This window comes from Cygnus olor, chromosome 2, assembly GCF_009769625.2.
Source record: "Cygnus olor isolate bCygOlo1 chromosome 2, bCygOlo1.pri.v2, whole genome shotgun sequence".
NCBI classification, from domain to species: domain Eukaryota; kingdom Metazoa; phylum Chordata; class Aves; order Anseriformes; family Anatidae; genus Cygnus; species Cygnus olor.
This window is the reverse complement of record NC_049170.1, coordinates 125866396-126154753: the sequence shown is the minus strand read 5'-3', so window position 1 is coordinate 126154753 and position 288358 is coordinate 125866396. Positions and strand designations below refer to the sequence as shown.

The 288358-nt window shown below is 39.0% G+C and overlaps 3 protein-coding genes and 1 long non-coding RNA gene across 11 annotated transcripts in view; all 4 read left to right on the top strand.

Moving 5' to 3' along the window:
• TRAM1 (translocation associated membrane protein 1) overlaps positions 1-7407 on the top strand; it is a 13982-nt gene extending 6575 nt beyond the window's left edge. Inside the window, 6 exon segments of the mRNA XM_040545961.1 lie at positions 1368-1438; positions 1524-1631; positions 2213-2356; positions 2814-2895; positions 2897-2975; positions 5896-7407. Coding sequence (XP_040401895.1) covers positions 1368-1438; positions 1524-1631; positions 2213-2356; positions 2814-2895; positions 2897-2975; positions 5896-5969 — 558 coding nt within the window. The 3' untranslated portion in view covers positions 5970-7407.
• A 39328-nt stretch (positions 7408-46735) lies between these two features.
• Positions 46736-248549, top strand: NCOA2 (nuclear receptor coactivator 2). Of its 8 annotated transcripts, none has more exons than XM_040545930.1 (25): positions 46736-46835; positions 53929-54017; positions 60461-60540; positions 122307-122511; positions 166942-167043; positions 167924-168096; positions 190031-190134; positions 194687-194864; positions 196246-196431; positions 197320-197421; positions 197525-197665; positions 201003-201150; positions 203349-204618; positions 213269-213479; positions 217257-217466; positions 219494-219709; positions 220374-220503; positions 225099-225264; positions 227352-227630; positions 229724-229801; positions 230343-230583; positions 232306-232483; positions 234812-235010; positions 239836-239925; positions 244733-248549. In XM_040545930.1, the coding sequence occupies exons 5-25, from the start codon at positions 166961-166963 to the stop codon at positions 244742-244744; spliced, it is 4395 nt and encodes a 1464-aa protein (XP_040401864.1). In that variant the 5' UTR covers positions 46736-46835; positions 53929-54017; positions 60461-60540; positions 122307-122511; positions 166942-166960; the 3' UTR covers positions 244745-248549. The 8 variants fall into 8 exon arrangements, with proteins under 8 accessions (XP_040401864.1, XP_040401863.1, XP_040401862.1 ...); XM_040545928.1 differs by lacking the exons at positions 46736-46835; positions 53929-54017 and adding exons at positions 50652-50820; positions 151814-151911; XM_040545929.1 differs by lacking the exon at positions 53929-54017 and having other exon boundaries at positions 46753-46835.
• Positions 248550-255624: 7075 nt separating this feature from the next.
• PRDM14 (PR/SET domain 14) lies at positions 255625-263298 on the top strand. Its single transcript, XM_040547775.1, has 8 exons — positions 255625-255781; positions 255840-256133; positions 256243-256305; positions 256388-256545; positions 256676-256946; positions 258517-258719; positions 260132-260233; positions 262520-263298. The coding sequence occupies exons 1-8, from the start codon at positions 255625-255627 to the stop codon at positions 262745-262747; spliced, it is 1476 nt and encodes a 491-aa protein (XP_040403709.1). The 3' UTR covers positions 262748-263298.
• Positions 263299-285414: 22116 nt separating this feature from the next.
• Positions 285415-288358, top strand: part of LOC121066048 — a 12718-nt gene continuing 9774 nt past the window's right edge. The window contains exons 1-2 of the long non-coding RNA XR_005817475.1: positions 285415-285708; positions 287228-287336. This is a non-coding gene — a long non-coding RNA (uncharacterized LOC121066048). The remainder of the gene's footprint in view (positions 285709-287227; positions 287337-288358) is intronic.

The window sequence follows — 288358 nt, the reverse complement described above, 5'->3', positions numbered from 1 at the left end:
TGCTTGGAATTTTAGCCTATATCATTTAGTTGTAAGAGTAATGGTTGATTTTTTTTAAGGGTAATGGTTCATTTATTTTATCAAGTTCATAGTTGATATTTCTTTCATCAACACTGTAACCTATCTTGGCATCTCTGCCTTATTTTTTCTCTTGAAAGAATTGGCTTCTTTTACTTAGGTTACTCATCTGCTGACATAAACAGCATGAAAAAAGGGTCCTCAGCTCAGCTTTCTGTATGGTAGTGGAGACCTCCACCTGCATTTTTCCAGTAGGGCCATAAGTCTCTTGAAAATTGTTTAAGCAGGCAGCATGGGCTATTTAAGTGTTGCCTTGGTCTGAAAAGAGAACACCAAAAGGCTTGTACTGGTAGTACCTTGGAGAATATGAGTATTTGTACTGACTACTCTCTAATCTGCCTGATACAACTTTTTTGTTGTTGTTTTCTTTCAGATAATTTAAAGGTTTTCATCTGTTTTTATGTACCCTGTATGTGTGTTGTTAGGTGTTGTCAACAAGTGGCCGTTTCGTTTTGAGCTTTTGTTGGTTTTGAGGTGGAGTATTGCAAAAATAGCATAGATCTTACAAGATTAATTTTTTATTTTATTTTTAATTTACATGTGTACAAGACCAAACTGAACCCCTTACTTGAAAGCTCAGGGAATTCTTTCAGAAAAATAGGGATTTCTTGAGCACAAATGGAATAACAACTCTACATACCATTTCAAGAGAAACACTAGATCACAGTAATAGTCCACTTCAGTGATTCTTCTGTTCACAGGTGGTACCTTTTGCTTTCCATACACTGTTTGTTTGTACTTTCTTTCACGTTTTCTTCCTCTTTATTACTTAGCTTCTACGAAGCATGTGATTGAATGAGGCTGGCTAAAATCTTGAATTTTTTAAAATAGATGTCAACACCTGTAAACCTTTTCATTTTGGTTCATTTTATTCTCTGTAGCGATCTTACAGAATCTGATGGGCAAAACTACGTAGAACTAAAGAAGCTTTTTCGAAGATACAATAATACATACCAATGAAGTATTGTAATAGCTAGTACAAATTCAGATAAGTCATATCAAAGGTAAAATTACCTTTCTGAAAAGCATCTTTTTGATGTTTGATGCATATTCTCACATAAGTATGTCTAAGATAATGCTTACTTACCAATAACACGTGGTAAGTCATGTGTGGAATTAGAAGATCTAGGCTGAGTAATTCAATGTAAGAACAGGCCACATCAAGGTAGCTGGGAAGACAAAAATAATTTCCAAGACTAGGAAATAGTCTGGTAGTAATGTATAACACTGTAAATTAATGTTTGACATCATTTATAATGTATAATTACTTTTTTTCTTGTTAATAGGAGGATATCTTTCGCCAGATTGTCTACATCGGACTTTATCTCTTTCATATTGCTGGAGCCTATCTCTAAAGTAAGTCAGTGTAAAGTTTTTGCAGCCTTCAATCACTGTCTTAAACATCTAACAAAACGTTTCAATGCTTGCTCTATTTGCTTTGATAGTCTGACCCATCTTGGACTTGTTCTTCTGGTATTGCATTACTTCGTTGAATTTCTTTTCCACATATCCCGTCTTTTCTACTTCAGTTGAGAAGATATCAGAAAGGGTAAGTGGTCATTTCCTATCTCGAGTGCCTCATGCATTTAACTTCCAGAAGCCAGAATTACAGGGAAATTCATACAGTATTTCCTTAGAAGCCACAGTTCTCCAAACTCATTTTAGTATTTATATCTCTAAAACACCTTGTTCTTTTTTTTTTTCACTTACTCGCCTATACAAGTAAATGTTAGTAGCTGTATAATGGAAATCAAGTCTCACACTACTTGAAAAAAAGTTTTCATGTACAGTTCTCGTAGGAAAGGCCAATAGCATAAGTTGCCTAATGCAATCAGTTTTGTAGGAACTTGCTTACATTCTAATAGTAATGACAGACACGTTCTGTGGAGTTGAAAATAATTTTCAGAACATAGTTTTGGGCTTGTAGGAAAAAAACGCTAGGCAAAGATTTTCTTTTTGTCTTCGAGTACTGGAAATCAAGATCGGTTTAGGGTAAGTACAAAATAATGAATTTAGTCACGTTCTTAATTCTCAGATGAATTCACATAGTTAAGAATAAATATTTTGCATTGTTAGTCCTTGTGATGGTATGAACAGAGAATTCTTACAGTGTTTGTGGCATTTTTCTTCGTAGATTTTCACTGTGGGCAGTTCTTTTTGTTTTGGGAAGACTTCTCACCTTGATTCTTTCAGTCCTCACTTTTGGCTTCGGACTGGCAAGAGCAGAAGATCAACAGCTGAATTTCAGTACTGGAAACTTTAACATCCTGGCTGTTAGGTACAATAAACTTGGAATGGTTCTTAAACCTGTGTTAAATACGCAATATAAACGGTGTGGTACTAATGCTAGTACTGAATGATTAAGTGTTTTTCTTGCACCTAATGGGATCAATAGGTATAGCTTTGGTATCAAACTTGTAACAAGAAAGTGAATAATTTACACTCTACGGTGTGAGAAATCTATAACTATAATCTGTAACTATAAATTATTATCAATCACCTGTCCTTTTAATGAATTAAGTACAAACAAAAAAAATAACATTGCCAATGTAAGAACATTTACTTATGCGTAATCCGGAAAGAATCTCTCTAATGCATCTGAGGAACCTGAGTAAAAAGAGCAGTTTCTGACGTATAAAAAAACTATGAGGTACTATTCTACTTTTCTTTCCACTTTGAACAAGATGAACATACTGATAAACTTTTATATCTGGTGTTGTTTTTTTTTCCCCTAGAATCAGTGTGCTGGCCTCCATCTGCATGGCTCAAGCATTTATGATGTGGAAGTTCATTAATTTCCAGCTTCGGAGATGGAGGAGAACATTCTTCTTCTCAGCCTCAAACAGTGAAAAAGAAGTTTGTAACGGCTAAAGGAAAGACCTCCAGAAAAGAAAGAGGTTTGTATTTTCAGGTTTCCTGTTGCTTTGACTTCTCAAAAAACAACTTTAAGTAACAGAGAGCCTTTTTTGATATAGTTGCTTAAACTTTTTATGTTTAGCTCTCAGGTGAGACAAGTCAGTTATAAAACAGTATTAGTGAAAATTCTTTTCTATTTAAAAAAGATGAACATGAATCATCTATAATTAAGGGTTTGGTTTTCTCTTCTAATTAACTGAATGAAAGAATTACCATTTCTTCAGTTTATGCAGGATTGGATTTTAATTACGTCTAATTTTATTACTTGTGCAAAATGTGTCATGCTTATGACATGCATTTATAAAAGGGGAACAGACACATTTTTAGATGTTTTCATTAATCGGATACTTCTAAATTTTTCTTGCAATGAGTTTTCAAGCAAGTTTTTCAGTGCCACTAAACTCAAGTTTTAGGGGAAGGAGGTGGTTTGATGATCCAGTAAATAAGCTTATGTTTGACCGTCTTTACTAAAATAAAAATTTGAAGCTTTTTTTAAAAAAAAGTGGGAAGGTAGTAGCTGCTTACTACTTTAAACCTTTGTATTAATAGCTCTTGGTTGACCTTTTGATTATGTCAAATTCTTCTTATGAAGAGGGCATGAAAGACAAATAGTCTGCCTTTTCCTCAAAGGAAAATTTATTCTCTTTAAGTAAATAAATAGATGTTTCTATTGTGCTGTTAAATTTCTGTTTTGTTAAATGTTAGCTTGAATAGTTTCTGCGCTTTTTTGGAACTGATTCACCACAAAAGCTTATTTCCCCATGATCTTTTGCTACCAACTGTTTGTCGCCAACCTGTTCCACTTTTTTGATACATAGAACTTAGTGTATAAAAACAGTTATACTGATCAGAGATAAACTTTCATCCTTCAAGTTTTTCTTTATATGAAAATCACATGCTGTTAGAGTATTTCTGTAGTTTCTTTTGATCGTTTTTTTATTAGCACAACTTGGTGATTGTTGTTGTACTTTTTTTCTTTTTACTGCCCAATGCTAACATACAAATACTTAAGGTGACAGTCTGATTTTTTGTTTGTTTTTGTTTGGTCCTGGTTTGGTTGTGTAGATTTTGAAAATGTTTATATGATACCAATAGAAAAACACGGTTTGGACATTTTTTTATTGAGTGAGCCTATTTTACTATGTAGTTATCACACTGAAGCTGAGCTTAATGTTTATTAGTCTTACTTTTTTTTTGTGGAATTCATTTAAAACTTTTAATAGAAAGATCTGTAAAATGTAAACTTAAATAGCGTTTTAATCAGCAAGTTAAAAATGTAGCTTTTAAACCTCTTGAAAAATGAAACTTTTATTCATGGTAAAACAGTCTCGTTCTCTGTGTGTGTACCTGGATGGATTTTGGGAACCAGGACACAAAATATGTTGCTTTTAGACTGTGCCAAAATCAAGAAGTGAGTGGAAAAATTCTGATTATGTATGTGGGATACCCAGGCACTTGCTGATTTTTATTCTTTATTTTTACTTGTTTGACTTAACTGTTCAAAAAATGTGATCTCAGTTGGCTGGCTTTGGGTCTAGCTTATCATTTGTAAGCTTTGTAAATCAAGAATAACCCAAACTTTTTGAGAGGAATCTGAAGACAAACTTACAAGGGTGGTGTCATTTACAACCAATAAAGTTAAACAGACTTGGACGGTTCCTATGGGACTAATTAGACCTGTGACCGGTCTCTTTCTCATGTATGTCCTGATTTTTGTTTTATTTTAATTACTTCTGTTTAGTTGCTTGTTCCCATAAATGGGAGTATTCGGTGTAGTGAGGGAAGGAGGGAAGAAGGAACATCAGCAGTTGTTTTTGTGTGCTGTGATCTGCAACACACCTGGAGATGGAAAATGTGAATTTAAGCAGTTTTTTGTATGGACAGGTACAGCAGTTGCTTGAAATCAGAATGATACTGAACGATAAGAGCAGAGATGTAAGCAGCAGGCAGTAGAGCTGGCTATGCACTTCTGCTCTTCAGATCTGTTCTGTAAATTTGGTTACTGTCATGCAACAGCTGTGCTTCCATGGGTCGTGGTGACATTAAATAAAGAGGATACTTTAATTCACAGTGGTATCGTGTTGCTCTGTTTTACTCTGTTGTGTGCATGATGTATCTGTAGATGTTGGGTCATTGTTTTGGCACAAATGTTTGCTGTGAAATAGTCAGCAAAGTGGTACCTGCACATACTAAAACTGTTGAGACCTTTTAAGTCGAGAATTGGGATTGAAATAAGAGAGCTACAGCTGGTAACAGGTTCTTCCATTGTGTTCTTTAGATGGGTGTCCAGTCTTGTGCTTGAAGTCTTTCCATACTTCTCTCAAATCTAACTATTTAGATATTTTATTCAGAACATAATGTCTATGTTTTTTAAAGTATATGATTAATTAAACTTTTATTTATACATATATACACATATACAGTTTTCCTACATATATAAAAAGCTTGTAAAGGTAAGTTAAGGAGTGCAATTTTATCAAGTATTAAAAGAACAAAATAGGTGGGAAAACAGTCAAGACCTATACCAGGGAACTGTATATACTATATGATCCCAAAATTTCATAGGATTGTCTCATCTACAGGTTGAATATTTCTCTTTGTAAGAAAATATCTTCTAAAATACTACAGCTAATCTTGATTTTCAGTTTAGATGTAATATAATGCAGACATTTCACTCTTTGGCCATGTCAGGAAACTGGACTTCAGTTTTCATAGTAAACTTTAAATTCTGAACTTTGTAAAAGCTTCATTATACTATTTTATCATAAAACATGAGATTTAACAAAGAAGATGCATCAGAAAAGAAGTTAACATTGTTTGTGGTAGGGCCTACTAAGATGTAATAATGAAGTGTCTTATTCTACTTGAAAAATACGTATTTTTTATTTTTTTACTTTTTAGAAAATGGAATAAATGGAACAGTGACCTCAAATGGAGCAGACTCGCCTCGCAGCAGGAAGGATAAATCCTCGTAAAACTGGGTTTATTAAGTTAATTGACTAATGTCCCCAAAGAATCTGCTTTTTTACATGGATGGCCCTTCAGCACTAGAGATGTTATAGATTAAAGAAAATACAAATCATGTTTTTTGATTATTGCTATTGTTTTGTGAAACTTTTTTTAAAAGCCATTTTGACTAAGAAAAAAGGTTTATCTTTATCTGTCTACAAACACTTTGGGGGGGGTGGGAGGGTCACAACGTTTTTTAAATAACATTGACACTTTTTTAAACACTTACTGTGATGATAACTTCACTTAATGAGGATCACTGATGCAATGTATTATTTCTTTCCAGGTTTTGTAATATTGGTGATATATACTGTTTACCAATTTCACTTTTTCCAAGTTCTTCAAGAAGTATTGCAAAATTGAAGTAAAAACTTAGTATGCATTTCAGATATTCTAGCTTTTCAGTTAAGTACCTTGATTCAAATTCACAGTTCAAATTGGAATTCTAAGACCGCACCAGTAAACCTTTTTATTTTGTAGTTATTGGCTACACAATGTCTGCTCTAAGAATTGCCCCCATATCATTAAAACAAAACTGAACTAATTGGAAATGTTGCAGAGTCTTATGCTTGTTGGTTAGAAATATCCCTAAAGGAACAAAAAACCTTTCTGAGATACAGCTTTAGCACTTGAAAATTAGAAGGGAAAGTGCGTGTCATTGAAAGTGTTCATTTGAGTAGCACTGTTAACTGCCATCTGTGCTTTTAAAAGTGTACATATCTTGGAGAATTGGTGTGCGTTGGACCTTCTTTGAAAACTTGTCTTTCTGATTTTAGAGGGTGGAGGTTCTTACAGCTTGTCGTCGTGCTTGTTTTAGGAGGCATTTAATGCTCCATGAAGAGGGAATTTGTTAGATAAATGGATCAAGTTTTGACAAACATTCCTTTATTCTAACTGCTTTGCTTTGTTTACCTCTGTTAGGAAATAGTTTGATTTCTCCTATATATATTTTTATGAAAGAATATTTAAAAGCTACAACTTCTTAAAACTGGTTTATTGTGCCCTTTGCTACAGCTGGAAAAAATCTTAGTTTAAGATTTTTTCCATTATCTGTCTTTCATAATGGTATTAAATGTGAAGCCTTGTCCAGTTGATTTTCCAGTTTAATATGCAGTTAATGTTTTTCCTCTGTATCCTTTTGTAATGGGAATAAATCAACTTGGGAACGATTTAAAGATTTTATTGTCTTAAGAAGTTGCTAAATCAGGCTTTCAAGTTAACCCAAGTATTAGACTGCTTATTGATTGAGTAGGAGTAATTATAAGCAATCAACCTGATAAATAAATAGTTTAATTAAAACTGTTACTATAGTTTAGTTTATACCCCCCAAAATAATAAATCTGCATTCTGTATCTTACACAGTTTGGTTGCTTACTATACAGAATAAACATTTCTAGTACAAAATCTTGACTACATGTACTATCCATTCTTCAATCATATAGTGCTATTTAGAGTTATTACAGTATAATTTATTACATGTTTCAGCTAATTTAAGTCACAGTTCTTGAGGTGCTTGCCTTCACAGCTCCTGAAGTGGACTTGACAGACAGACTTGCTTAACTTGAGAGCTCTGGGGCAGCATGCCCTGCAATACACCCAGTCTGCTTCAGTAGAAGTAGTTACATCATGTATTGATCTGCAGAAATAAAACTCAAGTAGCACAACTGTGAGTCTATCCGATCTGACCATGAAACTGGAAAATTGGAATTCAGAAATGTTGGGGGAATGGCATACATTAAATACTGCACAAAATCATGTTTCATGTCTGATATTTTCTAACAAAGACCTTCATAGATTCTGTGCCTTGCTCTCTCAAGTTGTACCTTAAGCCAAAAGGGGCAAATATTTAAAGTTCTTGTCTGGTACTTTGACTCTAAATCAGTTTGTTTGTGATATCTGTTTGTCTTGGTGCTGTCAAAATCATAAGGGGTGGAGGAACAAATTGTGAAGGGAGCTTTTAAGGTACTTCTTGAGCTCTTTGAGACATTGGAGTCTGATGGTTGTTTCCCTGAGGCAAACTGTTTCCTGTAAAGCTCGTTCTTTGTCACAGGAGTCTGCAAATGTAAACTCAAAGTTCTCTTCCAAAAACTTCAAAAGAGTATATTCCTGCCTGTTAATATTGGCATTGCTTTTTGTCTCCTGTTGGCCTTATGGATGTTCTTGGCCTTTGAACTTTACAAAAAGAACTTTTATTTCCGTGATGACTTAATCTTCATCTTTGCCTTATAGGAGTTGATGCTTTGTGCCAAGTAATAGAGAATTATTTCCGTTGTTCTAGAATTTGAACAGAGTATTGAACACCAGTTTCTTTCATCTCTTGTGTCATACCTAAAAATCCCTATTTAGAGTTTAGAAGGAGGCATTCCTGACTTCCTGCAGAAGCAATAATTTTTAAATTTCTTCCTTGGGGTGGAAACTCTCATGAATTTAGAAGATTTTGGGACTTCTGTTTCCAATTTGTTATTATCTGCTTTGGCATAAGATCATTCTTGTTTACCTGGACAACTGCTTTTGAGTTGCTTAAAATTCTGATTTTCAAATCTTACTGCATTTTGGCTCTTTGCTTGTAATCTGGGGTTCAGTAAGCTGGAAGAAGATTAGTTGGCTAATCATGTTTTCATGATTATGAAATCAGGAAGTTTAGAAATTGAAATGACTGAAGAACTCATTATAATATTCCTATGCCTAATAAAAAAATTTGCTTAGGCTGTAGTTATTTATCCTGGTGAATTACTAGGTCCCACAAAAAGAAGGCTTTGTCCATGTTGAATGGATTTGAACTGAGTGATTCATAGAGACTGTGGTTAGGGTTTTTATTCTATTTTCTTAAGGGCCCCCTGCCTTGTCAGAATGCTTTCAAGACTTGCAATAGATGATTTCAAGACTTTTTTTGGCCCTAAATGTATGTTCAGATTATGTGCCAGGATTGGTTATCAAAGCCAGGACTTTACTTTTACTAAGTAATTATATACAACTTCCAAGTACAAACAGGGAATGCAGAGCAGCTGAAATTAATTTCAGGTTTTGCTCTTATCTGGACATTTTCTCCTTGTGGCTAGTTTAAAATAAATAAATAAGTAAATGGATTTCTCATGTAAATTATTCAGGAAGATGGCACTTTACAAATACTGCCTTTTGGGTGATCCCATGCTCAAACTTAGGAACAATCAAGAGGTTTGTTGTGCAGAGAAAATGCGTAGGCTATGTTGTTACAATATGCTGAAAGTAAATGATGTATGTTGGGATTATGTATTTGGAAATTCGGTAGCTATTAAGCATTTGGTATTTTTCCTAAATACTTAGTTTCTTTGAAAATTTTAGTTGTGTTAATAGAATTGCATTATCCAGAATTCTAGTAAGTAGTGTGTACAAGTAATAAGATACAAGTAATAAGACTTCTGTGAAAAGGGTTAATGTACATCTCCAGTCCTTTTGCTCCTCGCAAATATCCACGTAACTGCACCTGAAGCGGTTTTGTTGAGGGCAAAATTTGATGTTGGAGGGAAGGCAGCCATTCTCATGGCTGCGCTAAACTGAAAATAATGTAGGTTGCTGCCAAAAAAAACGGGATCCTGTCCCTTCCCTTTTTCTAGCACAAGCCCTTCTGGTTGCACAGTCAGCTTGATCAGGGAGCTGGTGCAGCTGAAACCTGACATTTTTGCTTGGTTGCTTCTCTACTGGATTAGTTGCCTGATAGTAATCCTGGAGGTACACGAGTATTTATATATAAGCAAGAAGAAAAGATGCCAGGAATACATGCATCAAGGCAACTACACCCCTTTCAACTGCACTTTTAGTGGTTGAAAATGACAGTAGATTACACTATGTGTAAAAGATGGGAGACCTTATTGAAGGCCTTCCAGTTTTCAGTACTAGAAGGAAACTGGGCCATCTGGTAGCTGTGGCATGCCAAACTGTTAAAGTATTTATGGGCTCTTTTGCCAGGTATTGTGGCGAGGGGGAAATAATCAGTATTCTCTGTTGAAATGCTTTTTATCTGTCTCAGCTTCTGTTTTTCCAAGCAGCAGAAGGTGGTACTGGTAATGTAGAAATAGGAATTCTGGAAACGTAGTTTCTCTCGGATCAAGGACCAAGATTGCTTTCCTTAACAGCCCGGAAGCTACAGCTTCTGTTTACGTGAACTCTTTATGTATTGAAGTAGGTCTTCCAGAGAGCTTTGCAAGAATTGCATTGTATTTCTATGTAGGTGTGTGGGAGGGAGGGTTATTCAGTTTCTCTGGGTTTATTTTTCTGTTCTCAAAAAGTTGGCTAGCCGATTTTTAGGTCATACTTCGGTTTTGTTCCATTTGTGACTCAGCCCTTTGGACGTGCATTCTAGAAGGTGGGGATCAGCAGGATCAATAGGCACTCTTGTCCATGTTGGTCGTTGCTGGCCTAATGATCTGTGTGGAAAATTTCGGTATTGAAGGGACTTGAACACCACCAGGTAGAGACAGTCATCATAGAGACAGTTACATCCGTAACATTTACGGGCACGCTGAGAGTCTGCATGCAGGGCACGCTGCGTTCCGGTGGATGGTAGTTTAACGCCTGCAGGCTGTGGTGACTTACTAGTCATCTTGTTACGCAAGTGCTTAGATTATTCCTTGGGCTGGGTATAACAATGTCAAACAAAATCAAGGCTTTGGGGGAAAACTTAGGAGAGATCCTTTGGAAAGAATAGGACTCTTCGAAGGACTGACATCTGCTATCCTATCGTCTGTTCATTGTATATGACTTTCTCACACTGTTAGACGTGGATTATCTTTAGATCACTAGATTAGCTTGTGCTTGTTTGTTTTGGTTGTTGTTGGGTTTTTTTTGTTTGATTGTTTTTTTCCCCTGTAGGTTGTTGTGATGGATCTCGGGGGGGGGGGGGGGGGGGGGATATACCCTCTTCTCATTGCTGTCCCCTTCTTTCGCTGCTCCCTGAACTACTCAGTTTTGGATCTGATGAGCCTAGTTCTGTACGCATTAAGGAATTTGGCGTACTTTTCAGAACTAAAATAGAAGCAGTGCCTGAGTATTTCTGGAGCAGACATGCAAGGAGAAAGCAGCACATCAAAGCAATATATAGGGTGTCACCGGAACCCATTTAATGGGACCTGAAACTTTAAGATTTTGATACAACTTGTATTTCAAGTGAGGTGTTTGAATATAGCTCACATTCAGCTAGCAAGTGCCTTTCTGTCAGTGAAACAGAACTGCTGTTAGCATCTACAACTGTCGGTTCCCCTTCTGTGAATGATGGATGAGGAGTCCTGGGCTGCAGCTGCAGTAGGCTTCTGTCTGCCTCTTAGAGAAGTTCTTTTGATGTTGACAAGAAGAAAGTCAACAACTCCTTTTTCAGGTTTAAAAAGAAAAAAAAATGTGCTACCTAGTTTTGAATCTAAGACGTCCGCTCTTGATCTCTTGCTAAGTGTCCTGTCACTTTTATTTTGGGTACCTGCAAATACTTTATTTTTATCCGTCTCGAGACTGGCAAACTTGTGATGTGAGTGCCAGAAATGACAACTCCTTTCCTTCATATGCTTGAAACTTTTTTGCAGAATCGGAGCATCTAAGGTGTAGCTGTATAATTTGATAGCTCGTCAGTATTCATTTTTTCTCCTTATTTATTGTGGTTAATGTTTAAGGTCAGACACAATCACACAGCACAATGCAGTTGTCATTTCGTCATTCCCCACACAAGAATGTTATGCAATTTGATATACTGGGGGTGGGGGGTTGCTGAGTCCTGACTGTTCTAGGAGAAATTGGTATTCCTGGATGTTTTTTCGTTAGTCTCAAAGTTTTCCATATTGCCATTCATTATTGTTGTGTCTCATGGCACTTAGTATTTCTAGATTGTAGTTTTGCTGTACACAACAAAGATATTGGGAAATTATGGTCAAGGACGTTGATCTTTGTCTGTGACTTCTTATGTCAATTATAAATGTTGAAGAATGTATCTTGCATTGTAATGAACAGCTTAAAAAAATCAGTCGGTGGTGATGGGAATACTGTAACAGGGTAGGAATTTCAGCTCTTGAACTTCAGGCAAGAAGCCAAGCCAAAACTATCTTGTGTTCTCACGCAGGTGATTCCTCCTCTTTGTTTCTTGGATTCATCATTACCTTTGTTTTGTTTATTTAGATTGTAAGTTCTTTGTGGCAAGGGTTGTCTTTTGTGTGTGTGTGCGTGTGTACCCAGGCCGATAAGGTCTGGGGCCCCAATCTGTGGAAGCTGTAATAAGCAATCACCTTGTTATCGTTTTCCCTGGATATCATAATAAAAAGTATCTAATTAAAACTGTGCTCGAATAGTCTGTTACAGAAATGGAGGCTTGCTGACAGTCAAGCAGCATCGGTACCAGAGAGAGACTTATGGTCAAAGACAAAGACAGTGTTCTTTGTGAGGATATTCACTTTAACCAATGAACACAGCCAGGAAATCATAGACTGTCCCATAGCTCAGGCTGGAGCTTGCACAAAATTTATCAGGAATTCAAGGTTGAGTTTCTCACCTTTGTCAACTTGAGAAACTGCATTGGTCCTCCCTCATAGGAAGGTGCAGCTTGTTTGCTGTAATGCTTGTGCAGGGCTTTGTGTCCTCTGAGTAGCACTTCCAAACTTGGGAAGGGAACCACGAACTTAGGGAGAGAACACCGAAAGCTGTTCTGGGAAGTTTCCATTGTGGCCGGGGAGCTTACAAGTCAAATTCAAATGTCTCCGCTCTCTTCAGCTAAGCAATTTCTAAAGCCTTTGTAGGCTTCAGGTTCACTGATATGGAAGAATAAAATTTCATCCAATCCTAAAAATAGCCTCCGCGTTCACCCCATTGGTGGTCTAGGCAAGGTGGTAGGGAACTGAGTACCTTAACCTGAGTTAAGGTAAAGTCGAAGTGCTTGGAGAAAACGCGTACCACAAATGTTACCTTTGAATGGGTTTGATCCTTACATGGTGGAGTCCAGAGTCAAGGATCTCTGTATTCAATTCAAGATAAATCAGATCTTCTCCTGAAGAACTGTTTAGCTATTTTTAAATCCTGCATTTGTAACTTGTAAATCCTCTAATTAATTGAAAGAAAATGTTAATTGGAGATTAGTCATCCATGAAGACACATCTGGTTCTTGGGTTCATTACAATTAGGTCAATTACAATTGACACACTTGTAGCTTAAAAAGAAATTGTGTTAGAAAATCAATGGAAAAAGCATAATTTTAAGAACCACAGCTACTTTAGGGATGGATGTAGCTGTAAGATCACTAATTCAACCACACTTGGTGAGGACTGGCAGATAACATACATAAATGGCAGCTAGGAAGACTAATAAGTCCTGCCTTTCCCCAGCTGCTCCGCAATATCGTCGTCTTGCCCCTCTCAGGATGATCTAGCAAACGCTGATGGGAAGTGGAGCAGATGCAGTCTTAGGAGCCAAATCATGTAGTGAGTTTGGGATGTTGGGAAAAACAGCCACTAGAGGCCACCACAATCTTTCTGGCAGCTGTGTTTAAACTTGGGTATCCAGTAGCCAGCAAAAAAAAAAAAAAAAAAAAAAAAAAAAAAAAAAAAAACCTGAAGGCCTTTGCTTTTTCTGCCTTTTCAGCAAAAAATACTTTTTTCTTCTTTTAAGTAGCATCTCTGCTGTAACTTAGAAAACAGAACGTTGAACTAAATGAGACACAACTCCTTGTAGCTCTGGATCTTGCTGCTGATGTAATAGTAGTAGTAGTAGTAATAATAATAAAATTCTGCAGGTCTTAGAAGATAACCTAATATGGATGGAAGCTATTTCATGGCTTATGTTTGAGAGAGCAAGGTACAGCTTTTCAGTATCAAAGCTTTATTTTATTCCAAAGCTTCAACATCTTCGATTAAAAACAACGTTGAGAATGCACTGCAAACCTTAAGTTAGATCTGCTGGCTGTGTGTAGTTTTGCAGGCAAGCGCACAGTGCTGTGGCAGATGCTGATTCCTTTGCTTAATGCTTGTGTAAAATAAATAACAGAAGACCTGTTCTCCAGCAATTTTTGATGCTTCCAACACATTATTGTTAGAGGATTTTATAAAATTGTTTCCTGCATTGAAATTTCTGTTTTTATCTGCTGATAGGAGACCCTTGTTTTGTGAGAGCATTGCTTGTGGACATCTCCTTTTAGATGCTGCAGGAGCCATATGAGAACTCTGCCTGCAGTAGTTAAAGTAACTTCAGAGAAAAAAATGCATAAAGCATTGCAGCTTATAGCTTTTGACTTTGGTCATACAGAAAGGTCCTGTTTCTTTAGCATATGCCCCCTTTCATGTAGAAGAAAGGAGCTTGGGGTGATATTGGCAAAATGTATGCAATATATTCATTTTTGTTAGTACCTTTTGGGTAGTTTTACCCTAGTCTGCTAAAAAAAAAAAAAAAAAGGCAATAAATAATGCACTGGCTTTAGCTGTTCTGGGCCCTGATAGGATTGCTTTTGCTGCTGGAAACTGTTGCAAAGCAGGATAATTTAGCCTTGGAAGAATAATAAGAAATATGGCTCTCCTTCAGGAATGTCTTGGGATTTTGGTGGAGTCTGGGCAAAACTTTCCTGAACATCTGGATTTGGGAAGTCCTGGTAAGAGATGGCAAACTAGCTGAATCATGTTATTAGCTGCGAGCGTGCTTTGATTTGAAATTCATTAAATTGCCAGCGACAGGTTGAGTGTCTGACCAGCCTGATCCCCAGCTCAGTACTGCTACACTGCCCTCCAAGACAGAAGTGCAAAAAGTCCATTTGTGTGGCTCTGCTTCAAGGTAAACGCATTGGAAAATGGGTCGCAAGACACGCAGTGCTTACATGGAGAAGGTAGGATGTCAAGCACTCTCCTTTTACTCTGGCTATTGCTTTTTAGATGAATGTCTGCATTCAGGCTCGCAGGAATGAAGAGGGAGCCAGGAGCTGTGGTTATGCTGGAAACAGTTGATTCCCTCGGGACTTGAACCCCTACCCCACTTCCTAACCCCGAAGCCATCCCCACTTCAAGAGCTGAAAGGATTTGAAATGGAAACATTTTAATTTATAGTGATAAACACAGCTCAGCAGCATGGGGGCTATTATGAGCCTCTAACTGAACAGAGTATGCCCCACCCTGGAGAGAATGATGTAAATCATCCTAATTCTTGGCACCAGTATTTAAATTTTGTTCATAGCATGCCATAAAAATAATAATAAAAAAAAAAATCAGACATTGTAAACTGTGCTGTCAAGACAACTCTCAGCTTTCTAGAGGAAAATTTTTAGAAGGCAAAGTATAGTTTTTAGATGTGACATGAACAGTGCCATATTCCTCATGACCCTCTTTGCTCTTGCTTTCTTGCTCTCCCCTCTTCCCCTTCTCTGCCCCGGAAGCCAGTGAAGTCATGAGAAGGAGCTGCTGCGAGGCTGAGAGAAACTACGGTTAACCCTGGAGGTTCCTCTTACGGGGGGGCCCAGCCAGACTTCTTGTCTCCACAGCTGTAAAGCTCCTTTGCAGAGAGTCGCAGTCCTGAACAAACCCAGAAGCCCACGTGCTCTGGGGTCTTGCCTTCATGGTTCTTTAGGGAAGGAGCGTAATACTGAGAGCACTGTCATCCTGTTTCATCCACCCAGTTTCTGGCAGTCATCAGCTCAGGGACTTCTGAAGCATCCGGTTGCATCAAGACTTCTATTATTTCTTGTTTTTATAGCCACCAATGGAAGAATTCTACATGCATTTGTATAATCCCTCTTGAACCCATTTAAACACTTGGCATCCACAACACTCAATAAGTTACACAATTTAACCATGCCTTGTTTGGAAAATGTATTTCCTTTGGCTTGGTTTTTAAACCTGATGATTTCCTTGTGTGAGTCTCAAGTAGTGAATAATCATTCCCTCTTCATCTCTCTCATACTACACATGACTTCAGAGACCTCTCTGTTTGAAGCCTGAGGGTTCCCAATCTATAGAGTGAGTTGGTGGGGATTTTTTTTTGTGTAGAGTCACAACTATTCTGTACATCTGATTATCTATCTGTGCTACATTTATGTAGGTTTCCTAGATCACCTAAATGCTTCTCCCCTCCCCAGCCCCACCCCTACTTTTATCTTATTTGAATTTTTTTGGGAAATAGCTCCTAACAGTTCATCCCCTCGTAGATATATATGTAACTTTAACTGCATTTTTATGATAAGTATTTTACATTTCTTTGCTGTTTTTGTTACATATGTTTGCATGTTAGTAGCACGGTTATATTCCTAGACCAATTAGACATTAAGAGTTTCATTTTAGGACATTGATCAGTGAAATAATAGTGCCTAACAAGGAAATTAAACAGTAACTTGTCAACTTTGAAGAAAGACACTTACTCCTGAACACAGCCTGATCTTCTTTGGCCATGTTCCCTCCCTGCTGGCATGTTGGTTTTGTTTGTAGCTTAGTGCCCGGACAGGGGTTGTTCTCTGTTGCTGTTATTCCTGGTGCTATTAAAACATTTTTCAAATGATTCAGGAGAATGCTTGTAAACACAGCCTTTGTATGCAAATATGTGATTGAATATTGCATTCCTGACTTCTTTATAAGTATCATCGGAGCTGAGTTTCATCCTGCTTTAGGCCAGAAGGAATCAAATCAAAGGTCTGTCATACCACTCTTTTTGTTTTAAGTTCTGCTCTCAGAATAGGCCTCTCAACCATGATGTTTTGTGTGTGTTCATCTAGAACCTGACACCAATTGTACAACCTACAAATATTTGAAAGAAAAATATGACCCTCAAAGACAAGAATCCAGAAAGCAGTGTGTATTCCTGAAAAACTTAGGATCAGATACTTGAATTACGAAAGTAAGGAAGGAGTCTTAAGACAGTCATAATACCTTAGCTCTGCAGTATTTCAATAGCAAACAGTGGAAGAGTCAAAGGTCTGTGATCATGAGTTCTGAGAAAAGATGGTGGAACAAGTTAACCCTACTGGCAGGAATGCTGCTAGCTTGCCCTGGTTGCCAGGAGTAGCTTGGGTTTCTTTTAGTGGAGGTCAGCTTATTCTTAAAGAGTCATAACTAATCACAGGCCGTAATTTTAGAAAGAGAAATCTTCAAGATAGACCTACTTTACTAACTGTTATGCCATTGTTGTGGTTTAACCCAGCAGGCAGCTGAGCACCTCCCAGCCGCCTGCTCACTGTCACCGTGTGGGATGGGGGAGAGAATCGGGAAAGTAAAAGTGCAAGAGCTCCTGGGCTGAGGTAAAGACAGTTCATTAGGCAAAGCAAAAGCCATGCACGCAAGCAAAGCCAAGGCAGGAATCCATTCGCTGCTACTCATCGGCAGGCAGGTATTCAGCCACTTCCAGGAGAGCAGGGCTCAGCACATGCAATGGTTTCTTGGGAAGACAAATGCCATCACTCTGAATGTCCCCCCATTCCTTCTTATTTACCCTAGCTTTTTTTTTTTTTTTTTTTCTGAGCACGATGTCACATGGTGTTGGACATCCCTTTGGTCACTGCAGTCAGCTCTCCTGACTGTGTCCCCTCCCAGCTCCCTGTGCACCCCCAGCCTCCTCGCTGGCAGGGCACCACGAGGAGATGAAAAGTCCTTGGCTCTGTGTAAGCACTGCTCTGCAGCAACTAAAACATTGGTGTTATCACCACTATTTTCATCAAAAATCCCAAACACAGCATCATACAAGCCTCAATCCCAGCCAAAACCATAACAGCCATTTTGTTGCACCCTTTATTCCATATTAGTGGTAGCTTATTTTTGTCCATGGTAATTTCACAAAAGCAAAGTTGTTCTCTTGCAGTGTGGAGCTGTCTCCTGGAGCTCTCAGCAGTATGGTTTGATCACCCCAACATCGGCTTTCTAATGACTTCAGCTTCTGAGGACGGCTTATAATTTCATATCAAATAGTTGCTGCATGGTTACGAAATTAACTTGAAAACAGTGATGAGTTAACTTCTGTTCCTGAATCTGTCTTTTTTGTGATCCTCGGGGTAGCTATTTTGAATGTCCTATCTGCTTCTCTTTAAACAGTGGATCATATTTAGCTCACATAGGTACTGGGATGCTGACTCAATCACTTATGTATGCCTTCCATCCAAGGATCTCGGTGACCTACAAATGTGTTTTATCTGCTGTGCCTTGCAGTTGCTGTTTTAAAGAGAAATGGTGATGTCTTGGATTCTTCACGGCCAGGTGATTCACTTTCGTGGGGAAGGCTGTTTCCTCATAAAAGACTGTAACTTCAAAAGCAGATTTGTTTATTTTTCTACTCCAAACACACTGTATGATGACAACAAGCTGCTGTGCCATAGTGCTTTGGATTTTCCATGCTTCCAACTCAAAGTCCTTTGACCTGGATATCTAAAAATAGCTTAAAACAGCATGTATACTTCAGAATAGCTAAAGGCTCAGGACTCCTAACTAAGCAAGAAGTTATAGAAGATGATCCATGTATTAGAGACAGGGAGGGCTGTAGGGGAAATACAGTTCTCTTCTTACAGCAGAAGAACTGGAGCTGATGGTCCAAATGCTTCCATGGTACCATGGGGAGCCAAGCCTGAATTCCAGTTCAATGTGTGAAATTGTTGGACCTTTCCTCCTCCGACCACTACCTGTGTACGTTGGAAGCACTGCAGTAGATGCATTGCTAAAATTCGTCTGTACTCAGAAGATATGTTGATACTTATATTTATTTAAAAAAAAATAAAATAAAGAACTAAAAGGAGAACTGAAGAAGGCCTGGGGTTTGAGAGGCCTTCTGATAACCAAGCCATTGAGACTGTGGAGTGCCAGCTTTTAGATGAGCTTGCAAGGGACTACAAAAGAAAGAAGAACTTTGTTCTGGAGGTCACATGCCTACGAGGGAGCTGCTGACTTTTCAGCTCAGCCTCCGAGGTACAGTATAGCCATTTATACCACTCCAGAAAGTGTTCCCAGAGGAACGAATACTTTTACTTTTTTATTTTTTCCCCCCACCCTGGCACACGGTCACTCTTCCATGCCTGCAGCTCTGAGCGATGTTTGTATCTGGGCCTGTAATTTGGTGTGGTTTGGGACTTCCAAGTTCTACAGAAACCCTACAGTTTTTGGCAGCAGCACAGTTGCCAAGTGGCTGGCTCTTTTGATCTCAGTTCAGACTGCAAATGAAAATTTCATCTAACACCTGAATACCTGCATTCCTCAGAACAGTCAGACTCTTGATTGCCTCTTCCTCCCTCCCAAACACGAGCACAGTTGAGTAACTCCACAATGGATGACTATGCTTCCAGCAGTGTCTGGAGGACTATAAATAGGCTTAAATAAATGCACGCAAGGATCCAGCGTATTGTCTGAAGGATCTAAAATTAGATTCTTCCAATGTTTGTGCATCAGTCTTCCTTTGCTGCAATAAAATGAGTTTCTTTCCAAAGTATCTGAGCTTGAATTATAGTTTCTTAATAATGGGGGAGGGCAGGGAGACAATTTGAAAGGAACTTCTGAAGCGCTTGTTCTAGTTTTCTTAAAAGAACATAATGGCTTGAACAAAATCAGCTACAGCCACTACTGAGTAAAAAAAGCAGCTGCAAGTTCCTGGAAAGAATGGACTTACATCCTTATAGTTAGTTTCCAAAATATCAACTTCATGCTCTATTTTTTGTTTCAAGGACATTTGCACCTCAAATACTACAAATGTTTTGAAAAAGGTTTACAGAAGGTGGGGTGGAAAAATTCCAGAATGCGTTTGCTTTTTTTGTCTGTGATTAAATGACATTGTATGTCCTATGTTCAAGGTATTTTCTTTCTTGGTCTCTAACCATTCTTTGCAACAAAAATAACAGTAGCTATGTATTCTAGATAAATTTGAATGTTTCCTGATATCAGCTGGAAATATCTGAGTTAGCTGTTAGTCCTGTGAATAACCATATTACTCACTCTATATGATGAAATAATACTCTCTTGTTCAAATAAATTACTATTGAGTTAAAAGAATGTAAATATTAGTAATTCCATAGTCTTCTATTCCCATCTTCATACTGCAATATTTTGGGGGGAATTTATTGTACAATAATATTTCATATAGAAATGCTAATATACTTGGTGCTTTATATAAATTTTTATTTGTTAGCAATGGAAGCACAGACAATAATTCATTTTCTGTTGATGAAATTGCAACTTCACTAGAAAGTAGTACTGCTTATTTTATTCTAGTTTTTGTCCCCTCTGAGGGACCCATTTATGCAAGGTTATTGTCACATATGCTTAAACAAGGGTCCATTGCATTGAAACAAAACAAAAGGCATCCTCTGGTTTGCTATCAAGCTAGAAACCAGGAAAGGGGAGTGGGCTTCAAGCCATTATAGTGCATTGGCACGTCTCTGTTAAACAACACTAGTAACACATCCCATCTCTACTTGTGCTTTGTAAGGACTGTCATTCTGTTGTATGTTGGACTTATAATGGCTATTCAAGTGTGCCAAAAAATAAATTGTTGAGTCTATCGAGCAACCGAAATCTTGAAATGACCACAGAAAAAGTTTTGTATAGAATTGTGCACAACCTCAGAAAAGAGTTTTATGGGTGTGTGTTTGATCTTGTGAAGGAATCCAGTAGTTTCACATCTTTAATTTCCAAGTAAGTCTGTCAGTTTAACTCTTTGTTACCTAAAGCACAGCAGTTCAGTATGAGTTTGTATACGATGATCTTGCCCCTTTTGTCTGGAGCTGTACATTTATGAATATCAGATCCCTGGTAAGTTTTCTTTTCTGGTTGTATCATCCCTTTGAGGGAGATAAATTTCTGTAGCCTTTTAACATAGAGAAAATTGATGAAATTGTATATCCAATATAAACGTTGTGCATGGTGTATTATTTTACTCATACTTTGCACGTGTGAACATGTCTGTGACTGTGCATTAGGATGCAAGTTTAGGTGAAGAATTATTTTTTAATGAACTTTCTTGAAAAGATTTAAAGTACCCCTAAGTTAGCAGTAGTTAGTTATAACCACAAGAGGGAGTGATGTTTAGCAACATGGCTTTAACTAGAAGGGGTTAGCATTTATTTACAAGGTTAAAAGTCTTCATTTTCAGTTCTTATCGTTATTCTATCTTCATTTTCCTATGTCTCTTGGCAAAATGCCTGAAAAAGAGAATGTTAAGTAAAAAGCATGAAATGTAACGTAGTTGATGATGAACCTCCAACTATGTCGACTTTCACCTGAAAATTGCAAAGTGTTCTTGAACAGGATGTATCCATTGTACTTTGGTTAATCTGTGCCTAACCTGTAGCCTGCATGACATACCACTTCTGACAGAGTATTCCTGCAGCAGAGTTGAAACTGTAGTCACATCTCCCCATTCTCCAGTGCTATGCTTTTCTTTCCAATTCTCTTCTGCTGTCTTGGAGGCAGCAATTGGAAATATAATTTTATTTCATAATTTACTCAGCAGCAAATGAGTTCAGAAAGGAAATGATTGTCTCTTGTTGCTCCAGGCTTCTGGTGCATTTTTTTCCATGTTTTTTTTTTTTAACCCCTAAAATATTCTAGTTAATCTACTACAAAGTTTAAGTCCTGTACACAGGCCACCTTACTAGGTGTCTCCTGAACTGGGATACAAACACTTGCAGAGGTGCTGAAAGGAGTAATGAAGGTGTCAGCTTACCCACACCAGCTACAAACCAATGAATCCACATCCAGTTGTAGAAAAAAAGTTACAAAATACTGCAAAATTGGAGCCTCAGGTCAAAAGCAGCTGGTTGCTGTGGAGAGCTGTTGGAGATGTAAGCCTTGGAAAAGAAAAGGCAAGAGCAATAGGGAAAGGAGCGGAGAGGAGAATGGAATAGCCAATGGTTAGATAGAAGTCTTTTGTTGTTCATTTCAAGGTCCCATGGTGAGAACCCGGCTGGGAGGTCTCATGTCCCCATCAGCATCGCTGTTGCAGGGAGGAGAATAGGTGAGCCATGAGGGTTGGGAAGTGGGCTCAAGCTGGTCCCAAATACCTCACATCTTGAAGGTATGACCCAATGACAATGTGCATTTGCAGCCCAGAAAGCCAACCATATCCTGGGCTGTATCACAAGAAGCATGGCCAGCAGGTTGAGGGAGGTGGTTCTCTCCCTCTGCTCTGCTCTTGTGAGACCTTACCTGGAGTACTGCATTCAGCTCTGGGGCCCCCAGCACAAGAAGGACATGGACATATTAGGGCAAGTCCAGAGGAGGGCCACGAGGATGAACAAAATGCTGGGGCACCTCTCCTATGAAGACAGGCTGAGGGAGTTGGGGTTGTTCAGCCTGGAGAAGAGAAGGCCCTGGGGAGACCTTACAGCGGCCTTCCAGTGCCTAAAGGGGGCCTACAGGAAAGCTGGGGAGGGGGACTCTGTGTCAGGGGCTGTAGTGATAGGACAAGGGGGAATGGCTTTAAGCTAAAAAAAAGTAGATTTAGACTAGGTGTTAGGAGGAAGTTTTTCACTCAGAGGGTGGTGAGGCACTGGCACAGGCTGCCCAGAGAAGCTGTGGATGCCCCATCCCTGGAGGTGTTCAAGGCCAGGCTGGATGGGGCTTTGGGCAACCTGGGCTGGTGGGAGGTGACCCTGCCCATGGCAGGGAGGTTGGAACTGGGTGGTCTTTAAGGTCCCTTCCAACCCAAACCATTCTGTGATTATGACTTTGTGACTATAAATGGCTGCTACAGGTCTGGGTTAGGTGACCACTCGCTAGCTGCTTAATACAAAAATCTATGTGGTCTGGCAGCAGATAGGGATATGGTTTAACAGAAACCTCTTTGTTGTCACTGTGTACCCATCCCAGTTCCACCTAAATGGTTCAATGCTTGACTTATCAAGTGAAAAAGGTTTAAGTAAAGTTTAAAGGTGTGTTACAAATGACTGAGTATGGCATGCTTGTGCTTCATTTTTCTTTCTAGGCCATTTTGCATTTTGTTTTCATGCAGAGGCTATCAGATTTTTGGTTGGTTGGGTTTTGTTTCTTTGTTTTGTTGGATTGCTTTTTCTGCTGAGATCTGGTCTGTAATACTTAAATATTGCTCACTTAATATCATCCTTGTCACTGTTCATGGGTTCTCTTCTCCACTAGAAATGAGAAACAACATGTTTGCAGCCCTATAGCTGCAGCAGCTCCTGCTGGCATGGTGCTGCCTGGGGACACACAGTAGTGTCCTCTTCCTTGGGAGGTACTGGGTCTTTCTTGAGGGGTAAAGAGAAGGGCCCGGGCATCTTGGCTTATGGCTTTTTGTTTTGTGGGTTCTTATGTGTATGCCTAACAGTGCTGTACGCTCCTCCCAAGATTTCAAAGGTTGCACAGGCATATAAGGACAGAAGTTGGCCACAGGTTATTTCTTCATTATGGGGGAAGTAGTGTTTTTCGTTTGGGTGGTTGGTCGGTTGGTTTGTAGGGGAGCGTCTAAAGAAACCATGAGGGTATGTTTGTCTGAAAGCTGGGTTTTAACTATAACAACATATCTCAATTTGTTGTTTGTGAGCTTGTGGTGTTAAGGCTGCTGCTTTCCTGCTATAAAAGATAAACACAATGACTGAATTTTATACTTTAGCCATGTTTGGAATATGAAACGATGAGGAAAAAATGCACCTTTGGCAATATTTGTGGGGTAAGTGAAGCTGTAGATGGTAGATTAGGCTAGAGGATTCAGTGGAAGTTTAAGTATTTGCGTATGATAAAATTGGCGGCTGTAGAGAGTTTTATTACAGGGTTTGATCTCTGCTATAATAAGAGTATGAGCCTGGAAACATAAAATGGACCTTTCCCATGAACAAAGCTCTATGTGCGTTTTTGACAGCCAACATGACCAAAAATTTGGAACCTACCAATGGGTGTATCCCGGAGAAGTCTCTTTTGTAATACAACCAGAAATGTGCTTTAAATCGGAAGGAGTGTGCAGTTTGGGTCTGTTTGTCTTTACATAGATATGGTAGAGAAACTTGGCTTTAGTTTTAAAAAAAAGCTTTGTACAAAAGCCATTTTTTATTTCTATTACTAGCTGTTTTGCTGATTAGTTATTTTCCCTGCATCATTTCTCATGGAAATGTGGTGGCTTAACAGACATGAGGTTACTTCTGTTGCTGTTCTCTCTTTTTCAAACCATTTGTAAGAAACTAAATTGTACTGGCAAATTGTCCCATAGATTTTTCTGAAAACACAGATTCCCTCCATCATTGTTAGAGGCATCATATTGTGGCTTTCATTCTCATAACAAAGGCAGTGGTAAGGAGAAAAAAAGAAGTGAAGCAGCTCTCCTAATTGACTATTATATTATTATAGTAATGTTTGTTGAATGAATATGCTGGTTTCTAAAATGTTAAAGGCAGGCTAGACCTTAACATTTGTGTTTTTCTCTACAAAATACTAGCTTTGATTCACAACACACAACTAGAAATTTCATAACAGTGTTATTTAGAGAATGTGGAAAGGTGGAAAGCTGTTTTAGAAATGTTTAAGCATTTTAGCAAATATAGAAGTGAGGACTGTTTCTAGTACGCTAGTCAAGAAACAGAGCAAGAAGAAATCAATGCTGAGGTACAGGTAATGATAACTAGAAGTTTGAGTTTGGTTAGGAAAATCAAACATTGCAGGCGCAGCATTTGACCCCCCCTGGAAAAAAATATAAAAAATATAAAAAAAATAATGAGTGACAGGCAAGAGAGAGCTTATGTTAGTACTCAGAGGAAATTCTGGTTTGCTTTGGAGATGCTGATTAGCATGATCAGAGCAGTGCCTTGGTGGAGGAGGGGATCTTTCAAGCTAAGCTTTGCCAGTCCCGTGACTGTAAGTGTTTCTGTTGGGCCTAAACATCCTCTTTTCTCTTGTTTGTGTGAGATGACATAACAAATGCATTAAAAACTTATTTCATAATATTCCTCGTGTTACTAAAATGCTGCTGTGAAGTGCACAACCTTATTCCTTTTCGTAGTGAAAGATTTTCAGCAGTGCTTGGTTAGTTGCTGCTAATGAGACATCACACACATAAAGATAATAACAAACCAATGTTTGCTGAAAAGCTTAGAAAAACAAATCCTTTGTATTTACAATAGCACTTCTAATTCCAGCAGAGCATGGGGATCTTTAGTCTCAGAAGGGTTATTCCACTGCTGACTGAATCACAGCCACTTCTGCTCAAAAGAGCAGTATCAGTTTGACAACTCAGAGCTCTCTTGCACAACAGCTTCGAGCAGGAAGCGGAGCCAATAGCCATCTTGGAGGAAGCTGAGCATAGTTACCCAAACTGGAATCTGGCCAGGGATTCAGGCTAGGCTATCTTTCAGAGATGTGTGTGCCAATAACTCCCTTTCATTCTTTTTTTTTTTTTTTTTTTTCCCCTTCACCCAGAAGTCATCCAGTATCTCACATTTTGGTCTCATTCTGTAAATTCTATTTCTAAAAACACTTTACTTTAAACCATTTTTAAAATACCATTGACCTAAAAATAGTGCTTGTAATAAAAAAAAAAAAAAAAAAAAAGTGATTTTTTTAATTTACTTTTTCCCAGCCAGTAGATACTTCTGGACACTTTAGACACGTTGTTCAAGTGTCAGTTGGATGTTTTGCCCACTCCATTATTTATCTGCTTTAGTACTGTGATGATCCTAACTGATCTCCAGTTACCGTTCAAAAGCACATCAAAAGAAGTTGCCCTCGTCTCTGTTCCTAGACAAGGAAAAGCTTTAAGAAATGAATGTTTGATAGTTTTGTCCGTTTTATCCTTGTTCCAGACTTCTACGTTCCCAAGTATATAATCTTACTCTATGTGTTTACAACACAAAGCAACAAATAATTGCTGATAGGCCTCAGAATATCCCCATTGGCTTGGAGATTGAACTTCTTCCACACATGAAGAACCTGTAGTACCTCAAAATGCAACTTACCCAGGATATATCTGGGAATTTAACAAAGACTTATGTTTTACCACTACGGTAAACTTCCTTCTTGTCCTTCTCTTTCCTTCTGTCTTTATTTCCTTCCCTGTTGGGTCTCAGTTTGAGTCCCCATATGAGATCTTATATTTGATGGGATTCTTTACCTAGGATTCCTTAGGAAATCAGTATAGCTACACTGCTTCAAGATAATATTTTTTTCTGGAGTTTTCCAGTTGTATAAGGTTTCCCAGATCTTCTAAAATTCAAAATGATGAAAAGTTTACTCTATACAGAATACAAATTTACCAAAAAAAAAAAAAAATCCTTCTTAGCATCTCAAAGCACTTAGTGCAAAGCTGAAACATTATTTCCACAAATTCTTATACTTGTTCTCGCATTGTTGTATTCTTTTTGAGAACCAGATCCAGCTTTTTAAACCTCCACCTTTTTGCTGCATCCTTCATTTCTGCAGAGACACCCTACTTAGGTAACTTTTCACTTATAGTAAAACAGCCCACATTTCTGTGCTTTGCATCAGCCTCACTCAAGAGGAGATGTTAATAAATAGAGATACAAGGGGGTAAAATATTATTCTCTCTCTTTCATTTTAGGGTCTTTTTAATTTCTGTTGATCAACTTACATTCCAGAATGTTAAGAATATTGAGAAAAGTAGACTGATATGACCTTTCAAACTGTATTAAACTGAATAAAACAGTCCTGTTTAGTCACAATAATGAAATTTCAAGCTGATGAGTGTTTTAACTTTTGGTAGAGAGGCAGATAAGGGCTTTGTACCTCTTCAGAGTCCAGCTGTCAGCAAGGTGATGGAAAGGCACTTGTCCTCTGCACTGCATCTGACTCGAAGAATGACCTATGCATAAAAATTATTTAATTATACGTTCCTATACCTGACAAAACTGTAGCTGGTAACAGTGATGCCTATTGCTCCCAGCTGCAATTGGGTGTTCTCTGATGCTGAACAATGACATGTTATGTCTTAAAGATGCTGGAAATGGGACTCACAGGCCACAGACTTCAGAAACTTGCAGAGAACTTTTGAATGTCTTCATTTTTGTCACAATTCTTGATACCAGCTGCCTTTGAGATGCCTGTCTGTTATACAAAATGCCAAGAGAGCTTCTTTATTGTTTCTTTTAGGGCTTCAACTTGGATTCACGGAAAAATGCACTCAAAATCAGTAATGATTTTTGAAATGTTTGAATCTTTGCAAAGCATTTGGAGCTCATTAGCAGAAAAGCAGTAGAAGCAACTGTGAAAGTATTAGGAAACAGTATTGTGTAGAATACAAAGCATTTGGCTAGGGTAGAGACTCTAGCTGTGCCATTCACTTGGTATATGTTCTCAGTCACCTTTCTTTTTGTTACCTACTGTACAAAATAGGGATTTTTTCACTCCTTCAAGGTATCAGAAATTATATATATTTTTTTAATTTAAGACTAGTAACAGGGTCACCCAATGGACTTCAGCGACCTTTGACCAACTTATACCTGACTGGAGTCTGGGGGCACCTGTGACCCCAGATGTTAAAAGACCATCCACAGTGAGTGGATCAGGTTGTATTCATTATGCCAAAGACTGAGGTTCACACTGTTCACAGAAAGTCCAGTGTCAGATTTGTTGCATATGGACGGATATGTTTAGTAGTGTAATTCACTTACATGCATCCAACCCCTTCCCTACAAAAGCAACCTGTTGCTAATACAGGAAACCTCTATCCTCTATGCTTTTCATGTGTCATAGCTTTTTTGGTCATGTACTGTGAAATCATGTAATATTTGCTATGTCTGGCAGGTCTATTATGGATGACCACTCTCTTTGAATTGGTGCCTGGGCTCTAGATTCCAACAAACCTTCTCCTTAAGATGGCACTGCTTAGCTAAGGAGCGTACATAGCCATGCTAGGGCTAATTTTCACAGCAGGACTTCATGGCCCTTGCCTCAGTTATGCTGCTAACTGAGAAGAACCATAGCTCTTCTACAGTCCTATGCCATGCTTTCATTCAAAAGTGTTGCTTGTTTGTTTTTATTTTGCTTTCATCCTATGTTTTGTAGTGTTTCATTTTGCTTTTCATTTGTGATGGGTCTTTTTTTATATTTTCATATATTACACATTTTATACACAAACACACTCGGGATATTGTATGGTTCTATATATGTACTCACTGCTTTCTGGGTCCTTTTTGGATACATCCAAGTCAGAGTTATGATGTAATTTTGGGGTTTGGTTTGTTTGCTTGGTTTCTTTATGAAGCTTTTGCATCATATATGAATAGTACTATTTAAAAGGCATTGCAGCTATGAATCAGGAAAGATTTTGTTCAGAATGATGCAGAGAATTTCTCTGAAATGTCTCATTGATAATTTTTTTGTGAAGCCATCAGGTTTTGTTTCTTTTTGAAAAAATACTTATCAGAACAAAAGCACCATTTTCCCATTAATGATTGTTTACATTGGATTTTATATACTGCAGATTTACTATCTTTAGCCTAGTAGAAATTTTCTTATAAACAACAAGTATCTGTAAGTATGTTTAGGTATAAATTTAGGTAAAACATATTTAGATACATATACTTTTTTCTTTTTAAAAAATAGCTCTGTATTTCTTGAGATAAGGGGCTGCTTTTGCCAAGGGACTGTTTTTTGCAACTTGTAAAAGTCATTACCCTATTGGCTTCAGTCAAGATGGCCAAGTGCAACATGCAGAATTGCTGTTCTGTGGAAATGTATTTATTTTTCCAAGAGGTGATTGTGGCTCCCAAAATAGCTGCAGTATGACTGTGTAGGAAATTTTAGATTTGCCAGTCTTGGCACTATCCTTTAAACAATTTGTTTCCTCCTGCACATTACCTCAATAGTATCTTTAAAAATAATATATCTTATGCAGTCACAAGGGTGGTTGGAGCCATTCTTGTTTCATGGTGAACATCCAGTTTTCAGTGAAATAAGCTGTTCTGCACTCTATGTTGTATGCAAGCTTTCACTTGCATTTGTTATCACTTCCCTGGATTAGTCAGTAGATATTATAACAGAAAGTAAGAAATGAGGTGTTTATTTTCTCCAGTACTTGGGGGAAGGGAGGAACAACAGGAAATTAAAGCTTAATGTGTATTTTTACTTCTGTTTTAGTACTAATATTATTCATATAGTGGGTAGTGAAAATTGGGCTTGATTGCTTTTATACTAATACTTTCAATGTATGTTTTCAGCCAAAAAGACACTGACAGGTGTAGAGCATTGGTAGAAGTTTTGTCTGAAAATGAGGGGGAAATCTCAAAGCACTTGTTGGTAACTTGGAGAAAAAATATGTTACAGGCACATTGCATCACAACTGAAGCATCAGAAATGCAGAGAAGGCAGAAGAAAAGCTAATGCAAACAAGCTGAAGTACAGAAGGGTGTACCTGAGGCGTGTCAGCAATTAGTGCTGCCCCTCCTCGCAGCTCTGATTAAGGTTGTGTTCATGCGTGTGAATCCTGACTAATTCACACTTTTTATTAAAGACGTGTTGTACGGTTGTCGTTTTTTTCCTTCCTACGGAATGCTCTCGTTAAACATTTCCCTCTGTGGGTCTCTTATGTGGGCTGTCTCCTGGTAAGATGCTCATCTTCGAAAAGTTATTGCATCCTTCATGCCTCGTGGGACTGAAGCCAAGGTGCCCTCTGAAGATGATGTATCCCTTGTCCTGTCAGGGGACGAAAAGGGAAGATGAAAAATAGATTAAAAGAAGCAGTGGCTGTCTTCAGGAAGGCCGGTCAGCGGCCTCAGACCAGCTGAGAACAATCAGACAGGACAGACATTCAGGGATGGGGCATTCCTCGCTGGGGTCCCTTCGAGAGCCCTACTTACCAGGACTTCGCCAAGGGTGAACATTTCAGGTTGGAGACCAGAGGGGCAGGAGGAGTTGTCTGCACTGTCGTCTTCAGGTGCAGCCTGCTCGAGAGGTTTTGGTGCTTTTCTGTTTTATAAGGAATCTGTGAGCTGCTCCAACACAAGCACTTGGGACAGGGCGAGGGGGATGCCGTGTGATGCCTTCTGCAAGGTCTCATTTCAGAAAAGCATTTTATCTCACGGTCTGCTTAACCCACTGTTCTTCTCAGAAATAAAGTAGTCGGCCTAACGTTACTCTCAGAAAATGACTTCTGGTCCCGAAGGATTACTTCCTTCATTTGGGAAGAAGATTTGTAATTGAGATACTGCAAAATTTAAGTTGCTGCTTTATGGATGAGTTGGTGTGTACATTTGTTTGTGGATGGCCTTTGTAATGCCTCATAGAGATAGACAAGTCTTCAAGTGTACATAAACCCGAATGCTTTCTACCTTTCTTTCTTTCTAGTTTTAATGCTGTGTTGTCTAATATAGTGAGTGAGTTATGGTAATTAGAAATAGAAAAACCCTTTAAAAGAATCCTGAAGGCCTGACTTATTTTTATATCAATAAAGCTTCTGTAATTTCTTGGCTGTCTTATAGCTTCAGAGAAAATTCAGAGTACCAGCAGAGTAAGTGTAGTGTGGGAGGGGTTCAGCTGAAGCATAAATTAACTGTATTTCATTTCCCCTTAATAAAGAATTTCAGTTTTTCCACAGCTAACTGTATAATCAATTTGCTCCCCTGCTGGCTTGCTAACTTGCTGTTGGCTTTGCTTCAATAATATCAAGCCTGTAATGAGGGAAATGGGAGGCTCTAATCACACTGAGGAGAAATAAGCTACTGTGATATAACGTGGAGTTTAGCTGTGCAGAATTTTGCTGCCTCTTTTATCACTGAAGAGCTCAAATACGTTTCCCCCCATGCTCGCCTTACTTTGCAGACTAAAAAGCAGTGTACTCCTCCAGACTCATTAATCATATTTCACTGATTGGATGACATTAAATACTTAAATCCTATTCAGTTTTCTGCAGCCTTGAGCTCGCTCATTCTTCTCGGTAAAGTTTTATCTTTAACTGTACTTCGTAGCCGGGGTACATTGCAGCCGTGCTTTTCTGCATTAGTAAATGTGACATAATTTTGTTTCTTTCTGCTGTAAAATCCTTACTCAAAGTATACTTTAATTGTAACATTATTGTACCACAAGTCTGGGAGAGATTATAGAGGGAAAAAAAAATACAGTATAATAACTGCTGAGTTTGTTTTTCCTGCCTTCACCATGCCTAGAAATTATACCCTGTGTTATGGGTTTGTTCAGTTACTCACTTGCAATTCCACATTTTTTTCCAACACTTTGGATATACAAGACACAAGTAAAACATACAAGATAAACAAAGATTATCTTTAGTCACAGTATCGCCAGACAAAAGGCTCTTCTGAGCTCACAGTCCCCACCCCTACATTTCTATTTCTGCTCTTCATTCTAAATGCTCTATTTCCAGTTGCAGATAATATGCCTGGCAGAACTGTGCTAAAAAGAAAAGTCTTTGTGTCAAATTTAATGCACGAGGTTTTGTGTTGTTGTTTGTCTTCAGCATTTGGGGGGGGAATGACTTGCCTGGGATTTTTTTAATTATTATTTATTTATATATATATTTATGCTGTCAGTGCAGGGGGGAAATAGTTGGGGGGAGGAGATGGGGTTAAAGTTCAATTTTAGTTTTCTGCGTCATTTGGTCTCATTTTGAATTGTGGCCATGTGATCAGGCAGCATTCAGTGCAATGAGAGGCAGCGTGGGGGAGGCTGAGCCAGTGTCAGAGAAGCTTAGAAGAGAAGTAAAGATCATGAGTTAAAGTCAGATTTTATTTAGTTTTCTGCTTTTTTTTTTTCTGATTATGAATATAGAATTACAGTTCATAAACAAGTTCTTGTTGCTTCCCATGATGTTTTGGAATCTTCTGTGTTAAGAATCCTGATAAAAAAAAGAACTTTTTTATTGCACAGCAGCAAAATAAAGGTCAATGTTGCTGCAGAGATAACTGAGTATTTTCTATGTCATTGAACAGTGCATGGTAAAGTCATCATTCCTAAATACGTGCGCTGGTTATGATAAAAGTTTAAAGAACAAAGTGATGTAAGTGTACACAATTAGGAAAACAATCTTGCTTTGATTTATAAACACAGTGAAGCTTGCCACTGATTCTATCGATGCAGTGTATATAACAGTGCATAAGGTGGTCATTTTGTGAGAGGAAAAGGATCAGAACTAATAAAACCCACACATCACTGTTGTGCATGTGTGATTTTCAACAACTGCCGTACTTTGTGTACATACATGGGGGTATTTGAATGTATGGGTGCATGCTCAGATATCAGGATGCTGCAAGTAGGTGGAGTGCCTCCCTGCCTTCTTACTGCTTCAGAGTCAGAGGACCATGCTGTTGCCCATGGTGCCAAAGCTCTGGTTATTCTACTGCTGTTTAGGGGCCATACTCATTAAATACAGCTCAAAAATACAACTCAAAAGAAATTCTCCTGGCTGCAGACTGGCAGGGGGGAGTCCTAGAGGTGCTGTTCAGCAGTGAGCAGCAGCTGAAGGTGCAGTTGTAGGAACGAGCCAAGTAAATGTACCGATTTTGAATATCACTGACAACAGCCAGAGGAAGAGGTTACAAGGAGTGAACGATGCTGGATGTGTGATGCCGAATCTTCTCTGACACTGCTTTGTGTGCAGGCCAGGTAGAGCACACCCAGTCACAGCTTTACTTTGTTCTGTAGTTGGAGCCAAAGATTTACAGGGCATGCAAGGCTTTCAGTCTTGGATCAAAAGACAGAGTGGCATTGCCTTTTGATTAATTCTTATGATTCATGGTTTTCAAATCTGAGTGCGTAAAATTAAGAATGAGAAGCAAGCTGTTTTGTTTTTAGCACTTCAGAAATAAAAAAGAATCAGTTACTGATGAAGTTTTATGTTTCTTATGTATAAAGAAGACTGGTTCACTTTACATCATGACTATAAAGTTTCAGAGAATAACAGAAGCAGCAATCACTTTTGTAAGGAGAAACTGCACACAGATCTTACGAAGACTTTACCAGTTGTTGTTCTAATATTTATTACAAACCAGGCCAGAAATTATCAGTGATCAAGGAAGTTGTCAGTAGCATCCATTACTTTAAGCACTGGTTGAAAGAGGAGAGATGGAAAGCCTTGAAACAGAGATAGGGACAGTGCAATTTAAAGGAAGCTTTTGTGGGATGAGGAAGTACCAACGTCTACTGGTAGCAGTGCTCTCTGTTAAACAGTGAAGTTTGTGGCTTTCTACTTCAGATGATTTAACCTGATTTGAGTATCAGCTTTTGGACTGACACATTTTTAAAATGGTGGTCAGAATTCTTGTGAAATATGCAGATAATGAGTTCCTCAGTCCTCATGATGAATACAGTTCATGAAATAATTTGAGAATTATTGAAAGCACATATTTCTGAAAGGAAGATGCCTGTCTTCTTCTTTCAGACCTGGACTCTGTTGTTGTGACTGATGAAGATATCATGTGGCAGGAGGCTTTTGCAAAATGAAGCCTTTCTCACTGGGACCAGCACAGAGAACCACAACTCATTTCTAATTTACTACTGTTATTCTACAAGAGGCTTTGAATTGCTTCTGGCCAGAATGAATTGACTCAATCAAGAAATGTCCCCATTGCCAAGCCCCTTCTCCATTTTCCAGCATCGTGTTTTATTTAATGTTTCCAAACATTCACTCTCATAACATTTTTGAAGGGGAAATTCAAAACTTGTTGACATGCTTTCCTTGCAACCTTTTTTTCTTTTTCTACCCTTCATTCCAGTTCATTCCAACCTATGCCAGTGTGCTGCTGTCTTCTGGGAGTGAGAACTGAACCAGATTTAGCTAGGAAAAGTAGCTTTTGCTGCTCTGTTAGAAGACAAACTCCACAGCAGCAGCCTGAGTTTCACATTCTTTTATGGGATGCTACATCCAGTTGTGAAGTCTTCTCCAAACTGCTGCCTACTGTCACCAAAAGGGGTGCCCTGGTATGCCTGCCTTCACCAGCTTTTACCCTCCCTTTACAGGACTTTGCCTGTGTTCTCCCTGCAATAATTTTCAAAGATTGATATTGCATTTTCTTTGAGTGTTTTTGTCCTCTCCCCCCCCCCACTATCTCTGTTCCTTATAATATCAGAACCTCCTATTTTAGTATTACCTGATATGATTAAAAACATGTTCTGCAGTTTTATTAATGAAGATACTAAAAGAGACTAAACCAATTTCATAAACCTCCTGAAGCTTAGAGAGAACTAAATAAACTCAAATAATCATTGCTTACCTTTCTGATTTTAAAAGATGGCTTTGGATGACTTTCAAGCCCTGCAAAGCAGTTTGAAGTCATTCTTTAAGCAAGACTGAGAAGATACATTACTGACCTTCATGCAAATCTGCTACTGCAGGAAGACAACTTGTTTAGGCACTACAGCTGTTCCTTCCATTTTTGAAGCATTTTAAATGAGATTGTATCATCAATTTTGTTTAAGTAATTTCTTTCATGTTTATTAGGCCTCTTGCTACATCTTATTCAGAAAAAAATCATTTTCTCTTCTGATCTGATACCTTGCAAGGAAAATCAAAGCACCTAAGCATTTCCTGTGTGAGGTTACTCATGACAAGTATCACAAAGGTACTTTAAAGGGTAAAAGTTCTTCAGAATACACTTCAGTTATTCCTGACTTTTAGTTTAGAAAACGGGCATCCACAGGACTACAGGGCCAGACCCAAAATAACTTACTTTTTTCTCTCTCTTTTTTTTTTCTTTTTTTTTTTTTTTTCTTCTTCTGGAAAATAGCCTTGAAATTATTTTTTGTTTGTTTGGTTGTTGTTTTGGTTTGGTTTTTATGTTATTTTATCACCATGCTTGAAGCATTTTCTTATTGTGTCTTTCCTACACTACCAGGTACTTTTAAAGCTTCTCAGAGGATTACCTCCACTTTTCTGGCTGAAAAATAAAGAGCTTTGTAATGGTAGCAATAAAAGTATAACATTTAGCACTTTCTAGTTTTATAGTGTTCTAGAGAAATTAAAACACCACTATGCCCTGTGCTATTAGTATGAATAGCACCATGTTATTGTAGTAACGTGGCAAGACAGAACTCCCTCAGTGTTACACAGAGATACGCTTAGATTGTCGGATTTAGATCTGTTGGGCATTTCAAACTTTTAGTTTGGTACTTTCCTGAAACAGTTAATATGTTTGACACTGTTTGGTTTGTCAGTAGTTATTCTGCCAATTGATGCACTGGGGAGGTTGTTTCTCATTTTCATAAATAAGTTGGATATTTTTCTTCAGAACTTTATCAGACAGGATGCTGCATTTTAGTTTGTATTTTGAGGATGTGTGACCTATCTGTTAATAGTCATTTTTGAACATTGTGCAGTATTCTGTGTTTGCTCAAAATTTTCGCTGGAGTCAGCCAGAATATGCATCAGACTTTGTGAGGTTATCTATTTCCTGAAGGTACTTTCAGGCCACAGTTTTATCAGATTGCCAGTTATTCTATGTGCCCCAGTTTTTGTGGAAACATTGGAGGGGACCTGATTTTCAGAAGGCACTGAGGACAGCAGAACAGACCACATTAAAGTTTCAACTATCCTGAAATTACCAGCTGTTAAATCTTGGACATTACTAGATTCATTTCCCTAGATCATACTCTGTACTTTGCATATAATCTATCATAAAAATAGTAAGCATTTTTTCTTGCTATATATTTGCTGTAGAAAGATCTAATTTAATGAATTTCAACTGATTTATAATTCATTTGTTTTACTGGATTTATAACAATTTCAACTGCATTAAAAATATGTAGACATCAATTTTAAATCCCTCCCTCAAATGATTTTCTTTTCTGTTTATCGTAATCTATTATTTGCCACTTTGTTTTTATGATTTCCTTGGTATTTTTGCGGAGAAACCAGAGTTGTTATGATCCCACTATGTTTCCTCTTACATTCACTTGTTCATATCAACTTTTTTTTTTTTCATAGGAAATCAAAATATTTTCACTAATCCCCTAAAGAGAACTTGCCTTCCTCCCCTACTGCTTTCTACACAGTGCCTTTTTTTTTTTCTTTGTATTTATTAGTGGGGGTGGGGGGTGGTTTGCTTTTTGAAAAGTATTTAAAGTAGGTACAATTCTTTCTTTGACTTTCATCCTTGGAGAAATGGTTTCTTGATCAATTTCTACTGAAATGAAACATACATATCACAAAATTTTTGCTTAGAAAAAACAAAGATCTGTTTTGTGTCTCCAGATATATTGTAGTATTTTAGAGAAGTGCTTGGAGAACTATTTTTTGTTTCTTGATGTAAGTAAACCCATGCTTAGATGTTTTTCTTTTTTTTTTTTTCCCCTCCATCATTTTGTCCATCTTGAAGGATATCTCAGCTTTCCATGTGAAGTTTCTATATTCCTTCCCCAGCTAACATAAGAAAAATGTGTTGTTTACTTTAAAAGATTTCAAAGTCTGGACAAGTTAAGATAGGGAGACACAAATCTGTTTGCATGACAATATTATACTGCAGGCTTGTATATTCTTTTCTTCATCAGAAATGGGATTATGGCACGAGTATACAGGATTTCTTATCCATATAATTTGATGGCAGGAAATATTAAAATAAACTATATACTCAATTTGCAGTTTGTCTTAGGGAGGAAATTGGAATACGACTGGGTAAAATACAGATTGCAACCTAGCATCAAAAAATGTGGATTTGCAGAAATAGAATGATTACATAACATTTTCTGTCATTTTCTTTCAGTAACATTGAATAAAATTACCTTACCATTTATCTTACTAAATGTTAGGTTCCCGAACAAACCTACATAAACACAAATTTTTGTATCTCTTAATAAAACTGAAGAGACTTAACTAACTATATTCTTAGTGAAACATCTATGTCTTAATCCATGCAATCAAATTAATTAAGGAATTAAAGTTTAGAGAAAACAGCTATTACTTTGTGGAAAACTCACTCCCACAAACAGGATTAGTATTTTGTTATTTTTTTTTTTTTAGAACATTGAAGGCCTAATTTCTAAAGGTGCTGAACCTCTTCTAATTAGCTTGTCAGTGAATTAATTGCCTATGGAAGCTATTCTGTTGAGATATCAGGAAATTACAAATTGGGCTTTGCAGCTGCAGGCCCTGTCCTACTGCCTGGGGCCTGGCAGCCATAGACCTGCTTCCCTCAGGCTCGCTTTGAGCCTGTTCTCTTTTTGTACAAAAACTCAAAATGGGGCCTGTTGGTGCTGACTCCCAGCCTGCACCTCCTGGGTGTGCTGCCTGTTATCTGAAGCTGTCTGGCTCCTGATAAGCTGTGCTGCCCATGGGAAGCAGGTTTTTTGTTCTTTTGTTGGGGTTTTTTATTTCCTTTTTCCTCACACCTGTTTGATGCCCAAGAAAATTTCCATGGAAGAACGTCTTTTGCAAAAATATTCAGAGTTTTAGTTATTTTGGGGTTGTTCCTTCTCTGTACTGTTGTTTCCAAGTGTCAGTAGAGCAAAAGCTATTATTTTGGGGTTGTTTCTGGTTGGAGGCTGCGGGCTGACCATGGTGGGCTCTGCCACATTGTGCAGCACAGGCCGGGGCTCAGCAGTACCAGAAACCCCCCAGGCCTCCTGTGCTTCCTTTCCCAGTTGTCTTGGGAAGCCAACACCTCCTCCTGGCCACTCTTGTTTAAGATGGGAGAAAAAGAAACTTCTCTGTGGAAAAGGGAGGCTTGTTTGTTGCTTTAAAAAAAAAAAAAAAAAAAAAAAAACAATGAAAGAGGAAGCAAAGAGCAAGAGAAGATCAGTTGCAGGCAAGAAGAGCATATGGTGCAAAGGGCTATGTGCAGAAGGCACGTGCTGCTAGAAACCACGCAGATCTGCTGCTGCAAACCTAGGAGGTGTCAGCTTGTGCCTCTCCTGACCCCCTCACCCCAGTGGTAAATGAGATCTTGCTGTTCTGGCTGAGCAGTCCAAAGCAGTCAATTTGCTCTCTGGAAGTCAAGTGTCTGCATTGCTTTTGTTCACCATTAAAATTGCACTGGGAATTATAGTTTATGTCCACTTGGAATATTTGTTTTACATCATATTTTTCTTCACAAATTTGAAAAGTCCTTTTCCTTAGTAGCTACAGATGTGCCTGACTTACACCTGTGTTGGGAACCCTCCAGTGCGTGGGCGTTTGGACGTGAGGGCAGGTCTTCATTTCTGGTGTACAAAATGTACCAAGAAACTATCAAATAGTACAGGTGTAACACGTTTTTTAATAAAGTTGAAAACTTAGTCTGTTTACAGAGTTTTAAGCCTTCGGTTTGGAGCTGATATATTGCAAGCTGTTGGTCTCCATTACTTTGCTTGGAGAAGCATTTTCTCTAGTGTATTATTTATATTTAAAGCTAGCAAAAAGTAGCAGTATCAATAGGAACAGCTTGCAATGCAGAAAGAGGAATGATATCAGCTGGAAAAAGCACAGAGTATAGCCGGGGAAAGGTTGTCTGTGGTCTTGTTTTAACAGTTTATGACTCTTCTTGCTTTATATAATCAATGTCAGTGTTGAAGATCCATCCTTATGAATGAGGAAAGAGGAGAACATAAGGCATCCATATAAAAAGGAGCTGACATGGTGTTTTGATGTAGATTTCTACCCATCTGTGTGTGAACCAGTTACACCAGAACTACAATGTTGGTTTGTTTTTTTTTTTCCCCGTAAGTGGTAGCTGTGATTTGAGGTAGGGCGAGGTCCCTTTTTGCTTGCATTTAGAATAATGTTTGTGTTTACAAAACACAATATAGAGTTGAATCTTCAGAATATTGTTCCTCCTAGCATCTTTTTTTTTTTTTTTTTTTTTTTTTTTTACTTTAAATCATGCAATATTTCAATATAGATTCTATCCTCATTGCAATCTGCACAGTATTTTCTAATGTTTTTTGTGTTTGGATTATTTGAGCTATGTCAACAAGGTATGTCATTATGGTAGATCTTGGAGGAACGTACAAGCTTTGGGATGTCATTGCTGCAGGTAAAGAGATATTTCCATGCCTTTACTATTCAGGAACTTCATTTATTTTTAGCAAGAGCCCTTTTCACTTGCTCTGAAGTAGCAATTCAGTCATGATTTGGTTATAGATTAAGGGATATCAAGTATGTACATTTCTGTGTTTAAGAAACAACCTGATTTTCAGTTTCACCTCTATTTGCATTTAATTTCCAGAATTTCTTACTCCATTCACCAAACTGGCATTTTGTATGTAAAGAGGAGAAATTATCTCTTGAAAGTATTCTTGTTTATTAGAATTTTATCTTCACAGAAGTATGCATAGCTTTATCTTTTCCTCATTTAGTTTCTATTGCTTTGACTTCAGCATGTTTAATTCCAATGAGTACAAATAATTACAGCTGGTGACTTTATAGATGACGTCTACAATTTGTATATAGGCACATCTCTAAATATAATGCATTATATTACAACTAATTAATATAGGTTTTAAAAGCAATTCTGAGTTGTGTGGTGGTCAGATGAAATTCCAAGTGTTTAAACAGTCTGCTTCTAGAAAATTAACAGTCTTATTTGGGAATTATTCTTGCATTACTTCTTCATTCCACAGTTTGGGGTTTGCAGGCTTACTTGATTTTCTTGTTTGAGTCATGTGAATTAGGAAGGCTTACTTGAAGTAGGCAAGCCTACTACTACTCCTTGCTCATGCTGTCCGTGGTATCCTCGGTTGTCATTGACTTTTTCTACTATTAGACAGAGTAGTGGGATAGTACTTGGGAAACAAGCTGAACACTGAAATATAAGAATGGTGACTATGGGCTGTAAACAAGGACTGTTTACATTTGTCTGTTCTCATATAACAATCAAACTGCAATTTATTTCTAAATAGTTGCATAGGCTACCTGGCCTTTAAACAGAAATGCATCACTTCTCTAACCAACATATTTTCTTGTTCTACAAAAATTTGTTAGTCGTTACAAACAAGGTATCAGTGAAGTGCTAAGAAACAGGCACTGAGGAATTTAATACGATTTAAAGTAATTAATATTATAATGAGCAACTCTTCCATAGAAAAGGGATATAAAACATTTAATAGGGTATATGTAATATCTTACTCAGTTCTTATAGGTAGTTTATAAACTAAAATACATTTTGTCATAAAACTGCACGAATGTAAGACAGTATGGAAAACAGTGTGCTCTGTATTTATCAATAAGTATATAACAAAAAGAAATGCCATATTTGCAAATACTAATGCAATCAAATTTATACACAAGTTATACACAATGCTTTCCCTGAGTAGTACTCATTCAATGTATCACAATATAAGGTTACTTCTTTAACACTGTTGTTAAAGAAAATGAAATATTTTATCAAAGCAATAGGGGATATAATTTAAGGGATTTCTGAAAAAGCTTTTTCTATTTCAAATATGTTTCCCTCAAAATTAGAAGTATTGTATAAATGCCGAAGTGTTGGATGGATTTGTTTCTTTCATTGATGGCTTTCATTTTGACAACAAAAGAAAGATTAGAAGGATCTACAAAAACAAGCATGAAGAAAATGGTCTTTAAATATATATATAGGTAGCAAGTTCAACTGAAGGCATGTTTGCAAGGCATGTTGTATTGTGCATGATTCTCTCTTGTAAAAACTAGCTATAACCAGGCTCAACAGCTTTACACAAACACATTTCAATTTCTATCTCCGAATAGCTTAAATAGACTCCTGATTAGCAAGGTGCTTAGGCATGCAAGTAGTCTCAGTGAGTATCCCCGGCAAAGCTAAATATATTTGCCAAATCACTTACCTAAGGGTGTCTCCTGAATTTTTTGAATTGTTGCGTTGTTTACCCTGCTCTAGTTTCTCCCAAGAGTGACTCAACAACAGTTAAACAGCTGGTATAGTATGACACCTCTCTATCATACCAAAACCTGTACTTGGCCAAGTTTTCATTGTTCCTTTTAGCTTTGGTTTCTAGGTGCAGGGTAGGGATGGGGTTTGTATGTTAGTTTTATTATTATTATTACTATTGCTATAAATAATAATAATAATACTTTTTTTTTTTCTTCAATCCACCCATTTCTTATCTTGTATTTAGCTTGTAATGTTTGGTCAGGTAAGAACTGTTTGCAACAAATTTGTACAGTCCTTTTGCAAAATGGGATCTCATTCAACAGCTGACTCTCCCAAGCCCTACAACAGCACAAGTTTAGTTCCCAGTTTTAACTTATAGTTAATTGAGCATGGCCTGTTAAAATAAACTAAAATTAAATACCTGACCAAATGTGACCGTCTCAGTTTCATAAGCATAAATAGAATCTTTCTCCTGTGTTGGAGTTTTTTTGTTTGTTTGTTTTCCTACAAATCATACTGTTACATAAGGGTATCATAAGACAGTACTGAGACTTTTTGTAGTTAAAAGTAAAGAATGATTCTCTGATATCCATGATGCTGATCTGTAGAAATACTACTAAAAGAGAAACAAACTCTTGTGCACTTGTCTTTGAAAAATTCAGGCAGATTCAGTATGCACAAACCATACCAATGTTATTTGCTTATTATGCTTTGATTTAGAGTTTGGATTTTGCTGAAAAGTACAGACAGTTGTGTTCGAAAAGCCTCTGTTAGGTTTTCCTTTAAGACATTTTTTTAATAACTTGATGAGGTCTTCAGTTGGAGTGCCATTTATCAATATAATCTCCGTAATAATGTATTAAACTATGTTTTTAAATTTGGGGGTTAGGATGATAGGTCTGATCTCTGAACAAGAGTCAGCAATGCCATGTTCTCAGGGACTTGGACAGAACAAAAGCATCCAGAGATGTGCAAAAAGACATACAGCCTGCATGGCAAATGGAGTAATGCTTCCAGTGCCAGTAAGGTCTTGGACCAAGTGGGATGTTCACTGTCAAGAAATGTGTCTTCTCTGCACCAACTGTAAAAAGTCCATAGGACTGCAGCTTGAATGCCCAGGGACCCACAGAAATGAGAGCTGGAAGGAGCTGGGATTCTCAGCCTAGAAAAAGACTCAGAAAGAAACACAGCAGCAGTTCTGCATACAGGTGAGAACCAGTAAGTAAGAGATGTGGAAAAAAATCTCATCTCCATACCTATGGTAGATATGAGCTGAAGATAAAGGCTTAAAAAGCAGCAGGAGAAACCAAGTCGAAGCTTTAGAAAAACTAGTTGTGTGGAGCAGAGCAATGCAGTAGCTGGGAGGCTGCGATGTCTTCATCACAGGTCATCAAGAACAGGTTAGACCAATGTCTTAGCAGTGAGATAGGTGTTGATAGTCCTGCTTTAAAGGAGGGGGTGGACACAGATGACCTCTCGACCTCTTTCTGCCTCATGATCTTGTTGTTTCTCTTTTTTTCTGGATACAGGGTATATATTTAACCCAACAGGCTGCATTTAAACCAAGAGGGAATGTGATAGTTTTCTATATAGAAATAAAATTCCTCCTCGTACTTTGGTACTCTCTGATGTAAAAAAAAATGAACACCTTTGGCTGAGCTCAGTCTGTCTTTTTTTTTTTCCCCTGCTTTGGTAAGCATAAGGCCAAGGCAGTTGAATGTACTTAGAACGTACTAAGGACAATTGGTTTTGGAAGTCTGCATCCCAGGAAGCACAGCAAATGTAACCGTCTCATCAAATGTGCTTTAATTCTCCACTGCAGGATCTTTCTTAATTATGAGAATCAAAATGCAGAGTGGAAAGCTTAGGGTGTAGCTGGGTTTCTGAAAGGGATAGCATGGAAAGGACAGCAGAAGATGGGGGAGAGTTTTATGCTACTTGTCCTCCTAATGTTACGGCTACAGTGGCTCTTGCGAAACATTTGTTGATTTAAACACTGCAAGCAGAACTACTGATAGAGCCCATTACCTTAGCTGTCAGATTGGAGTCACTAAACAATTGTAAGGTTGAGTTGGTTAAGTTACATGTAAGTATGTGCATTGTTACAAATTGTGCTTTTCTATTTATTTTTTTTCAGTGCATTTGCATCATCTTTCAAGCATCTAATCAAGCATGAATTACCTTACTGCAGGTACAAGCAGTAAGTTATTTATCCATTTATCTTAGCTCTTTTTCTCTTTTTAATTCATTTTTATGAAACAATTTAAGGTTCTTTTTTTTTTTTTTTTTTTTTCATATATTATGGTAATTACTAAAATATATTTGGGAACTTAACAGGGAATAATCTTCCACCTTCATTTTTGCCTTTGCTAACCTTACTGTTTCCTGATGGACCCTATTTAAGAGGTACCTAACAGCCACATGTAATAACAACAAAAGCAATACTTCTAACTACAAAAACAAACAGATGTGAACATGTACTATAGTAGTGTAGCAGCTTCAGAAATGTGAACTATCTTATACTGATCAAGAGGTGCCTACTTAAATGCATAGGAAGGCTAGAGCAATAGCTCTGAGACTAGTTCTTGTGAGATGTTAATTCTGATGACCAGTGATTATTTAAAAGCCAATCCTGTTAACTTTTCTTCCTGATAAAAGAAAGCAGAAGGAAAATCATAGAACTGCTTGTTATACTGTGAGCAATGTGTCATCTTCATCCTACAGGTGGAGGAATTATGTGGTAGTAGTATCTGCTCCTGAAGCCCGTAAGTGGAGGAAGCCAGTTAAAGGAGACCACCAGAGCTGTCAGGCACACAAAAGTCAGCAAATCCAAAGAGCTGCCTCGGGAAGGAAGGGAAGGATGTCCAAAACCAATCACGGAAATCTTCAACTTGTTGGTCTGCACTCTCTGTCTCACTCTTTAGGAATGACTCTTTCCCATCCCTGATGCCTTCATCTGATGAGTCAGATGAGGCTGATGCTAACCAGCTTTCAAGAGGGCAAGCCATTAGGCTGAAATGGAGGTAGTTCAGGAAATGGGACTACATACTGCTACGTAGTATGAGAAACTCAGGGACATTTTTTTCCCCCTAATTTTTTGTTAGATTAAAACAATTCCATGCAAAAACTTGGTTATTCTGGAGTTTAGGGTTGGAAATCAAACTAGGAGTCGAGCTAGGGAGTTGTGCCAGGCTCCTTATATTTCCTTCTTTATACTTTCTGGACTTTATTTCAGTTAAGTGTCTGTAAGATCAAACTTCCATGCTATCTGTAAATCAAAATGTTATTTGTGGCCTCAAGTTTGGAAAGCCATTTAACTGGTTCTGTGACTAAATCACTGTCATCTCCATCTTGATTTAATCTCTTTCATAATGGCATTAAGAACTGCAGTACAGAGAGGCAGATCTGAAGTCTGCTGCATGAAATGTGCTACTTGTACAGACATGCTGAGTTTTTGCCAGTTACAAACGTGCTTCACACCCCCTCTGTTTTTTTTATGTCTTCTGCAGTCTAATTACATGAGCTAGTAAACTTACATGTGTACATATCTCCAGGTTTACACGGTAAGTGACCAATGGAGAACATAGATCATCCTCAGTGTGTAATCAGCTTAATAGTGAATTTAGAAAGTGCGTTCAACATCAAAGATGTAGGGCTACTTAGACCCTATGTGCATGATAGTTATAGTTTAGAAGGAAAACATTATAATGTGTTTGATCAGTGATGAGAAGTAATTGTTAAATATGAATTAATAAATTTACCTTAGAATAAGTTTTCTGATGACATCCAAAATAGAGCAAACAAAGGGTGTGTCTAGAGGTGACATGAACATTAAAGCGTTCATGTCACCTTGTTAATGTTTGGGTGTCTTTTAAGAAGTTTTAGTTCTGCCTTTCCTCAGCAATGTATTTTATTATCAAGTTCTTGTGAAAATAGGAAATTGTATATATTAAAGCACAGGAATTCAAGGGAGGAAGGCAGTGTTACACAATTCTAAATAAAAGATAAATTAACATGTTCAGCCATGTAATTACAAGGGGAAGAGGACCTTGCTCTCTAAGCAGCAAAAACATAATGAAACACTTGTAGCTTTATTTCTTACGTGTAGCTCAGTTATACCCCTTAGTGTGGATGCTTGACAGCTGTTTACTTTCTTGATTAAAGTCTGACTGTAGGGGTGAGCTGGGCTTTTTTTCATCCTCACTAGAAAGAAAGGCAACATCTTTTGAATAGACTACATGAATATGCAGAATATGTCAGGGCATTTGTATTGTTGAGCACATGTTGCAGGATGAGAGTATGGGAGAGACTGAGAATAAAAGACTAGAAAAAATAAAGATAAAAGGGAAAATAAGGGCAAAAGGAAAAATATTAGAGAATATTATCTGGAAAAGTTAGGAGAGAAGTGTGAAATAAAGCATAGAAGCAGAAATAATTGTTTCCCACAAAAAGTATCACAGAGTCACAGAATTCCCAAGGCTGGAAGGGACATCTAGGGGTGTCTCCCACACGAGCAGGGTCACCCTGAGCTGTGTGTCCAGGAGTGCCCAGCCAACAGAGAAAAGCAACCCCTTTTTTCATGGCTGGGATTTTGTACCAACTGCTCAGCGATCCCATCACAACGCACAAGAAGAAATTTAGGGGCAGATTTTGTTTGGTCCAGCTCTTATTGCGGTCATGATTGCTATGTGTAGCTGAAGGAAAGGGACGCAAACAAATGGGCTAGGTAAATGCAGGTCCAGCAATGTAAAAGTATGAGGTTGTTTTTTTTTTGTGTGGTATTACAATACAAGGATGATATATACACTTGCCATAGCAGTTGAGCTTTAGTTATACATGTATATTTCCCTCAGCTGAATATTATTTTGTCTTAGTCAAAACTACTAAAAAAAAAGTAGTATGAATAAAACAAGAGTAATTTATTCTAGTACAAAAATATTTGTATAAATATTGATTAAAATTCTAATACACTACACATTTATAACTTTCATAGGTAGTCCAGCTAACCCAGATTTTTTTATAATACTTCTCTTCAAAGAGTGTTGGCTTAGCAAATTCAGAACATTTTATAAGATAAAATTGATCTTGATTGATTTATTGTTTGAAAAAGTTTGGAGATTTGTAAGATTATCTGATGAAAAAATACAAATATGAAACAAACTTCTGTATTAACAACACCTCAAAAGGCAACAAAATATTTGATTAACCACTTTTTAAAATTACATTTCTATTATTTGATGTGGGAAGATGATGTCTAAAGTTTTTCTAAGAAAAAAAAGTCTTATTTTTGATTTTAACACATAAGGACTACGCACCTATGATAAGTTCCTCACTACAACCTCATAATTAAGTCAGTGTTTCAATGCATCAAATGAAAATAAAGCCAAAGTCCCATTAGAGAATCTGAGTGTAGATGCTTTAAAAGAACATAGCACCATTTAAATCAATGTGTGACTTTGAAAGGGGAGCTTTTGGTAAAGGGATGATGGAAGCAGGATAATCAGAGGTGGTTTGGGGATGGGATGCCAGGTCAGAGGGTTACAGTGACTGTAACCATAAGGTATGAGTACCATGCCAGGTGTGCGTACAGCATACCTTTCCATGGTCATGGTGTCTGGGAGAAGCACTTGGTGACTCAAAAAAGGCAAATGTTGCCTCCATCTACAAGGAGGAAGATTTAGGGAACTGCCAGCTAGCCTGACCTTAGTCTGTGGGAGGATTAGGCAGGTGATAGGGGACAGGCAGTAAGCCAAAATCTGCCTGACCAACCCGACTGCTTTCTATAACGAGAAGGGATGGACATTTTATGTGGAGAAGGGGAGAGCAGGGGATGTCTTTTACCTTGGCTTCAGTAAGACTTTTGACACAATCACTTGCAGACCTTATTTAACCACACTGGAAAGGTATGAACTAGACAAGAGGAAGATTTGGTGTAAAATTGGCTGGACCTTTAGGCTCAAGGGTTGTGATCCAGTAGCAAATCCAGCTGTTGGCTGGAATCTTGGGGCTGAAACTGTGTGACATCATTGTCAGTGACCTCAGTGAAGAGATGAAGTGTACCCATGGCAAGTTTGCAGATGACGACAGACTGGGGAGGTGTGGTGAGCACACTGGAGGGACATCAGCAGACTGGAGAAAAGGGCTGGCAGGAACCTCACAAATTCTGACAAATGGTGGTACAGCATCCTCGAACTGGGATGGAGTAAGTGTCCGTGTTATGAGCTGGGGGACTGAGTAGGTAGAAAACAGCTTTGCAAAAAGGGGTTTGTGGGTGAGCAACAACCCAGCCAGCAGTGTGCGCTTGCAACAAAGGCCAATGGCCATAATAACAAGAGCAACATTCCCATCCGTGGAGTATGTGTGAGATTGCATCTGGACTACTGCGTCCTCCTTTGAGGTCTTGAGTACATAAAAGGCATTGACATAAAAAGGCAAATCCAGCAAAGTGCTGCCAAGGTGGTGAGGTGGCCGGAGCAAATGGCATGCAAGTAGCAATTGAGAGGGTTGGGTTGTTCGGTCTTACGGAGGGAATGCAGATGGGAATTTTGTTGTTCTCTTCAGTTATCTAATGGGCAGGTATAGAGAAGATGGAGCCTTCTTGGAAGGTCACAGTTGCCTTTTAACTGTGAGAGGTAACAGACACAAGCTGGAAAATACTTGTTAGATATAAAGGAAAAACAAACAAACAAAACAAAACAAAAACCAACCACCACCACCAATAACAAAAAACAAACAAAAAACCACAGAAACCTCACAAGTGTGGTCAAACACTGGAACAGGTTGCTTAGAGGTGCTGGGCAATCTCCTTCCTTAGAGACAGAAAAACTTGGCTGGATATGACACTGGGAAAGCTGGTATAACTTCAAAATTGGCCCTACTTGGAGCTGAGGGTTCAGCCAAAAGATCTTGACAGGTCCCCCTCACCCTAAGGAGGGTGAAGATCATATAGTAGATTTACCTGATTTAAAATTTCATTTTGATTTCTTTGTGGATTTGAGTTAGGTATATACAGTATTTCTCTCTCTATATATATATTGATGTCATAAAGACCATATCTAAGTCATCTTGGGAATGTTAATAAGTGGGGACTCAGTTCTCCATAAAGGTGGGCAGAATGAATATACAGGGTAAATGCAGCTGTTCATGGAAAAAAAATTTTGTACACCAACAGCTGCTCTACATATAGCCCTGATGTCAGCAGGTGCACATAAACCCCTCTTTGTTACGTGTTAAAGCTGGAGATGGTGCTTTATGAGACAGCAGCCATACCTAAGTGGCTTACCAATTTCATGAGCATTCAACAAATTGTTAATTGCCTTTCACCTGATGGAAGAATAACTTTCTAGCTTATTTGAAAAGCAGGCAAGAACATTTCTGTGTATGTTAGTTTTACTCACAGTACCCTGTGTGCCAAATTTTGTAGAAATTCACCGGCGGGAGGGAGGGGGGGAATAATTAAAAAAAAAAAAAAAAGAAAACATATGTTTATTCTGATCGATGAAACACTATTACACTCAAATTCTCTCTCTCTTTTTTTTTCTTATTGATCTGGGGAAAAAAAAAAGTTATGATGAGGGAATTTAAGCAAACTTCACTGAAAATTCAAAGGAATTAAAAGCTTCTGTCTGTGTTAAGTTTCACACCAGGAAAGGTTTGCAGATCACAGTGAATAATCAAGTGACTGTACAATGTGATGCTGTGAACAAAATAGCCAGCAAGGTTAGAAGTCTAAGTGGGAGGAGGATGAACATGGGAGGATGACAGAATGCATATATTGCTCTTGTTTAAAACTGGAGAAGCTTCTTGTGAAAAGCAAAACCCATCTCCACTCAGCTTAATGCAGCACTGGTGCAATACATTGGAGGAGATTCAAAGAAGAGCCATAAAGCTGAATAAAATCCAGCACTGAAGTGTGTTTAGTGAATCCATTTCCCTCTGGAAGATGACGCTTTCCCTTTAAAGAACAGCAATTAGGAATAACATAATTCCTGGCCTTTGCACACAGTGATATTTGTGACCAGGGTTTTGTATTCTGGCCTTAGATGACAAAACGTATTTGCTCATGAGTTAGCAGCTTATAACAAATTTCAGAGGATCTGAGCATATGTGTATGTAGTTAAATTCCCTCTCTCACCCAGTTTGACAAGGACTCTTAGCTGCTTCAGACTTAGGGGTTTTCTCAATGCTGAGCCCATAAACTTTGTGGTAGGTGGGCAATCTGTTGTGTTTGTACCGCAGCAAGGTAAAGGCCTGCCTTGCTCTTCCTGGTGGATTCAGGTAATAATTTAATAAGGACTTTTGGTTACATTGAAGGATGTGTGGGGTTGGGAAAAATCAAGCATTTATAAATAAGAAATACTGGAATTAAAATTACCTGTGCAATTCTAAATTGGACTGCTTATGGTCATAATATCAAAGACACTATTTTTTTCCCAGCGGACCACTGCTTCATTTCGCATAGGGGAATGAATGAATCATGACTGTGAGGTAAATGAGATTATTGCCTGTATAACAGTTAGCTTATTTGCTACAGAAATTTGCACAGATATAACAAATGAGACCAGAGGAAAAGCTCTGTCTCTTTGCCCCAGGTTTTCTTCCACATACAAGCTGCTCTCATTTGCCATGTTATTTCAAGGTAATATTCTGACTTCTCTGCACTTCAGCCAGAACAGCCCTTCGATCTCTTTGCAGCCTGCCTGTCTTCGGGCAGGGTCGAAGAGCTTTCTGCAAACACAAGAGTTTCTCTGCCTGAGCACGACTGACAGGGACATTCCCAAGGGTTGTCCTCTCCAGCTGCAGCAGCCCAGCACTGGAGTATGCCACTTGGGGTGATGCCAAAAGAACTCATCTAAAAGGGTGCATTTAGGGTTGGTAGGATCTCTCGTTAGTTTAGCAGCAAAGCTAAGCATATGTGAATTATCCCCTCCATCCCCCCAGCTTTCTAATGACTAAATTCAAGCAGACTTCTGATGGCCAACCCCACCATACCCAAGTTCTTTCTCCAGAAGAGGAAAATATTAGAAGTTTTCAGTGGACAGAGGAGACAAGCAGGGCAGAAGGTTTGCCTTAAATTTGTTTTGAGAGACAACTGAACTATTATTACTAAATGAAAGAAAAAAGCAAAACAAACAAACACAAAAATGAGTCAGACGAGCATAGGGAAACATACGCAGCACAGGTACTACAGCAAAATGTAACGCCTGAAAAACAAGTATTATGATAAAAAAAGTATCAGAGTATCTGCTGAGTTAGCCATACTATCAGTAACAATGTATAATGCCTGGATAACTGCAGAAAAACTTAGGGCTACATATTCATGTGAGAAAACGTTAGAAATAACAATTGTTAGAGCCTGCAGAGTATAGCTCGTTATTAGGGATACTTGTGAAAACGTAAGGCTGATCTTTTAAGATAGGATTTCTGCATAACGGCTTGCCTGCAGAACTAAAGGGCAATGTTTAACAACCATCCTTCGGCCCTCAGTAATTTTTAACTCGCATCTCCCCATCCTGCGAGAGTCGGTGCTGCTGCGCGGTTGTGCGGCGGTGCCACAATTTGCACACAACGTGTTTTCCTTTTTTTTTTTTAATTATTTTTTTTTATTTTGTTTGGGGGGGGGGGGGGGGGAATAACACCGCCCCCTTCTTTTTGGTGAAGATGGGCCACTAAAAGGGAAGCGCCCCAGTCCCGCAGCGGGCTGCATTTAAAGACTCGCCCCTGTGAGGGCGAAGGACTTTTTTTTTTTTTTTTTTTCCTCTTTTCCTTTCTTCCCCCCTCCCTCCCCTTTTTCCCCTTCCCCCCCCCCCCCGGTGGGTGCAGGGCTGGGGGGAGCGGGGCTGCCATTGTCCCCGGGGGCGGGCAGCGGGACAGCCCCGCGGCCCGGGGGGACATCGGCCGGGGGTGGCGGCGCATCGGTGCCACCCAGCCCGGCTCGGCTCGGCTCGGCCTCCCCCAGCGCGGGGCCCGGCCCGCTGCCGCCGTGCCCGGGGGCAGGGGGGGAGTGCCTTGTGCCTCCCCCCGCCTCCTCCTCGTCCAGCCCTCCTCTGGGTAGAAGGAGGGGAGGAGGAGGAGGAGGAGGGCGAGTGGTGGGAGGGTCTCTGCATTGAAATAAACAAGCAGGCAGTTATTAAAACGGGAACATGGCGGCCGCAGCCCCAGCTTCAGCTTCGGCTTACAAAGCGAAGGTCAGCGCCGCCGGCGGCCGCGGGGGACGCCGCTGACCCCGGTACCGGCTCCCGCACGCCCCCCTCGGCCCCGGCTCGGCGGGGGGAGTGTGCCCCGACCCCCCCCACGCCTCCCTGACGGGGCACCGGGGGCCGCCCGGGGCCGCGGAGGGACGGCGGTGGCGGGCGGCTTCCCCCGCGCTGACGCCGGCCGAGGGGAGCGGGGGGGGTTATGGGAAGGGGGGAACCGGGCGGGGGTCGCGGCCCCCTCGGCGGGGAGGTGAAGGGGAAGAGGGGCTGCGGGGACGCCCCTCGCGGGGGCATCGTGCACGCACACCCCCCCTTTTTTTTTTTTGGGGGGGGGGGGGGTACTGCCCCGGGACGCCCCCCCCCCCACGTTGTGGGGGGGCTGGGGGGTGCATGCACCGCACGCTGCTGCCGCCGGGCCCGGGGGGGGTCGCTTCGCTGCGGCCAGGCCGGCCGGAGGTGGGGAGCCGCCTCTCCGCAGCTGCCGGGGGGAGAAAGTGGGGGGAAGGCAGGGGGCGCCGCGGGGGGGGGCGCGGGCATCCGCCGGGGGAGGGCATGGGGCAGAGCGGCGCGAGGGTGGGGATTTCAGAGGGGTGTTTAGGATCCCCCCCCCTCGCACGGGAAACTTGCAGGGAGGGTCTCTCCGTCCCCGCTGACAAAAGGGCTGATTTGGGGAGCAGGGCGGTGTTCGCCCCCTCCCCTTCCCCCGGCTGACAACGGCTCGGGGCCGAGCCGGCCGCCCCCTTCCCTTTTCCCTCTTCCCTTCCCATCCCGGCTCGGCTCTGCTCGGCTCCTCCAGGTGCCCTCTGCCCTTCCCGGTGGGCCGGGGAGCGCGGGGGGAAGGAGGGGGCAAAGCGGGTAACTTCTGCGAACTTTCTGCGCGGGGGTTGCGCCTGCGTGTGCGCGCCGCGCAGCGCCGGGCCGAGCCGAGCCGAACCGGGGCCGGGCCGAGCCGAGCCGAGCCGCGGAGGCTCCGCGTTCGCGCAGCCCCGGGGCGGCCGCCGCCGCCTCCCGGGAGGGGTGGGTGGGGTGGGGGCCCGGCCGCCGCAGTGCCGTGTGGCTGCGTGTGTGCGCGGGGCGGGGAGGACGAGGAGGAGGAGGAGGGATGGCAGCCGGCTGGGCGCGGGGTCCCCGTGCGGGCGGGGCGGGCGGCGCCGCGCTCACCGCGGGGCTGCAAGGACGGGGGGGCCGCGGTGGTGGTGGCAGCGCCGGGAGCGGGGCCCCACGCTTTTGGGGCGGGGGGGGGAGAGGTGCCCCAAGCCCTCCTCCCACCGCGCAGCGCGGTTGTTGCGCCCCTCCCCGCGCCGCGGGGGCGCTGCGGGTCCCCCGCTGCCGCCGCGCTCCTCGGGGGCAGGCGGGCGCGGAGGTAAACGCGGAGTAACCGCGGTGTAACCGGAGCCGCGGGGTCGAGCTGGTCTCACCCTCACTACTTGCCTCTGAAGTGTGTGTGTGCAGCCCGCTGTCTGAATGCACTTGTAATTAGCCAGGAAACAGCCTCCTTGCGAAAGGAGGCCGGCTTGCTTGTTGGGCAATAATCGATTGCTGGGTTTTCTTCTTATGCTTTTATTTCGGGGTAGTCGGTTCGGTTATAAAGCCTATTCACCTGCTGCCTGAAATATTTTTATGCTGTTTAAGAATAGTTTTGAGCTCAGCGTATTGTGTCTGCCTATGACAGTTACAGCGAAGCTCTATTGCCACTGTAAATAAGTAGGCAGTTTAAGGCTGCCACTCTTTTTACTTAAAGCATTTTTTGTTGTTGTTCTTACTTCGCTGCCATTGTGGCTGACGGCAGTCATTTGTTTTCATCCCGTTGGGTTTTCATGTGCTGAAGTATGAAATCAACTCTGGCCGGTTAATTTCCTCGCTTCTTACAACCTGAGAGTGGCGTTGGGCCACCTGGTGGGCCCCTCTCGTGGGGGATCCCTCTAAGAGGCCGCCTGGGCAGGGGGAGCTGCTGATCCACTGTGCTGGATGCTTGCAGAGAAAGGGCAGCGTTGGGTGCCCTCGAGAACCTCACGCTGAAGCTGTTATTCCCCAAAGCGACGTTCTTGTTCCCTTATGAACAGTGTAAGACCCCTGTGAATGAAAACTGGCCGTTTTACCACAGATTGTGTGGGTACTGCACCTCCTACGTAGTTTTCAGAACACTTGCTTGTTTACGTCAGCAGTGGCGTCATAAATAGGGTACATCAGGCTCGTGCAAATTTGCACATACATATGTGTTTGCAGGCATGTGTGGACACCCATGAATTTGTGTTCCTTACTTTGACATTTCTAATATAGCCCTCAATAGCTGTATTACTCTGGAACACCGAAGTTGGCTGCGCTCTGTCATGGGAGATAAGATGTAAATTTGCCCCCCTGCTCTCCCTAGGTTATTCCCCAAGTTTACAAGAGGTGCTGTGATAAGCTTAATGTCAATTTGTGATCCGGGGTCTTGAGCAAAATACTCGGTCATGGAATCAACCCTCAGAAATATTCAGAACAGCTTTGGAAAGAATGGTTGATCTTAAATGTCATACAAATATCTGAAGAATCATGTAATTTTTAGTATGTTTGTATCTCATTTTGATGAGCATTATGTAATAAATGCCTGACAAAGGTGGTGTAATTATGTCTTTTTTTTTTTTTTTTTCAGCCGGCAAGTTCTTTTATTTCACGTAAAAACTGAAGGTTTCTCAACTTTATATTTTCTCAGGCTTGTGGTCTTTACTAGCAAAAGGATCCATATACTACACTGATACTTCATGAGTATCACTGTAGTTTCTGAAGATGCTTTTTTGCAAGATGTGTAGCTCTTCTTGTGTTCCTCTTTGTGTGTCCTGGTGGTGTCAGTGCTATATTCGAAACTCAAGACATTTGAGGAAGGAATACATTATTCCTATCAAGAATGAAACTGTTGGAATAAGACAGTTCAGTTTTAAGTTCTTAAACCATAGCTACATAATTTGAGAGTGAAAATGTTCAAAGATCATTCCCCTTGGGCAAAAATGGGAAAGTATTAGGGATTTGTTCATGTAGGAAGTAGTGTATTGTATTAAACTGAAGCCATGAAGTCAAGATTAATTATTTAAGAATATTTGTGTTTTTATAATCCTTTAGGATGCAGCTTGCTCACTGTAAGTCTGCAAGACTCTGTCATGAGAATGAAAGTGTTGATGTTCAACACTTCCCTCCATCGCTGAAAGAGAGTAAGAGCTAGTCCATCTGTAGAGAGCACAGGTTTTTCAGCAGGAAGAACAAAGTCATTGGGAAAGACAGCTGCTGCTACAGTGCCCACAGTCTTCTGGTCTTTCCCTTTGTTACTGATGTCACTGTCTTATTGGCAAAATCTGGGGCTCAACATTGAGCCTGAGTTTTGGTAGCACCTGAAATGAGAATTGTGGAAATCGCAGAGGCTTGTGAGACTTAAAACCTTGAGGATGCTGTCAGCTCATTGAAGAGAAAAAGCTGAGCGTGAGACTGGTGCCAAATTCAAGTATAAATGTAACTCTCTTTGTCTGCTCAGTACTAATTGTGCGCTGAAGAAAGGCAATACTGAGCTAATGCTGTTTCTGCCAAATTCATTTTTTGTATGTTTGCTGTGCTTAGCCTCTCTAAACAGTGCAATTCGTATTCAAGTACATATAAAGTATTTAACAAATTCCACCGGTTTTCTTTAGAATTCTTACCTTCATTAAAATGTTTGGTATTCATTTATTTCTGTGTCTGGCTTCTGGCTTCTGAGGCCAAAGGTGAGATGTGTTGTTACACGGTATATACCCTTGTGTGTGACTTAGCATTTTAAACTAAGGACAGAGTAATGTTGATATTTACTTTTGTAGAAGGTATATTACAGCATCCATTCATGTACTCGTTTTCTACTATTAGCTAATTTAGTTACAGATGGCTACTCTGGCAGGATCCCTTATTTTTATTTTTAAATAAGGTGAAGTTCAGTGCACTACTTTATTTGTGTTAGTTGTTAAAACATTCTCATGCTCCTGGTGGCAGATAAAGACAAATCTGTCAATGTAATCCTGAGAGCAAGGGAGGCGGAGAGGGAGAAACAGGGAGGGACTGGGGGGGGGCGGGGGGGAACCCTCCTGAGCATATGGAGACATCCAGAAAAAGATGTGCATCGTCAGCTGTGATTCCATTGTGTGCTTGCAGACAGGAGCTGAGCTTTTCTTCTCCTGGGAATTTAAACCTTACAGAAGTATTCTTTGACTTTTACCCGTCAGGGTAATCATGCTTAGATAACGTACACTTCACATGTTTATTGTAGATAGTATTTTGATAATATTTTTAAGATTTCAGGGGAAACATGAAACACAAGGAATCCAGCTCTGTGATGGAGTTGCAGTTTGAGCAGGCGTGCATATAAGTGAAATGGTAACTTTGAGTAGTAAGAATAATTTGTAATGTTACATCAGTGGTTACATATTACTAAAGCAGCTTACCAGTTTGAGGCTAATAGTTTGTCAGCAGTATTTGCATTATGCAAACACTCCCTATTTTTAATGATTCAATAGCTTAGCCTCTTCAAAATATACCAAGTAGAAATGGGACATGGAAAATGACAGCTTGCATAGTTTAATCAATTTAGGGTGCAGCATTTAAAAAAAAAAAAAATCCAAACTAAAACAAACAAAAAAACACCACCACAAATCATCATGGTGTATTTTTAAATAAGGGCTTAAGCAAACAAACAAAAAATCCTAAACAGAACAATTTTGTCAGTGTAGTGATGTGAGTATTCAGAAATAGTATTAACATTAATTTACATAATGAAAAAAACTGAGCGGAAGAAATTCATTTTCTTCTGCTCAGTCCTACATTTACTTATTACCTAGAACAGTGTTTCCTTTCCTGAGCATTTAGAATACTTCTGCTGCTTTATAAAATTACTTGGCGTTGATAAATAACTCAAAAAATACATCTTGAATGTGGTGGATTCACTGCATTACATTTTGTTAATATTTATGATTTTTCAATCTTGTTCTATGGAAATAAGATGTTTTTCAAGTTAAGTGTAATAGAAATTTTACTTAGTTTTATGGAAATAATACAGGCACGATTCCTATGGAAAGCATATGGTCACTGGGGTGCTTGGCTTTTTGAAGTTTGAAATTAGTTCATTAATTTAAATGTCTAAAGCTATACAACAACACATTAACAATACACACTTTTTTTTTTCTTCTGCAGCTGCATCATTATACCATTCGAAGCCTTGCATTTCCTTAAATGGCTTCCATAACAATCTTCCATTAATACAGTTACTGGCATATATTATTCTTTCTTTGCTCTCATTTTCACAGCTATAACTGATAGTAAATCTTACTCTTTCTGTGAGTGTGCTCTGATTAGATTTTTCAGGAGCCTGTTTGTAATATGCTTCTGCTTTTTGCAGGTAACATGCAGTGCCCTCTCTGCAAATCCTAATTACATTTTTTTCTTTTTTAACTTGAAGTTACTCCTTGTTTAGAAAGGATAACGTAACATGGACTATTTTAGCAAAATATATGGAAACTATTAATGTATTAATGAAAGGGCAGGGAGTTTAGGCGACAAATTAAAGATATCTACCGAAAATGTTAATTTATCCATAAATCTCAGGTAGTACAGGTCACATGAGCTTCTACGGGGGGGGGGGGGGATCCTTGGATATAGTGAGATCATATATCTGATGTAGTGATGACTGAGTGTTGCTATTTTGATGCTTTTTTAGTGAGCTATGTAAGACATATTGTTGCTCTTTGGTAGGATTTATAGTGGACATATCACAATTGGCTGCTTTATTGGCTGCCTCAGTGGAGAAGTCTGGGATTGAAGAATGGGGATGGAAAGTGAAATAACATTTTACTTGTTAGGTCAGGATTATTATGGAATCTTATTCTGTCCATGTGGTAATTCATCTGTGTGTGAACAGATTTAGTTTTTCATTGCTGTCAGTATTGATCTCTAATGAGCCTTGCAAATGGATTTTGAAGAAAATTACTCCAATTAAAAACAATGTAGTTTGTCACTTATTTGTACCTCACAGATTATGTAGGAAGTACTAAATTGCATTTAAAAAGAAAACTTTATGAGGGAGGAGGAAGTTCTGCCTATGAATAAATTTGATAGTATATACTGACACTTTTATTACAGGTAGTTTATGAACTTACAAATTCATCACACACCTGTGTGACAGAATCAAATTTAAAAATAAATAAAGTTAAGGTCATATGCTTTTCGTACCTGTGCAAATGAGAGTTCACACATCACCTGGTTTACACTGGAGATTATTTTCCATCACAGTCCTTCCATCCTGTTTTGAGTTTGCCAGGTAGCTCTTCGGTTTCCATCCTTTACTGTTTCTAAAGTAATGTCAGGGCTTGCAGACCAACCACGGAGGTTATTCCCAGAAATAAATGCAATTATCTTCAACTAATTTCACTTGCTGCCCTTATACAAATTCGTACCTTGGTCTCCAGAGATACGAGTGATGTCCTCTTCCTTTCCTATCCATTTCTTAGAACAGTTTCATAGAGTAGGAAGATTGTGAGCTTATACAGGTGAATACATTATTTACTTTATCTAATTTCAGTTGCAGTTTCAAGGAGAATACTTCTTCAAGTCAAGTCTGCATTTTTTTTTTAAGAAATCAGAATTTAAAACCAGGATTATGTGATTTCGTTTTAGTAGGACTAGGATACTTGTTGCCTTTATTTTATTTTTTTTTTTAAGTCAACCTGTTGATACTTTACTGGCTCTAAAATGCAGCTCTAATAACATAGTTTAAAGCTTTTTTTTTTTTTTAAGGATCACAGCTTACTTTGATACAAAGATACTGCATTTCTAGTGAGGTCTCCCAATGTTTTCTTGTTATGGTTTTTCATGAAATTAGCGTTAACTGACAGACGTCACTAAAAAGACCATTTCTTAACATAGGAGTGAGGGAATCTGAAGATTGTATGTATGTGATCAAAAAATATATTCACTAGGCTTGCATGCATTAAATAAAGGTCTATTCTACACATGTCTGAAAGTGGTTGTCTTGCACTCCCTTCTTTTTAGCTAAACTGTAGTTTGTAGCGTTGATATTTTGTTCTCTTCACAACTTAGAGCCTTTATGGGGCAAGGAGTTAACATATCTTACACTGCTACAGGTAGCTGGAATACAGATGTCCATTTGCACTGTAAAAGAAATAAATTATTGTGAATGAATGGAAAATAAATATGTGAAGTGGCTTGAAGTCAGGATGTTATTTTGGGCCCTATCAGTTGCACTTAGTTATTATGTTTGCCTTTTAAAAGTTTTCTTTTACTCTCCAGTCTATGGAAGATTGAACGGTGGTGTTGGAAAGCTACAAGTGTGAAGAATAGAAACTATAATATATTCCATTTTTATATCATAGCTAATGCTTATAATTCGTACACGTTTTAAGGCAGAGGCTCTTTCATCATGTAGGTCTTTGAGGCCTATGTGCAGGCCTTTGAGCACCCTTGCACAAAGCCAGCTTTCACAGTAATATACTTTTAATAGTGGTGGTTTCTCTTCGGTTTTCAGGGGCATCCCAAGAACCTTCTGATTCTTGTGGGTATGATTTGCGTGGGAATAGGTACTAGCAATGCCTTGTTCCAGTGTCGCTTTTACTTTGTTTTTCAGAAAGGGCTTCGAGAAAGGAAAATAAGGACTAATAGATGACTTCAGTGTGCAGTGTTCATCAGTTTTCCTCACTGATAATCTAGTTTAATTAAAAGTATAAATCTGGAATATACCATGTGTTTGGGTACATCAAGCTTATCACTGGTTTATGTACAATTTAAGACTTTTGCTTAAAAAGAAACACTTTGTTAGCAGTATTTTGAAGATAGTATTTAACCTATGAAACTATCGTGTATTGTCTTGGTTTTCAGACAGCCCTATCATTATTATTTAAAATGTTATACAAATAGAAAAAAATGAAAATGACAAGTTTTGCTGGTCTTTCATCATTGTGGCACTGTGCCCAGTGAGCTGTAGAGTAGCCATTGGGAATCATGTTACTCATGTGCAGACATTTTGAGCAGTGATATTGGAAGGCCACATAGATCAGGAGGTGAGGACCCCAAAATAAATTAGCAGGGGGAACACACCAGCCATGCTTGTTGAGACAAGATGGTACTTGAGTGGTGCCCATCCTCCTTTGCTGGTGTGCAGCAGTTGAAAAGACGGGCATGATGAGGAGGATTCAGCCCTTCTAGAGTTGGGAGATGAATCGAAAACAATTCTGTCTACACAGACATTCTTGTTGTTATTGCAATCCTATGGCAAAGGGCCATCCCACTATGGCTGGGGCTGAAGCCCTCGCTCTCTGCCTTTGGCCCAAAGGGCACCCAGTGGCTATGCCTCATCGTCTGCTTGGGCAGGGGCTTCTCCTTACTGAATCCCTCTGAACTGCAGGTGTCTGGCAGAAATTGTAATTCCTGCTAAAATGCTAAATGATCTGGTGTTTTACTTTATAATTTCACTCTAAGACATGACCGTGTTTTGTGTGAATGAGGGCCAACTCCAAGGCCAAAATTAAATTAATAAAAAAAAAAAGTGGTTTGTAGACCTTGTATAATTCTTAGGCATTCCTGAGAGAGTAATGTTTTCAGATCTTCTGTGTATGTATTTTATACAAAAATACTTTTTTATTAGTGGGTCCTCTGAATAGTCTGTTACTGTAGTGCTATCCTGCCTGAACTAGAAAAAATTCAGCAGATCTTATTTGAAGTTTTCTTGTGAGATGGTGATATTGACAGAAATCATATAGTTGTCTAGAAATCCACTTTTCTCAAGTTGTAATTAGTGCTTTTTGTTGATGACACGTAGCTTATCTTCCATTATGTTTATGTTCTGCCCTTTTGTTAGTCAGAAAGAAATTAGAGAACTTTTTGGTAGCTTGCTTGGATACATTTGACATAAAGTACTTGTCTGACTTAAAAACAAAAGTCCAGGTATAATATTTTTGTGGACCAGTGTCATTTAATATTGCCCACCTCCTCTTCTTTCTTGAAGAAATGCACGTTACTTTGTGATGCTTGTCTTCTGCTCTTCTGGCATCTTAAGTTCTGTACTAATGAAGAGAGATTTGTTGTTGTTGTTTGTTGGTTGTTTTTTAATTTGTCCACCGATACTCATCATTCAAGTCAGAGGTCTTGTAAGTGGAGGCTCAGAGAAGAAACATGCTTCTACACATACAATTTTTAATAATGTTTGAGAAGCATTTTATAAAAACATCAGTTTCTCCTTTTTAGAGATTTGAAACTCATAAGTTACAAAGTCAGCCAGCCAAGCAGTCAACCAAAAAAGGAACCAACCACTTTCACAGAGAGTTCCCACAGATTCTTTTGTGAAACAGGGACTACATACCATGTAAATTAATTTAAACATCTTAGTTGCTATCACTGCAAATTTGCAGGAGGTAGCAGGTAAAGAGGAAGCTGTGTGCCTGGAGTGATTGTGTAACTAGAAGGAGATTGTTGTTATGTCTGGAAAAAGAGATAATGTTCTGCAACATACATAATGTTTCCCTCATGATGTTATGCTTAAAAGTGAGATGTGCTAACCATTGTATTTTCATTTTTCTTTGCCTGTCTAAAAACAAAAAAACTAATATTTTTCTCATAATTTTTTTCACAGCATACTTGAGATACATCTGAGTATTGGGGTCCCTCACGCACACAGCGTCTAGAACTCTCTGCCTGCCTCGCTGAGTCTCGGTGAGTTCTCCGTCATGTTTAATTAGACCGCCTTACAGTTTTATCTCCTTTGCTGAGGAATTTGACGTGAGACATCTTAAAGTGATTGTGTGGATACAGCAGAACAAACCCTGGTGTTAAGTAATGTGTGATATTACAGTCAGAGGAAATATGAACGTTTTAGAGACCTTCAACAATTATGCTCAAACTGGTTATGAAAGCAGGGAGCTTGCTTTAGCTCCAGGACCAGGAATGGGACTCTGTTCTGCGAAGGCTGAAGGGGATAAATATGTGATGCTTCTGCACATGAATTTTGTTTGATACTTCATCCTTTTACTAAGGAACTGGTGTTTTTCCAATGTGCTGATTATGGTCTGTCTTTCTGTGAAGGTTGAATATGAAGTAATACAAGCTTTCCATCCAACTATCTGCACTAATAAATTACTTAAATTGAGGGCTGAAATAGGTATAATGACACTGATGACTTAAACTGCTTGTTGCTCAAGAATTACTGTCTGATGGCTCCATCAGGCAGTGCTGTGCCTGTTTAACTCTGCTCACAAGAAGGGATAATACCACTGAGAATTAGAAAACAGGACCCCTGTGGATTGTTTAAATGCAGACTAATAATAGTTTGGTAGTGCAGTGAAAGAAAGTAGAATATAAATGCTGTGTTTTTTATTTTAGGTATGTTTAATATATCAATATACTCACTTGGTATAAATCTTTTACAAATACGCATTTGAGATTTTATGTGAGAACCTTTTCAGGGTACTCATGAATAAATGTTGTCTTTTAGCACATAGAGTGACTTATTAAGGTCAGAAATATGTATTTTTGAGGCTTGCACACTAAATATAGAGGTGGGGAATGAGCCAACTAAGAAGGGTTTGGGTTTTTTTGGGCATAGCTGTTTATACAATGCCAGCCATTTATGGGTAAAATTATGTATGTCTACATCAAGTATCATTTCCTCTTTTGTTAATTACATTGAGCTTTTTTCTTTTCTTGCAAAGTAACAATGCTTTTCTTTAAACTGAAAATGAGATTTAAGAAGCTTTTTCAGTGCTTCTGTTTTTCTGCCTTTTTCCTTGGCTGTTCTAATAATAAGAATTTGCAGTTCGTTGCATTCAATAGACTTCATAATACTGGTTGAATAGTTTGTTTATATATTAACTTGAAAATGTTGTGCCATGTAGATGTTATTTATTACTTAGTTACACTTATTGCTTACACTATATTTATTTACACTACTTACTGGAGATGTATAATGATCACAATGTGTACATGCAGGTTTTCTCAGTAATAAGCTATTTTTGTGATCATTTAAATTAATTTCTTAAAAAGAAGAAAGTAAGAATCTCAAAATATGTTGTTGATTTTTTTCTTTTTCTATTGAATAAAAGACTCATAATAGAATGAGTTAGGTATGAATAATGAAGAAAAATGTCACTGCCAAAATTCCCCATAGAGAACATGAAATTTATTGTCAAATTGATAGCATGTTTGTTTTCATTTCAGTTGTCTTGATTGCAATTTTCTATCAAACAGAGAATGCATTAGGTTAAGACTGAAAAAGGTAAATATTCAAATAAAAAGCAATTTACGTATAATTGCCTTTTTTCCTAATTAATTAATGTGAGTGGGGAAAAAAACTTTATTTTGCTTAGTGCTGCTAAATTCTGCACCAAAATTCCAAATTCGTTTAGTTGATCCAGTGACAGAAAGTAATATGGTACTTTTGCAGATACTAAATAAAACATAGTTGCTGTGTATGAAAAGCTCAAAGCTTTTAATATTAGCAACTAAGACATAAATATTTGTATGTGAGGCCTGTGGAACAGTGAGGAAGAAAAACAGTGTTAAAAAAAAAAAAGTTCCATGAAAGGATTTGAAGCCAAGGATGAACCTGGAAATAGAGAGGCAGCTCTCCAAAAATAATATCCTAATGTTCTAAAATGGATAGGTACCCACATGTTCACATGATAGCTGAGGGAAAGGGAATTGCATAGATATGGAGTATCTTCAAACTTTGGTTCCTTTGAATCCTCGTAAGTGTTAACATTGACTTCTGAATTCCTGGGATCTCAGTCCTATTTTTTTATTTATTCAGAGTTTCACATTCTCTGGTGCAATATCAGAAAGAAATTATATTAATTTATATCAACTATTAATGTCTGAACTTAGAAAATGTTTACAAGCATCTTAAGTGTGGGAGACAGAGGGATTTGGCCAACCTCTTTTCAGTGGTTGTGGGGACACGACCAAGGGGCAATGGCCACAAAATGGAGCACAGGAAGTTCCACACCAACATGTGAAAGAAATTCTTCACGGTGATGGAGTGCTGGAACAGGCTGCCCAGGGAGGTTGTGGAGTCTCCTTCTCTGGAGATACTTAAGGCCCGTCAGGACGCCTACCTGGGCAGCCTGCTCTAGGGAACCTGCTTTGGCAGGGGGGTTGGACTCGATCTCTTGAGGTCCCTTCCAACCCCTACAACTCTGTGATTCTGTGAAAAGATATACTAGCTGGAATCTCTTAAGAAATTCTGTCCTCAGCTTTTGATATGAGCTGCCTGTGGAATAAATGTTGTGTTTGACTGTGTGTTGTGGGACTGTAACACGATTGTGTGCATTCAGCCTCTCTGCCACTGCAGTAAGCTTTGCAGCAAGTGAAACTACTGCTTAATACTGGATGGATATATCTGAATATAATGTAGTGCATAAGAGTTTGAGTCCTGGACTGGTTCAACAGCTTTAGAGTATATATGCATAAGCATATAGAAATAATGTAAATGCTAGAATTTGTGACTACACCCTTGGAAATCTGGTGGTTAGGGTCATACAAGATAGCTGCTGTGCCCTACCAGAAGGGTGTGCAGTTAGAGATAGTCAGACTTCAGTTTTTAAACAAACCACCGAGATAAAAATACTAACCTTAGTTCCTAATTTAAAGGTTTTCTGTCAGAAACATCTTCTGTCTCTTTCTCCTTTTCTTTCTGCTTGAGATGGTTTCTTTTGCAGTGAATGTTTCTCAGGGGAAAAAAAGAATGCAGAGTAGAGGAATCTCACTTTTCTGTCACTCTTGATGAGAGTCTGTTTCAATCCAACTTTGTAGTGATTTCATTGGCATTTGTGTTGTAGTTAGTGTCAAGTGTGATGCATAGAAAATACTTGTCTGTTTGTTATGAGTTGTAGTACTCCTTGTTGCTCACAGCAGTCATCGATAAAATTCTGACAGATGTCCCACTTTTGACTGTGTCCTCCTAATACGTGTAAAGGGAGTGCTGTCAGAAAACACAGTGTAAGAGTGAAAATAAAAGTAGCTTATGTTGAAGCAAGTTTTAAGAGCGTTCACTGTTAACTTGAAGATGCATGTGAAGAAAGATTACAGTAGGTTCCATGTATGAAATATAAATAAAAGTGTGTGTGAGAGAGAGAGAGAGAGATCACTTCTATCAAAATGCAAAGTTGTGCTGGGATAGAGCCCACCAAGAGCTCAGGAGTGAGTTCACAACACCTTAACTCCTATAGGGTCTATATTTCTGAAATACTTGAAGTAAAATAGTTATTGATCACAGGAATAGATATTTTTTTCTGACTTAGGTCTTCTCATTTGAAGAGGAATCTATGAGGCAGTTTTAACCTAGTTTGAATTGGTTTGTGCTAAATAAAGAGAATGTGGTCACATTTCTTAGACCTCAAAACTGAGGAGCTCTGTTTTGCATGAAATATGATCAGATTTTTCTGTTTTCAGTCGCTCCTGTTCAGTAGCGACAGTTAACATGAATTGCCTATAAAGATGCCTGTAAAAGTAGATGCTTGATTATAGTGAATTTAATGCAGTCAGGGTTAAAATGATACTGCTAATCTGAGAGCAAACTTTCTGTGTGGGTGGTACAGTGAGAATGTTCCACAGACATAGAGAAATGAGCATCTATTAAGATTTATTAAATTGACCCTATATTATTATTAATTCCTTCCTTGAATTACAAATGGAGATTATGGAAATCCTCGGTTTTTATTGCGTGGGAGAGTTGAAATTTACACAATATACTATATTGCATTTCCTTTAAAATTAGTGAAAACAGGGTTATAGAGAAATCTCATCATCCTTGCAACTAGCAGATCTAGATTTGTTAATAATGAAAGCAGATTAAAAGGGCTCTAATAGTTTTGAGGCCACAACGTTAAAATTCATTTTAAGTCTGAAGTAAACTGTCCTTAAATATGTAAAACTCATTAATTACTGTGAATGGACTTAAATGGAGTGCTCTGTCAATGAGCTTCTTACTGAGCTGATAGAACCAAACTTCATATATCAAGGACTGTTGAAAACACTATCATTCAATTGATTGAAATTTGCCTTTTAGCTATATCCAGGAAGATTATTTCTAACACTTCAGTTTCAGTGAGATATATAAAAAATATTTAGGAAATGAGATTGCTAACTTGATTTTATTCACTTCTTAAATATTGGTTTTAACTTAGTAATGGGCTTTGGTAAGATTTTTTTTCATTTCTTACCTTGATAGGAACGATTTTATGTGGGCAAAGGTATAGTATATATGCATTTGCAGAAGGAATAGCTGTCATTATTGTCTGTGGAAAATCAATATATATTTTAAATATAGATTGATGACATTGTACCACTGGTATTGGAGCCTGAGAATTCTAAAGGGGTCAAGAACAGGACAACTGAGCACTTGCATCATCAAAGAAGATGAGATGCATTTACTCGGGCAAATTTTCCTCTGGGCTTGCCTTTAGCCCCTGAATTGGGAAGAGTGAAATATTTATCCAGCTCAGCTCTTGACAGCAAATAGTATTAATTAAATACAGGGCTTGAAAATGACACTGGTATTTCGGATTAAGGCCAGTAGATTTTGCCTTGGCTTTCTGGAAATTGAATTCCAGTAGTCTGTTTATTTGACAGCATTATAGTACAATAATTTGAGGTTCATGGATATTTCTGTACATTAAAGTGGGTGAATTTTTATCATGCCATGATGCTGGGATGTTAAATTCTGAAGACTTATGTGACGAGAATAGTAAACAAATTTGCAGCTGGTTAATATAAAGTGTGGCACACTGTTTCTATCTGATTAATTTACCTTTATATTAACTGGATTGGCAAGAAATTGTAATTTTTAAATAAACTTTGGATGTTGAAAAATTCAGTCTCAGGTAAGTTACAGATTTTAAGTTTAATATTATTAAGTTGGTTTAGAAATATCTCTTAAACTATGCATAGCTTGATAAGACACCTTATCTTAACAATTTGGAAAGAGAAAAGTTATTTTCCTTCCTCAGAAAGGACAGCCATTTGTGGTTACCTGGCTACGTAGAGATCAGATTTTAGTATATGTGTCTAGTAACTTATGATCCAGATTCTTCCTCTTTTTCATTCTGTGCTTTTGTTCCTTCAGTAGTCCCAGTTCAATAAACTAAAGTGTTCAGTATACACCAAGCTCCATATCTTTCAAAGTGACAGCAATAGGCAATCTAGGAACATTTAAAATTAGAATTGAGAAGAGAGTTAGTTTTATAGTGGGTATCGCAAATCAGTTCATCCTTGAGGGAGACTGCAGTAATGTCATACTGAGTTAAAATGTTTCCATTCGTGCTCTTCCAGTATCTTTTTCTTTTGCTTATATTCTGATATTTTCATGTAAACTTTGAATCATCATCTTTACAAGTAACCCGTTGAACTGAAGATCCATTTTTGCTTCGGGTTCCTTTGTCCTTTAATCTCTAGGCACTTATCTCAGTCATAAAAGAGTGAGATGTCTTCATTTTTATTTTTTAGTCCAGGGTGTAAGCTTGACTCTAACTCTACTGTGTGGTGGCAAAGTTAGTAGTACTTTAAAATGGGATTGAAACATCTGTATTTCTCTGAAGGTAGGTGGCCAACATGTATTAAATTTCACTTGGGTTAATTTTTATGGCCTTGCAGTTTTCAGACTTTTTTTTTTGCTTGGCTTCTCTTGACAAATCCTGCTTAGCTCTATTTGTATTGCTCAGTACAGCTGAAGAGACTCATGAAAAAACTTTTCCTGTCAGGAATTGTGGTATGTAACTTCCTGAATATATCCTACAGTGGAATAAGTTTGTGTGTGTCTGATGATACATGAAGTTTCATGCATGACTACCAGTGTGTAAAATATTCCTCGTCCATGACTGTGATTCTGGTCTTGCAATCCGTATGAGCCTGCTCTTTTGTTTGTTATTCAAGTTCACAGCTCCTGGTCTGCACTGAAATATCTAGGGGATCAATACATGTGAGTCTATTGTATAACACTTATGATTGCCATACTTATAACATACTTGACACAAATACACAAAAGGGGAGAAAAAACAACACAATAGGCCATTTTATATGAAACAGCCCATGCTATTCTGCTGCTGTCATACACCAAGTGTGCTATCATCACTATTGTATACCACAGGTGATGTGCTACAACATGAATTGTCAAATGAATTATGTTCTGTTAATTTTCTGCTTTCACTGATTAGTGTCAGATATGCTGTGTGTACAGCATACCTGTATAGTACTAATTTATTTCTGCATATCAGCCTAGAATCACATACATGGCGCTCAGGTCCTGTTTTAAGTATTGTGGGTACTATTTAAAATACAGAAAGAAAAGAAATGTAGCAGCCAGCTGATGATAAACTTGATTCCAGTAACATCAGTTTACAAACTTGCCTCCTACTTAGTTTTCCTCTTGCCTGCTTCTTTAGTCCATTTCTGAGCTGTTTCCTTCTGCCCCCAGCTTCCTGGAGAAGTGTTTTGCATGTCATCTTCTGATACAGCATGGTAACACTTTAGGATAGCCCATGCTTGTTTGTCTGGGCAAAGCCCCCAGGCGGCAACGTAGAGGAGGGATGCTGTGGACCAGGAGAGCTTGATCCATGTAACACTCTAATAGGAGTTGGAGTGTTTGTGTGTATTTATTGATCTGTCTATCTGACATAGCCTGTGCTCTGGTTCAAGGGGCAGATGGACCATCTGCTCCCTGAGGCCTGGCCCCGTTCCCCAGGTGCTGCTCTCCTGTCCAGTTGCAGCAGGCCAGGCTCTGGCCGGCTGCCAGTGTTTTACAGCTGTGGGAGGTGGCTCCTGGTGCAACTTGTGTTATCCGGCGAGGCTGCAGGGCCTGGGGAGCTCTGTCCTGTGCCCTCATGCACACACGGGCACCGACAGGCCCGGGTGCAGGGCTGTGCTCATCCTCGGTTGCCAAAGGGGGAGAGGCGGGAAGGCGAACTGCTGCATGCTGCCTCGTTTTGAGCATACAACAAGATGGAGGCACGATGCTCCTGATTCCCATTTGAGTCTCCAGCCTCCTGGGAGATTGCTCCCCCTCCGGGCTGCTGAATATTTTATTGGGTGGAGCTTTCGATCTGTGCCTCTGAAACAATTTTGCTTTTTACTGTTGCTTAAATACATTGTTGAAGAACTGGATTTCAGCTGGAAGCGCCCTGCCTGCTGCGTGTGCCTTGCAGTAAAGGACAGAAGTTTCTTCACTTTCCCACTTATTTAATTTATTTATATGCTACCTATCAGGTTGTCTTCTCAGGCAAGGTACTGCAAAGGAAGCTAAGGTGTACATTTACAGATATATTTAGCAATTAAATCCCCTTGTGGTTGCTATTAATGCTTTGAGATGGCTTACCCTACTTTGACATGAAGTAAGCTTTCTGAAACAAGGGCATTTTTACTGATGAATTGAGAATTCGTGCAACTTGAAACGGTTCAAAATGTGTTGTTTTTTTCTTTCATTTTCCTGTTCAGCGGCTAAAATGAAAAATCCATTCTAGGCACAGCTCTGTTTCTCATATCAGAGAGATCTTTGTCCATAAGTAAATGGATACATTTGACTATAAAGATAAAATAGAAAATAATTTTTCCCATGGTTGTCACTACTTACGCCATCTGTTTTCCAAATTATTTGATTAGGCCAGTGTGAAGGATTTTTGCCATGTAAAAGTGATGAATTCTTGAAAACCTGAAAAGGTCAAAATGCAACATTTTTATATCTCTTAGCATTAGAGAAAATGAGAAGTGAAAATGTGAACTGTGTACAGCATGTCTCTCAAAGGTAAAAATACACTCTTAAAAATTTAAAGCATTAAGTGATTATTTTGTATTATGGTTGAAAAGGCCATATTCCATCATATTGCTTAGTGTTGACGTGACTTTGGGACTGTCTGACTTTGTAGCTTTAGTGTTTGTGGTAAAATTTTCATAGTGATCTGTGTGTTCTGTTCTGTTACAGTTACACTTATGTAAATGATTTCTATTGCAGTTACATTGAAATAGCTGTGAAAGAAAGGTAGCATCCCTCAGCCATAGAATTTCCTCATGGAAGGAGGCACACTTTTTTTTTTTCCTCCAATCTAAGAAGGGGAAATGAGGGTGACTTACATAAAGATTGAGTCAACTACTAATACGTGGGAGATGAAAATGTAAAATCCAATGTTGGGTAAAACATTTTTCTGGTAATTGAAGATTTTTCTGAAAAAAAAAAAGGAAAGGGCATGAGCTGAGTGTACAGAAGATATCATGTTTCTGTTTTTTAACTGATTTTGCTTACTGCTGACAGGGAAGGAAGTCAGTAACAGGGAGCTTATTTTCTTGTATGGACAACATCTTGTGGAGCAGAGGAAAAACAATGAATTAATGCAACATGGTTTTGTGTGAGTGCATACCTGGAGCAACACATGTTTTTTTTTAATTTAATAATTGAACATTTGTTTGCATGTTTGTTTCTATATTGTAATTTGTACTGATTGTATTACCAGTTTTTCATTATGTCTTGCTGCTTCGTTCAGGATATCAGGTAACTTTAGCCATCCTTACGCCATGCTGATGATGGGCTCTTTGTGTGAAGCATCTGTTATTCTATTTATCGTGTTGAATAGTTAACTTATTTTATCTTTAATTCAAGTCAAGTATCAGCTATGAAAATATTTTCGTACTTTGAACAACTTTTTTAGTTAATCAACAGATGTGCATAATGTAGCTGGGACCATTTGTAGAATTTGGGGGCTTCGTTTCATCCTTGAACGGGTTCTGTGATGGAAATTTTGTGATAGTCATGCCCATGGGAATTATGGTGTATGGGTAACAACAGGAATGGAGTTATTCCCTGGGCACATGCTAGAGAGCTGGGAATTTACTCTTCAGTGTCATGTTGACGAGATGTTCTCTAAAGAAGTCACTGAGCTTGAGGTGAAGTGTCACCTCTTCAGTTTCTTATTGTAAAATGGGCTCAATCCATATTTTCTCCATATGCAGAATGTGCAAGTTCATTGTTTGTGGCCTAAATAAAAATGTTTTTCATTTCCTCATATGAATAAAATGTCTACTATCTACATGTGTTGTGATTTATTAAGTTGTAAGAACTGCTGTTGAAGCAATGACCTTTTGCTATTTTATTAAACAAAAATCAACTTAAATTGTTTTAACAGCATTTTTGTCTGCTTATGTTAGGAGATAAAACTGAATATTGACCTAGTTTTTAATTCTTCCTCTGTGAAACATGAAGCTATCTCTGTGAATGGTGATGATGGAGTTACTCTTTGAAATTCTAATTTAACACTTCAGTAATGGGTCAAGCTTTCTCTGAATCCTCTGTGGGATTATTTGATTTGCTGTCTGGTTAACCTCAAGGAAAATGGGATGTCTTTAAATTACAAGAGGTGCTTGCTATCACCTTATAATGGAGCCACATGGGAGAATTGGTTGTTTTAAATTAGGAATGTCACCTGATGACTAAGGAATTATATGAATGGGTCTTATTTTTAAGATCTACCTTGAGGTTGAAAGCTGCAATTTTATTTATTTATTTTAATTTTTAGTTATGATCAAATGTATCATTGGAAATTGATATAATTGAGAGAGAAGGTGAAAATATCTTATGTACCTAAGAGGGTGATGGGGTTAGGGTTTTAGTGTCTCTTTTGTCTTCAGCATTATTTATGCATGGGCAAGTTTGTCTTTTCAGCTTCTCCTGTTTGCATACGTGTTTTATGCCCCCAACAAGAGGAATCGTTATTTTTTCCATAACAAAATTGATTGTTAAATTCATGTGATGGGAACCTAAGGGAGAAGTTCTGCTTTTCACAAGTAGACAAAGAAGCAGTTTGAATATTTTGCAAGTTCATGCATGTAATGTTTAGCCTGCCCAAAGCCTTGAAAATAAACTTTCAAAGAACTGAAATAAAGAACTCCTATGTTTTGTTCTGTGTCATGTATAAAGGGCAATTTTAGCAGTTAACTGCTAACCTGAATTTGGGGGGGGGGGGGGCAGGATTTCAGTTAATAATGGAATCAATCTGAAATTTTACTTTTTGATCTGTGTTGGATATTCTGTGTATATTGCTGGTTTTTTCAGCTGCAGTTCACCTTTAAAAGCTATATAACATGCCTACTTATATTTTAGCAGGTTACGTATTCCTCTATCTTACAAATTAAATTGAATTTTTAAACATCTATGCTTGGTGATGTCATAGGGTATAAATTAACACAATAAAAAGCTCAGTGGAATAAATCATTTTAACTGCACTTAGTATTTCTTCAGGATTATTGAATGGATACAAACTGTGCAGAATACATTGCATATATTGAGACATAGCAGAGGATTTTTTTTGAGTTTTGAAATGACTCTCATGGACTCAACTCCAGTGCTGCTGAGCGCAGCCTCTCCTGCAGAACTTTCCATTGCCATTCTGTCCCAAACTTTGTCCCTTTATTTCACCCAAGATTTCTGATTTTAGTAAATGTAGCTATACATTAGTTGACTTGCATGTTTGCTTTGAATTGCATATGTGAATTTACCTTATTGTTGCTTCTGAGATTATATTTATTTTTTTAAGAACGCAGATGTATTGGTTCTTGTAAAGTTCATTTTATATCAATTTCTAATAATAGGTTGTGGCATGTTTTTGAAGTTGGCAATAGCTATTGAAATGTAAGTTTTGTAAGATTTTGAGGGGAAACATTGAGTAAAACACTGTAGTCATTTTTTTTGTACGTGTGTGGGGAGGGAAGTTTTTTAGGATACGAAAGTTTTTTCTGTGCTTTCTAGTAGCTGACAGGGAGATATAAATATCCTTAGTTCAATAAGGATTATACAGATAGAAATCATACATTTATTTTACAATATTTCCATCAAGGACTTGTTTTCAAATGCAAAGCCACCTTCTTCTGTCTTCTGCATTAAAATGAACATAATGAAGCGTGAGTTGCATCACAAGCAAGCTGGGCCTGGCTCACCAGCTTCTATCTGAAGAATTGCTAGCATGTACGAATTGGGCTGCTTTGCCACTTCAAGCTGGATATCTTTCTATTGATAGGAGAGGAACTGCAGTTACCCGTTTGTTAGTTACTAAAAATAGTGCTGCTGGAGTAAGGAGAGAACAGCAGCAATCCAACCCCCACACCCCACCCCCATAGAAAACACAACAAACAAAAACACAACTCCAAAACCCTAACACTTTAGCAGGTAAACACATATAAACACTTGCACAAAGTGCACTATCTCCCCTGTAAGCAGAGCCAGATCATCTCAGTCCGGCCGAAGGGACAGCTTCTGCAGCATGCCCTGGGGGTCATTAATTTGAGCTGTTTGGAAAGATGCAGGGTGTTTTTGTTTTAAGCTCTTGTTTTGTAGCGAATGCTTGATTGGCTTCTATTCTATTTTTCCTAGAGGGGAAATATAAACAAAGTATCTTTTCTGACTCCAGCTGTAATAGGGGAGTGTGGGAGTTCACACAGACGAGTTCCAGGCAGAAACCTCAAATACATTGCAAACTGGAGCTGTAGAGTACTCTGCAGGGATGCCATGAAATTTAGCGCCTCATGGCTGTGAAACAAGGAAGGAGAAATCTTCCAATCAGGCCGTGTGTGAAGAAGAGTGATTTTAGTATTGGTAGATGAAGCGCATCTCGATTTTTCATTCCTTTAACCTTGATGTGACCCTTTAAAAGGTGAAAGTTCAAACTCCTATTCAGGGAGATCTGGAGATTTCCTGAGTATAAACTTACTGGTTATGCCAAATTATATGGCCGCAAATCATCAGTTTTCTCTAGAACTTCATCTTGGCCCAAAAGTAAGGGCTCAAATGATGGGGAGGGGGAAAAAAAAAGGTAACACCTAATAACATAATTTATGCAGACTGTTTTGCGTCACAACATTTTGTCTTTATTAGCTACTGTGTGCTCCTTCTCCCTCTCCCTCCCTCTCCCCCCACCCTTCAATAGGAAATTGGTGATTTAGGCTATCTTTCATATACAACTTTTCTGTATTTAGGTAGAAAATACTAATAAAGGAAAATATGCAAAAAAAAAAAAAAAATCAGGCTTGCTTATAGTATATGTAAAAAAGGAAGAATATGCTGTAAGTCCTAATGGAAAATGTCATTGCATGGTACAGATTTTTTGAGTTCTGGTTTTGAGAGATCATTTACTGTGAAAGAACTAGTCACTTGGCAAATTTTCCACTAGTAGTTTGGGTTGTATTTTGGTAAGTAATGCACAAGACGTTTTCTCTTTGTGATCGTGTAATTTTCCTCTGATGGCCACAACAACTGCTTTCATGGGAAATGAGTAGTAAGAACATGGATTGATGTATTCTGAATTTTCTTTACTGCAATTAAACATCTGGAAGTAAGCAGAGTCGTCATCATGTGACCAGCCAGCTTTCTACACAATATCAGGAAATACTCCGTAGACCGCTTTTTGTAAATGTCTGCTGCACTTATCTGGTGTCTATTTTTCATTCAAGGTAGTAAATTTAGTGGCCTGTATGCATTGTCAGAGCTGACTTGACATCTGGCCAGTACTTCTTCCTGATTACTATTAAATGCTTATTATTGTCTTGGTGCTCTGTATGAAATGATATATATTAAGCTTCACCATGATCTTGTAAAGTAGGGATTGTACAGAAAAAACAGTGGCAGAAACATGGGTAAGAGCAAAAACTGTGTCTAGATTTTAATGAGGAAATCAGTAGGTGATGTCTAGTTGCAAATAAGATGGTCTAATCTGTAATTATTGATAATAGCTCAGTGTACTAAGTTTCATTTATATGAATACTTTGTATTGCAGAGTGAGTTTGGTGCCTGAATGCTCTCTGTGTAAATAAGCTCTGCTGAAGTGAATATTTTGCCTTCAGACCTCTGTTATGCTTGTATTTAGCAAGATTTTAAATACCCTGAAATATATTAATAAGAAGAGTAGCTCTCTGGCAACAAGTAAGACAAATACTTCATAAGGTGTTTAAGAAAAACAAACTTGATTTTTCCCTCTCTTCCCCCATTTTCTGTCTTCAGTCTCTGCTTTCTGGTCATGTCCAGCTAAGATAATACAGTAAATGTCTAAGCTCTAGCAAGTAAGGCTGTCACATTGATGTTTAACTGACTTTGAAGCAATGCAGCTGTAAAGGGGAAATGAATTCTGTTCTCTGTCAAAGCCTGTAAAAGAGTGTTTGTTTTAGCAGCTACTGAAGATGGAAGTGTTTATTCCATGACTACATTGGTTGTCAAAGCTGGACATATTTTCCTGTATTAATATATTTAGAATTTCTCATTAGTTATCATTTCTTGAAAGCTATTGAGATTCTGATCACTGTCCCAATTTTTTAGCTTTTCTTTTCGCATTTGAATTAAATCACGGAGTTCCATTTGTGTGTATGTATACACAAACATGTGTAAGTATGTATTATATAAAATTTTAAGAGTGGACGGCAATGTCTGATGCTTTTCAGTCCAAAAAAGCAATAGAAGGTCAGCTCTTTCAGTTTGTCAGGTGATAAAATAAGGTACCTAATGCGCGTGAAACTCAACTCACTGCCATCATTTTCTTTCTCTTATGATTTCTGTCACAGACTTTTGCTTCTGAAATACTGAACTCTCTCCTGATATGAAAAGATTGACCAGTGTCTGGAATGTATGGTATTCTATATAACTTATTTCAAAAGTAAAGTATCACATACACTCAACAAATCTTAGGCATTCAGTATAAACAAAGTCTTTCTAAAGTGTGTCTAGCACATTGTGGCTATAGAGAGAAGAAAAGGTGAAGTAATGGGGTTGGAGTATTTTTTTTTTTTGTCTGTTTGGCTCTTTAAGATAGAGCATCTAGAGCTAAAACTTAAGTATAAGGGTTTGAAATTGGAAACAATAACCATGCTAAGTAAGCTTGTCACGATCTTGGCATAGTTAGCACAGAGAGCAAGTGGCGAGGGAAGCTGGATTTTGTGCTGGTGTTACTTACAATTGTATGCAACTTACTAATTACCTTTGCTATAAAATGGTTGGTAGAGAGCCAAAATACAGCTTCCCTTGTTCCCTAGAATCCTTGTTTTGAGAGGATTACACTTCCCAGTGTTTTTACAAGAATTACATGGATGCCAAAGTGTTTCCCAAGCTTTTCTGTGATGATCAGTGCGATGTAACAAGGAAGGATGACCAAAAATCATTGAGAAAGTGAATGAGAGATTAAAAAAGTGTGAGAATAAGGGAATATGATAGCTGCATATTTATGTATCTTCCCTATCCTCCTTGCTTCAGTCTGGTTTCTGAAGGAAATGAAACTCATGTGATGATGACTGAGACAAAACATGTTGATGTGCGTTTGTGTGGTTGCATGTGTGCTTGCCACTTCCTTCCTCTGTCCCTGGAGAAATTGTGCTTCTGCAGGTTGCAAGAAAATCCGTGGTCAGGTAGATATTTAGTGGCAAAAAGACTGTACCTGTTGACAACCCTTATTCAGTGTCAGAAGGTCATTATGGGTGAGAACCATTATGGATGGGTGAGGGCACCAAGTCGGTCAAGTGCAGAGGTGTTGGTGTGTTTGTCTAAATCTATTTTATGTGCCTTACTTCTTCTGCTTCTCAACTGGAGGTTAAAACATCTTTTGATGCAGAGGAATTTTGAGGTTTAACGTGTTTTTTTTTTAAATCTTAAAAATCAGAAGATATTTTACCAAGACTTTTTTTATGCGTTTTAAAATCTGTTAGAAGTTATTTACTTGTGTGATCCTGATATAATATTCTGAGATACATATAGGTCATTAAAATGTAGAATTCTCTATATTTAAAGAAAACATGAAAAGCGTTACATACATTGAGAAATTCAGCTTGAATATGTAGATTGCAAGAGATCCTTTAATTATACTAAAACAAAGTTACTTCTGATAGTTGTAGTTTGCTAGCCTACAGATAAAAACAAATGCAATAATGCCATGTGTTAACATCCATTTTTTTTATAAGCCTCTGATTTTCAAGGTAGAGGCAGGAGGGAAATATACAGTGCTGTATGGTGGTGGGACACTGCAGGCCTTCATTTATCCTTCCCAGTTTCTAACATAATGATTTTGGCTGTCAGGGCTGCAAGTTGTTTGTTTCATTCTCAGATAATCAATCTGATTAAGTATCTTGGCAGTATTTGATATTATACAGAAAGCATTTGAAATGGCAGAGATATTTCACTGAGCTACTGCTCATGTGGAAAGCTTCATTTTAATAGTCTTGGTGATAACAAAAGCTTACTGCAAAAAGAGAGAGGAGGAATTATTTATTATATATCTTTTAGTGCAAGTGATTGTAGATGTAAATCACTATGAGAACTTTATGTGCCTACTTCCTATCTGCATGAGTGAAAACAGGGAGATTTATGTGTATAGTTTACTTGAAGTGTTACTTAATAAAAACATTGAGGAAAAAGTTCTCTGAACAGTAACATGTTATGCACAAGTGCAACAGACTCGAGGTATTACTGTCCAGTTTCATGTTTATCAGAGATTTCTACTAGGTAGAAGAAGCTTGTGGCTCAGGTCTGAAGCCCCTGATAAGTCCAGTGATACTTCAGGAAAACCTGAAAGTACATCATTATCTTACTTGCCCGGAGACTTTTCAGCATGGTTGCAAACCAGCTTTAACCTAGGCTTATTTAGTTTCCGAATGCGGTGGTTCGATGACTTTGCTTTAGTGTATCTTGCAAAATGATGCCTAATAATTTATTTATTTTCTGTAATGAGGTTTTCCCAGAGAAGTCCGTCCCCTAGGAGCTTTGATGCTCTGACGGGTGTTTCAGGGAGTTTGTCAGCTCTGAATCATCAAATTCAGTGCCTGCTGCAGCATCTCTGCTAGCCAGCGGTCTTAGTTTCATCCCTTTCTTCTCACCTGTCTGTCCTTTCTCACTGCAGAGTCAGTATAAGAGAGGCTAAAACTTTTTAACTCCATGATACCAAGTAGAAATTGCTTTTCAAAAGGAAGAAAGAACCAAAAAATTAAACCATCAGTAAACTTACTTTCTAGTGGAAAACTAACTTCATTCACCTTCCTCAGCACTAAAAGTAAAGCGGCACAGTGGGCCTGCTATGTGAATGAATGCAAGCCTGATTTAGCTTCCTGACTATAGCAGAAAAATCCAGGCACGCTTTTTAAGGAATGGTTATTTAAAAGTAATGTGTTTTTGTTGCAGCATGATTATATATTCAGGAAGCTAGGCTGCAATCTTTATGAGTAACTCATTACTACTGCTCCCTTGGTTTCCAGGAGTTGATGACTGTAATGCTGTATAAATCTTGAGGTATGTATGAAGCATCATCTCAGTCAATTTTCTTTTCTGTCCCGTAGTATTACTGCTCAATTATTTCATCAAGAAACTTATTAAAATCAAAAACTATTAATACAATGGTTTCATTTTCCTTCTAATTATTTGTTGTTGGTCTGGGCAGACTGTAGGAGGACCATAATGGGACCATATCCTGAGTGTGTTTTTTCCATTTTTACTGTTTCATATGCACAAGTATAAAGTGTATCTCAAACTTTTGTTCTACATTGAGGAAGCCTTTGGCTTATTAAATTAGTGTAACATACCAAAATTTGGGGGGGAGGGGAGATAAAATCAGTTATTAGGAGGATTTATTTTTTTCTTAAAAGGCTTTTTTTATTGACAAAGGTAAGTATGTAATGGATGGCGTTGCTCAACCCTATTCCATTTGCTGCCTAGGAACAGTATTTACCTACAATATCTGTATAAAGGATTGTGTATGTAATTGCTTAGAATTCCATGTAACTTTTCCAAAAAGCTTTGCGTGGGGAGGATAGTTTGGGACCTGTCCTGCAAAGACGTCTGTTTGAGAGTCAAGTGTTAATATTTATCTAAGGACCACGAGCCCTGTTCAGTTAGTTTGGTAGCAATGCAGATATTTTTCTTACAGCTGCATGTATTTTTTGATTGTTCTTAAAATACTAAGAATGTTGCTGTCAGCATGCCTTTTACCATCGTATATTATCATGATTTGACAGCTGACAAAACAAGCATGCAAAGGCTGACATTTGTGCCAGATGTCTTTCATTATATATTTTTATAGGCTTAATTTTTCATGTGTGTGCTTTATATTGGCGGCTTTAATATTTTTTTGCAGATGAAACTTAATTGTCTTTCTTTTATCCACATTTATACTTCAGTAGATTAATTTTTTACCACAAAATATAATTTAAATTTCTGTGTAGAAAGTAAAAGCTTATCTAGAAGATGACCTAAAAAGGTCTGACCATTCTTCAGGCTTTATAGTAAAAGGAGTTAAAAGCATCTTATTCTGATAGAGATGCTTTTGAACACCTGAGGAGCTTACTGCTGTATTTTTCATTTCATTGCCTTATTCTGGTGGCCTTTAAGAACTTTTGTGGTGCTGCTTTAAGGAGCAGACAGAATCCTGTCTATCCATAATCAAGTGTATAATTTAAATTTTTGCAGAGACTTAGCTAGTTTCTGGATACGCATTATTTTAAGGCAGTCTCTAAATCCTTGACAAACAAGTAAGGTAATACTGAAGCTTGAGTTCTCTCTTGGGTTTGGCCCTTGTGCCATTTGGTTTCTGAACGCATCTGGGAAGCATCTCCCAAGGAGTAACTAAACATAACAGGTTCCTTCGATGGTCTCATAAATCTTGGTATGCATTCACACCAGCTGTCAACCCCTTTTCATAAGGAAAATGAGGAGTGAATGGTAAGAAAATTTTCTTAAGACTTTAACCTGTGTCAGAAGTTAAGCAGGGTAGGGCAAAGCCAGGTTTTTATTTTACTTTTCTCCCAAATTGTGTGATATCTGATACGTGCTTGTTATCTATGAGGATGAGAGTAAAGTTTCAGAATTTTTCACAGACTGTGTGGGTGAAAGAGAGGTACAGAAATAATGAATAGCCAGTATTATGGCATTTTCCTGTGTTGACAGGGACCTGGATTGCAAAATTGCCAACTTGTCTGATTCAAGTCAGGAATTTAAACATCTGTAGTAAGGACTAGGACAGTTAAGTGGGTTATCTTGGGGTGATGTTCTAGTGTTCACTCAAAGATTCATTTTGAATCTTTTCTAGCAAGATTCTTAAAGATAGAATATTCTTGCAAAGGGACTGGTTTTGCTTGGTTAGTGTATTTTGAATGCTGTATTTTGGAAAATCTGCTTGCTGTTAATCTGAAATTGTGTTATGCAGCTGCAAAAGTGCCCTCCCTTCTCCCTGCTCTGTTATGGTGGGAAAATATGGGGAATGCACCAGAAGCAACAGAAACTGAATACCATAGTTTTTGCTCTAACATGTTTATGGCTTCCTTATAAATAAGATTGTGTTCATAGAATCACAGAATTGTTTGGGTTGGAAAAACCTTAAAGATCCTCTAGTTCCTACCCCTGCCATGGGCAGAGATACCTCCCACCAGGCCAGGCTGCCCAAAGCCCCATCCAGCCTGGCCTTGAACACCCCCAGGGATGGGGCATCCACAGCTTCTTTGGGCAGCCTGTGCCAGTGCCTCACCACCCCGAATGAAAAATGTCCTCCTTGCACCTAATCTAAATCTACCTTTTTTTTTTTTTTCAGTTTAAAGCCATTCCCCCTTGTCCTATCACTACACCCCCCTGACAAAGAGTCCCTCCCCAGTACTCCAGGTGGGGTGTCACAAGAGCAGAGGAGGGAGAGAGAGAGTCCCTTGACCTGCTCGACACGCTTCTTTTGATGCAGCTTAGGACATGGTTGGCTTTCTGGTCTGCAAGCACATATTGCCGGCTCATGTTGAGCTTCTCATCCACCAAGACCCCCAGGTTGTTCTCCTCAAAGCTGCTCTCAATCCATTGTCCACCCAGCCTGTATTTGTGCTTGGGATTCCCCCAGCCCAGATGCACAACCTTGCACTTGGCCTTGTTGAACTTCGTGAGGTTCACACAGGCCCACCTCTCAAGCCTGTTCGGGTCCCTCTGGATGGCATCTGTTCCCTCCAGTGTGTTGACAGCATGGATTATGGAGAAAACAAAATGGTAGGAAAAAAGACCGGTGGTTACAGCAACAAGATAGTGTGGGAATCCACTATAAGCTGCTCAGCATGCTGGAACAAAATTTCATGGGTATTTTTAAAACAATAAATATAATTGTTGACTCATTTATGTATTTCCTTTTACATAATGTACCACCCCCACACATATACTTGTTTTTGCTCCACTGTTCTTTACAAGACTCTCTATGTTTGTGTGTAACATAGTTGCTGTAATCCCATCCTCCTGTCCCTCAACTTCTCCCCTAAGAGCTTTCAAATAATGGTTTGAAATGTTAGCACTTCTCTTTTTCAAAATATTCATCCTCAGTTTTCAACTGAGCACCAATTTGAATTGCACTTCAGATACTTCTCATTTTTGTGTGTTTAAGAAACCAAATGGAGTGTGCTCATTCTTTGTTTTCCCTTCGGTAACAGAAACCATCAAAAAGAACAGGACCTAATTTCTCTCATATTTACAAATTGGTGATACTATGTGCATACCTCTTATCATTCAGATTTTTAGTTTTATTAAAATTCTTCTCTCGCTTCCCTTACCAAATGCAGAATTATGTTAATCCTAAAAAATACCTTAGTCATGGAAATAAGTGAAAGAAATATATGGATGTGAAAGGGCAACAAAATGAAAAATTTGAACTGCAAAAGCCTTTTAAAAATTTCAGATACTTGTTTATTCTACTCAAGTGACAAATCTTTGGCAAAGACACTGTTATGGCTTCTTAGTTGTAAATACATTAATTTGTACATTTGACTGCAAATACAATAGTAGATATTTTTATAACTATCCTTTAAGAACATATTTTAAAATATTAAAGCCTTAAAGAAGGGCATAAGTATCTGTTGCACAGTTTACATCATTAATAGCTAGAAAATATACTCTTATTTTAGCTAGAAGATATAATCTTATTTTTCATGTGTAAATATATCTAAGGATTCTGCTCCCAGATTTCTCAAATCAAGATCTAAATTGGTGACTTATGTAGTTGTGAATTTCCATTCTTGTGTTAGTATAGACAAACATCTGTGGAATTAAGTATAATTATGAGAATTGTTTGTGCTTCCTGTATATCTCAGGATATGGTTAATAGAACAAGTAAAAGTCCAGCCCTCTCTTGACTTAAATAACTAAGTAAATAAATTGTCAAACTCTGGCAGAAGCGGAAAGATTGGACTTCTGCATTCAGTGCTATTCTACAAATTAAATGAGTGTTTAGCTGTCTCCCAAGTGTAATGTACAAATGGATGTTACTAAAATATGCATCATTATTACTCGGCAAAAGAGTTGTTACTCCAAAGATTTTTTTAAAAATAATTTTTACTTTTCACAGAAATGTATTTTTTCCTCCCCTCTTCGTTTTGTTTTCATGTCCATTTTCTATCTACTGGTGTTACATCATTTGCACACTTGGTTTTTAATGCTCTTGTGAAAGTATCACTCTATTACTTCCAGCTGAGTAAGTACTCAGTTGCACCTCATGAGCTTTCCAAGTCACGTCTTACAGCAGTGACAACCCTGTTAGGAAAACAACTGAGTTTTTAAAGCCCAGTTCTTGTTCTTGAACACAATGTTAGCGATGTTTGGAGTTGATTGTGGGCCTATTGATGAATGATAGTGCAGTAATTTCAATTATTCCATTCAATGGTGATGTAGATGTTGATCGGTTTTCAGATACCAATCCAGTCTCTTAATACAGCAGCTGGCCACATGTGCTAGCTTGCCCCATTAGAGAACAGCATTCAGAGAAAATGAGTCCTGAAAGAATTGGGTCTGGAGTTTAGACATTTCCTATGTAACTGGAAAGTAAAGAAGAAATTGGTGGCAATTCCAAAGGCAGTGATGAACTATCACTGGCCTACACCCATGAAAAGCCAATAAACATCAAGCTTATATAAGGCAAGGTAGAAGACTTATTTCCTCAAACGTGTTATGAAATTTGTCTTGTACTTAAACCTTTAAACAGAGTTCTTGGGTCATTCAAGTGTTCTCAATAGTGAAAAAATGTTGGAAGTATATGCAAGACAGTTTTTATTCCAGTGCCAGCTCTACAATTCACATTAATGTCAACAACTTTTGTCACCAGAATGCAATATAACCAATAGCAGAGGAAAATCTGTCCAACCATCCGGGGATGATTCCTCTGCTGTTGTAAATTAGCTGGAATTTTTGTGAAAAGCTTTCCACATCATGAATGCTTTGGAGAGTATCAGTGCAGGCTTCAGCTGGCTTTAATTTGCTTTACTTAGCTGTATATTATGTCCATGCTTGCTCCTAAAAGTTGTGCGCAAATAATTACTTGTCATCCTACAAATAGTGCAACAGAACTTTGTAAGCAAAGCCAGCCTTGGATGGGCTGGGCACAAAGGAAGAGCTATACAAGTATTTTTTGTGCATGTAGTTTTCTTTGAAGTTACTTTTTGCTGGATTTTTTTTGTTGTGTGCTGTCGTCCTTTGGCTCTGTAACTTCACAAGACTACCATACATACGTAAGGTTTAAATCCTCATGGTAAACTATTAGTACTCATAAATCCATCTATTTTCATACATTCTAACATATTGCTGAATTATGGATGTTTAGATTAGTTACCTTGCTTTAGCCAAACATTTTTGTCTGATACAGCCAATTTAATGATATATAGGGCAGGTATGTTTAATTTAAGATCCAAGGACACTTGTGAAGGGTCTGTGCGTGTGCGCTCAAAAGCAGAAACTTTAAAAAAAAAAAACTTTTTTTGACATTTTTCAACTACAAAATGTGTTTAATGAGTTTTTTCAATGCTATGGTACATGTAAGCTTTATGTTTTCTGTTCTACTTTGTTCTTAACTAGCTTTTCGTTGTATGTTTTAGTTTGGCTCCTATGAAATAGAGTCATATTTCTGATGTACAGCACGTTGGAACAGGTTTTACTACATCTCCTTTCTTTCCATTTGCTGTATTTGGTACGTGCAAATTTGAGAACTATCTACCTTGTCTCGATGATTAGAACATTTAATTTCTTTGCAGGGTAAAAGACAAGACCTACTTGTGTAAATCAATGCAAATTTACCAGTTTTCAGTTTAAGCTATAGTTACACATTTTTGTATTTTTGATGGATATGACCTGTTTATTTAATTCTTGGGTAGAAGTCAGCGACACTGAGAGGGAAAGAGCTCATCCAAACCAGGTGTATATTCAAACTGATGGGGTGGGTAGTACCTGCTTACTGTCAGAAGTACTTCTGAGCTATACTACTTTCTTTTCATATTAAAACTGTGTTCAAGGCTACAGTCTTGAATGCTCACTGTTTTTATTTTATTTTTTGAAACCTTCACATTTAGGTGAGTACAAGGTGGTGGACTGTACAAATGACTTCCACGTGTGATCAAGCTGCTAGTTTGTTTTGTAGTGTTTTTTATTACTATTATTTTTCATAAGTTACTATTACTTTTGTATTTTTTTGCAGAAACCATTAATGAATAAGGGTTCTAGAGGTGAGAGCTCAGGGTGCTCCTTTTGCAGCTGAATTATGTTTTTTTAACTGCTTTTTATGAATTAGGTATAAAGAGTATATTTTTAAGTCTTTAATTATAAATTGTGTTAGTGTTTAAAAATGTTGATGATTTGATCAGATCTACTGACATATGTCTTTTTTTTAATTATTTTAACACCATAAAAAAATCCTATAAAATTTATTTCATAAAAAAATAATGTACTGTCGGGGAGAGGAGGGAGGAACAACTTATCAGCCAACCAAGACTTTTCATTCCTGTTGAGATTAATGAGGAAGCTAGAAAAAGTAATCAATTCCAAGAGCACCTTCATATATATGCAAGAGCTTTTTAGGCGTGATTTTTGTAAAGTAATCTGTGATTTTTGTATTCTGAATGACTGCAAGGTGAAATATTCCTAAAATTTGTTTGTGTAGTTCTTTCTTCATGTTGCTTACATGCGTTTCCTAAAAAGGCTCATTAGCTATACTAAGATAAGCCAGAAAGAAAAATCTGATAATGATCTGTAACTACTTCAATTTTCTATATGGAATTAGCTGTTTAGAGAACTCAAAAGCATGTTTTGTACTGTGATTTCACAGGAGTCATTCACAGAGATTTCACAAAATCATGCCATCTTATTAGAAAGAATATTAAATCAGACTTCTGTAGCAGCTGGTCCAGTTGTCCAGGTTTCTGATGTGTCTTGTGCTATCTCATTTTGTGTGAGCTTTTTATTTATTTTTGCTTACTGACTTATGTCCGTCCCCTCCCCCCCCCCCCTTTCCTTTTGGAGACGTGTTCTCTGCTGCGCTAATAGAAGCACTAGAGAATGCTTTCTGTTTTGAAATAGTGATACACTTTTTTTTTTTAATTCTTTACTACAAAGGTTCCTAAAATGGATGCAGCTGATTTGTTAGTTTAGAAACTCTACTTACATTTTTCTACACAAAACTTTACAACACTTCTGGAACACAAACTGTGCATCAGCAAATAGCTGCTTTTTTTTTTAAAGAAACCAGGGAAGTGCTTGTTTTTCTGAACCACTATGAAACTGAATGCTGTCTGTATACCAGTTCTGCCCTTAGTTCCCTAGGTCATAATGCTTGTGCAAAGAATATTGATCTCGAGCATTGAGATTTAGCAATCTGCCAGTTGCCCCTGTGTACATTTCAGGCTTTGTCACATGTTTGATATGTTGCCCTAGAAGAGGGCTCATTTGCCAGGAGGCTGTGTTCCCTGATTTTGGATTTTTCAGAATGTTGTGAAGCATGATTTGTTTTGTAGGAATGCTCAGCCTGTAATCTTGGTCATCTATATTTTATCTATGTTATGTTAATATTTTAACACATAAGATGAACCTGAATGTTTCCAGCTGTTATTTGAAATCCTAGTTTGCAAGGACACTTGCTTCAAGAACTGAAATTAATTGCATTTGTGTAACAAACTAAATCACTACACTACCATTACATACTTGTTTACTAATAATATAAATTAATAGGAGTATAATATGTAGAAAAATCCCACTTTGGAAGAATGTATGAAAAAACAAATCCATCCTTTAGCAATCGTCATTTTTGTGAAATATGATAAGGTAAAGGGATTGCTGACATACCATTTCCCATATTTGGAGTAGGGAAATCCCTGTTCGCCTTTATTAATTCTGCACAAATCCTGTGACTTTTCGTCCTGGATTATCTATTTAAATCTTTTTTTGTTGCACGGAAGGGACCACACTGGCTTTGCACTTGCCATGGTATAGGAACCCAGGAAAAAATGGTGTGCATGGTAAAGTGTATTCTGTTAACAAAACTGAAAAGTACAGACAGGACATCTAGCTTCCAAGCTATAGATGGTGTTTGTAGGTCATATGTGTTACTTGGGGAAGGTGTGCTGGCAGTTGGCAGAGTACACAGACCAGCATTCCACAGAACTTGTGACTTTGTACCCTGGAAGCATTTGGCAACCTGCAGAGATTGTTACAGCAAACATTTTAAGCAAGTTTGAAAAAGTTGCTATTACAGAAAGAAAATAATCATTTAACCTAAATAAACATTCTCAAAACATGCTAGGAAAAAGAATAAGAGAACTTTTGTGTGTGTGTTTTTGTTTCAGGGTTAGACTGGACATGCAAGGTTTTGCCTCTGTCTTGGTATAATTATTGATCATGTTGGTCATACAGGGCAATGGGCAGCACAGCCACAGCATTTTATATGTAGTAAAACTACACAGATAATATCCAGGTTATGAAGAACAAAAAAGGTGAGCCTAAAATACAACCAACTTAGAAAAGAAAATCAGATTTTCACAATATGATGTAAATCTTACTATTCTGGACAAAACACCATCTGAAACATATGTATGTACCCAGTTATTGCCAATCATATGGGTGTGTCTTGTCAAAACGTGTTGGCTTGTTATCAGACAGAATGAAAAAGTCAATAGGTACTAGGAAGACTGACTAGAAGCTCAGTTTTAGACTAATGAATTATTGCCAGGATATAGTTACTATGAAACCATAGTAAGTTCAACAACAAAAACAATAGTGAAGTTGTTAGTGATTGGAAACCTCCTAAACCCATCGGGGGTGGGTAAGATTATATGAATGGTGTGCTCTCCTGATAGCCTCCGAAAGTATCTCTGCAACAAGCTTGCCTTAATGTCTGAGACTATACATCCTGGCTGGGGCTGCATATAGGGCTGCAAGCAAGGCGTTTTTGCCCTTCAGTAGTCCTAAGGAGATCAATGTACCCCTTCATCATAGAATGGCTTGGACTGGAAGGAACCTTAAAGATTCCCTCATTGCAATGCCCCTGCCATGGGCAGAGCCACCTGCCACCAGACCAGGCTGCCTAAAGCCCCATCCAGTCTGGCCTTGAACACCTTGAACACTTCCAGGGATGGGGTATCCACAGCTTCTCTGGGCAACCTGTGTCAGTCTCACCACTCTCTGAGTGAAGAATTTCTTCCTAACATCTACTCTAAATCTTCTCTCTTTTAACTTAAAACCATTACCTCTTGTCCTATCATTATCTGCCCATGTAAAAAAAGTTTCCCTCTTTTCTATAAGCACCCTATAAGTATTGAAAAGCTGCAATAAGCCTTTGAGCCTTCTCCTCTCCAGGCTGGAAAACGCCAAATCACTCAAAAACGCCAAAACGCCTCAGCCTGTTTTCATAGGAGAGGTACTCCAGTCCTCTCATCATCTCAAATTCATTGGTGAAGAGGAGGTGTGACCAATTTCTAGTAACTTTTGGTCTTCTTGAAAAGTTTGGTTCTTTGGTAAGAAAGGGATTTCAGCTGACGTCATGCCAGAGATTGTGTTCCTGGACCAGCTGAAGATGACCAGCCAACTGGACGGGTTGATTTTGTACAAGCTCTGTTTGTACAGAGCTTGGCCGGAAGGAGTGGCCCTCTCCTCTGTTGCACACTGTTCAAAACTTGTTAGGAGAAAAGACTTAGGATTCTCACCACTTTAGCCATCGGTAGATTTTCAGTGTGAAATTTTAGTGGAGAATGCTGAATTTTGGGTATTCTTGTTTTACTGCTTCTGTAGTTGGACAATTTAACATGGTGTGATTCAGAAGATTTACGTGTTCCCTATGGTATAGGTCCATGCCACATCGAAATGAGCATTATGTCTACCTGGGAAGGCTAGTGTGCAAGGTGAGCATAAAAATATGTGGTGCAGTATAGATTTGGGTGGTTTCTGAATTTCAGCAATGGACAACAATTACCCATGTGCTTTTGGTTTGGTTCAAGCTAAGGGATAAATTCCTGCTTGGGTCCTGTGCTTGCATGTCACTTGAAATATAGGCCGGTCCATTTCTGACAAATTACTTACTTCATATTCTCACTTCAGTGTAGTTGTCTGAGGAATGAAGAAATACTTTTGATTTGTTTATCTATGGTAGTAAGTTCTGGTATAGAATTCCACTGAGTTGTTGGAACTATAATTTTAAATGTTGATAGAATATTTTTCCTAAAGAGGTATTTAAACAAAATGTTGTCTGGGTGATGATGTTCAAAATGCGTCTTTTATTTGGCTTAGAAACCCAGTTAATGAGAGGGCTTTTAGGTATTGAAAAACCCTGCATTTGTTTTTCAGGTGTGAAAAAGGCTCATATAAATTAATAGTATGAGAAGAAGTGAGCCATTCAGACTACAAATAAGTAACATGGCTCCAAAAACATCCCCTCTGCCAAAATTGTTTGGATATGTTTGAAAACACTATTAAATAATTACTAGTTTTGAGAGTGATACCATTTCTGTAGAACCTTTAACAGATATTGAAGTAAGTATGAAAGAAGTTAACAGTTTGATTTTTGATATATATATATTTAACTTAAAATGACGCAGGGGGTTCCGGATTGATTTTAGCAATGGAGCAGCTCTTATCCTTCAATCCATTCAAGACCACCATGTGCTTCTAATAGAGACTTACAGGGAAAATATTGTAAATAGGACCATGTGCCAACCACGGCCTTTTGGACCACCACTTGGAAACTGCTGCCTTTTAATATTTATTTATTAGTCTATCATATAACTCTTTTGGCCACAGCAGGAACACGCATTTTAAGTGTTAGTGCTATAAAAATCATAATGCTAACTGTCATGATTTTCTTCTTAGATAAATCTTCCACTATTATTGCATTTTCTTTTTTTTCCATATTTGATCTGCTGTGTTGGAAAACTTAAGTTATTACACTTGAGTGCATGTGGAATCATTTAAAAATGATAATAAATACATTTCTACATATTAACTTTTCATGGGCCCTGATATTCAGAACAGTGATTAAATACGTGTGCTTTTTTTAGAAAACATTTACATAGTACTTAACACAGTATCATATGCTTTGTTAAATAGGTGTATTGGTGTATTTCCTGAGTTGGAAATTAATCTTGCTAAAAATTTGTTCTTGAGTCAGTCCTCATGAAATGTGAGCAAGTCCAGCTTTTGTATAGTTATTATAGAAGTACAGTCACAAACACTGACTGAAAAAAATGTTAATATTGTAAAATTTATTCTCATGTTCAGGCTGAAAAGTGATTGAATGAAACTTGAGTTGATTTTAGGTTTCGGTTGATGGTTTCTTACATGTACTTATTTGAAGACTATAAATACTTGAAAATAACAGCAATGAATAAAAAGATATTTTTGGCCTAACTGCAGTGCTGTTTCTGTGACATTAACAGTCCTGTTGAATCTCGTGGCTTTTGGCTTTGGTTTTTGTTGAAGGCAATTTCTTGTTACGTAATGATTTTGTCGTGTTTGCGTTGTGCTGAAACCTGGCACGCAGGGTGTGCACCCAGGCTGCTCACTGGAGGTGTGCACGCAGGATACCAGCACCGTGCAGAGCTGGTGTGTGTGCTTCGTCTTCCTACAAAGGTATAGCAGATGAAGCAGCATCGGCTGTCTCTGTCGCAGAGAGCCACGCTCTCTCCTCGTCACCCTGAAGGCAGCAAGGAGTTGTTTTGCTAGGTAAGTTCTAGTTAAGCTCTTTGGTTTTTAACACAAGATATAAATCACTGGGCTTTATTTCAGTTTTGTTTCTTGGTACCCAGGTCTGCGTTTGATGGCAATCAGTAGGTACTCGGGCCTGAGAATGCCCTTGGGTAGAGTTTGCCCTGCAGACTCCCCTTTCCTGGCGTACCGCTGTCTTATGAGCTGCCTGCATTCTGTCTGTCTTGCCATGCCAAGCCAGTGCTAGGCTGCCGAGGTGCCTGAGGTTGTGTGCGCGCTCTCTGGCTGCACCTGATTTCTTATCGTCAGCATGGAGAGCAGGCCTGGTCTTGTGGGCGGCCTTGGGGCAGCCCAAAAGAAGTGGCGTAGTTACAACTGATGTGTTTGGTCTTTGAGATGCCTCTTGCTGTTTGACAGTCAATCGGATAGCCTGTTTTCTAGCATTCCAGCTCTCCTAAACTCTCGACGGAGACTGTGGTAAGTCTGTGATGCTTTCTGAGAAGTTTGTGATACCTGCCTAAAAATACTCTTTGTGGAGAGTTTACGAAGAGTTGGTGTGACTCTGAGGCGCTGTCTCAGTAGCTGACTCCTGCTTTGAAGTAGGCTCTGTCATGTGCTGCAAGAGGCAGCTCCAGGAGACAGGAGCTCTGTTGACTGAAAAATCTACGTGCTATGAAGAAACGCTCTGACCCACTTCATCCATCTGCCTGGGCTGGTGGTTACTCTGTCTCCCCGAAGCATGAAAGATCAAAGATTTCCAGGTGTGGCACAGCATTATTTGCTTTAGCAGAGCTGGCTAAACAGGGGGGATAAGAGATTTCATGAGGATTTCTCTAAGCAGGCACACCTTCTGTGTCAAAATTACATCACTTCTGTGAGGTTATTAAAGCTGGAGGATTACATACCTTGGAGCCAGTACTGCATCCTTCATCTTTGCTGAGTGAATCAAAGTGTGACTGTTTCTATGGTGTTAATGTTGATGTATTGGTACTTTGTGGTAAAGACGTCATTTTCTTCTACCAAGGCTGCTTGCTGTCCAATGCACGTCTGAAATCTTCTACCAAGGTAGTTTTATTCTTCCTGTATCTCACCAATTTATAGTTTAAAAAAAAGTGGCTTTTTCCTCTTAGACTTCTTCTTCACTTAGGCATCCTTTGAAGAAATCTGCTTGTCAAAGATTCTTTACTTTGAGAAGCCTACTATGCTTTCCTGTTATTGCATAAGAAGTGTTGATGGAGCACAGGACTGAACTGGTTTGCTTCACAGAACAGTCAGCTGTTTTAGGCTTATTGATTTTTCTTTGGATAGAACTGAACAGACTTCTTTGAAAAGTCTATGCAGACTCCAGCATCTTGTTTGTTGAGGCTATGTCTCTGTTTGCTGTAGCCAGGACTTCCTCAAGCTTTCTGGAAGTTCTTGTTGAGATATCACAGATATCGTATGGGAAGATCTCACAGTTTTCTTTGATATTCTGCAAGTGATTTACTGAGCTACTCAGTCTTGTTCATCTATTCTTGGTAATGTACATACCATGAAATATAACAGGTACTCATTTCCCTTCTAAATTTGCATAGAAGAGCAGATAGCAGCTATCTTCTTTACATCCTTGTTTAAAAGGTGTAAATGCTTCATCCACACAATACAGAGCCACTAAGCTCTAGCCTGTCGTTAGATTATGTGAGTATAAATAGAGTTGGGAAGAAGGTTTGCTTGAAGGAGAGTCTTATGACTGTGATCAGGATGCTGTGGAAAGCCTGTTCCTTTCAAGTGGTTTTGAGGCATGTACAGTCCCAAAGTTGGATGAATCTTTCACGTTGTGAGGAGTAGCAGGGCAGGAATGACCAAATAGTGTTGGCTGGAGTCATCATAGATGAAAAGCTAGATAGAACTGTGGTCATTGTCTTGAAAGTTTGCCCAGAGAGGTTGTGGAGATATTCTTGGAGATAATCAAGATCCATTTGGACATGGTCCTGTGCAGCCATCTCTCTGCCCCTGATTAATTAGGGAGGTTTTACCAGATGACCTCCAGTGATCCCTTCCAGCCTTATGCATTGTATGATTCTGTGAGAGTGTCACAGTGATTTCAGTGTAAAATTTTTACCATTTGGGGGTGAGGTTGTGATGATTGTTAACTCCATGCTATTAAAAGCAGCAAGAAAAAGTTTCAGGCAGTATTACACATTGATCTCTTTGAAATTGCCTCTGTGGTTAGGTAACAACTTGGCTCTGAGACTTCCTGAGCTAGAATCAGTTGAAACCTGCCAGCTGTGGATGAGGACCATAGATGATTCCCACCTTATACTTGTCTTACTTCACTAAGCATGATCAACTGTTCTTTTGGGTCTGAAAATAGAACTCTTCTGTCTGAAGAAGAAATAGTTGTCTGTCCTATTGCCAGAAGGGATAGGATATAGATTGATAAACTCATGAATGGTATGGAGAGATTAAAAGAGGGATGCTTGCCAATTGATTTTTTTTCCCTCCAATCCAAGAACTAGGGGCACCAAGTAAAATTAGCAAGATGTTTTTCGTCACTCTGTTGTACTGCCATTTTGTAAGCTCTGTAGTGTAAACCTTTGTTTTTATTCTGAAATGGGGTGGTGGTGTGAGGGGAAACAAATCAAAAGAGAATTCAGAATTCAAGGTTCCTTAGACCAAAGCTTCATTTTCTCATTAATACTGAAAAAGTATTCAACATTTGAGGAAAAAATAACATATTACCAGAAGAAGAGAAACGTTTCTTTGGCAATGAATGAGAGTATTTTCTTCATTTGAAAGTTATAATGGTCTTGGCCTGCTTGTACTTGTTTGCTTATTTACCTTTTTTTTTTTGGGGGGGGGGGGGGGAGGATATTTGCATATTGTTTTTCCTCATAGTGAAGAAGATAAACTTAATGAAAGAATGATATTATGTAACTAAAAAAAATCAATCATAATATATTTGCATGATGTGGTAGAATATCCAAAGCAGCACTGATGACTGTCAAGCCACTGTTTCCCATGTTTCAGTGTCTTGAGTGTGTAAACTGTGTTCTTTCATAACTTGTGCAGGAGCCTTCCTGGGTTTAATTAGTAGGAAAAAATAAGCTGTAATTTTGTACTGCGGCACTAATGTCTTGGAGTATTTGACTGAGATACAAAACTGTCAGGGCCATCAGTTTTTGATAGGATGGTTAGTTTGGTTTTAGGTTTTTAAGTTGTTTGGATGGCCAGGAAAAATTCTGGTCATGACTGGTCTTTTCCCTTGTCCAAGACTTGAAAACGATTCTCTTTGTTACCCACTTGTGGAACATTAGCTGCTGTAGCTAGGTATTGAACGTGTTTTTTTAGGATCACAGTGTCACGGTTGGCGGTAAGGGATCTTCTGGCCTGCGTGATGACTGTGGAAGGTAAATGAGAGGACACAGGAGGAAAAAGTTTTCTGCTGACTAGTTAAAGTGATTCTGACAATTCCATTGCTGCTTTGGTGGTGAAGTGAGCTCGGCTTTATAACCACTGGTTATGACTATGGTAAGCAGCCAAAAACTTTGCAGGAATGCAAGAGACGAGGAAAATTTGACTTTAACAGCTTATACATCATCCAAAAGTGAAAGGAATTTCATGGGACAAAATGAAAACAGTTATATAGCCCATGGGGATTTCCTCTACTGAATATCAAAGGTATACTGGAAACCATTGAGGTGTAAGCACTTCTGCTTGAAAAGGTTTCAAGATCCTTTTTGATGAAAGGAGTTAGGCAGTTGAAGTATAAGGGTTACTAACAAGTTCCATTGTAAAGTACATAGCAGTGCTATTTGAAATGTCCCATTGACCTCAATAGGTCTTTGTTTTATTTCTTTCTTGTTGTTTCTGTTTGACATTGAGACTGTTGAAAAGATTCTGTGATTTGATGTTTTTGGGTATGTCTGACAGTTTCACCTCAATGGCCTGGCTCACACTGGGCCAAATTCAACTTCAGTAATTTCAATACATTTGTTTGCCAGAAATTCCTTTTTTTTTTTTTAAAAAAAAAAAGCAGGTCCTGAAATCACAGAACTTTGCATTATCACAGGTTCTGTGATGTATGCATTGGTTTTAGGCATTTGCTCCTATTTAGAGGTATTAATTCTAGTGTAATTAAGTATTATATACTTAAATGTTGATCAAAGAATTATTATGACATGTATTGGAAAATTGTAGTGTTTTCCAAATCTACAGAAATTCCAACCAGATTCTCACCACCCTGCAGACAGTAATCTTGAGAATAATAGGAAATCCCTGCAGGGTGTGCCATTAACTTTCCCAGAGGATCAGCATTTATAGTGTAAACTTTGCAAGGCAGAGGCTGCCATTTTGTGTGGCTTGCAGTTCTTTAATTTTAAATTAATTAGGTCTTAATTCTAAGTAGAGTCTTTATTTCAGTTGTTCTCAAAGTTGTTTAACAAAAATAGCTTGTTCTGTGAACGTTGGAACTTACAAATTGCGATTCTCCCACAAATTTTTGTCCTTTGTTTCCTGTCTTGTGTCTTTCATCATAGTTTCCATCCTTCTTCCCTCTGCCCCCTTCTTGGGAAAAAAAAGTTTATTAAAATTGTAAAAGGCAAATACACTCTAACTTTACAATGGAAGCTGATTTTTTCAGTGTATGTGGACTTAATCAGGACATGACTAGAACTGTGTTAATCTCATATAGCAAGCACCTTCAGAGATTTATTGTGGCTTGTCTTCTGGGGTTCTTCCTCAGATGTCTAAGAATCAAACAGTTAAAAAGCAACATAATGAGAAGAGTCCCACTGAAGACTATAGAACTTTCCAGTTTTAACTTAAAAATACGTTTTTAAAAAAATCAAGCTTTCTGAGAATGGTAACTCAGATAAATGATTCTTCATGTAATTTTTCTATTTCTGTGAAGTTAAATGAGTGGATAATAAATGTTCGTAGCTGATCTTAAACTTCTGAAAAGCTTTTAAGTATTGTTCCTGAAGGCTGTGGATTTTACAGATACAGCCATTCATGCGAGTGCAACTGGTAAACAAAACAGAAGGAACTACAGGTAAAGGAATTAACCGACGCTGTGTTACTGGTCAAGAACTCTAATTTTCTGGTTGGACTGCCCTCAGGGCTCCACAGTCGAGCAGTGGAAGAGCAAACATTTTTATGCCACCAGCCTGGCCAATATAATCAACGTTTACGTGAACAAATTAGAGATAACTGCAAGAGGATTATCTGTAACATTTAACCTGTGATCTCTAGAAGCTCAGTTTACTTGTGTCTCAAAAATCGATGGCGGTACCACAGCCTGGGGGTATGCAAGGACAAGTAGTGCTGGTTGTCAAAGTGGAGTTGCAAGTGAAGTTCTGTTCCAGGCAAGCTGCCTGTGGGGTTCCTGGAAGACATTTCTTGACTCCCCTAGTTTACATTGCACCCAGCCAGGTGAAACAGGAATGATATTCTTCAACAGCTTCGTGTTGTGTTTTTTTTGCTGTTTTAATACTGGACAACTTGTGTGTGTTACATAAGAAGCGTAAGGAACTTGCTTGTTTACATAGATGTGTCCCTCGTCTCTGCACATTGTTCAAGGTATGTACCTTACGAAAAAGGAAAGGTAAGGACAAGCTAAAGTAAAAATAACACGAGCAGTAGTATTGTTTTCGCAGAACATACTAAGATGGCAAAGGATGTAAGAGCAAGAGGCATAGTTAGAGGGTCTGTATGTAAAGATCTTGGCTTCTGTTGTGAATAGACTGACTGTGGCATAGCAAAATTACATACAGGAATGTAAGGAATTAAAAGTCGTAAGATTACCAAGAGCTGTAAGACTCGATCGAGTCTAAGTATAGAAAAACATTTAATATATTATTGTTTTAATAAAAGTCAACAGTCAAAACTTGCAGGAAAAAGAAAGATAAGACCTAGAAAAATCATAACTCTTAACCAATAGCACAGATTTTGAAGCAGCAATATATTAGTAAAATATATCTTGAATCTGTGCTTTTAGTAAGAATCCAATGATAGAGTTGTTGTAGCAAGGAAAACCTCCTTTGAGACTTTAGTTTGGCAGCTAAATCTTATCAATTATGCATTACTTGATACATGAATCAAATAAAAACAAAAGAAAGTAGTGAATAGAATAAGCAGACTAAACTGAAGTCAAGTATCGGAATACAGAGACTAAACTGAGTATTTAATACTCATATTAACTTGAGCTCAGCACGGGTTCTGTACATGTAAGACTTTGTGCTTACTAGTTGAGCTGTCTTGTTTGAAGCTAATGGTTAATAGCTTAGAAGTTGATTAACTTGTCATACCAGTCTCACCATACTTTTGTTTTTCTCAAACTAGATGAAAGGTTCATTTAAGTATGGTTACTGTACTACTGCATTCCTGATGATGCTGGTAGTTAATGACACTCTTTGTTGTAGAAATCAGGAAACGTGGGTTTGAGCCTCTGGGATCTGTATGGCTGGAGTATGAAAAATATTATGTCTTAAATGGCAAAGTGTTGCTGGAACAACTTGGCATGCAGCATAGCTGATAGTAGATGTCAGTAGTTTTGTTTTTAGAAGAATTTATTCACTTGCAGTGCTGCTATGTCATGTCCACCCATGCAAAAAATATTACTTCTAAAACTATAAATCTCTTTATTAAGAAGACTACTCCATATTTGTTAGGGTGCTCAGTAGGGGTGTCTGGCTTCCATCACAAGTACTGTCTGATTGCATTTTTATTCAAAATTGATTGAATCTATCTATTCAAAATCTAGGTTCTGGTTGGTTAAATTGGCTGACATTTAACATGAATTAATTTTGTTATACTGAATAAAACATCCCTTGTGGTATGCAGCCTTATTTCAATTTGAATTTTTAATTTAAATAGAAGGAAATTATTCATGGAAGTTTACATAATGGAATGTTTGTCATAAAGTGCATTTAATGTATGCCAAGCTCAAGTGTTCTTACTGTGAGAAGAGGCTGTGAGACTTTCTTGCCCATTGGCTTGTTTTTTCGAAGTTTTCAGTGAAGTGTGGGTGGGGCAGAATTGGCATTGAAGACAAGAGATTTCTGGATTAGCAATTAATTTCATTGAAATACTAGGATCCTTGTGTTCTTACAAATTTCATTTTGACTTCAATTATATGAAAAAAAATTTTTTTGAAGTGATGTTGTCAGTTTCCTAAATTAAATACGTGTGTAGTACCTTGGATGTTTATGGAAGGTCCTACGCTATTTTGCTGTCTGAAGGAAAAGTCATCTATGGAAATACAACCACTGCCAGTGTATCTCTTGGAGCTGCTGTTAGGGATGAAGCATAACTTAGCTTCCTTCTCAACCTCTGGTCCCTCTACTAAGCAGTGTGCATCATTTGGAAACTTTATTATGTAGTGACCTGTTCTATCTAGGTGCATTAGGATCAGTTCCTTAACCATGATGGCAGAGGATAAGGCAGATAGTTCAGTGTTGCTGAAAGGAATTTCGTCTCATTGAGGACACCATGGTTGTATGCTAGAGATTGTGGTTAAACTCCTGTCTCCCCATGTAGACTCTTAAGTAGCTATTATGCAGTTCCATGTTCGAAACCACGTCTTTTGGTGCAAAAATGTAATGGAAAGATGTCAAAACCTATATGTTTTCAAGCAAGCCTGAACAGAATATCATAATTATGCTGTGTGTACATGGGATACCTATTGTGCATTCCTCACTTCTTCATAAGAAAAAGTTGCTTAATTCTAGCAGGATTAATTTCTTACTGAGAAAGACTGATGGTTTTAATTTTCATGAAGACTCAAATGTAAAGCAAATGTACTAAGTATTACTGATGAGCAATGGCAACCCCTTGTAACGAACTTACCTTCATCTTCCTTCCCAGAGGTGGAAGCTAGTCCTGCAAAGAACTGAGAACAAACCAGAAACGTGCATTTTTCTGCTTTTGAGATATGTGGCAAAACTTCTTCATGTTCTGTAGGCTTACTAGACAATAGTGAGGTCTGAGGAAATACATAGTGATTCCAAAATTAACTTTCAAATTAACTTTTAATATGAGAAGGAATCTGGAATTTATTCAAATCCTCCCCCTCCCACCATGCTGGTATACTAAAGAGTGATGGATGCAGTCTAAGGATTTACGGCTCTCCCATTTACATTCACATACAGAGGAGGTGCCATTCCGGAAAACTCTCAGCATCTTAACTCAAACTTTCATCAATAAAAGATATAACAACGTTATACATATAGAAACAGTGCATTAAATTAAGTAGATTTATTTATTTGGAGAGAAGGCTACAGATGATGAAAGGGTGAATTCACTACAGATAAGAAATGGAAAAGTGGGTCAATTAGAAGATGACAGTTGGATTTTGGAAGTAGATTGGGAAATGAATATTCCTAATTGTTCTAAAATGTCAAGATTCCTATCATTCTACTCTGTTTATTCAGATTTAAGTCTTTTTGTTTAAGTCATCTTTGATATGATCTTTACAAGTGCTTGCTAACATAACTGTGATTCAGTTATTGCCTTAAAAACATAGTATTTTTTGCATTGTATGAATACCATGTTGATTTCCCTTCTACACTAAACAGTTGATTTGTAATGGTGGCAAGCAAAGTTTGATGATTAAAAATATGGCAAAACTGAAAATACAACAGAATACTTGTTTTGTTTTCAGTTGACTAAAGCACTCTTTTTAGCATCAAACAATGTCTTTGTATTCAATAAGATGAAGCTATAAGGGTGGGTTATTTCAGCTCGTAGGCAGGAATGGAAAATTGCTAGTGTTTGAGGATTTTGCTTTGAAGGTGTTTTTTCCATGACTTTGTAGACTAAAGTATTGAACAAACAAACAAAACAAATTCCCCCATCCCCCAAAACAAACAAAGTCCCCTAACTCTGCTAGGTTTTGGATTATAACTCAGAATTGTAAATAAGTGCCTCCTGCTGATGGAATAAAATGATGTTAAATCTGAGAAGAAGTAACAAGATGGTGAATACTGTGTCTTTTAAAACTCATTTTCCTTTTTTTTTTTTGTTACTTTGTTTCATTTCACTATTACTCTAGTTAATGCTTTCTTAAGAACCATGAAATTATAGCCGGTGTTAGAAAATCTGGCAATTTTCAAGCATTATCAAATCTAATCTAGGTATTTAAGAGGTTGGAGCTGAAGTTCCATGACTCGCCAAGGCAAGAATTATTCAGGAGATAGAAAAAGTTGAGTATATTGTCTTCAGGAAAGCATTGAAGCCTCTGATAAGACTGGAATTCAGCTGTTGGCTATGCCATCATTCCTTAGGAGTTCCATGCATACAATGGGTCTCTTGCCTTTAATCACCTAAGAGAAGTCCAGCCTGTAGAAATGCTTTTTTTTTTTTTGGTTGGGGGCTAGAATAGTGCTGTATCATTTGTTTAATGAGTTCAGTACTGAAGGAAACTTGAAGGAAAATTATTGTATATACTAATTGTCCTTAAATGTAGTTTAGAACTATTAAGACAATTTTCCTGCACTCTGTTGAAATTTCTTCTTCTATAAAATCTGAGGTATTTGAACTACTTGTTGCATGAGGGGAAAAAAAATAGAAAATCACTATTAGAGTATACATCCGTTAAGCTCTGCACTAATTTCTGGGTTCAAACTCGAAAAGACTGTACTGCTGGTTGCAACAGACTGAAATTGGGATGTTCCTTTTTTTTATTTGTATTTTTAAAATAATTTACATCTAGTATTTTCCCTTAGCTTTTGCAAAATAAATAATTGTTCAATAATTTAATTAGGTTGTAGCATGACATTTTTAATATATAATCAGTGCTTTGGATTGATTTTAAACTTGGAAAACTTTGCCCTTATAAGGGAGGTGGATGAAAGATGAGCCTAAAATAGGAGACTTGGCACATGTTTAACATCTTCAGAGGGGTATGAATGTAAGGACTGTTTCCAGCAAGATAGCTCTAGAAAAATCCCAGTATTTTAATCTGCTTAAAATTTTGGGCAGCAAGATTTCCCAGTTGTGTGATAAACACAAATAAACATGCTCAGCGTCAGAAAGCTGGAGGAGTCTTGGTGCATAAAGTAATCTGGATTTTTATATATATGAAATGAATAAATCCATCTTCCAATCATCAATGAAGTAGCCTGTTCATTATGGATGATCTTCTATCCTCCTGTTCTGTAATCTTTGCATCTGAAGCCACAGGAAAGGAAAAATATAGGTTATGCTTGCACAGCACCTACTCTGCCCCTCTCCAGAACTACTCACTCATATTCTTTATGTCCAAGAAACCGCAGCCCTTTTTTTCCCCTATGAATTTGTTTTAAAGTTATGCTTAATCCAGAGGAAAAGAGCATGTTCACATGGTATGAGCAAGTTGCTGTTTGTCAGCTAAACCTCAGTACCTGTTTCCTGTGCGTGCCACTACCCTGTTGCACGCAGTCCCCTTTGCCCCTATGTGTGGTAAGCGTGCGGTGCAGCTGATCCCTCAGCCAAAAGCCAGGCCGGCTTACAATTGGAACGAGGTGCAGCACGATGTGCCAGGACTGCGTGCATGCTGAGCACAGGGACCTTGATCCCTATGGAGCTGTGATCCTGACTTCGGAACTGAAACCACTTTAGGTGATGTCTTGCTAAATGTTTCATCTGGAGATATTAGAGCTAGGCCTTTATTGTGTACGTAACGTTGGGAGATGGTAGCCTGTATCCAATTACAGAAAAAGTGTGTGTGCTGTACTTAACCAGTGTCTATTAACTTAGTAAGTGTCCCCACTTCTCTTCGTTACAGCAAACCTTTAGTCTGTTTATATTGTTGCACCTTATAGGTGCTGATGTTTACAAGCCTAGTGGGATATTTGCTTGGCAGTTATGCTAATAAGCAAGCTTATAAATCTATCGACTCCATATATTAGGGTTATGCCTTGCCTAGTCCAGGCTTTTAAGGTGTGATCCTGATTGATTTACCTAGCTTGATCTAATTAACACCTCCAGTTAATGGAGTTAAAGCCTAGGGGGAAGCTTAAGCATTAACTTGTGAGGTTTAGCACTTTCTGAAGAACAATTGCTTTGTCTTGACAAGAGTTTTAGTAAGGAGTTAATTAGGTCAGAGCAGGTAACAGATCCAACATCGCTCTTAATTGCCAGGCAAGGCAATGTCCTACCTGTGCAATCCCAGAATTTCAGGCTTGCTGTGATTCAGTGTAATTCTTATTCTCATCAGCTTATGAGAGTTGTGGGTAGTACAATACAAAAGTGATGAAAGGTATTATGCATTCCCTATATACTAAGATATACCCTTCACTTAGAAAGGATTTAATGACCACTTGAAATTCAGAAGTTCACTGTTTAAACTTGTTTTGCATTAAAAGCAATGATTGTGATTATGCTGTCTGTCTGTCTTAGGGTTTCACCGCTTATTACTTTCACATTATTAGCTCTTTTCAATAAAAATTGGCAAATGTCTCAAAGGGAGGAGGAGTAAATGTCTCAAAAACCTGTATAACAACAGAAAGCTGAATAAAGGAGAGAGACTTTATTAGTACCTGAACTGAGGAAGAAAAGGCATTAGACCCAAGGGAATTGGCATTGGTAAGGGTGATCTCATAAATGTCTTAGCCATGGAAAGAGCTTTAATGTGACCAAAATCAATCAACCATATAACACAGATCTGTAGGAAAGTAAGCTTTGTTACTTTACTCACAGTGCTTGTTGAATTTTTTTTAGCAGGCATGCATTTACTTTACAAATAGCCATATCTTAAGCAATCTATATTGAACAAGGTGGCTATTGGCTGTGTGCATATTGAATTAACTGATAAATTAACTTTATTTAGATTTCAGAGCTGCATTCAAGATGCATTGCATTGCCATTAGGAAAGCCAAAGCTGAGACTGAGATGATGGACAAAAATTGAGAAAAATTAATTCAGAACATGCTTGCAAATTCATTTATTTGTTAATGTTATTTTACGGACTCTTTAAAAGCCATTCTGTAGGATGATGAAACATACCTTGTTTGGGTGTACTTCTCCATATGAATGGCTTTATCTTTTTTCAAGTCATTTGGGTCAAGATGTCAGATCAGAGAAGTTTTTGTACCAAATGAAACAATGTGAAAATATTTAGGTATATTTGTAGGGGAAAGATGCTTTAGCTTTCTGGGAAACATCAGTCTGGGATTACAGTTAGAGACAGTATATGAAACTAAGTGACTAATCCAAATCTTTCATATCCTAGTTGTTTTACAGAGTGACTTGATTTCTTGATTATTTTTTTTCCCTGTTTGGGAATCTGCATAGATCTTTCGCTGAGTCTTGACACTGATTATATCATTGACTGTATCTTATCACTCTCCACTGTATTTAAAAAAAAAAAAATCAACTTGTATATGTACATAAGGGTTGCATAATGACATTAGTAGGCTGGTCAATTTTCCAGTGTATGTGAAAGTGCTTAGCAAAGGGTATTTTTTAATGAGGAGTTTGTTTTCTTTTTCCCATAAGAAGACTGCTTCATATTTGAAATGTTATCTGCTTGTTTAGATAATCAGGAAGAAGTGGAATTTTCTTTGCCTGCAAATGTGTTGTCTTTTCTGTTAATTCAGAAAGCCATTTATTGTGTGATGGGATAAAGTCTTTTCGACAAGTCTCAGAGCGATCTGATATCTGCTTCTAACATTGTCAGTGACTTGGAAAGATTTTAATTAAAAGCATTCCTTGTGTCAGTCAGAAATGCAGAAGCAATAGACTGATGTTGATTACTTTTAGTTACAACTTTGTTAAAATTTTTAATAAAAAGTATAAAATGTCTTTGAACTTTTACAGTAAACCATCTTCTAAAAATTATCATTTTTTAATTTGAGAGCACAGCTTCAATTTTTTTCCCCCCTCTGTGCTTGATTAATGAAAGGGATTAGTATGGTTCCTATTGTTTACATCTCTGTGGGCTGAGATTATTTCATTGTCCTGCTTTGCTGTTTTATTCACTTCAGTACTAAGGAAAATAAAGTTGTTTCTTCTAAAAAGTGATGTGTGTCAGACTTCTCTTGATGTGCATAAAAGGTCTGTCATACATAGAAAGGCATTATTAAATTAGTTTTATAAGCAGTGAGGCAAGCTGACTGGGGTGGGTAAGATGTGCTGTGAACAGAGATGCAGGGTTGCCAGCATCCCAAGCCAAAGCCCTCTTGTTCCTAACTGATGTCTCCAGCAAACTAAAACAGCTAAGCTTTTGTGAAATGTGACCACGTTGTGCAGAGAATGTTGACAAAATTTATGGATTTAATATATCTTCAAAACCAAATAAAATTATTTTGGGGGACTTTAGTGATGCTGGCCTTTATAATTTAAGTAAACTAAGCAGTTCTGTAGCTGTGCTAATTTAAGGATAGCTGTGATTAACTTGTGCTGCAAAAAAACTGAAGTAGTCCCCAGTTTTGTCTCTTTCTGCTTCTCATTTGAAGATTTTTTTTTTCTTTGTGTTGTGGTTGGGATCTTCCTGTTTCCATTCCTTTCACTTTCCATTCCAAAATAATGAAGATAGTGGTGAAGGAAGCAAACTTTCTTCTCCAAAAGACAGCTAGCTGGAAATGAGCCAAGGATCAAGTTAAGGCACCCCTTCAGAAAATCACTGCGAACTTCTTAGAGTACAGTTTCCAGTGTACAGACATCTGATCCAGCTTATAAATATATAGCAAAGAAGAAAAACTGTATGTATGCAAACACCGATTAGTTTTTTTGTTAGAAAAATAAACCATTTATATTCCACATAAATCCAACCTCTCTCTTGATGAGATTGTTGATTGATACCCTTATCTCTCTTCTTTGTGGGGAAACTGCCACAGTTAGAAAAAACATGACCATTAAAAAATTTGTCTTGTTCTTAATTCCTGAGTGAGAGAAGATTTGAAGATGCACCCCTCAGCAGAAGGGAAACAAAAGGCATGTGCTAAAGAGGGGCAATGCTGTAAATCCTGTCACCTGGAGGCAATGGCACCCACCAGCAATTCATGCAGCTGTGGTGAGCAGGCTGAGATTTTGAGTGTCCTTTTAACTGAGGATTCTTTGTAATGTACCAACCATAGGTAGGAAATCCAAGGGGCCTGCTATCCAGGGGCAGTAGGCTACTTGAGATCATGTCAGCCCTTTAATGTGTGACTGAATCTTTAATCCAAAGGGAAGCGAATAATTTTGTGTGAAAAACATGAGTGAAAAATGTATATTTTAACCCCAAAATCTATGCGGAGGGACATTCACTTCCATAAGTAAATTTTTCCCCTTGCTTGGGGAAAAACCCACCGTAGGCTGAACACTACTGCTCAAAACAAACTAAACAAACAAAACTCCCACCACCTTACTTTGCAGACTTAGAGCCAGAAAACTGAACCAGAGCTGGACATATTGAGGATATCTGAGTTTGCCAGAAACACGGTCATCAACTGTGCTGTTGAAACAGATTTAAATTTCCCCTCACAGCTGTCTGAAACTCAGAATATAAAATCAGGATTTGCTGTATTGCAACTGCCTGACCTTTAGAAGAGATGGGTTAGTTGGCTCTCCCAGAGCTGAGGAAGAGGAAGGGAGAGAAGGTCACAGAAGACCTCAAGCTGAGGATTGTATCTTAAGTCTCGCTCCAGCAGTACGCAAACTTTGAAAGCTCTAAATGTAGAGGTTGAAGATGTTTTACACCATACGCTGAAAAAAAAGACAGGACAAATGATGACAGAGCATAAAACTTTAAAATTAAAAATACCTCCCCCCAAAACATCAAATAAATTAATAAATAAAAACAAAAACAAATTTCAAGATGATTAAGTCTGATCTTGTTTAAAAAATACCCGAAGATAGATGCACATAAATTTGTGTATTTCACACTGCAGAAAGCGCTTAAAAGCCATGTGATTTGTGAAATAATCTTTTTTAAAAAAAAAAAAAAAAAGCCATCACTCTGCAAATGAAAAATGATAGTTTGAAAATGTTCAATATTATGAAGGGGACAAAGGCAGTTTGAGTGTAACAAAGAAATGAGGGAGGAGGAAAAAGAAGGCAAATCTATGATCTGAAGCTGGTGCTTGTAGAAAGTAACAAAAAGAGCAAAGGAAACCCAAGGAGAAAATAGTAACTTTGCATTTAAGAACGTGGAAAATGACAAATTTATCTCTCTTGTATTTTGCTTAAAAAAAAAAAAAAAGCAACAACACAAAAAGCCTCTATTGCGGTGATAAGAGATGATTATGTGATTATGAAACACTTTCCAGTACTAGCTCAGGAGTCTGTGAAAGAGCAGAGTATTTAGACATACTAGGTAAATCAGCTAACTCCTGTCCAATAACTTCTTGGATTATCTGTAGAGCTCTCTGTACTGATAATATTCATTATTATTTTCTTTCCTCAATAACTTGTTGCATGTGGAAAATTAAGATTTACTTGGAAGAAGTTCCAGACTTAACAGCCTGACGCCAGTCTTGGATAAGACTGACCCAGGACTTGATTAACCAAGAATTAAAAGAGGTCAATATAATTAATGCTAGCCAACGTACCTTATTTGACAAGATCAGCTCTGATTTTTATCTGGGGAAACGATTAGTAGTTTTCATGCAAATATACTAAGATACAATACGTTCCAGAAACAGAGCTCAGATAAAGTTTAAATAATTGAGTGCTGACATTGCTGTACAGCTCCTTCCTCTCCTCATCAGTACTGAGTGAGCATGGTATGGTGTTCTAGCTCTTACAGTCTTTAAAAATATTTTTTGTTTTGTTTTAGCCCAGAAATATTGGGAAACAAAACAGAGATAGTCCTGGGAGCAAAGGGTAGGAGTCAAGATTTTTTTCTCCTTAGAAGAATTCCCTAACTCTAGGCTCGAAAAACAATGTTGGCTGTCACATTTTGCCCATGTTTCTTCCAGTCATTCTGAACAATGAAATACACATAAAAAGAGAGCAGATGATGAGAATTTGGATACTGCGGAGACTTAAGATATAATTAGATCTATGACTGCCATTTATCCTGGATAAATTTGTAGATGGTCTGTGGTCCATACGTTCTGACTTGGTGTTGCACAGAGCTGTAAGAAGTTGGAACAAGGCAAAATCAAAATGCTCTATACCCACTTATACTAATTATGGCTAATAAGCTGTAAATGGGGAATCACTGAGTAACTATTTCAGTGGAAAACTGCAAGTGACTTATTTGATCTTATGCCCTTTGATATTTACGATATGAAATAGAACCTCATACATGAAAAAAGTCTGCAAACGTTACAAAAGTTTGTGAAATGATGAACAGTGAAGAGAGCAAGCAGCTGCTTCAGAACCATATGGACCACTTGGCAGGTGGTAGCAAGATGACAAATTGCATTTGAATGCAAATAAATGTGGAGTCCTACATCCAGAAACAAAGGTGGCTGTTGGAAGGATGGTGATGAATAATCAGCTGAATCCAGGAGTTGCTGATATAATCGCGGCATAAAGGACCAATACAAATGTGGCTGGGCAAACAGAAAACAGAGCAAAGATATATACAAGTAGTCAGGATGTTATGATTTCTGTGGTAAGCTAATTATTTTGTTTGCTGCTGGCACCCGTAAGTGGGGTTAAATTATAAGTGCTCCAAGCCCAATCTTTTGATTAAAGAATCCGAAAACAGCTGAAGAGCCTGGGTCTTGGGTCCCTTCAGAAAGACGAGGTTGAGGCTCAGAGAGATGACCTTTGCCTGCCGCTGTGCTCCTACACAAAGAACTGTTCTGTGGTAGTGGGTCCGTAAGTTAAGCAAACAAATCTATAAGCAGATCCAGGGGCAGGAAGACTAGATAAATTTAATTCAAAACTAAAGGTGCAAGTTTTTTTCAGTAAGGATAACAACAGCAGAACATTGCATTGCCATATATGGGGTGAATTTCACGGTGAGTTTTAATCAAGATCAGATGTCTGTCCCTACAGAAGAGCATTATTTCAAGTATTAATTCAAATATTAATTTAGCTTTGTGGCCTGTAATACATGAAAAGTAAGGTTATGTGATCACAGTGGATCTTGTGGTTTACTAATCTGTGCTCCCTGATGTGATCAGGTGCTTACTGTACATGTTGATAGTCTTGTTTTAAGGGAGCCCAAAAGGGAAGGTGGAAATATTCATCATATGAAGCTCAGTTTCCCAGCATGATAAACATCTGTCTCTTCATAGGAGACTTGAATTAATTTATTATTTTCAGTTCACAGGCATCTTGGAGTAGGGTGGTGTTATTTACACGTTACAATTGTAAACAAATATGATGCCAATGAACCAAACTTAGAGTTGCCTTTGCAGTGTGTTTCACATTTAGTTGAATAGTTTTTCATCAAATGTTCATTCTTCCAAAATGGATGCTTTATTCTTTCACATTTCATTTACTTCAGTCATAACTCTCTCTCTCTCTCTCATTTATATTGAAATAAAATTTTGGCTATAGTCATATATAAATACATAGAAACTTCTTTTATATAAAATACTTAAATTATATAAACATATATAAATAAAACTCAATACATCATGTAAATAAAATTCAATACATGAACAGTCGTAACCTGTAAAGCTGACAGTCTACATAAAAGGGGCAGAGTTGGAGAAAGTAATATTTTTAAACAGGGTGTTAATGTAATATCTGTAACTTATGTTGACAGGATTCAATATGAATAAGAAATTTGATTTTCAGTTGCATCCATCTTTACCAGTTTTTCATGGTAGGCATCTACCTAGAACTGAATTAATAAATACTTATTCTGTGTTTTTTCAATCAAAAATGTCTAGCTGTTTTTGTGGGTGAGACTGCTTAAAACTTTATTGTGTCCTTTCTTAACAGTTCTGTAGAATGCGTATTTTGGAATGAGAATTTAGATTTTTTGGAGAAAAGGATATATTTCATAATGCATTTTCATCTGTCCCAATGAAAAAAACATCAATATTTGGGGCAGGGCATAAGTTTTAAAATACTGTGATTTCAGTAGAGGAAACATCAGATGTTGTCCTTATTGTGTACACTTGTACTTTGCTCAGCATCTTTTGCAAAACAAATGCATTATCTGTATAGACTCGCTCAGCCCCGTTTATTTTACTTTTCTTATCGCGATGGCATCGTGGTGCTTGGCTGGGGGGTCCGGTGGATGGTGTAGGGCAGAGCAGGGTGAGGGCGATATTAGGAGAGGTGTTGCGTCCGGCAGACCATGCGGGAGGCACTGCCTGCTGTGCCGAAGAGGAAACAGGAGGGCACATCATTTCAGAAACCTGTTTATTTAGAAATGAGAATAAAGATTAGAGACTCGCTATTTTTCTTTGCTTCGTAATATCTGTGAAAGTAAGCTAAATTAGATGACTTGCTTGCTGGCTTGCTTGCCGTTGCTGGTCCTGTGAGCTCGAAGCGCTGGAGACTGCGTAGTTCAGTTCCATGCCTGTGTATACATCAGCCGACAGACCTTGGCTGGGTCCCTGCATACAATTTAACTACAGTTTTATTTAGCACATATGATGGACCTGTTCTTCATAGGAGTGCTGTTGGATTGCTGCCTTAGTGGTAAGAAAAAACGGACGGTGAGAGTAGAAGAGCTGCCTCTTGTCCCTCTGGGGCAGCCAGAAAGCGCTGAGTTCTGCGCTGGGCTCTGCCGCCCGTTTGCTGCGTGATGCTCATGTGTCATTTAGCTTTTTAGGAGGTCGTCACGAAATCTGTGCCTTGCTTGCCTCTCTCAGTTCTGGGCTGATTTGCAAAAATGCTGAGTGCTCAGTCTTCTCAAGGAGAAGCTGTACTTTGACTCAGGAGATGATGTGCTTTGAATATTTAAATACATATATTTCCTAAGTACTCTGGAAAATAAGGGCCTAAGTTTCCATAATAACCACCTATATTTATATGCTGCCTGTTGCTCATGCTACAAGCAGGCATAATGCTGACCCTAAACGCTAATGATGCTGTAAGTGAATCACGTCGACTTACTGATGAACTTTGTAGAATATTCTCTCAGGAAAATAATTCTTGCCACCGAACAGCTCTGAAACTTGCAAGAAATGATGCATGGAGTCGTGCAATAGGCAGTGGAAGTAAGATAAAATATTGAATATAGTGAATATTGTAGTGAAGTATAGAGGGCAGCACTGTTGGAAAATGGCATGTGTGTGGTTAAATGTGTTATAATTCATCTATGTGAGGAGATTGATTTGCTCAGGCAAGCTAAGTTAGGCGCTAACTCAAGAGATTGATTTTCTATTCCTGTGCTCTATTTGTTTGTGGGTTTTCTTTTTTCTTTTTTTTTCTTTCTTTTTTTTTTGGGGGGGGGGCAGGGGGTCGGCTATCAACATGGACACTGAGTGAATGAGGTAAACCTTGTTTTCACGTGAAATGAGTTTTTGTTGGTACTAAGGGATTCTTTCATGCTTTTTTTTTTTTTTTTTTTTTTCTCATCCTTTTTCCTTTTGTGGTTTTATAACTTAACTTTGTTGAATACTGAAAAGATTTATATGGATAGGAAGGAAGCAGTGCCTCTTCAAGATACAAAGGTACTAGCAGAAAGAAGTAGCCCTGGGATCACTTAATTCCACTTGCTTTCTGCAGATGGTTTTAATGGCTATAGTCTCCTGCAGATACTCAGTTGCACTCACGCCAAATTAACTATTATCTTGTAACTAGCTATAAATACTGAGGAATAAAACAACTCTGAAGAATGCTAATTTATGGTTGGAACTCCAAATCTTCTCTTGTAAATATTAAATGTTTTGTTTCACTCCCCTGTTAGTATCAGTTCACTGCCTTAAGCATTTTGTTGGCTCTTTGGGGTAAGGGAACCCAAAACACGTTGCCTGAAACAAAGGGGGTTGGGACACGACTAGGACCCTTAGGGGTATTGCAAATTCAAGTACAGATCTTGTTGGTACTCAAAATTGTATGTAATGGGGGATTTTATTCTGTCTGTCTGGGTGATTGGTGCACACATTGTACATGTGGTGTGAATGCTCATACTTTTAAAATTTGTTGTTGTTATTGTTCATACTTTGGGAGAAATACTATAAGCTCAGAAAGAAAACTGTTGCTTTGGAATGGAAATGAAATTTAAGATATACACAGAGTCATAGAGTTTGATTAAAAGCTGATGTACCTCTTCCTTCCCCCTCTAATAAACAATAAAAAAACTTTATTAGCTGTAGTACTTGCAGACAAACAGAAGTGAGTTATCAGATCATCTCAGCTCTATTGGTGTGTATTTTACAGAAAGGAAACGAGTTTGATACAGATACAGAAGGATATTTTTATGTTCCTCCATGAGAAGGAAAGCTCTGTAATCGCAGAAATCAAGCTGTACACATAGTAAATTAAAATTTATGGAATATCCAAACATTTAAATAAGTAAACCAGCAAAGTATTAACCAATGTCATTTTGGATAATGTTTTCTTTTTATTTTATTTTTTTTGGTGTGTGTTTTTCTTCTGTTGGTGGTTTTTGTGTGGTTTTGGTTTTTTTTTGGGGGGGGGGTTGGGTGTTACTTCTACTGGGTTATTACTCAAAAGAAGGCTTAATAACTCTGTGTTTTGCAGTGTGAGAAACAGGGCAAGTGCATTTTCCTTGAAACCAAAAAAAACAGTTCCTTCTAATGATATAGAAGTCTGAAGTTAGAAAGCTAGGAGGTGATGAGGGAGTAAGCAACAACAGTGACAGGCTGGGAAAGGGAATATGCACACTGGCAGAAGTTCAGTTCTTTGAGTAGCTAACACTGTCATACATTGAGATCATATAATGTAATTTTAATATTTAAATTTTGCTATTCCATTGTCAAAACACTCTATTAAAAACACCGTGTTGGTTTGACAAATAAAATAATTTTGCTCAGAAGAACTTCAGTAAACAGGCAATTAATCAGCGGTATTGGCAGAGCTAGGCAATTTTTTGCATATATTATTGATAGTGACAGCCCAAAAAAGCCCAAGTAAACAGATGGGGACAGTTGATTTGAGATTAATTGATATATGGATACTTTCCTCTATGCGGAAAAATATGCCTCTTCTATCTCGAAAGCCTGTTTTTGAAGCATTTGCTTTGTTTGTAATTTTAGGTAGCATTATGTGATTTGATTCTAAATATATTAAGAGGTAGTGCTGAAAAAAAATACAGTTGTTAGGTTCCTGCCTAACAGAATGACAGTCAGGCAGTATCAGTATCCAGGAATGTGCCATGAGATACCAGTAGACTCTTGGTCTCAGCCCTTTCTTTTGGTAATGCTCCATGCCTCTGATCATGCATTCTCTGAGCATCCTGCTGAATCTTTTGAGATGATTTACATAGACCTAGATGTGTTTATTTCTGTATTTTGAAAGAGAAATAGATAAAGGCTCACAAGAGCCTTTTTGGCACTGGTTGCAGATGCTTCTTGCAGGGAAAGTAGTATTGAGAAGACTCAGGGTCAGCTCTCCGGACCTTATTTGTTGATGTTGCTGCTGTCAAGTGAACTCTGTGCAGCCCTGCACTCTGGTTGTGAACTTGCTGCTGTTGCCTTTGCTACTTGAGCTTTCTCTTTCAGCTCCAAGTGGTTAGCACATATCTGAATAAGGACTCCAAGTTGCTGCTTTTCTAAGTGACAGATTTTGAGCGAGTACTTTTTCTCTCTTCTGAACTGGTTTAAAGACTGGTTTTAGAAACTGCATGTTGCTGCATCTCGGTCAGAATATAGCCTTCTCTTGGTCCAGGTCCATTGCCAACTTTAAAATTAAAATGAAAGTGGACATTTCTAGTCAGTTTAAATATCTTGTGGTTTTTTTAATGTTATATTTAAACATATATGTAATGACTGTTTAGTTTTGCCTCCCCTTTTTTCCTATTCCAAGGAAGCTCATATGGTCAGGTATTTAAAAATAACCCTCTGAGAAAAACTCCTAGAACCCGATTTACTCACACAAAACCCCAGCTGAGATTGGGCTGATGTTAACACATGAAAAGCGTTTTGTTGCCACTTCCTCCTCTCCCGGATCTGGCCTGCAAAGCTGCATTGATGCCTTTTAGTGGTTCGCTGCCTTGTCAGCCAACCTGGGGCTCCTTAACACAGCCTGCTTTTCCCAAAACGAGCATGATAAGTCGACTGTCTTTGCTTGTTTGGTTGTTCGTAGCACCCTAAGCTTCCAAATAACTCCTCTTCTGCCTCCCGTCTGGGAAGCTGCTCTGCAGCAGCCTTTCCTCTGTGTGGTAACAGCCAAATTGTAGGCAAGGGGACAGAGTCTTTCCCTCCAGATCCCTACCTGCTCCTTCTTCATGGAAATGAACACAGTCTTCTTAGGATTTTAACATATAGGGGCTGTATTTCTTATACATTTTGTATTTAGAATGCTTAAGTTAGCACTTTAATTATGATTTTAGAATAATTTGCCATCTTTCGGGGCAGTGGGTTGCATTAAGGTTGTTTCTCATTGATACAGAGCTGGGGTGTGTGGATGCTTTGCAGGATGGTGCTTGGGCAGGATTCATTCTTGGGTTTAGTTACTGTGATAGTCTTGTATTTGCATACAGATTTCCTTTGTTTTTTTCCATCAATCTGCTCTGACTAATCCTTTGGCCTGTATTTCATTAAAAGTGTTGACTACACAATGATGGTTTTGGTAACAGATGAAACAAAACTTTTCCTTTTTTTCCTTGCATGTAGAGAATAAGTACAGGATGACTCTTTTTATTTGATAATTGAGAATGTGCCTGACTTTGTTAGGAAAGCCATAGTCTAAGAAAACAATTTGCTAGTCTTTTTATAAATTGATGCCAGTATGGTGTATCAGTTCTCACTCCCACTTATCCTCTTATCCCACCCCCTTCCCTTCCCCCTGCTCCCTTCCTATTTTTAGAGGCAACGCAAAGCTGTTTTGCTTCAAGCAAGGTACAAAGATTAGGAGAGTTTTAATGTTTTGCAGGAGATTTCTAAAAAGTACCTGAGCCACAGATGTATATTCCACTTCCCAAATGACAGTAAATTGTTTCTGTGTTGTATTCGGGAATGCTGGTTTTGTTTACTTAAAAAAATAAATAAATTACTCCTTACCTCAAAGCTCTGAGCAAATAGTGGCTGAAGGTTGAATTCTGGCGAATCTGTGTGTGAGGAGTACAGATTCTCTCCTCCTCCATATGAGCACTGGTGTTGTGTAACGTTTCCTGTGCTCTTGTGCAAATAAAACTCAGTTCAGAGTCTTCATGTTCCTGTGATCTGCAAACGGCATGGCAAGGAGAGGAGCCTTAAAGAGGCCTGTTTATGTGGCGGTGGTAAAAGTCACACGTGCTTTCAGGAGCCCTAAAGACCCTGCAGATTTTATTAAACTTTAAAGAAAGCACGTGTGTTTGTGTGTGTATCTGTACTGATAAATCCATATAATTTGCACAAAAGGGTGGTGGTAAGAATGCTTAGGCTCACTTTTGTGTCAGATGCAGGTTTGCAGCACTGCAGCGCCCTGGTACTGAATGAGGAGCTGGGCTTTCAGCTTGTGCAAAGCATGCTGAATGCTTAATAACAATTGCTTGGTTTAACGGAAAAATAGTTGGTTACAATATTTAATAATGTGGGAAACATTTCTGATTTAGTTTGCAGTTCTTTTATCTTAAAGAATGAACAGAATTCATTGCTAAACAAAAAATGGGACAATTCAAGCACTTTTTTATCAGTATGGACGGATACAGAGAAAACTTATAATGGAAATAATATATTTTTAAACAATTATTCCATTCAGTTTTAAAATCTGAGATTAAAAAGTATTGTGGGTGCTGTTATTCATAACTTCAGCTATAGAAAATGTACATTAATATACTGTGATATTGGGTGTATTAACTGGAAATTGAAGTTTAATACTTTCCCCTGGATTTAATATGTCGTGTGCTTGATTCAATGTGATAAGTACCATTTTAACAGGGCAGCACATCAGCTCATCAAAGCCATCTAGGAATCTATCCTCATTCTAGTTAAAAGCAAGTCACTTGTTCCATTCTGGAAGGGTTGTTTTTCTTTTTTTTTCTTTTTTTTTTTCTTTTTTTTTTCTTTTGTTTTTGGTTTTGTTTTTTTTTTTTGTTTTTCCCCTTTCTTTCTGAAAGCCCCATCCTTCTATAAATAAATAAATAAATAGTCATCTTTCTATCTGAGGTTGCCATCAGTGCTCATTCAGCTTAAGGCCTTGCCCTGTCTGTCCCCATGACAATTTCTGCATGACCTGCAATCACGAGTGAGGTGGTGAAACCGGCACGTTAAGTATCATAGCTGCATACGGTGTGGCTTGGAGCAGTCAGTGTTATTAAAGTCTTAATAGTTATCCAGGATGCTCATCTGCTATTGTATGAGGTCTCATTTTATGTCTTTATGCAAAAACTCATCCAGCAAAACACGAATGAAATCTTAGGGTTTTAATGTAATTTGGCAGTTCCATTAGTTGTTTTTTTTCTTTTTCTTTTTTTTTCTTTTGTGTTGAATTGTCAGTTCAGTTTTTTGTGCTCTTTTATAGAGTTGCAGTAACATTCGTTGGAAGACACTAAAGGTTCATCTTCTGTTAAGCTGATACTGATAACAGGTTGTAAAAACTGCGGAACCTCTCTGTGCATGGCTGAATGAATTTGGGCTTTTACAAAGCAGGTTTGACACCCGGCCAGTTTTGGTCTCTGTAGACCTAATAAATGAAAGAGATTTTTCCACTGCCCTCTCACAGAAAACAAAAAAGCAGCTTACTGAATTGGCTGTTCACTGCCAGTTGAGGAAAAAAGTTGTCATTTTCTTGCCCCATCTAAAGAAATCACTACTAATTAGTAGAAAGCACTAAAACAATGCCATATGCTTTTCATCTTGCATTTGAAAGCTTTTTATTATTATTTTTTTTAATGTACGGTTGTGATAAGAACTTTTGAAAACTAACTTTTGTTAAATCTCAGCAATCAGATTGCATGTTAGACTCAGAGAGCTCTCAAGCATACAGGAATTGTGACAAAAGAATCCCTTTCCAAATTAAGCTGTTGGTTTGCAAACTGTTTCTGACATCTCCCTCTGTGAAAGCAAAGTAGACCTTTTCTTTTTAAATTCAGAATAAACCCATAATTGGTTTATAGGGCCTTGCTCTCAAGTTGATGGCATTTCTGTCCGTCTGTACTGCAGAAGGAAGAAATGGGGGAAAGAAGGAGCCCCTTGCATCTGGTGAGCAGGCCCAGCTCCATAATTGTCTGCAGATCAAAGAGCCATTTGATGGTAGCCGTTAACACCTTCCAGCAGAATCTCCCCAGCTCACTTTCTGCCCATCCTCCTAGCATGGCTGGCACTCTGAAAGACCTGAATAGGTTGGGAATGAGGATTTGAGGTGCATGGGAAGTGAGGTGAAAGGCGAGGTAGAAGGAATGTGACACAGGAGTCCCTGGTGTTATCAAGTGGTGATGTACAAAACCTCCTTTTTTTTTTTTTTTTTTGTTTTTTTGTTTTTTGTTTTTATGGAATGGCAGACTGATGGTACTGCTGACATGCAAGAGGAGAAAAATAGAAAGTTAGGCTTGCCAGTTGGTCAGTTATTTAAAAAAACATATATGTAATATGCATCCAAAAATGCTTGGTGTGCGTGCCGAGATGCCCTGGCATGAGCAGAGGTACAAGTCATGCCAAAGGGACGGCCCAGATGTGGTGCAAAAGCCAGGAGCACGCACGGCCACGGCCAGACCTGTACACAGGCATTTCGACACATCCCGCCGTGGAGTGTCTACTCATAAAACTGGAAAATTCAGTTGTCTCATCCACAGTCATTAAGACAACAGTAAAAACTGGCCTGCCTGGTTAGAAACCAGTCAGGTAGCAAACATATAAAAGGCCCTTAGCTTCCAAAAAAGTGGATGAAGGGAGGAGTCATGCTCATGTGAGTCAAGGGAGTTGATGAGGTGGGTAAATAGTCTGTGAAATGGACCAGGACGGAAACGTGGCATGGGCTCTCCAAAGAGGTGCGATGAGTGTGACCGAGTGTCATAGACAAGCGTGAAGCTCTCTGTAGCTGCTTTAACTTATTAGTCCAAATTTCTTCGCACTCTACCTTGCCTGAGAACATGAATAGACTTGGTGAAAGCTATAGCCTGCACTGAGCTGTGGCTATGGCAGCTTTTCCATTTGCTTCCACTTGCACTTAGGGAACACTAGAAATGAAGTATTTTCTCTCTTGTGATAGATGCAGCCTATTTCATTTGTGTTCCACAGGAGCAAAAGCAGTTTCCCCATTTCTTTTGGGTGTCTGCAGAAAGATCCTGGAACCAAAAAAGAAAATTAGTCCTAACATTCAGTCATAAAATTGAAGCTGTTTTGGTTTTTAGGAGAATTGAATAGCATTTTTTTTTGGCAGATTATTTTTTTAACCTGCCTTAGAAAGTACGTGTATATAAATATATATGTTTTATGGTTTTATGTACACATGCGTGTATATCTCTACATGCATATGCATAACATCTGCTCCCTGTTTTTTAGTATACTGAATAGAATTATCTCGTTTCACATTTTTATTTTAATGTTATACATTCATTTTTGCTCAGAAATTCATGGGATTAATATGTAATAATTGTTTGTTTCTGTGCTGTAGCTGCCACTGGAGGTAGGTATTAAAATCATTTCACATTTGAGGACATTATGTGGTAAAGTAACTTTTTGTTGTTTGATTGCTTGGTTTTTTGTTTGTTTTCTTTTTGTCTTTGTTTAATAAATCTAGGTTCCATAGTAAGTTGCGGGTGAGTTGGTTTAAAGAAGAAAAAAAAAAAAAGACTCTTGGAAACAAATCAAAAAAATAATAGAAACCAGGCAGCTCAATTTGAACCAAAATACTTAGTGTTGTTGTTTTTTCCTCTTTGCTGAAGGACGTACAAAAAACTTCCATAACTGCTGCACTGCCCAGTTTCAGTTGTATGAAGTACGTGGTGGCCGTGGGGTCCATACCGACTTGAGATGAGAGAGGTACCTGAGACACCACAGGTTCAGGATGGGGCTTGCTCTGGCCACTGGCTGAATGAGGGGCTTTCTTTGTTCCTTCCACAAGGACCCATGCCAAACAAGTTCCATCACTAGGTCATTCCCTAAGTTTTGGGGATGTTAATACTAAGCTGTTACTACTCAATTTTCTCACTGGCTATTGGTATAACCCAGTGAAATGTAGGCATTTATAATTACGGTGTAAGATACGGTTCTGTCCGACTACCTATAGTCTATACTCCGTCTCTATTGACCGTGGATTGCAGCTTAGAAATTGCTGTTTTGGGGTATTCAGAGATTCTTCGGTCCCTGTAGGAGAGACAGGAGACACAATATGCAGAGGAAGAGGTGTGCAGTTTGGGGAGGTTGTCTACCTTGGACATGCACTCACCTGGCAGCACACATACCTGATTTCTAGTCCTTGGGCTAGTAAGTCTTAATTTATGTATGCAGAAAGGAGAAGCATCAAGAGGTGAGGGAGGGTTTGGTATGGTACTGTAAACTGACCTAAAGTGGTAGGGGAAAAAAATGGCTGCTTCTAGAAATGAAGGCCCTTTCCCTTCTCCCCATCTTATTCTCCACAGTCTTATCCAGGTTGTTATGTCGGCCCCCATCCCGCTGGCTGCAAAACCGCTCTCAACTCTTGGTGAAGTGATTCAATTTGCTAATCTACAGAAAACATGATTAGTTTTATGCCAGGTTAGTGAGCTGAATAGGTTTACTAAAGGAAGCATTTTGATCCACCATAATTTGTAAGGTGGTGTTTTGGGGTATTTTCATCAGAGGAAGGATTTGTGGCTTTAAATAAGAGACCTCAAAAAGATTACTAGATTTTGCAAATGTAGCCCAGGAGGTAGTGGAGAAAATATTTAAACAGAGCTGTCAAGGTCTGAAGCAACAAAAACCACAATTGCTCACTTTGTTAGAAGATACTTTCTGCTTCTACTCATATCTTTCAGGCTCAAAACTTACAATTTCTGGAGCTAAGCACACTATAGCAAGATGGTGTAAAAACTGACATTTCAATTTCAAGTCTCACAAATTAGGCACAAATATTGTAATAGAGTTTAATGAGCAGTTTCATTAAGAAACCTATACGTGACGTGCATTTTTGTATGGTTAGGAGCAATAAAACTTCACGGTTCTCCTTTTTTATTTTTTAATTCTCTGTCCTTTGGAGGACTTTCTTGTGTCTTTTTCAATTTCTGGAAGATACCTAGGTGAAAACTAAAGCATAGTTTAAAAATTATAATCAGTCCCTGTATCGGTAAAAGGCATGACAAAAATAAATGGTCACAGAGCATTCTTGTTGCAAGACACTGTAATAAGGGGAGAACTTTAAAAGGTTTGCTTTGGTACAGTACTGCCAAATGTATGCCAGGAGTCATCTTCACTCTGAGAGATATTGTAAGAGCCAGTAAATATTACAGGTGTGTTTGCATCTGTTCTAAGCACTTTCTGTTGAGTTTTCTATGCAAGATATACTTGTATCTGTGCTGTTACTCAGTCTTGTTAGTATGACTCTGATTTAATTTTAAAAATGTTAAATCACACATAAGTATATAACTTAAATTTGTCACAGATCTGAAACTCAAATGCATTCTTTTGGAAACTTAACAGGCTATCAGTAAATTTATTGTAGTTGATACCATATGGATAACATACTACTATATACCCTTTACTATTTGCTCTGTAGACATTTTTGGCACTGTAATTCATGGCGTAAGAAAAACAAATCGTCTTGTAGAGTACATAAAGTGAGGTGAGCTTAATTAAATATTGGTCTAAAAGAAGCATTTATGAAATGATGACCAACTAACACCCTTAGCCAGCAAGAGCAGTGCCTGCAATTGCTGTAAATCCTAAGAAAATCAATGGGGGATATAAGTTGATGTCCATAAAGCAATGATACTTTGTCTCATTTTGCACCCTGTGTTTCCCTAGATGCTTGGTAAGGAATGGAAGAGGCGAGTGACATTAGAAATATTTAACTGAAGCTAAATTCCCTCAAACTCACCGTGATGGTGCATGGGACGCAGTTAGCAGCAGAGGGTTGGTGGTGTGGGTGCTTCCTGTGTCAGATGTGGCTTGCAAGACGCTTGCTTCCTCTCATATGACGCTGAGCCATGAAATTATGGACAGTGTGCCACATCAGTAGGAAGTTGTAGCTGCTGTTATTAGTATTGGTGACTTATGTTTCTTCAGATGTTATTAATATTATTATTAAACTAATATGAGCTAAGTCAATAAAATCAATGGTATACAGGTATAAGGTTGCTATTCCATTTTAATCTAATCTTCAGTGTGAGAACAAGCTGTGAGCAGCTGCACACAACATATTGTGGAGTAGCAACCTTAATTTGGGAGCCTGCTTATTTGCATAGGAGCCATAATGTTTTATACTGGACTTATAGTGTCATGTCATTTGAACAGATTGAAAGAAAATTTAAACTATAGCATACGTTTCGATCAATGCATGAAGCAGTTTCTGTGCTGATGCTAATGCAGCAGTATTTATTTAGGATACGACAATTTTCGTTTGTCAATCTGTTTTAGATACTTCTTGAAATTAAAAGGGAAAATAGGATTTGGGGTGAATGAAAGTTCTAGCACCGTAGGAAACTGTGTTTCTTAAGATTTGAAGAATAGCTTTCCTAAACAAACTTAACATAATTCATTCTGCCACATGGAGAGTAATCCCTCATCAAATGATGCCAGTAAGTTGATCATAACAAATACACTATTTGCATTGCAATATGGCTTTTGTGGTAATTGGTAAGAGAGAACTGATGACGGTTTTCAGGAAATAACTTGTACTTTAAAAATGCTGAAAGAGAAGAAAAAGAAAAAAAGTAAAAAAAAAAAAAAAAAAGTCTTACCTTAAAATGAATGAATGGTCTTGGATGAATCTTGGCTCTGGGGCTAGCTGTTCACTACTATACTCCAGCCAGCTGGCTAAGGAAGATCAGTCTTCTTGATGATTAGTTCACTGCACTGAGCCTCACCTTTTTCTTGACGTATATAGCCGAGTGTTTATATATTCACAAATCTTATATAAATACCTGCAGTTCTAGAGCCTTTTCAAGCATTTCCTTTATCAGTGTTTTATGATTTGTTTTACATTAAAGCTTTCCTACTTGATTTAGTGTTTTAGCCCATAAATATTGATTTCAATGACAAAATAATTAGGTTGGTTTATGTTAAACAAACAGATACCATTTTTTGGAGGTCTGCTGGATTTCAGAGGAGTGTTTGGGAACTCTCTATAGTGGTCTGTAGGATCTAAGTCAGCTTTGCTTACAGCAGAGAGACAACCACCAGTGCCTGATACTTCTAATCAGTTGAGCAGGGTTGTATGAATGGAAGTGCTCTCTTTTCCTTTCTCTTCAGTGAAAAAAGTCCTTTACTGACAAGCAATATGTTCTTCTGCCTAATGAAACAGTGCACAAAATTCTGATTTCTTTTCTAGGAAGAAGTTTACGTAGTTTCCATGATTGTATATTGAAGCACTGCAATTTAATTCAACCTAATTGTATTTTTCATCTTAACTATAACTAGTGATCAGATAATTATTTTGTCCTTTAAAGAAAAACCTAGCTATTACGGATGCTCAATAGCCAGTTGCATTACTTAAATTAAATTTAAGATATAATAAAAGTATTTATTAATCATTTATCCAAATGAAAACAAGCGTTTAATGCTTCATTATGGTTTTACACACTGATGTTTAATGCATGTAGGTCACTTTTTTTTTTCCTTTCTTTCTTTTTTTTTTTTTCCAGAGCTAGTAAGTGCTTTTTGAAAATTAGGTACATCAGATGTCTCTAGACTAAATACAATCTCACAGGAATAGTCAGTCATTCCTTGGAAATAATTATTTCTTATTGAAAAATAACTGTTGTGGTGTGTTTAGTCTGTGCTATAATTTGCATGCAGCTGTGAACACGTGACACTTTGTTTCTCTGTTTTCTTGTTCTGCTCTTCTGGATCATGTTTATATAGACGTATTTACAAGAACCATCATGAAAATGTTGTCTTGTTTGCTCATAAGAGCTCAATAAAAAAAAAAAAAAAAAAATCTGTAAATTGGATTTCACTGTAAAAGAAATGTGTTGTCCATTTTGAGGTTTTTCCCTTTCTGTATTTTACTTAACCATACATGTAATGACATTGGGTTCTGTATTTTTTTTCCTCCCATATTGACATAAATAGCTGCTAAATAGAGAAAAGGAAAGAAAAAGTTACCCCAAGTTCCATACAAGATTATTTCCCCTCCAGGCAGGGGCAGATGATCACAAGCAATAGCACTGTAAAAAGTTGCCCTTCCACATCTGAGACTTTGCAACTGATACCTGCCTGCTGTGATTTAGTGCAAATGGGAAGCAAAATGGGTTGGCCTAAATTATCTTCATTAGGTCTGTGTGCCCCTCATTGTGATTTGAGCTACCCCATTTTACGTCAGGTCCTTGTGGCCTAGAAGTGTTTGATGTGCACTTATAGCTTTTCAGCTGAGCATTGGTAACTCTGGGATAGAAATGGTCACGGCTAAGAAACACTGGCGTGGCTGCGTGTGGCTGCCTGTCTGTACTGTGTTTGCACATTGCTTGTAGGCATGCAACAGGACTGGGGGTGAAGACAAGTGAGGCTTCCGTGGTGTTCTCCCAGGCACTGCCCGAGCTCAGCAGCTTGATCAGATCAGCTTGACCACTGATCTCAGGTTTTCATATTTGTGCAGCTCTTGTTTTAGTGAGCTGAATGACTTGTGCTACTAAGGGCTGAAAGGGAAGTGCCAGGAATTGCGATAAGGAAAGCTGCCTGATACTGTCCTTTATAGGATGCTGGGTTTAGTTATTTATTTATTAGAACTTTGCATAACATTAGCTTTTGGGGTTGAAATGTTTGAAGCCGGGGAGCTGCCTCTAACTTAATTTCTTTTTCATTTTTTTTTCTACCAAATTTATTTAGCTATTTATAAGAATGCATGGAAAAGTAGCTATTTCTTATGTATTTTCTCTAAAAAATAACCTTTTTGTTTTGCAAATGCTCACGTCCCTCCCTTTGAAGCAGAAACTAGAAATTACATGGTAGTGCAGAAAGTGCTGGTGATATGCTCTGGGGGAAGAAGAGTGGCTTATGAGTCACATCTTTGCCTTTGTCAGCACTGTGAGAATCTCAGATCTAACCAAACTGTAAGCTTTTAAAGAAATCACAGTTCTCTCGTGCCGTCTTGAGCACATTAGAGCTGTATGGCTGCAATTGACAGCGTTTTCCTTCTTGCTGAGCAAATTTGCACATCTTCTAATGCTGCACGGATTGCACGTGTCCCATCACTAAGAACCGGCTAAAATACACCTGGGCAAGTTTCTCAGCAGGTGGTAATGAATGCCACTGGCCACTGTAACTGAGAGCAGAAAATCCTGCTTCTCTTATTCTCAATTATTTCTCCGCAAGCAGCTTCAGAAGAGAAACTGCTTGATTTGGAGACATGAAAACTCAGCCAGGGGGTAGAAGATTGATAAAATTGGGATAAGGGAGAGCAAGCTGTGCATGCTGGGCAGGGAGGATGGAAGCCGAGCAGAGGCTACGCTGGAGGACAAACCACCTACCTGATACGACAGTGCCTGAGAGCCAGGAGTGGAGCCACGCTGTGGTCGCAGCCCCCAGATAACCCCATCAGTGAACAAGGAGACAGGCTCAGGGTGTGAGGGCCCTGTCTTTCCCTTATCCTTGCTCTGTCTTCCCCCAGGGAGGCTCTCCTCTGCCACTGTGGTCCCCCGTAGTGTTTTTGTGGGCAGCAGGTTAGGAACTAGGACTTTCTGGGCTGAAAGAAAGAAAGAAACTGTTGAAGGGGAGTGGGACATAATAAGACACAGGGTCACAAGAACTGATGAGCAGAGGGACTGAGAAACTGAATCCAGGAGGCAGTGGGAGTCCTGATGAAGAAGTGTGTGATGGGGTGGAAAAGAGAGCTGTGGGCAAGGGTACAAGTCAGTATGACTGTCTGTCAGGGAGTGGAGGAGGGACAAAGCATGGGGAGGCAGGGGCAGAGCATGGCACTGCCAGCCAGCACTGGAAATGACAGAGCAAGGAGAGGTGAAAAGCAGTAGGGAGTGGGGTTTTGAAGAGACCCAGACCCTGACGGTAGGACTGAAGAATGGCCGGGACTTGAATCAACATGAGCCAAAGGATGTAGCTTGAGGAATACAGGCAGAGGAGCTCTGGAAAGGCCTTTTCTGTAAAAATCTTGGAATAACCGTAAATACTTTTGGTTCCAGTAGAAGCTCCTTGGGAATATGCTGACCACCACCTATTGCTAGTCCCCAGAGGGAAGATTGCTTTGCCTGTGCTAACCATTGCTCATTTACTCCTTTACCACAAGAGCTGCACGGTACACATAAAGATTGCAACTCCTCTGCTAGCTCGTGTAGGTACCCATGTGCCACCCTTGCACTGACAATTTCTGCCATCTCAATTTGGCTTTACCAGAAGTGGTGTACGTAGTGTCCAAGTCAAAATATGCCACAAGTGAGCGTGTCTTTGCAAAGCTCCTTAGTCTGGCCCCTAGCAAGCATTATAATTGACTGTTACTTACCCGTGTGCTGACACCCTGTTTTTTTCCACAGGACCCCTGCCTCGTTACGTGCACAGGATGGACCTGCTCTGGGAATGAACCTGCTGCATGCGGTGGCGAAGGCAGTTCTCCGTAGTAGCCCTGCCTCGGTGACAGCAGAAGCTGGGACTCGCGCAGCAGGCAGGGGCTGTGCTGATGCTCTGCGCAGCTGCACGCTGCCCTGGGGAACGGGACTCTCTTCCTGGCTGTGATGCTAGGTAAGTTGCTTAATCCGGCCTTTTCTCCTGTCTTTGTGCATCTGGCTTTCTTGCGGGTGACTTGAGATCTTCGGATCTGATCTGGAAAAGTGCTGAGCACTGATAGCTGCGAGTTAGGCAGCGGGGGCTGAGGTTCAAAAATGCTATATAAAGCACCCTGTAATGCTAAGTACTGCAAAAAAATGAGGTCTGAGTTGTGCCAAGCTGGAGACAAAGTTGTCTTCGGAGCTGGGGAATCGTTTTGACCTTAAGGCTGTCTCTGCTCTGGTTAGGAAGTTAGGACTAACAGAGTTATTCTAAGTTAGGAGTGACGGAGTAACAGAGGGAGTAACCATTATGTTTGTCGAGTGCCCGGCTGCGCCGTTGAATTCACAAAGAAATTACTTGTTCCATCTTCCGAAAAAAGTTTGAATAGCATGCAGTAAATATGGAATCAGTCTGTACGGCAAATACCAAGAGGAAAACAGATCGCTGTTTTGATTCGCGGTACTTCTGTACACTGAGCAAAAAGCAGAGATGCTGTGGGAATTGGGTGACACGACTGCGGTGTGTACGATGCCACATAAGCAAACAAAGGCAAAGCTCAGGTTTCTCTGAAACATACTTCTGACATTTCCTCCTGTCAGTGCTTGCCTTTACAGACGGATTTTAGTCTGGATGTTCGTATCATGTAGTATGATTTGGGGTATAAGAAGCAGGGCATTTTTTGATGCTGTCAGCTCCGATAATGTGTGTGCACAAAACTGAAATGACAAGTAAATTCATCGTTCATCCCAGGCACATGCCTCTTGTGCCTGGTTATTGTATCAGGTACAAAGTACACAGTGTTTGTAATACCCACTATCAGAATGGCTTGAGGTCAGAATTTCAGCTGCATTTCTTCAGCCTCAGGATTTGTGTTTTCCCAGTGTGATGTCCATAGCCAGCTACAATAGTGTTGTAATCACTAGATAGCAGTGAATTTTTGGCCAAGGCATGGTTAGGCTAAATATTGTTTTAACTTAGCTAACCTGAATGCAAAATATCTAACGTTAGATCACATTTTATGAATTAACCAAGAGCGTGTCTTTGGTGCCTGGAAACATAGTGAGCGTGCTTGCCAGATAAGCTGTTACTCTCTATTGCAGAAGAGGGAGACAGTAAAAGCCATGAAGCTTTAATAGTAGCTAAATATTATATTAAATACACAGAGTTAGAATGTGCATTCCCCTTCTAGCCTGCTCATGGGGGATCCACTGCATCTGGCTCTGTGGAAGGCTGCAGCGATGCTTCAGGCACAGAGCAGGATTTCCAAGTGCTGCTTTCTAAGAAAACCTGAGATATTTTTGTCTGACTGCTGCCCTGCAGTGCGAGCGTTTCTGTAAATCCCAGCGTTTAAACCATAAACAAAAAAAAAAGGAGGGGGAGAGGTTGAAGCGATCCGCGTTTTATGAGCAGAAGCTGAAAATGAAATGATTTGCCTTACCTAGAGCATTGGGAATGATGTTGCAATTAGACTGATGCAACAGCGCCTATTACAAAACGCTCACCCAGCGCACGGAGGCTGCTGGAGGAAGGCAGGGGGCCGGAGCAGCAGGGGAGCCGCGGGGCACTGCGCTGGCACGGCTACGCGGGGAGGATTATCGGCTAACGCGGAGAGAGGAATGCCAAGCAAAATAAAAACTGTACCGTTCCTGTGTGTGCCATGAAACGGGGTGGGAGGGGGGAGTTGCGTTATCAATGCGCCTACTTTATTTCAGCGACACGTCTCGGCCGGCATGGAAAATGTTCTCTGTTAGGTGGAAGAAATAATGGGCATGGAAGCTGATTTTGAGCTAATATATTTTGAAAGCTGCTAATAACAGTGGAATTTTATTCACAGCTCTTTATTTCTACAATAGAAAAGTAAAAATTCCTCTGGGTTAACTGAAACATCTGTTGAACAAATTGGTTCAGTTTCATGAGTCTGTTCCTAATTCTGAGAAGTAGATGGTGCCTTATAAAGCTGGTAGAGGCTGGGGTTTAGTGGCCGTATCCTTTCATTTTTTTATTATTATTAAAGTAGGTCATTTGAAGTGTTATGCTTTCATGAATATAGTAATACCACAGTTAGTATTTCTAGTATTTCAAGTTTTACCATTGTTTTAATGAGTTTTCTTCACTTTTGTTTTTATTCAACATTACTAATACTCTTTACAAGACCATGGGTTTCTAGCTTTTTATCAAGTTCTTAGAAATGAAGTAATTGAGCTATTAAAAAAACACTAAATTTCTGATTATGTTTCCTTGTTTCTGTAGTTTTTTCTGCTCTGTTTTGCTTACAGAGAAAGTTTGCATGTTAACAGTATTTTAGTTGCTCCTGCTGCTGTTTTGTCATTTGTATTAATTTTTTGAATGTGACTTTACGGTTGTAGGAAGAAATGACAAATCAGTTTATGACCTCACGTGATAGAAGTGAGAGCATCTTAAGTGTCAAAGAGCCGACATCCTATGAATTAATAAAAGAGGAAAAAGGGAACATTTTAATACAGTTTCTAAGATTCTGTTCATATGCATCAGAAATGCATTAATTTAATCTCATGCACATGCACACATCTTAAAGTAGTTTATATTTCTCAGGTATGTTTCCTACCAATATAATCATTGAAAGGAAATCACAAGTATAATGTTAGTATGCAAACAAAATTAAATAGTTTATGCTTTACTGTTAAATATAAAAAATCAGTGCAAGTTCTTTTTGGGTAGTAATGCTTTGACCCATTTTTTGTTCAGGATTTAAAGGGAAAAGCTGAACTTGGAATTTAGACAATGAATATACATTTTCTTTGTGGTGCATACATGACATAGAAAATACAAGACTGGCATTAAACACATTCAATGTGATTGTAAGCTGTTATAGTCAGCTGCATGGTCTGGGTACTTGACTGTTCGGAGTAGCTCAGTGTATAGGTAATAAAGAATGTGAACTGAAACTGCTAGTACTTTCTAATTTTACTTCAATGGATAATTTTTTTTTTATTATTATTATGCCTATTTTTTAAGATTTAATATATGTTAAATATGTGGTAATTTGGTTGCCATCTCTAAAGTAGAAGGTAATGCAAGTATAAATAAGAGGTACAGCAGTCTGCCATACCATTAATGTTGTGTTGTGCTTTGTTTTTTTCTTCTTTTTCATGAGAGATTGCTAAATTGAGAAGGAATGGAGAAGTATAGCTGAGTTTTGTGAAGGTGCATTTGAGTATTGGCAGTGCAAGGAACTGCCCTACTGATAAGATGTTCCAAATCCCCTCGTGTTAGCTTTGTCCTTGGTGCAGCTTGCTGTAGTTTCAGATGACATGCATGAAATGAAGCAAGGGGGAAGTTTTGTGGCTGAAGTCCTGTGCCAAGTCTTTTTGAAGTTGTTTGCAGCAGCTGTGCTGTAGCTAAAGAAAGTCTTTCTTTGCCTCCATCATAACATCTGCATAATCTTTAACAGCAGAATTGTTCCACTATGATGTATCGTTTAGCTAATCTGGGCTGCTTTCATGAAGTCTCTTTTTTTTCTTCTTCTTCTTTTTTTCCGTATTAGAAATGCTCACAGTATTTTGGGGGATAAGATTGTGAAGCTCTGGACATCAGTTCTTCGATGTAGAAACAGTAAGTTCCAGTAAAAAAAAAAAAGTAAGAAAGTTTAAAAAAAATTATTTGAGGCATTGAGTTTGAGTCTTTAGCTCAGTGAAGCTCTTACGGTAATTGGGGACCTTAGACTGCACCCTGAGAACTGGATTTGTCTATGTCCTCCCTTGTTTGGAGGGTAGAGGCTCAACACAGGGCCAGTTCCTGTGAGGATGTCACTGCTGTGGTGTCATTGCAGCTAACCTTGGTCTAATGGCTTCCCAAAGAGTGGTTTGCAGCCTTCCAGCTGAGGTATTGCCCCATCTCCCTCATGCCAGCACTGCTGCCGCCGCAGCTCGTGAGTGAGTTGGCTCAGGGACCTGAAATAGCGGTCAGCTAACCACATGTTTGGTTGGGTTAGAAGGCTGGCTCTTCAGCTCTTTGAACTTGCTAACCGTGGGGCTGGACCAGTGTCTGTGCTGAAGATGGCTTGGGAGAAGGGGCGGTGGGACCAGCCTTTTGGTGGCAAATGGGCTTGTGGGCCCCTTCGAAGCCATGCCTGCAACTGAGGCAGGAAGAAGGCGACCGAGAGAAGTGTTTTCAAAGAAGTGCACGAGTTAAACCTTTCGCCATGTTTACTTTGAAAGTTAAGTAAAGAGAATTTATTACATCAGGTGTAATAGAATTTGAAGTTTTAGCTTCAGTGTTTCTTTTGGTTGGAGTTTTTTTTGCCTAAGAACTTCTCAATTGAACCTTTATTTAATCTTCTTCCAGTCTGAGATGTAGAGGTCTGCAATAGTTCACTCTCTGTTAGCACTGCAAAACTTCAGTTACAGGATTGGATCCACTGGTCAGATGTAACGGGCTGTGATCTTGGACAGCAAAGCATTTAAAGGTAATAGAAATGCTGGCTCTTCTCTGTATTAAGGCTTTTGGTGATCTACACTGTAAATACATTTATAGAAGATGCTTGAATCTCAAGCTTTATGTCAGGAAATAAACCTGAAGCAATATATTGTAAATTCAATTCCCCTCCGTAACCTCTCTCCCCCCCCCCCCTTTTTTTTGTAAGTAAAGATTATCATCACAGTTTATCATCAGGAATTTATCAATATGCATCTGATTTTTAATTGATCTCTCTATAGATGCCTTCCCACTATAATCTGTTAGGAAAATACTTGTCAATGGAAAAGCAGAATGCTGATTTATCTAACTGCATTCATTGCAGAAGTTTGGTTTGTGAGATCCATTTAAATAACTGGAGTAAAAGGAAAGACATAGGAAACATCCTGTTGCTTATTAGGGTTATTAAATGGTGTTTTCAAAATTATCTTCGGGTGAAATAATGATTTTTTTTATGATTATTTATTCTGTAGGGACTGTGTTATTCCACATACTCGGTGTTTATAAAACTGAACATATCCTTGCCACAATTAAGAATTAATACTGTACCGTTCAGAATAACAAAGCTGCTATTACAAATTACTTGAGATATTCCACATTGAGTGGAAAAAGGTAGGTCTGCCAGTGGGTGTAAATCAGAGCGCAGGCTGCGTGCTTGGTGGAAGGCAAAGTGCCCGAGAGGGACTGTGACCACGTCACCGGGAACTGAGCATGCCCTGGGTGACAGCTGGGCGTTTCGGGCTCACACGTGGACGGCATATGTGCTTCCTGACGCCCAAGGAATATGCTTAGGTCCTAGAAATAGAGATGCTTGACAGCAGCAGTCCAATATATGCATTTTAATCTACCCATTTAAAAATAGGAAACTAAGATCTTAAGACCGGTCTTCAAAAGTGCACACATTTGCTACATTCTGGTTCCAGAAACGTTACCATGAGCTAAGTAATAGTAGTGGAGTACTCGTTTCAAAAACAGGAAGTGCCCACATTATATAAATTGCATAGTTTCAGCTGTCATAAATGTGGTTTCAATGCAGTTGCCGGAGTAAAGCCCAAAGTAGTTATAACCAGCTTACTTCCTCTTCCAGTCAAAGTGCAAATAGCCATATAATTAACAATCTGTGGCTCATTTTCTCTAGCTGGGTGAAGTATTCTATTTCACATGTTCAGTCCCTGTATAAACAGAGGGAACTCGACTTGCTTAAGAACATTTTTAAAACCCAAATATTCTCGGCCATAACCAGGCCTGCAGATTCACAAAGCGGGAGCTTCGATCGCCCCTCGAGCTTGGCAGCAGCGCCAAGACCTGCGAGTGTGCCTGGCGTGCGTCCAGGCTCTGTGTGGAAGGGAGCACCCTGCCAAGTTGGCTCCTTGCCACGCTAAACTGCATGGGGCAGCAAAACCTGCTGCAGAGCTGGTAGACAGTTTCTCTCTTCAGGGACTTCCCTTCTTACATTCCATTACAAATTGGCTTTATTCAAAGTCTTTTATCATTAGTTTTTTGAGGACTGATTGCTCAGCTTTTTTGGACGGCTTTTTTTTTTTTTTTTTCCTGAGTTAATTCGCCCATCCTGTCTTTGACTCTGCTCATGCACTGGGTACGGCAGAAAAGCACAGCAAGTAGAGAGGGTAAGAAAGAGTTCCTCTTCTGCTCCTGTACACTCACAGGTCATTTCAAATATGTTTTAGGCTGTTTGGGGCCTTTGAGGAGAGCTCTAACTTCTCATCCAGAAAGGGCCTGTCATCACTTCTATGCCTCTGCTGATATCAGGCACTTGAGCAGCAAATACCTCCTGAATTTTCCCTGCTTACTCTGCTCACTGGAAAAACCGACGAGGAGCCTGTCCAGGGACAGGCAGCTCTCTCCAGGAGAGCTTCTTTGAGGAAGCTCTGCTTGGTTGCTGAGGGTGAGGTTCCCACCACATACAAGGATCACCAGTGGACATTTCTTGTTCTGACAGTCTTGGAGAGGCCTTTCTTCACGTGAGAGGTGGCACTACATTTTGCATAGCCCTGTAAGAAACCCTCAGGCAGAGCTCAGCAAGCATTACTCTGTCCTAAACATAATATGATGGCAAAGAAATTTCCTAGCTTTCCTTTTCCTTCCCTTTCCTAGCTTTCCTCTTCAACTATCAGATAAATAGTGGAGAGTGCTCACTCAAGGCCTTGTGAAGTATCATACATTTATAGTGACCATCTTTGACTTTATTTAAGGACTGTTTCATACAGCACTACCCAAGGTTTTCCATTCTTCAGGAGAGGATGGCTAACCCGTTTTGTTGTCCCTGGAACAACCAGAAGAGATGCATCGATGGAAGAGAGCCTTGATTTATCTCTCTGAATGGAATTTTAAAAGCAAAAGAAGTCTTAACAGCCTCTGCATAAAAAAGCAGGTTACATCTAACAATTATGAAGGAAACAGAAATCAGGACAGAGTTCTGCTTGAAGCTTCCCAGAATTTTTGGCTGTAATTTAATTGGGGGAAACAAGGGAAGACCAAGGGAAGTGAGAACTGCATTGTGTCCTGTGGAAAAAAATAATGCAGTTGTTTGATATATTGAGGTGTTTCTTTCATTCTAAATACAATTTGGAAACTTTTAGACACAGTAAGGGTTATAACATATTTAATTGTGTAAAGGACTCCTTCCTATTCTTGTCTTCCAATATTTTAAGAGAACATACAGCTCCTGCTCTGAAGGGGAGTGGTTGCACAGCTTAAACTTGAGCTTCTCCATACTCAGTATCTGTGTGTAGGTAATAATTTATTATAGCATTAATATAACATTATCATCATTCATTCAGAAGAGCCTTATCTTAGGCACTTGCAAGAGTTACTCATGTTTCTTTGCTTAGCATGACATGGCTGTAGTTTCCTCCATGGCTCAGTTCCCAACCCAAGCCCAGGTGATGAAATGTGCTCACATTGTGCTGTGTTTTAGCATTGAATTAAGGGATTGGAATGGGTTGTGTTGTAAAAGAAGACAGTAGGGCTGGTCAGTTCGATTAAATTAATGGATTGCTCTTATTTCGTAGAGTAGTAGGATCCAAATGGTGGTCTGTGGGCCAACACCAGCCTGCAGGGAGTTTGCATCTCTGCTTTTTGCCAAAGAAGATAGTAAGCAGCTCTGAAGGAGCAGGTGCTGCCCAGCAGCTGGACATTATTCAGAGCTTGCCACAGTCCAGGTTAGAGGGCTGCCACCAGGGGAGTGGAGAAGGTGGAGTGGAAGGAGCCCAGTAGAAGATCTTCCCTCCTCTTGTGGTTCAGTCTCATTTCATTGATGACATCTTGGCAGCATTTCTAGGACAGGAGCTTGTGGCATGTACAGGTTGGTCAGGTTGGTGACTGCTGTGAGGGCTTGGAGGAGAGGTTGGTGAGAATTAGGTGGTGGGAGGATCTATATCCAACCACCAAAATATATTTGCAAAGCCCTTGTGAAAAGTGACCTCTTTTAATAAAAAACCACATCCTTCAACACTGTTCATTAAAAACACTATCATGGTATATAAAAAGTCTCTCATTTGCATATGAAGTAATTCAGTTTCAAACTTCTAATTGCCATTTGAGAAGTCAAATAGTACTTTCTGAGGAGACTTTGATACTATGGTTTTATATTGGCTTTTAGGAGTATTTCAAAATTGATTTCAGACAGTAACTATTAAATCTGAAAAGATCATAAGAAGCTGGAAAGCTCTGTATATATATATGTATGTGAAATAATAATAATAAAAATATATTATTACATATGTGCTCTTAATTGGTATGCTGTCATAGCCTATAAAGATTTTATTATTCTGAGATAATACGCATAGTCATTACACGAGAGCACTGAGTACTTATTTAATATAAGCAGGTCATCCCAAACAAGGTCCTCTCTAACAATTATCTCCATGCTTGGTTGTATAATCTGATTCTTGTAAGATTAAATACTAAATGAAGATTTCAGATTTTATATTATTTATATTTTCTTTAAATTCTTCATTTTTCATATTGACTGTTTTAAGAATTTTCACACTTAGGGAACCTTTAGGGTCTTCCAGTAATGAAGATGATTCAATTAAAAATGAAATAATAGGAAAGTCATGTACAAAGAAGACACTAGTTTTGCTATGTTTATCTCTTTCAGCTGACGGTAGAAGAATCTTTAAGTTACTGCTGTGTATGTCTATTTAAATAATCTATATTGCTTAATTCAAAAACAGACAAACAGAGAACCATATGCACTGCTTTAGAGAGTTTTTGCAATTCCTCTAGCCTCTAGTATTTTTTGCAGAATTGTTCTTTAATTAACTTGAATAGAAGCACCGATTCTCCTGCATTGCAGTTCCCCCTTGCTGGTGCTCTGTGGACCCACATGAAATCCACGTACTTGTAAATCCCATTGAGCCTCATCAGGCTCCTGTATGGTTTCTGGCATGAAAGATATGTTTCCTGGGGATAGGCTGTTTCTCCTTGACAGGAATGGGGCCCACGCAGGTCAGCTAACCAAATTGCTAAGATCAGTGTTGAACTCTCCAAATTTCCCCAGTAATACAAAGAGTAGTATAAACTCATGCTCTCTTGCTGCAAACTTTCTTATTTTAATTGTGGAAATGATGTGCAAACTTAGATGAAATGGCAAATGGCTACACAGCATTTCCATGCTACTGGATCATCTTCGGGTCCAACTCAGATTTCTTGTCTTACCAGCTTCCCTCCTTCGCTCTTGTCTTCTGTTGCAGTTGTTTGAGCTCTGCTCCTGATCAGACTTTTCTGCCAGGGTGAAAAATCGCCCTTTGTTCAGACATGTATGTACCTTTGGGTACCTTCAGCGTTCACGTTTCTGTTCTTAGTAATTAGTTCTGTCATCTGGCTTTCTTTGTACCAGGGTTTTCCCACTGTTCTTTGCCCATTCTGCTGATAAGTTGAGTGGATTTCCTCTAAACATCAGCCATCTTGCTGTTCTCAGATTCTTGCTCCTGGATGAAAGACTATTTGCTTGTTCCTAGCCTGGGTCATAGGTGACACCAACCCTGTTAGCATATGACTGAGTGCTGTATGTGTACGTGTGCACATTTTATTTATTCTTTCATATTTAGGTATATGATATATAAAATAAATCACATATATGTTTGTATAGTATCTAATAGATTATATCTAATGTAATCTAGTGTTGATTATTTTATAATTTCTTACTTTTATATAAAATAACATCTGCCAGCATTTTTCCAGTTGGGTATCTGTTTCATTGCCTAAAAACGCTGATTTTTATTGTACTTTTTTTTTTTTTTTTTTTTGGGGGGGGGGGGGGGGGAGTGTCTAGGAGAAATACAACAATCCCAGTAGGTTTTTCTGTGTCCTGTTGAACAGAGAAACATTGTCAGCTGTTGACTGAGAATACTCAGCTTATGAAAATAGTATATAACTTGATGGATAACTGGATTTTACAGTGAAGAGATGTCCCTCTTGAAAGGATGTGTAACTACTTGGGTTCAGATCTTGTGTATTTTTACTCTGGTGAGACTCCTACCTAGCAATATTCTCGTATATTTGTTACTGCAATGTTTTAGTTCTTCTCTTCAGTAATTAAGTGGTGTTCTCAGGGCTTCTCACAACTTTTGGTCATGAGAGCTTTCCTTTTTTCTTTCAATTCTCTTTTCTGTTTTAGATAGAGTTCTTTCATCTTCCTACAGTAAGAAAAATTACAGAGTTCGGTAGAAGTAGTAAAACTTTAAAATTCTGTTTATGCAAAATTTTAAATTAATATTCTGTCATTCTTGTTAATAAGGGACAAAAAAAAGTCAGAAAAAAAAATCAGCAAATTTTTAAGGACATGGAGATTTATTCAAGTATTAAGTACACAAATAGATCAAAGGTCTACCGTGTCTAGAAGTTTGTTAAAGATTTTAGACAGCAATGATGATTGTTGAGAATCGAACAACTTCTTTTCTGAGTGTATTTGCAGAACAGAGCCATGTAAGAATCTCCAAGTGCAGACACTGATTTAGAAGCACATACTTTGTGCGTTTTGCTTTTGATTCTATGTGTATGTCCAGACGTGGTCATTTCTGAATTCAGTAGATTGTTGGTAACAAAGCACAAAAGCAGTAAAATTAGCTGACAGATGCCAGCATATCAGCCTTGCTTTAGGAGTTGCTAAGCAAAATCCTGTGGTCTTTGCTATACAAGAGGTAAGATAGACCATTTTGGCCTTACATTCTATTTTGGTTTATTTATAGGGGTAATTTTTATTCTTTTGTTTGGTTGGTTTGGGTTTGTTTTATTTTAAGTAAATGATTGTGATTTCATAACAATTTGAACTTTGAATGTGAACATATTTTAGCTTATGGACTGAAATGGACTTAGAAATGATTTAATGTTATTAATTTGATTATTCACTGTTATATATTACTTAATTGATATTTTCAGTGGCAAGGGCTTGCTCTTGTTCTCTGTTACATTTATGAAGGGTTTAGCATGTAAGAGTTAAACACGAGACTGCTATGCAACTATTCATGAGTGTTGACTTGTCCTTGGAGATAGAACGCACTTGCATAAATACTCAATTACAAGAAAAAATTAAAGGATCACAAATCTATCACAATTCATAGACTACAGTAAAATAAATGTCCTTGAAAATGTGTCTCTTTACATTTATCTCCTACTAGAATACATATGCAGTCTGTTTGCCTGTTTTCCTTTGAAAACTGTCTAGAAAAATCCACCATAGGTGCATTTAAATATTGTGATGCTTCTTTTAGGCAATAAAAGGCTGGTTAGTATAAGCAGCTGTCTGGTTTTGGCCATCTAAATTAGCTTTCTGTGAAATTATAATAAGGTCAAATATTTATTTTTAGCCTCATTTCCTATGGAAACAAGGCTCGTAAGGTCATACCATGCACTTGTATACATGCACACATGTTGGTCCTTCATCTTCTGTCAGTAGCTTTTGAACCTATTGGTGATTTTGGTCACATCTTTCAAAGTGTAGAGGTCTCAAAATGCAGAACCCACAGGCTCTGTGAAAACAGGTAGCTGAATATAGGTGGGAGCACCTAAAGGTGTCCTGACAGAGGGAAATAGCATGAAATACTCTTGTTAGTGGCCTATGAATCCTAGGAATGGGTAAATACATTCTTTTTATAAATGTCCCAGCTGTGGAAAAAGTTTTTTTCAAAGCTTTCACTGTTCCAGACACCAAAGTCAACCAACGAAGAGCTGTAAATCTGTGGGAGATGAGGTTTCATTAATTCTGTTGCTCATGGGACTACTTATGTAAATATTTTAATAATGATAATATCGCCAACATAAATATCTTCATGCAATCTATTTTTGCATATTCAATTTTTAAGTTAAATAGATGGGAATCCTCTTGTGAAAATCTTAATTTTCAAAGATAGATTTTGTTTTCACTGTGAATATTAGTTGAAATGTCCACAGAGCTTCTTCTCCCCATTAGGACAAACTGAGCAGTTGCTTTGCCCTCCTTTTAAAACTACAGGTACAATAAATGCTTTCCGGCGATGTTTTGCATGTGGTTCCGAATTGCAAATAGCCAGAAATGCCGGAGTGTTTTACGGGGAAAATTCACTACAGTTGCTGTGCTCCAAGGGAGTTCACGGGGAAGAACAATATCTATACAGTACGCTTACTGAATATGGAAATAATAATAATAATTATTAAGCTAACCAACAAGAGGTGTATTCTTAATAAAACGTGTGGGTTGTTTTTTCTTCAGTGTAATCATATGACTGTATAATACAAAAATTGCTTTGAGAGTGGGTCAAAGATTACACATAGCAAAGACTCCTGTGATTGGTTATGAACAAGTGAAAATACTGTAAACTTTTGACCCGGCAGCAGCAAATGGAACTGTGTAAAGCACCTACAGATGGCAGGATTTAACATATAGTCGGTCTCTCGCCCTTTCACAGCAATTACGATCATATTACACCGGGCACAGAGGGGAAGTCGCTTTGTAACTGTAACACAGTGCGTCTTTGAAAGTTTTGCATATGCAGTTGCATGTTTCATTTTGGTACAGCCATCAATTAGCTTAGCAAAAAGAATTCAACTTTTGTCGTTCTTGTTTGGCTTAATTTCCTGACTACTGTGCCAAGTTGGTTTTGAACAAAAAAATCATTTGACCGTTCTGAATAATTTTGATAATTCAGACTGCAGGGTATTTATTGCTAAGCCTTAAAGACGTGGTGAAAGTTTTATGTCATTCTGCTGCTGACTTGGGGATGAAGGGATGAGGAAGTGCGACTTCAGAGAGAGATCTGGGAAACAGCACTACCAATAAGCTCATTCAGTTCTCCTGTTGTTCTCAATGCAGGCATTTTCTCATTTGAGTTTTGAGTTTGCAAAACTTAAACAGCAAGAAGACCAATGGATAAACTGTGTTTATTCATCTGACAAAAAAATAAGGCATTTAGACCATTTGGCAGGTTTGGGTTTCTTTTGTGCCCATGAAATCACAGATTAGATAAAGTGAAAAGAGTCTTGTGAATTAGAGACTAACAATTGCCATTTTCCTGTGAACTTTGTCAGTTAACAAAATCAGAAGTCCGGTTGCATTTTTGGCACAGAGAACTGGTTATGAAGTCATCCAAGCATATTTCGTGTAACCCAGTGCCTTTCAGGGAACTGATCAAAGCGGGGGGTTGTTTGCCTGTCTGTGTGCAGACTTCTCCTGTGTTTGGTTTTATTTGTCACACTTCAACACATCGGCAGTCAGAAAAAAAAGTCCGACTTGTAGAAGGCACGCTTCTGTATTTGTGATGCAGCCACTGTCTTCCTTTCCGTCTCTTCGATTTGCCTCCTGGCCTGTAATCCGATGCGTGTGCCAGATGTGGGGAGGTGGAGCGGGAGCACTCCAAGCTTTTAGACCATTTCATGGAGGGGGTTATTTTATTATAACTGTGGTTCACAAAAAATTTGCCTTTGGTTTTCCAGGATGACTTTTACGGAGAGTGGAAATTGCAAGCATATGGTAATAAGATAAATAAGGTAATGAAATATGCTTTTTGGAGGAAGGAAGAAATTTCAAATACAGATAAAATAGAGGTGTTTCTTTTTCTTCTTCATTTTTATTTTTTTTTCTTCATGTTGAAGCTTGCACTGTACATTGACTGCTGGGTTTAATTCCATTTCTTTTTGGAGACAAATGTATTCACTTCAGCCATGCCTGTACCTGCAGCAAAGAGCTGCTGATGAAAGCTTTAAGGCACTTAAATGGCTCAGTGACTGCTACCACATGAGTTTGATTGATTTGGTCACACAAGATTCTGAAACTTTCTAGTTTGTTAAAATACAGTGTAACGAATCCTACTCTTCTCAAATGCCAAGCAGCATACCTTATTGTACACTAATTTTTCTACAGATTTTTAATAACCCTTCCAAACCTCTCCCTCCCTCCCCCCCAAAAAAAAAAAACAAAAAACTTGGGCATTTAAAAATCCCACCCGTATATTTTCCTCTTATGCCAATGGGCAGATATCCAGGTTTGAGCCACACTCAAAATTTGCCTGGAGCCATTGAAGCAGCAACCTCTCGGAGGAGGCTGGAGCACATCAGTGCTGCCCCGTGCTTCCTGCACAGCCTGGGGTCTGTTGGGAGTTACCCGCCAGACCTCAACGAAAAGTTCAATGAGTAATCTTGATCTTAAAGGTAGTAGCGTAATTCGTAATTCTTCGGTGTGTGTCTCTGTTGCGTTAATGACTTGGATGAATTTGTTGTTTGCATGGAAGCTATTCCACCCGAAAACAGGGGCTATTATTGCCAGATTTCTACCTAATAAATGCCATTTTCAGGTAGGTATTCTGGATTTGTTCTGCTTTGGAGATGCAAAACCGAAATCTAATTTGATAGGGAAAAATGTTCTTAATGTATGGAGTAGAAAGGAAAATTAGTTAAGAAGATGGGTTTCATACTTGAGAAAGGAAGCTGTTTTATCTAGTTATGTTCTTTCATCTTCTTTTTGAAGCACAAGAAGGTATTGAAACATTATTACTGAAATTGTACTATTGAAACTTTATAGAAATATTGTGGGATTATTTCCATAGTTTCACTGATTAAAACAGAAATCTAAATGAAGGACACTTACACAACTATTTTGTAAATAATAGACTAACCAGTTTTATATTGCAGTAACTGAAACATCTCCAACACTTACATCTACTTAATAAATATGCTGTGTGCTTCTATAAAATGTAAAACATGTTAGCACATTGACCAATCCAAGGGATATATTAAACCTTTAACAAGTGCCTTTAACACGCTTTATAGTGCCAGCTTTTTTTTTTTTTTAATTTTGATCATTATTTCCACAGTATAACAGAGGTGCTTATATTTCTTAATCATTGATGGAAATAAAATAGTTAAAATGACTCTTCCAGTATCACTCTAGTCTGAGTACGAAGGTTTCCATTATAAGTTGAACAAAAAGTTCTTATGTACACTTTGGTAAGCAGGTGAAACTCCTGTGTACCGTATTAGTAAGCATAGTTTCCTTTCAATGTTATCTAAATATCTAATTTAGTTTTCCTTTATACTCACTCTGAAAAAACAACCGACAAAAGCTATCATTTCTTAGACTGCATCTTGCATACAGATAGCATAAAGCATGATGTGCTTTCCTCCTTTTCTCCTCCCAAAAGATAAATTTCCCAACCTGGTGGAATATTTCCCTTATTGTCCTGTACTGAAGCATAGCTTACCTACATCAGTACTTAACTGGTCTAATTCAGATTTTAAAGCTGTGCTGCAAAAGAGCACTATCACTGCTGTATCAGTAATATTTAGGTCACCACAAGTGAATTATTCTCACAAGGATATTCTGGATATTGAAATGGTTTTAAACTGTCATTTAACCATTGAAAAATCTTTACAAATAAATTAGCACATAGATGCTATTTGTGTGCTGCACACCAAGCTAAGCGCTGGCTGAATAACTTCAGGATAATAGTAGTAATTTGCCCATTTAAATCTGGCTAAAAGAACTTTTGTTCCTGATAGATTTAATTTATTAGTGGAATAGTAAGTAGACAAAGTGCAGATTTAGATCTTTTTTTTTTTTTTCTTCACATAAAGCACCAAAAATAAGGTGAGATACTTATTAAAAGGAAGAAACTGCTGAATTTGGCTCCCTTCATTTTTAAACCAGGTAGGAACACAGAAAATGTTGTCATGAAGGTGTGGGATCTGATATTTTCTCTTCAACCAACTGCTCACGTAAGCTGGAGAGGTCACCACCTTTGGGCAACGTACGTGATACAACAAACATCTCAAAAATGAAAAAAATGATGATTTGACACTTACTTTCCATGTAAGTGGGAGTTAGCTGGATGCTAATTTAGCAGAAGAGGGGGAAATTGGAGTGTGATTCTTGGGATCCGTGTTAGCTCAGGTGACAGTTTTGACCTCGTGACAGTCAATCCCGAGGCACAGCAAGAGGAATATTAGTGTGCAGATTAGTGAAAGCTGATTGGCGAAAGCAGTGCCCATGTTTGCAGACGTGACCACTTAAAGCTAATAAGATTATAATAATTTACATAGTATCTACTTAAGCACAGGTGGTGAAAGTAGTAGCAAGGAAAAAAAAAGGTAAGGAGCTTAAATGCAGAGAAGGTATGGAGAGAATTGTGGTGAAACATGCTGCGTGTGGTAGTGATAATTGCCTGGCACGTTCGCACAGGGGCTTGTTTGTGTTCATCTCTGTCCTTGATGCTGATATTCCTGCTTACACTTCACTTGTATGGCAATCAAAGTCCCAATTCCACTGAGAAGCATTACTTACCTCTTCATTACATTCAACTGTTTTTGCAGCCTGGAGTAAATATCAAGGCTTTTGACAGCTTCATGTAAAACCTATGCAGGAATTTTTTGATGACATACACACGTTTCATTTTACTGTCTGGAGGACTCCATTTGCACAGAGGAATATATATATCATTCAGTCTCCAGAACAATTTTATGTTTTGAAAGCTTAAAAATTTCTCTAAAACAGCATCAGATTGCTTTGTTGTGGATGAGTTGATTGGAAAATAGCATGTACCTCCCTGACTACTTTGCATTTGTTACCTAAATGGAGTAAGTTTAGCTTGGAGAGGCTTGGAGAAAAGAGAGGGATTTAAAATGATTCTTAATTAATCCCAGGAAAATTCTGGCAAATCTCATCTTTTCTTAATGCATGGTGTATATATCTTTTAGCTTCATTTCATTCTGATAGCACAGACAAATAAATAATAATAATAATAAAAATTAATTTCACAAGGATACTTTGGTTTGTCAATAGCCAGACATTGGGTTTACCTCATTTTAGCACATGCAGAATAAGGAGTGTGTGTGGTTTGTGATTTTTTTTTCTTTTTTTTTTTTTTCCTTTTTTATTTTCTTTTCTGTTTAAAAACTTGTTTTCTATTAAGGAAGCATTCCAATGTCATGTTAGTTAAATCTAGCTTTGAAGTGCTTTTATGAAATAGTGTTTTACTACCAATTGTTATATGCCAGTGGTGATAACAGTGGTGATAATTATTTTTTTTTTTTTGCCCTGTAAAATATAAATCTTTGTCTTGTTTAAATATCATGCCATGTGAACGGAGTAAGCTGTCCTCTGTGGCAGAATATTATATGTTCTTTCTTCAGGTAAAGAAAAAGAAACAAACAAAAGCAAGACAAAAACACAGCCCAAGGCTTACTTCTTTGTTATCTTTCTTGGCTAACACATATGGACCTTGGGTCCTACTGCTTCTGCACTTCAGAGGGCAGCTGAACAGATTCATTTGTGCATGTTACATGCTTTTAAGTCCTCAGCAGTCTTACACAACATACAGACTCCATCCTGAAAAGTCAGAAGTAGGCTGATCGGAAGCCAACAAAGCATTTACACATAATCTTTACAGTTAAGGACATGAATGGAGGCTTGGACTTAACATTAGGTAAGACAATTCAGAGAACTGCAAGATTAAGTGTTTAATCCGAACCATCACTGCTGTGGTGTTAACAAATAAATACACTGTCTTCCCATGGTGGTATAGTCTCATAAATATACTCATATGTATGGATTAGTTTGGGGTTGCAATTATACAGTTTTATATAGAGCACTTCTTGTTTGTTTGTCTTGTTTGGTTGCTTGTTTTTTCATTTAAAATACTTTTTTTTCATGAGTTAGAGAGGAATATTAACACCACAAAACCCACCAATTTTTTATAGCTTATGAAAATATAAAAGAATGTCTTAGGTTTTCTAGAATATTTAATGGGCCTCAGTTCTGTTTGAAATGACTTTTGTCCTAGTAGAATACCTTCTTCTGGTAAGCTTTTGGTAGGTAGAATCAGTCTTTCTGAAATAAATTATTTTCAGGTTGGACTGTTCACAAGGTGTGATAAAATCTATATCAGAAAATAATCTGCTGAAATACTTCTCTGTACAATTCATGTATTAGTATATCACTATTACTTCTTCCAAGTGCAGACTAGTATCTGACGTGGTCTCCAAGAAATTCACGCTGTGGAATAGAGACAGCATTGTGGATCCCTGTTCAGGAGATGCTGACAACTTTGCTCATGGAGATTGTGCCCTTTCCCAGTACCATGTTCCTAGAATCAGTAATCGTTTCTCCTTTTTCCCCATGAGTATGTTTAGTTTTATAAATTTGTGAAAGGGCTAACATCCATTGTGCTTTCTCATGGGTATTGTTCAAGTTCAAGGTGGTATGTGGCTGTTTTCATAGTGTTGCTGTAATCTGCAACCTAAGTAAAAAGGCAGCATGCCTGATATTACCCACCTAAATACACCTGGCTCGCTGAATGACCTTGAATAGGTCGTTTTATTTCTTTGTTCATTCTGCGATCTATAAACTGGAGATAATAAAACATATATCCACCTTTGCAAAAGGTCTTTGAAAATCCATGGGTAAAAGGTATCCCATAAGGTCAAAATATGAATTATTTATTGCTACATGACATGCACAGCATGCAGACTGTAGGGTTATAGAAATTCTGTCTGTTCCTTTTTCCCCGGAGAATAGAAGTCATACCTTCAGAACTCTACTTAGAGAAGAAGTATTTGTTATACGAAATCTAATATAATCTTTGTGTGTATGACTATGTGATAATATTGAAACTTTTGTATCTCAAAGGAATTGGTTCAAGCTTTAGTCCCCAGCTTACTCTGATGGGTGCAAATGCAGTTTTCAAAATAATAAACACCTTCAAAACTAAAAAACAAATAAAAAGAGATTAGCAAAAATAGTTGGGGTTTTGAACTACAAGGACTAGAATTTCATGAGATCAAAACTGTTGTAGACTTACCACAGGGTGAAGGATCACTTGACTTCCAGCCGATTATTAATGCTAGTAGCCATTGTCCATTTTCTGATATTTGAAATGCCAGCTGTATGGTTTGAAAGGAACTAATATTTTTAGTATGATTCCTAGGGTTTGTTGTCATCAAAATCCAGAAGCGGAAAAATATTGCAGTCTGTGCTTACTATCTATATTATTTTATTCAATTGGGTAAGTGTTATTCAAGATTTTATACTTTTTTATATACACATATTTCTACACACACACGTATAAGATACTGAAAGCAAGAATAGTCATGTCCAAGTCATTCAGGCGTTTGTACTTCAGTGTGAACATCTTCAACTCTACCTGGAAATCAGTAGGCATCTAACACAGGTTTTGAAGGATCGGTGTACATGTTCCTGCTGAGATATGCTACTTTATAATTGGGTTTCTCTCCTGTGTATTAGTTTTGGCTTCTGGATGGGTTTAAGGAATGGTCTTCAGCAGAACACACTTATAGGTTATCTACCCTTCGGATTCATAACGTTAACATGAATTTAAAGTGCTTGGCCTTTAATCCAAGTCCAAATATTAGGTCAGAATTATATCCAGCTAAATCCAAATAAGCCTTTAACTATTTGGGAAAGACCCAGGCTTTCTAATACTGACAACAGAGGCAAGAAGGTTCTTGCACAAATTTTAAATCTTGCCTGGGGGATAACAAACTTCTGGAACACTTTTTTTTTTTTTTTCTGCTGCACTATTGGATGAAGTGCAGCTTTACACCTGAAGTCACATTCAGTTAAAAAGGTTGTGGGGAGATGTTACTAGAAAGAAAATTGTGATAGAGAAGAGAAGCAGTGCTATGACCATGTAAGAGATTTTTCAGTAAAAAAAAAAAAAAAAAAAAAAAATTACTTCTACATGTCTTAATACAGTTGGTTTAGAAGACTGTATATTTAGGCCATAGTAAATTGTCTGATTAAAAGCTGTCATCTGCTCTGAAATATTTCTCTTCATGTTGCCTTCCATCTTGGTCCTCTTCCATTATGCTTTAGGCATCATTTGGTCTGTTCTTTGCATTATTTGATAATTTCATCTAGCACTCTTCTCATCCGTAGAGCTTGAGGACTTTGCTGGTCTGATTTTTATGTATCTGCCCACTGCTCTGGCTCTGAGAGTGATGGAGATGCTGCAGGATATGTAGTAATAAATGTAATACATCTATATGAATTCACATATAACGTAGATATTAAGTGAATGCAATATATTACAGATTGCAGGGATCCTATGTCATGGAAGCTTTCTAAATACCTAAAACATATAAATCGGTACTTTATCACTTCCTCTTCTTTCCTCCATCTTTCTTAATAATCTGTATTGTAAATACAAATGTTAGTGTAAGTGTTATGTAGGGGTACCCAGCTTGACCTTCCCTTTGCTGTTTTTCCACCTTGTATTATGAAATATTTAAACTCATAAAATGATATTGCAACCACAGAAGGTTTAAAACCCTGCTTTTGTAGGAGAGAAGAAAAACATTGCAGTCAGGATCTGTAATCTCATGTTGCCTGGTTTTCTAAAATTGAGGTACTTTAACTGACCCTATTAATTCCCAGTGCGCTGCTCATTGCTTCCACTGGAGGCTCTCCCTTCTTGCTGCTGTCAAAAATTGTTCTCACATTTACCCCTCCTCAGTGCCATCTAGTATAAGCTTCTATATAGTATGTACAGTTAGCATATTCAGAATCGTGTTGAATTCAAAGACTCCGGGCAGCAGGCGATTTCAGAAATTGCCACTATCTTAGCTAATAGGGGCATAGATTCAACATCTAGTAGCTACTTTCCAAAGTAGGTGTTGCTGGTTTGCTCGTTTGTGTGTGTGTTTTGTTTTGTTTTAATTTATTTTAATTTGGATATCTTTGCTTACTGATTTGTAAGGGTTTACATTTCTGGAAAGTCATCACTGTATGTTGCATACACTGTCATATAAGATTAAAAAAAAAAAAGGCTCTGTAAAGAGGTCTATTTCAAGAAAAAACAAAAACCCTTCAGCTGCCCCTTAATACTTTAACTTTCTTTGAACTTGCTTCCAGTGTTAACATCAGCAGTGTCAAATATGTTTATCAAGAGAATTACTCCTGTTTGATAGTAAAACTCCCTTTAATAAATATTAACAGTATTAATTCACTTAAACTATATTCTATCTACCCATTAGGCTTTTGTCTGGTAGAACAAGTGACTGTCCCTGAATCTTAGTTCTGCCAAGCTAAGTTTGAAGCCATTTCTGAAATGTGAGCATCCCAAATCCACAACTCCCATCATGTGCAATAAAGGGAAAACCAATCCTTCCAGCACAGAGGACCATAAACGGTGTTATCTATAACAATTAGCATCACAGCATCATATGTAAATGAGTTGATCCAAATGCATGTCGTAGAACAAAGCTGCAAGATGTTCTCCTTTGGAAATGCAGCTCAGTGAGTGAGGCTGAATTGCACTTGGGCAAGGGTAGTGGTGTTCACTTGGCGTTGGAGGTGGTCCTCCATGGCATCCTGCTTCTCAGGTGGAAATGTAGTTTGCAAGCACAGAGCACATCAGCTCTCTGGCAGTTGTTTTGGTTGTCTATTGGCTTGTGGTTGAAATTTTGTCTTTTGAAAGCCATAAATGACTTTACATACTGATTATTTGAGAGATCTCTTTCCTCCTTTGTTATACTGCTATTAAAGCTGCCAGTGAAATCTACTGTGTGAGGCTTTTTTGTCCTGAAATGTCACATATTCCACCTATTTTCTCAGTAGTATTGGGCAGGATGCTGAAAAGAGAAAGGACAGTTCATTTCAGGGGCTCGGCTGATCCCTTTTTGAAGGGAAGCCCTGCTGATGCCAAATGACTTATACTATAGTATTTATTATTACATTGTTAACTTGAAGCTTTGAAAGTAAGAGGTCTTAAAAACCTGGGACAGACTACTAGTAAACATCTAAATAATTCACAAATCTCATTATTAAGGGCGACTTGTGAAGTTTTAAGAAATTGTTCCTTGAACTGTGAAGTACTACAGTTTAAAGATGAGAGAGTCATGACAACCATATGTATGGAAGGAAAAGATGGCAGTCTGTCAAAATAAAATAAACAAAATAACAGTGTATTCTTCCAAACACGAATCTTCTCCCTGTTTAACTGACCTTGTATCATCTTGTTCCTCAGTACAACATGATCAAGCGCAGTCTTCAAGAAAATGAAAAGCACAGTCTATGTTGTTGATAGCTTTGTTATATTAGTGTAAAGTAAGTTTTCGAGATAGCACCATGGAAAATTTTTAAAGTGTAAGCATGGTCAGGGCCACTAATTTTACTTTGAGGAAAGACCCATCAGCCCTATGATATGCAGTTGTAATGTGCCTGCCATCTATTCTCAGAACTTGTGGCTGACTTTAGCTTTTCATATTGCTGTACAGTATAACACTGATGTGTTCTCATGATGTGACAGTGTTTTCTGTATGTTCTAAATATTTCAGATGAAAAGACTGAGCTCTGTGCTGTTTCTGAGCCTTTTCCTTCTGTCATACACGTGCATGTACTCTGCAGTTCATTTTACGGAAAACCCAGAACAAACAAGTTGAGAACTATATTTCTGTTTTGGAGTTCAGCATGTTGAACTTTTCTCCTAGAGTTAGCAGTAGACTCAAGCACTGACATGCTTCCTCTCTTATCGTCAAGTTAAATATTCAACTCTAAACACTGGAGGTTATTTGAGATTGTATAGCATTTTTGTTTAAAATTAGGCCTCTGTTAGACTGTTGTGTCTCATTTCGACTGCGAATAATTACCTACATACCTAAATTTTGCTCTTTCTTTACTCAGATAAAATGACTATTATCTTCTGTGATTTAGAGCTGCCATTTGTTAACACTGGCACTGGTAGAAGACCCGCACTGTTGTGAGAGGAGAAGTAAACAAGTCCTGTTTCTGTTGAACACATAACTGTTGTTGTTTTAAATATTACTGAATATCCTACATGCAGTGATTGCTGTTGTATTAGCACTTTTTTTTTCTCTTTTATTCTCACCGTATAAAATTTGAAGATTTGAATTTTCACAATATTTGAGTTAAATTTCAATTTTGCCACATTAGCCTCATTAAAAAAAGGAACAGTTTAGGAATTGGCCCAATGTTGATTTTATTTCATATTAGATTATTTAACTATTTGATTGCAAATCAGATGAATTCCGACTGCTGATACTTTTCCTTTCACTTTTGGTTTACTTAGGAGGCTGTAGTCTTGAGCTCTTGGTTTTCTCATCAGATACAATTTTCTGTGACAGGCGTTTTCAGGAGTGTTTGTGTTCGGGTTCAGTTAAACTGGTGGATTTTGTGTGTGTTTGTTTTTTTCCCCATGATTCTGTCTGATACTGATTGAAATTATTACCAGAACACTTAAAACTTTTAATAGAAAAGCTGTCTTTCTTTAGTTTCTCTTCTGTATTTTTCATCATCCACTGATGTTCTAGATACTTAAATAGTCAGGCCTTATACCAAAATTTGGCATGGTCCTGCTCTAGCAACACAACCTTACTGTGCATGAAATTCGTAATGATTAAGGCAAGAGGTCTGTCCTCAATGTTTACTGTTCTCCTCTGTTTGTTCATCATTTACACTGACTTAGTGCTTTCTGATGTGTTCATAAGGTTTAGCTCAAGTGGATGATGCAGCATTAAATTAGCTTCTTATTTATTCTCAGATTTGTGATGAGCAGCTGTCCCTGTCTCTCAGTTTCTCACATGTGAGCCCAATTATATCGGTAGAATCTCCCTTCTTCAGTGAGGTCCACTGGAGGGACATGAAAGCCCAGAATTTGGGGATCTGCAAGATACAGTCCCTCTGTGTACCCTTCTCGTCACTTACAGGAACTGGCAGTTCAAATGCACAGCAATGTCTGCAGGCCACGGGCAGTTAGAAGAAGACTACTGAGAGCAGATGGGACACCAGACTTTCATGACTTAGTGGGAAGTATTAACTTTCTCTTTGGAGAGAGGTCTAGGCACAGAGGCCCACATATTCTCCACTGGGTATGGTGGAGTAATTTGCTGTATCCTGAACTAAAGGTAGAGGTCCCACTTGCATTAAACACAACAGCAACTTTCTATTTCAAGGAAAACCACATGCAATGTATCAAATCTTGCTGAGTTCACACAGCGTTGCTTTTATGGCCGGGTGGAGCATTACACTCTGCTGCCTTGCCTGGCTATCGAGACCATAACATTTCACCTAATGATTTCTCCCTTAATCCTCTACCTTGATTGAACCATAGGATGTCATTTATAGATGTATTTGTCTCCAGCTGAGACTGCATCAAAGAAAACCTATCTTATCCTTAGGTGAATTAGAATGTTTTTGTCCCACTATCAAAAGTAAACATTTTTAGTCTGTCTTTTGTGTAATTTAAACTTTTATCTAACTTAAAATTTCAGCCACTGAATGTTGCCATCTGATGGTCTGCAGGTTTAAAGATCCTTTTATGATCAGGAGTCTTTCCCCCTACCAGTACTTCTGTTCTGTGGTGAGGTGACTTCCGAGTTCTAAAAAAAAAAAAAAAAGATATCTAGCAGTTTTAAAAAAATATACTCACTGGTAAGAGGCACATTTAGTAGAGTTAATAGTCATTTCTTTAATGAAATTATTCTGGACTTCATAATGTAGCTGCATTCTCTATAAGAAGGAATAGTAGAGGTTACTACATTCATATACTATATCATGTTAGTACAACCTATTTATTTCTATTCTGTAGTATTTCCATTCTCGTTCTGGTTTTCTCCGCTTGCTCAACTTCCTGTGTTTAGTTCCTCTTGTGTGTCTTCAGTGTCAGTGGAAGCACTCTGCCGTCGTGAGATTGTCTGTGGGCTGAGGCCTAGCTCCATCAGAGAGCAGTCCTCTGTGTGTAACCCACAGAGAGCCCTGGCAAGTACCCTAGTACAGGAGATCTAGCCCTTTATTAGTTTAGAAGAAGAAATACAAATCCTTTGCCAGGATCTGACCATTTTCTCATACGTCTTCTTAATTAAAGGTAAGAGGTTGAAGAAGCAGAGATTAAAAAAAAAAAAAAAAGAAAAAGAGAAAGAAAGAAAATCCCAACCATTACTCAAAAAGCTCAGTAAACTGGAGTCATCAAACTTGTATTTTAAAAAAAAAAAAAAAAAAGGCACAATTTCCAATGGACATGCCTATACACAACTTTTGCTATATATAGCACATGGCACAATATTGTGTTCGCCAGTCAGATACTGCAGAAACTTGCACACTGAATACTCTGTGTGGGTGGCAGTGTGCACAGTTATGAAGTTATGAGAGCCTTGGTAAGCCATGTTTAAGAAGCATGGGCATTTTTATACTATAAAGAGAAGTTAAAAGGAATATCTGAGATACTAAGAGAGGAGGAGGTTCCTGTCTTTTCCTTGCCATGTTATGGACAGAAGTCACAAGGTACTTAGCAGCATGTTACTGAGACTGTCAGAAATGCCAAGTGCTAAAATTGCAGTGGAAGTGCATTCAATTTGATTCCAGCAGGAGTTTGTGGTGTTCGTTGGCCCTCAGGAGAAGGTGCAAAGGTCAGAAAAATTAGATTTTGTCTCTAGTACTTTTTAAAAAATTTTTCTTCAGCTGGTAAAAGGAAAAGGAAAAATCTACTTCACGTTCAAATAGTGGTGGATAAGGAGTTCCTGAACTGGAGAAACGTTAATGTCATTGACATGTAAGTCAACAGGTTTCCAGTTTTGACTTGAAAATCCTAACATTTATGTTAGCGTTCACATAGGAACTTTATGACCTAATATTTGAAAGCTATATGTTTGCTTCTACATTTATGGAAACTTAACACGTGAAAAATCATTGCACTGTTTTTATTCCTGATCTGAGCTGTAATATGCTTGTTGTGCTTCCCGGAAGTCAGTTCTAGTCATTTCTGCTTCTCATTTTCTGTGCTGGTGGAGGTCTTTGCCCTTCCAGTCTTTCTCACAAACAGCACTTGACACAAGCTAGTCAGCTTTCCTAAAAGTCAGTGGCCTCCTGTCTTGAATAAAGCCTGGAGAGTCAGCTTTGTAATCTTTCCAACACGTTTTCAAGTGTCTTACTACTCTGCAGTGTAAACAGCTGCCATCGCTGTAACTGGCAATCTTTGCACCCCATTTGCTACGCTGAATTGAGAGCACTGAAGGGCTGATGAAGCTTGAATTGGATTCTCCAGGATGTGGAGAACAGGCAGTGAGAGAACAGACTAAAAGAAACATGAGAGCTTTTGGGACTGCTTGGCCAGTCTGTGCCTGAGATGCAAGTGTGTTGGAAGAAGGGCAAGCAAGAGGCCAGACCCTGTCATGGTCTGTCCTCGTCTCTGCCCAATTCACTCTTTCTTCTGTAGAGGAAAGAAAGGAAGAAAGAAAGAAAGAAAGAAAGAGAAAGAAAAAGAGAAAGAAAGAAAGAGAAAGAGGAAAAAAACACACACACAAACTACAAACTCAATAGAACTTCTATAAAATGCCTGTAATGAAATCAGTTCTCTTTATCAATTTCAATTATTTTATCATGTTAAATATAATCTGTAAATGTTTTAGTGAAGGGACAGCTTTCCTGCGAAATCACTTATATTTGGGCAAACAAAACAAAGTATTAATGAAATATATATCTAAGGGAAAACTTTAGATGAAACTCTTCTGCTTTGTAAGATGTTTGTCTTATCCTCATAGGAAAAATCTGTGTTACCAGAATTTGTTTTAAAGGTCACCTGCTCATCTCCAGATTATTTGTAGGACTTGTTCGTGTGAAACTGTATTGAAAAGCAGACACAGACTCTGTGGTTTCCACTGGAAGCATTTATTCACTGGTTGATAAAACCAAAGAGCCTTTCCTCCTCAGCTGCATGTTTCCTTATTTATACGCAGACTGGTGTTTTCTAATAGAAGTATTTTTTGCTTGTTTCTTCTTTCTCTTTTTGTCTGGAATCAGTCTATGTACTGCAGTGCTTTACTCCCTCTTCTCCATTCATTGTATCTGTTCTCTGTTCTTCACTAAGCAATCTTTTTAATAACATCTGTATACTTCCACTTCTTGCGGTCTTTAATTCACACTTTATGGCTGTAACAATCCTCTTCTGTTCTCTCCTTTTTATTTACATGTAATTCCTTCCCTAACACAGCCATTATTGTGTTTGTGCTCGCCATATTGCGTTGTCTTTGAATTTTTATCTCATGTTTCCTGCAAATATCAGCAGTACAGTTCTAGCTCTGGTGTGTGACTGGCGTGCTCCCAGTTTTTGCGTTTTTCCTAGGCTGTAGTTCACAGCTGCAGTATTTTGTGTATATTCTTGGGAAAGCTGATTTTACTTATAAAATTTGATTATTAATATTTTTTATTGATTATCAAATAGTTGTCAGTAATTTTCAGAGTTTTTCCCACATTTGTGACATTTGCTAATTTAGACAATATTGTTGGTGCTCCTCCTTTCAGTTAATTAATGTGGAAAATGCTGGCGACAATTTGCTTTGAGAAAAGAAAGTAGAGATTGCAAAGCAGTTCTTATTCTGTTGGTGTATGTAGCTCAAAATAATGCGCATTTTCATTACCTTATACAGTGTGGAACTTTGGGATAGAAAGATATACTAAGAGAAAACTTAATATGAAAATATTAATATTCAGTTTAGCATATATGTTTATGTTTGGTGAATGTAGGGTAATATGTAGTCTCCTTATTGAATCGGATTTTTTACTCCTGGATTTTGGGTCTTTCTCACAGATCATCTCTGAAGCACAGAAAAAAGAAAAAAGGATTTGGAAAAATTGGAAAAAAGGATTCATTCTGCTGCAGAGAGGGGTCTTCGTTCCCATTCCTGTTCCATTTCTAGCTCCTGTGCCCCAGAAAGGTCATCCCTTGACTTGGCCATGGCCTAGGAGCAGGGTTCCCCTAGAGCCTTGAACAGGGCCTGCTCCTGAATAAGCTTGTCCCTGGAGAGAGGAGTGAAGAGAAAAGGTGATGGGGCAAAGCTGGACTGCATGGGATAGTCATTAGTTCCTCACAATGTCCACCTTATTCCCCTATGAGTACAACCACAGTCCCTAACACTTACCTTCTCAGTGTCTGGAGAAGCCATAAGTTTATGATCAGTCTTGTCTTTAAGGAGAATAATGTGGGATAATGGGAGGTGATAGAAGTAGAAGGAGAAAAGAAAATAATTGTTTCCTCATTAAGATCTGAACAGAGTAGATGCAAAGCTGCAGAAGTTGTTTTGCAGGCTTGAAAATTACTTTAAGATGCTTCATCCAAAGCTTTCTTAAAGAGTTTGCAAATCCCAACACTGAAATAGAAGGTGAAGGATTGCTGATCTGTGATGTCAGAGGTGTTTGTGCATATACTTTGCCTTTTGTGTATATGCTTTGCCTTTTACAAGTAGAAAACCCCCTGAACAGTTGCAATTCCAGGTGCAAGCCCACCTGGGATCTGGCACTATGTAAACAGGAGGGATGGGAACTCAGAAGCTGAAGCTTAGGTGGGTTTCCCTGTTGTTCCCTGTTGGGAGGTGCTTAAGATGCTTGTCAGGGTACTGAGTTAAAGCAAGATAAATGACGTTGCTTTAAAAAAAAAAAAAAAAAAAAAAAAAAGGAAGCACTCAGGCTGGAGATTGTAGCAAAAAATTGTTTGTTATTTGTGCTTTTTTGTATTTGCATGAGAATTCAGTGCCGGGAGGAGTTAAGCCATAGGATGTTGCTGAGAGAAGAGTATTTATTGCAGCAGAAATAAAATTACAGGAAAAAAAATAATAAAGTACTGTAGGGGAAAAAGAGTAAATCTAGCATGCCAGATATTTGGTATTAAGCATACTTAATATTCAGTTTAGTCCCATATGACATGTTTATGACCAGTGTGTATGCCCCAGCAAAGGCAGTGCCTAAAAACGTATTTGTTAATTAGTTTTGGTGCAAGAAGTGGAGAGGGCGCGTGCATTCGTCCTCTGCATCAGCAGCCCGATTTGCTTGTCAATGGAGGAAGATGCAGAAAGGATCTCGAGTGTTGCGGGTTCGGGTTTCTTCAGGAGTCGGACCCTGAAAAATCGGAAGATCGGAGGGAGGGGAGTTGCTCTGACGATTATCATAAAACGCTGCTAATGTAGCCCGGGCACCACGTGACTGCAGAAAAAGCTATTATCTCAATGAAAAGGAAACTGCTTTTTAGAGCAGCAACAGAACAGAAGCAGGAGGAATTTTCGAGTACTCCACCATGCTGGATTGTCAAAGGGAGCTCTCTCTGATCAGCAGTTAGGGAAGGATTAGTGCGGCCAGTTTGTCAGCTGTCATTAGAAGCAGATGACAGAGATGATAAGCTGCTGTGTGCGCACGTCCTCACTCAGCATGTGCTTTGGTTTACATCGAGACATAACACTGGTTTGGGATAATGCAGAGCTGATATTTTTAAGGCTGTAAATTTACTGGTAATTGTTTTTTTTTTGTTTTGTTTTGTTTTGTTTTTTCTTTTTCTTCCTTTTTTTTTTTCATCCTGTTTTTAATAAAAAGCAAGTGTGATGGATGGGGGATTTATCTACATCTTGATCTGAAGACGCAGGAAAACTAGTAGGATCTGCCTTGAACTGCAAAGGCTGGAAGACGACAAGGTGTGTTTCTGAAGTGCTGTGACTTCATTGTCCTTACTGCTCTCTATCTGCACGTCTCTGTGCCCCTGCGTGTGCATCGGAGGTTTCTGGATTTTGCTAGGGGTGGGAGGTTGCTTTTGGGGAGCGGGAGGAACAGTTAATTTCTTTTTGAGCAAGGGAGTTTAAAGCTATTGTTTCTAAGTAACAAATATAAAAAAATAATGTAAAATTGGTTCTCCAGTTTCTGTAGTTTTCCCCTCTTTTTAATGGCTACAGGTGAACTTGTGGTTGCTTGTGACAGTTTTATGGGTTTATGTGGCTAAATATATCTTAGTCAGTGTGCAGGAAATACTTTTGTAAGCAAGTTTTCTGGCGTCCAGAATAATACACAAACCCATCTATATTTTCCCACTGTCAAGAGGAGGTGGAGCCCACGAGTGCCTTTTTCATTGCAGTAATTGCCATTCAGTATTCAGTAATTTCTATGCACATGAAAAAGTACGGAGGAAGTCAGACTGAGACGTTTTTGCTCTAAAGCTTTCTCTTTCTGACCAAGAGCTTAAGTAGACAAAACACACGGAAACATTTGCAGTTATATAACTTTCTCTATTTTCTAATCTTAATAGTTTTCTTTACAAGTCTGTGACCCCGCAAACAGAATGACATTCAGTTAATCTTCAGACCTCGTATTTATCTCATGGTTATGCGTGCTGATGTCATTGAATACCTTGGCAGTATTTACTTTTCTGTTAACCTTGGGAGGGCAACATTTAATTCTGCAGATGAATTTAATAATAATATCCCATGAAAAAAATGTTACTTGCAGCAAGGGAAGATGGTGTGCTGTCTCCCCTGCCTGGGAAGTTCTTGAAAGCTTGTTTGTTTTATTTTCCTGTCATACCCGGCATTAAGCCCAGCATTGTGCTGCTTCACCTCATAGCAATAACTGTGATCCTGCGCTACAAAAAAATGATAAAATGAAATGTTGGGATTTGCGTGGGAGCACTGATTGTAACTTCTCTACAGTGTTGCCTCCCAAGTAAAGGGCAGGCTTGCAAGGATAGGTATAACAGGTCATTGCTGCAGTGCACTGGCAGCTTGCTAAAAAGTGTGCTTTCCCGGATCCCTATTGCAATAGCGGTGATGACTATCACGCGTCGGATCCCTTTAATAATTAATTAAATGCACACAGGAAATGCCGTAGTTTATTTTCTTCAGGACTTTGAAAAACTCGTGCTGCTTTGAGATAGGAGGGGGAAGGAAAATGTTATGGTTCCCAGATTAATGGAGCGTGCGTTTGAAGCTACTTTACTTCATACTGGGAGGACAGAGACAGAAACGTAAACAAGCTGGCGCTATTTATTTGCTTGCCCTCTTTTGTCTCCGCTGGGCTGCTGGAAGCGCGGCCCCGCTGCAGGCCAGAGCGCGGGCCTGGGCCTGGGCCCAGCGTGTGGCACCGCTGGCCAGCGCCCGGCGAGCCCCTCGCCTTCCCGGCAGCAAACGGAGAAGCCACCAGAACAATGAAACTTCCTCTCCCCGCTGCCTGGGGTTCCTTTATTTCGCTGCGGAAGACCTCACGAGAGAGCGGGGGCCGAGCAGCACTAACTGGAAGGGTGGCACCTATGTTTTGGAGGAAAATAGACCTTTACCGCTGGTGCAGTCATTCGTATTTGCCTGTATTTGACATACTAATGGAAAAAACTTTGAACAATATCAACCTTTTGGATAGACTGTGCTTTTGAAATGGCTCTGGGTTCTCACAAAGCTCAAAAGTCCAATATTTCCTTTATAACTAATTCTTCAACTATGGTATGTAGCTCATCTAAAACTTCAAGCGCTATCTTTGACCAGAGGAATATTATTTTGCCTTTTACCCACACTTCAAAATTCCTGTATGCTAACAGTCAAAAAGGTTGCGCTGGTAACAATCAAAAGATGTAGCTGTCTTCTTTCATTCCTTTAGTTAGTTTGATTGTTTGTTTGCCATCTCTGTAAGGGAACATTCTTGTATAAGGTAGGAGGGAATGCATTAGTGTATTGCAAAACATACAGTGTTATAAGAAAACAAACAAAAATACTTCTTGGAAAATCTGAGCTGGGCGACTACTTTGAAAATGGCTTTTCACTCCAGAGGTCTAACCACGATACTTAATAAGAAATCCTATGCTGAAGTCAGCTGGCTGGTTATTTTTTGCAGCACCATTTTATTTATGTTATGTTAGTAACAGAGACAGGGGGAAATAAGGACAGGTGTGAACATAGCCTTGATGATCAAAACCTCCTTCATTAATAAATTGAATAAATTTGTTAGTGCACTACGGTAAAATAGCCCCATAATTATTGTGACAAAGCTGAGCTAAGGACTGGGGAATGGGTCTATGAGCCAAGCTGGCTGAACAGAGTGCAGGGGAACACCACCCATAAGCTGGTGATCGCTGTATCTCTGAGGGCATCCTGCTGGATTCCTGGTTGGTTTTCCTGACTCGTACCCACTTGGCTCTGGCAGGCATAGAAGAGTGTCTGAATTGCACTAAAAAATTATTCAAAGCAGATAAGACTTTAGGTCTTCAAATCTTATTCCTCACATTCATTATCTACTATGCATGCCGTCCCCAAACAAACCATAAGATATTGTGGTGCTCTTTTTCCTCATTCCTGGTAGCACAGGACTCAGGAGTGAGAAATGATGATTCCTCATTTCTTAATCACAGTCATGTTGTGATTAAGCAACCATCTAATACTAGATGTCAATAAGAAATTTCTGTTAGAACTCCATGGTAATAAAATTATTATTATTTTTTTTCAGTTCAGCCCAGCTAGCTTTAAATGCATGCTTTTTTGCACTTTGGGGCAGTATATTGCAGCCTTCTGGTCAACCACTTTTATGAATGCAGTGGATATTTATTCTCCACTTTAGTAACTATATTTAATTATATTCCAAAATTAAAATACATAGAATATACACTCATTCTTTCTTACCAGCGTTATTCTTCTTTACCATAAATGGTTTCATTGTTAATGCAAATTAATTTCAGTTTATTTTTACGAAGAGAATAAAATGGGTGGTAACAATCAGCTTTAGTGGTAGAGCAGCCTTGTTTTCCTTGGGCTTCAGGATACCAGCACAGTTGTGACAGGCCCATGGAGTGATTTATGTTATACAAAAGAGCGAAATAACAGTTTGACATCTTCCTCTCGTAGGCTAGGAGGAAAATCCAAGCTTCAGTGAAGTCAGTGATAAAATTCTAATTTATTTCTATTGAGTCATAATATACCCCCATTTTTTTCCAAAATGCCATTTCTGCTGTTAACAGAGCTATAGCAAGCTTATAGGGTTTTGCCTGTAAGTGCTGGGGAAACCAAAGCTATGCATATGGATTAAAGAATAAATTAGGCACAAATGAAGATAGGTTTGGAGGGAAGAAGAGGGGCAGAATACCAGAGCTAAGATGGCTCATGAACCTCCGATTTTCAGAAACAGAGGAAAGGGTCATTCTGCAGTTGTCTTGCAGTCTGTCCTCAAAACATCTTCTGTGAACTTCCATGTCAGACAAACTACTACATAAATTTTAGTCTTTAACTTGATGCGCACAGCCACTCTTACGTATGTTTTATTTGGTCATAGGCTGCACTCCTCTCTATATATTTGTGGATATGAAGTTTGTGCCCACAAGGTTATATTCCCTGACAGCTGACTAACTAAAGTAAATAGGTTTTTATGAGTTATGTTTTCTTTTTAGGTGGTTAAAGATGACAGTTAAACTTTCTTCTTCTGTTATTGCTAGTTGTTGTATTTCACTGAGGCAAACAGAAGAGTATGAATGAAGGCTGATATAAACATGAAATTTGAAGTCATTAATAATTGTTATTTGTCATCACAGATCAGTTTTTGAACTTATGGGTCTATTAAGAATGTATCTGGTTAGGGTGTACAGACTGCCATAGACAGTTAAATTTCTATCCAGTTATTTTTTTATCTAGAACTTCATACGTGTTTGCAAGAAACTTTTGTGTGGCTTTGACATGATTTATTTTATTAGTTTGTATTTCTGAGATAATCATAACTTGTACAGTTAATGCTCTCAGTATCTTTGACAAGACTTTAATATACATCTATATTAAAATTAAAAATATTTATTTCTGCATGTTGGCGGTTGATACAAGTGTATGCACTCAAATAGTGCATATGCCATCAAGGTAGTATGCACTCAAGAGCGCATATTAACCGGATTGTTCTTCAAGCTTTAAATAATAAGAGTTGTTTGTTTGTTTTAATTTCAAACTCTTATGCTGCTGCTCCAGTATAAGTGGAGGATACTGCTTTGGGTGTGATTCAGAAAGCACCAGCTGAGGGGAGCAAAGCCAGGGCTGCTGTCTCCCATGGCAGTGCCACCCAGGACTGCATCCCTGTCATCAGGACACTCCCCAGGACCAGGGCTGAAGCAAGCCGAGCCACCTTCAGCTGAGGAGGGCACTGAATTTTCCTGCTCTAAATTCATTTCAGAGGCAGAGGCAATGGCCAATCCAGTCACTGTACAGAAGAGGATGACCTGGGTGTATAATTTCAAGAAGTGGTGCAGAGCTCTGAACCTCATATGGGCACCAGCTTTGTTCCTGACTGACAGAGGGCATCATAAAACCACGGAATGGCTGAGGTTGGTAGGGACTTCTGGGGGCCACCTGGTCCAACCCCCTGCTCAGGCAGAGTCACCCAGAGCAGGCTGCCCAGGACCATGTCCAGATGTGAAGCTGAATTTACCTCTCAAGCAGCTGTAAACATTCCTATACCCATGGCTATTTGTGAAGCTGAGTACAAGGATATATTTAAATTGAATATAGATGCATTGACTGGTCCACTGTTAAGTTCTAGTATATTCTTACAAACTGTTAAACTAAATGCATGCATATGAGCTTATCAATAACTATTTGGAAAAGAAGTGTGTTAGTATATAGGTGTATCTTGTAGGTATGTGTAGGGTAAGTTATTGTTTCACCATGATAACAACACCAAAATATGTAGAACTACTTTAGATAATGTTTTAGCTATGCTTCCTGCAAATCAGAGTTTTAATTAAGTGCTTGGTATTTAGCATCTTGGCATTCAGAAGAATGACCTGAAGTTTCAGTGTGCTTCATACTAATAGGTAATTGGGTAGAAGACAAAAACAAACTCTCCTAGTGCTGCAGCTGAGTGCAAGTCTGAGCCATGAGTTTAATTCTTCATTAGGTACAAGAGATGATGTATAGAACTAGACTTTCTGAACTGCAGCTAAAATTTCAGTAAGATTATGTATTTTCAGTAACAGTACCTGATCTGAGACTGGAGGAACATGATTTTGATGACCAGGTTAGAGCTATGAAAGGTGGCATGCAGAATAAGCATCTCTTTCTGAGGCAAGCTTGGGTTATACTTAGCTTAGTAGCTGAGTGGTAGCTCTTGAGTCATAGAGCCATGTAGAGGTGCTAAGCTGATCCTAGTGACAAGGAGGACCACTGTGTGAAGTCATTGAAATTGAGGTTGATAAACGATAGAACTCAAATTCAAATATGATCTGTTGGATAATTTCATATATTATTACAAACAATTGATACAGAAAAGTCATGCTGTTTTCTCTGTTTCACCCTCTGCTTTTCACTTTTTAGTTGTAAGAAACCCAGTTTCCTGAGCTTTTTATTAATGGAATGTATTTTATCTAATATTTGACAGGCAGCTAACTTGAGTTAAAACCTAATGTAGGGTATGCACATGACACAAAGATGCGTAAATGCCTTTGTCTATTGTGGTCTGTCAACTTTTTCTCACTATTAAGATAGGCATCTTGAAAATCACACTGAACTGTATAAGCATACTGGTATTGTAAGTAGTGTATACTTTCATATCAGTAATATTTATGAAATTGCAAAGTGATCCTGGATCTGAGTTTTCACACAGTGCCTTAAACTTGTGAGAGCAGTTATCTGCTTTTCCACTTGCTACTTGATGGCTTTTTGGGGAACATTGACATGGGAATTTAAGTGGAAAAATAGCAGTTTTGAAACTGAGATTGGCAAAGAGGATTCAGTAGGAGTCAAAATATGCTTAACTCACTGTTAAAAATAGTACCTTCAAGTAGAGATGAAGACTATTTAAACACTGGGTTTCCTATAATATTATTGTGTTCTATGATGTTACATTTGCTTCGTCAGCTTCTTTTGATATTCACAAATATTTAGTTCAAATTGTAGTAGATTTGAAATACTGTTTCCAAATCAGTTTGCTAGGTAAAATTATTAATAGATGTGAAATACATGAAAAACTTTAGCTTAAATAAACATCTTATGTAAGAATTTTGATTCTTCCTTTTCCAGAGAACATGCTTGAAGTTGTAGTATTTTTTATAGCCATTATTTGATTAGTATCAAATGCAACCTAGGAGGTTAAATGGTTTTATTAAAATTTGGGCTTTTTTTTGTTTTGTTTTGTTGGCTTGTGTTTTGTTTTCCTTATTTACCCACCACAAACAAAAGAATACAAGAGTGACTAGCATATATTACAAAAACGTTTTGGCATTGTGTTTTTGTTGTTGTTTAATGCGATGTTTTAATGGAAACTTTGGTGGTATTTAGCTGTATTTCTTTTGTTGTCAAATATTAAGAATTGGAAATAATTCTTGATAATGAGAGAGAAGTAAAATCCCTGATCTGAAATTACAATGCAGAGTCTTGAACAATTTTTCTTCAGTTGTATCACATGGTACTACTGGTGAAAACGGTGAAAACTGACCTTTTTGAAAGTGGAAATGGAGTAAAACTCTTGTACGTTAGGTGAAAAGGGTACTTTCTTCCTATGATATTTTTCTCTGTTGTCTTATTAAAGCCTAGTCTTGCTATTTCTGGGCATATTAGAGGTGGCTGATGCAGGCTAATCTGTAAGGAGCTCAGTGACTGGCTATATTAAGAGACTTCGCCTATGGGAATACAGAAGGTAGGAGCCATCTTACAGTGCTGACGTCAGCCAGGAGTTTTTAGGTAACATCTAAAGTAGAGCTGTGGGTTTCTCAAACCTGTGGTTTTGAGTATCTGAGGAAAAAAAAAAAAAAAAAATTGTTTATTTTTTTAAGACTTAGGTGGATTTTTAAAAAAGTCCTATGAAATACCAGCCTAACACTGAACATTAACGTTAGCCATTTATTTGATTGTTATAGCATGTGTTAAAGAGCTGCTGCTGCCCATTTGCAGCCTAATGTGTTTATTAGACGGTCTTCCCAGTGGCATCTTGAAGTGTCTTTTAGCTAAAAAATTCATGAGCATTATTGGCTTTCAGTCTGCAAATGGAATATGTCTTCTTGTTACTGTCTAACACACCACTCTAAAGCCATTACACAAAAGTAAGAGAAAAGATATTGTTGAGGAAGGAGCCTTCAGTTTAAACATTTGTTTAGAGTCTATTAGGCCTTTTTGTAGATAGAGCAAAAATACAAGTGGGAGGTAGGTGTCGGAGCCAGTGTTCGATTCTCTTATAGTTACGTTTTCTAATAAATTATGTATCTTTTCTTAGTTCTAGTTTGTGGAGTTCAAGCATGAAGTAGAATTTAGTAAAAATTACCATAAATCTTGTTTTGATGTTACCTCTAATAGTCTCACTTTCAAATGAAATTGTATCTTTGAAGTAGTGAGTGCTATTTTCAGACAGAAAAGGCTACTGCCAGATGAACCATGGGTGCACATCAGATTTCAATACAAGCCCTTTAAAGGTGACTTTTGAGTTTTTTTAACTTATTACTGCTACCTTCCTCATAGAAACTTTGTTTTCTGTTTTCACTTTATACTGTGTGACCATTGCAGGGTGACAAAGATTTTAGGCGGTTTCATCTGCAGTGAAATTAATGGTGGATTTGAGGAAAACAAGGGAACATACCCTTGGATAACATAATTTGGATTTTTAATATGAGATTAACTTTGCCAACTTAGGTATTGGACATTTTGCTTGTTTGACAGAATGATTTTGTTTCCTTTGGGGTATGTCCCAGCTCCATGTGTTGGGTGATTATGGATAGATACAAGAAGTTGGTTGTAGAACATGTTCCTTACTTACACCAGAGTGTATATACAGGATGATGGTTTAATATCGCTTTATTTTTTTCCCCATCAACCTTTTTAGTGGTGCCTTTATCTTGCCTTAGTTTAATATTAGCAGGCAGTGCAATCACTTTTCTTTTGCTCCTTTTGTTTCCTGAATTTTCTACTCTACTTTTTACTCATTTACAAACCCTTATCCATGTGTCCCTTGATTTGTCCAAACACCGGTGCAAGGGAAAGCCAGTTCCCAAGGAACCTGAGCATCCCCAGCCACACAGGGAGCTGCACAGACACAGGCCGGATCCCTCAGCTTCTGGGAATTCTGACACTTTCTCAGTGGCAAATGCTGGGAATTGAAGCGTATTTCAAACTATCTCCATGAACTTCTGCTGGTCACGACTAACAGATTGTCCTTAGGCTACAGTGGCCGCAGTCTCTGGGATAGGATCTTATCCTGTCTCTGACAGTGATTTCCTTTCAGGCCTGGGAAAGTTGCTATCAAGGGCTTGCCATTATTGCCTTCTTCAAAGGAGCTGTGGATTACAGCATATACCACTGTTAAATATTTTCAGATATAAAAATGAACCCAATGAAAAAGAGTTCATAAGCAAGAAAAAACTTGAAGAATCACAAGTTACATGTGACTTCCAACTTCACTCTGGCTTGTACCAGAATTAGTGTTACACAGGGTGCCTCAGTAATTTTGAAACTGAGACTGAAAGCTTCTAATCATAAGAATTTCACAGGAAAAAAAAAAAGAATTATAATGGATGTATGTTTGACTTTGTAATTAACCACAGAAATGTGAGCTGTTTATATTGGTAAACTGGGCTGTTAGAGAAAATTTTAGCCAAAATTTTCATTAAATTGTAATTTTTTTTCTTTCAAGGAAACCAGATAATTCTTTGCTGTTTATTACTAACCAAAACAGTAACTTGAACATATTGCTTCTATATTTAGCAGTTGTACCTACACTAACCGCGTGTGTTCTGGAAGGGTAGCAGTGTGGTACAGCTACCTGATTCTCTGCTATATGGTATGTTACCTTTTGTTTGCTACTTTTCAGACTGAAACAGCAGCTTTGAAGGTGTAATCCTCATTTATTCTTTAACTGCATTTGTTGGGCTTATAATAAATCTGACAGTTTAACAGGCCTCGTTTGGAAGATGGCCTACACTGATAAGAGATAAAATGCACATTATCTTATTCTGCATTAACTCTGGATGATTAGCTGGATTCATTGATGCTGAGGATCGGTGCTGGAAGGTTTACTCCAATACACCATGTTCCTTGGTGGCATTTGAGAAGTGGAGGAGACGTTACAAATTCATGCAACCGATTTGTGCTAGATTTGTCTCGCCCTTCATGAGGCCTCTACTTATTTTATCACCTCACATGTTTTATTTTGGGGTTTACATTGTTTTATTTCTTTCCTCTTGAAAGACAACCGTCTTGTAAAATACCATGTTTGCTATTGCTTCATAGTTAGGTTAAAAATTCTCTCTGTGTTTCTAACTTAGAGCAGTTGCTGGTGGGGGTTGTGAAGGCGGATGTGCTGTCACAATGAGAGCAGAAATTTTTGTTTTGTTACTGATAACATGAAAAAAATGAATTGAAACCTCTTTCAGGCTCTGTCTTTTCAATCTCCCAACATCTGGTAGTAACTGAATAGGTCTCAATGACTGTCATTACTAACGTGCACGGTCCAAGAGATTATTCATTTAATTTTCTGAATTGTGATTTACATTTAACAATTGGGAAAAAAAAATAGGCAGAAATACACAGGTATTTTGGATGCTTAGTGAAACAGAGAGAGCAGAAAAATACATCTTTATTTTTAAATATAAATGCAAAGTAAGAAATTAATTACCTGAGATGTCCTGTTGGTACAGGGCATCTGTTGGAGCCTAGAATTAGTTCTTTAGCTATTTTTAGTAATAACAGTACCGTTTCTCTAATTATCTCCTTCCTTCTATAAAAATGCTGCAGTGAGTGCAATCTTTCCATTGCTCAGTTGTTCCTCACTGATGCCCAGTGGAATTGAAGCTTGAGTGGCGTCTGAGCCAGTGTTAGAAGTTGAGCTCTTACTTACTTATTGTTGCAGTCTTTTGTGGTAGCACAAATGGAAAAGTGTATACATATTTTTCAACTATATATATATATAGTTGCTACCACCATTGAAGGCAAAATACTAGTCCCACAGTGGGATATTATGTTTGCATCTTGGAGTACAGTAGCACTCCCAGATAACTTACAAAAAAAAGGAATGCCTGATCTTGCATGACAGTTAATTCTGCATGACATTCGTTTTAATTCACCTTTGTAAGACATTTTCTTGCAAATAAACATTGTTTTAGTTCATTATCTGACATACCTTCCTGTCATTTTTTTCCTTAACAAAAGGATTTCTCTGTCTCTCTCTCCTCAATTTAGTGATTACTGTTGGTTTTATTTTTACTCATCTGGTTTGGTTAATTCTTTTCCTAGTCTATACCAAGCTAAATAAGCCTTACCAATTTTTTTCTTGATTTTTGCTGCAAATTGTTTCAGAAAACATGTGAAAGAGAGAATATTTCAGTTTCTCCTAAAACACTAGATGAACTGAACTATTCAATTTCTTTATGCCTTTCTGGAAATTCCTGCAGAGATGTATAAAAAGATCAGAGGAGCGTGATCAATGTTGCTTTCCAGTCCAAGGTAGTTCCCTACAGGGGAGGTATACTGGAATAAAACTTTGAGCCTTTAACTTGTCATTCTACTCTCAGCAGCTTCAGTTTTGAATTGAGACGTTTCCTGGAAAAGGTTAGATTTCAAGTTTGGGAGTTTGTTTTCCTGTCCGAGAAACTCTCCATGTGGTTCAGGAAACTAAGAATGTTTAGAACAACCTTTAAAGTTACTAAATCATGCTGTTAAAGTCTAAAGTTATGTAATGTTATGAATTTTTGTCTATTACAATGCTATTACTAATAATGAGTAATCAAGAAAGTTCAGGATGGGTAAATTAATGTGTGTGGAGAGGGAGCAGCACGTAAAAACTACTATAGGCAATTTAGCTGTTCCTGATCCACAGATATATGTATATTTTTTTGTATGTTTAGGCCCTTAATATCTAAATTCATTAGACTTCTTCCCTTTTCACTTGAAAATTTCCTAGATGCCTTCTCTTCTGGTTCTACATGTGCCCAGAAGTAACCTCTCCCAGAAAATGTGGGTTGAGTTCCTTGCTTACACTTCATTGAAGTCATGGAGATACCTAGACTCTCCAGAGATCTTCATCTAGTAGTATGCATGGGTATGGAACGTGAATTAGTTCATGAAGAAAAAACTGAAATAGCTGCTTTCTTTTCAAAACACGTGAGGAATCTGGGTGGGCGCTCGTCTCTTTGGCTCTGCTTGACTTGTTAGCATCATTCTTGAGAAGGGAGACAGGATGGCCACCCTCCTCAGCCCAAGGGATTCAAACCTCAGCCCCTTGCTACTTAAGACAAACTTGGTACTACTTACCTGTCAGTTTAGTTGAATACATGTCTAAAGATTCCTAAGAGTTAATTAACGTCTTTGCTTCCAGCTTCAGCAAGCAGTTAAGCTACCACCTCTGAGGCTGTTCTGCATGATTAAACATAGAGGCTTGAAACCCCTCTGCAAAGAGGGAACTGAATCTTCATCTCTGTTCTAGTCAGTACAAACTATTATGGACAAGCAGGGCAGCAGATTATCTATCCACAGCTGTTAAAAGACGATTCTTCCCCATTTGTTCTAACTCAAGAGAGGATTTTGATTTTTGAATACCAAGAAAGCAGCAGAAATATGTGTATCCCAGTCAGACCCTAATCTCCCTAGGGAAGGTATGTTTTGCATGCATATCCCTTTGATTTCAGTACTGGATAGTGCTAAGTGACTTTCATTTTGGCTTGTGAGATTTTTTTTAGACTGCCCAGTATCATCAGTATCTAGCTCTCCACTTTCCAAGGTACATAACTCTGGATTTTGCACACTGCTCCAGAGCACAGGCATCTAAAATACAGGAGTTGTAGAGCCTATCTTTGAGGTACTGAATGTGATTTTTAATGTAGACATCAGGAGAGGAGAAAACAAACATTGTTGTAGGTGGTAGATTTCCAGAAAAACTTTATGATGAGTAAAAAGGAAAAGGTAATTCATTCTAAGAGCAAACTGACAATGCTGCTGAGAAAAAGATGTTATGGCCCGTAAATGCAAATAATAATAATAAAGGAAATAATAAAATGCAAATAATAAAAACTGCTTGGAACCATTTACTGTGTTTAATATGGGGAGAAGAAGATACTAATTTCATAGTAACGGTACCAATTTTGTTCCCTTAAAATACAGAAAGATGGAGTTTAGATGTTTATGGTGGCAGGTTAGTTTTAATGTATCCTCTGAAGGCTGATAGTAAGCATCCTAGGGGAATACCTACACAACAGCATCAGTGTGAATGGAAGGAGAATTGACCTATGCCTTGGTGGATCTACCAGTGAAACTTTGGTTCCTGCAAAAATAAAGTTTGCTTTGAAGTAAGCCCAAACGATTGGGTAGAAAAAATGAATATATATTCCTGTACCCTTTCCTAGGGAGGAAGGAGGAGTGGAGGGAGATGTTTCCCCTAAACGTGATTGAATATTTGATAGGTTTTCATGGATCTCTGTGCTTGCTTTTCTCTAGAAAAACACCCAACTGATCTACATTTCTCAGGTATTACTTGGGAAGCATAAATAAGGAAGGGATTCCCCAGCCTAATTTTTCTTCTGAATTTTAGGCCACCATCTGAGTCTTGCTCAGAGATGATCTCTGGAATGTACAGCTTTCATCACGCTGCTGATTTTTTTTTACTGGTCAGTGAAAAATCTAGTCTTTGAAGCATGGCCTGAAGCTCTCCAGCTCTCCACTGCCAGACACGTGGGGCTGCGGTCTCCTCATAACTTCTCTGTAATCGTTGTCACAATTTTCTTAAGAGTGTATTTCCTCTTCCTTGGCTCTCTACTGTTGCATACTTGTGAAACTGCACATTTTCAAGAAAGTGCTTAGCTTTTAGCCATTTAGACAAATGTGTATGTCTACTTTTATATTTACGTAAGTAGGATGATGTGAATGACTGTCTACAGTCAGTTAAGACATGTCGTTGTCAGGGAACAGACATTATGCCACAGGACACATTGGAGGCTGCAGCAGATGCTTCATACTCTGCAGCAAGGTCAGCGTTGGTGTGGTGTTGGGAATGCCCTGAGTACAGTCCCTGGGAGTCCCCCCAGGCAGTGCAAGGTGACAGATTGTGGTCAACAGGTTGATAGTATATGCGCACATGGATGTATACTTATGCATGTATAGACATAATAGAGAAAAAGATAATCCAAATACTTTTTTCAAACAGAATCTGGTACCATCCATATATAAGACTGTGAGGTTGTTTAAGATTGGGAGCTATACAGTTCATATACCTAGAAAAAGGAAAATTACTCTGCTTTCTTCTCACTGTTATCTTGTGTGTTTTTTGTTTTGTTTTTGTGTGTTTTTTTTTTTCACTACAAATAAAGGATTATTTTTTTTTAACCTAGAAAAAATGTTTAGATGATGTTCAGTTGTGAATCTGAGAAGGCTCTGTGTTTTCATTTGCTTGCTCAAGTTTAAGCAAGTGGCCTTTCCCAACATCTCTGCAGAACTGCCTGGATCTCAGTCTCCAGACTGTTTGCACGAGTATATTCAGTCAGCCAGCTCATTGGGAAAACTAAGATTTATAGTATGAGCCAACACGTTTATTACCAACACAGTCTGGTTGCTAGATTTTGAAAAGATAAAAAGAAAAGGAGGAGACTGCAGTTTTAACCCACACCAGCTCCCTCCATGAGTTCAGTGTGTGGCTGATGGGGTCAGCAAAGGGAAGGGAGTTGGCAAAAATGTGGGGCTCAGAGGAGGTGGTGGACCCACAGTTTTGATAACTGACCAAGTTTTCCAGTTCATGACAGTATGAAGTGGCACTAGCCTCCAGCGCTTATTTTAACATGGTTTGAATCATATCCTGGAGATGCTCATCTCCTCCATTATGGCCCTCCTGTTTATTTTTCTGCTCATCCCAAACAATGCAGGATCTCTCTGAAATGTCTGGAAGTGTCTCTCTGCCATCTTATTCACAAAGCTGGCAGCAACTGGACAGATGGTGACTGAGGACTGTCCTGCATTACATGGTCTTTTTGATCACCTGCATCACCTCCCTATGCCCTTTTTATAGTGTTTTCTGTCTCTGGGATATTGCTATTTATTGAGGAGTGTGTAAGATGACTTCCATGTGTGTTCATAAGGTGTACAGGACAATAGGGGCCAGGAGCGGGGCAGGATTTCCCTGGCCTGTTTATTGCACAAATTGTAATAAGCCTGTTTTGTTTTAACACGTGATAGCTTGACAAGTTATTTTCCTTATGAGGTAGATTAAATATACAAAATATTTATCAGTTCCTCAGTGATCTCTAGTGTTGACAGATGTTCTGTTTCTACTATGTTGTGCATGCACTTGTGCAAACATCATGTTTTGATTTTAAAGTAAAGCTGTATGTGCTACCTTTTTGTGTAGCTGGGATACTTTTCATTTCACGTATTTCAGTTCGGTTGTGTTTTTCTTGTTGTGTGGCATTATGGATTTTCCTTTGTCTTTCCGCATTCAACCTTGCAAGATTGCCATGAAAATTCAGCAACCCAGGCACAAAATGTACTTATCTGTTCTTACATAACTGGTAACAATGAAAGAGATGAGAATGCTTGGCTTGCCCATCACAGATTTTGTTCTGGAGGAGTTTTGTGTAGCATTTTGTGGGGTCATAAACATGGTATTTTTATTGGTGCCTTTCAAACAAACTCTATTTCTAATGATGGATTTGCACAGTAAAAACTGAGTTGAGTATGGGACAAGAAACTTAGAAATACAAACAGAAGAATTCATAACTTTTCCACCATAACCCTTTCCCTTCTCTTTTTTCCTTTCAGTTGCTGATATGTGGTCAAGATGAGTGGAATGGGAGAAAATACCTCTGACCCATCCAGGGCAGAGTCAAGAAAGCGCAAGGATCCTGATCAGCTTGGACCCAGGTTAGACCACTTAAATCTGAGGATGTCAAAAGACAAAGACTTAGAAAATATGTTAAATGTTCATGTGTTTTTCATGAATCTTAGAAAATGACAAACTTGACATTCTAGCTAGGAGGAGTCAGTACTAAACTGATTTGGTAATTCTGTGTTGTTGTGGATAGAGAGTAGGGATTGGGATTTTTTTTTTTTTTTGCCTTTTTTTTTTTTTAATCCTCTGTAGTGCAAAATACACAATTTGGGTGACAATATGACAGCTGTGTAAAAATCTTTTTTGGCCAATCACTGCAACGAGTCTTCAGACACTCATACTGGCAGTCTACTCTTCATTTTGTTTGTTTGTTTGTTTTACCACCTCTCTTGTACATTATTATCAAAGAATTGAAAAATATTTTACTGTTTTATAACATTTGCATGACCAACACTGAAATAATTCTTAAAATGCAACAGCTGATTCAGCATTTTTTTCTTATGACTGTCTTGCACAATTTCAGAAGGCGGCACAAGGAGTCTGGATTGTTTGGTTTAGCTTTCTAAGCTGTTTTATTTCCTTGTACACTGCTTGATATTCCTTGGATTCTCAACATGAGGAAGCAGACTTGTAAATGTTCAGATGTCACCACCGCCCCAGTTAATCCTCTGTTTTGAACTTCATATCCCAAATCTCTTTTGAAACAAAACATGACTACTGGGAAAAATAATGTCTTTTTTTTTTTTTAATGACATTTTTCTTGTTCAAGAAGAAACCTTTCTGCTTGAGAAACTTGTAGTGTATCTTTGTAGCAAGAGAGGGAAGTTCTCTCAAAGCATTTAAAAATCATCTTTGACCAGATGGCAAACAAACTGACATTAAATACAATGTTTTCTTAAACTCCTCTTTCAGCCCTAAACGAAGCACTGAGAAACGCAATCGTGAGCAAGAGAATAAATACATAGAGGAACTTGCAGAGCTGATATTTGCAAATTTTAATGATATTGACAACTTTAACTTTAAACCTGACAAATGTGCAATCTTGAAAGAAACTGTGAAGCAAATTCGTCAGATAAAAGAACAAGGTAAGAAGACTAATTAATTGACTTTGAATATTTTGCAGGTTTATTATTACTTTTGGCAAACCCAAATAGTCTCTTCAACTTTTCTTTAGTAAATTTACTTTTTTTTTTTAATCAATAGTGAAAAATATTGTAATGCAATGTGCATGGAGTGTGTTAATTATCATGTTCAGCATTTTAAAAATAACCTTCAAAAAAATTCAGGAATTGCCTGTGAGGGAAAGTCGATCAGTCCGATGTGTGCATCTAACGGAATTGTAATCAGTTGAACCTTTACAAAAGTTAAACTAGCAGGATGGTTTGGGGAGAAAAAAAAAAAAGAGTACTTATATACTCTTCCATGGATGATGACTCCACATAAAACAGGAATAATCCAGGAGAGCATGGGGTATGAAAGTATTCTTCATTCCCCCTCTTGCTTTCTTTTGTTCATATGAATAGATATTGTGGCCTAAATGATCTGTGTCCCCTAAATTCTGACATCACATCCTGAACTACAATAGATCTGGAGCTATTCTAATCTCCAGATAGGGTCCTGTTATAAATGTAAACCAGAGAACGTGACAGTTTTCTTCCTGTTCTTTGTCTAGAAGATTACTTTTTTTTTTTCTTTTGATATATTTCTTATTTAAAGCAAAAAATCTTTTAAGAACTTAAAAATTTTAGAAGTCTTTTTTCTCATGTTATAGATATATCTGGACAGGCCTGAATAGCACTGAAGGTGTCTGGGGCAGATTCAAATTCTTAAAGTGTGTGCGCATTAGTTTTCCTTTCATTTAGAAGAAGAATGGAATTTCTTTATAAACTGTGTTTAGAATATTTTTCAAAGCAAAATTGCTTTATTTTTCAAAGCAATGCTTCTTTTTCCATATTGTATAAGTGAATTTATAAAACTGGAGCTTATGTATTGCATACTTTAGACATTTCTAAAACAAATAGATAAGTAGTGTAGTTCCAGACATTAGCATGTTCAAAACTAAATGGAAAGTGCAAAGTGTCAAATTATTTCAAATGGCTCCAAAGTGTCTGGTTTTGGTTAATCATTAGGGATGTTTCTATGCCTTAGTTCTCTTCTTAATGCTATTATGTTTCCATAATTTTTTAACTGATAATGATGGTCAAGTTGCCATGCTTCATGATAAAAGTATATTTCTTATGCTGGCACAGTGTCCATCAATTTTGCACCTTTCTGACTTGGGATTTAATTTTTCCCTTATCTTTTTCGCTCTTCCTTTTCTCACTTTCAATTTTGGATTTATTTATTTATTGCTGTCATCAGGAGACACATTCCCTTATCTTTATGGATATGGCATAGCGAAGAAGCTTTTCCTAATGACAACAAAACTGTGTTTTCTTAGGAAGTGAGTGCACAGAGAGAAATCTGTTAGTCCCGTTGATAATTCTCTAAAAAGCTCTAGAAAATCTAGTGTGAAAATTTGGCTCTAACTCATGCTCACTCTGGCAAAGGCAGGGTTTTGTTGTTCAAGACCAGTATCTTAAGAGCAGTTTCATATTGTTATAAAATGTTTACACTCATCAGACCAGGTTACATTTACGTTATTTAAATCATCATGGGCTAACAATAATGCCAGAATTTTACCAAAGCTGAATGTGCACTTCATTTTCTAAGCTCATAAAGTTTTACTGCAAAAACTATTGAAAGTAAAATTCAAAAGGTAAGCTAAAAAAGCTATGAATGCAGTTTATTTCGACAAGTAGAAGTAGTTTGCAACCCTTGAGCAATAAAGATATTAAATTACTCTTTATGATGTTGATCTGTTATACAAGGTTCTTCAGCTGAGAAAAGTTAGACTGATAAGTCTTTGGATCTTTACATATAAGTTATAGCTGGTACAGACTGGACTTTAATCCTCTCTAAGGAGCGTTGCAAAACATTCAGACTTTCAAGGTGGTCATTATAATAGCATCTTAGAGTCTAGAAACAAAGATTGTGAAGCTTCAAGTTAATCCCTTAAATTAATTGACAGTTTGATGCCAATTTCTATATAGAAGCTACATCTGTTTGCTGTTACAGGAAATTTAAGGTGATTTTCCTTTTAATAAAAATTCAAATGACAGCATATTCAGAAATGCAGCATTGTTCTCAAACAGGTTCTTGTTAACACATTTTGTTAACAAATATTACTCACATATAATAAACATTCGAATGGCATTAACAATAGAGTATACCTATACTTCTTTTATGCCTGACCTGATCAAGGAAAACATATTGAAGAGATAATGAAAATGTTACTATTACTGCCTCATATTTTGCAGAGGTTTTATCACCTCACATTTGAAATCCTGCTCTTAACGTATTTAAATGAGGAATATAAATACATGTTTTATGTTGTTCCAAATCAGTCTGATGACATCTTCTGCATGCTGTGCCTTTACAATGGTGAAACACTCCCATTATCTTAATAGTACCTATTTCTAAAACAAAATAATAAAAATAATACTATACTTATATAAAGTGCCGTGAGACTCAGGTTAAAAAGCATATTTTCTTACAGTTATTTTGTTGATTTTGTTTTTAATTTTATTACTTTTAGGGTTACACTGAATACCTGTAGCAGGAAACTTAAATTGGAGGTTCTGAGTGATTCTACACTAATCTGGACAAATTAAGGTGGCTCAGTTTTTGCACAGTGGGTCTATTGTGCATTTGTTCAAAGACTGATTAGATTTGTGAAAACTTATTTTATAGAAGTTTTACTAAAGAGTTTGGATTTTTTTTAAATATATCCTAAAAATTCTTCAACACAAATTTTCTTCTCTGTCTATGAATAGAATAACGCATTAGGGTCTAAATACTTACAAAGCACAGTCATTTATAAATACCTTGTAAAGCCACTGAAAGCAACAAGTTTTATAGCTGCAACTGAGATTTGACAAGGAGACTTTATTCTAAGTTCTGGGAATGAAAATGAGGAAGGAAAGAGTACAGACTGATATTCATTTCCTATGTCAAGCTTGCTGGGCTGGTAACCGAAAAAAAGTAATAGTGTTTGTGTTTTTTTTTTTTCCACAGTTATACTATATAATTTAGTACATTATTATCCTGATATATTTTATATGCAAATATATGTTTGCAATACTTTATCTGTTATCATTATATCATTTCTCACAGTATATACTCAAAGATTCTTTAGGTGTGGTATGTTAGAAATTCATTTTATTACAATTTGGAAGTAAGAATACATGCTTGTAACTGAATTCAATAGATGAATTAAAGATATTTGGGAGATATAACCATTGAATGGAGGTTTTAGTGTGGGTTTTGAAATGTTTTCGGTACTTGGGAGAATGAAGTTTCGTTAAAAAGCTTAATTTCCTTCAGGGGACTCTCTCTATACTATCTTACAGTGATCTCATAGACATTTGTGTTTGTCCAGTGCAGATTAAAACTTGTGATTCTAATATAAGGATAAAACAGAAGCTGTATTAATGTAAATCTTAGGTGGATATTTCTACTAGAGATTTGAGACTTTTGCTTGGAAAAAAAAATATATCATTTTGTCTTTTATAGCATAAAATTGATATGCAAAGGTATTATAGTTGTCTTATATGGTCATGAAAGTGTAATTTCTCCTGCTATATAAAGTCTATGCTACATTACTTTGAAAGAATAGTAGTTATATATGTTGCAGATGTGTTCATAGTGTGCGTGTACAAGCACATTAAGTTCATATTTGAACATGCTTAATTTAAGAAGCTTGTTTTAGGGAAGAGTAAAGACCACTGGGGATAAATGTTCCTTTATACACCAGACAGCCTAGAAGCTATAATTAGCTTTCATTAGTTTATAATCAGTTGAACTGTTTCACATCAATCTTATTAAATTTCATACCTATAGCAGGCCTTTTCCTTGAATTGTATCCTCTGACTCTCTCCTCTCATTTTTCCTTCTCATTATTGTTTTTAGTTGCTACATCCTCCTCTAGCTATTTTTTTTCCCTATTGAACAGGCTATCAAAATTAAATCTTTGTTCTTAGTTTAAAGCTCTTTTTATCCATCATGGTAACCTCACTCTCAGGAGGTAAATAGCTCACATTTCCAAGCAGAGACTATTCATTACTTTTCACTGCTTGAGCATTTGCTGGTTCAGTCTTTGAAACCTCCTTGTCTTCATTATCTAGTTGTGCTTTTACCCTCTCCTCTGGGTATCTGAAATGCACTAGGTACCAGAGGATACTGAAGACCACCTCAAGCTTCCTCAGCAGTTTCTCTAGCTAAGTAGTCTTCTCTGCCCCCTTCAGTGGGATTGCTGGAGAATGTGTCCTGATATTGAGTACAATGTATGTTTTGTTTTGCCTTTTTTTTTTTTTTTCTCAATTCCCATTTGTAGCTTTTATTAAATTCCAGGTCTGCATCTCATTTTTCTCCCTCTACTCTCCATGCCTTTCTATTTTCAGCAGCCTTTTTTTTTTAGGATGACATCCACTTGTGTTATTTAGATTCATGTGCAGTGGGATATAACCTACTGTACCAAAGTATCCCCCAATGCAATTTTGATATGTCAACTCCATTTCCTCGCATAGCCCAGCTTTCATGTTTCCCTATTTTCTGAAGAGGTTTTGTGTTCTGTGTATCAGATTTTCAGTAGTACAGTGAAGGGGCATCAGGGTGGTGGTTATCAGTCTAGCTGTTAATGTGTACTTTTGAGTTGTCAAATCTTGTTTTCAGAATAGCCTTACAAGACAGACCTTGGACCGAATGAATCACCATGTGAAAGCTGAACAACACTGGGAGAAGGAATAGTAGTTAATGAAAAGAGACATGCAAGAGCTATGGGATCTGTATGATATAAAAAAGAAGGCTTGTTGTTAATCACATATATCTTCTTTTTCTGGTTTCACATTTGATAGCAAAAACAGTTTTAACTTCCCTATGGCAGTACTACTTTGTAATCACAGGTTCACTCCAGCAGATACTCTCTCGTTGCCTCCAGCACCAGTATGCAAGTAAAATTTCTTGCTAAAGGAAAACAGCATGATCTTAGAGGTGTAATGAGGTGTTACTTTGGCTGCTGCTACTTTGAATTTATCAGATCTGAATTTGGATTCATATTTCACAAGGTATTTAAGCAACTACCTAACTTTAAGCACATGAGTAATCCTTGTTAAGTCAGTGGAACTGCTTTTATGTTTAAAGTTATGTGCATAAATATCTTACCATATCAGGCCATTATAAGAGTATATACAGACAGTATGTACAGGGTTTTGTTTGTTGTTATTTGTTTGTTTGTTCAAATATTTCAGCTGGTCAATTTTACTGTAATTCTAAATTATTGTAAATAATTGCATTTGAGATGTCAGGAGATTTAAAACTGATGCCATCATACACATTAATTTGTACTTTTTGAATCTTTTTTTGAAGGAGTTCTGTATGGCTATTATTGTTTACATATGCTCTATTTCCAGCTTGATAGGGTTTTAATCTATGTTAAGTGTCAGAGGAATTTGTACTGTGAAGTTGAGCAATTTATGCAGAACATTTACAAAAAAAATCTAGTACAGAATTTGTTTTGGTGTCTCTGCTTCCTACAGCTGAGAGTGATGCACTGAAAATGGCTTTGATCTTCCTCTGTAGATTGTAAAGCGTTTTGGCTAAATATCCAGTTATGTTGACTTTAATACTTGCACGCCTCCAGAGAACTGCTGATTCAGTGAAGAATTTAGGTAATGCAGATCTATAGGTAATGCAGAACGTCAGTTTCTTTTCTGGCTCTGATGAAAAGTAGTCATTAGACAGCAGATTCACCAAGTGTGAAATTTCCTGGGGTTTGCTTATTTTAACAGAGTTGCATGTCATGCAGACTAGTTGATATAAGCCTTATCTACACACAAATTGTGACATTTTAACTGATAGTTTTCTGTGGAAGTAGTGTTGTAATTTCCCTAGTATGACTTATGTTAGAGTAGCTGAAAACACCTTTGTGAGATATAGCTCGTTGACAGTGGGCCCAAACTATTGCTTCAGGAAAACAGGCAAAAATAATCACCACATTTAATAAAAATAGTGAAATTGTGTGACATCTACACACGTAAAAGAATTTTAGTGTTGTTTGTTGTTGGGTTTTGCTCCCTTAGTCATGGCTAAAGTTGTTGTATCTGCTGGTTTAGAATAAATATAGCCTTGTTCCCCCAAGTTAATAAGACTGTTTACTTGTTATCTGATTAGGAAATTTAGGTCAAATTTGTTGTTATTTATTTTTACTAATAGCAATGATAGAGTGGTCCTAAGGATGCTGATGTGCAGGCCGGAGACCAATCCATGGGAAAGGAGGCATCTGTTGGAAGTGCATTTTCCACCCGTGTCAGCCCTCGTCTTTGCCGCAAGTTCCTATTCCCTCCCTTGCCCTGGCGTTAGCATTTATGCAGTTGTGTAGTGAGTTTGAGGAGTATTTTTGATTTGGCTGGTCTGCTGAGGGAGGAGGGGAGCTGTTTCCCAGCAAGACCTTGGTGGGACCCCCGGTACAAGCCTGCCAACAGACCAAGAACCTGCAGTGACTGAGCCATGGTCTGTCTACAGCTGTCCTTGAAGCGTTGGCATTGCAGGGTGTCGGCAATGTCTTCCATTTAACAACAAACTGTATGCCCTGGCCATAGGCTTCACCTTCATTCGTGATGGATGACTTCAGTTCTAGGGATAATTTTCTTGAAGTTTTAGACCGGAAATCTCAGCTTTGACTCCGAGTTGTGGAGGAGTGTGACTCAAAGTTGAAGAGGAACTGAGTGTTCAATCCTAACAGGTCTTTTTTCAAGTAGGAATATTAATCATTGGCAGGTGTTACAGGAAAACTTGTTTGTTTTGCATCCTACTTGAATGTGGCTTTTCTTTGATCTTTATTTTGCTTTCTTTCATAACTTTTAAGTGACCAAGGTAGAAAATCATTCAAAACTAGCGTAGCATTATTGTTAAATTTATATTCTGTATCTGCAGAGGTGGTTGCAGGTCTAGAATACTAATGTTGTGGAATGCTATAGAGGATTAAGGTGGTTCTGCTATATTTCACATGCTTTGGGAGATACGGCTAAAGTGTTCCCTCTTTGTTTCTCACAGGAGTATTTTCATTAAAGTTTTGGTTTTGTTACTTTAAATATAAATAGTCACTGAGCAGTTTAAAGTTCAAAACTTTACAATTTTCCATTTACAGTTTTTCTTGCAATCTCTTATGAACTGAATACACAACATAAATGTATTTTAGCATTTTAAATTTGGGAAAGAATACAGAAATTCAGACTCATATCCAGAACTCCATATTTGAACTAAGTTTTTGAGCCTAGAGTTACCCACCAGCTGCATCATCTTCAGAGGTGCCTGGTCAATAAGAAATGCTAATTCTAGGCAGTAAAAAAGAATTAGGAGCTGCTGATTAGGATCCTAGTGTTTGTAGTCTCTGTTATTGCTGGAATATGCAGTGTAACAGGTACTGACTCCAGGCCACCACGGTTTGCTGCGTGCTTTAGATTAGTGTGTGCAAGGTTCTAATCTCAGCAACATGTAAAGCAAGTAAATGAAGAAGGAGGCTTCATGTTACATTGATTTTTGTCTGTGGAGCTTAATTTAAGGAATAGCAAATTAATTTACTGAGAGTAGTGATGATACTTCAGTCAAAATAAAATCATCTATTATAAGGAACCTAGCTTTTGTTACACAGCTTTTATCTTTTATTTTTAAAGAATGCAGACTGAAAAGTGATAATATAATATTTACTCACAATAGGGTGCAATGCCTTTCATACAGTGTTTGAATCCTGAAAACCTGTGGATTCGCAGCACATTAAAGACATATTGATCAAAGGCTCTGTGTTTAAACTGGAACCAAGATAATTGCATCTGTTCTAAGTCACGCCTTTTCATATTGCTGCAAAGATTCTGTATATGGACAACTGCACGGTTAGTTAGAAATAAGGGTCCATGCAAATGAAATGACTGAAGATATGAAAAACAGCTAACACTTTAGGTTTCAGTTTCTTTTATGAAAACCCACAGTGTGCAATGGGGGAAAAATATAGAAAGACTGAAATTTGAAAGATGACATGGCAAATGATCATTTACTTGTTCTGTGATATACACCATTGAGCTCCTAGTGAATGTCCTTAGACAGATGGTTAGCGAGCCAAGACACACATGCCTTCTGTTTCCTTTTATCATTAAAGTGTGTTGGCACATCTGTATGTATTTTACAAGGCAACGGGTGCTCTAGTGTGTGCACTACACACATGCACACACACACGCTCTCTCTCTTCCCTCTGAAAGCAATCCACTCATGACAACTCTGATAAGTTGAGAGCAAATATAAGGAGATGGAGAGAGGAGAGTACATAAATAAATTTAAGTTCTGCTGAAGTTGAAAAATTTCAGAGTAGAAATAACTGCAGATACTCTGGACCTGGATGTGTTCCAGATATTGCTGTATTATCTGAAACAGTATCCATGTGTCCCTCTAGAACAAGCAGCAGTATGGTACCTCTGTTGATTTAGGCTCCATTCATCTTGAAGCAGAAAGGCATTTCCCTACAAACCTTGCCTTGGTTACTGACACAAGGCAAAATGGAGCTATGCACTCTGCCTGCCACAGAGGACTCTTTAACAGGCAAGAGGCAGTATATGGCCTGATAGCTGGAATTTGTGGCCAAAGTCAACTCATACAAGAGGCACAGATTCTGAGTAGAATGTTATTTGAAATTTGAAGCAACTTAATGGACAATTTGGTGGGTTTCATCAGTCCTCCCAATCAGATTTGCATATCTTTTGAAATACATATTGTAACACAGGGAAGTTCTTGGCATGATGCAATAATCGCATGGTGAAACATTTTGGGTTGCATTAGGGAGATTTGGCTAGGCAGGTATAGTGGTCCCTTGTCATCTGAAGATGTGTGAGTATGAAGAGAACTAACCTTTTACTGGTTATTTTTTCTTCTGAGGCACAATTTCCTAGAAAGACTTGGAACAACCTGCAGTTCCCATGATCCTTCTGAGAGAGACGTCTTCCAGAGACGGGTTATTTTATGTCAGATTAGGTCTGGGCCTATGTTCAACATGGAAGAGGAAGCGTGCTTAAATATAACAATTGATTCACTTGGAAATGAAAAAAGAGGAGGAAGAGATGTCAAGGTTGTAAATTCTAATTATAGATTGGAAAACTCAGAGGGACCCTCATTTAGATTTTTCTTGTTTTGTTTGTTTTGGTGTTGCGCGGAAAAATATAAAGCTATTTTGTGCCAATAACACAATATTTTTCCTGTCTTCCTTCACTTCTACAAAACCTTTTACCTCCTTAGCTTGGAGGAAATATTTGAATGTTATTTTTCTATATTTAGTTACTTTTTTTATATATATCTCCCATGACTTTCCTGAATGCAATGCTCCCAGTGACTAGCTGTCAAAATTGGTATTTTTGTAGAATGGATTTTCTTCATCTATCCTTGTTTCTCCCTTTTGCTCTTGAAAGGCTTTATTTTTCAGCTTTTGTTGCTTTATTTTCTCTCATCTTTAATAATTCTGCATTTTCTTTTTAATTCTTCCCCGGTTACACTGATTCATGCCTTCACTGCAGTTTTAATTTGGGGTCCAGCATTACCATACCTGTGATGGCGTTATTCCTTTCACTTTTGTCTCTCTGACACTGTTTTTCTTGTTGTTTGTTTTTTGTGTGTGTGTGTGTGTGTTTTTGTTGTTGTTGTTGTTGTTTTTTTCTCTTAGTGCTGCAGTAAGAAATATTAAATAGTTTAAGAAATGTGACAAAATTTACTAATAAATTGTTGAGTGTTACAGTGATCAATATGAAGGATTACTGTGATTGCTATTAAGCTTCTAAGTGGTCACCATCTGTCTAACTGCTAGAGATGCTGATTTTAACTGGACATTTATAAAACAGCTTGTTGGGCTGTTATACTTAATGTTCAAAATATAATTATGTGTTTGCAGTTGCCAATCTAAACTGTAAAGATGCCCAGTAAGCTATTTTCTTGCTTGCTGTGTATCAGTGATACAGGTTGAGAAGTCAGTCCATAAAACCTTTATTAAATATAATTGAGGGAGAATATTGGCTTACTCAGGTTCATTGTGAGTTGCAGTGTAAAAAAAACTTTGCCTGATTCTGTAATGGTCGGGAACATTGTCATTCTTTCTTTCTTAGAAGCTCAAACAAGGGGCGTATATCCTTTATCTTAAGAGCTTAAAACCTTTCCAAAGATTTGTGTTGTCATTGTTGTTGTTTTTTATAAGGACTTTAACCCTGGTCTAAAAAAGTGTTTAGAATTCAGATTTACAGATTAAAAAGGATCATCCTTAAATGTGTAAGCTGGGGCAGACCCAGTGTCCTGTGGAAGTAACAAATTTAAAAAGGCTCACCTGTTGGAGTGTACATGGGTGAAGTGAGGAGCAGCTACCCAAGTTTCCTTTTGCATGACAGTAAGTAAATTGCTGACTTGAGGAGAAGTTTCGGGATTATGACTTCTGATCTGATACATGGGCTTTGCTGTAGACCAGCATTACCAGCCTTGGTGTAAAGGAGGGTTGTGACTGGAGTCAGACCTTACGCTTCAACATTTCCTGGCTGATGCCACGTCTTGTTCAGCATGCTGTCACCAAATGGAGGCACCTCCCTCCCAGCCTGGTATGGTACCATCTATACCCATGACATGGAGCATCCTTTTCCATGAGCTCCTGGTTATCCATGGTTAAGGGAACCATTTGCTTTTAAGGCAGGTCAAAATTTATTCTCAGAGGAAAGTTGACAAAGCTCGCTAAGAAAATTGAGAAAGCAATACTACTTGGTTTTAATTATTTTTCTGTTTATGAATTAATATACTGGATTATAGTGCCAGTTAAGACTGGGTGCAGATCCTTCATGACTGTGAAATAGAGAGCAAGAAATGATAACGTCTAATTAATTATGTTGTAAGAATGGTTCCGTCTATTGAAGGGAGCCCATTTGTAACTATCAGTTCTATTAGCAGGCATTTTAAAATCTGACAGAACAAATTAATGTAGATTGAACATTCATTGAGATAAGAAGTGACTTTGTCTGGATGTAAATCTTAGCAACAAGATAAGCCAAACTTTTCTAGGATGATGGGAAAAAAAGAATCATTTTAGAGAATATCTTATATGATACTGTGTTCAGCCACTCCCAGGAGAGCAGGGCTCATCACATGTAATGGTTTCTTGGGAAGACAAATACTATCACTCTGAACGCCCCCCTGCTTCCTCTTTCTTTACCCTGGCTTTTATTGCTGAGCAAGCATGATGCCACATGGTGTGGGACATCGCTTTGGTCATTGGCATCACCTGTCCTGGTTCTGTCCCCTCCCAGCCCCTGGTGCACCCCCAGCCTCCTCGCTGGCAGGGCAGCATGAGAAGTGGAAGAGTCCTTGGCTCTGTGTAAGCACTGCTCTGCAGCAACTAAAACATCAGTGTGTTATCTCCACTAGTCTCATAAAAAAATCCAAACCACAGCATCATATGATCCTCTCTGAAGGAAATTAACTCTATCCCAGCCAAAACCATGCCATTGACTTACCTGAAGCGATGTAGTCAACGTTGAAATATATGAAATGAATCTTACACACAGTTTCATAACGGATTTGGATTTTAAATTTTGTTTAAGTAACTATCGTGCAGAAGAAAAGAGGTTCTTTTAGGAAGCTTTTGTTTTTCTTTATGCTTTCCTTGCAGTTATAGGAACATTGCTGTCTAAACTCACTTAAACATTTGGCTCAGGCCTGTGATGATGGGTAAGACAAGCAAGAGAAGGGGCCCCAGTGTCTATTTCTGAACACTGAGCTATTATAGGAAGAAAACTTTACTTGTCCTTAATGATTTAGAGCTTTTTCATAAAAGATTTATCTCCTATAATCTGTACTATTAGAAGCAGTAGGAGCCTTGTTCTCCATGTTAGCATGGGCACATTAAATTAAACTTGTTTCTGTTCTTCCTTAGCTGTCTTCAATTATCTGTGCTCCATTTTGGCCTACACTTCATTACGGAAACTTTTTCCCTTGCAAAGATCACAGGGAGCCCAAGATCCTTCATATTTTTTTTCGGTGCGCCATATTGGGTCTCTTGAAAACTTTTGCAGTCATCTATGGCAATTTATAAAAGCAAAAAACTCTTTACATGTCACTGCGAATGATCTGGTATGTCACAAAGATTTATCATCAGCATCCTAAAATAAAGAAGATATTTTGTAATCATGGTGATGTGGCATTCAAAGAAAGGGAGTCATCTGTTTCTTTTTAACAGTTGGTTGAGTACGTAAGAATAAGGCTTCGAGAAATGGAGTCTGGCTAGATTAGTATTCCTTAACAGTATGCTATTTTGGCCTAAGTTTTGGAAACCTATAGGTTTAATTAGCTTGGCAATTATATCTGCATATTCTAGTCTAAAGAGTGTTAACCCTTGAATATCTGTTTTCAAAATCTTGCCTGTGGTTTTTATGTTTCGAATAGCTATGTGGAGGGCTGTTAACTTTTGTGAAAGCAATACATTGTTTCTGAGACAGCAATGGAGCCCTGTTTTGAACTAAATTTGCAGATCCTGCCATATTTCTTGTCTTTCAAAACATCAGCTCAGCCAAAATGTTAAAGAACATTGGGCTCCCACCATTTAGATATTTCATATTAATATTGTTTTTAGAGATGAATTATCAAAACAAGATGAGGTTATTCATTAAGTAAATAACTAGCCTTACAAAAATTTTAATGCCAAAAAGTACAGTAACATTTTCTGTCCTAATTCAGTATATACCAAAGAAAATAATTACTCTGTTAAACTGGGTGATGCCAAATATTTGTATCCAATATTTCAGTGCAAAGGTCATTTGGCTAGGCCTTTTCTTTTGAAATTAATCCGTATTAATGTAACGGATTATAAGTCAACATTGATGGATGCACAGCATTTGTTAGTATGTACAGGCAAGTAGTTTAGATGAGTGTTTTGAAGTAGCTAAATACTAAGAGACAAAAGTGTTTCCTGAATATATGTGTTTGTCTATGTATACAGCTACGGCTACTTGTATTTGAATCTGCTTATCTGATTCTAGAGTTTATCAGTGACTGATTAAAGTGAGGGTACTTTAGTGTAAGGCACTAATGGCCAATGTACTTGGGCTACGATGTGTAGTCCTTAGTTGTCTAAGTGCTGTATTCTAGGCATTTCTAAAATATTCAAAAGTTGCATCACAAACAATCAGGGATCCAAGCCTACACCAGTTACTTCATGTTCCTAGGAAGTGTAAATTCAGGGGAAAAAAAAATTTAAAACAGCATTTTAAACCAGTAAAAATTATAAATCCTTAGCACTATCCTGGATTTTGGCCTTTTGATAGGGAAGTCTCCTGTGCAGGCAACACCTTTGATGATTAATTTATTTATGCTCTTTCTCTGGATACACAGTACGCGCTGGAAGGTTAGTGTTAGTGGTCTTTTTGGAGAAAAGAGAAAGAAAGTTGCTTAAAAACATAGGAATACACACACACACACACATTTGATTTGTCAGTTTGCGAGTGACGCACACCCTTTTGATGTTATTTAACAGCATATATTGAAAGTACACAAATATTTTAATAAGCTAAGAACCGTCTGAAAATTCTGCAGAGTAAAGCTGCATCCTGTTGCATTCCCCCCCCCCCTTTTTTTTTTTAAACTTAGTGGAAAAGGTCAATGTTGCAGCAGATCCAGATGAAGGTTGTGATGGAAGCTTAATTCCACATTCAAGAGATCTTTATGAAAAACAAAACAACTTTCCACTCACCGTGTGGTAGTTTGAAACATCATCACAGTTTAAAATGAGGTGTTGGGTGAGATATAGTTTCTGAATCTAGGGCTACTTTAAGGCTTGTTTTAGATTTCACGGAAATAGCAGGATGACTCTTGTCTTTCTGTGTCTTTACTGATAAATAAGCTTACTAGAAATAATTTCAGCAGGGAAATTATTTTACTTGCTGTGTTCTTTTGTATTTTTATTGTGTGTTGGGGATGGAGCAAATCATTGAGGATTTGGGGTCCTGGCTGTGACTGTTTATTCTTGAACTCCGCTTTTAGCAGCAGCAAGTGGGTTGTAATTCTGGGTTTTACTTCAGTTCCCAATCCTGGAAGCACTTAACTGAAACCAGTGACCTCCTGGTCATCCCAGATTTTTAATAATCCTTGCAGCTGCATTAAGCAGTGGATAAACGTGGGAATAGTAGGTGCGTATTTTTGCAAATAATGCTATTTCTGTAAAAAATGTCACTTATGGTATTTGCTGTTAAATCAAAGAGTTAGTGATCTTCAGAGAAGGTATTTAAGTGTATTTATAGAGGGTGAGACTCAGGCTCAGTGCTCGGAATAGAGCGAGCACTGTGCTGGGAGCGTGGCACTGCAGCGTCCCAGCCACAGCAGCCGGCTGCAGAGCCGGGGGACACTGCAACTGCTGCCCCAGCAAATCGCACCTGCCTGGATGGGTGGACAGGGGACCAAGTTACTCTTGCAAGGTAATGCCTGGAATTGCAGAAAAGCTTTTTTGCTTTTTCTTTTTTTCTTTTTCTTCAAATTGCAAGAAGTAGTCCGTTAAGTTTTGTAATAATGAGAGAAAAAAGGGATCGTAAGGGGATGGCAGAAAATAAATGAGACAGATTGAGAATAATGAAGAAAAAAGCAATTGTAGTAAAATACACGTTAAAGTATTCAGCAAAAAAACATACAGAGGTACTTGGCTTCTTTCTGTCCAGTAGTTAAATATTGTTCTTGGTGAGTTGAATTTCATGATTTTTGTCCTTGGTGTCCTGAATGCCTCCAAGTTTAACTGAGCTGAGGGGGATTATTTCACAGACAGCACATCCAATGGAAGTTGTACAGGGTGAAAAAAAAAATGCCGATTTGAACAAAAAGAATGATAGAGAATGGTCAAAATTATTAGCAGAAAGGAAACTTACTGACTTTGTGTGTTATTAGTTCAGTTTGTTTCTGTTCCTAAATCCATCGTGCTTTTTCAGTCCTTAATTTACTTTTGGTGTTGTGGCAGTGTTGTGGCACTGGCTGCTGTTTCTAAGTTTTCTAAGATCGGACTTCACTCAAAGCTTAAAAAGCTTCAGGAATGTTTTCCTATATTTGGTGTTTTTGAGGGAACACAAAGCTTTCCTCAGAGCCAGCATCTTCCTGATGCTTCTTTGCCACAGGAACACAGGGCATGTGTCTGCAGCAAATCCTGCAAAGGGCAAGGCACGGTGCTGTAAGTGCTATTACTCCTGAGCGAGTAATTGAGCTTACAGCTTCCCAGCCTCTTCCAGCTTAATCCGCAGGGTCATTTGCCATGTAAGCCTGCTTCCACCAGCGGTAGGAACCGTGAGGCTCAACCCTGTGGGTGTGACGACTGGGGCCCAGGGAGGCACGCCGGGCTGGACCCTGTCCACGCAAAGAGGAGCCGAGCCCTGCTGTAACAAGAGGGCTGTGTGCCGGGGATCTGGGCAAAGCTCTGCTCTTAGATGGCTCGCGCTGAATAAATGTGCTGAGAAAAAGTGCAGCTGTGCTTTTTTAATATGCACTGCAGGAGATTTCAGCAGCCTGATGATATATCGTGCATTAATGTTGAAAAGATAAACACATTTGGAGAGCACAGGAAGGCCTTGTGTTTTTATGTTAGCAGAATGCTTCCTAATGAATAAGAACGTGCTGCTGGCTTCACAGAGCCATATGGCAGCTTTTCTAATTTTAGTTTGGTGCAGATGCATAATTCTCCCTTGTTTTACCTCCTAAAACCTTCCTGAGATGTTGCATAGTTTTTCCTGTAAGACTTGGTCTATAGTTTCTGAGTGAAAAATGTATTTGGGAGTCTAATGGCGGCTTTGCTCTGGACAGATGTGTGCTGTGTGATGAAAGAGCAACCTCACTGCATAATCACTTCCCTAAAATAGTAGCTAACTTTATTCATAGGCATAGGATAAGCTGGTCTTAAAATTGATTACTGAAATAGTTGCTGTTTCTTAGACAGTGGTCTTTTGAAAAATGGCTTGGTTTCAGGAAGAAAAAACAACTTGTGTTGAGGCAATGGGAACCAGCTAAGAAATGTGCACGCAGATATTGAGTGCCTTGTGAGCCATGGGCTGCAGCAGCGTGAATTGCACAGCTATGAGGCAGAGCTGCTTTCCCTGTGGTTAACCAAGCATCAGAATAACTTACACGTCCTTCATTGCTTTGCTTCATCACGTGTCATGATCCAAAACCACTCACGTTACCAAATACAAGCTTGCTTTTCTTCGTTTGTTTGTTGTTTTTGTTCTTCGTGTATGTGTGTTTTTGTGTTTTTTTCACTTTTGTATAGCCCTATTCCTGTGGAAAACTGACTGTCCACAACCACCGTCAATATTATTACTTAGCAATCATCATAGACATTATTAAATCTAATATTTACAAAGTTAACGTCAATTAAAACTTACCAGTTTGCCCAAGTATTATTCTTTCTTTTTTATGTTAACATTACTTTTTAATACTGTATCTGACTTTGTCTTTAGCCAGTTATATACTTTCACAGTTTCCATGATTGTTTGCATTTTGTTTTTGCCAGCAGCTCAGGAGAGGTCAGGAGGATCACACAGCCTAAACCTGTTCACAAACATGAATGAGGCGAGGCAAAAGTAGTTGGCTAATGCATAGAAAAAATGGCAAAGACGAGTTGTTTTCAAGAGAGTTGCACTGTAAAATTTAATTGCATGTTTAAACATTATATAGCATATACAGTCACTTTCAAGTGATGCTGCTGTTACCGTTGTAAATTATAAGGGTCTTTTTTCATTCATGTGATTTTCTAATGTACAGAACTGAACTTTATAGTACCCCTTATAATAAATCTCTTTGCTTATATTTTTTACCTATTACTATAAAGGGAGAGTATATAATTTTAGATGGGTATGACATTTCAATAGTAATTCCAGAAAATTATGAAGAACATGAATTATATGAGGCATCTGAGAAAACCTGTTTTAAACAGTATTGGATAATAAATTTGCTTCTGGCCACTCCATTTTTTTTTCCTCTTCACCTCTTTCCTCAGCAGTTTGTAGAACATGGGTCCTGCCCTCTGCAATGTTTCACTGACATTTCTCTTTTGCTCCTCTTGTTCTGTGAAGAACCTGAAGTGTTTCTCCTCTGACAAATATGTGTAGATGCAAATTCTCTCTTTCAGAGTACGCTTCATCTTTTCACAGTACTTAAAGGGGCTACTGTTTTGTTCTTACTTTGAAAATGAGTTTTGGTTTTGCAGAGTGTCAAGGGGGAAATATTTCTGTAGCTGGTTTCATTAAGGAAGTTGGAGTAGGGCATGGATAAAGACAAAGAGAGCTTTTTGGGTAGTTCTGCCATGCCTGATTACCCACCTGTAGGAAGGGAGGGTTTGAAACACAACCAAGAAGAGGTGATGCCCATCAGTAGCACTTCAGAGTCTGCTGTCAGAAATGCAGACAGAGCTGAGAACCTCAGCTGAGAGGCAACCGAACGATAGTAAATGAGGAAGACTTCCTAAGTTTACATGTAGCAGGAGATTTCAAACTATAGCTTTTGGCTTCTCTTTCACCGATTTAGGAATTTGTGTTAAACTAATGTGATTTCACAAAGGTTTGCTTTCGGAATCTGGAAGGAGATTCAAATAAGGCTTCAGGCATTCCCGCTGATAAATTTGCCAGAAAATGTTTGTGAAGGTTTTGGATTTTTTTTTCACATCTTCCTTCTCTATAATAACACAGAAAAAAAAAAAAAAGAAAAAAAAAACTAGGAAAATATCCAATTGAAAATATTAATACGTATTTTAGTATATTACTACTTATACAATTGTAAACATATCCACAGTTTAAAGTCTAAATTACACACACCACTAAAATGGTACATAATTGAATGTATATATTCTTTGTAGTATCTCTCTCAAGGGTACTTCTATTTTATTTAAATTTCTTTTGCTCTCTAGGCTAAATTCTTAACTGAGCGGAGCTAATAATTATTTCATGTGCGTGAAGTTTATTCTGCTGTAATTTAGATAAAACACACTTGATCCCTGGTAGCGGCATTCATAAGGATGGATCCTGTTTCTAATTTACACTTCCTCTCTGCTGAAACCCTCGGGGTGGGTGCTGCAGCTCAACCTCCAGCAGAGAAGTCCCTTTGCAGAGGAGCCCCTTGCTGCCCCTCTCTCTTCCTCTACCGACATTAAGGCTGTATTTCTTTCCATACCGAATCTCCACTCTGTTTGTGCTGCCTTGCTCCTGGGATGCCTGGTAATGTTTTCCCGGTGTTTTACAACAGGGGCAGAGCTGGTGCAGCAGGCAGCATGGCCAGACAGTGCCAGATCAGGGAACCAGCTCCCATTCTCCATGTTATGTGGCTGCAGTGGAAAAATAGAGGCCAGGGCTAGTCGCAGGGTAATGCCACCAATCCCCATGGAGCTGGAAAAAGGGTTTCCAAGAGGCTTTGCAAGGTTGGGCCTCTGCAGCTATTTTCCTACCCCTAGCATTCAAAAATCATTCATCTAGTGCAGAAATAATAAACTTTCTGCACTTTTGATTTGTTTGTAGGGCCCCCAGTGAACCTAGAAAAGATAGAAGTAAAAATAGGAAAAGCAAATTTTACATTTTTACACTGCTACTTAACTCCAGAAGCTAGAACTGTTGAGAAAAGCAAAAAATACAAACTTGTGACTAAATACATGAGTATATTCAGCGCTAGAAATTCATGCATCATTTATTTTTTTTCCAACCTTCCTGCAATAAATTTTTGTTCTCAATTAGCCCCACGTGCTGTATTGCTGAAGAAAATATTTGCATTTCAAGTTCTTCCTTGTGCTTGCCACCAGGGCCACACTGCTGACAGTCCTTGCACGCACTGTTCCTGTATGTGCTGATCGAGTCTTCAAGAGGGGCTTTGTACTTCAGTCAAAATTGGCTAATTTATTGCACTGCTGAACGTTATCAGGAGCTGCAGTTTATAACATCAACATAAGTTACCTCTGGACCTGCTTTTATGAGGCTGTCTGAGGCCATGACTTCCTATACAATGCTGCTTAAATAAATGTGCAGGAACCAGTGGCCTGAATGTGTAGCCTATTCTAAGCTCTCTGGCCACTTAACTTCTTACGCAGTTAAGTTACAGATCCAATTATAAAGTCCATCATTTGGTAGCACTTGTGATTTATGATGCTTTTTGTAATGCCTAAACAAATGTTGTAATGTAGTATGTGTTGTCACTGTCACTGATAGATAATATCTAAATAGCATTTTCATATTTTTACATTTGTTATAGCATTTCCTATAGCAAGGGGTGTGTTTGTTGATCATTTAGGGTTGGGACTTCTGTGGAAAAGGCTGGTGAAGGGAAAGGAAAATGGGGAAGTCAAATGGTTTTGAGGGACAGCTGATGATACAACAGAAGTGGTCAGGGATCAAAGGGTCAAAACACAGAAATGGGAAACTGGAGGGGAAAGCAGCCACTTTCAGAGACTAGGTATGAGGCTTGGTGGATCCTTGGTCTGACCTGGTCTTGCAGTTTCTGTGTTAATTACCATTATAGTCGTGAAAACCTTTTTCATTTTTATGTGAGTAAAACCTTGCCTTTCTGTGCATAAAAGAGAGCAGTTGATTTATTTTATTTTATTTTATTTTGAGAGAGAGGTTTTTTAATATATAGATGTGTTATTGGTGATTTGCCTGAACTCTGTGGCTGTAACAGTTGAAAAAAAAAATCTTCAGCAAATCTTCTGTATTATGTGAGAAATAATCAGAAAAAGTCGCCCTTGTAAATCCATAAAACCAGGACTTCATGTGGTGAACATGCTTGCACACCATCGCTGTAGCGCATCTGCTGTCCCTGCAGCTCTGGCGCACGGAGTGTAATCCCACGTTCCCTGATAGTCAAGATGCTATCACTGGCTACAGCAGTGAGGGGACGAAAGCAGGAAGATGGTATCCGTACCCATTATAGTAGTTTGCAGTGTGAAACCAGGGATCACTTTATGATACCAGGAACAGATGGGAAACGAGTATCATTGCTGACTTTATTAAAAGCTCAACCCTATTTTTAGAATTCGTTTACAATTTTTAGACTATGTTTTCAGTACTGTATCATCATGTGGTACCAGCTCTGCTACACTGTAATATGTGAAGGACTGTTTTTTACATATTTTTTTTCCTTACGCCTAATCTCTGCCATTTGCCAAAAGAAAAAAGAAGGTGGGGGTGGAATAGAGTGGGGAGGGGAGGCCTACTGCAGTCCTCAGAAATACAGATTCTGGTGAGTTTAAGTGGCAGAGGAAAGGGGGTTATCAATATTTCTAGTGCATTTATTTCTATCAGATTATTTTAATCTAAATGATTTAACCTATCCAATACTCTTAACAGTCCCTTTCCAGAACAGTTTTGTTTCATCATTATTCACAATGGTGTCATATCGTGTACGAACACACTGTAAGAAGGCACCTAAGATTTTCCTGACTCTTTTCTTGTGAAAGCAAGAAATGACAGAAATCCAGGATGAGACAGTCCAAGGGACCAAAGGCTCATTGCCAGCGGGTGGCCACAGATAGGAAAACACCCAGGGGTTCTGAGAAGCAGTTCCTTTGCTTTAATGTCTAAGCACCGTATAATATCATTGACCTTATAACCTCTACCAAGGAAAGAGTTCAGAGGAAATTTGACTGCAGAATTGCAGATCTGCAGACAGTAGAAGATCCTATACATTTGGGTACATTTTAATTTGTACAACTGATACTTTAATTTTCACTAATGGTGAATTTGCAAGAGCATGTTGGTCTACCTGCACATGGTACTTTCATTAATTCCTACAATGAGTCATCTTCTGATTTATCATTGAAGAAGGAACAAATTCCTGTTATAATAATTAAAATGAGATTTCATGTTTATTAAAATAATCTATTGTGTAATATTCAAAGTTTTTTTAAAAAGATTGCAGTATAGACCCAACATTTGCATACTTACTTGAAAAATAATTAATGTTGTTCTGTGTATAGAACTTGTAACAAAAATTGTTAATTTCATTAACTTAAAATGTAGAATATGTATTTTATATAGTGTTATTATTATTTTCATTATTTCTTCCTTAAACACAAATGTCATTCACTGAATAGAAAAAATAATATAGTCCATTACCTGATAGGAATTGTAAACCCTCTTGATTTGAAAGTTCCAGGATGTGTGAATGCCCCTTACCTTTGGAGTTGTGTATACTGGGATACTCTATGTTATAATATATTGCAATATGTAACTCCAGAAACCTTAAATCATTCTTGCCTGTAATTTTCAAACACAGCACTTGAAACTGTATGTACTTTTAATTTACTGATAGTTGAAGTGGCAGAGGAAGGGGTTATCAGTATTTCTAGTGTATTTATTTCTATCAAATTATTTTAATCTGTATGATCTTATTTACTGGTAAATAAGACAGTATGAAAATCATGTGATAGTAAAAATGTGCTCCCAGAGGCCTTGGAACAGAAACGAGCCCACTGTTTCTCAGTATTGTTTCAAGCAGATTGCAGGCTTGTGTTTTTCCTTCTAAATACAGAGATCATGGAAAAGTTGTGCAGCTGTGAGCTTTGCGTGCTGTGTTAGCTCAGTCTCTTCACACGCCTTGATCCTGGCCATTACTCACCGCACCTTTGTAAGGAGTCCCTTGTCTTTGCCCAGAGATATGTTTTGTAGTGTAGTAAAGTGTCTAGCAGAGAAAAAGCAGAAATGATTTCATTTGTGTCTTCAAACTTCACAACCAAGAAGCAAATACACGAGTTATGTTTCTGTTGAGTCATTAAGGGAGGTTTTTTGATCTCATTTACAGTATTGTTGCACTGTAACTGTTTCATAGCTAGTCTCGATACTCCGTGATCTCTTACTGTGTCACTTAATGAGCACTGCTCTGTCATTTAATACATAGTTTTCTTTACTGCAGAAAAAGCAGCAGCAGCTAATGAAGATGAAGTGCAAAAGGCAGATGTATCATCTACGGGTCAGAGTGTCATCGACAAGGACGCACTTGGACCAATGATGCTTGAGGTGAAGAGCACAAAATTCCTTTATTTAAGCCATTTCTGTGCCCCTATGGATGAAATGAAGTGAAAAAGTGCAGTTGGAGGTTTCTGTAAAAGAATGGTCAAGCAATACAAGCCACCCTGGCAATTTAGGATTATGGCATTTATGAGTGGGCAGCATATTTCTGTTGGGTTTGGTGTTGAAACTCTCTATCTTTGGGGGGATGAGGGGGGAGACAGAGAAAGAGAGAATTCAGCTGCTGTATTACACAGTCTTGTGTGTCTATATGTGCATGTTTTATTTGTGTTAAACCATGACAGATTTGGAAGAGCTGCTGTACCTTACAATTAACTGACAGATGCAGTAGTGCACACATGAATAATACTTCCTTTAAAATTGTGTGTCATTGCTATACAGATTTAATGATTTATTATTTCAGCATTTCCAGCTTTACTCTTTTCCCTCTAGAATATGTAAGGAATCTAGCAGAGCTTTTCAAGATACATATTTCAGTTTGTTCAGTTAAGGTTTCTGCCTGATTCTAGCTGTTATTCTGATATCCAAAAAGGCCGCATGATTAAAACCTGGCTTCTAAATGCAGTAATAGTAATGTTGTGTAGGTATTTTATTTGGGATCCTGATGTCGTATGCTACTGTCCTTTGGCGCTACTGCTCTATCTGCATAAACTCACTTGCAAATTGTTTATTCCTGTTCTGGCAGTGGGCTTTACCTGTAAGGAAGAATAAATGTTGCTTCAGACAAAATAAAACACAATCCCTAAATCTAGCTAAAGGAACTAACTTTGGCTGAAGCATAACTACTCTGTCATTTCTGAATGCTGCAGTAACAGGATGCATGTTGTATCAGTTTTAAGTATTGATGAAAACATAGTTTTCAGTACCATGTATGAAATAAAGGCTCCAAAGGCATACTACTAAACATAAGGAAGATTAGGCAGGTTGGAGTGAAAACATTCTGCTTTGAAAAGCTGGGGTAACAAATTAATTGATTTAATTTAATATTTATTATACATGCTCACTGGATTGAATGTTGTTGTTTTTGCTATCAAAGTTAAACATCCACCTCTTTCACGGCTATGTTAAAACTTATCTTTTAGTTCCTATTAATTTAATTGTAAGGACCTATTTTAGTCACAGGGAAAATAAGGATAAGATTTTTTATTCCTAGCTTGTCTTGGATGATTAGCCACCGCAGCAAACATGACATGTAAAATCACCAGTCTGTTCCGTTATTCCATTTAGTTTATTTTTCCTTCACAGTATGGAAGAAATGAATAGCAATGCATATTAACAATGAAAGATTGTGGAACTAAATTAATAAACTGTGGTCCTCTTGCAACAAGAAACTTAAAAGGACTGAAAGTTGTTACAAATTTACTGTGAAAAGACTACAGATACTTTCTTTGTGTCTTTATCTCTTTAAGGAAATGCAATTAAGTTATTTCATCTTTACAAAACCCCTTTATACAACCTCTTAAAAAATCTACCCTTTTTACATTGCCAAATAGTAATAAAAATGGCAATGCTGATGAACGCTTTTTGACTTGATTTGGTTTAGAAACGTAATTGTCTGTTTTTATTAAAGAATAAAACTGAAGAATCCTCAAACTAGCAAGTGTTTCCAGCTGAAGAAAGTGAGTAAAATTCATCATGCAGCTGCCTCTGAGGAATATTTTAACATATTTCTTGGTTAAAGCAGAAAAGTAGATATAGAGGGAGCATAAAAAATAGTCAAGAGAGAGCTGGCAAGAGTTCAGAATGAACACAGATTTATTTTCTGTTCGAATGTATCTTCAAAAATAATATCTGTTCTTGTTTTCTCTTTCAGCATGTTGCCCATTATTTGTTCCCCCATTGTACCAATAGCTCTGAAGACAAGTGTGCAGGCCTTCGTTATTGTTCTAGTTGTTTATTGTGGTGGAATACGTCTGGGAACAGAATTAAGAAATCATTGCAAAAGTGGAAGCTTCTAAGAGATTTAAGTGGCTTGGTGCATTAACTTGCTCAAAAGCCTTCTGCTTACCTAAAATACTATTTTATTATGGCTTTTGCCTCTGAATAGAAAGAAATGGGAGACCAGCCTATAAGGCATGTTCCTCTGTCTGTATTACTCTAAGCTCAGATGACCATTTCTGTGGTCAACCCAAGAAGCAGCTGTGAGGAAGCAGCCCAGAGCTATTCCTTGCCAAATTAAGTTGCTGTAGTAGGAAACAGTAGGGAAAACTGAAGATTATTGTGGGATGCCAGTAACGCTAATAATCTCTTGCCTGCCCTCTCTGCCTTTGAAAGTCTTCTTAGGACTGCGATAAACATCTGCTATGGCTTTGGTTTTGCAATCCCTTTGAATTGATGTAAGCGTGGACTGTGGCCAAACAGAACGGTTCAGCCAAACCCACACCCTTCTGCCAGCTTTAAAAGCCCTGTGGTTCCACAGCAGGCCAGTTCAGGTGACTGATGTGGCTAGCATCTCTTTTTTTTTTCTTACATTAGTTTTCAGTCAGCTCATCTCCCTGGTCTAGCTCTTTATATCCTCAGAAATGCTGCTGAGAAGAGGGAGTTGTTGTGGTGTGGAGGGGACTAAACCAAAGAGGCTGTGCTTACATTGGCTTCAAGCAGTGGTGAAATGCAGTTTAACACAGCAATCCATAGCAGAGATGCTGATAGAAATTAACTTGAGAGCCTCAATTAATTGAATCTTGTAAATTGTTCTTAGTTAAACTAAATACTAGTCACCAGGAAAATGGCATGGATGTCCTGAAAGCACATGGGAAGGAGAGAGCTTGCTACAGTAATTGAATTAGCAGGAGGAACCAAGAATGATCAGAAACAAAAAGAAGCAGTGATAAGAAAGAAAGAGAGAGAGAGAGAGAGAGAGAGAAAGAGAAAGGAAGAAAAAGAAAGAAAGAAAGAGGAAGGAAGGAAGGAGGAAAGAAAAAAGAGAAGAGAAAGAAAAGAAAAGAAAAGAAAAGAAAAGAAAAGAAAAGAAAAGAAAAGAAAAGAAAAGAAAAGAAAAGAAAAGAAAAGAAAAGAAAAGAAAAACCAGGGATTAGAATTTGTGATAATTAACAGGAGAAAAATGATCTAGATTATCTTTGTTTAAAGGCAGTCATGAAAAGTATGTTCTTGTGCATTTATTTATGCTTTTATTATTTTGTAATTTACAAACAGCGCACACAGAGCATTTGGCAATCATTAGCTCAGGCACTCTGCTCTTACACTGTGTGTCCACCACTGCTCCCTGGAACAGCAATGGTACCTGATTTAGCCTGGGGAGGACTCCTGGGGATTGCGGGGTCCCACCTCCCACGCAGAGCAGGTCCCAAGCAGTTGGCCTAGGGTTGAGGCCAGCCCCGTTTCGAATGTCTCCAGGGAAGGAAATTTCACAGCTTCTTTGGGCAGCCCCTTCCCACATGTGACCACCTTCATGGCAATTTTTTTTTTTTTAAACGTAGATCTCCATGAAGTTTCCTGAGGTGCAGCCTGTGGCTGTTCTGTCTTGTCCTTCCCCTGTGAACCTCTCTTTATGCCCCTGGTAGGTGGCCGAGGAGAGAAATACCATCTCTGCTTGGCCTCCTCTTTTGCACCGCCTGGGTCTGCCAACTGCTCAGTAGTGCGCAGCATTTTTAATATGTATCTGTAGCCTGAGTTCTTGACAACTGCCTGTTAACACCAACATGTAAGTCGCACTGAACGCAAGTTTGGTCATATCAAAAAATGCCACGTGCCTGTATATGCTTGTTATGGCAGCTTCTCCTTGTTAAGCTGTTTTGCAGGGAGCTGAGTTCAGGCTTAGTATGGATCCATTCGCTTTTAAATCTGTTAAATCATGTGTTACCAGTTTTTCTGATTTGCCTCTGTTGTAAATCCTTTAGAATACCATGGAGCTGAGATGAAAAGGTGAAATTAAACTGGTGTCAAATAAGGAAATGAAAACAGCCCTGTGAGCAGGGACTAAAGCTGCAGGATCCTCTGCACACCTCGCTGCTGCCCTGCTTGCCGCTTGCCCTCAGCCTTAGGGAAGGCTGGGCTGCCTTTTCCTTCCCTCCTTTATAACCCTGAGGTTCTCACGTTCCTGGCTGCATGGGGTCAAGATGCGTTGCTGGGGATGCAGAGAGAGCCTTTCTTGTAGCAAATCTTACAATGTTTTCCTGGGCTCCAGGATCAGTCTCCCTGTGGTAAAAGGAGGAGTGAACAGGCTCTGTGTTTAGCAGAACTGCCTTCTAGTCCAGGTTTCGTGCTTCATAGGCAGGCAGATAGGTAGCAGCCTCTTCCCTTTTCAAAATTTATTACTGTTATTGTTGTTGGTGCTGGATTTTTATGTTTGTTTCCATCTATGGATTTCATCATTTTGCAAGGTGTGCATCTTTCTGTGCTTTTAACCTGGTTTGATATAAGTAAGATATGATGTTCAATATGAATTGTGGACTTTGCTATGACAAGAATATAAGAACTGGAATGGATGCAGAAAGATTCAGAAATAACTTCTGAAGTGTGAATTTATTTATTGGATATCTTTTTTTTTCTCCCCCCATCGCCTTTTTGTTTTTCCCCTCAGGCCCTGGATGGGTTCTTCTTCGTGGTGAACCCAGAAGGCAATGTTATGTTTGTTTCTGAGAATGTGACACAGTACCTAAGGTACAACCAAGAAGAGCTGATGAACACAAGCATATATAGCATCCTGCATGTAGGGGACCACAATGAATTTGTCAAAATCCTGCTGCCAAAATCTTTAGGTATATATGTTTTCCTCTTACACCTTTATTTATTTAACTTTGGTTTCATAAATCAGCATTTCCATAACTTTAGTTAAAGCCCTTCCACTGCTTATGGTTTCATCATATTCTATTTATTTTTAATGCATTATATCAGCTGTATGAATGATTTATATTTTTCTGAAAAGCATCCTCCACTTTTCAGTCTTGCCTTATTTGTTAACTGATATTTTAAATGGATCTTTAGAGTGAATCACTAAAAGACAGCATTTAGCTCTGTTAGCTGTCAGTCTTCTAGGCTGGTTATTCTAAAAATGTCTAAAAAAGAGGGGGATATCTTATGCAAAATCAGAAAGCTCCTTATGCTATTTTTTTTCAGTGTTTTTTGTCTTACCAATATTTACCCTTCTCTTTCAAAAAACATTTTAGTTGCAGCCATTTTTGCATTCATATTAATACTGGTTTTAAAGTCATTATTTTTAGAAGAGGTGCAAAGAAAATGAAAGTCAATACAGAACTCCACATTTACTCACAGCAGTTTAAAAAGTATTATGTAATTCACTTTAGCATTTTATGACTTTGTGTATAAACCCCTGAAGAATTGAAAATGTAACACTTTTAATGGCTAAGCCCCATAAATTACTGCCTTTATTGCATTTTATGACTGAAGAGGGCAAGTGAAGAGTATTTTAAATATGACCCTTTTATTTCTTTATGTGGTGTTACATTAATTTGCTCTGACTGATGTCCACTACCTATATTTGTGCATGGCAGGATTTTGTTTCCTTTATTACTTATCTTAAGCACTGTGTTAGGGTTTAGTTTTATCCACCCAGGTCATTGTCATCCCTTCAGTCTTTCCCATTGCAGCTGGGACTCTGTGTTTCAATATATTCCTGATCGCATTGCTTTTTGTTTTATAAAATCCATATCAGTTTATTATCTTTCTATTTCTAATCTGGACACAGACTTTTATACACTGTTGTTGTCTCTTTTGTATTAATCAGTTTTTAATTCAATGGACAGATTCTACATATTGCCTTTTTTCTTCTAGGCACATAAGTTAACCTATCTCTACCCAGTAGGGTTTTCACTGTACTCCATCACCTTTACATAAAACCAATATTTAGAATTTTACTCTGCTTTTCTACTGCTGCCATTATAAGTTGCTTAAAAAAGACACAGTGGCTGAACAAATTAGACATCAATGTTTTTAAAACATAGAATGTTACAAATTACCTTGTTATGTGCTGGTTTGGGCTCTAATATTAAAAATAGATCGTTATTAAATTAGCTTGATTTCTGATCAGTTTGCAAAGCACCTTGGTTAATTTCCCATGGATGAGCTGTAGAAATGATTGCTACCAGATTTATCTCACTGTATGATCTTTGCTTTGTTCAGTGAATGGGGGATCTTGGTCTGGTGACACTCCTAGGCGTAACAGCCATACCTTTAATTGTCGGATGCTGGTAAAACCTCTTGCTGATTCTGAAGAAGGCCATGATAACCAGGAAGCACATCAGAAATATGAAACTATGCAGTGCTTTGCTGTTTCTCAACCAAATTCCTTCAAGGAGGACGGTGAAGGTAATTACCACTTTCCATTTGTATTATTACTTTCTCTTTCCATGCTATCTCAAATAGTTACAGGATGGTAGTTCTGGTATGGTTGATAAAATGGCCTCTGAATTCTGAAAAAATAAAAAGGTGTAAGGTGCAAGTTTTCCCTTTTTCATTTAACTGTAGAAGTTTGTTTTCATGTTGGATTATGAATACATTCACTAACATATACCCAGTTTGTTCTGTTATAATGGTTTGAGAGTAACTCCATTTACATTAATGAGATATCCTGATTTTATACCCCTGTAATTGTAAGAAGAATGTCACAGACTGGGAGAAAAGTTTAAACTGGCAATCTGAGTTCTCAGAACGCAAAGACAATTGTGATTCACCATTTCCTTTACCATTTTACTACTTCAGCAGGTAAATTTCCTTAGATTGTATTTCAAGCATTCAGATGAGTAAAAATGGTTTATTATGAAGCTGCTTCCCCAGGGACAGCAAGCATTTGGGTCATGTTTAAGAAATGTGGCTTAGAAGGTACAAAGCAGTGAATGTTGAAGAAACTTGATCTCTGTGCATGCACTGTATTCCTTTTTATTATTTATCTTTCAAGAGGTTGAGCTACTACAGGTATACGCATAAACACATGCCAATAACTATGGGTCATGGTGGAGTCCTCGAATAATTTTTCTTCTTTGAAAGAAAACAAACACACCTCTCCTGTGATGTTTAATGTTATAGGAAATAGTGAAGATGTAAAACCACTGAGTTCTATGTATCCTTTTATTGGTATGAAGTATTATTTTTGGTCCAAAAAGAATTAAACAGTGTACTAAAAATATTTCTGAATTATTTTTGGGAACAAAACCTTCCTTATCTATACAAATTACTAAAGTAACATTTTTGTTTAAGATTTGCAGTCTTGCTTGATTTGTGTTGCAAGAAGAGCTCCAATGAAGGAAAGACCACTTCTTCCTTCATCAGAGAGCTTTACTACTCGCCAGGATCTACAAGGTATTGTGAAAGACATTTTTTTTAATACCTTTGTTGGGTTTTGTTTGTTTGCTTGTTTCCCCAAGGGGGAAATTGCTGTAACAACTGTTTTATCTAATCTCAGGCAAAATAACTTCACTGGACACAAGTAGCATGCGAGCAGCTATGAAACCTGGCTGGGAGGATTTGGTAAGAAGATGTATTCAGAGGTTCCATTCGCAGCATGAGGGAGAAATATCTTTTGCCAAGAGGCATCACCAGGAAGGTTAGGTTTCATATTTTTAGCACTTTCTATATTTAAACTGTTTGTCATTTGTATCTATTGGTTGTGTTCTCTTTGTTATGTCTACATGGAACACTTACAGACTACTGACAATCACTTTTTTAAGCTGATTTCCCTAAAGCACTGATGGGTCTCTCTAGAGAGGTTTTACACCATTCTCCCTGTTTGTTTTAGCTTTCTTGTTATAACTGTGCTTTAGTGGAGGTTGCTTTAAATCTTGAAATTACTGCAGTTATTTTAGAAAGCAAGACCTTTGCATGTTGTCTCCCCATACGTTCATTACACAGTATTCTTCAGAATCTCAGCTTACACATTGAGTTCATTGACCTGCATTCCATTTCTCTGCAAAAAGAATGGACTTTTACTGTCACATTTCCTGTGAGAAACACTCTCTGTGAATTATCAAAGATGCAGCACTCATGCTATCAGCAACCCTACATTGTTGTACCGTATCTAGCAGATAAGTGTTATAGGATTCACCACAAGCACTTCTACTCAGTCAAGATTATGGAAGGTAAGCTGTAGGAAACTACTGCATTGTGAAAGGTTCCCCATGAGGTTTTTGTGGTAGTGACTGGGTGGGGATTTTTCTTTTCATTAACCCCTGTTACTGTTAATTCTAATAAAACAGGTCCAAATTACTAAAAACAAATAACCCTTTATAAACCACTGGAAAGTACTTTCAAAATCAATTGAGAATAACCAGAACATTTCCAGTGAAGGAGCATCAGTCTTTGGTTCATATTTGTAGAACAGGATTTACAGGTGGTTGTAACAGCCATTAAACAACTGGCATGCTGTCTGGGATACTAAATTGTAGTTGGAGTCTCAAAGGATTCCACCAAATATACATACAAGCACACACACCCCTTTAATCATGCAGTTTTCGTTCAATATTTGTTAATATGTTTTTAATTCTTTAATATATCCTGCCGTCATGAAACCTCCATGTTGAGACTTTGGGGGCACAAAAATACTGTGGTATTTAATATAACAGCTTTTGGGGTATATACAGGAGGAGTGCTAAAAGCTCACAAACTTATGCTGTGATTTCAGACAGCTGAAAGAGGGTAGTATGCAATTCAAGTTGCGGTAGGGATTTAGAGAGAGAGCAGTTTCAGGTAAGGATCATTCTGCACAGGTGTGATTTAGGTGTTTCTGTTGTGGCATCCAGCCATGTGTTACTTCAGTCCTCTTCAACGGATTCCTGACCAAATTAGCAGCTCTTACACTCAGTGCTGAGGTTTGAGTGCCTCTTCTCTCAGCTATGTGTGAACTGATAAAAATATACATGTTTGGGGGTTTTAACTGTATCATTTTGCAGGAGAGGCTTAGGATACTCATATAAACTGTGAAGTTGGTTGAAATGAGGGGGTTTTTCTTGTGGAAGTGAAGAGAGTAAGTGATAAGAAGATGAGGAAAAACCTGTGGAATTGCTTTGCTGCAAAGGATCCAGTACTAGAGATGAATAATGGCTGAAATGTTTCCATCCTGTAGTATGGAGAAGAAAAACAAGGCATATCTTGAGCAGTAGCATCTTTGCATTTGACAGAGGAACCCCTTGCATTTTTTCAGTCACTTAGGTTTTTATTATGGTTTGGGAATAGAAGCAAATTAAGTAGAAGTCTCCTACATGTAATGCGGTGATACAGTGGGAAAAAAATGGCATTAGCTTGACAAACAAAAAACAACAACAACAAAAAAATCTTTTGAATTAACTCTCCATATAAAGTGCAGAATATATGGCAAGTTTTTATTGGCCACAGTCAGAAAAATAGCATTTCCTCAAGAGGAATACGGAAACATTCTTGTTTGCTTAAAGAATTAGTTTGGAAAATGATTTAAGTAGAGATTTCACTTGTATCCTGTTGGCATTGAGTATTGGAATTTCCTGATGTGGTATATGCTAAAGTTAAGAGCTTTGGACCTTCTGGTGCCCAAAGGTTAAACTGAAACAATGACATACCTAACAGTGAAATTTCGCTTTGTATTGTTTCACAGTTGTAGGTTTTTGTTTTTCTTTACATTTTTACTCTGAAAACCCCCTCTGGTTGTTTAAATTGTGCTTCCTGTTTTCTCACTGCCTAAATAATACTTTAAAACCTTGCAGAACAATATATAACAGTGGGGGGACAGGGAAGGAAAGCAATCATAGCCAGTCCTGCAAGTCTAAAAATCTGGTAGCTCAGTAGTGGAGGCTGTCTAATAAAGCCACGGTTGGAAAACAGTCATTTCATTATTACAGGAAAAAAATAACATAAACAAACAAGAAAAGGCAACAAAATGAAGATCAGATGATAATATTAATTTAAAAAAAAAAAAAAAAGAGGAAACATGAAAAATAAAAGTATTTGTAGTGTTTTATTTCTGTTTCTTCCCCTAAACAATTACATGGACATTCTGAAATGAAGTATTTGCCTCCTGCCATACCTTCAGTCCTAATGTAATAGCCTTTGGACTTTGCAAATGTTCAGGCTTGTTTCACTCATGGCAAGGTTTCAACAGTACAATCAATGTTTGAAGATTAGCTTTTTCCTAACATGATTTTCCATTTTAATGAAAGAAATGTTGCTGGGGGTTACAGGAGTTAAATAACTCGATTTGGTGAAGTTCAGATTTATGCTGAGAACTTAAGGGCTGCATAATATGTGCAGTGAAATAAGCCCCAAACCTGACATGCAGTCACATCTAATACTGGAGGAAGGTAGCACAGACACAGTTTTAGTTTAGGTAATTTGTTTGAGCTGTATATTTTGTATTTGTTCTTTAAAAAGTAGTAATTTGTTACTCCAGCTGTTCTTATTTCTAATTGTTTCTATGTAAGAGATTTATGTACTTTTTAAATTAAAGAATTATTGAGAGTAACTGTTATAAGATAATTTAAGCAAGCAATAAGGAGTAGAAGGTAGACACTAATGGAAAAAGATGATCTAGAAACTAAAGGCATTTATATTAATCATCTTGATGTAGGTGATACAGATGAAAAATGCATGAGCAACAAAAGGAGTTAGATGAAAAGTGATATGGACATCAAGGGCTTCTTGACCCATTCCTGAAATAATTTGTATTTCATAATATCTACCCTATTATTGCTGTCACTCCTCATAAGTTTTCTTTTGATCACCCTACAGTATGTGAGTTCCTTTATTTTATATGCATCATCACCTCTATTTATTTCCAAAATTATTCTTCTGTTTTTCTGAAAAATTGTGCTGTGTCTGTGGTATCAGTGCTGATGGATTTAGAACATCAGACACTGAGTGACTAAGCTATCTGTATTAGAGTTTCTCATTAATTCTGTTGTTTTGCTTGCTTGCAGTGCTGAGGCAGGGACTAGCGTTCAGTCCTGTTTATCGGTTTTCCTTGTCTGATGGCACTATAGTTTCTGCCCAAACGAAGAGCAAGCTCATCCGTTCCCAGACTACTAGTGAACCTCAGCTTGTCATCTCCCTGCATATGCTTCACAGGTAATTCTTACCAGCTCTTTCTCCCCCTGCAGAGTGTGGGTGGAACAAAAGTACGAAGTTGCCAAAGCAAATAGATTGGTTTAGGCTGATGGACATTTCAGTTGACCTAGAACTGATAGCATGAAAACAAAATAATTTTTTTAATCAATGCTTACCACAGGAAAAGACTTATTTCAGTACTACAGCAGGAAAATATTTCAGTATTACAAGCAGCATGCTGGATTTTCACATCAAGATCTTCCATTAAACATACAAAATTTTCTTTAATCTCACGTTCCTAATTTCAGTATTTTAATTTCCTGTATTTTTCATAGTAGGTACAAGAAATTTTCTGGATGTAATTAAATCTCAAAAACTTTGGTGGATTAAATTCCTGTAGTTCAGAATCAGTTAGATGTTGGGCTTGGGTCTCTTTAATGAATATATTATGACTATTAAAACTGCATTTTAGACAAACTGCATATTTTAACTCCTTGTCTCTCTTCATTCCTTCTCTTTTCTGGTACACGCATACAATTCTGTGAAATGCCACCACTATCAGTTAAAATAAATAAGAAAAAATAAAAACAAAAAGCACAGGCAATAATATGTTAAAGTCAAGGATAAGTAATCACAGACCTCAGAATTTCAATGTAAAATTAGGTTACTGCATGTACCAGTACACTTGTGTCAGATTTTATTTCAATTTTATTTGCTGATTATAATTGCAATGCTGTTTCCCTATATCCACACTATCAATTTTTTTAAAGGAAGAAAACATTTCTAAACATAATTAAAACTGAAACCATTTTACAGAGGTTGTATATTTGGAAAATCGAAAGCTGCCTGAAATTTGTTTAGTCTGGATTAGTGAAAATATATGATATTTCATGAAGGGCTAAATTTGAAGTTTAAAAATGCACTAGTAAGTTAAAACTTATACTTACAAATAAAATAGACTTGCTTGTACTTTTTTTTTTTTTAGCAGAGCACTGATAATCTCTAAATTGTAGTAAGGTTTTAAAAATCCACCTCTCTATTTACCGTTAACGTTGTTCATCCGTGCCTGTATACCTAAGCTAACAAATACAGAGTAACAAGCTCCACTACTGTGTGTGCTTCAGTTCTTCCACTTGTCATGCTTTAGCAAAATGGGAAGCTTTATCTGCACTTACCTTGTGCAAGTAGGAATATTTTTAATCTAATCGAAAATATATATTAGGAATGTTCCATTAGCATTTGTTTTTGGAAGTCCAGAGTTGATTTGATTTTTCTCAGAACCTAATTTTTTTTCTTCCTAATCTACTTGACTATGGCTCTTTTATAGCTTTTAGCATTTGGGAATATGCCTTATTTTTCTGATTTAAGTTTTAGCACAGAAGTAAAAAGTATATTGCATCCTTCCATACACTGATTAAAATCTCCTGAGGAAAAGAGAAGTGATCTCTAGCTGCTCTCGCAAGATTTTTTTCTGTGCATATATGCCTCTTTGTTTCTTTCATCTTACAGCCTTCAGCTCTAAGATCTGAGTTTCAGCTTGTATATGTATGGTGGTTTTCTTCTCTTTTTCTAACTGTCTGTGCAGGACTGGATTGCTAACAGATTATTCCCATTCTGGAGTAGTATTCAGTAGTTCTCTTGGCTCACATAGTTTTTTGGAGCATCATCAAAATACTCTGGCAGTATAGGAATGTGACTTTTTAAACTTTCTTTTGGCTATGAGCTTGGTGGACAAATAGCCCAATCCACTCTTGTGGTGGGGCTAGATCATAGACTTTCAAAGCTCCACTGAACAGCTGTCTACAGCTGTCTTGTAAAACACACATTTGTTGGGGTTTAAGATGTTTAAGATGAGATTTCTCTGTTATGAAAGTTAGCTCTTGCCGAATTGTAGAGGAAAGACATACATTAAAGGGAGAGAGTCTGAAATTATAACCTATCTGCATTTCTAATGACTGTCATTTAGATGAGGTCTAATTTTGTTTTTCCTCTATTCTACTGATTTGTTAATGAGCTACTGAAAAACCATACTGTTAATGCTCAGCCATGTTGGTAGTTGCATATCACTTTTGTCAAATTGTCAATTTGTTTTTAATCGTAGGTTTGTTGTGTTATTTTAAAGTGAGGTTTGGGGTTTTGCTTCTTTTTCTGTAATGTAATTGCAAGTTGGCCACTGTCATTTTAGCTAATGGGTTGTTTTTCTTCCCCTTGCCACATAGAGAGCAGAATGTCTGTGGAATGAATCAGGATTTGACTGGACAAGGAATGGGAAAGATATTGAACCCCATTAGCTCCAGCAGCCCTGCCCATCAGGCCATGTGCAGTGGGAACCCAGGTCAGGATATGACCATCAGTAGCAATATAAATTTTGCCATAAATGGCCCAAAGGAACAAATGGGCATGCCAGCAGGCAGGTTTGGTGGTTCAGGGGGAATGAACCATGTGTCAAGCATACAAGCATCCACTCCTCAGGGTAGTAACTATGCACTAAAAATGAATAGCCCCTCACAAAGCAGCCCCGGCATGAACCCAGGGCAGCCAAACTCAATGCTTTCCCCAAGGCATCGTGTGAGCCCTGGAGTGGCAGGCAGTCCTCGAATCCCACCTAGTCAGTTCTCCCCTGCAGGAAGCTTGCATTCGCCCGTGGGAGTTTGCAGCAGCACAGGAAATAGCCATAACTACACCAACAGTTCCCTGAATGCGCTTCAGGCCCTCAGTGAGGGCCATGGAGTTTCTCTAGGATCATCGTTGGCTTCACCTGACCTAAAAATGGGAAATTTACAAAATTCCCCTGTGAATATGAATCCTCCCCAGCTAAGCAAGATGGGAAGCCTGGACTCTAAAGACTGCTTTGGACTCTATGGGGAGCAATCGGAAGGTACAACTGGACAAGCAGAGAGCAGCTGCCATTCAGGAGAACAGAAGGATAACAGTGAGAGCAGCATGCCACCGGTTGTCAGTGGCGAGAGACCTGATGGACAGAATAAGCTGCATGACGGGAAAAGCCAGACAAAGCTCTTACAGTTGCTGACCACCAAATCGGATCAGATGGAGCCTTCGCCTTTGTCCAGTACCATGGGAGATGTCAACAAGGACTCCACGGGAGGGTTGCCTGGGTCTGGTTCGGCACATGGAACCTCGCTCAAGGAGAAGCATAAAATTTTGCACAGACTATTGCAGGACAGTAGTTCTCCTGTAGATTTGGCCAAGCTCACAGCAGAGGCCACAGGAAAAGAACTGAACCAGGAGTCCAGTAGCACAGCTCCTGGTTCAGAGGTGACTGTTAAACAGGAGCCAGCGAGTCCTAAGAAGAATAATAATGCACTACTTCGCTACTTGCTAGATAAAGATGATACTAAAGATATTGGTTTACCAGACATACCCCCAAAACTGGAGAGGTTGGACAGTAAGACGGACCCTTCAGGTAGCACAAAGTTGATAGCTATGAGGACGGAAAAAGAAGAGATAAGCTTTGAGCCTAATGAACAGGTAAGCAAATCTTTGCGTTGTGTGTAAATCAGGTGTTCATGGTCTGTGTTCCTTCTATCTTATTTTTTTTCCAGACTTCCTCTGGCAGTAATTTCTTGACATTCAAGGCTGTTGATAAGCAAACTGCTACCTGTCTTTTGAAATGTGATCTTCACTTCATTTTCCAATTTATGTTAATAAGTTGTGGTCATCACTCTGACTAAAAGAGCAGACCAGTTGTGTGATTGACAGACCATGCCTGGGAGGAGATGGATGACACAGGCACTGAAAACTGGGCAACTTTTCCCAGCTGGTAGTCATACGAAGAGAAAATACTGGCAATTGTTGGTTGATGCTAAATTATTGACAGCTTTTCCCACAGGCTGTTGTTGAACAGCTAGATGCGCTCGTGGCCAAGCCCAGCGTAATAACTACACATCTCCCATGCAAAGCAGGGAGCTGTTTGAAAGGGCTGGTACCACCTTCGTATTCCTGGTCCTTGTACGATAGTTGACCTGCAAATTAAAATCAAATCAAATAGGCTTCCCTTGTTTCTATGCCAATTTTTTTGTGGTGGTGATGGTGGTGTGTTTTGTTTACTTAAGAAGTTTTATATTCAACCCCAGCCCCCGTGGATGGTTAGTTGTTCAGTGCCAGTATCATGTCTCTCAGTATATTTCATGTTGCTTCCAGAATTTTTTAGGGTTCTGTGCAAGATTTCTTGCTACTGTGCCAACCAACATAATAATAAACTGTATGTCGTTAGGGCCTGTTCTAAAATGTGTCATCTCATAGCCCGTGCAGACTTCACTTCCAAAAAGCACCATGTTCACGTCACCAGGAATGCTCCCGTTTCAGAGCTTTGCAGGGAAAAGTGACGCTGCAGAAGCAATTTGCCACTTCAGTATTGCTGTTTTATTTATAAAACGGGTAATTAGAATACCAATTTTAGTATAAGGCATTTTCTGGGGAGTTTATAACTAGCTAGAATTAATGTTCCTTAGCTTTGTCCTACACTATCAACTCCCAGTTGGTCATTAATCCCTAGGCAGTGCCCCGTGCATGAATCCTTTGTTCTTAAATCATGATCAGATCACACACTGTGTAAACGTTTCATGACTCTCATTTGTGGACACATCCTTCACTTTTAAAATATTATGTATTTTTAATGTGCGGAATAGGTCTGGGCTTGGACATTTTTGTGAATATATTTTTATTATTTGTGTATGTAAATACGTAATTGTTAATATTTTCTATATTGCATCTTGAGGCTGAGGAGGGATATACAAAACTTTCTTAGCCCTATATCACAGCATTGGATTTTCTGGGGTGTTTTTGTTTGCTTGTTTGGTTGGTTTTGTTTGTTTTTACTTTTCCCTTGCAGCAGTCTCTAACCAGTGGGCAGTTCTTTCAACAATACTCGTAATCACAAAATATAAAGGCCAAACATGCCACTGCAGTGTGGACGAAGCATTGTTAAAATTTTAGTTATCCAAGCATTCTCTAAGGTTGCTTTAATTCTTCCTTTTCTATAGAATTTAACAGGTATTGCCATTATGTAGGAGCAATTGTGGTTTTTAAATTCTTCCTATGCTTTAGGGGGAAACTGAGTCAAATTACAGTAATTTCTGCAGGGATTAATCCTCAAGCCTGGATATTAATTTAGTTCTGAATACAGCTAGTATTTTGTTGCTGCCTGCAGAGGGAGGGCACAGCTTTTCAGTGAGAATTTATACTTTGCTAGGCTAGAAAAAAGTGATAGCAAGAAATTCACAGCTAAACTGGCTAGAATAAGCTTTTGAGACAGTCCTTAGTGTCTGATACTGCACGAGAAGGTAGAATTTAGTAGTCACCAAAAAAATTACTTCTATGTAAGTAATTGAGAAGATCAAAATCATGGCCTTCAGAAGGTTTACTCTCCAAAAAATAAAAATTTTTAAAGAATTACAATCTCTTTCATGATCTCTGTAGAGTAGACCTAAAATAGCTTAGCTGTGAACCCATTCATAATGGGCAGCTTTTATCCCCTCTGGAAAGTAGCTATCTACAATTTAGTTTAAGCTAGTCCTACAAGCTTCTCTTATGGCTGGTGAAAAAGTACATAAATACTTGGTGGGGCAGCGTTATGTTTTCCTGATAGGCATTTAAAACAGTGAAGGTAAGCTGCTGTCTAGTGACGTTTCTATTGACTACTGGTAGCCTAGACAGCTGGTTTAAACGAGCTGCCTTACTTTTTAGTGACCAAAGACAGGCAGGTTGTGTCTCACCCTAAATGTAAACGGGTAACTATAAAGACTAACTTTAAAGAAAGAGGCTTCAGTTTCTTCAAGTATTGCCAACCTCAAACATTTGAAAACCGGGTCCCCAACTTTACGAACTTTTTAAAATGAATAGTCTGTTCATTTTTTATTTTTAGACTTCGTGTTTCTGAGGTCGAGGGAGGGATTTGAGGGGTCTGGAGTATGGACTGTGGATGCATTGCCTTTTCTTAAAGTCTGAAGACCAAGGTTTTCTCCCAGGAGAGAAGGGACTGGAGGTGCAGGAAGGGCCAAGAGCTGTTAAGGAAAACATGAAGCCCTGCAGGAGACATGATGGAGTGGTGAGGGCTGGAGAGCTGGGGCTTCCCCGGTGTTGAGGCAAGGAGAAGCCAGTTCCGCAGCTGCCTTGTAAGGCTGCTGGATAATGACAGAGGGGCTTTGTTGTTCCTGTTGGTTTTAAATAGAGTTTTTAAACCTACTTAAAATGCACTGAAACCTGGAGCTGAATAAACAAGAGAAATCCAACATGGAGTAGGAGAGGAAATGGTGGGGAATAGAAAATAATGTAAGCATTTATCTAGCTGAAGGCCAGGCCTTTAAACAAATAACCACTTTACTCCAATTATAAAATCACTGAAAATATTTAGCATCAAAAACTCTTCGGCTTTGGAAGACGGTCTCCCACAGGAAGTGCTCATATGCCTAAATTTAGATCAAAGCTGGAACGATTTAGTACAGACTAGAACACAGATTCTTGTGCTAAATTCTTCCATCCTCCTGTGTCCTTTTCCCTCCCCCCCTTCTTCCTCCCATATGTAAAAATTAGCTGTGGGCTTGTGTTACCTATTTTGCAGGTTTATTTAAGACTTCTTCTCCCGAGGAATGTTGTATTTTTAAGTAATTAGTCACTTGAAGTTCAGTTTCTCTGGAAACTGCCATGGAACGGCACTGGGATGGCCTTTGCAGGGCCGTTCGGGGGGCAGAAGAGCCATTACGTTTTCCTCCTTTTACTTTTGGTGTGACTTTCTGAACAGGAATACTTTGAAGTGCACCACCGACCTAAAAATAGCAGCCTTCTAGGTAGCGTGTTTAAACGTACACTTCTGCAGAGACCAGTACTGACAGGAAGCCTTTCCTCAAATGGCAGAGAAATATTTCCAGTGCCTCTGCACCTTTTCCCTTCCTCGGAGTGGTGATGGTTATCGAGCTCTATCAGGCTGATTGTTATTCCAGCTCAGGCCGCTGTGGAGGAGAGAGGACAAGAGAGAGACCTGCCGGGGAGGCACTGGCAGGAGCAGGACTGCTGCTATCGAGGGGCTCTCCTTGCCCCTTACCTTAGCGGTGGCAATAACTGGATCTCTTTCATCTACTCCATCACAGACTTTAGGAAACGCTTGAGAAACCTGGTTTATGTGAGGCTGCTGTTCTTTGTCAGATCTGCTGGGACTGGCTAACAGCTCGGAGGGCAGCAGAGTGAAAGCATAGGGGAGCATCATAGAAATATCATGTACTGGAAAATGTTGTGTGTTACCTTACAAAAGAAACATTCTGTTTTGCTGTATTATTTTGTGCTGCAAAACCCTTTTGTAAAATTGGGTGTGCATTTACGTTCGTGTTTCAGATAAAGAAACCAAGACGTAGATACTTGACATGACTTACTCTCCGAGAAAGCACTTGGCATAGCATGAAATTAAATCCTTATCTCTAAATGTATTTGCCACTCATTTAGTCAGCAGACAATATAGACAACCTGTTTGTCTGAAAAGAACTTTGTAATGCTACTGTCTCCACCGGTGCTATTCCAGAAATCTTCATAAGCACGAACCTTTTTCTCCCCAGATTCAGAAACTGTTCTGGTGTTCCTCACGCATCTTGTCAACACTGCAGTCCTCTTGTTTTATATGGAAACTAGTATCTTGCCAATACTAAAATAGTTTCTTTATACACATCCTTATCATCCAAAAAGCTATTTCTTAATGTCCAGAATACATTGTATTAATGATGGACATGTGTTTCTTCTCGAAATTCTATCAAAACCTAGAATGGGGCTTTCATTTTCTGGATAGCTTCTAATTAGAGTTCTAGAAAACAGTTTCCATAAGTTAGTAGTAGATTATTCTTATAATAAAACAGGATGTCTAGCCCACTGTATGTTTACTGCAGTCAGCAGGGAGAAAGAGACTATTGGTTTCACTTCTGACTTACATTTCCCTCTTTTAATCCTTTAATTTGTGGCCAATTTGGAGCAGAGATTAGGTTTTGTTTATCTTTCATGGCCAAATGTTTTGCCCGTGCCGAGGAGGTAGCTAATGAGCTAATTTGAAACTATACTTGCCTTATATAATCCCCAACTTGTGTCCCCACCTAAAGTCATCCTGTTGTAAGGAAAAAGTCCAAGGTGCCTCTATCGTGTGTGGTTGTAAGGGAAGTGTATACATGTAGGAAGTTTGGAATAAAGCCTCGGTGCAAGCCTTGGGCATTGCCCGTGGTGGAAAAGAGCTCTCCAGAGGGTGCAGGGTTTAGGACACATCCAGGCCTAAATCCACGGAAAGATCCCCATCAGTGGAATCTAGACTCTCACATGCAACATTTGGAAACCAAACTTCATGCTTAGGTGTAACTGTACGTCAGTAGTGCTGAAAGAATTTATTAATATTTGATTCCACCTCCTCTCTGTGATGGTGATAAGCACTTCAAAAGTCGGCAATTTTCAAATAGAAAAATATTTTCAAGCACAATTTGTCTAATGTATTCTAGGACTTAGTTTCTCAGTTCTACTGAGATTGTAATAATTGTGTTGCATAGAGTTAGTTAGCACAAGAACTTTCTTGTGCTCCTTTGCACTTTATCAGAAATATATATATATTTTAATTCATGACAAATAATTGTTTTAGAGGGAGTTTAGGGTGTGCCTTTTATTTACATAAAGTTCAATTTAGGCCATTAGCAAAATAAATATAGTGTATAAATAAAAGAAAAGTCCCATGAAACTAACCAAGTACGGATTTTAAACGCTAGTTTCTGCACATATGGTGCCATCTGAGGGTGGGTCTGGAAAGTCTTAGGCTAACATCATAGCTAAAACTAACTTGGAGCTTTTGCAACTGTTGAGAACCCTCATCTCATCAAAAAATAAATAAAATAAAATATTTGATATTGATTATGTTAAAGTAAAAAAAAAAAAAAAATTTTTTGTTGTTGTTAAAATCGTTAAGATACATCTGTTTATTTGGCCTTTCTTTGGCACTTCCTGAGGGGAATTAAAAGCATCTTGGGGATTGCAGTTTTCTGACACATTTGGATCAATATGTTCTTCTCTGTTTGTTTGTTGTTTATTTTTTTAATGTCTGATGTTTAAAGAAATAAATGCAGTAGCCAGAATGTTTAAAAAAAAGAGACACAAAGTCCCGCACATAACCAATGAAAAAACCCTGCAACATATAAAAATTTCCCTCACTGTTTTCTAAAATATGTTTAATGAAGGCCATATGTCTTAATTCCCCCGAAGAGTATTGAATCATCCTTTTATAATTCATGATACTCTACATCAGTCTCCTCTACCGGCTCTTGCAAGCTTCTTTTACCAGCTCTCCCAGTGCTCAAAATGCAGCTTCTGTAAACATCTCTCGACTGTCTCTTGGAGTGCCTTTTTGAATCTGCTTATCACCTGTCTGCTTAATGATTTAGGCTTCTTCTAATGACATTCAATTCCTCCTGGCTCGACCTTTTCTGTTGGTGTGCTGTGTCAACCAAACTGCTTGTGCAAGCCTGGAAGGTAGCGAGGCAGCGTAGGGATTTGTCAAGAGCAGGCAATGTCAGACCCATTTATTTTCCTTCTGCAACAGGGTAACAGGCTTTTTGGCTGAAGAGAAGCAGTGTATGCTATGTGTCTTGATTTTAGCAAAGCTTTTTGGCACTGTTACACATGGTATTCTCGTAAGCAGATCAGAGATGCATGGTCAAGATGAAACTACTGTGAGTGGGTAGGAAGCTGCCTGGAAATCCTTACACACAAAGTAGTTATTTAAGGATTCACTGTCATAATGGAGGTACTGCAGAAGTTTGGGCAGCATCTGGAGGTATTCAGTATTTTTGTTAACGTAAATGACCTGATGCTAGAATACTAGTGCACTTAGTAAGGCTGCAGGTGATACTTGCATGCCTGCAAATACTTTGGAGGACGACTTTATTTGGAGGAATTCAACTTATTTGCAACTAGGAGATATGTTGAAAAATTCTTAGGAGAATATTCAGGATGAACAAATGCAATAATGATAAATGGCAATCACTAATGTCATGTAATGAAAAAAAAATCACAGGCTTTTCTGGAACATTCCATCAAATGTGTAAACTTTCTGCTTTACTCAGCAGTTGCAAGGCTTCGTCTTAAGTACTGTTCTGGACAATGCACTGCAACAAGAGTGTGGACCAACTGAAGGCAGGCTACAGGAGCATCGAGAATTATAAGAGGTCTTGAAAATAGGCTGTACGATGAAGAAAATTTGAAAAGCTGAGATTACTTAATTTTAGCCTGAAACCCCAAAATGCAAGGACAAAGCAGCTTTCAAATACAGAAAAGATTAGAAGAAAGGGGAACACAATTTGTTCTCCAGATTCAAAATACGACAGGAAGGAAGGGACTAAATTCCAGTGGGGGAGGTTTTGTGTTGACACTGAGGAAAAAAGGAAAAAAAAACTTGAACAGTAGGGATGGCAGAGTGCTGAAAGAAATTCCCTTGGGAAGCTGTGGATTTTCTGTCACTGCCTGTCTTTAACAAGAGGTTATATCAACTTCTGTTGGAAATGGCAGACACTGATTTTCTGCCTTGAGGTTTTACATTTCTTCCAGTCTCCCCTTGGTTCTGTGATTTCCTACCACTTTGCCACTAACACCAGCCTCCAAATCACCCACGTGCTGTTTTTAACAGAGTAAACTCTTCCTTCTCTGCACTATATGTCTTGATCTATAGGTGTACAAGGTCATGTGGAAGGAGTAAAGTGCAATACCATGTTTATTTGCAGCAAATCATCCAAAAAAGGTATGTAGAGATGTAACCTTGTGACATTTTAGCTACCTCTGCAGGTTAGCGGTGGCAGCAGCACTTTAATACAGCATTAGCACACTGCGTCTTAGCTAGGCTGAGTGCCTTGGTAGGTAGTTTGAAGGTATTTCATCTCAGGTATTTCTATATTGCCTGGTGACTGCAGTGCAAGCATGCTGTGAATAAGTGTTCATGTTCATGATGTGGTGGTGAGACAAAAAGAACAGGAAGAATGGTATCACAGCGTGTGCATGTTTGTATTGTTGTTTCTCTGGTCCCCATCTGTTGAGTCTGTCTGCTCACACACTGCTTCTCTTCTATGTTTGTAGGTTTTTTAAAGAAGGTACTGATTCGGGGTTGATTTTTGTTATAAATACTGTCAAAAAATGTTTCCTGTGCAACTTAGTGGTAACTGAGACTGTACTGCTTATTTGTAACTATTACACCAAAAAGTTGGAAAAGCCTTGCCTATTTAAAGTTTTAGAATTGGACAATATATACTTGTAGTAATTTCCAATTTTCAGTAAGCAAAAGATTTTAATTCTGAGTGTTTATAGACAAATAGGTTGGCAAAAACATTACTGGTGAAAATCAACTTTGAGAAATATATGCGGGTCAATATTTATGTTAGTATAGGATGAACTTATTCTTTTTTTGCCATCTTCATTTCATGTTGAATTTTTATTGAGGGGTACGTAACTAGATTTCTCTTTTTTCTTGCTGTAGAGAGGTTATTTTCACAGATTTATTTAAAAGTTGTGATCAAAATAAGTTCTTAAATCTAGTAACTAGTTGACAGTTGTTAATTTATAGAGCTTCATTGAAATGTGCGTTTCTTGCCAGTTAACTTCTATACACTTCTTCATTGTTATGGTTTTTAATGTAACAAAGAAAATACATGCGGGGAATTGTTTTAGCCATGAAGCAACTTTTCCATCGTATGCTTTTAATCAAATCATAAAGAGACTAGAAATACAACTGTGCTGAAAGAAATATTTGCTATACCTACATAAATCCCCATCTTCATCACTGTGGGATTTCTTTCGCTGCCAAATTACATGTACTGCCTGCACTGATCATGACAAGAAGCCTCCTGGTTCCCTTTGGCGTGAGGTACGTATCGTGTGGCTCTTTGTATGTACCCATGCCAAGGTCTTGAAGGGGTGCCAGTAATGCCTGCAATGCCAGGCTCTCCAAGAGCAAGCTAGATGAGCCCAGGGAAGCCTGCACAGTCCCTTTTTGACAACTTTGTGAGCTTTGCACTGGGCTTCTTGGAGGGAACATCTGAAGCCCGTGCAGGTGCAACAGTGCGTGAGCAGGACACCGACAGCAGGCGAGCAGCAACGAGTGCCATGTTTTCTTTGCTTGCAGCCAGGCAGTGAGCTGGATAACTTGGAGGAGATTCTGGATGACCTGCAGAACAGCCAGTTACCACAGCTTTTCCCAGATAGCCGCCCAGGCGCGCCAGCAGGCTCGGTCGACAAGCAAGCCATCATCAATGACCTCATGCAGCTCACCAGTGACGGCAGCCCCGGTGCGGCTGTGGCCACCCAGAAACCAGCAATGAGGATTTCACAGAGCAGTGAGTCCAGCTTGCGCGCGTGTAGGAAAAGCTTTTGAAGCCCCAAAGCGGGGGCTGTGGTGTCTGTTCCTCCCCTGTCAAGCCAGGCAAGGAACCAAGGCAGTTTCTCAGCCTTTCCTTAGTCTTGTGTGATGACTTAGCGCCATCTGCGGTCGTCTCATTTTGAAACACGTTTGGAGATTACATCTAATTCACACGGTGCTCTGCAAATTGGTGCCCTTTTGAGGAGATATAAGGGATGATTTCAAAATAAATTAAACGTTTCTGTCGGAACGTAATTCCCCTGCCACAGTTATGGGTGATGCTGCTATTGCAGTGTTCCTGGCCTCATGAGCATTTGCATTTTGTGTTGACGTAGATTGCTCTTTTTCAGCAGTTCTTTCGGTAAAAGGGATAAGTGAGGCTTTCCAAAGGATGAAAGAAAATATTCTTCTAAAACCACAGGATAAATAGAAAGAAATATGATCAAGATGAATGCATAAATTTAATTTGAAACTGTGGCTTTTAATTGAGTCACTTCCAGCTGACCGTGTTCCTTAACTTTATCAATTAACTTGCAAATCGGGATTGAAATGTTAGTATGTCACCATAAAATAGTGGCAAGCAAGCAAAGTAAGAGTGTTATCAGCTATGAATGTTGAAGAAAATAGCATACAAGGTCACTGCTTCATTGTTTTTTCCCCTGTAGACTAGGATGGCAGCATCTGTTCACTTCCTTAAATGTATAGTGCTGGTGTGTTTTTTGTTGTTTTTTTTTTTTAATAAAAGTGTTTAGAACACATTTTTTAATAAAAATTTATTATATGAAAGTATTTTGATTATATGATATAGTATATGATTATATGATATAGTATATGATTATATGAAAGTATTTTTTCTTTGAAGAATAACACCAGTTCACTTGAAATGAACTCAAATTATTTCTTAGAAACGTTTAAGTAGATATTAATGTTTACATTTACATTAAAGCCATTTCACATCCTTAAATTATTATTTGTTGAAACTGAATGCAAGTATGGGAGTACTAACAGCAGCAGCACATAAGTCATCTGAAATCTTTAGTATATTCTTTCTGAAGTGAGGTCTGTTGGTTCCTTTTGGCTTTCCAGAGTTAAGCCTTTCCTTTGGCTGATAAGTGTTCAATGCCAGGTTAGTTGGGACCTGGAGCAACCTTGTCCAGTGAAAGAGGTGCCCCTGTCCATGGCAGGGGGATTGGAACCAGGTGATCTTTAGAGGTCATTTCCAACCAAAGCCATTCTGTGATATTCCTTTCTCTTATCCACATCCTGTTTAAATGGGATGTAAACTGCTCATTTCCTAAAGTTTCTCCCAGGAAAATGTTAACATCTTCATTGCTAGACAATGAATTTTAGATGACTCAGTCTGTCATTAATATATATATATATATATATATATATATATTTAGGTATTGTGTAGTAAGATTTATGACCAATGATGGTCTTTTTTCATGTTGTATCAGTCTTTATTACCACAATGTAAAAGAACTGTTTTGCCATCCTACTTTCGTCAGAGGGTTTGCTGGGCTAAATCTTTAAATTTTGTTGAGTCATTTAGATGATGCATAGTACCAAAACTTTTAATGTGCAGTACTGTCAAGTAGGATATTGGTTTTAATTGTTTTCCATTTTGTCCTATAAACACAGTATTATTGACTCTAAATCTGTGTATCACATAGCATGAAGGAACTTTGGAATCATTTTCTCATCTTTGGCTTTAAATCTGCTTTCAAAGCTACTGATAATACAGTAACAGCATGATTATAAATGAAAACATCTTGGTGGGTAGCAGCAGTTTTAAAAAAGAGGCATCCTGTTTCCCTTGTAAATTAAAATCCTTAAATTTTTCCCCCAGCTTCCATAGTCTTGTGTCAGTGCCTAATTCCCCTAGGGATTTTCTGCCTTGTTTTCAGTAGAAGAGCGTACACAAAACAGGTGCATAGAAATAGTGAGTGGCTTTTTGTATGCTCACAGAAAAGCGATGTAGAATGAATGTCAAATCATATACAATTTCATTCTTTTTTTTTTTTTTTCCCCCGAGGAAATAACTACCTTTCATTTTGTAAAGGTTTTACATGAAAATACTTTAAATACTTTGACCTGTTAAAGATATTTTTTAATTGTTGAAAGCTGTTAGATTTGCCAGATTCTTAGAATTTGTTGCCTGGGGGACAGAGAGCCTCCTTCAGTCCTATCCTGACCAACAGTAGAGCACCATCACGTCTCATCATCCATGTTGTTATTTTGTGCTGCACTTCCAGCTTTCCTTTTTGTAGTGTCAGTGATTGCTTTCAAAGCTACCCCTATAACAATAAGTTGCTCATCTATGTGATTTTTCAAACTACTGGGGAAAACGGTTCTGAAATTATCTATAGTGATAAGCTTTGGATAAATCCAAGACTTTAGGGTGCCCCTAAACTTGGGAAAGTCATTTTTGTCTCCTAAGTAAGTTTTGTTTGTTTGTCTGAACAGACAGTGAAGACAAAATTTTGATGTCATGGTTAGGAATTAGGTGTATGTGATGTAATTTATTCCTTCTACGTACATACAAGCAAATTCGCCTAACAGAAAATTTATATATGTAGAGAGAATTCCTATAATTTGGTTTCACAGAATAAGAAGAAAAACAGAGACCTTTGTAAAAAAGATGTTTCCATACTTATAAACAAGATTAATAAACCTTGTCTAAGTTCTCAAATTCAGAAGTATCACTACTACTTTGATCTAAAATAAGAAAGAAGTTCTTTGAATCCTTTCTAATGTGGTGAACTTAAAAATGCAGAAGTCGCCTTGCTGTTCAGTCAGAAACTCTCCTAGTGGAAGCTATCATAAATTATTGCAAATAAGAACTTTACAAAAATGGTTAATGTGTATATATGTATTTTTTGATATAAATGGAAATGGAGTCATATAGGCACATGGTCAGTGTTTAGCTGACGTTTGAGAACTGCTTGTGAATATAGGAGATAGTTTCATGCATTTGAACATTTTCCAAAGACCAGCTGAAACAGATGTTTGCCAATCAAGTTCTGAAGCTCATTTTTGTAAGACAGTCTTCAGTTTTCTTTACAGAGACTGATTTTAAGAGCACAGAACATCTCAACAGAAGAAAATAGTTATATAAAGATGACAGTAACCATCAAGCACAGTTCTGTTTACCAGAACATTATGGTGTTATAGATCTAAATCTGGACCATTTATTCTTTGTTGCAGAATCATTAAAAGTATTTATTTCTATTAATGACAAAAATATGTTTTAAAAAATAGGAATGAGATGTAGAAACAGTGCTACAGGATCTGATACAGACTCAACCTGTCTTTAATTTTGGTAACTTCTTCAAGGACACAGCTTATGCTAGATAACTTTCAAGACTGAGATAATTCCTTACAATCTGCCTCAGGATGACATCTGTACACAGTTACAGTTCTACTAGGTATGAGATTAACTGGCAGTAGTATGCACATCACACAGTGGTATGTTTTCCTGAAGTGTCTCTTCTGTAAGTTAAATTGCATCATTTAAGTTTTTAAAAACATATGTCATAGCTGTTTCAGTGTCAGAAAGTTCCATTTTGAAAGTTACATGAAAATGTCAAGAAGGGATGTTTCTCAGACTGATATAGAATGGAGCATTAAATAAATAGCTCAGCCCAAGAGCTTAAAGTGTGTTTGGGTTCCTTTTTTTTTTTTTTTTTTTTTTTTTTAACGAGTGAAGTTTCCATTCTTGTAACTTTGCTTTTTGTTTGCTCCTCCTGTCTAGCTTTTAATAACCCACGAGCAGGGCAACTGGGCAGGTTATTACCAAACCAGAATTTACCACTTGACATCACACTGCAGAACCCAACAGGTGCAGGAGCTTTCCCACCCATAAGGACGAGTAGCCCATACTCAGTAATACCTCAGCCGGGACTGATGGGCAGGAACGAAGGGATGATAGGAAGTCAAGGAACTTTAGGAAACAGTAGCACAGGTAAGAAGTCTTTCTGTTTGTTTTAATGTGCTTGAATAACAGACTACATCACAAGTAACTTAATGTTGGGGTTATTAACAAGTACAGAACATATGTGTACAAACAGTCTGGAAAAAAAAATATTTGTAGTGTGCTGTTACTTATTGGCATATCTACTTTGGACTTTCTGCATATTTTTAGGCATGCTCTTTTTGCACTACTTTTCACTTCCCTTAATATTTCTAGACGCACACATTGTATTGGCAGTTAGAGTCTGTTCACATCAATGTTCAAGATTCAGCTGAGGCTTAGGTAAAAATCAAATCTTTCTGCCTCAAGAAAGTAAATAAATGAAGCATTCCACTTCTTTGTGCAGGTCCTTTCAAAAACAAAATTGTGGACACTACTGTTGCCCTTATGATGTGTATCTGACCCTGCTGTTGCCCTCAGTTATCCTTTACTTAGTAGCCTTAATTCTCATTTTAACTGAAAGAAAATCTAATGCTTTTGTCATTTGCTGAAACATAAACTTTTCAGGAACCATCAGATCTTGTAATGGTATTACCCCTTGTCCTGGATTGTCTCTGGTCTGCAGTGCATTGATTTCTTCATGTTGTCTTAATACTGTATGAAACTACTGGAGGGGGTTTCATAAGATAGTCTGACTGACTGACTTATTTCAACTAGTACATAGTCCAAGACTGTTCAAGTGTGAAATAACTGCTAAGAAAGCTGAGTAAAGGGGTATATTAAGTCCTTTCAGCTAGCTACTCACTCCCAAAATTTTACATTTAGTTTGCATCAACGTTAAAAAAGAAAGATGTAGTGACTGACTCTGAAATATCTTATTTAAGTAGTTTAGAGGTCAACTTGCAGTCTTTCAAGTGCCCTATTACTTTCATCTTCTGTATACATATTTGAGGATGTTATTCATCTTATGTATACAAGTTAGCAAGTATTATCTGTGTTCCTGCCATTTGCTCTAGCACACCACATATTTCAGCTGATAGAATATGTACACAAACAGAACAAACCTGAGGATGTAATATTGAAGCAAATTTTGCACAGCGGATGAAGCAATTACCCTCTTCAGAGGGTTTTTCTCCTTGCTTATATATCGAATAATTGAACTAATGAATAATATTTATTTGACTGGCTTTTAGCATTCATTTAAGGATGTTGCAAAATGCAACTGGAGAGAGCAGTAATCCAATCTGAAATTCATGTTTTATCTGCTCTCTAGACTGTATAAAATCAAAATGTATAGATGGTATGAATATATGTCTGTGGGTGTGTGCATTGTTTTATTGTTTTTTACATGTGTGGATTTTTGTTTGTTGTTTGTTTGTTTTAGTACTGTCAGAGTGTAGTACTGTGTATATTCCAATTGTAAATAACTGTATCAGTTGTTTACAGTAGATGTAGGAGGACTTCCCCTAAAATAACGGTAATGAACTTCAGCATCTATCGGAAAGTTCCTGTGAGTAATTTCCCTGCACTGTATATTGGTTCAAGATTATCTTGGGTAAGCCTTGAAGCTAAGAAGGCTGTAGGCTATGAATGAAAGGACTTACCAAAAGATGTTTGCAGAATGCGAATTTAAATTTAATCCTTCTAACTTGTAAGCATGTGTAGTGATAACATGTTGGTACTCAAGTCTTCATTCTCACTTAGCACTTGGAAAGTAAAGCACTGACACACACATCAGCAAACGTGATTCATTTCCTGAGGAAGGAAGTTAGGGCTATCCACACACCCTCAGCACCTGTTGCAGACTACACGTGGGAACACTTACTCTCAACAATGTTTCAGAAATGATAAAAGGATCTTCCTCATGCGAAATGTATAATAATCTCCACTGCCTTGACTAAGCAGTGTAAGGCATCATTCTGTAGCCTTGCACATCTGGACAAGCAGTTGTGATACAATGTGCTTTGAGTGAAACTGCTGCATTTTCATCTCTAAAAATTCAGCTCATCAGCCAATTGCAATGCTAAAGCTGCTCTGAGTCATGTTCCTGCACCTGAATCTGTCTGGCTTTTGTGCAGGAATGATCAGCAGCAATGCCCCACGACCTGCCATGACATCTGGAGACTGGGGAAGCCAGGCTTCTGCTGTGAGGGTAACTTGTGCACCCACCGCTAGTGCCATGAACAGGCCAGTGCAAGCAGGCATGATCCGCAACCCCACAGCCAGCATCCCCTTGAGACCCAGCAACCAGCCTGGCCCAAGGCAGATGCTTCCATCTCAGGTCATGAATATGGGTAAGTCTGCACGTATGTGGAGTTTGTGGAGTTGGGAATTTTTGCATGCACTGCATTGTCAAAGATAAGGCAGAAAGAAAAAAAAAGAAAAAGAAAAAAAAAAAGTCTTACTTCAATTATAGATTTGATGAGAACTCTATTCCACAGTGAAAGCTTCCTGTGGGACTAGGAAGGAAGGTGCGTAAAATGTTAATTTTAATGCATGTGTTGATAGGAACAGTTCCTGATACACTTGAACTCCATAGTGGTATGGATTTCCTAAGAAAGAGGATATGAATTTGCTCTTGCTCATTAAAGACTGTGGATTTTTTAAAGAGGAAATGTTGTTAATATTGTCATTGTACTTGACCAGTTCCAAAGCAAGTACATTCCTGTTATGATACTGACTTTACCTACTGCCTTTTTTTAATGCTTTTCTTACAATTTTTTTTTGCATCTGTGATGTCATGTTTGCTGTTTTATGGTTTTGAATCCTTTCACAGTTCTTACATTACTTGTTCTAATTTTAAAAGTGATATTTAACCCCCCAAAAATCACAGTGCTTTTAAGTGTAACGTTACTCAACTCTTAATGTTTTTGATGTTTTTATTTTAACATAGGTAATTCAATTGAAAGGATTAACATGAAAGTAGAAAAATTTATGTCATTATTTTTCCTTGGTTAGGGCCATCTGAATTGGAGATGAACATAGGAGGACCTCAGTACAGCCAACAACAGGCCCCTCCAAATCAGACCGCACCATGGCCAGACAGCATCTTGCCTATTGACCAGGCAACTTTTGGTGGTCAGAACAGGTAAGTCTTAGTGATGCATCAAAACATGGAGAGAGATTACAGGCCTGTATATATGTCTCGTGGAAGTAAAGTCCTATGTAAAATACTCACCATATGCATATCAATTTAACACTTGTAGTATTTTATGCTCATGAAATGTATATGTGTTCTGGTAACACTTAAAAATGCTCTCCTTGCCATTTAATGTGTTGGAGGAATTGAAAGTTCTGCGTAACAGTGAATGCTGCCAGTGCTGCAGATAGTTTCATCAATTTCACTTCTCATACATGAATATGGGCATGATTCTGTCTGGTTTGGGTGGTATTCTTGTTAACAGTGCATAGTGCTGTGAAGTACATACAAAGTATTTAAAACTCAGTGTGGAAAAATGCCAGAGCCTTTGTATTTACAACATAGCTGTCTTTTCCTGCCTTGGGGTAGTGTTTTTAGTAGTGCAGGACTTCATCAATGCCTCTCTTATTTGGGGTTTTTTAATTGACCTAAATTCTGTAAAAGGTGAGGGAAGAAAAATGAAGTGAAATGGAGGCTGTCTCTTGCATGAGGTTAGTTCTTTCTCAGGTAACCAGAACCACCACTGTTTAATCACAGTTTATTTTAGCCTACATGTAAAATGCTAACTTTGTTTATTATTATGCCTTTTAAATAATGTCACCCCTATGACAAGCAGTGCATGCTTGTCTAAAAAGACATGTATGTCTTCAAAAAGTTTGCAGCTTAAATTAGAGAGATACGTACTGTATATGTGATACAAAATGGACAGACAAATAAAGAAGAAATGTTGAGATGTTTTGAATTCGTGAGTTGGGATATCTTTTCCAGTAGCAGATAGGAGTGCTGAAAAGGAAATGAGGAGGAAGCAGCTGGAAAAAGTTTGTTTGAAGGAAGTTTAATTTTCTGACTAAGTTATCTTAATTCTCTTTCCAAAAGGATGTTCTAAAATATTATACATAAATTTAACTGTGTGGCATATTCTCTGTTACTTTTCTAATTTTTTCCAGTTTTTCAAAATGTTTCATGCTAATTTGCTCTCTGGTAGGGTGTCCATATGCCGAAAGCACTGTTGACATAACTTACTCACTTTTATACTGATACCCTAAGATAAAATACAGGGCCACATATCGTGATCAGTGTTGTGGTTTAGCCCGGCTGGCAGCTAAGCACCACACAGCCATTCGCTTACCCTCCCCCCTCCCTCTCTGGGATGGGGGAGAGAAACGGGAAAGTGAAGCCTGTGAGTTGAGATAAAGACAGTTTATTAAGACAGGAAAATAATAATAACAATAATAATAATAATAATAATAATAGTATTAATAATGTGTACGGAACAAGTGATGCACAATGCAATTGCTCACCACCCGCTGACCGATGCCCAGCCTATCCCCGAGCAGCCGGCCCTCCCACCCCAGCTAGCCACCCCTATATATTGTTCAGCATGACGTCAGATGGTATGGAATACCCCTTTGGCCAGTTTGGGTCAGCTGTCCTGGGTCTGTCCCCTCCCAGCTCCTGCTGCATCCCTAGCCTGCTCGCTGGCAAGACAGAGCGAGAAGCTGAAAAGTCCTTGGCTTGGTGTAAGCACTGCTCTACAACAATTAAAACATCAGCATGTTATCAGCGCTCTTCTCATCCTAATCCAAAACATAGCACCCTACCAGCTACTAGAAGGAAAATTAACTCTATCCTAACTGAAACCAGGACAATCAGCAAGTGTAGTGGTTTTACCCTGCTGGGCTGCTGAGCTCCACCACAACTGCTCTCTCACTCCCCCTCCTCAAAGGGAAAGGGGGAGAAAATAAAATGTAAAAGGCTCGAGGGTTGTGATGAGGACACGGAGATCACTCAACAGTTACTGTGACGGGCAGAACAGTCTCAGCATAGGAAGATTAATAAAATTTATGACCTATTACTAACAACAAGCTAGAACAGTGATAAGCAAACAAACAACAACAACAACAAAAACTACAAACACCTTCCCCCATCCACGTACTTCCACCTCCTCCCCCCAAGCATTGATTGTATGTGGGCTTCCCACAGGCAGCAGCTCCTCAAGAACTGCTCCCACAGCGCCGTACCACGGGGTCCATCCATCCCCCAGGAGCAAACTGCTCCAGCACGGGTCCCCCATGGGCAGCAGCTCCCTCCAGGCCCCCTGCTCCTGCGTGGGCTCCTCTCCACAGGCTGCAGCTCCGGCCCGGGGCCTGCTCCTGCGGGGGCTCTCCATGGGCCGCAGCCTCTTCCAGGCCACATCCACCTGCTCCACCGGGGGCTCCTCCACGGGCTGCAGCGTGGAGATCTGCTCCATGTGGGACCCATGGGCTGCAGGGGGACAGCCTGCTCCACCAGGGGCCTCTCCACAGGCCGCAGGGGAACTGCTGCTGCGTGCCTGGAGCACCTCCTGCTGCACTCACCTGGGGGGCTGCAGGGCTGCTTCTCACTCCTCTTTCCCAGTTGCTGTTGCACAGCAGTTTTTTTCCCCTCTTCCTTCAATCTGCTCTCCCAGAGGCCAAACCAGCCTCAGCCCTTGGCTCAGCTCTGGCCAGCAGCAGGTCCCGTTTGGAGCCGGCTGGAGCTGTCTGTGATCTGACATGGGGCAGCTGCTGGGCTCTGCTCATAGAAACCACCCCTGTAGTCCTCCTGCTACCAAAACCTTGCCACGTAAACCCAATACAACAAGCCAGGCAGGTAATTCTCCAGTTTTGTTACTTCTGCATTTCTCATAATTTCCTTATAGTTAGAGGTGGTGGAAAGAAAAAAAATCCCATTGCACTGCATCTGATAGCCCCCAAGTAGAGGTGATGAATTGTTTGGTGCTTCTTATTGGATGAATGCCTGGTATCTAATTGTTTCCTTGAGTATTATATAATGTAACTTGTTACAAAGTCAAAATGTGAGTTAAAATGATTTGTTTAGACAAAAATTAAACGTTATCATTCCGGTATATAAAAGAAATTGAAAAGAAAGAAGAAAAAGTAATTGTCATTGGTTAATGTACAGAACCTGACAAATGCTTTAAACACTTTCTTATTATATTTATTCATGCCCATTTACAATTTTGGGAAGTTGTTGGTTTTTTGTTTGTTTGTTTGTCATTTGTTTTGTTTTGTTTTGCTAGCCCCATTAATTGTCTGTGTTTCCAGATCATATTTATAAGTCATCTTTAAAGTTTCTAAGCAATTTGACTGAAGAATTGTTTTTGCTCTTCCACTTTGCTGATTTATAATACTGTCCGTGAGAGTTGTAGAAACTTTTCTATATATGAGACAGATTAACAATTTTGCAGTGTCTTAAAGGTACATCATATATATACATACTTATATTTTACTGTCTGGGATCTAGTTCAAAATAATATAATTTTATTAGTTTTCTTGTTTACTGTCTTCTGGGGCTTTTTAGGTGTATAGCCTAATGATGCATCTCCTCCCTTCTGCTGAGCTTTGGCATAGAGATTTTACTTCCATGGCAACCATATATCTCATTATGGAAAGTAACTACATAAACATGTTTTTTTGTTTTTCCAAACAGGCAGATAAAAAGGGTTCACATATAGAGCTTTTTCCTCCCTCCACGTGTGACAGCTTTTGTTTTCCCTGAGTAATTATCTGGAAAGGAATTCTACCATGATGCGCACATAGTAGCTGCCCTTGCTTGCAGAATGCTTTGCTCTATATTTTCTCTTGTAGTCTTGTAGTATTGTATGTGAAGTAGGGCTTGTGTGTGAACTGTGCAAAACAAAAACATGTCCTTCGTCTGCTGATAAGGTTTCACATCAGATTTAGTTTATTTCTTGGTAAGTTTTGTCCTTTGGGTTTGGAATAAACCTTTATTCTCTCTTTGAAAGTGAGCGTGCTTTGCATACGAATTCAGGGGTGAGGTACGCAGCATTATTAGGGCAGCACACTCAGCCTGGCAGTATCCAAATTCTTGCTGATGCTTTTCTGAGGCATATAACCAAGTACATAAACTGGTACCCAAGTGTACAATTCCGTCAGATGTGCTGAGTTGATAAAGTGGTTTGCTGCAAACCAAAAGGGGAATGTCCTTTTCTTCCTGCTCTTTCATGCTTCTGGATAGCTCTTCCAGATGTTCGGCCTGTGAGAGCTCAGGCAGTCCTTGGACCCCCAATATGACCCTTTAAGTTTGCTTAGCTTACTAGACAACCAGTTAAGAGTATCTATGAAAATGAATGCTTTCTCTACTTGTGACAGTATACTTAATCTAACATTTACAATTCAAAGGTACAGTTAGCTTTAAAAAAAAAAAGTTTAATCTGTGTTCAATGAATATATTCTGTACTGACTTCCATGCTGATATGCTCCTCTCTGTAAATATGAAATCAGTACTCAGACATGTCTTCGGTATATTTGCTTGCTTGTCAGATACACAGAGCTTGAAGGGTCTTGACAGGCATTAATCATGCTATTTAACTATTTCTTTGGGAAGCATAACTTTAATCCAGAATAGGTTTCTAAACAAAATTGACAGCTATTAAAGTAATTTCTGTCTCCACTTGTTAGTTCAATTTGACTACTAATCCTCTGATATTGTTTCTTGCTTTCCAACATCTGTTTACCATCGCTGTATTCATGTTTTCACAGGCAACCATTTGGCAGCTCACCAGATGATCTCTTGTGTAATCATCCTTCATCAGAGTCGCCAACTGATGAGGGTGCTCTCCTGGATCAGCTTTATATGGCACTAAGGAATTTTGATGGTTTAGAAGAAATCGACAGAGCTCTGGGAATACCAGAACTGGTTAGCCAGGTATAGTGGACATTACATTGCATATATTAGGTATTGTGGTTAAAGGACATGTTGTCTAAGTGGAGGTTTAACGTGTGTTGAAGAAGAGAATTACAATACACTTCTTACAAGCTAAGATGGAGTTATGTATTTTAGTGGGAGTCATTCTAACAGCTTGATGTCACCTGAAAAATCTTGCTTCGGCCCCAGCTTTATACTTCCTTCCCTGCCACCCTCGCCTAGCTCTGCTTCTTCTGACCTTTGCTGAGCCAGTTTGCTTTATACAACTAAACTGACCAAAACTGAAAAATGAACAGGCTTCTCCTTATCTGGTGATCAGAGGAACAACTTTGTGTGGGAGAAAGGTAAGATCTTGGCCAGAAATAGGGCATAGGAAAGAATTAAAAAAGAATATGTAGACCTAGGAACAGAGGAGCAAGATTTTGTACAAGACCTTTGTATTATGGTGGCAGCAAGCTTTCGGATAAGTAAAACTGTAATTTCACCCACAGTTCTTTTTCTTTGTTGACTAATGTGAGATAAAGAATGAGTTTCATTCCAAGCACTTAAATCTATATTTTTATTTTTTTATTTTTTTTAAACAGGAACATTTTTTCTATTTTTAGCAGCATTAATTTGTTTGATTTTTTTTTTCTACCACCATTCTTTTTTATTAGCTTTCCTTTGGTTCTGGTCCATTTCAGTTCTTTATGGTGCAAAAATGTATTTAGAAGAATTAAAAAGGTTTTGGAGAAAAGCTAGTGCTTGATGTTTCTGACATCAGAATTGTATTTCCAAAACAGCCATATGCACCTATATGATGATTTAATATTCTCAGACAAGCCTAGAATACTCATTTCATTTCCTGGCACTCATCAGCATCCTGGGGATAACTTCTGAACTAGCTCTGCATTTTAGATACTACTTTTATCTCTTCACATCCATGCACCATCTGTAACTATGAAATAGGACCAATGAAATACTGGACATGTGAAAACTATCCCCAAGACTATTTGGTACAACACAAAGCTCAGTGAAGTGTTATGATGGAGATATAATTTATTGGTGAACTTCAGTTTTGCAGTGTGAAACTTCCGTGCACTATTATATAGCTTTTGGACTACCATCCCCCAATGAATAATGTTTTATTTCAAACCTAGTGTTAAATATATTTCTACTTAATTAATATCTCAGTGGGAACATTTAAAGAGTTTTGCAGATAAGAGAACGGTCACATTTTAGAATGTTCTAAAAATACCCATCAAACATTTTACAGGAGCTTAAATTCTTTCTTTCAAGAGGGCACTGAAATTTAGATTAAATTGATTTCCAAGGTCAGTGTGGAATAAGCTATAAAGTTATTCTGGCTAAAGCAAATATTAGGAGGCATCTAGAATAGAGTTTAGAATTGCGTTAGCTTTTTTATGCTAACAGTAATCAGTTTGTGCAAAAGTGCCCTGAAAGAATTAGGCACTTTATTCACATTAGCTTCTGTAATGGTTTTAGGCATCTTTATTTCAAGTCATTATGTTGTTTAAAGAAATTGATAAAAATTTACTTTCATATCCTGATTCAGTTGTAATGTCTTTGAATTTGTCTCTGATTCAATGGCAAAATATCCTGGCAAAACTTTATTTATAGATTTTATTACAGAATTTGTCATTTCAGGTTTGTATTCGTTAACAATGATAAAAAGGCTATGTTAAGAACACTACAAAGAATGTGGGTCTTTGAGGGAAGGGAAGGGAAGGGAAGGGAAGGGAAGGGAAGGGAAGGGAAGGGAAGGGAAGGGAGGGAAGGGAAGGGAAGGGAAGGGAAGGGAAGGGAAGGGAAGGGAAGGGAAGGGAAGGGAAGGGAAAGGGAAAGGGAAGGGAAGGGGAATTTGTCTTCATGAATGTTTTATTACTCCAAAATACAATTCTACTTTTTTTTAAGAATAAAGAAATGTAATAATATAAAGAAAAAATAATAGAGAAAATTTACATCATGTTCTATGTAAAAATGTTCATATTCTGAAATGATGTTTTTGCAGGGTGGGAGTAGTCTCATATAATCCTATGAAAAATCATGTCCCACCAACCACTTGTATTGTTCCTGTATTTCTGCAGAGCCAGGCTGTCGATCCAGAGACTTTCCCTGGCCAGGAGTCGAGCATCCTGATGGAGCAGAAGGCTCCGGTTTTCTCCCAGCAGTACGCAGCTCAGGCTCAGATGGCACAGGGCAGCTACGCACCCATGCAGGACCCCAGCTTCCACCCCATGGGGCAGCGTCCCAGCTATGCTGCCCTGCGCATGCAGCCCCGTCCCGGCCTCCGTCCTGCCAGCATCGTCCAGAGCCAGCCCAACCAGCTGCGGCTCCAGCTGCAACACAGGCTCCAGGCACAGCAGGTACATCGCCACCCCAGCACGGCTAAATGTGGGTGAGGGCACCTTGCTTGGGTCACACATGTTGACCATCAGCTTGCTCAGGACAGTTCAAGTGTGTACTCCTTCATTAGAGTCTAATCCCACTTTTAAACTAAAAACACTAGCCATAATGAGGTTTGATGAGGTTTGACCTTTCACTTTATCTTTTTTTGATCTTTTTTGCTGCTTTCCTTTACTCTGTCTATAATATTGTACAAGGTTGTGCCCAGTATTTAAGCCTGTCTGACACTTTTGTTGAGCCTTTTGTTGCATAGGTCTTTTTCTGTTTATTATATCTTGACTCCTCCAGTAATCTACATTCATTATCTATTGCATCCTACATTGGTAAGATATTACATACATTCTCTCTTTTTATCATTCTCTTTTTTTTTTTTTGCCTTGATCTACTTTTGAGGATCATTTTTCTTGTTTCGTTTTTAAATATATAGGTTTGGAGTGTTACAAAAAGATACTAATGCTTTTAGTGCAGGAAGATCTAGGTGTTCCTGCTCCAGCAGGAGGATTGGACTAGATGATCTTTCAAGGTCCCTTCCAATCCCTAACATTCTGTGATTCTGTGAAGAAAAATCATCAGTGCTGGTCAATTTTGAAGTACCACCTCCTAAGAGCACATGAACAAGCAATTCCAAAATGTCATAAGTCAAGCAGGTGGGGCAGAAGGTCAGCTTGGCTGAGCAGGGATCTTCTTCTAGAGCTTAAGTGGAAAAAAAAGAAAGTGTACAGCCGCTGGAAGTGAGGTTAGGAGACATGGGAGGACTACAGGGATGCTGCTCACCTCTGTAAGGAGAAACTTTGTGTGGCCAAAGCTCAGTCAGTCCCAGTTAACTGGAAGCTGGCAAATGTTCTAATTTTCTGGAAGAACAAGAAAGAAGACTCTGATAATTATAGGCCTGACAGTCTCACTTCAGTCTCACTTCAGTGTCTGGTAAATTTATGGAGAAAAATATTCTGGGAGTTATTGAAAAACACCTGAAGGACAATGTGGTCACTGTTCATAGCCAACACAGGTTCACGAGGGGAAGTTCTGCTTAGTAAACTTAATTTTCATTTAAGACAAGGTCACCCAACTAGTTGACCAAAGGAAGACAGTTGATGTAATCTTTTTGGATTTCAGTAAAGCTTTCAATACTGTTTCTCACGGTATCCTTCTGGACAAAATGTCCAGCATATAGCTAGATGAAAACATAATACAGTGGGTGAACAATTGGCCGATGGGTCAGGCTCAAAGGCTTACCGTAAATGGGGTTACATCAGACTGGTGAGAAAGAGAGCTTCCAAATGAAGGCTACAAAAATGGTGAAGGCTTTAGAGGGCAAGATGTATGAGGAGCGGCTGAGGTCCCTTGGTTTGCTCAGCCCAGAGCAGAGCAGGCTGAGGGGAGGCCTCATGGCGGCCTGCAGCTCCCTCACGAGGGGAGCGGAGGAGCAGGCGCTGAGCTCTGCTCCCTGGGGACAGCGACAGGACCCGAGGGAACGGCATGGAGCTGGGACAGGGGAGGGTCAGGCTGGGTGTTAGGGAAAGGTTCTGCACCCAGAGGGTGGTCGGGCGCTGGGACAGGCTCCCCAGGGCAGTGGTCATGGCACCGAGCTGCCGGAGTTGAAGAAGCATTCGGACAATGCTTGCAGACACATGGTCTGTTTTTTGGGTGGTCCTGTGCAGAGCCAGGAGTTGGACTTTGATGATCCTTGTGGGTCCCTTCCAACTCAGGATATTCTAGGATTCCATGATTTCTGCTTTAAGGTCTAATTCAGAGTAAACCTCAACAGTCCAGTCCCAAACTGAAAAAGGGTAGGAATCATAAAGACAGTGTTTGGAAAATGGCTTAGTGTTTGTGTTGTTGTTTGTGTATCATCTATTGCCTCCTTCTGAAGTAGGATTCTGTGAATGACAACAGGACCAGAAGGAAAACTAGTACCTGCTTGTATTTGTACAGCTAGGTCCTCAAACCCACTGATTGGGAAGATGTTTATGCTTCTGTATATAAAATCTCCTTTTTTTTTTTTTTTCCTTCTAAGAACTCTCTCTCCTTTTTTTTTTTTTTTTTATCTCTTTAGAATCGGCAGCCACTGATAAATCAGATCAGTAGTGTCTCCAACATGAATCTGTCATTGAGACCTGGAGTGCCAACACAGGTGAGGAAAACATTACTTAAAAAAAAATAATGATAACAAACTTTATTTTCCTGTTTCTCCCTCAAATTAGTCTAAACTACAGTGGTAATGTGATATTGTTAATACATACAACAAATGTTAAAGCTTGAATACTAATAATGCAGTCTAAATGATAAGTATTTTGCTGTTTTATTTCTGAGAGTCTCATGTTTACATAAGGTGGGTAGTTATTTACTAGAAATAGATATAACTGCATTTTTAACCAGGCTTCTTATTTACTAAAGATGCATTTTTTAAAATGAGCTACTCTATTTGCAATTAAAAATTGCTACAACATTAAATGCTGTTATTATTTCTGTTAGTGACACTTTCACTGTTGGAAATCTTTCCCAGCAGAATTATTAACAGGATTCTTTTCCCCCGTTTAATATTATTGTTAGGTGTGTGGTGGGGAAGAAAAAAAAAAAGCTGGGATCTTCCCGATTGCTTCAGTGGCGATGCCTCTGCAGGTCAGGTTGCCTTTGCAGGATTTATTGATAGGTGGCGGTGGTTCTCCCTCCAGGGCCCCATCAATGCGCAGATGCTGGCACAGAGGCAGCGGGAGATCCTGAGCCAGCACTTGCGGCAGCGGCAGATGCAGCAGCAGCAGCAGCAGCAGGTGCAGCAGCGGACACTGATGATGCGAGGGCAGGGCTTGAGCATGACCCCGAGCATGGTGGCCGCCGGTGGCATACCAGCAACCATGAGCAATCCGCGGATCCCGCAGGCAAACGCACAGCAGTTTCCGTTTCCTCCAAACTACGGTACTGGTTCTACCTTCCCTGGTTATTTTGGCACTCCTTTCCGTCCTTTCTCCCCCAGGCTCCGATCGCACAACCCTTTGTCTGGCTCCCAAGGAAAGATGGGAAGCGTGGAGGTTTAGGCCTCTTGGGAGTCCTTGAATGCGACACGTTACTTTCCACTTCCCTAGCTCAAGTACCACGGATACTCTGAGGACTGCTTCTTTCTTGAGCAATAGCAGAAATGTTCAACATGTGTGTTTGCTTATATGCATAGATATGTGCACATATAGATATATGCACACATGTACACATATACATATGAGCACTAGCTTGATAGACCCTGAATTTTGACTAAACAAATCAATATGTAAGTAAAAGTGCAAATGAAGAAAAAAATGTGAATTGATATTGGCAAACCACATAAAGTGATCAGAAGACAAGCTGATCCTTTTAAATCATTCTTATGTTGGTAGGGATTTTTTTTACATTTTAGTAATAAAATATTGCTTAAATATATTCTTTCCAATTCTTGCCAGTCCTTTGTGTGTACATTTTAACGTAAAATTAACAAGTAATTGTTGAGCTTAAATAATAAAAATTCGTTTCTGATAAGAAACTTTCTTCACCATCCTTAAACCTGTTTGTAATATGATAGCTAATACCATTTGGTTTGTATGCTTTACAAAACTGCATACTGCTTTGTAAGTTAGACCTCCACACAGTTATTTTTAAAGACTTTCTTGATTTTATTTCTAAGAATTATAAAAGTTATGTTACATTATATTGAATAACATGAAATGTTGATAAATATGAATAATATGAAATTCTGCTGATAAAACCAAAGCAAATTATTTCCACTCAATTCTAAATTTGCTATCTATTCTGGTCTGGTATCCTTTACACCATATTCTAAATTGTAACAGCACCTTCCCTCCACAAATTTGTAATTGCTCTATGAAAACAAAGGGACATTAAATTATTCTCCTTTTATGACATAGACTGAAATACAGAGAAGTTAAGTCATGCAGACAGCAAATATAGGAATTGATTTCATACAACCTGATTCATACCGCCAGCAGTAAGAGTGGATTGTTGCTGTGGTGTATGCTATTGCTGATAAACTTAAGACCAAAATGACTTGGTTTAAAACAAAATTTCTTCATTTAATTGGTATTTTACAGCTTAAATTGTTTTCTGTATATCTAGATTTTTTTTATGTTACAAAATGATTAAGTCCTTGCACAAAATGGCATTTTGTGTTTTTGCATGGACATGGAAATCAAGATACTAAGGCTCTAGGAACTTTAGAAAAACTTGAAAATTATAGCCTGAGTGTTAAAAGGTGGTGACTTCTTTTGCAAAAATGGACTTATAGACAGAAGCAAACTGTTTGTTTGTTTGTTGATTTGAATGCAGTTTCTGTTAAATATATATGTATATATTTATATATCACTTAACAGTGTTTTTGTTTGTGATCTTTAGTGAGAAGAGACTGCTTGTATAGTTATGACACACAAGTAGCCAACATACTTCAGTTAAAAAAATGTTAAAGTTATATGTGTAGTATTTAGTTTATGATGTCTTGCTTTTAATCTAGGTCCTACATTAAGACACAAGGTTATATAGGTTCCAGGTGATATAAGCAGAACTGTACAGAAATGTCTGCACATTTGAGCTATTGTTTGTTTGTTTATCTTTTACCTTTGAATGTACAGTGGCTAAATTTCTCTTTTTGTTCTTTAGGTATTAGTCAGCAGCCCGATCCAGGCTTCACAGGGGCGACCACTCCTCAGAGTCCACTGATGTCCCCAAGACTAGCTCATACTCAAAGCCCCATGATTCAGCAGTCTCAGGCTAATCCTGCCTATCAGTCCTCCACGGAGATGAATGGGTGGGCACAAGGGAATATGGGTGGAAACAGGTAAATCCAGAACAAAACAAAAATGAGCACACAGACTAGTGGGTCTATGTGCTCATATGGTCTCCATTTATTTATGGGGTTGTTTATATGTATTTCTTTGCTGTTAACTGTCTATCCTAAGAGAGATTTCTTTTCAATTTGGCTTGACGAATTGATTTAAATACAGTCTTCATACAAGGCCAAGTGAGTGCATAGCTAAAAGACGTGCATCCACACAATGCATTGCTTTGTCTGTGATAACTGATGAAACACTGTATGTCCTTAAGAAGCAACTGCATTGCACAGTGAGCTCCAGCTCCTAATGTTTGTGTGGATGCATTTCTTCTGCATATGATTTAAATGTTGTGCTCCCACACTGCTTTCCACATGGCTGGGTCGGCTGAGCTGTAGCCTGTGCATTCTGTACTGCTCTGGAATTACGGTGACTGTATAACACCTCCTACCTCAAATGCTGGAGCACAACCAGGTTCGATCCATTAGTGCTTGCACATATATGGGGGGGCAGCATATAACTATCATTCTCTGAGAGCATTGTAGAATGCCTCGTGCATGCAGTCACCTTTTCAGTTGAAGCCTATGCCCCAGTCAGTGTATCTCTAATAATCACTCTGTCAACATTGAACGGGTTGGATGTTGAACACAGTCTGTAGGCAGCAACGAGCTTACAGATGGCAGTGATCTACGCTTTTCAGTGCAATACAGGTAGATCTGTCAGGTTGGTGTATAACCAAGCTGTATCAGTTGAGACTGGAGTGCACACAGGTCTCTAGCACAGTGTTTTTGTTGTCCTGATGCTCTCAGGTTGCATTTATTATCCCAGCCCAACTACAAATCATCTTCCTGCTTGTTAACATGGATTAGTAAACCCAGAAAAACAGTATTTCTGTGATGAGGCTGATCCAAGTAAAGTTCCTCTTAAAGCAACCAATTTCTCCCTCATACTAGTCCTTGTCCATGCCTCTTATTCACTGTCTTAGTGAAGCATCTGCAGGAGGCATAGCTACCGCTGCCACGGCTTCTGCTGAAACCACAGCAAGGGCAGCTTGGTAGACTAATGGTTGGTTTGCTAAACTGCAGCTCTACAGTGGAGAACACGTCAAATGTGTTTACACAAGCCACTGAGTATTCACAATGATCTGTAGTGTACTGTTTCAGCCATCCAGATAACAACTTAAAAATGGGGTTAGGTGGCCTGAAAAGAGATGGAATGGAAGCAAGAGGATTGTGAGATTTTCAGAGTTTGGTCCTGAGCCCGGAATGCAGTTGCATTCCTCTGTAAAGAAAGTCTCACAATGGGCAGTGCACAGCAATAACATAATGGAGTACCCAAGTGCATGGCTGAGAGTTAACCTTGAAAAGATTTCCTCATCTGGGGGAGCAGCGCTTCACAGAAGAGTAAAAGTCAGCTGCTGATTTAGAGACGGCTGCTGTGTACCCTCTGACATGCAACAGTCCTTCCGCAGCATTTCAGTCTCTAATGCAAATCCTCTAAACAGACACATCTTCAGTAATAATTCCTTCATTGACTGTTGAGGTATGTTTAAAAAGTGGAAAAGACTTATGTGTAAATAATGGAGTGTGTTTTAGGAAATATAAAAACCCTGTCATATGACTTTTAATATAACTGGAAGGAAGATGCTATCCAGAAAGTACTTGCCTTTGAATAAAATCTGGGATGAGATTTTCCAGTTACCTTTTCTTACGCTGTTCTGAAATGGTCTTAAAGGAACATAGAGGGCAATTGTCTTAGACTTTATGTTGTTTCTTACAGTGTCACATTTTCAAAACCTGATGCTAAGATTTAGTAAATAAATTTCTGCACAGCTGCATGTCTATATTTGTGAGCCCGCTTGCCATAATTGTAAGTGCAAATCTGGTATTCAGATGTACAAATGGCCTCTTTTGGAAAAAGAAAGCTTACTAGATCAGATCCAATACCAACCTAACAGTCCTGTGCTTTGATAATGATGAGGGGAAAAAAGGTGTTTTCTTTTCCCTCCAAAAATTACTTTCCCAAACATATTTAAAATATAAATGGAGACATATTTAGGCAGCTAATTGGCTGTTATTGAACACGCATAACAGATTTGTACTCTGCCATAGTTTCACACGCAAAGGCATGCATTTTTGTGCACGGACATGGGACCTGAAATTTTGAAAATCTATTCCTTAGACATTGATGTAGCTGAAAACTAGTCTTTCCTTTGAAGTTGGCATAAACAACAATACGTACAAGTTCTAGCTTAAAATATATTGAAAAGAGAGTAGTTTCCTAGTGGCTTCAGCATTCTGAGTCTGACACATTGCTTTTTCCATTCCTTGCTATAGCATGTTTTCACAACAGTCCCCACCACATTTTGGGCAGCAAGCAAGCACCAGCATGTACAATAATAACATGAACATCAGTGTATCCATGGCAACCAACACAAGTGGTATGAACAACATGAACCAGATGACAGGGCAGATCAGCATGACCTCAGCGACCTCTGTGCCTACATCAGGGTTGTCCTCCATGGGTCCTGAGCAGGTGAGAATTTAAGGACTTGAGATGACAGCTAGAGGATTTTCTTTGACTTTCAGTAGTTTTTCAGGTCCGCCGTGTTGGGCTGTAACTGCTGTAAGCCATTATGTTTCTTCTGTTAGTTTTCTTAAGAAATGTTTAAAAGGCTTTGTTTTTAGCTCTGCACTCAGATAACCAGTGATTAATTAGGTAAAGAACGCCATTTGCAACTACATTTCCCATTTTGACCTAGCACCACTGTAGCTAGCAGGTGTAGTTGCTCCTGGACTTCGGTGGAAAATGCGTGCTGATCTAGCTCCTGTTCTCAGTAGGTAAGTTTCCACAACACAGCTGTTGGTCACCAGTGTCTGTGGTAGTGTTCTCAGCAGCTAGGACTGAATGGCAGGCAGCCGTTTCCTAGAGGTGAGAGTGAAATACGTTGGCATGGGCAGTGTGGAAAATGCTTCTACTGCCACTGTCCTTGTAGTACCAGATCCCAGGCAGTCAACTTCAAGAACTCTCAAGCTGGCACCTTTGCGAGTCCCAGGTCCACAGTTTTCATAAAGTGGTGCATATAAAATAGATTGCTAAATGAATAAGTAAGTAACCTGTTCTTTTCTGCTGAGAGGAGGTTTACACACTTATTTGCATTTGAGACTGCTAATTAGAGCATCTGATAAAGGAAAATAACATTTCCATTTATTGACTCATCATTAAAATCACTCAGTGCATTAAAATATCTAACAAACAGGTTCTCTTAATTAACAGGTTTGTATGTTTGTTTGAGAGCTGAACTTTGGTACATTTAACGCACAGACTTCAAATTATGGACCTTTCTAAGAAATATTGGCAGGCAAATGCTGCTTGTGTCTTCAGGCAGTTTCTACTGCTATGGTTGACAGTATTGCAAATCTTTTTTTTTTTTGAGATTATAAAATTAGAGTTTAGAGGCAGACATATGATTTACTTGTTAATAAATGTCTTTTTTCTAGCCTAAATTTGGTAGCAGGCTATTTACTTTTCCAATATAGTCCTTTAGTTTAAATATTTTTTTCTTTCCTCTTTTCTGTATTTTAAATAGAGCCATTCTATCAACATGATTTTTTGTTGCTGTTTTATCATAGAATCATAGAATGGCTCTGGTTGGAAGGGACCTTTAAGATCGTCTAGTTCCAACCCCACTGCCGTGGTCAGGGATTTAGTTTTGTTTCATTTTGCTTTCTTTTGGGTTTCTTCGTTTTTTGTTGTTGTTTTGTTTTCTGGTAAGTTAAACAAGCTGTTTCAGTCTTTTCTTGTAGTCTTTACATTCCTTTTCCTTTTCTGCACCTGTTCCTGTGTGAATCACTGTTTCCTAAACACCAGTGCCATGTGCATAACACTAGTTCTTCCCCATTTCTTTTGGAATACGCTGACAGATATAGCCCCAGATCACATTTGTCTTTTACAGCTGCTGCATACTGGTGACCTGAAGTAATTCTGATACTGCCAAATCTGTCACCTTCTCTGATATTTCCAGTTGCTAAGCTCCCAGCTACAGCAAACTTAGTAGTAGTAGTAGTTTCCAAGTACATACTGTTAAACATTTTAATGTAGCAAAACAATAGTAAAAAAAAAAAGAGAGGGAGAGAGAGAGAGAGTAGGGATTGGAAGGTGACAGCCCAGTCTGATTTCTCGGCATGCACATGCTACACAGTTTCCCCCCAGGAACCTGAACTAAGACACATACATTATAGAAAGAGATCTGTTTTTATCTCAGACTTCCATGCAGACTACCGTTTCCACTGGCACAGTTGTTGCACTGCTTTTCCTTCCTGTTAAACTAATAGATCTTGTTTCAAGATAGCATTTATCTAACTTCCAGTAAACCGAATAGGTTGAGTTTCTTTATTCATCTCAATATTTGTTTTTCAGCCCTTTGGTCCCTGTTGTGAATCTACTTTAAACTCCATTATTGTTCTAGAAGTATGCACAGAGTAACTGGGCACAGTGATTTCACAAAAGCTGTCTAGAGAGTTAAATTTTGCTTGTAATTTCTCTTTCAACAGGATTTGCCTTGGCTCTGTTTGTGACACTGTCGCACTGGTGGGCTCATAGTGAAACCCATAGGATGATACCCATATCCTTCTCAGTGCCCCACAAATAAAACCTGCATTCTTTGTACCCAAACATATTCCTCTCCTTTTGCATACATTCAGATGCATTTGTTAAGTTGAGTCTATTTATCCAAGGTACAGTGGCTCATTCTGTAAGAGTAACCTGTTTTCCTCCTGATTTACCACCCCAGCACTGTGTCATCTGCAAACTGCTAGCAAATTTTTTAATGTTTTTGTTTCATCTAGGTCAGATTTGGCCAGCTGGCAGTTGAGGGGCCATTTCTGGGCCAGAAGACACTACTTTTTAGTCCCCAGGAATGTTTGCTGTGCTGCTTCACATTTTCCTTTCTGAGAGATGGGGATAAATAAATATATTAACAATTTATAGGGTTTTTTTTCTTGTTTTAAGGACATAGTGTTATACAATTTGGCATCTTTATTTAGCAGTTTACCTAGGCTGTGCTAAAATTTGCTTGTAACTGGTGATTTTCGGAATGACTGTATTTTCTTTAATTCTGCTGACTGATTTACTGGGCTGTCAGAGAAGCAATTTGAAGTCTGTGCAAGAGAGGAAACTTTCAGAATATGAAATAAACCACTATCTGGATGCCCACTCAGAAGAGATGTTTATTAATCTGCATAGGTGCAGTAATGCTGAGGTCAAAATTATCATAGCATTTACTGAGAGTTAGCTTGAAACAGTATTTTGATTTTCTTCAGCATACTGGATGAAGGGAGCTGTAGAGGGGAAGAAAACTTCTAATTCATCTTATTAATAATTCTACTTTATTAGCGGGCAGCCGTAGTAATGTGTTTAAATTCAGAGGGGTTGTAAAACATGTCCTGCCTTGTTTTAGTCAGATTTCATATTTAATAACACCGCTTGCCCATGGAAAATTATAAAAACTCATCAATTTCTTTGTCCTTTTTTCTTATTTTTCCGATTGAATTGTTATTGCCCACAGAAGAGTTCATGTGGGATATTTTATGTTTCAAGGACTTCCGAAGCAAATGTCTTCATGTGACAAACCAGGAGATTTGCTTTGCATCTGCTACTGTGCAAGTCAGGAGTCTTGCATCATCACTGCAAAGAGATTCAGTGATTGGAACTTCACCGATGCCTTTATTGCTCTTGCAGTGTGCAGCCGGGAGACATCTTCCTTTTCCGTGACTCTCCTAACTCTTGCATGATGCAAATCATGCACTCTTCTTTTTGTTCCCAAACTGCTTTTGATTCACTAAAATACAATTTTGTATTTTTGCCTTTTTTTTTCTCTCTTCCTTTATCTACTGAACAAAATAGAAAAGGCATTTGGGCCTGTGCATTCCAATGAATGTTATCAGTAGCAGAATGTACTTTTACAACATGGATTCTTTTGCTTCATCAAATGCACGTAGATAAAGCTGTGACACTGTTTGCTTTCTTTCTTTCACATCAAAATAGTGTGGTTCTCATCCTTTCTGATCTAAATTTTCAGATTCTTTTTTTTTTTAAAAAAAAAAAAGTCTCCATCTGCTTTAAGTGGAAAGAATCACTAGGAGACTTGCAGTGCTTCAGCAATCAATGTCTTTAGAGTTGAAATTTCCATGGCAAAAATGTTAAATTTTTAACCTTTCCTGTTGAACCGCAGTCTTGTCTCTGGCGGCATGCTGAAACCGTCTTTGTAGCCATGCTATTGCATTTAACTTTGCAACTCTGCAAAATCAGGGAGTAGCAACAGAAATAACAGTCAAGAAGACCTGAAACAAGAGGACTTTGGTGTGGTAAATTCAAGGCAGTCTTCTCCCCCTGCTGCAGCAGGTTGCTGTAGCTGAAGCGAGGTAGTGCAGTGGCAGAACCTCCTCTCCTTGGCAACCAAGATCTCCTAAAGGGCAGGTGACACAAAACAGCTTTTTCCTTCCAGCAAGTTCTAGAGGGGACTATCTTCACTATTATCACATACACCTAGTCTGAGGGAAATAAGAAAGAGAACTGAGTTAGCCAAGACTCTCTAGGGAGATGTTTTTTTTCCCTGTAAAACTTCAAAGGGAAGGATTTTATAATACTTCAGTCCCTTGCTGTGTTGTGTGTTTTACAGCAGTTCCTACGTGGTAAGATTAATCCTTTGATTAAGACAGCAATGTTGTAAATTTGGCAAGCCGCTCTTTCCACATAACTAAGCATAACAGATCCTTTGGTTGTGCGGATACTTTCCTACGGCTACATTCAGAAAAATTTTGAGACCGTCCACTTAGAAAAGGATGGAGCTGCAGGTTTTCCTGTTTAATGAGATCTTCCTCTCATTGCTTTTGAGAAAAAAAAAAAAAGAGTCATTAACACTAAATCAATAGTCGATACAGTTCAGCCTGCATATTATCTCATCAGTCTTTGAAAAGTTGCATAGTGGTTTGCAAAAGCAGAAAAGCTGTGTGTCATTGAGGTTAGGAAGGTGTTTACATGTTTCTGCTTTCAAGACTTTCATAGCAGGCAAGTCCTCTTACAACAATACCGACCTAATTTATGGAGCCTGTTTTGTTAAATATGCACAGGGGTCATAGTATCAGGAATTAAATCTTTGTTTGTTGACTGTAAAGCAGAATAATATAAATCAAACATGCTGTGCAAGAAGGGTGCTCGGCCATATAGCTGCTTTCCTGATGACTGTGTCATTTCAAATGTGGTATATGCAAGTAGCTTAGTGGTTTATAAAGCTTTAACTTCCACTACTTTTCCCAACATCATTTTTAATTCATTCTCTTTAATATCTTGTTACCGATAGGTTAATGATCCTGCTATGAGGGGAGGCAATCTATTTCCAAACCAGCTGCCTGGAATGGATATGATAAAGCAGGACGGAGATGCAACACGGGTAAGAGATGACATAGGGAGACATACAGAGGCTGCTGGTCTATGAATATACTGTGGTCAGGAATGGATACAGTATCTTTTTACTTAGAAAGTTAAAAGTACCCTAGTAATAAAGTGTTTTGCAATTAATTTTTTGAATTCATCTTTAGGTGGCATCTATACCAAGTTCCTTGTTTAGATCCCACTAGCATAATTGAAGTGAATAATACAGAATATATTTACACTAACAGAATACTTTATTGAATTAACAGACAGTCACGTTCAATAGACTTTTATTTATAGTTATATTTGCTTTTTACAGAGCAATTACATGACTATTTGCTGATGATGGGAGAGACTTACTGTTGATTTATATTTGCACTGCTGCATGTTTAACCCATTTCACGTTTCATCCTGCCTAAGTATTTTTCCACTTCTCCTTGCTTTATACTTAGGGCAAAAATTTTATGAATTATTACATTTATTACTTTCTATACACTGCTTGTTCTGAGAAGAGTGGCGATACTGAACTAATTTTCACACAAATCTCCAGCTAATAGTGTAATTAGCTTTTGCTTAGGTCGAAAGTGTTTCTTATTCCAGACAGTAAGAGTATTAAAGGACAGACCTTGTAGAGTTCTTGGCATGTGGCCAAGTAAACGAGGTGTTTTTTATGTGCCCCTCCTCAGTTGAAGTTTTTTGTTTTTGTTTAATGGAAATAACCTTCACTGATTTTGATTTTTTTTTTGGCGACAAACACGGTATTTTGAGACCTGAAGTGATTTGAAACTAGAGCACAATATTTTTCCTGCGTGATCCAAGCATTGCAGCTGTGCAAACCCATCCAAACGTAAGAAGCTGACCTTTCTATACAGTGAGGCAGCCTCACATAGAAACCTGTGCACTGGAAAATAATATCATTCTTGGGATGAAGAGCCTGTGCCAGCAAAGCGGACGGCTGAGCGCTGGCAGGATTTGGGGCTGAGCAGTGTGGGCATGGGGGGAAGCACCATCTAGTGGCTGCTGCTCCCTTGCTGCTGCCTCTTGCTCCTGCTCCTCTTGCCCAGCTGCTCCTTCATTTCAGAGAAGTGATAGTAAGGCTTTAAAACACACTGATTTCAATGTGTCCATTTCCTGAAATCCTTGGTGCACAGTGCTGTGCAAATACTTAATCTGGGAGCCCTGATCTATTTATTCTCTCCTTTTTCTCCTGTTGGGAAACTTCTATTCAAAGTTGATTCAGATAGGATAATAGAAGGGAAATGACTGGAGAGTAATAGCTGGTTATCAGCAGCAAGAAGCAAAGATCTGAACAAGAAGAACCATAAGGAAAATTGCTTTTATTTTTTATACTGCTGTCTGCCACATTCTATGCAAAATGTTATCCTCAAAAACAATGTGGCAGATCTATCCTATTATTTCTACGGAAGTCATTTTAAAACCTGCTTTAAGTACATCCTTTACATTGTTATTTCCTGTCATCATCTAGTAAGCAGTGCTGGAATCAGAAAGATGGAATTAAGTAAATAATTTTTCCCCTTATGTTGAATAAAAAAGCAAAATTTAATGTTTTCAACTATTAGGGGGGAAAATGAATAATAGAGTAAAGCAAAACAATCATTCATTAACTGCAAATATGTTAAGATTAATAAAAATGAAGGAAGTCAAAGTACTGAGTAAGAAGTAGCCATTTGTAGTGTATTTGATCGTATCTCTCTCTTTTTGCACACGTGTTTAAAACTTCCCAGAGGCCGCTTCTTGACACACCTTGGTTCACATGAGAAGGGGCTGTCTCTGGGATGGAGGATCTGTGCACAGACAATCCTTTCTGCAGCAGTTTCAGGGTCACTTTGGTAATTAACAGACAGATGTAATGTGTTCTGCCTTAGTGGAAGCTATCATATACTGAGGAGTTATGTTCTTAATTTCCCTAACCAGTACGTTGCCTAACCAGTACATTGCCTAATGTTAAATTTCGTGCATTAAGAGAAGCCAGGCTGTCAGAGAACAAAATTCAGGGTACCACTGAGGAAACAAAGGAGAAGACAATTGTTGAGGGGGAAGAAAGCTAAAGAGGAAACATGAAGCAAATTCTAAAGAACGTTTTAAGAGAGACTGAAGAGAGAGTGGATGTGACAGAAAATATCTCGAGAGGTACAAAAGAGGGTGGAAAAAAGTCAGGGAAGATGGTTTGAAGTGCAGGTGGAAGGAAACAAGTGGCAGGACTTCAGACGAGACACTGAAGTGCTTAAAATTAAAATAACAGAGTCACTGCCTTGACAGTGAAATGGACAGTGGCCAGACATGACAGCAGTTTTGCCTCACATGGAGAAAATCAACTTCTTAAATTATTTTGTAAGGGTACGTCTGAAGGCACTCTGAGTTTTATTCTACTAACGTACGTAGTTCTGACTGTCAAGAAAAATATAAATGAATAATGTTTCAATGCACTATAAATATCTTACAGAACTTTGAATTTAGAGGTCAAGTAGAGACTACTTTTGTGCATCTGTGCTATAAATTGCTCATATGTAAGATACTTTAAAAAAAAAAAAAGCACAAGCTGTGTAATTAGAAAGCTGAAAGGATGATTAATGTGCTTCATTCCTTGGCAGTTGTAGTATAAACATATAAAAGATGAGAAATTCATTTGAAAAATGAGAAAATGAGAAAATCATCACACAAATTTGGGAGATTTTTTTTAATTGTTTCATAAATTTGATATCAGCAACTGTAATTTAAAGGAATTGGCTCTGTTTAGAGCTGAGTAACCAGGAACTAACATGCTATTGCTGAAATCTGTGCAACTATAGTTGTCAAATCTCTACATTTACTATTCTAATTTGTTTGCCTAATACTATCTCCGTTTGTTTTAATATGTTACAGATGAAATTTGTAAAGCTTTTAGGATATACAAAGGTGATACTAATATTTAACAGAGAATATGTTTTTAATGTAACTGGAAGACAGAATTTTCTGTCTCTTTCAAAGCACAAAGTACACTTCATGTATACAGCTGACTATAGTTGCAACTGGAACATTTACGATGTTATTATTACATGATTATTGAAATAAACTTTTTTAAATAATTTAATGTGGTAAAAGAAAAATTTGAACCTGTTCCTATTTAGAAGTGAATATCTGGAGAATCCTGTTTGTATCTGAAGTTTTTGACAGACATTCATCTTAACTTAATGCAGTATACCAGTAATCTTATAGACAGTGATCTCTGAGCTTTTCAGATTGCTTCTTTATAAAATTTTACAAACGGTTGTTTTATCTTTTTCTTTTTTTTTTTTTTTAATTGTTAAAGTTACATAAATCAGTCATGGAAGTGTTTCTGAGCAATTTTTCCTCTATTCTTTATCCACCTGGAAATAATAATTTGACAAAATTATTTTAAGTCCTCTTTGTTTTTGTTATATCTAAATAAAAAGGAAAAAAAGTTTTTCCTAGAGGTACATTTGTGCCTTCTTTGTATTATTCCTTCCTTTTATATATCTTATCACCTACAAAATAGACCTTTAAAAAATTTAGAGAGCGCAAGTTTTATTCAGATCACTGTATAGTGGAAGCATTTATTTAGAATCTCTGTAGAGATATTTGCTCAATGTGCACTCTGGAAATAATTTTGATTTTTCTCTTCTGTTCTGCACTTTGTGATCAGAAAGCACTAGCAGGGTCCCAAACTGCCTCTCAACATATCAAAAAGAGGAGCCAAAGTTTGGCTCATTCACATTAATCAGGGTTTGAGAGGAGGAAGTGTGGTGTCTGTGTCCCCTGATGAAGTCAGGAGGAGCGGGAGCAGGACTCATGCGTAAGCTGGCAGATCGGGCTCAGGACTGGCCACCCCAGAGAGCTCCGGCTGCTCCAGCCAGGCTGGGAGGAGTAAATGTACAAAACCTAGCACCTTGCTTTCCTGAATGGTGGGATGTTTTCCAACAGTGGCTTAATTTGACAGTGAAGGCGCATTTCTAGCCTTTCTGTGATTGCAAAGAAAAAGGTGGTAAAGTCCAAAGGATTGCCTGGACACCTTCCAGAAGATTGGGCTAGTGGCATGCACATGGAGTGGTGAGGAAGCTGCCAGTGCAGTGAGTCTATCCTCCTACACAGCAGGAGCCTCTGAATACAAGTCAAAAACAGCCTCTAGGGAGAAAAGAAGTGGTTTCCAGTTGGATTGGCTCTCTGACCTGACTGACCACAAAGCCACATGGGAGCAGGAGTTTGCAGAGAGGCACAGACTGCAGTCACTGGAAGAAACAGTCTTAAAACAACTGTGAAAACCACATCCTGAGGCTTTATTTTTATTTTTATTTTTAAATAAGAAAGTACAAGATAATCAACTCAACTGAAAACAGCTTAAACTCTATTTGTGTAAGGACACTGTAATAAATGTGAAGTAAAGAGCATCCCTAGGGATTGGTAATTGAAGGTTTGTTTTTTTTAACTTCCTTATTCCCTTTTTTTTTTATGTTTTTTGGAGGGGAAAGTGAAGCAAGACAGTTGTTTCCTTTGAGAGTGTACAGCAGTAACACAGAGAAATTTTGTAGACACGCCAGGTATGAGACTTCTCTAAAACCGAATTGCTGTGCCTTTACCTAGAGTCTACAAGTGGTAGATGGCCCTGGGTTGTTACAGTATCTGCAAAAAATGGAAAGAAATAAGAAATTAAGCGATGGTGAAGAGAAGTGTCCATGTTGCAGCCTGTCCTGCATGTTGTGGAGGGAGGTTGTGTGCCGCAGAACAGCACCCAGCTCTCCTTCACCTGTTTCTTCACTAACCAGGAGGGAAGAACTCACTCACCTTTCTCCACTCTCCGTTTTTGGCAGAAATATTGCTGACCCTGAGGGTGCAGTGGTTGCTCCTTTCTTCAGCTGACCGGGCGTACGGCCCCCACCCCTTCCCGGTTGGAAGAGCTGCATCCGTTTGTCGTGACCCAGCGAAGCCGCCATCCTGGCTCCCCGCTGCCGGTGGGCCGCAGCCCTGCCTCGCCACGGGGCCTCGGGCGGTCGTCGCCGGAGGAGCAGCCTCTTTCTTCTTCGACAGTCTGAAGCTAGCGTACAGACACTTGCTCAGTCTGTTCACTGCATTCACCTTAGTGCAACTTAGATCTCTCCTGCGAAGTAAATGTTGACAGGCAATTTTCATAAACCATGTCAGATTGAATGTATTTAAATGTATGTATTTAAGGAGAAAAAAAAAAAAACAACCATGCTCTTGTTCTGTTTCTGTTTAGTTCTAGACCTTGGTTTTTGGCTTTGTTTTCCCTGGCTTACTACTCAGTCTGGTGCAAAGGATTCAGTTCCGTCTGAAAACTGGTGTTTTAGACTAAGGCCTGCATTTTGGGGCGACGAGTATGCGTGAGGAGGGTTTAGAAGCGGCGTCTGGTACACGTAGACCTCTAACGAGCCCGTTCCACTCCAGCAAGTCAGAGAAGATGAACCGATGTAGAAAACTACACAGACCAATTTTGAATGGGATTAACATTGTAAAAGAGATGAGAACTATCCCCTGAGAGGATAGTTTCCCTGTTTATAAGGGGTGCTTTGGTTGGTGGTTTTGATTTTTGTTTTTTGTTTTTCTTTTGGTAACATTTATAATGCAAAGTCATGAATCCAAAAAAAAAAAAAAATCAAGTTTGTTACGTTCTTATTTAATTTAATTCCTAACAGTCAGTTAATCCTGTTTTTTATCTGGCTCTCCTTCTGTCATCTTCCTCTTCTAACAGAATAAAAAAACATGTTACCCCTTTATTTCCCTAGGTGTGTTTCCAGCAGTCTGGACATCAAGTTACGGTTGCTGAACAGCAATGTTCAATGGTAATGCATGTACGGATTATGGTAGTGGCAGAATTGGTGCATAATATCAAAGAGCTGAAGATACCTGTTTTAAGGCATGATAATTACTGGTTCCCATCCCCTTAGCTGGGAGAATAACGATTCATGTAATACCAATAGCAGATATCACTACAGACTTCACCACTATCGTGTGTTTCTGATTATTTTAAAGCAGTGTGGACTATAAGGACGTTTTGTAAGGTACATAAAATCCAGTTTATATGTAAACAAGCAATAATTTAAGTTGAAAACTTAAGTGTTTTACTTGTATAATTTTTGTGAGATATACATGTTGTGAAGTTGATTCCAAATGAGGTACTTCAGTATTAAATTAGATATCTTCTTAGCCGTGTGTGTCTCCTGGAAAAGTGTTTTGTAAAGGATCACAATGCCTTGATTAGACCTAATTTGTAGGCTTGAGACTTCTCATTTTCTAAACCTTGTGATTCTGCTCATAATGTCATTTATCTAACATATATTATATGCAGCCACTGTAGGAACCAATTCTTGATTTTTGTATGTTTATATTCTTTCGTAACAAGTCTTAGAAAAACTAACTGTTACTAAGCAGGCCACTGTTAGGGTGTGTTTTTTTTCTTGCCCACTGTGGTTGGAATAATCTTTTACTAAGTAGACATCAGTTTCTGAGGACTTGAAATATTAAGAAATTGATGTTTTTGACCTCTGTTTTCTTTCCTCTAACCCCTAATTCAGAAACTTTCTAACCTGAACACAAATTTTTTGATGTCATGTAAAATGCAATGCATTTTATAATGTCTCGTCAGCCATGCCTTTGGGAGTGTAAGGTTTGTTCTGTTGCCATTTAATTTGTTTTATTTTTCAGGTGGGAGTGAAAATACCAATTATTCTATATTAAGGCTGGGGGAAATATGATAAAGGTGGTATGAAATAAGTTGTTTCTGTGAAAGGCATCTATTTCCTTGATGAAAGTTAAGGAAATGCACAGTGCTGTTGGTTTCTAAGGAGGGCAGAGCCACAATTCTGGGGAAACAACACTTTTCAGCCATCACTGTTTTGCTATCGAACTCAGAAAGACTATTTAGTCAGCTGAGCCATCCTTTTATGTGCTGATGGAAAACAAAAAAAAAGCTATCAGCCCTGGGCTCCACAGCCTCATTATTACAATGACATTTGCATTAAACTTGTGTTATATATCTGACAAAAAATTATTTATATAAGAAGTGTATAAATTTGAAGGAATTAGCTTCATGCAACGCAAATTGTAAATGAGTTTTAAAATAATTCTGTTTGTATAATTTTCTTTTTCTGTTCTTGACCATAACCTCTTCAAATAGATTATTCTTTTTCACAGTGGACAAGTCTAAATTTGTCCTGGTTCATGACAGACCTGCAAACCCTTACCATCCACAGTGATTATGATATTCCATCATCCATTGCCATTTTGGAAGAAAGGAGATTGTACCTATCACTTTGGCTCAGTTTAGGTTCATTGTGACTTCAGTTGTCGTCTGACTAACGAAAAAGAAATGTGAGTGAAGGAATCTTCTGATCATATTGATCACTATAGAAACAAAAAGCCAAATCAATTCCCTTCATTATCAGTATTTTTCATCCTGTATACAGTAAATTTGTCGGAGAAAGTACTCGGATTATGTTTAACAGAACAAGTAATCAGTGTTCTACTTACATTACTAAATGTGAAAGGCGCATAATGTGAAAAATAAGCATATATACATGGTCATATGACCTTGTTAAGTGTTCATGTAATGTGGTAAGTTGAAAAAGTGAAGTGAGCTGTTTTGCTACAATGAATTAATTTGTACTCAATCTTTAAAATATTGTCCCACACCGGTATCCTTTTGGGCCTGTATTAATTAAAAGCAATGTTTTTGCAGTTTATACAATACATTTTTTAATCTTTGTTTAAAAATGAAATTCATATGGGCTTAACAGATGAAATGGGTGGCACAGCTCCACTTGCAGAACCCAAAGATACACAATCAGTTTTGAAATGCAACTTAAGCCATTAATTGTTGGTGTGAATTTAAAAGTTTTCTAGTATTTGTATGGTAGTATGCTGCCTAAGAGCAAAAGCATTCTCTGCACAAAAGAAAATTTACTGTAGTGGCTTTGATTTTAATTAGAATTTTCTCCCTGGTGTTTCTTTGTAGACTAAAACAAAATCTTTTAAGTTTCTTACTACAGGTAAAAGCTATGTGCAAGAACCTCAAAATGCTAAAATCTAGCATAATGCCTTAGATCTGTTTTTAAGTCTTGTATATTCCTACATAGCTGTCTGATGTATTATATTTGTATAGTGAATTGTGTACAATTTTGGAATAAGTGCATCATCACTTAATCTTTATGTTGTTCAGTAGAGATGATGGACACGTTTCTTCAAACATTTACTGTCATTTAATTTTTCCCTTTATGTCATTTGTGGGTTTTATTTGTACAGTTCATCATGAAGTTGCATCTGAGATGTGTGTATATGAAAAGATTATACAAGGGTAAAATTAAGCAATATATAAACTATGGTTCTTCAGGAGAAAGCTTACAGTGTTTCAGGTTGTGATTTATTTTCAAAATGGAGTTGACTCTGAACATCACTTTGTTCACCTGCATTGATGTTTGTATTTCTAGTGTGAGCAGTTTATGCAAAGGTAGATATATTCAGAGAAATTTTAAATACATTTATGCAAGTTAATATTGCTTTGCTGATGCTATTTGCTTATTTGATGTTAAATAATGCTATTGTAAATAAAGAATTCTGTTGTTATTGCATCATTTAATAAATTTTAATGCCTTCGGGTTTTACATGGCTTTAGAGATTTCAACGTGTTTCTGTTGTGTCTTCTTTTATTCATATAAGTGTGTAGGAAGTAATGCAAAAGTACTAGAGGATAGATGAATATCTGCTGTTTTTAAAAAGACAGGAAGCTTTCTCTATTTAATGTTATATTCCAACTAGTTGTAAGTCAGAAATCTTTTCTTTTTTCTCTCTTCTCTTCTCTTCTCTCTCTCTTCTCTCTCTTCTCTTCTCTCTCTCTTCTCTTCTCTCTCTCTTCTCTTCTCTCTCTCTTCTCTTCTCTCTCTCTTCTCTTCTCTCTCTCTTCTCTTCTCTCTCTCTTCTCTTCTCTCCTTCTCTTTTTTTTTTTTTTCTTCTCTCTCTCTTCTCTTCTCTTCTCTTTCTCTTCCTCTTCTCCTTCTCTTCTCTCTTCTCTTCTCTCTTCCCTCTTCTCTTCTTCTCTTCTCTTCTTTATAGTTCTGTATTTGTTGAAAATGTTTATCATGTAGCTTAATGTGAAAACCGTGCATGATGAGTACTTTTTTATATCACAGCACTAAGTGGGTATCTTCCATGGTGGTTTCAGCCAAGGCAAATCTTGAACGACACAAAGTAGGACTGAGTACTGGTAAAAGCTAGTTCCCCTTGTTCTGCCACAAGGTTAATTTAAGACAGTTAGAAATGTATGATTGGTTGTTTTAAAAAGTATAAAAGCAGCTACAGGAATGGCTGTTGACAAAAATGATCTGCTGTTCTCTAGGAAATGACTGAGACAAGCTACGTACATAAAAAAATTTAGAAACTAATTTGTTATTTTCAAGACCTCCAAATACTGTCATGCTTTCACCATTCCAACAAAATAACAGGGCCTATCCTGCAATTCTCTTGGTTTGGCTTCAGCAAAACGATGGCGATCCCTGGACATGACAAGCACATTGACACACTAAGGAAAGCAACGAAAGAGGATGTTTCTTCCCAAAGAGAGATCAGAAACAAGTGCTAGAGAAAACACTTGTGAATAGGAAGAGAAAAAATGTTTCCTATTAGAACTTTGCCTTTGTAAAGATAGACATGATTAACCCTTATAACTTATTAACATTGAAAAGAAATTAGGATTATGGCAAAACTTTTAGCTATAATTCCTGGTATCAGTTTAAATGTATGGTATAATGTATAACAAGAGCCTCGCAAGTTACTCTATCCTAGCATAATGACAAAAAAAAGAAGTTATATTGCCTTTTGGAGATCCTTATCTAGGTAACTATGATTCTTGCATCTCATCCTGCTCTACCTGGCAGGACCACAGGCTGCTCCCTGCCGCATCCCCTTGGTGCTGCTCAGAAAGGTATGGGACCATTTGAAGTTCCTACTGGGGCTTTGTCCAAGGGCTCCTGTGGTGTGTGTGGACTACTGGATGCCAGCTTCTGATAAAGGTCAGTCCAGAGACCAACTGTTGGCTAAAAGAGGGAAGAGTGATCACAATTTGATAAAGTCCTTATGGGAGAGCTAAGTCAGGAAAGGTCAGGGTTGGAATTATGGTATGAATGAACCTGTATGAATGGTGGTCCTTGGGACAGACGGTTATAACCAAACCATAACTTCGTACAGAACATACTTTAGATTAACGACCCAACCACCACTGACTGAGATATTTAAAGATGAAGAAGGTGAAGTCAAACAACTGGAATGGAGACAGCCCCTAACCATGGGTGGGGTTGGTTATTCAGAGTCATGCCTGTGGATTTCTCAATGGGCAATATCCTGAGAAGACAGTAAAGGAGAAGCCAGGGACACTCCACCATTGCTCAAAAAACTTCTCCCACCCTGGTTTCAGTCTATAGTGTACTTCATCACTGCACACTAATTGCACCACAGTTCCCAAGGAGGAAGGGAGCACCTGCAGTGAACCTGGCTGGAGTAATTTACTCTGCTCCCTGAAAATTACAGGAAAAAATGGATCGGAGAGCACAGCAGAGAGAGAAACAGATACACCTGCCTTCCTCATCTGGCCATTCAGTGACCTGTACCAGCAAGAGGGGGATGACTGAAGCTATACAACAGAATTGACTTGCTCTAAATTTTTCTTCAGTGTGTATTTTTCAGTTGTTTGTTCTCAACGTTATTTTGGAATGGGATGAGGGCAAGGGCTTTGGGTAAGTCACCAAGCTAGAGCCTGCGTCATTAAAATGCTGCTATATCTGGAGATACAGCTAATACTGCAGATGGAAAGTTAAAGCACATTAATGTGTGATTTCCTTTTTTTTTTTAATAGTCCACACAAATTTAGGGTTTGTATAACTTACATACATTTTTAATTAAATGATTTAATTAATTTTAATTAATTTTAATTAATTAATTAATTAATTATAGCTTGACCAGGAAGAGGCTCAATTTATTATTTATTTATTGGTCAGAGATTCAGTGCAATAGATACATGCCTGGAAGTAAAGTACTGCTCTAATTCATGAATCTTCATATCATTAGGACACCCTTTCGACAGCCATCAACTTGTGGGGCTCAATTTATAGAGAATTGAGCTGTAATGCAACTATAAGGACAGAGAAAGATGTAAATCAAATATAAAACCAACTACACAGTTTACATAAGGCAGCTGGAGAGGGGGGAAAAAAAAAAAAAAAGCCTTTTAATTGGTGGAGTAGGTTACCAAACATTGGAGGATGGTGTAGAAATATTTTAAGCCAACAGTAAAAAGGGTTATTATTTTCTTAATAATTAAGGTAGTTGTCTATATAATAGTAAAATTGCTTTTGTGCTGTTTAAGCTTTAAGAAGTTAGAAACTGGAATTGAAAGAATAACTATCAATGAAGTAAAACAAATGCCCTTAGAATTGGAATTAGACCCAATGAAGAGTTAGGGAGGCTTGCTATGATAAATTAATTACTGCTCAGTTGCTGAAGCCAGTAAAGAATTACTAAAACATGCCAAAATCATCATCAAGTAAAACACAAGGGGCAAGAGTGGATGAAGGTATAGCTGTGATCTGTGTTCAGTCAGGCACTAGGGTCCTTCTGCCACATCCTTGGATTAAAAATTAATGGTGAGACAGAAGATCTCAAATGGGGGAGTGTGGAAGTCAAGAAACACTCTGTCCAGAGTCTTGATCTGTCCAGGGGATCTTGTCTGCAGCCTCACCCTGTCTTCTGAAGCAATAGCCATGGTGTAACCCGCAAGGTGAATTAGTTCTTGCGCTGAAGAAAGCAGAATTCAGACCAGCCTCGAGTGGCTGCCTGGCCGCATGCATGTAGCAGGTACCCACGACTCACATCCTGCTAGCTGTCTTTGGCATAGCGTCTCCAAGTGTATACAAACCCTGCATGCACTTTGCAGGGCTGCAGTTCACATCAGCAGAGGCTGTCACTTTGCTGCTCTGTGTCCGCTCCTCTAACTATAGCGAGACACTGCTGCTGCTCTGACCTGATCTAAATTGCAGTTCCCATTATTCGACATCAGAAGGCATCACGATAAGCATATCCCTGCAGTATCCTTCTCTTCCCTCTTTGCCTCCAGGAGCAGAAATAAGCAGCCTTTTCCACCTGCAGGAAGCCATAGCTAACATAGCTAGTGGTCTGAATCACAGGTGACACAAGGTGTTCTTTCTGGCACATAGCCCAGTGAAGCAGGAGAGTGGGTGAGATAAGAAATAGGTGATATGGCACCAAGCCGCTTCCATGCTGCAGCGGTTGTCAGTATAAGCACTGGGGCACAGGGAGCCCACTGGTACCAAGCTGGGTGCTGGGGGCTGCTGCAGAACTGCAGGTGGGTGCTGTCTGGGATGCTGTGGCATTTGGAGGGTTGGGGGTCTGCTTGCAGGTGTAACCTGTGTGGGAGGCACAGCACCTCAAGTCTGGAGTAAAAAAGAGGTCGAGTGGGAGTAAGAGCAGTGGAATCATAGAATCACAGAATGGCTTCGGTTGGAAGGGAACTTAAATATCATCTAATTTCAACCCCTCTGCCATGGGCAGGGACACCTCCCACCAGACCAGGTTGCCCAAAGTCCCATCCAGGCTGGCCTTGAACACCTCCAGGGCTGGGCATCCACAGCTTCTCTGGGTAACTTGTGCCAGTGCCTCACCACTCTCTGAGTGAATTATTTCTTCCTAATGTCTAATCTAAATCTATTCTCTTTTAGTTTAAAACCATTCCCCCTTGTCCTATCATTATCTACCCGAATAAAGAGTCCCTCTCTTTAAGTATTGAAAGGCCATAATGAGTTCTCCCCAGAGCCTTCTCTTCTCCAGGCTGAACATCCCCAGCTCTCTCAGCTTTTCTTCATAGGAGAGCTGCTCCAGCCCTCTGATCAGCTTTGTGGCCTTCCTCTGGACCCGCCCTAACAGCCCCACATCCTTCTTGTGCTGGGGGCCCCAGACCTGGATGCAGCACTCCAGGTGGGGCCTCACAAAGGCAGAGCAGAGGGGGACAATCACCTCCCTCGCCCTGCTGGCCACCCCTCTGGTGATGCAGCCCAGGATGCAGCTGGCCTTCTGGGCTGCAAGCACGCACTGCTGGCTCACATTGAGCCTTTTGTCCACCAGAACCCCCAAGGCCTTCTCTGCAGGGCTGCTCTCAATGAGTTTTTCTCCCAGTTTGTGCTCATGTCTGGGATTGCCCTGACCCAGGTGCAACACCCTGCACTTGGACTTGTGCAAAAGAGCTTGTGTCCTCGTCTGGGGAGCAGAGAGGGGAACGAGAGTGCTGGGGATGCCATTTTTTATAAAGAATTCTCAATCAGTCCCAGGAAATCACTTCTGTGTTAGGCCACTTATGCTGAGTGCTGTGCAGGCAAGCCTGCAGGGCTGTCCCTTGGTGCTTGTCTTTACTATGCATCCCTGCATCAGCATGGAAAAGGAATACCTCTCACATCTTTAAGGGGAGGGAGGCAGATAGATAGCCTGCTGAGAATATTTTCTGGACCACACCAATCCCAAATGAAAACCTGTGCAGCACTTTAGTAGCCAAAAAGATGCCGCAGACACACATGGGTGGCAGGTCACTGCTGTTGACTCTGATGCTTGGGTGAAGGCGGGAGGCTGGAGGGAGCTGCAGGCTCTGGGTGGGTCTGGGGGACACCCATGAGGTGCCTCCGAGCCAGACGCTAAGTGCCAGCAGCCGTGGAAGCTGCTCCCAGCAGGGCACAGGATGCCCCAGCCTCATGGTAGCCTCATTTACCCTCTTTGGGAATGGAAGTCGCCAGCAATTAACTGCAAAATTGCCCTAACTGTGGTGCAAACCCTCTCCTTCTGTGCTCTGTGTCACCAGGCTTCTACAAAAAGAAATATTTTAATTTCTCTCTGGGCAGGTCTACAAGAGCAGAAATTGGGCAAAGAAACCAATTCAACTGATGATGAGAATTTAAAGTTCTCACATTTTCTTTGTCTTCATTTCTATGAATCTCTGATGCAAGCAAACCCCCTTCTTCCCCTCCAAGCCCATTTTCTTCCCATGCTGTGACACCTGGGTACAGGGGAGCCAGGGGAGTCCACAATACCTGGCAGCACTCTGTTTCTAAGGGAAATCAAACTTTTTCTCTGTCATCGGAGCTCACAGGCTTCATCCTGTAAACCTGATTAACTACGGCACTTCTTTTATACCACTGGTGCTGCATCAATAAAAACAGGATAAATTGCCTGCCCAAAACTACTCCCTAAAGCAACACAGTATCAGTTCTGCCTGATAAATAGAAGTTTGGCACAACAGAGAGAAAGTAGAAAACATGGACAACAAAAAAATCAGGCTAAGAGGCTATCTCAAGTAAGCTTCAGGAGGCTGCATTCTTACCTCCTCCCTAAGCCTAGCGTGCGTATTGACTGCCCCTGGTGTATTCGGTTACTTTTGTCTTGCAAAACGGAAAGTTAGGATGGGGAATGTGGTCGTAGGTGAGAGAATTAGCCCCATGCATTTAATGCAAAGCACGGCAGTGTTCAGGCTCACGTTCTGGGATAAAGCTGGGCTGGGCTGACTGTGGAAGAGGACCTGGGAGCTGGATGGAGCAGTGCTGGGTCCCCTCAGCTGGGCTGTGTGGTTGTGTTTGCTTGCTTAGTGCTTACGTGCTAAAGGAAAAGTTGAGGGGAGCTTCAAAACCAACAATTTTGGTAGGTAGGAACCTAAATTTTTGGTAGGTAGGAACCATCGTTTTTGGTAGGTAAGAACTACGGTGCCCAAGATCCTGCTCTCTGGACACCCTCGTTCCCCTGGGAAGCTGGTTATTCTTTCTCAAACTCTCTATTTCAAAGTATTTCACCCAGACAAGAAATTAGGACTTGGAGGATGGCTTCACCTTCTGTTAGCACAGTCAGTGACTGCCACGGTCTCTGTGCCAGTGGCTGCTTCAGGTGATTCCTGACAAATCCCTTCTTCGGGAAGAAGGCAGTGTTTTACCCAGGAATGCATAGTTATGGGGTGTTTTTATTTATTTATTTATTTACTTATTTATTTTTGCGCACGATAACCACTCAAACGGCATTTAAACGTGCTGCTTTGCTCTGAGCCAGACCTGTGGCTGCAAGCCCCCCAGGCTCTGCAGCACCACCCCACGCCTGCCCACGCAGCATCCCCCAGGCTGGATGAGGCGAGGACCTTCCCGGGGAGGGGGGACCCGTTTTTGGAGGTGTTCCCTGACCTCCCACACCAAACCCACTCCCGCACACCGCTGGGGCTTCGGGGCCGGGAGGGAACCGGGGGGGGGCTTTTTTGGGCTGCACCAAGGCCAGCATCGCCCCCACCGTGTCCGACGGCTCTAGCTCGGGGGGGCTGGGGGCAGAGGAGGGCCCGACAGCCCGGGGGTCCCCCCCTCCGCCCCCTGCGCCGGCCGGAGCAGCCGCGGCTCCTCCCCGGGCTGGGGGCGCCCGTCGGGGCAGGCTCCCCCGCCCACCCCCGGGGCTCCGCGACCCCCGGGGCGGGCCGCCCCCCACCCTCCCGCCCTCCCTCCCCTGCCCGGGCCCATATAGCCGCGGGGGGCCGGCGACCGCCAGCCCCCTCGCCCCGACGGCGCCGGGCGGCGGCTCCCTCGCCTCCATCCCGCTCCCGGCCCTGCCCCGCAGCACCCGGGGGGCTCCCCCTGAACCCCCACCCCCCAGCAGCCGCAGCCCCTCCGGCATGGCGCTGTCCCTGGCCGGCGAGCCGGGCCCCACGACGGCCGGAGACGCTCTGGCGATGAGCCCCGCCGGGCTGGCCGCCTACTACCCGCCTTTCCTGCCCCCCGCGCAGTACTTCGAGGCGACCCCCGACTTCTTGGAGCCCCTCAAGCCTCTGGGCAGGCTGCTCCCCTCCTCGCCGCCCTTACCCCCCTTCAGCATCCCCGCTTTCCTCAGCCAGCCGGCCGCGCTGCCCGGAGAGCCCATCCCCAGCCTTCCCCTACCCCCCCTACTCCAAACCGCCGCCCCCTTCGGCCCCCTCGGTCCCCTCGGAGGGGTCCCCCCCGGGGCCGGGCACCCCTCGCCGGGCAGCCCGGCCGCCGGGGGGCGGCGAGGCGGCGGGGCAGAGCCGCAGCTACCGCTTCACCGAGGAGGAGCTGAACGCCGTGCTGTACGGGGCGCTCCGCAGCAGCCAGCTGGCCGGCAGCCTGCACGCCATCTCGGGGCTCAGGGTGCCCCCCGGCAGCCCGGGTAAGGGCGGCCCCGCTGGGCGGCGGGGACCGTCCGACCCCTCGGAGGGGAAGGGGCGGGGGGCGGGGGGCAGGAGCCGCTGAAGAAGGGGTCCCTCTGCTCTCCGCAGGTGCTGCCCACTCCTCGTCGGCCCCGCCGCCGCCCGACAGGGACTCGCTGCAGCTGCCCGAAGGTAGGGGAAGCCCCCCCCGAGCCCCCCTCGCCGCGCCGCGGCTCAGTCCCTCTCAGCCCGGCCTGTCCCCCCCACCCCGCAGGGCTGGCGGTGCTGCGGGTGGCCTACGGGGACCTCGCCCACCTCGGAGTCTTCTGCACGGACCCCATCCCCAAAGGAGTCCGCTTCGGCCCTTTCCAAGGCAAAGTGGTCAACACCACCGAGATCAAGACTTACGACGACAACTCGCTGATGTGGGAGGTAGAGCCGGGGGCGGGGGGGGGGGGTTGGGGGCTCCCCCTCCGCCCGGAGCCTCGGCCCTGGCTGGGTGGTGGGGTGGGAGCAAGCGGGGCGCCCCTTGGCAGCTGATCCGCTTCTCTCTGCCCTGCAGATCTTCGAGTACGGGCAGCTGAGCCACTTCATAGACGGCAAGGGCGCCTCTGGCAACTGGATGTCCCTGGTGAACTGCGCCAGGTTCCCCGAGGAGCAGAACTTGACGGCGATCCAGTGCCAGGGGCAGATCTTCTACGAGAGCTGCAAGGAAATCTTGCCGAAGGAGGAGCTGCTGGTGTGGTACGGGGACTGCTACGTGCAGTTCCTGGGCATCCCCATCAGCCTGAAGGGCATGCCGGAGGGGATGAGACCCCCGCCGCACCCCGAAGGTGAGCCGGGAGCAGCCCCTCGAGGGGCACAGCCCTTTATTCCCATGGACCGTGTCTGGCCACCATCGGACTCCCGTTAGGGGGGGAGGTAAAGGGCCGCTGGCATCGCCTTTTTTGTTGGTTTTTTTTTTTTTTTTTATTATTATTATTTCTTTTTCACCTGCCTCTTGCTCTGAACATCTCCCCGGCCCCGTGGTGGCAGGGCGAGCGCCCAGGGATGCTGTGGGGTGGCAGTGCCGGTCCCTCATAGCCTCCAGCATCCCAAAACAGCAGCTTCCCCTGGGCACCGACAAGCCTGGGGCTTTGCACCAAGTGTTGCTGCCAGTTCGGAGCAAAAGGCAGGCAGGCACCCCTTTCTGCCCCGGCAGCTTGCTCCCGATTTGTGTGTCCCCTGGGAACAAAAAGTGTGTATGTGTGATTGTAAAACATCTGGTGCCTTTTGGGGAGCAGCAAAGGGCGAGGGGCTGAGCTTCCCTTGGCTCCCCAGCAGTCCTGCTTTTGAGGGGGACAGTATTTTTGGAGGAGAGGGGCTTTTTTGGGCATTCCTGGTTGGGTCCTGTTTTAATGCTACGATTGGGCACTCTTAACTTGTTGACATTTTCACGCGATTAACACTCCTGGTAAACGGCAGGGTGAAGTCGTTCCGATCCGATAATGTTGCTATTCCTTGCAAAAGAAATACCAAATGTACTTATTCGGGGAGAAGTGTACTTGTAATGTGCAGAAAGTGTGACGCTCTTCTAAGCAAAACTTAGGATTGAGAAAAGATTTTGTGCAAATACAGCAAAGCTGGAGCGGGTGGGAGGATGCTGGGTGCAGCAGGGAAGGGGAGAGACATTTGGCAAGTTGGCATGGAAAAGGGCATGGACATTTCTATAGGTGTTTTCTTAAGGTTCCTGGTCCTGATAGCTGGTAGATCCCTGTTTTTTGGTTTGTTTTTGTTTGCTTTTTTCAAGGTTTAAGTTACTTTGCTACCTTTAATTAAAGGCAGAAAAGGATGTGTTAAACGATTGAAAAATTTCCTGCATTGTTCCTAAATTCAGCGGTTAAGAACAATTTAAAATACAAAAGAAAACCAAATAAACAAGGTTCTGTTTGATAGCATTTTGAAACCGACAGAGGAGGTGGGCAGACTTATTATTCTTTTTGGGACGGGAAGCGCGATGGGACGGGCAGTATCGCTAAGCACCTGGCAATGTTTCCCCGCGGAGGCAGCTTTTTGCGTTGCAGGAGTCTGCATTGCTTTTCTGTACAATCTTCTCGCTGCTTAGGGAGACGAGGATGAAATCGTGTCTTTGCTGAAGTCAGTAGCTAAACAAAATAATTTCACTGGGCTCGGGGCTCTTGTTTGCTCCCCTCCGTTAGAAAGGAAATAGATGAGCAAGGGGAGCGTTGAGTTTGCTTGAGATGCAACTTGCATTTTGTTAATTATAATGTTTAAAGCATTCTGGCAGTATTACCCTTCCGGGGGCTTACAGTTGTCGGTCGGTCACCAGCTCTGAAAAGGCAGCAGGTTAGAAATTCATCCCCCTTGCTGCGGTGTAACGGGGTGCTGGCACTCTCCCTTCAGACGCCGGGGAGAGCTTCAAGTGCGAGCGGTGCGGGAAGGTCTTCGCCTACAAGTACTACCGGGACAAGCACCTCAAGTACACCCGCTGTGTGGACCAGGGGGACAGGAAATTTCCTTGCCACCTTTGTAGCCGATCTTTTGAAAAAAGGGACAGGCTGAGGATCCATATTCTCCACGTTCACGAGAAGCACAGACCTCACAAGGTGAGCCTGCTCCCGGCTGTCCGCAGCTCCCAGATCTGCTGGGGTGAGTAATTAAGGAGGTTTTTTGGCCGAGGTAAGATGCTGTTTTTCCCCCACTCTTGGCAGTTCTGCTTGTGAAGGACTGAGGCTGTTGGACACAGCAGGAGTTAAAAGTTTCACGCTCACCTTGGAGCAGATTTTCAATTGACAGAAGCAAGTCCATGCTGAGATACTTGCCTCAGCTCCTCCAAACAACTCTCCATAACACTGGTTTCCTCCAGGAGCCCTGGGAAGGGAAAATTAAGCTTTCCTAGAGGCTTGGGAAGGGCAAGTCACAGTGCCTGAAATGGCACAGTTAAATTAGTCTTGAAAATCCTCCAAATACCTATTTTATAGAACATCTTGGAATAAAGTGGATTTTTCAGGAAAAGGTTTTGCAACTAAACTAGCAATATTATAATGTCAGAATGTGGATTTAGTAGCAGGTTTAAAATATGTTTCTATTAAATTTGAGGTATAATGATTATAGAAAATGTGAGATTTGAAATATGTATTTTTTCCTTTCCCTTCCCATAGGAAAGAACTATTTTAGAACAACAGGACGATAAACTTGTTCTGAATAGATATTGCATTTAAATGGGGACAGATCAACTTAAAAAGCAGGGACAAAACGATCAGTAAAAATTCCTTTAAGACTGGTCATAGCTTAGTTTATTTTCAACTTAAGAATGCTCATGTCTTTCAAAACATTTGTAAGAGGAAGTTATTTATGGTTTCGTACAAATTCCACCAGAGTCCATGTAAGTCTCTCAGTTGGCTTCAGCGCCCTCAGAACCGGGCTTTGTTCTGCTGCTGGCAGCATCGGACAGAGGCAGCAGCAGCTCATCCCATCAGAAGGGCTGTTTGTTTTACTGCTCTAAGGAGAGGCACTTCTGAAAGATCAAGCTGGAGGCTAAGTGCTGCCACTGACCTGCCATTTCTGAATGATTATTCTAAGGGGTCCCCGTAAAGCATCTGCTGGGAAATAGTTTGTCTATCTTATTTGTTGAGTTAAAAAAAAAAAAAAAAAAAAAAAAAGCAACTGAAGCTTTAATTACATTTTTAAGATTAATGGGGATTTTACAGAAATTTTGGGGTTTTAATTATTGGTTAGTATGTTAATGTTCTGAAGAAAGACAATTGTAATGGAGCTATTTTAACCATACACACAAAAAAGCTTTTGAAATTTTGCATGATTTCCCTTTTTTAAAAGAATCCTTTCTTAAAAATACATTAAAATTCTGACTATATTTCAGATTTGTTCCTCCTTAAATTACTGATATGTTTGTATGTGAATATACATAGCAAAATATACACAGTCATCCCCATAGCTAACCGTTCCTTACAGCTGTGCTGTTGTGTGCTTCCTTTTAACTTTCTTGCTTGTTTTTCAGTGCTCGGTGTGCGGGAAGAGCTTCTCTCAGTCCTCCAGCCTGAACAAACACATGAGGGTTCACTCTGGGGAGCGCCCCTACAAATGCGTCTACTGCAACAAGGTCGGGCAACTCCGCAGTTCACACCGGGTCCCAGCCTGTCCCACTGTCTGCTGTTTGCTGTGCCCAGCAGCATGCCCGGTGGTGTCTCTTGTCAGGCTCCATCATCTTTTTCTATCTAAGAAATCAGGAAATGTCTTCTCTTTCGGTTGCTATCAAGATGAGCGGGTGCATATTTAGGCGCAGTTGTGAGTTGTGGTGGGAGTAAGGGATGAAGTGAGAGGGTTGTGTCAGACGGAAATGGTCTCCAGTTGCACCAGGGGAGGCTTAGATTGGACATCAGGAAGAATTTCGTAATGGAACAAGTGGTTAGGCATTGGGACGGGCTGCCCAGGGAAGTGGTGGTTGCCAGCCCTGGAGGTATTTAAGAGCCTTACAGGCATGGCACTAAGGGACATGATTTGGCAGCAGACTCAGTAGTGCTAGGTTGATGGTTGGACTTAATCATCTTACGGGTCTTTTCCAACCAAAATGATTCTATGAAAGTCCCAATTCTGGAATCATGTTCTTTATACAAAAATGCTTTTAATTCATACAAATGGTTGAGACTGAAAAATCAGGGTCAGGTCTCTGTGCTTCTGCTTTCCCTCTGATGCAGAATTTTTGTTAATTACCAGCTCAGAGAGCTGCTGCAAGAATAATGTCTAGGAATACTTAAGAATATTTCAGTTTCCATCCTAGGCATTCAGCTGGTAAAATATTCCCCGTTTTCACCAAACAGTTTTTGATCTTACTGACACTGCTTCTGGAGTGTGGTGGGCAGGTTTGGCCCAAGAACTGAACCTTCAGAATATGAATTTGTGCATGCTTACCTTGAAGTAACAGGGCAATTTATAGGAATAGTACTGCAGCAGGGCACAGAGGCTTCGTTTCGAAAAGAAATTGAGTAAAGCCACACAGCTCTGATTAAAAATTTTCTCAGCTGCTTCTGCTCCTCACACCAGGGATGATTCAGCTGATCCTGAGCAGACAGTAGATATGCATACTGATTTTGGATGGGTGCTGGGATGGCTCCGTGTGCTATGTGCTGCCCTGGTGTCCATGCCATGCAGAAGCACTAAAGTGTGCAGTAAGGTGCTCCTGATTTTGTAGAGAGAAATGGCTTGTTTATGGCAGGATTAATACATAGCTGAAGTGCCTTATAGTAAGGAACCTTAAAAGTTTCTTTTTTTCCTTTTTTAATATTTCCTAGACATCCTGAACACTCGTAGGCAGAGTTTAGGAAGTCCTTTAATCTTCTGATCATAGAAACAGATTGGAGAGCTTTACAGGTTGCTGTGTGAACAGATCCCTCTAGGATATATGGTACCTGAGATATGTTGCTCTTTGCTGTGAAAACTTGTGATGGTTCAACAACATAACAGCACTAAAGAGGCTCTGTGGGTTATGGGTGACAACTTTGCCTGCCTGCTACACCAGTGCACACCATTTCAGCTTATAGCGTAGCATTTTTTTCTCATGTTGCTGGCAGTAGCAGGGGTAGTAGCCACAGCGATTTTGTGTGGTCTGCAAATAGTAAAAGGCCTGGAAATGCCTCTATTGGGGGAGGCGGGGGAATAAATAAATAAATAAATAAATAAATAAATAAATAAATAAGGACTATTTAGCAACGTATGTCTGCTTAAGTCTTAGGGAGAGGGTTTTCTCCCCAAATGCAGAAAATTTTGAGGGGGGCAAAGTGAAGCAAGGGGGGAGAAATGGGCTGGAGAGGAAAGCCCAGAAAAGGCATGCTGGATCAAATGAATGAATTCTGGCAGCTGAATTCCAAGTCAGTATATGTGAGCATGAAAGGGTTTAACTTTGAAAATAAACACTGCAGGGAAAAAATGCATTATCTTTCCCCTATACAAAGGAACTGCAAAGCTAATTAGGACAGTATTGACTTGACTTCTCATCCTTCGACACGTAGAAGATATTTACTGGTGTCTGTGGTGAGAAATCTTTCTCTGAACTTCGTCTAACTCCATGGACTTAGCCATATCTTTATAGCTGGATGTGACCGCTGTTACTCGTTCAGGTTCCTTGTTGCTGGGAGCTTCTTTTTTACTCCTTTTCTTTTCTTTTCTTTTCTTTTCTTTTCTTTTCTTTTCTTTTCTTTTCTTTTCTTTTCTTATTTCTTTCTTTTTCTTTTTTCTTTTTCCTGATGATGTCAGCTATCTGAGGACTTCTTTTCAGGCTCTGCAGTGCTTCTGACAGGCTCTGGGTTACCTGAAAATGGGAATTGGCTATGAGAAAATAGAGCCCTCTAAACATTCTCCTGCTTTCCCACCCCACCCTGCTGTGTTTCAGGCATTCACAGCCTCCAGCATCCTGCGCACGCACATCCGCCAGCACTCTGGAGAGAAGCCCTTCAAGTGCAAGCACTGCGGCAAAGCCTTCGCCTCGCACGCCGCCCACGACAGCCACATGCGGCGCACGCACAGCAGGGACAAGGGCGGCACTTGCTCGCTGTGCGGCCAGCACTTCCCCGAGCAGGAGGATTACCACTTCCACATGAAGAGCCATGCTGCTCATTAGTCAAAGGTGGATGGGTCCTGGACCAGCTTCGTGTGTGTATTTGTGTATGTGCATGTGTGTTGGGTGTGTGCACACCGCAGGAGGTGACATTTACCCTCGCGATGTGGGTCCCAAGCTCCTCTCTAAGTGCAGGGCACTGGCTTATCTTACTGGGTACCCTGGCTCCACGCTGGGGTGAACTCCAACATGCACTAACCCTTCCTCCCCTTCCTGCGCTCTCATTTTCACAGCCAGGAGTGAATGCCACCTCCCACGAACCTTTTATGTGTGAATATCACTGTGATAGACGTTGCCATACCTCTAATGCATCAGTCTATGCACTGCCTGCTGCTGTCCATGCCAAAGCTCATGTAAGGGACTTACTTAGCAAGTGTGTTTACCAAAGCCAATTTAGTCTGTTTCAGCACATGAGCAGGTGTAGGGCCTATTTCCCCATATTATGGAAGTTCCTTAATGACTCCCTAATTAAATGCAAATGTGGTGGGAGCAGCGCAGGGTTATTTAGATCTGTTTGGCCACAGAGCCAGGTGAGCTGACCACAGGGAACTCCAGGACAGTGACATTGCTCTGGGGATAGTGACACCACTTCAGGTCAGTGACACCAACCCTTCCTCAGCCTGTCCTAGCTGCAGCAGTGGTGCGGGGAAGACCAAACCTGAAGCTGTTCCCAAGCACCAGTGAGCTCCTAGGTGGGTCACCAGCACTCTAGCAGCCTCAGAGAGGCTTTGCACTGAGCTCAGCACAGGCCAGGAGTTGACATGATCCCACCCATGTGCTCTTCTGTCTGAGTCTCAAGGCACAAAGGTTTTTAAATCAACTCTGTGGTACCTCCATTTAGGAAGGGGGAAAACTTTACCCTAATCTTCAATTTAAGATATGGTATGTATGATGGACAGTCCCAAGACTTCTCAACTCCAAAAGATTTCTGCATGTGAAATTCCCTCCCCAGACCATGGGAATGTCTTCTCATTTGTGGGAAGGCTGGAAGACCTCACCCTCCTTTTCTCACTGGCCAGGCAATATGCAAGCAGGTCAGAACTGATGTGTGCAGGCTTTCTATTGATTTCTTTTTCATAAAGAGGAAGTCTTTGCTTATGAAAATGGCATTTGCTTTCTATAAAAAGGCTACTCTTAGCTATGGATGAATATTTAATCTAGGACCCTAAAACTGGTTTTCTTTTGTACTCTGACTTGGAGACTTGGAATTGCTATTCCAAGTTAGACATCCTGTCCTTTCATACCAACAAACCGACCCAGATGAAAAGAAATAACTTTGGTGTAAAATCCTAACTGATTAGACCCCAATTTTTACAAAAGATTTCCATAATAATTAAGAATCTTTAACAATGTGTCATTCCCTGGCAATGTGAAAGCTCACATGGAGGTCTGTGCTGATGGACCACGGTGTATAGGGAGTGTCACGACTGGTGCAGAGGCCTCTATCTGTCACTGCATGAGCAGTGTGGTGGGCAGGGGTTTTCATCTGCGAGGGGTTCCTGTGTCATTGGGATTTCGTTGCATCCAGGAGGGGTAATAGAAGCCCTTGCTGGAGCTGATTCATTAATGCAGATGGTTTGATGTCATTGGGATGATAAAGTTCTCTTTTAATATCCTAGATCAGCTAGGATTAATGAGGACTTTGAGCATAAGTACAGAAGATAAAAATGTATTTTGTGCCTAACAACTTTAATATCTCCTTAAATACAGTATAAAACTAGAAAAAAAGTGTTACTTGCACATTTAATTATATCTTGCAGATACTGTATCTATAAATATATATATATAATATTGATTTGCACTAATTTTTACATGGTTTATTGTACCTCAAGTTTCTTTGTCCTCATTATTTTCATGGTGAAAATATGAAAAAAAATATAGAACCACTTACTTGTTAGTAAAATATCAAGACCCAGCACTGGGGCAGCATATGAATAAGCAAGTATAGCTTGCAGACCTGAATCTTAATTGCAGCTGCCTGCCCACAAGGAGGTGTTTTTTCCCATGCATACAGAACCCCAGCCAACAGAAATGTGAATTCTGTGTGTGAAGCTGTTGCTGGTTCAGCCCCATAAATAATCCTGGATTTGGTGAAATCATCAGCTGCTTAATCATCAGCTTGCTTGTAAAGAAGCAAGTTATGACTAGGAATGGGTTAGGAGTGCCACGACATGCAGTTAGCTTCACATGTAGGTAATCTTGTTGTTTCTTGTGAATGAGGGTTATTTAATGAAGTGGTGCATCTTCTGTAGTGCTTTTAGCTGTGCGCATTTTCTTCTGCATAAAGAAGCCCCACATATCTTGTCCTTAAATATTAGCACTCTTCTACAGTACTGTGTGATGAGTTGTCTGTAAAGGAGCATGTGAAGGGTTTCACTTGTACTTGTGGCTGAAGGTAGTGGTTGTCTTGCACATTAAACTTGTATGTGTAAATGTTTTATTCTAATTATTGAGGCTATTACTTTGAGATTCACAGAAAGGATGAAAATAAATTATTTCACAGAATCATGGAATCATTTGAGACTCTGGTATACATGAATGGGGTGCAAGCTGTTTCTGCCTAGTGCATTGGAGTTGTATATTTGAGGTACTAAGAAACGGATAAAGGGTGTTTCCCATGTTATTTGTAAGTCATTACAGCATCAAACTGGGAATTAACAGTCCTCCCTGCTGGGTAGCAGCTGACTGCGACAGGAGCCAAACACAGCCAGTGCCTTGATGGATCGGGCCATAAGCGCCCTCATAGATGATGAGAACTGAGGCCATTCACTTTTGGACCGAGTTCACTCCCACTTGGAAGCGACATGACTAATCTGGATGGAGCAATAAAAAAAAAAAAAAAAGCATTTAACTGTCCCACAACATCCTGGTCTGAATAGAGAGCCCCAGCTGTGCCTGCTGCTCCCCTCAGGTGGCACGGGGCTGGGGGCAGCAGGGGTGCACTTGGCCAGCACACTTCACAGCCCTGCAGGGAAACATCGAGCAGTGGGATCGAAGCTGTATTCTGCAAGGAAAACGCAGTGACTGTCGGTGCAAACACACTTATGTTCTTGCCAGACAGGGTTTCAGAGATCAGATTTAGATTAGGGGATGCCTCTGTACACGCGTCCTGTTGGCATCCCATGAGCTGATATTTTCCTCCCGAGGGATTTCAGTGATAGAAACACATTTACGTGCACCTTCGGTGGTAATGCTGCCAGCAGCCTGGTGAACAAACAGCTCTGGCTGGCTCAGGCAGGATTTCAGGTATTTATACCCATGCACAAGAAGGAGGAGGCAGGAGGGAGGGGATACGTGTATGCCTGTGCACAGCGCGCTTTTTGCCTGGCAGCTGCCCAGGATAGATGCAGCACACAGCCGCTTGCACAGGGTTGGTTTGAAGAAGGGAGCACCCCCTGAGCCAAGGCAAAGGAGAGCAGGAGCTGTGCCTGACACTGCACCCTGCCTCCCCTTTCTCTTGGCTAAATGGTCCCGCCAAGGGGGACAGCAAGCGAGTCATTGGGGTGAATCAGACACAAGGTGGTTCTAAGTGCTTTGCATTAACTTTCGTGGTCTTTTAAATGTTAAACGGAAAGTGATCTAAATAGAAACCAGGGGATGAGGGCAATCTCGCCTATTTTGTTGGGCTGGTGGGAGAGAGATGAGCGTGTGTGAGGATAACTCCTGAAAAGCCGCCCGGTGAATGACAATGGTGAGACCAAAACAAAAAGGTGGTCCCACAGCTCAGGCTGGCAAGTGCAAAGCAACAAAGGCCTGTCCAGTGACATCTGCTGCCCCCAGCACCTCCCCAGTGTTCAAACACCTCAGCCCCATCCCCCTGCCCCTCTCCTGCTGCTCCCCCTGAGGGAGCCGGGAAGAGGGAGGTGGTTACCCAGCCCGGGCAGGCGAGGAGCAGCCTCAGTGCATTGCTCAGTGCACTGACGAGAATGGCACAAGCAAATAGCAGTTAGTCCATTAAATGGGGGAGGTCATTCACTAGGGAAGCTCTGACTGGCAGCTCTATCCTCCAGGAAGAGGTGTCTCAGGGTACCTAAAGAAGTGCCTACAGTGCCTAAAAGGGGCCTACACAAAAGCTGGGGAGGGACTCTGTGTCACGGGGTGTAGAGATAGAACAAGGGGGAATGGTTTTAAACTAAAAGAGGGAAGATTTAGAGGAGATATAAGGAAGAAAATCGTCACTCAGAGGGTGATGAGGCACTGGCACAGGCTGCCCAGAGAAACTGTGGATGCCCCTTCCCTGCAGGTGTTCAAGGCCAGGCTGGATGGGGCTTTGGGCAACCTGGTCTGATGGGAGGTGTCCCTGCCTATGGCAGGGGTTACTGGGTGGTCTTTAGTGTCCCTTCCAACCCAAGCTATTCCGTGATTCTAGGGTCCCCAGCCTCACATGTGGCAACACAGGGTGTGCTGGGGTCTGGTTTACACTCATGGACACAATCACTGTCACTTTTTTTCCTCTCTCCCCATACCTACGTATCCCTTTACAGTGTCTCTAAATGCACATTCTGTAGGGTGTCAGGCTTTGCTCTCTGCTTTCCTTCTTTTTTGACCTCACATGAAACGCTTATGTCTGTATTTTCAGGGTGTTTGACTAAAGCTTTAGAAAGGACAGACCTCTGTAGGTGAATGCCTTTTCTGAAAAGCCAATCTATTCAATGTGTTGGCACCTGAAAGTACCGGGCAGCACTGTAGGAGAGTACTAGGGCACCTATGCCTGTCCTACAGTCTCAGTCCCAGCCACTCACTGCACTTGGCAGCTTGTGCTGTAGTGGCTGCCTGGAAGCCCAGCCTGGCTGCATTGCAGCAGTGCAAAACTCAGCTTCAGTTCACGGGGCTAACCTCTGGCTAGCCAAGCAATTTGGTGAAGAGTACTGCTGCGTGCCTTAGCATGAAAATACCACATGGTCATACCAACTGTGGTACTAGCAACCTGTAAAGTAGCAGTGAGATGATCTAATTTCTCCCCCTTTGGCTTCAGGGGCTTGAGCAGAGCTTGTAGGAGACACCTTGACCATTGATAGAAATTCAGTAGCAAAGAATATGTCCCCTGTCTATCAATAAAAGGGAAAGGGATGAGTTGTTGGGATATACTGGCCCAAAAAAATGCAATTCATGGATAATCCCTCAGGTGAAACCATGCTGTGGAGACCCTCCTCCCTAGACAGGAAGGTTCAGACCGATCCTTTGGCTTAGTCTGAGTGAAGTCATTGGAGTCCTGTCCAGTGCTGCAGCAAGCAGTGGCTGTGGTTTGGAGAGCACTGGTGTGGTGTGGTGGTAGGGATGGGGATGGGGATGCGGTGGCAGGCCGCCAGGGCTGAGGCACTCCCCAGGGAGGTTTCACTTTCCCACAAGTGACCCACAGGCTCTCAAAGTGGCCACCGCGGTGGCCAGGGCAGCCCCCCAGCTGGCCGGGGCTGACCGCCAGCTGAGGGATTACCTGTATTGATCCCTTAATAGCTGTCAAGGTGGAGAGAAAGACTACTCTGACACAGGCCCTGAGCTCTTAGCAGAGTGGGATCATAAGCACCCCATTAAAAAGGTTTCATTCAATAGCAATCTTTACCAAAGTAAATGGACAACAGCAGCTCCCCCCCTCTCCAGTCCCTAATGCAAGAGCCATTACAGTGCAGGAAGGCAGCACGCAGGAACATCTCTTTCTGCAGTATCAGTTTCAACAACATCCTCAAACGACTCTTTTAATGAAAAGTGGATTTTTTTTCCAGGGTCATGAAAACCCCAAGGAACAACCGATGGGGAATCCGTTCACATTCGCAAACCTTCCCCCAGCCCCCAAAGTCTGTAGTGCAGCTGCTTCCCACCCAGGCACCCATCAGTGAGCAGTGCAGGGGGAAGCAGGCTGACAGCAGGTTATTTGCCCATGGATATGAGTTCCTTACCTGTCCCCCAGACCCTTTCCCAAGGGTGCTGTCAGCCAAATATTTTGGAGGTTTGAGTAAGGAGACTCTGAGCTCAAGTCAGTATGGGAAAGGCTGCCTGGGCTTAAGGGCTTTTAAGTTGGTTTTGTGTTTTTATCCTGCTGTCACACCACAATCACGATGCTAACAGTTTTCTTCTGTATGTTTTGTTTTGTTTTAACTGTGTAATATCCAAATTGAAAAGTATGTTGATTGTGGTAGGAATAATTTAAGAGTAACTGGCCAGATCTCTTCAGATGTTCTGTGCAATCCAGTTCTGCTGCTGTCAGTTCTGTAACTGTAAGCCACGAGCAGTAGGGCCTGGCATGACAAAAACATTCCTCTTTTATGGCTTTGATTGATTTCATCTCATGGGAGCTGTTTGGGCTGGAATGTTATTATGACAAAAAGGTTCTATGGAAAGGTTAAAGGAGAGCAGTTGTTCTTTCGAATAATAGAAAATCATTTAATTTTGGAGAAATTCAGAAGAGAAGAGAAAATAAAGTGACTGGTAGCATTTAAAACTTCCTCAAAAATTCCTGGAACTTTTTGCTCAGTGACTTTTTTTGTTGTTGTTGTTTTAATTGTATTTATCTGGTAGATGGATCACTTATTTTTCTGGCAGCAGTAACAAAATCATTATTTATTTATTTTTTTTATTTTTTATCTTCACTATTTCTTTAGTCTATGTCTTTAGGACTCATCCTGCTAGCAGCAGAATTATATGTGTTTAGAACAAATTACATCTCTCTATGATGTATACCAATAACCAAAGATGATGCATGTTGTGTTTATACAGGTTTGTGCTTTTAACTATTGTCATATGAAACAAACCAAACCAAAACAAAAAACTTCTTTCCATAGTACTCATGACACAAGGTATGAAATTTGTAGATAATAATAAAGTTATACTAGGTGGGTTAAAATCAAAGTGATGTATTCTGGATTATATGATTCCTATTTACTTTTGGTTTTACAGCCATATATTTTATGAATAACCCTGTCCTCTAGAGTGTGTACATATTTTCCAAACATATTTACCATTCCTAACAGAGTATGTGATTTTTTGTTTTGTATTCATGTGTGTACGTATATGCACACATATGTGCATTTGTGTACACATAGGTATTCCTGTGCATATGCATAATATCTATCGAAAATGTCCCTTTGACATCAAGCAATACTGGATATTCTAGTACACTATAGAACTTAAGAATGTCTACTGTCATTCAAGGTAAAGATTTATTTCTTATTTGGATGCTATTATCACTGCAAAAATACTGAGTACACTAGAGCTTCTTTTCAAGAAATGCTGTGACTAAAACTAGGTACTCAACTTCACCAGTTTATTTCCCAGCCCAGTCTGGAAGGAGGGCTAGCAGATGACTTTACAGCAATAGCAGATGACAGTCTGTCTTGTACTGCTGATTACGGCTGTGTGTCCCTTGGGCTCCTATGGTTCTTACCCCTTTCAGTCTCTGTGTTGAGTTGGTATTTGGCATTCCTTGTATTTTCTTGCGTTTCCAAGACCCTTCTGTAACAATGAAAGAGCTAATGGTGCCCAGCTGAAGGTGCAAGTCCTCTGAAGGAGCTGCGCTGGGAATATATTGTAGTATCTGCTTTTGCTGAGCTATTCCACTTCGTAGTGTTACTGTATTGGTATTGGGGATCAATAGATCTGGGCTATGCAGGTCTGTATTTGTCAACTTTTCAAGTCATATTTTCAAAGATTTCTACGTGTAAGAGTAATCAAAGGGTCAACCTCATAAATAGTTGAAAGCCAAAGGGAAGCTATTATAGAGATTAGAAACTCCTGTGAAGTTTAACTTGCAAAGTCCAAAAAGAAGCAGTTGTCTGCCTCTCCTGGAGAGCAAGACAACATCCCTTGTCCCTTCCTCGGCTGGCAATTCGGCATTATCCAGAAGCATTACACGTTGCTTATATACATGTCAATTCCAGGGGGCCCTTAAAAAAAAGAACTTTTAACCTGCTATTGTAACCATTCTCATGGGAGGCTGCTGCCTCCCACCTTTCGCCTTGCAGGGGACGGGGTATACTTATTTTAATTCAGCATCGGCATCTTCACTGCTCTCTTTTCTCTTCGACGTCACCTGCAGGGTCTGGAATCAAAACAAAAAATAAAGCTAAATAATAATAATAAAAATGTCAAGATTTAGTGGATTAATGTATGTCTGGAGAAAAAGAGCCAAGGTTTTACAAATTCAATCCATTTTTGCCTTGCTAAACACGGCATTTAAAAGTGTCAAACCTTAAGAAGCAGTCAGCTCGGTTAACTACCTCCGAAGGGGCAAACAGGTCTTTCAGTGCTATTCATCACCTTAAAGACCGTGCTCTTCACACGCAAGTTCATGAGTTTGGAGTATTTTACTGAAACCTGCATATAAATTAGACAGTTGTCTTCTACCTTTTTTTTTTCCTCTTTTCTCTCTCTCTCTCTCGCTCGCTCTCTCTCTCTCTCTCTCTCTCTCTCTCTCTCTCTCTCTCTTTTTTTTCTTAAACAACTGTAGGACTATTGCGAGCTTTCACGTCTGTTGGATAGCAATATACCTATATATATATATACTTTTTTGTTTTTAATTTGTGTGTGTGTGTTTTCCTACCCGGATCTTTAAAGATTTTATCACGATCAAATACTTACTTTTCCAAAAGGCATAGCTAAGATGGGGGGAAAGTATACCATTTTATTTTATTTTATTTTATTTTATTTTATTTTATTTTATTATTTTATTTTATTTTATTATTTTATTTTATTTTATTTTATTTTATTTTATTTTATTTTATTTTTAAATCTTATTTATTTTTTATATTCCACGCAATTGCTGTTAAAATATTCAATTCACTTAAAATTACCAAGGAAAACCTGTCAGATATGGTCCTTTGTGGCTGGACATCTAGACCAGGGCAAAACATCTCTGAATCATCTTGAGGAATTCGCGAAGGGGCTTATATTCATGTCATTGCTAACATTTTTTTTTTTTTTTAATCAGTAAAATACACGTCATTTCCAATCACTGCTTTTCTCTGCCGCGCATTTGCCGCTGAACCTTCTCTGGGGAAAGGATGATTTTTTATGATTTAGGCACCTCGGTCTCTGGAAGCATCGTTTTGGGAGGGAGCGACACCGGTACCTCCAGGACAGCCCAGCCGGGTGAGATGTGCGGTGGGAGACTCGTCCAGCTGATCGATGGGAAAGGTGCTAAAAACTGATTTATTCATAAATGTCCCCCAGAATACCCAGCATGGCCCGCAGGAGCGTTACTTTATCTCTGAACTAGCTTCCTCCCCTCCTTCCCAGGGCTTATTGCCTGCACTAATAGGGTTTCGGGTCTTTTCCTGATAGATGCCTGAATGGTAGGCAGTAGATTTAGAGATAATAATGACAATGACTCTGATAATGGCCGGCTCCGTAGCCTAAAGCTGACGGCGGGGAGTGTGAAAGGATCCTGGCCCAGGCGGGCCCAGCACTTTCCTCCCTTCCTGCTGGGAGATTATCTCCACCCTCAGGAGTTTAACTTGCTCTGAGGGTCAGCCCTCTTTGACCCGCTCCCTTCTGACACCAGGATTGACATGTAAAGGTATTTTCGAGCATCCCTATTGATTTCACCACAATGGAGCCATTGCGGCACAATGCCCCAGCCCTGGGCTTTCTGGTCCTGGCAGCAGCTGCGCAGGGGCAGGGGATGGATGGAGCAGGATGGGGCTCTGCCGAGCCTCGGTCCTGTGAGTGCTGGCTGCCACCGGCCCCAGGGCACTTTCTCCAAGGCACTCAAGACAAGGTGGAAGCTTGCAGGAGAGGGAGGTATTTGGGCAACCTTCTGATCAACGTGTTTGTAACCAATATTTGTTATGTCTTCTTTGGCACTCCCCGGAACAAGGAAAGTTTCCCCCTTGAACATTTCAGTGTGCTGGCCTCTGCTAGGTCCTTGTCTTGTCCTGCTGAATATATCTTCCTAATCCCGTTTGTTCAATTCCTTTTGACTTTCCAAGGACAGAGCTTGCATTTACATGCCTGGTGATGTGGTTGCTAGATTATTGTATATATGCCTCCATAACCAACATCAGAAACTCACATAACACTCTACTAAGCTAATAGCTCTCCCTCTTTTGGCATTTGTAGGTGTAGGGCATCTATCCTCACTGTAGCTGATCAGAATATCCTAGGCAGGTCTCCCTGAATTTCTTTTCTACCCCTCTGTAATGAAGTTATTTATTTGTTATAGGCACTTAGGTATACATGGAATTTCCTCCTGCATGGCTGAATTTCCTTTTGTGCAGACTTTCTCCTTGGAGTTGAAGCCCTTTTGTTATTTTAAGTAGTGAACAAATCGACACAACTTTGTACCTACTTAAAACTTTCAAGATTATAATTAGCACATATATGGGAAAAGATCTAAGACATACACAGTCTTTAGAAGAAAGACAGATGCCTGTATTGCTTGATTTAAACCTTACTATCTGCTACACCAGTTACACTAGTTAGAATTTACTCCTTCATTAACAGTGTCTTAAAAAAGTAAGTATATTTATGTTGAGATACTTATGGCCTGTTATACCTCTTATTTCCTCAGTAATATATAGTAACTGCACCCTTCATATCCTGCCCATATTCAAGGGCCTGGTGGAAAGCAGGTATAACAATTAGGTGCTGCTGCTATATGCTTATTGCTTTATATATTTCAGATGTAAAAACATGAGAACATGAGTCTCTTGAGATAGGCTGAGGCCTCTTGATGAATGATGAATTCAACAAAAGCCTGAAAGCCAGCCTCCTCGCTATGATATTTACTACTGAACACCCATGCATGAACATGCATGAACTACATGAACACCCAGGTGTAGGGGCATGTATGAAGGGGAGAAGTTCCGTTGCAAGAAAAAAAATGAAAAGGATACTGAGATTGTGTCACAACAGACACGCTGCAAGAAGCCAAACAGATTAAAGAGAAGAAGCAAACAAATATTTCTAATTCCAGTGAATCATCAAAGCTTTTTTTTTTTTTTTTTTTTTTTATGGAAGTGGTTGGTTTCAAATAACTGTGGACAGGGTAATGGAAGACAACTCTTTGGTTGGTATTCCTTTCCTGAGAACAGTGGTGTAAGGTACAAAGATAACATTCCTTAAAAGGGGAATTTTTGTTATCCCATTATCTTATTTCTGTATTAAATACTTGTCACACCAGAATCTATGCTCTGACATTACTATTTCCTTCTCTTTTGTACCTGACCATTTTGATTCTTAATTCGTTTGTGTGTAAATGTGTGTGTATTTAGAAAGGCATCCTGATGTAAGTACAATAACAAAAATCTAAGAATGTTATATATTTTCATGCTTACAGATTACCAGGGATGCATAAAATACACATTTTGTAATACCTGATTTAAAAGCCTAAACTTGCAATAACAAAATAGCAAATCAAATGCCTGAAGTGCTATCCTCTGAAGTGAAATTAATATTATGCTTTCCTCTATATTTTACTGTACATTGGATTCACTTGGTTATACAGGTGCTTTGATAGCTTTTAATAAATATTTTGAAATACGTGCATTCACTGTACTAAAGATAATAACATTAACTTTCAACAGTTGTATCTTTCTAACGAAGTAGAAAATAAAGAAAGTTTAATAAAAAAAAAATGTGATACTAGTGTCTTTTTACATTATTGTGACATAATTATATAGAATTTTTAGTTATAAGACTGGAAAGGTAATGGTGTGTATGTGTATATATACACAGGATTTTGATTGTTTTGGGGAAAATCCTTGTTTTACTAAACTTGGAGATCAAATTATCATATCTTTTAATCAGAAGTTAAACTGCCATTCTGCCTGCTAATCCTTATCATTTATTCTGATAATTTCAGTTTATGATCTTTCTGCTAAAAGCAAGTGAAGAAAATTGTCTTCTCTGTCCAGGTCTGTTCTGGACAGTGCAGGTTTCTTCTGAAGAAAAATGCAGTTTTGAGGGATAAAGCTTTCAACAAGCTCTCCATGAATAGGCTTCCTGATGTTTGTCAGTCACTGGGAGTTTCTGGGGTCAGTACATAACAGAGACCAGCATCTCCATGTCTGAAGACTTTTGCTCTTCTTATGAAATAGTGCTCCAGGCACAACACTTGAACTTTTGTGCTTCCTCCAGTCACGGCATGTTTTACTAAAGGAATAGGACAAATTCTTTGGGACTCCAGAGGCTCAGCTGGTTTCTCACCGATACAGGAAATCCCAGTAGGGAAAAAAAAAAAAAAAGGCAACTTTTTGAGGAGTTTCCATGTCCATGGGAGACACCAGGAGGAGCTAACTGGAGCTTTCTGTGGTCTTTATAAAATTCACTTCATGGCTGAGTTGTTTTTTTTTTGTTTTTGTTTGTTTGTTTTTTTCCCCTGATTGTGTCTTTCCATGAGCACAGAAGTCCTTGGCTGCTCTTCATTGGTAACTGATACAAAGCCCCTGCTGTACTTTACCACAATGTCTGTAACCAAAATAATAATAAATAAATAAATAAATATTTTTTTAAAAAAGGGACCAAAAGTGCTGGATAGAACATTTGCTCTTGCTAATATGAAGGCTTCTTACTAGAAATTGATTTCTTGATTTTTTTTAATGCCTTTTAACATAAATATACTCCCATTACACTTCAGGTTTCAGAAAGTAAGAACACATATGACTGACATCTGTAAGTATGTCTGTGTGCAGCATATGTGCCCTTTTCAGTGATCCTATTGAACATATCTCATCCTAAGATGTGTGACCTTGAGTTGTTATTGTTTTAGTAAACTCAGCCTGGTTAGGAATCTTCCATTAATGCCCTAGAATGAAAGCTACAGCTCTGGCCCCTGGGATATCAGCAATAGAGGAATTTCACTGCCTCTGGACACTGAAATCCACTTGCTAAAATATATGCTAAGTGCGATATATCCTAACCTGAAATTTTTCATTTGTTTTTAGGGTGATAGCATGCTATGTGGATTTTTCTGTTGTTACATTTTTATTTTTTTTTAATGTCATCCTTTGCTTGTATTTTAGAATAACAATTGACATACTTGGAAGTATATGGAAAAAATAGGATTTTTTTTTTTATATATATACAGCCATCTTTTTTTTGTTTGTTTGATTGATCGATTTGTGTTTGTGGTTTTTTTTTTTTTTTTTTTTTTTCCCAAGGCACATCTGAAGAGAAAAAAAAAAAGGATTTTAATACATCATGGAGCTACCATACCTGATGAGCAGGTTCACCCTGTTTAAGCTATGAATGCTTTGGCAGGTAACTAATGACCTGATACAAGAATGCATAACTGAGAATGCGTAATTCAACGAGAATCTTTGGTGTTAGAGGTCTGGGCAAATTTTAACTAGCCTGTTGTTGCAATCCCAAGGAAAGTGAGAAAAAAAATCAGCAGCAAATATTGAAAGAGGATGACATGGATTCAAACAGGATGTGTGGTTTGTGATAACACCATTGAGAAAACAAATGGGATACAAAGGCAGTATAACACTGTTAGCAACTATTTAGTCCAGAGGTGTCTAGAGGAAGATCGGGCTTGGGAGACTCAGGACCCATGTTGCTGTTTCTGCCCTTCTAACTCCTCTGGCCTAGGGAGTGATGGGCTGTTCCTGAAGCCTTCTCTTGAGCTGTTCCTTCCCCATTACACTAGATAGAAATCTTTCACATTACTCAAAATAATGACCTTTCTATGGTTGTTTGATGATGGCCAGTCTGGTTTGCATTTCAGGGAAAGGTGTATTTGCTCAGATAAAGCCGTTCAGCAGCGTATGTCCAGACAGTGATTAGGAGAGCATCACCATATAGTCCTGCAGAGCGTGGCTGCCACAAGAAGCAATATGTCGCAGTGTCAGAAAGTGGTGGCCACCATGCTCATGGCAGTATTAGGAGGAAGAGAGAACTCACAGCTGCACAGAAGGAAAGAAGTTGAAATGACATCTTACTGAGTCAAGGGAAGGAATGGTAGTCTTTATGTGCCTGACCAAACCTGTATTGTCCTATTCCCTGGCTGTAGCCAGTTCAGGGCAGCTACACAATGCTCTGCAGCATATGTAAGACCTTGGCAGCAGGAGCTGATTGCCCTTCCAGTGGTGTCTGCCAGCCGTGTTGCTGTTTGTGTCTTGTGATGGTTATCTGGCTTGCATGTTTCTGAGTGGGGTGAGGGGTGTTGGGAAGGGAGAAGAAATGGCAATGGGGAAAAAAAAAAAAAAGTACAGGTAGAAGATATCAGTTACCACACGAATATCAGTGAGAATGAGGTTGGACTTTTTAGGCACCTTATCAGAGCAAGGTAAAGGTCGAGGAAGTGATGGAGGGTGAGGAGGAAACAGAAGACAATGTAAGGAGGAGGAGAGGAAAGGTAGAAGGACAAGACAAATGAAAGAACACATCTGAGAAAACAGAAAGGAAGGAGGGTGGTGGAAATCATCAGATCAGGTGGGTTGGAGACTTGATAGGTGTTGGGCCTCTTCACTGACCTGGAGTATGGTAGAAAAGCAGCAAGCCAAAACTATCTGAAGAGCTGTTTACTGTTCTCTAAGCAGTGAGGGTCAAACCGCTCCATTGCTCCAGGAGACCCCCTGGTGACAGGGAAGAAAGGAAGCTCGCTAAGCCTGAGTGTCCCGTTCAGGTACAGATGTGCTGGCTCGGCCAGGGTGGGAGCAGCCCCATCCCATACTAGGGGAAAAGGACTTCTCCTCTGCTGCTCTGGTGGCCCTGGCACCTCTGCCTGCACCCCAGGGCAGGGCACCTTCAGGGTACAGGAGTGCTAAGGACCCATGTTGCTTTAGGTGCACTTCCCTTTCTCCTCATGTTTGACTTTGTTTTGAAGACCAGGCAAATCTGCTTAGTGCAGTTTGATGAATGAAAGGATTATTGCAAGCTGCTTAAATGCTTATCTTAACCAGCAAAGCGTGCCTCCCCCTGCCAGCCAGAGAGCACAGTGCGAGCGCAGCCTGCTCCTCGGGGTGCCTGCCTCTCGGGGTGCTGCACTGCTGGGGACAGGACACAGTGGGGCTCCCTTACAGAGCCCTGGTGTCAGCGGCAGAACTAGCTTAAAATCTTCCTGCTTAGGGACACGTTTCCTTGTGTTCACACCAACCCTCTCTGCCCTCATCAGAGGGCCGATCCTAACCGAAGCCGTGCCAGTGACTGCGCTGTGGCGAGCCCGGTGGAGAGGACAGGAAGACACACTCTCTTAGAGGTGGGAGGAGAAGGGAAGCTATGGGGAACCTCTTAAATTGGTTCCTGCTTTAAGGTAAGTTGCTGCTTTAAACCCATTTCTCACGAATATGTGCCCTCAGGAAAGCTATCCAAACTCAGGTACTTGGCTCTCCAGTCTTGTTTTGGCTGAAATCTCTGTGCACAGGCATTGTGCACAATGTTCTCTCCTTAGCAGGAGAGAGAAAGTGTCCACAATTCGGGCATAATTATATCTCTGTAAAGCTGCAACAACATTATTTTCACTCCCACCTTCTCTAGCTATGCAAATCCACATGCCGGTGAAGCCATGTTATGTTGCTCACCTCACTCTTGGGAGTTGCCAGTGTTGCCAGTTATACTCTCCCCCTTGTTTTGGGTTTCACAGTGCTCTGTTAAGGTTTATCAGCATTATCACTCCTCTCCAGCTTGCAGATGGGAAGCTAAGGCACAGAGAGGTTGTTTGCCCTGTTACATGGATGTTTCTTCCTAACTCGTGGTGCTTTGCCACCAGCACTGTGATGTTAAGCTCCTCACAAGTTAATTCCATGGTAGTGTGACTCAAAATATTAGCAAATGGGCTGTTGCATATGTCACATAGCCATTGGTGTCCCCAGCTACAGCTTGATTTCTCCTAGTATCCTAAGAAAGGCTAGGAACTGAGGATTTATCGGATGGCATTGGACTGTGTTAATGCAAGAGAAAAAGTACATTCTGCTTCTTCAGTACAGATCACCATCTGTGAAAATGAAATCTTCCTGATTTATTTCACACCTCTAGCATGATGCTGGACTCCAAACTAACAACTGCATATGCACAAGGATTTTACACAGGTATGATAGGAGGAGTTGTTCAAGACCAGGTCTGCTTTCAAAAGTAGCCATGTTTTTCATGGGGCTGAAACTTCACCTGTAACATCTGCAGCTTTGTTTCAAGAAAACCCTTACATAAGTACTGCTCTGGCCTAACTCTGCCTACTGTACAAATCTCAACATAGGGAGCTAAAAATATGGACAAATGAAAAACGTGAGATTTTGTAACTTCAGGAAATTTCAGGAGGTAGCTTGAAATCATTAATAGCAAAATATTTTTTGTTAATATAAACCTTCAAGAAAATGTAGTCATTCCTCCAGTTTAGGGATTTTGGATGTTTTCTTAAGTTCTGTATTAGGAAACTTACCCTAATTGTGAGATGCTAGGGATTTATATACAGAACTCCAGAGAAACAGGGAAGAATAGCTTTGATAGTAATACATCAGGAATTAAAACACTTCCCTAAAGTCTCCCATTGAGTACTGGAAGAAGTGGCCGATTCCTTATCAATCACATGATCAATCGTGATAAAAGCCCACTTTGCCCACGCTTTGTTTTCTAAATGCTCCACCACCGGATTTGTCTAGAAGTAGCCTCTCTAATGGAAGGTTCCCTAAGAAAGAAATGTCATTCACCATCTGTGAGACCGTACACAAAGACAGAAGGCTCAGGAGACACTCCTGCACTATAGAGATGAACAATTGATCCTTGCCACGGTACTATTAAGAGTCCTTGATACCCGCAACCTCCAAGACAATGTATTGTATAGAGAATTGTGGTTTGTTGTCAGTAGCCTGCGGAAAGCATAATGGAGGTACTTGGTACTATAGATTGTTTAGAAAGGCAGACACTGATGAGGAAAAAAAAAAAAAAACTTGCACATGTGATCTTAAAATTAAAACCCAGTGAAAATAAGAATAACAATGGCATTTAATTATAAACCCTTGTGCTTGCATTCTCCCACTGTCTACTCTACCTGTGCTGCTCCTCGTTTGCAGACATTCTCAGCACAATACGGTGCTCATGAGCTCTGTTATTCAGATGGCTTTGGTCTGGAAGTTGTCTGTTCCTATTTGGAGAATAAATGGTGGATAGTTAACAGCAAACATCAGCCTTACTTACCGACCCTTATCCTAAATTCCAAAGATGCAAACCAGAAGTGGTCTCCATTAGTGAGGAGTGTGCTGTAAGCTGTACCTTTTACTTTGCTGTTGCCAGGAGGTCTACTTACTATGGGTGGGAGAAATGGAAAAGGGGTGTTTTTCTTGTTTGGCTGTTTTTTGTTTGTTTGGGTGGTGGTTTTTTGCTTGTTTGTTTGTTTGTTAGTTTGTCCTTCTTATAGTTGAAAGCTATACCATCTCAAATAAACTTACTGAGAACAACAGCAACATTTTTTATAACAAGTACAGCTATCTAATGTGCAATCTCTGCTGAATCCGACTTTTGGAGAACTTCGAATATAATTTTCACTATCAGTACTGATACGAAAAACAAAAACCCACAACTGATGATTGTGAAATTTAGGCAGTTAGGTCTAGCATCCACTAGTAACTAAAATAGTGCTGGCAGTGGTCAAATATTGAGTAGGAAAGTGGGAGTCTGAGAATGAAAAGTTGCAAAACAGGAGTTGCCTGATATATTTTGCAGCTGTTATGGATATGCTTGAATTCTCTGCTGGCAAATTCAGATGATGCCAGGGAAGGAAATGAGTGATTTTCTTCTGCCAAGATGAGGGTAGTGTTTAGGCCTTCAGAAACAGTACAGCAACAGAGTTATGGCAGAGGAGTCAAGGGAGAAGGAAAGGCCACCCTCTCCCATCTACACTTGAGCCACCCATAGTTAAACTCACATTGACTCTGGGCTGTTTTGGCTGTGTGGACTGAAATATTCCTTCAGCCAGGACATAAATGCTGACATTATAAAGATAAAGTAAGAAACCCATCCTCCCTGCCCTCACGCAGACATATGGAGGGTAGGGTCAGGCAGGGCACCTGCAGGAAAGAGCCACTACATACCCAGTACCATTTTTCACCAGCAACAGCTAAATATTCAGAAAACTTCACTTCAGCACAGAGGTGCCAGCAATATGTCTATGCCACTGTGAGTTTTATTGCAAATGTGGTTAAGGTGGGCAAGGTGTTTTGCCAAAATACATCACTATATGATTAGATTCATGACTTGTAGCTTTAATTTTGCAGCTGTGAAGAAGTATAGTTAAAAAAAACAAAGGGACTGTGGCTCTGTGTCTTCAGATAAAATTGCTATCCTTAGTTTGCCCTTGCACGGTTCAGCATCAGTGCATTATTGATTAGAATTAGGAAGTTAATAAGGTTTGGGCTAATTAATCAGATGAGTAGGGACTGGAACTCCACTGCAAGGCTTAATCAAGTCATCAAAGCTCTCAAACCATGAAGAAGGTAATTAAAGGAAAAGGATGCCTGTTATATAGTAACAAGAATCTAGGAGAGGACAAGAACAAGATAGAGAACCTCCATTTTCTTTTGTATGTTTTTCTGGTATAAATCAGACCAAATGACCCAAGTACAGTGCTCAGCTTCCTATCAGCAAATTAAGTTGGATGAATGTATAAATCACATCAGAGAGGATTTCAGTCCAGCTAGTCTAATTGCCAAGAAATCTATGTTTGCTCATACTGGCCTTTTCTTTGCGATATTGAGGCTGGCAACACAATTTCTTACTGCTTGAGCTGGTTGCTCCAAGGCGGCTGGATGTGGAATGAGGCAAGGTGGCTTACAAACCTAATAACGAAAACATGTTTGTTAAGGCAAAACCAATTAATGTGAACCATTATTTTGTGGCTTATTAAGTGTTTATTATAGAAGGTTGAATCTTAAACTTTCTTTACACAATTGCTTTGTTGCAAGTAATCAGAGTACCACAAAAACCTTAGTGGTTTCATTAAGAAGCAAGTTTATAGCCTCTCTGATTGTATTTTGTAGCTCATTGCTCTCACATTAACAGTAATGTGGGTGAGGTTTGGTTGTTGTTACTGATGGATTTTTGTTTTGTTTTGCTTTTAATCAAAAGGTACACAAGAAATAAACACTAATGGCCTAAAAATAGCATTTCATGTTTCTTCCATATGTACAGTCATGGACAGATATAATATTTAATGTAAGCTATCCATAGCAGCTTTTCTTGCTGAAGTAGCAGCTTTTTTTTGCATCCAGAGTTGATTTATGTGTTATTTTACTGGAAATTTCAGAAAAATATTTTATTTCGATAACTTATGCTTGTTTTAATTCTGCTTTCAAAACTAAACTTTTCATATTTGAATCTTTTTATTACAAAAAGAAATAAAGTAATCCTTTGGACGAAAATTCAGAAAAGCAATTAAAGAAATTGGCACTGAAGAAACAATTACAGTGGTAGGTGAAGCATTTGAATTTTCATGAGCTGGCATTCTCATCTTGTGTCTTTACCAGAGGGGACTTTGATTTCATAAGTGCCTAGCAAAAATAAAAATAAAATCAAAAACCAGTGTAGTAAAACATTGATAATGAAGAAAAATTAGGAAGATTAGTTAGCTTGAAAGCAATTACAGATGAAGTGTGCTTCAATAATGCAATAGTGATATTTTGATACACCTTGATACGCTATTTTAGATACATTTTGGAACAGTGCAATTTGAGAAATGAAATTCTGTCTGTGCATACAAATTATAATTATACCTATGGCCTGAGACATGGAATTCAGATGTTAATTTTTGTTGTTGGTGGTGGTGAAGGTCTTTTTCAGCTTTTGGGAGAGATAAAAAGAGACTCTACCTAGTTCTCTAGTGGGGGATTAAATCCATATGTGTGAATGATATTGATTTACAAGTTTAGCCTGCAGTCAGTATTCTGGAAAAGTGTGCAGGTAATCTTGCTTGTTTTCAGATGAAGCTGAAAGGGTGAAATGCTAGAGCTGTGGTGCGTGTGTCAAATTAGTTTTGAGATTAAGTTTTGTGTCTCAATGAGCAGTTGACAGCCATGAACATGGGACTATTCATTCATCAGAGAGAAAGCATTCTCCTCCTCCCCAAAATTGTCCTGTGTTCCCTACCCAAGTTCAATTTTACCCTGTACTTCACTCACAAACTATGACTACAGAATGCCAACAAAAATCCTGTCTATCAGTACACAGTGTTTCACACCTGGACTTGCAATCTAGGCTGAATGGTATTTCTGTTGGAGTTGTTTTCTTTTTTGTTGTTGTTGTTGTTGTTTTGTTTTTCCAGATGATACTGAAACATGCCTTTCTAATACTTGTTACTTGTAGGATGTAAATGAGTCTGTTAACATAGAATCACTGAAATCAAGGTTAAAATATTACTGAAATTGAAAAGGAAAATCCAATTATCTTTACTGTCTGTCTGTAAAGATACTTTTTTTTAAAGAATCCCTTTCTATCCTGCACAAGTGCACTCATATACATTTGCCCAGGAAAACTGTAGTATTAACCAGAGGGCAATAATTGTGGCTTCAATGTGGTAGATGGAAGTGTGGGGAAAAAAAAGAGAAAGAGAGAGATTAAAATGAAGATATCTACAAATACATTTGCTTTTATTTTTTAACTCTACATACCTCAGCTGGTTAACACTTCAGAGAAAGTCCATAGAAAATATATCTGCGCTACTGGTTAGTATTTTGAAAAAAGTCCATCATAAATACATCAAGCCTACTGGCTAACATTTTGGAGAACATTTGTTGCTTTTTAAACCTTGTGCCTAACATTTTCATTTTAGAAACAAACAGGAAAAATTGTTTCAGGACATTCCTGCTACAGGAGGGTTTATGAGACTGGCTTGGCTTTACCATGCTTCATATCAGGATGGACCCATGTGCCTGTACCTATGTCTCCCGCTTCTCCCCCCTCTCCTCCCTCTCCTTCCCCCCTCTCCTCCATTTTATCAGTTATAAATGAGAAATTAATTAGCAGGGCAGGTTTCTAGTGGCACTGGAAAGTTAAAGGTTTTAACTGCAAGTAGGGTAATGTCTTTGCTGTGTGCAAGGGCCTTTCTGGCCTCACAAAAGAGTTTGGGACACTTTGGGAGTTCGTGCTCAGCATCCACTCAGCTGGACTCTGATGGCTTTTTTGACCATCAACACTCACCCTTCCCACCTGGACATCTGGTCCCCAAGGACTTCACATCTACTACCAGCTCATTTTTTATGGGTCACTGAACAGCTACCACCCGGAGCCACCGTGGGTCATACTCTAGTTGCTGGTAATCCCAAAATGAAAAATCCCCTAAACTATCTAGCTATTTCATCCACTGGTAAGTAATCCTAATATATAGGCTTTTAGTCCAAAGGACCTCTCGAGTGGGACCAAATCATCCTTGCAGAGAAAATCGAAACAGAATGAGGGAATATTAAGATTTGTGACCACCAGCAATATTTTCATTTGTCAGATTTATAATAAAGATGATCAATAGCTGTGCATCGTTTGGATTGATCTAAGAGGATAAAAAGCAAATGTATCAATCATGAAATATAATCACCATTGTTTGAAGTATGCAGTGTCTATAGGTAGGTGATACATGAACATAAGACACCGTACATCATTAATGAGTTTAACATGGTAATCACCAATAATTACTGCAGTCTTCTCTCTCCAGCAGGCTGAGCACAGTGCTAGGAAAATAGGAAACTTAAGAGGTAACACAAATGAGAAGCAGAGCTGTTTGACATCAGGCAGGCTTTTAAGAGACCATGTCAATTGTTTGTTGCCAAAGTAATTTGAGAGTTAAACTTTCAAAATAATATCCAGCTACTGCTGTCTCAGTATGCTGTTGCTTTAGGAATATCCAGTACACACAGAATGGGGTTATTGTTTTTGGCCTGTTCTTGCTTAGTCTAGTGATGATATCTGCTTGTTTATTGCAGTTTTCTACACAGAGAGGGAGATCATCTAAATGACATCTGAAATATCATACCTACCTTTAAACAGCAGTTGCAAATGCTGTAATTACTTATTGCCCTGGAATATTTTTACGTTTAAATATGTAAGAAAATATATCTCGTATCTCCAGTATTAGTTTGTATTTTAGAACCACTGGGCTTCTAACAGAGTGGAAACTTTATTCTTTCAGTCATTCGTGTTGGGTAAATGCCCCTCTTGTCTGTGAGATGAGGCCATAATGCATTTAATCACTCAGCTGACATTGGTTACCTGAGCTGATACCACTTGGTACTTCTCTGGAGGTGCCAGGAAGATAACAGCCTTGTGCTGGGTCTTTGGCAAGACTGTTTTCACTCAGAGGGGTGTATTAGCTCCTCCACTAATTCTTTCATTGTTTCTGCAACTGAAACAATGAGTATCACAAGAGCGATTGCTTGAGCAACCTTCAGGAAAGTTATTATTATAATACTTCTGGGCTGATGTGGTGCTTGATGTTTCTTTGAAGTTATATTTTTTGTTTTTATTTTGAGGTGAGGGAGTTAGTTAAGAAATGTTAATTTATTAAATTCTTGATAGCTGGAGGATGTCCTTCTGTTAAAGCACCTGGTCATGGGTATGTTACTCCCAGTTCTACTTTTGTTTAAGAGTTTAATGATGTGTCCTCTTATTTATTCTTTTTATTCTAAATGTTCTAAGCAAATATATCTTTATGGCTACACACCAGCTCTCTGGCTGGCTATATGTTAGATTTAAAAAAAAAAAAAAAAAAAGAAAGAAAAGTAGGTTATTTTAGCGAAGCTAGTTTCTATCAGTAAAAGAGGATACTTGTGCTCCTATCTTCCTGTGTAAATGATTTCACGTTGTACTTTAGGGGCCATTCTCCTCCCAACACCAGTGATTCATACCAAAAATTTGTCTTGATACACGCTAAACCCAGAAAGCAAATTTGAAGGATAACTCTTATAGACTTATGATAAACTAGGGTTGTGGCAGGACCATGGAATTGGCTGTTTTTATTTACTTATTTATTGGAGTTAGTGTAATGAAAACCTGCACTTGGTTGAAGTGTTCTAATGCATGACAAGTGGCACTTCCACTGCTGCAGGCTCAATGAGGTAAAGTCAGTCTTGACTAATAATGTGATTTACATCTTCACTTCTGAAAGCTTTCTCCCTCTCCTGAGATGGTGTCATAATTTCATAATCTCCTATTCAAGTCCTGTTTCTTAACAGTTATATATTTTTTCCTGTGTTACCTTGATCTCATGTATCAAACTTGTATATTGTCAGTATCTTGTTTATGGCATTTGTGCCCTTTGTTAACTTGATCTCATGTAACAAATTTGTACCATGTCAGTATCATGTTTCTAGGATTTTTGCCCTTTAACAAAAGTAAAATAACATTAAGACATTTAAGAGTTGAAGAACTTAAAACAGGATGAAATGCTGTGATTTGTTAAAGGACTTGATCATGTAAAAGATGGGATTACAAGACAGATAAGTTAATATGCTCAGCAGGAGACAGACATATCAGAGGGATGTTTTGCTGTTCACTATAGCGTGATCAAATAAACAGTGAGAAGAGAAGACAGGCGGGGGGGGCACTAATTCAATTCACCATTTTTGTTTGGTAAATATTATTTTCTCCAGGTTGCTTCAGTTGCCTTGAGAAGACCTACCAGTCAAGAAGATGAATAGATAACACCCAGAGGAGCAGAATTCAGTATAGTTCCTGTCAGTTATCAAATTTCAAGTCCCTATAGGAAGGGATTTCCCTCTTGGTTGTGCCAGTAACACAGAGAGAAAAACTAGTTATGCCTGGAAAACCCCTTCTTGAAGATTAGGATTATGTGACTGGAGTACAGACAAATACATTGATGTTTTTCTCCAGGAACATCAGTGTAAAGTTGTTGCTCAGGCAGTATAAGGGGAGAAAATTCAAGGGAGAAAAATGTTTGCAGGGGTGTTCTTGTAGCATTCACCAGAGCACTGGAAAAGTGTATGGTGGAGAAGGTAAACAAAATTTACTGCCTGCCTTCATGAAAGGTTAAGCTAGTCATCTGACTTTTACTTATGCTCTTCCTATGTATAATCTTTTTCCTATTTTGTAATCATTTGTAATGCCAGGTAGCTTTATCTTCTAAGTTTACAGTAAGACATTTACTACATGGATGTTACTTCTAAAGAGAAATCCCTTATCCTTTGGAATTACACCTTATTAACCTTGGCCTAATTGTGGTCTTGAGCTGTCACTCATTTATTATTTATCTTCATACCCTTTAACCTGCTTCTCTATCCATTTTAACAAAACAAGGCCACCCTGGAGGCTTTGCCTTGTCTAAAACACATGCAGTTTTCCAAGCTGCAGAGGGCTTTCAGTGTTAATATCCAGCAACATCACCAATTTTAAGGAGAGCTTGGCTTGCTGCATTAAGTGGAAGCTTTGCTGAGCCCCTCAAGAATAAGCAAGCTCAAAGTTTGTTACAGACTACATTAAACCCCATTATCTTATCCTCTACTGTTTTACTGAGACTGATATAAAGTGATGGAGCTGGCTTATGGCTGCTTTTAATATATTTTTCTAAACTTTTTTTTTTCACTTAAAATTTCTTTTTTAACCATGTCTGTTTTCCAGTCTTCTTCAGAAGATGTGCCCATGAGCAGTTGCATTAGATCGAATAAGAGAGCAGCATATCATTGTATAGGAATTGGAATGAATGAAGCAGAGAAGATATCTGATAATGGTATGTCACCTACCTTCCAGTAACGTAGAGTTGTGAATGCTTGTGCCAGCCACTGCTGGGTCACACAACTCACTGTTACTACAGAGAATTTACTGTGTCAGCTGTATGAAACCAGTGAGCTGAATTTTGAAACTGGCATGGAGTATGTTCGATTCACATTGTCAAGGTTAAACTTCTGTTGTTAAGGGAAAAGGGAAAATGACCTTAGGAAATGGGCTTCAGGAAGGTTTGAATTTAAGATATTTCAGGAGTTTTATTAGCATGTTGTTCAGCTCTTAGTAACATGGTAAGATGTACAAGTAACAAGATGTATGGTAAGATGTATTTCTTGAAACCCCATGTTTAGTTCTGTCACTGGAGCTTTGCAAGAGTTGAGTCTTTACAATTTTTTGGAATGCATTGCAAAGCACTACAATTTGCAGTGACCCAAATACATCTTGTATTTAGCTTCTTCAGAAGGCTTTTGTGCATTTAAAAAAATATATATTTTATATTATAAATATATAAAATATATAAAATATATATTTTATATATTTTATTTATATAATTTGATATGTTTATATACTTTTATATATTTCATTACTTTTTTAATATTATGATGCATTTTGGGAACAGAGCACATCAGTTTTTGATATATCTAAAGTGTTGAACTGCTTCAATGTCACTTTTACCAGTATTCTGTAAAAGAAATAGGAAATGCTGACTGGTACATGGGTTTGTAATTGAAAAATACCATCTAAACATCTTTTTTTTTTTTTCTGTCAAACAGTTCTGCTCCTCAAACTTCCCCTGAACATGAGCTAAACCCCAAATGAAATCCACTTTATGGACAATTTAAGAGGCAAGAAATTATGGTATTTCTGTTCAATTTCAGAAAGATGGGACAGTCCCCTAAGGACCTGCATAGCCCTAGGTACAGAACTGGCTGGCACAGCATAGAGCAAGTCCCAGGGTGAGTCAACATGTGAACAATAGAGATGGCTGAGCCTGATGTGGGCAATGAAGCAAATTCCTGAAAATTC

What these genes read in the sequence shown, in the direction of transcription:
- NCOA2 (XM_040545930.1), top strand. Translation starts at nt 166,961, where the DNA reads ATGAGTGGAATGGGAGAAAATACCTCTGACCCATCCAGGGCAGAGTCA. An exon ending in TACCAGAACTGGTTAGCCAG is followed by an intron (nt 225,265 to 227,351) that starts GTATAGTGGACA and finishes GTATTTCTGCAG; the next exon opens with AGCCAGGCTGTCGATCCAGA. An exon ending in GACCTGGAGTGCCAACACAG is followed by an intron (nt 229,802 to 230,342) that starts GTGAGGAAAACA and finishes TTCTCCCTCCAG; the next exon opens with GGCCCCATCAATGCGCAGAT.
- PRDM14 (XM_040547775.1), top strand. Translation starts at nt 255,625, where the DNA reads ATGGCGCTGTCCCTGGCCGGCGAGCCGGGCCCCACGACGGCCGGAGAC. An exon ending in ACCCCCGCCGCACCCCGAAG is followed by an intron (nt 256,947 to 258,516) that starts GTGAGCCGGGAG and finishes CTCTCCCTTCAG; the next exon opens with ACGCCGGGGAGAGCTTCAAG. An exon ending in AGAAGCACAGACCTCACAAG is followed by an intron (nt 258,720 to 260,131) that starts GTGAGCCTGCTC and finishes CTTGTTTTTCAG; the next exon opens with TGCTCGGTGTGCGGGAAGAG.